The sequence below is a fragment of the Hyperoodon ampullatus genome (genome assembly GCF_949752795.1).
Source record: "Hyperoodon ampullatus genome assembly, chromosome: 4".
Classification (NCBI taxonomy): domain Eukaryota; kingdom Metazoa; phylum Chordata; class Mammalia; order Artiodactyla; family Ziphiidae; genus Hyperoodon; species Hyperoodon ampullatus.
In genome coordinates, this window is record NC_136917.1 from 15,963,632 (window position 1) to 16,251,989 (window position 288,358).

The 288,358-nt window shown below is 42.3% G+C and overlaps 2 protein-coding genes and 1 pseudogene across 3 annotated transcripts in view; 1 reads left to right on the forward strand and 2 right to left on the reverse strand.

The window, feature by feature from the left end:
- Positions 1 to 65,811: 65,811 nt before the first annotated feature.
- FBXW11 (F-box and WD repeat domain containing 11) lies at positions 65,812 to 189,213 on the reverse strand (the record flags this gene model as incomplete). Its single annotated transcript, XM_079703901.1, has 14 exons — positions 65,812 to 66,187; positions 66,682 to 66,867; positions 67,936 to 68,014; positions 68,880 to 68,990; positions 70,753 to 70,871; positions 73,569 to 73,818; positions 75,702 to 75,820; positions 80,437 to 80,574; positions 88,557 to 88,647; positions 89,519 to 89,705; positions 99,209 to 99,434; positions 103,088 to 103,150; positions 151,438 to 151,539; positions 189,169 to 189,213. 13 exons carry the CDS (start codon positions 189,211 to 189,213, stop codon positions 66,706 to 66,708), a joined length of 1,692 nt encoding a protein of 563 aa, XP_079560027.1. The 3' UTR covers positions 65,812 to 66,187; positions 66,682 to 66,705.
- LOC307051719 (heterogeneous nuclear ribonucleoproteins A2/B1-like) lies at positions 129,176 to 130,227 on the forward strand (annotated as a pseudogene). Its single transcript has one exon. The product of its transcript is annotated as a heterogeneous nuclear ribonucleoproteins A2/B1-like (transcript).
- A 53,575-nt stretch (positions 189,214 to 242,788) lies between the features above and the next one.
- STK10 (serine/threonine kinase 10) overlaps positions 242,789 to 288,358 on the reverse strand; it is a gene marked incomplete at both ends in the record, with an annotated part of 124,746 nt that continues 79,176 nt past the window's right edge. The window contains 12 exons of the mRNA XM_079703154.1: positions 242,789 to 242,929; positions 246,791 to 246,904; positions 249,587 to 249,712; positions 250,319 to 250,507; positions 252,055 to 252,179; positions 254,118 to 254,247; positions 257,485 to 257,577; positions 275,758 to 275,937; positions 276,387 to 276,510; positions 280,812 to 280,942; positions 283,629 to 284,174; positions 286,449 to 286,583. Of these exons, the coding sequence (XP_079559280.1) occupies positions 242,789 to 242,929; positions 246,791 to 246,904; positions 249,587 to 249,712; positions 250,319 to 250,507; positions 252,055 to 252,179; positions 254,118 to 254,247; positions 257,485 to 257,577; positions 275,758 to 275,937; positions 276,387 to 276,510; positions 280,812 to 280,942; positions 283,629 to 284,174; positions 286,449 to 286,583 (2,034 nt within the window). The remainder of the gene's footprint in view (positions 242,930 to 246,790; positions 246,905 to 249,586; positions 249,713 to 250,318; positions 250,508 to 252,054; positions 252,180 to 254,117; positions 254,248 to 257,484; positions 257,578 to 275,757; positions 275,938 to 276,386; positions 276,511 to 280,811; positions 280,943 to 283,628; positions 284,175 to 286,448; positions 286,584 to 288,358) is intronic.

Genomic DNA, 288,358 nt, shown 5'->3' on the forward strand with positions numbered 1-288,358 from the left:
GACTGGTGATGATGTAAGGAGTCAGAGAAAACACAGCTGGTCCGGCGTGCAGTTTACAAAGAGGGCGCGGGGAGAAAGTGTGCCTGTCCCCAGACGCCAGCCTTACAGCTGCTCAGGCCCCCCCACGAGGCTGAGGGTCTCCACCACCTCTCACGGAAGGAAACACATGGCTCAGACCAATGAGACATTGCTTTCATTTAAAGAAAAATCAGATGTAGGCATTTTAAAAGCACTGCGATGTCTGGGGTTCTCCTTCCCTGCCCCCACCATCAGTGAGTTCTCATTCTTGCTAACTTGACCCATTAAACACCAGTCTCAAGTTCATTGCGTTCTCGGCATCCTCAGTACCATGTCCTGGGTTGGGCCTCATCGTCTCTCCCTCGGAGTCTATAACCACCTTCTAACTATTCTTCCTGACTTCAGTCTTGGTTCCTCCAATCCAGTCTCCACCCAGTAGCCAGAGGGACTTTCTCAAACACAAATCATATCAGTCTCTCTACTGTTTAAAACCTTCAATGGCTCCCTATTGCTTCCCCAATAAAGCCTAAACTCCTTTGCTGGTGCAGTCCATTCTTGCTATTCACAGAAGTCCTATCCTGTACTCACCACCAACAGTGGATTCGCGAACATGGAACCATTGTTCTTAGGGGAAATACAGAGTTAGGGTCCTGTGAGCCTTTTGTTGCTGTTTAACCAATCAATAAATAACCTTGTTGTATGTGTCTTTCTGTTTAATTTAATATATATTTAACATATATTGCTGATTCATTAACATTGAACTCATGGCCTGTAGGGACTGTAACTCATGCCTCAACAAAGCTTTTCCAATGCAAGTATTTTCTGCATAAGGCACAGGGTGTGATCATCCTTCTTGAGGTTAGGAAAAGTAGACAGCACTACAGCACTATGCTTGGGGGCCATTTGAAACAGTGAAATCACCATCAAAAAGCACAAAAATGGGACTTCCCTGGTGGTGCAGTGGTTAAGAATCTGCCTGCCAATGCAGGGGACACAGCTTCGAGCCCTGGTCTGGGAAGATTCCCACATGCTGTTGAGCAACTAAGCCCATGCATCACAACTACTGAGCCTGTGCTCTAGAGCCCGTGAGCCACAACTACTGAGCCCGTGAGCCACAACTACTGAAGCCTGCGTGCCTAGAGCCCGTGCTCTGCAACAACAGAAGCCACCGCAATGAGAAGCCCGTGCATCTCAATGAAGAGTAGCCCCTGCTCACCGCAACTAGAAAAAAGCCTGCGAGCAGCAACGAAGACCCAACGCAGCCTAAATAAATAAATAAAAGCACAAAAATGGGACAAACATAGCACTAAACAGATTGAGGAAAGAACACTTGTTTATAATAGTATGAGAGCTGAAAGAGGAAGGCAGAGTGCCACCTTATTAGTTCTCAGCTGGGAACGTGGCCATTGGATGACTCACATTTTTCATTGCTCTCCACATGTCCACAAATGACCACAAAAGCACTGTGAGTATTGATTTTGAAGTTGCAAATAAATTTTAATGAGTAAGTGAATTTGCAAATACGAAATCTGCAAATAACGGAGATGAACCGTATTTATTACCATTGCCTGCCCAGCACCTCTTTGTCCTGTTTCCATCTGGGAGCAGAGTGACCACTAAGGGTGGGCACATGACCACACAGAGCCAATCCCAATGGCCTATGCTCTTGGCTGCAGTGATTGGTCCATAGATGGACACATGACCCAAGCACAGCCAATCAGAGCCCTTTCCCGGGATTTTTTCTACTAGTTTTCTTCTAAGAGGGAAGAGTCTTGAATTTGAGGGAAGGACTTGGAAGGATGTGAGTCTGGGCTGCCGAGGACCATGTTTCTTGCTATGTTGGCCACCTGTGGTAGGAGAGGATGTAACTGAGGATGGGAGAGTATGAGAGGAAGACAGACCAGCAACTGTTAAGTCTGGTTTTTCTTTACCTCTGCCCTCAAGTCTCCAGAATCCTTCCAAAAACACTCTTTCTTGCCTCTTACAATGAAGAGTCCAGACTAACATGGCACAGGAGGCTCTACCTGGGCTGGTCCCCATCTCCCTTACTTACTATCATGTTCCTATTTCAGAAGTTACATCCCACGACACAGAAACACTCAGACTTCCCTGTATGCACTCTGTAGCTCCTCACCTCCACATGTGCTCAAGCTGTTCCCTCTGCCTGGAACCCACTTCCTTAACTCCTCATCTCCATTATCCAGTCTTTCTCTGACCTCTCAGACTAGGCTGTCTGTCTCTCTCTTGTTGCACCCAGACCAGAGCTCCATCTCCTTGGGTTTCGCACAAAGCCCAGACCCGGCTGCTCTCTTATCTCAACACATGACCTAGAACTTACCTATTTATAGAACTCGAGGGCCTTGAGGGCAGAACTAGTTCGTACATCACGTAGCTGGGGCCTGGTGCTTTAGGGATGCCCAGTGGGAGGGTGGCAAACTTGAATTTTGGGCCTAAAGTGCCAGGCCCAAGTCTCTGTTGCCATCTCTTTCCTGAGGCTAAGTGAGTGCTGCTGGGTTAGGCCCTTCAAAAAACGCTTCATATCTGGACGACGACTTGCAGTTCAGAAAGCCCTTCTACACGTGTGATTTCATACGAGCCTCACGAGAGCCCCAGGAGACAGCTGTATTGTTCTCTTCCTCTGAAGAAGCAGAGACTCACAGAAGTAAAGTGCTACTCTCCAATACACATAACTAGCAAGTGATGGAGCAAGACATAGAATGCAGCCTTCCAGGCTTTAAAACCAGTGGGTTCTGGACCATGATAAAAAGCTGGACCCTTCTTAGGTTGACTGTCCCTGAAACTCAGTATGCCTGTCAATTTCATCTCACGTGGATGGAGAATTGAGGGAGAAAGTGCCACATGTGGGAGAGGAGAGGGGCCTGTCCTATGCCAGGGAAACTCATGCTGTCTTGGAGAAAGGAGCACCTCTTTTTTACTAGCCCCAGTCAACAGGTACTTGGTCAAAAACTAGACAGTAAAAAATACATTCAACCTTTATGAAATATTTTCCACATGCCTTAAATACTCTGCAGGCCCTGTCTCATTTAGTCCTCACAACCTAGGTGACCAGCTCATCCTGGTTTTGCCAGGGATGTCCCAGGTTTACAACTAAAAGTTCTGCATCTCAGGAACTCCCTCAGTCCTGGACAAACCAGGAGAGTTGGTTGGTCCCCACACCTCGTGACAATGACATGAGGTGGGTATTGTTCCCATTTTACAGATGAGGCAACTGAGGCTCAGAAAGGGAAATTGACTGACAAAGATCACACAAGTAATTAGCAGAGGAGCCAAGATACAAACCAACATCCCCTCTGATTCTAGAGCACTCCCACCCCTCAGCAAGGCCTCTGCAATCGACCATGTAACCAACCAGTCAGTCATCCGGAATGGATTAGCAAAATTGAGGTGTCATGCTGGAAGAGTGGGTGTCAGGCCACAAACATGACACAGTATGTGAAAAGGGAAAAAGTGTATCTAACCACCATTCCTTGGGCTTATATTTCTCATCTGATCTTCACTACTGTTGTGTCTCCATAGGGCGTCCAGATCCGCTAGAGGAACAACAAGCTTGACAGATGTTTTCCCCACTGAATTGGCCCATAATTTGACTGTAACTGTGTCTGTACTTGATGCCAAAGCAACAGGCCAATTAATCCAATTCCATTGGCCAATACAGTGGAAAGAGAAAATAAACAAAGTCAGTCATCTGAGAGAGATGACCCAGTTGAGGACTGAATCTGGCTGGTTAATTCACCACACTGACCAGCAAATTTGGTTGTATCAGGTCACCTTAAGGCCCTTGGAAGACTCAGGCTGAACCATTTGAATTAATCAGTTCTGTTGGCAAGGTCTATATGTGGCCCTTACCTCCCCAACTGTAAAAGACTAGATCAGCTTGATGATGGGAGTTGTACACTTTCCACGTTATGTAAGGACTGCCCATGCTAAATGCTTGCTGGGATCATTATTTTCAAAGTTCATTATGTAAGAGGCACCAGCTCATGCATTATGAGCAGACCAGGGCAAAAATGATATTTAAGATATTTCACAAGTTTTAAAACTAGTGGCTCTACAAATAGACAGTGATTTTTTTTTTTTTTTTTTGCGGTACGTGGGCCTCTCACTGCTGTGGCCTCTCCCGTTGCGGAGCACAGGCTCCGGATGCACAGGCTCAGCGGCCATGGCTCACGGGCCCAACCGCTCCGCAGCATGTGGGATCTTCCCGGACCGGGGCACAAACCCATGTCCCCTGCATCGGCAGGCGGACTCTCAACCACTGCGCCACCAGGGAAGCCCCGACACAGTGATTTTTAAAAGAAAGGGGAAAAAAGAATTTATAAACCCAATAAAGTTGCAACAGGGGCCAACAAAGATGAAAAGAAAAAGTTTCAAGCTGTGGTGAGCCACCTTCTGAGGGCTTCAGAACACTCAAATGCAGAATAATTCCTCACACAGAAGAAGGAAAGGGCGTATTCTTAGAAATGCCAATCAACAACTTACCCTCCTCCGGCCCTACCCCATCACCACCACTAAGTTGTATGGATTCCATGTACAAAGTAAGAGGAAGCCAGCAAAGAACCGAACTGTCCATTCCTTCTCTGGCCTTTTAAGCAGACTCAGCCCAGATACCTAGCCCAGCTCACCAGGGCAGGTACTAGACACCTTCCCTGCTTGCTATGCACCCAGATCACACCAGTGTACCCATTAGAATAGCCAACAATGGGTAACGTGTATTAAGCACTGACTGTACACCAAGCCCTGTTCTAAGCACCTTGTATACATTATCCTACGTAATCCTCACAAAACTTTGTGATACCTGCTATGATCAAACTCAATTTAAACTTGAGGCACAGAGAAGTAAAAAGACTTTTTCCCTGGTCTCACAGTGGTGAGCTTGGGATTTGAAACCCAAGGTCTGATTCTAGAACTTGTGTTCTGAGTACCTCTTCTCAACCCCCTGGACTTTCCAGCCATTGGTACCATACTCTGACTCCCAGTTTCTGTCCTAGGTTCTCCTTATTTGGGGATCCCCAGCTGGAAGACTGAGCTGGGGCTGAGTGTGCAACTGTGGCCGCCAGGAGTCGACGGGCACCGTGGCTGCAGGAGAAAGGAGGTTTTTATAAACAGCAAAGAATCAAGGCTCAGGGATTTGCATCTGAGTCCTTTCGAGAGAGAAGCTAAAGACAGAAGCCAAAAAGAGCTAAGTGTGTGTCAAATGCTTCAGAGAGCAAAATAAAAGAAAACCCAATTCAAAGTGGCTTGAGATAGTCATTTTATCTGTTCGTATAAGAGCAAGTGTGGCGGCAGGGGTGGAGGATGGGGGGGACTTCAAGTTCAATTGATCCAGTGACTCAATGTTTCGTCAAGGACTTGGGGTCTTTCTGTCTTTCCATCCACAGCGTCAACTTCATCCCCAGGCTGGTTCCCCTTGTGTCTGTGAGATGGGTGTCAGCAGCAGCCATGGCTGTTGTACCCTCACTAGGTTTGCTAGGAGAGGAAGAGAGCCTGGCTCCCTGTGGCCCTCTCAAAACAGTGAGAAACCTTTTCCCAGAACACACTCTCCCCACTCTGCCTGGAACTCATCCTGACCCCAACACAGGAGCCCCCGAGGAATGCTGCCTGGATTGGCCCCTTGAAGGGTTGCAGCTACAGGAGCTCTCAAGATGCTATGTCATCATCCACACATCTTGATCTCACAGAGGTCACAGGTGACGGGTGTGCTGACATTGGTAATGCACTGCCCTTGAGTAGGTTTTTGGGCAGCAAACATTATAAGGGGACAAAAGAATCATCTAAAAGGACCATTTGTGGGTTCACAGAAGATACCCCCAGGGATTCCCAGAAATAACCAGGGAGACACAGGGGGAGCCCAATGTCCTACACTGTGTGAATTGCAATAAAAGTCTGTGAAAGTTGAATGCATTTGCACCATGAAACTGGAAAGCCCTGGGGAAAAATTAGGTTCCATTTGCTTTAATGACCCTTTTGGAGCCACTTGTACCTCTACCTGACCCTCAGCCCTCTCCCAGACATATTTGTCCCCTCTGGCTCTTTGCATCAGAGCAGGGGGTAAGAGATACCCTCAGCTGGCATGACGTGTTCTAGATGGCCAATTATCTTGGCTGCCCACTCAGAGGAGAGGCTCAGACACCAACCAACTCAATTTATTCATTAACTTGAACAGCCCAAGTAGTGTAAAAGGAAGTTGGCTTAAGTAAACAAGTTTCCAGTCTGGCTCCAATCATTCCAATAACCCTGTTCTTCTACCTTCAGCCTAATAGTCCTCTGCTTGGATCTACCCAGGTAGCATTTATTAGGGAAAAGTGAAGCCCAGAAAATGACACTTGTCCTCAAAACATGTCCGTCTCCCTGCATGTCTCTTGACAGACAACCAGTCAATACATAAGGAGAGACTTAACATCAGACACTGGTAGATCTGTTGCCATCTGCAAGACCAAGGAGCTCACTTCCACACTTGTTGATGGCTCACAGCTGAGATCCACCCTGGGAGTTGCCCTTGACAAAGACTCTTTCCCTGACCAAACTTTAGTTAGCTCCCCTGAGCCCCCTTCTAGACTAGACCTAAGCTTTGGGTATCCATGTCCACCCTCGCTAAGTCTAGTCTTAGCAAGAATCCTGCTAATTTAGTTAGTGAGAATCCCCTCCCACACACACTCAATAGCCAGTCACCCTTGATATCAGATCAAGTTCCTCATCCTTCACCTTTTGATGTATATAAGTCCTTGGCCTGCCTTTAGCAAGAATCCTTTTAGGCCAGTTTAGCAAGAATCTCCATACCCTTGATGCCTCCTTCTGGTAACTTTTCACCCACTTATCCCCCACCTTCTCCTTGGCTATAAACCCTCAGTTGTCCTTACATTCAGAGTTAAGCCTGATCTCCCTCCTACTGCAATTAGTCTTGAATAAAGCCTTCCTTGCCTTTTTAAAAAGTGTCAGGATAAGGTTTTCCTTTACCATCTTCAGCTAAAGGAAACTGTCTCATCCACAGTTATACCCCCTCTGCACAGAAGCCCACATCAAATGGTTGGTTGGTGCAGGGCTACAGAGGCCCAACCTCCTTGCCTCAATTCAGGATATCTCTGAAGGGTCATCTCAGCTTCAGAGTTCCCAGAGGGATCAGCTGAATCCTCTGTTGCACATGCATCACAGTTCAGCTTTTCATCTGTCTGGTCCTGATTTCCCTCTCTATACAGGTGCCTGCTAAGGGTAGAAAGGAACAATACCCTGAAGGAGCCAACATGGACCAGAAGGGATCAGATGCTGGATAAAGGGGACAGGATATAATTGAAAAAGGGAGAGTTTATAAATATGGGCACATGTCCTTAGGATACAGGATTTAACACCTGGCAAGGACCCCAGGAGAATGCACTAAACATGCTACTTGATGGCTTTAGAATGGCTGACACTTAGTAAAGTAGAAATGCCAGAGCTGTCATCATAGATGATGGAAAAAGGGATCAAAGGACTTGGAAACATGGGCTGGATATATTCTCCAACTGTCTTCTGCAGGTGGGCCTAGAGGATGCTGCATCTACTGATGCAATAAGTAATGTGCTGGTGACAGGGACAGTGGTATCACTGAACTTCAGGGTGGCTGTTCTCCCCAGGGCCAGGGCTGATGGTAGGAGATGGTGTTGCAGGGCTCCATCAGAGCAAGTGGGTCACAAAATAATCGAGGCCAGGTTACGGTGCTGAAACTACAAAAGCCAGGTCAGAGCAACATAATAATGAGCAGCAGGATGCGGGGGCAGCCAAGGGGACTGGCCCACAAAGATCTATAGAAATGGAGAAGAGAATACAGTGCCCCGGGGGCAAAAGAGATAGATGCCCGAAAGGATATTTCTCAAACTATATAATTAAAAGAAAGTAAGGATGATTGATCAGGAAACTGAGAGAAGCTGCATCAATAAGAAGCCATGATCATGCCTTGTCTTCAGACCTGAAATCTGTCAACTAAAGGAGAGTCCAGGTCCTCATGAGGAAGGACCCCGGGACACGGCAACGAGTATAGACAGTAATGAATTGCCCAACCATTCCCCAAAGGGAACTGTAGCCATTTACTTGGTAAAATATCCAGACATTTCAAAGACTGTGAGACACTAGATCTGAGTTGCAGCAGCACCATAGTCTCCTGTAAGAGTAGAAGCAGAAGGGAGCCAGGTCATCAGTGGAGGCCTGGCCCAGGTTGGGCTCACAGAGAACCCACCTAGTGGTCGTTTCCCTGGTCCTCAAATGTCAAGTGGAATGGATACTCACTGCAGTTAGGAGAACACCCACATTGGGTGGAGCCACAGTCCTTGACATGTGGAGCCATCCTAGTGGAGAAAGCCTCTAAAAACGCCCCCATACCTCAGCCAAGATATTAAATCACAAACAATATCACATCTCAAGCAGAATCTTTAAGGAGATACCCTTAATGACCTAAAAGAGAAGGTCATTAAATAGCCCCATTTAATCCACCCATCTGACCCCTACAGAAACCAGATAGACTCTGGAGGATGACAGCGGACCACCACAAACTCAATCAAGTAGTAGCTATCACAGGCACTGGTCCAGATGTGGTATCTTTGCTAGAGAAGACTGACACAGCTCTGATACATGGTATGCGACCTGGCTCTGGTAAATGTATTCTTTTCTCTCCCTGTCAAGAAAGAGTACCCAAAGCAGTCTGCATTCCCATGGAACAGTCAACAGTATAAATTTACAGGCTTACTCTAGGGCTATATTAACTCTCTCATCCTTTTTCATAATACAGTCCAAAGGGATCTGGACCATCTGGACATTCTGCAGAGCATCCCATTTATCAATTACAGACATGGCAGATATCACTACATCAATGACATCATGTTAATCAAATTGGATGAGCAAGAAGTGGCAAGTGTGTTGGAGGCCTTGATAGGAAAAGAGCTCCAGAGGCTGGGAAAGTAACCTTGCAAAAACTGAGAGATGTTCTACGTCGTTGCAATTGTTACGTACTGTAGCTTGAAACAAGCAAGAGTAGATACACTATATAAGGGGACGTCCCATCCAGAACAAAAGATGGCTGCTAAGCTCACCTGAGCCCCTGGCAGTGAGCAGAAAGCTTCATCAAGGAAATGCGTCCAGCCATTCACTCATTCACTTATTTATTCATTCGTCCACCAAAAATTTGTTGACAGCTACTCTGGGCAGCCCGCCCTATGCCTGAGGTTGAGATGGAGTGGATTGGGAACTGGTGGATGGTGTCACCACAAGGGAACCAGGGATGCCTGGATCCTGTCTTTTATGACCGCCACCACCATCCCCAGAAGGAACCCAAGGAGCAAGAGTAGAGGAGAACAGAGAAACCATTTGAGAAACAGCATCCCTGGTGACCCTATGAAATGCAGAACACCTTAGACAAAGTTCAAGGTCAAAGTAAGGCCACCTATCCTTCTCCAAATTCTTTTAGTTACCTACTCTCTTCAAAACTTCCTCCTGGAAACACAGTGAATGCGCAATAAAAATCCAGACTGTCTTGAAGGGCAGAGGGTTTCCTCAGGGGGATTTGTATATTAATCACAAGAGCTTATGAAGTCAGGTTGGGGTTTTTTCCCCTGAACTGTGGATATTTTTGAAGCTGGTTTGTGGTGTGCACACGCCCTATCCTCTCAGAATGTTTGGCCCCCGAGCGCTCCGCACCCACTCCCTGCGTTCTGCTCGGTGGCCACTGAAACAACAAACATCCCTCAGCTTGTACACAGTGAGCTAGAGACGGGCCAACTCCGACGGAGCTCTGCTGCTTCTAAAATTATCCAGCAAGCTTACTGGCGCCGGTCCACGTTCTTCCAGGTTTTAGTGGGGACAGAGGCTGAAAACTGGTCTCTTGAAGCACCCTTGGCTGAACTGAGTGAGTTCATGAAAAGAAAAAAAAAAAAAAAAACATGGAACAACTGCTCCAAAAAAAATTCTCATTGGGTTGCAGTGTGTCATTCCATCTGACCTTTTCCAAAGTAGGGTAACCATCTTTATAGAGTAAAATGCCCCAAAGCAAGGGCACCCCATGTGGTATCATGGAAAGTACAGAGGCTTTGGTGTCAGAGGAGCCAAATTCAAATCCTAGCTCTGCCTCTGTGTGGTCTTGAGCTACAGCCTCTCAGAGCCTTGGTTTCTGCATCTGTAAAGTGGGAATATTAACTGACTTCTCACATGGATCAAAGGAGAGTGCAGCTGTGAGGTGCCTGGCATGCAGTGGATGGTCTTGGAGTCACTTTACCATAACTGGATCAGCTTTCACAGAATCAGAGCTTGTCAGAGTTGGAAAGGACCAGAGAGAGCATCGTGTCCAAGCTTCAGTTGAATATTCAATTCTTACAGCCCCTGGAGCTTCTGTCTATGGTTGACCTCACCCAAAACAGGTAGAGAGGTCTCAAGAAAAGAAACCAAGACAACATTTTATTAGAAAGAAAAATATTACAAGGTGTCTTCTCCCACCCCAGTTTCTGAGAGCTTGCCATCATCCGTGCTTGCTGTGTGAGTCTGATATATGGACCATGGCAGGAGAGTGTGACAAAGGAGGGATGGAGAGGCTGGTCCTGGGCAGCCAAGCAGGGATCCATGACCTCCCCAACGTGTTGTCCCCTGAGCCTGGTGCAGGGGTATAACTCAGCAGCTGCATCTGCAAGATGGCCTGGAAATGCTTCCAAGGAGAAGAATATGGCAGAGGCAGTAGCTCTCTTTTAGGAACAGCTCATTCTCAAGTAATACAAAACTAATGAATTAAGAGACTGTATTGGCCCCTGCAACTGAGAAGTCCAGAGGCAGGATAGGTTTCAGCAAAGCTTAGTTAGCAGCTCAGTGGAGAATCCAAGAAGTTTGTTTCTTTCCATCTCTTCCCTCTGCCTTCTGCCCAAGGCTGCCTCCCCTTTTGGCCACAAGACGGCTGCCAGCAGCAGCAAGGACACCCTAGTCCAGTGAGAAAAGAGAGCGCCTTCAAGAGAGCTTCTGTGAAAGAACAAAGAAAGGTGGGGAAAGGTTTCCTTCTCAGAAGTCCCCAGCAAATGCTTCTCTGGGACACTTGCCAATCACGAAGGCCAGGGTATTGAGCTGTGAGCACTTGCCGAGGACAGCTAGGGTCCACCTCCGGGAGCTAGGGCTTGGGTCTGCTTTCCCTTGAGGTACAAGAGCTATGTAGGGACAGCACCCAACTGAAAATTGGTGAAAACAAGATAAAGGGGGAGTGGACGCTGGGAAGCCAACGGCAGCAAATGTGCAGGACACCATCAAAAGCTTTGCCTACCCCAGACAGGCATCAGCTCTGATTCTTCCACCGCGTCCCCAGTCTCCATCCTCCTGAAGACAGATCGTCTCTCTCCAGTGTAGACGTGGCTCCTTGACTGACTAATGTCTTAGTGGAAAAAGCCCATGGTTGCCCAACTCCCTGAAATCACTGGTTTCCAAATTTTGACCAAGGATCACTTTTGTCCATGGAGCCATCTCAGAGAGCATTGTAATTGCAACAGAAAGGGGGTGCCTGTGGATGGAGAATGCTAAACAGGCCAGGCTCTGGATCCCCCTCTTCTATTTTAAGCTCACACATATAACCCTGGCACCACTTTAAAATGGGTCTCTGATACTCAATATTATTGCAGCCTTGACCTTGGTCTTTGACCCTGCCCCACATCCTAATGTAAATACCAAAGCCTTCCAGCCTCTGCCTTCAAGAGCTCACTTTCCTGATTGTGTGTGACCTCAGTCGTCAGAACATGTCTCTGAGATTTACTTCCCCCGTGGCTCTGAGCCAACCCCTAAAACCTTCTATGTCACAGTGGCACTGCCTACACACAGTCAGCACTGTCACTTGACTAACCAGAACTAGCCTGCCTCTGCCACATCCTAGCTGTGTCACCTTGGGGAGATCACTTTACCTCTCCCAGCCTCAGTTTTCTTCTCTATTAAATTGCAAGAACAAGCCACAATTTGGACCAACAAAAATGCTGCCTATTGGGGCATTGGGTTGACTGTTACATTTGCAAACTCTCTCTTCTTATTATCCATAGTGGCTAGAAATGCTTGACCTGCTCAACGTTCATATTAACTGTATCTAGGCTGTATCCATTTTTTTTAAAAGCTCTTTATAAAGGGAATTAAAGGCCCCTAAAGACAACACTTGCACTAAGTGGACTATGAGTGGCCCCAGGCTGGTTCCCCAGAGCTCCATAACTTTCTAGAGCCTCTCCAAACAGGATGCTTAAAGCTAAGACCGTACCCCAAAGCTGGGTCCACTTACAAACACACCTGCCCCTCGGAACTGCCTTCTGCGGCCGCTGCTGAAAGCAACTCTAAAAGCTCTTTGCTGCTCCAACCTCCTGCCTTTGGAAGCCCAGCTGCTAGGCTCAACCAAGGCCCTGACAATGAGCAGAAAGCTGCCTCAAGGAAATGCATCTAGCCATTCACTCACTCACTCATTCATTCACCCAAAACTGTTGACAGCTACTCTGGGCAGCCTGCCCCAGGCCTGAGGTTGAGGGAGTGATGAACTGGGAACTATTTGATGGTATCACCACGAGGGACCCAGGAATGCTTGGATCCTGCCTTTTACCACCACCATCACCACCCTCCCCCTGAGGGAACCCAAGGAGCAAGAACAGAAGAGAAACCAAGGAACAATTTCAGAAACAGCACCTCAGGTGACCCTTATAAAAGGCAGAGAGCACCCTAGACAAAGTTCAAGGTCAAAGTAAGGCCACCGATCTCTACTCCAAATCTTAATCTTAAAATCATCAACCAACGCATGCTGAGAATAAGTGCAAGAAAGAGAGGGGAAGATGGGGGGAGGGAGAGAAAGGCAGCAACCATGAGAGACAACCAGGCACCAAGAGGGGCCCCGAAGTCCCCTTACCACCCACAAGGATGGAGAGGAAAAGAAAGACAAATAAGAATATCCCGGACCCTGGGAGCCAAGCCTTGCTTATTCAGAAATGATGTGATGGGGTTGACCAGGTGGATGAGGCAGTGAAGAGCATTCTAGGCTCACAGAACAGCATGTGTACAGATACAGAGGGTGAAAAATCAAGGCAGGTGCAGGAGACTCAAGTGGTCTTGGGTGGCTGCAGCAGAGGTGCCAGAGAGAGGAAGAAAGAGATGAGACACGGGAGGTCTGCAGGGGCCAGATTACAGAGGATATACTTTAAACCCCACTTTTGCCATAGCGCTCAGAATGTGCATTCCCATCCCTTCACTTTGGGTTTAACCATGTGACTTGCTTTGACCTGTGGATGTTAGCAGACATGAAGAGAGCAAAGGTGAGGCATGTGCTTCCAAGATTAAGACCATCCCCTGGTACTCTGGCCTGTCACTATGACAAGAACATGCTCTAAACAATCACTGATCCAAGGAGGCTGAGACATATGGGGCAGACCTGGGACTCAACACACAGCCTGGGGTCAAGCCCAGTTGGGCCCAGCCAACATCAGCCACATCCTAGTCCACCCACAGATGCATGAGCAAGACCAATAAATGCTTACTGTGGTATGCCACTGAGTGTTTGTGGTTTTTTGTTACACGGCAATTGCTAACTGATTCAGCCTTGTGTGCTTAGGGAGGACATTTGGAATTTACCCTAGATGCACAAGTCATTTAATAATCTTATGCTGATGGTCCTCTCACAACCTTCCCAGCTAAAATCTGGAGTATGAAATTCACTCCTTACTCAGTCTCTGGAGCAGTGCTGGACCTGTAGAACATACACACTAAAATCTTGCTGATAAGCTGACAGGATCATGAGCTTTGGTTTATGCAGGTTCCTCTGCCTGGGAAAACTTTGCCCATCTCAGCCACCTAACAGATACGTTTTTTCTACCCTAAGAACTCTGCTCAAAATCTTCACAGAACATTCCCCAAGCTGGATTAGAAGCTCCAGCAGACAAGTGCACATGGAACATGCTCTAAGATTGACCACATACTAGGGCACAAAACAAGCCTCAACAAATTTAAGAGTATAAAAATTATTTCAAGCATCTTTTCTGACCACAATGGCGTGAAACTAGAAATCAACCACAGAAAAAGACAAGAAAAAAAGAAGCTCCAGCAGATATTAGACTATTGATTTGGCTTCTCCTTTTCTAGACTGTGAGTCACTTAAGAGCAGAGACAAAGTCTCTTTTCTCTTGGGTCCCCAGCACCTAGGACAGGGCCTGGATGGAGTCAGGGACTGGTCAATGTTTATTGAATGAATGAGCAAATGAACTTCCCAACAGCTCCCAGCACAACGCTAGTCCAGTGGTCCTCATGCAACGAATAATTGGTTTCCTGGCTGCCAATGTCTATCTTAATTAATTCCCTTGCCTGTTATTTCTTTCTTCTCTCATTTAGAATCACAGACTGCCTCCTGTGTGCTACTCAGCTTCTGCTACAATAACCTCTTTATTCCATTTTAATAATACCTAGACTATGGACAGAGTGACATAAAGGAAACCCATGAGTCAAAACATCTATGGTAGGAAAAATACAGGTGACCTATAAAGTACTTCACCAACTTTCCTGAAGACTTCATGTTTGGACCTTATAAATCACGGGCGCCTGTCCCGCACAAGCTAAGCCAGTCGCACTGCAGTGAGCTGCCCATCTTTAGGAGGTCTGGTGACACAATGCCTTGTTGATGTAGGGTATTTATACAGAATTTCCCACATCAATCTTGGTGTAAAAAAGATGATGTCATCAAGCAGTGAAACAACTATCATCTGTAGAAAATATTAGGCAGTCTCTGGGAAAGAGTTATGCTCGTTTATTTATTCAAGGCTGTATGGATTGTAAGATGAACACTGAAGCTGTGCTATAAAGACCAAGAGCTGCATAAATGGTCTTCCCCTCTGACCCAGGAATCATTCCCCTTCTAGGAATCTGTCCTAACAAAATCATCAGGGAGGTGCAGAGAGAGATGTACAAAGGTTTATGTTCATAGTTTGATTCCTGGGATGGTATCTAGAAAAACATACAAATGGCCTCTACTTAATACTATGGGGAGGTGGTCAAGCAAACTAGATACTGTAGTGTTTTGCAGCCATTACAAATGGTCATTCGGTCCTCTCCCCTCTTCTTCCCTCCCTGATAAACTCTGTCTAGAAGCCATTAGGTGCAGCTGAACAAGGTAGGCGTCTTCAGAAGGTGAGAGTGGGGAGTTCCAGAGCCTGAGCGAGGTAAGGGGTGTGTCTACACAGAGTGGTGGCAGTGGCAGGGGTGGCCCGGCCCAGCATGTTGAAGCCTGAGTGTCCATGTAGGAGGGTGGCCTGGCACAGGTGTCTCACCAGGCAGGTGAGTAGTGGTGGCAGCCTGGCGTGGGGTTCAGAGCCCGGGTGAGTAGAGGAGAGAGTCCTCACGAGCAGTGGCAGGTGCAGTGGGCCAGTACAGAGTGTTGGAGCATGACCAGAGTTGCAGGGGGAGGGAGATACACCCCAGCACACCAGGTTAGAGCCCAAGTGATCAGGAGGTCACACACATGGTTGAGGGTGGGTAGCAGTGGCAGTGATGAGATTGCAGGAGCATTGAGCAAATAAGTAAATAGATTTTAGGTTTCTCATTACCAAAGGAGAGTGTTATAAGTATGGAAAGGCAGAAAACTAGAATCGATCTGTGGTATTGGATTGGAGATATCAGTGTGAATTTATGGAGAAAGAAAGGGAGAGAGAGAGAGAGAGAAAGAGAGAGAGATAGGTGATAGAGAGGCAGAATAGATAGATAATTAAGCATAAGTGTGTGTGTGTGTGTGTGTGTGTGTGTGTGTGTGTGTGTGTGTGTGTATTCCCAACTCTGTCTTCTGAGAGCATCTATGAGCAAAAATAGCTCAAGGCAATGAGCACACCTAGCAAGCAGATCTTGGTTTCTAAACACCACTTACCATTAAACGGAACCAGGAGTCTGTGGAGGAATGGCTGTTAGAAGAGGTAATTTGCTATAGGCCTAAGCATTCCTGGATATTCTTACTTGCTGTGCTAAGAATGGAAGGATCTGGGCTTCCCTGGTGGCACAGTGGTTGAGAGTCCGCCTGCTGATGCAGGGGACACGGGTTCATGCCCCGGTCCAGGAAGATCCCACATGCCGCAGAGCGGCTGAGCCCGTGAGCCATGGCTACTGAACCTGCGCATGTGGAGCCTGTGCTCCGCAACGGGAGAGGCCGCAACAGTGAGAGGCCCACGTACCGCAAAAAAAAAAAAAAAAAAGAATGGAAGGATCTGACCACTCCTTTCTGGGCCTGTCTCAGAGTTGTGTTTGCAGTGAGCAATTTTCAGAATGAATAATGTCTCCCTCCAGGATGAAGAGAAGGCTTGCTTAGTACTTGCTATAAAAGCAGTGGATTTCCCAAGCTCAGTGTTCTTCAGCTGTAATGCAAATGCACTGCCATGCATCCATCTGGGCCATTTCACGTTGCTTCAACTGGACTCGGGGGCAGGAAAACTGATTTGAGTATGCTGATGCTCATGTTTCTTCCTGTGTCATAAGTAATAAAGTCCTTTGTCTCTGACTCAGGAGTCTCATGTATTCTGTCTGCCAGCATCCATGAAAGAGTAACAGGCTCTTATTAGCTTGAAAGTAAGGGAAAATCAAATCCCAGAACCAATGCTTACTGATTCCAAGTCTGGGCCAGGAAAAGTATGAGACATGCCTGGAATATCCTTTACCAGAGAAAATGAGAAATTGCTCAGAGAAAGATGGCAACACATCAAAAGGATATAAAATGCAGCTTGAAGGAGCTCTCATTGGACAAATCTGGGACAATCTGAACATCAAAATAAATAATGATAGTAACAGATTATAACCTATTGAACAAGACAGGAACCCATGACTTCATACTGATTTAAGTATACAAACAACAGACAAAAGATGCGTGCTCTACCCTACATAGAGGATGGAAGATAGGAACGCTTTTTGGTTTGTTTGTTTTTAAGAAACTATTCCCCATTTCCCAATATTTATTTGTGGTTCCCACCTCCTTCCTCAGGCCATGAGGTCTGGATGAGAATCCCTGCTTCAGATGTGGAACAACACATGAAGCATTCCTGGTCCATCAAAGCAGGCCATGCTTTTGGCCACTGGAACTAGTTCGGAGATGGGCACTTGACCTAGCCTTTTCAACCAAAGTGAACCTCAAAAGTTTCATGGGAAAAAAAAAACAACTTTATTTTTCCCATTGGGCTTGAATTTGAAAGGGTGTGATTTTAGAGCTGCTCAATCATCTTGTCACCATAAAGGAAGATCCTGGAACTCTTGGGGACACCATGCTGAACCTGTGAATGAACGCTGTCATGTTGTCTGGATGCCCAGTGACTTGTGAGCATGCTTGACATGTATGTGTGTTTTTTCCACACCACCAAGCAATTAACTCATTTCAATCCTGACACTATTTACCCGGTGAGAGCATTAGATTCCACAGGTGAAGGGCTCAGTCCCACAAAACTGTGCCACTTCAGATGTCATTCTCAAGTCCAGGTTGTCATCTGTGCTTCTAATTAACTGGCTATAGATCAGGGGTTCCTATGACCCCCTCCTCAAGTTCCACCGATTATCTAGAGTGGTTCACAGAACTCAGAGAAATATCTACTTGCATTTACCAGTTTATTATAAAAGGAGATAACTCAGGAACAGTCAGATGGAAGAGACGCATAGAACAAGGTTTGTATGTGGGAAGGTCACTGTCCTTCCATGCCCTCTTGGAGTGCACCACTCCCTCAGCATCTCCACAAGTTCACCGACCCAGAAGCTCTCCGAACCCATCCTTTCGGGGTTTTATGGAAGCTTCATTATATAGGCATTCGATTAAATTACACAAGTTTGATTGAATTGTTGGCTATTGGTGATTGCACTAAATCTTTAGCCCCTCTCCATTCCTTGGAGGTCGGAGGGTAGGAAAGTTCCAACCATTTAATCTCATGGTAAGTTCCCCTGGGCAAGCGGTCCCCATGCTTAGCTGACCTAGGGCCTTCCCAAAAGTCACTCATTAACATAACAGAAGACACCTTTCTTGTTTATCACTTAGGAAATTCCAAGGGTTTTAGGAGCTCTGTGCCAGAGATGGGGAGGAAGACCAAAAACATATTTCTTATTATAAATCACAACATGTTTATAGACTCTTCATCCTTATGAATTCTTCCTACAGGAGAACTCAGAAATTTTGCTTCTCTAGCCTCTTTGCACCTAGCCACAGGCCTGTATTCTGGGTGCCACCAATAAAATGTATTTATGCAGATTTTGAATATTAAGTAGCCAAGGTGGGCAATTGCTCAAAACACACGTTTCTGGTGAAGGTAGCAGCAGAGGCCTCTGGTTGCAAGGGTGGTTGAAAAGTCACATTACTGGCACTGGATGAGCATCAGTGTTGGCAGAAGTATTAGTTGCACTGAAGTTGATTTCCTGACAGCATTGCAAGCTAGAGCGTTCACTGCTTGGTCATCACAGTGGCAATGGTTTTCTCATCATATTGATTCCCCAACGTTTTGGGGGACATTATTTCTGGAAACTCAGCCTTGACCCTGATTCTTCAGCCCTTGCGACAATTCAAAATTACCCAATACCCTTTCATTAATCTCCTTTTCTGCTTAATAAGCTGGATTTGATTTCTGTTGCACACATCTGAAATTCCTCCCTGTTTTTTCAAAAAATATTGGTACCACGAGTGGGGTAACGACAGTAACAGAACTTAAAACTTAGGAGAAGAAGGACCTGATCATTAATGGCTGAAGCAGATGACTTTTTATGCAGTGGCAAACATTTGGTCAAATTGTCTGCTCTACCATAAGACTTCATGCCAATTGAGGTTACAGAGTCAGAAGAAATGATAGGAAAATTCCAGAATATAAGTCCATGCTGGCTACTTCTTGCCATTTTTAATAAAATTCTAAAAGAGAGAGATGATCTCAGACAAGAGCTAGCCAGTCTGCAAGCAGGTGAAAGGGATATAGCTTTCCTGAGAGAGGCACTACTATATCTGACTGCAGCCCACTTTCTCAGTTGACTGAGAATCCCATAATTTGAAGCTACATAAATGGAAAAAGCCCAAGTAACAGCAATGAAGCTAAAGCATTAGCAGGAAATTAGATCAGTGCCTCAGTTTATTGTTTAGAACCTCCCCTTAAGAGTTCTCTGTCAAGGGACTTCCCTGGTGGCGCAGTGGTTAAGAATCCACCTGCCAATGCAGGGGACACGGGTTCGAGCCCTGGTCCGGGAAGATCTCACATGCCGTGGAGGAGCTAAGCCTGTGCGCCACAACTACTGAGCCCACGTGCCACAACTACTGAAGCTCATGCTACAGCCCGTGCTCCGCAACAAGAGAAGCCACCGCAATGAGAAGCCTGCACACCACAATGATGAGTAGCCACTGCTCGCCGCAACTAGAGAAAGCCCGCGTGCAGCAACTAAGACCCACTGCAGCCAAAAATAAATAAATAAAAATAAATAAATAAATGTCAAATAAAGGAGGAGCATCAACCAACATGTAAAGATTCAACAAAAGGAGGTGTTTCTCCACCCAAGGTTACTGTTTTTAATTGTTCCAAAGAATCACCCAATAAACTAAGGACGAGAGGGTTGGGCAGAGCACAGAGAAAGAGTGGGTAAGAGGTGGGACTATTAGGCTTCTATGCTACCTGTAGATGAAATCTTTGTGTGGTTACTTACACATGGAAGTCCCTGAAATCAAAGACTGAATCTCTATTACATTTTTGAGGGATGTATATTTTCAAAACAATCTGAGCCTGGCCTATGATAGCCTGTGGCTGTTAAACCCTGAAAATAATCTTTGGGGGTCAAACTCTCACCAAGAAGAAATAGGCCACTAAAGCTGTGCAGCCCCCAGAAAAGACACCCATCCCAATAACTGTCTCAGATGTAACTGAGATAATAGATAGGCATCATCCTCTCACATCTGGACCAGATGAGTGGGCTGCACATCATCACTCAGATTCCTGGACTTGGAGATGGATGCAGTAATTGACTTTGGGTAATACATTGAGTATATATCCAGAAAGAAAGGTGTGTGTGGAGGTTGGGTAAGTAAAAGGATGAACTACAGCAGACATTTTTAATTGGTTCCCAACAGCCACTGACAATTCTCTTCTTCCTCACTTCCCTCTACCACCACAGCTGAAAACTATTCACCTTTCCAGACTCCTTTGCAGCTAAGGGTGGCCATGTGACCCAATACAATGGCCAGTACAATGTTAAGGGAAATCATTAGGGAGGCTTCCAGTAATGCTTTTTTAAAAGAGATAGGCTCAGCCGACATAAGTAAGGCAATTAAACTTTTTCTTTAAAAAAAATAAAAAATATTACATACAAAGGTGAAGTGTTCTTTGACCACCCCTCAACTTTTTCCTCTTACCCTCCCCTCCTCTCCTGTTATCAGGTTGGTATGTCCCCTGCCAGACCATCCCCACGCATCTGAATATATTTGTATTTGTATACATCCAATATATGTGTGTGTGTGTGTGTATAAAACAGTGTGTATATGATATATAATATTGTTGGGGTTACATATATGGTATCATATTGAGGGTATCACTGTGCAACATGACTTTCTCATTCAACAATATGTCTTAGAGGTATTTCCATGCCGTACTTATAGATCTACCTCATTCTCTTTACCTGCTTCATGATTTTCCACAGTACGGATGCTCCGCAATTTATTTAGCCTTTTTTTTTTTATTGATGGACATTGAGAACGTTTCCAATTTCACTATTTATTTCTTATTCTTAGAAATAACACTGGAATGAGAATTCTTGTCCAAGGCTCTTCGTGCACATGTGCAAGTATTTCTCTAGGGTAGATACTCAGAAGTGTAATTGCTGGGTCATAGGCTATGCACATTTTTTATTTTTATGTCCTTTTAAAATTTTAATAGATCCTGCCAAATTTCCCTCCAAAGTGGCAGTACAAATTTATAGTCTCTCAGCAGTGCATGAGAATTCCCCACACTCAACAACTTGATTTTTTTTTTTTTCTAATCTGATGGGTAAGAAATGGCTTCTGATGTGTCCCCTTGCAATTTTCTAAAGAGTAGTGAGTTCAGCTTCATTTTCCCAATTCTTATCTCAGTAGGGTCTTGTTTTGGCCCCAGCAGCTCAGTGGGTTCAGGTCAAGGATCTATATTATGTAAAGGAAGGGTCTCTGGAGTGGGAACCACCAGAATCAGGTTCTCATGTCTTTGCTGCAGGAACTCAGGGAAGTTAATGAACCTTCCTGGCTCACAGAGCAGCATGGCTATTAAATGAGACAATGCACAGAAGGGATTTAGCCCAGTGCCTGGCACAGCAAAAGCATCCAGTAAATAGCAGCTATCATTATTATTATTACGATGACCATCACCTCCACTTTCCTGAAATGTGATAGGAAGCTGCTGACACGGCAGCTCCCGGTATAGTCCACCTCCTGGTATTCACCCCCTGGTGTAATCTCCTCCTCTTGAGTGTGTGTTGAACCTAGTGACCCACTTAATGAAAGGATTACAGCAAAAGTGATGGGATATCACTTCCATAATTAGGTTGTAAAAGACTGTGGTTTCCATCTTGCTGACATACTCCTATTGCCTTCTCGGCTTGTACACCTTGATGAAGGAAGCAGCCATGCTGGAGGGGCCCACATGGCAAGGACTGAGGGCACCCTTCAGCTCTCAGCCAGTGAGAAACTGAGGCCAACATCCCGTGGGGAACTGAAAGCTGCCAACAACCATGTCAGAGAGCTTGGAAGCCGATCCTTCCCCAGTCATACCTTCTGATGACTACAGCCCTGGGTGACACCTTGACTGCAGCCTGTGAGAGACCCTGAGCCAAAGGACCCAGCTAAGCCACACCCAGACTCTTGACCTGCAGAAACTGTGGGGTGGTAGTAAATGCTGTGATTTCAAGACATTGAGTTTGGGGGTAATTTGTTATGTAGCAGCAGATAACTGCTACATGATATTAGTTTCTTGAGGACTGCCTTTCTTGGTCAGTAGCATGAAACCCAGAATCTCTCCTAAAAACATGGCAAAAATGTCCATTTGACTGCAAATAAACCTGTTGAATAGTTCACTAAGACAGGAAGATGTTGTGAGTTATTTCAAAGGCAAAAGCTTCTGGGTATTTTCATAGCTGTTAGCTTGATTTGCCACCCTGTGCTTATGAAGGTGGGAGGCGATGCACTGTGACAGAGGAGCAAGGGTTTGACAGTCAGATGGACCTGGCTTTCAAGTTCAACTCTGCTGCTTCCTCGCTGGGCCACCTCAGGCATGTCAATTCTCCTCTCTGAGCCTCCATTTCCTCAACCATCAAAAGACGTTTAAAAAAGAAAGCAACCTCCCCACCTCTTCTATTGTGCGGATGCAAAGATACACGACACACCCAAGAAGCCAACACACAGTGTCACGGAAATATTACTCTTTTCTTCCAAGACCTTTTGACCTTGAAACATTTGCCCCTTCACAACCAGAGAAAACACTGGAAAATATGCCACTGAAAAGGTCAAGGAGAAATCCCAGCTCTGTTGAGCTTGTATGAAAAGAGAAGGGAGGTCCAGGCTTTTCTTCACAGGATTAAGGATAAAAGTGGATGAGGTGTGAGAACCTATTCAGGAATGGACAGTACTGTAAGAGAATGTTATCAAAATGGCTGAGATACACTTGCCCTCTGTTCAGCCTTGGAAAGGAAGAAAGAGAGAGAGAAGGATTTGGAGCATTACCTAGAAGGCTGAGAGTTGATTTTTCTTTTAACTTTTCAGTTAATCTTTTTATTCACCTTCTAAGTAATTAAGGGCTGAAAAGTAAAGGTCTGCTGGCCTTGGATGGACCCTATCTGGTGCACTTTTCCTTCTTTTTTCCAAAAGAAATACTCTCTCTAAAACCACAAACCTGCACCTGTTTCCCCTGATTTAAAGGTCCCCAAAATGATGTTTTCAATTAGTAGATGCCTTTCTTTCTAAACTTGATCTCAGGCCAAAGATTTATAGCTATTCATTTTCTCTCACAGCCCTCCCCCAAACAAACAGATAAGAAAAAGAAGGAAGCATCCAATGTTCCTTACCTTTCATTAACTTTCTCACTGTGATATTTCAAGCTTTTCCCTCAGTGGAAGCACGAATCCTTTGAAACTAGAGCGAGCAACAGCCCCAGGCCAATTCTGGGGACGGCCCAGACAGCCCAGTCTGAGGATGGCTTGAGAAGGACCGGTGGTGATGGCTTGAGTTTCAGCTTTGGCCAAAGCCTGCTTCTGCCTGTTTCCTCCCCAGCCAGAGCCCCGTCTAGACAGTCAACCCCATAGATTATTTCCATTTCAGCTCAGTTCCTTCCTTCACCTGCTCTTGAGCCATGGGGACTCATTGGTAAGGACTTCGGGGCCCTTCCAGAAAGATCCTTGCGTTCTCTGCTTCCAGGATGACCTAGCGGGTGGAGGATGGAGAGGAGACATCTTTTGTGTTATGAAAAGTGGGCACAGAAAAGGAATGACCATGGGAGCCATTCCTACCACCCAGGTCTTCTCTGGGTGAAGGCAGCTTCGAAAAATATTCAGGCAGGTGACTTTTTAAAAAAGAGAGGTTTTGAGAAGCTGCAGTTGATATTTGCTTTTTGGGCTATTCTACATTCAATAATGTGATCAGTCCAATGCCCCAAGATTGTCATTGTCACCACAGAAGTGGAAGGGGCAGATGTCCCCTCCCACCAACCTAAAGCAGAGCACAGCCCTCTGGGTGGGTTGACCAGAGTTAGCAAGTAAAAATACAGGATGCCCAGTTACACTTGAACCTCAGATAAAGGTCTGCTAAAAAAATTTTATTATCTAAAATTCATACATAACTGGGCATCCCGTGATTTTTCCCCAACACTGGCTGGAAGGAATGACCCAAAGGCACAGAGTAAGAGATGGCTCACCATGGCTCCAATGGGGTTAAGAGTCCAGGAGGGAACAGGAAGACCCAGAGCTGGCAGTGCCATTGGTGACGGCAAATGTGCCATTGCAATGGTACCAGCAGCGTTAGGTGAAAGGAACCACCACTGGGCAAGGTCTTGTCCCTGCCTCAGTCTCCTCCTTCCGGCCTGAGGCTCATCCTTCCACCTTCCTCCTGATTCTCAGAGCTGTCTGATAATCATCCAAGAAATTCCTTTTCTGATAATGCGTTTTTAACTGTAGTTTTCCTAAATGTATCTCCTGAGTTAAAAAAAAAAAAAAAAGTCTCGTCTCTCAGTCTGTCTCTGGGCAGTCCCACCCTAGGGACAGGGGCCAGGACCCCACCCTATCTGATCCCAGCCCCTCGGAAAGGGCTCGCCTTCTCCCTCAGGTGGGCGGATGCCCGGGAGGCCACTCCGCTGCCCTTGACTTGGAGAACCAGGCCAGGATGCAGAAAGGCTTCTGGCTGCGCCCGCCCACCTTCTTCTTTGCTGTTTGTGGGTTCACAAAGAAAGGGGCCATTTATGGAGTGGATTTTAGCGCAATGGTGTGCTGCCATCCCAATGCCGGCTGCATCTTCTTCGCCTCTGAAGGCCGGCGCTGGCAGGGGCAGGACTGTTTCTGCACTCCATCCTCTGCCAGTAAAGAGCCCCTCGGGTCCTCCTTCAGCTGACAGCTGGTCCATCAAGCCACTTGCTAAAGAATTCGGCAGGGCACAGTACCCACCAAAAGGGAGAGGACCCTGCCCTTACGGCTCACTGCTGGGCTTATTCCTGGTTGCCCCACCACAGCCGCCTGGGACCTGCCCTCCACCCACTGACTCTGTCCCTCCACCTCTCCTTCAGCCCTTTCTTCCCTGAATCCCCCTGTTTAAAAACATGGGGTTTGGGGCTTCCTTGGTGGCGCAGTGGTTGCGAGTCCGCCTGCCGATGCAGGGGACACGGGTTCGTGCCCCGGTCCGGGAAGATCCCACATGCCGCGGAGCGGCTGGGCCCGTGAGCCATGGCCGCTGGGCCTGCGTGTCCGGAGCCTGTGCTCCGCAATGGGAGAGGCCACAGCAGTGAGAGGCCCGCATACCGAAAAAAAAAAACAAAAACACGGGGTTTGGAGCGGTACAAATTCTGGTTTGAGCCCTGACTGTACCACTCTCTGAATATGATCTATCACTGTTCCTCTCTGAGCCTCAGATTTCTCATCTGTAAAATGGGGGTAATAAATGAATCTAGCTTATGGGCTGCAGTAAGGATGCAGTGAAATGATGCAAGTGAGGTGCTTAAACAGTGCCAGACATCCCCTAGTCTCTGCTCAGGCCCACTCTTACAGAATCGGAAACTTAACCCATCCCAGGAGGCAGAGTTAGTTAAGTGTGCCAGCTGTGATGGACTTGTCTTCCCCACCTGGACCACAAGCCCACAGACAGTCCCTGTAGGATGCCACACAGAGAAGTCTCAACCAATGCCGGACAACAATGAATCATGATAATGATAATCATCGCTCTCATTTATTTAGTGACCTTATATCACAGGAACTGCAGTGGGGATCAAAATAAAATAAAATGACAAAAAACTCTGCCCTCATGAAGTTCACATGATTTATCTCAGTCAATGTTCACATTCACCCCATGAGGTAAGTACTACTGTTACACCCATTTTACAGATTAGGAAATTGAGGCTCAGAGAGGGTAAGTGACTTGCCCAAGATCACTCAGCTTAGTAAGTAATCAAACTAAGAGTCAAACCCAGACTCCAGAGCCGCGCCCTTTATTACTACTTGGTTTCACTCAAGCTTCATGAGAAGGCTGTGCAGTAGAGATTACCTGGCACCATTTTGCCAATGATGAGGATAAAAGAGGCTGAGTCAGGATAAGTCACTCACCACAAGCCACCAGATTGGTCAGGCCCAGAGTTCCAAGTAAATGCTGGTGTTTATGAATCCACAAGGCCATGGTGTCTTCATCTTGCTGCCAGAAAGATCACCTTTGAGCATCCCTGGAGGGGGCCAAGGACTGGGACATGGCAGGCACCTCAAAAACCCTCTTTCGTTGAAAGAGACCCCCTGCTCGACTCAGCTGTAATGAGAAGGGCAGAGATAGAAACCATGGAAAAGTCAGGGCATCCACTTCAAGGTCAAAAGGAACTAGATGCTGAACTGGTCCTCACCTCATTTCTACTCCTTTCTGCTCATTTTTGGATGGCTGATGGGGACTGCCTTAGCTATGGCCCCTCCTTGCTCAGCCCCCCACATGAGGGCTCAGGAAACCAAACCCAGTGCCCCGTGTGTTTGGCAACTCCCATCTGTAAACTGCTGCTCGTTCGAGTTCCTGCCTGAGCATCCTACTAAGTGACAGCCGAGCTCATTCTTCACAGCCCCATCCAAGGGTTTTCAAAATGATCTTTCCCCTTTTTGAAAGCCTTTTTAAGCCCAAACTACACTTTTATTTTTAACTGCCAGCACCCCAGCCTACTCTACAAACTAGGAACATTGGTGGTAAAGGAGCTTTCTCCACCTCTGTCCTGAATGGCTTCGGAGGCAAGGTGGGAATTCCTGCCTAAGGAAGAAGAGACTGGTGCCAACTCACCTCATTTTACTTCTGTATTTGCTACCTCTAGCTATTGGAATGGAACAGACCTGGGTGCAAATATAAGCACTCTCCTTGCAAGTTGTAACTTAATTAATCTTAATAGTTCCTAACTGATCCCCCTCTGTATTGTTCAGGAATTTTAGCTGTTAAGTAACAGAAAACCAACTCAACAAGTTTAAGGGGAAAAAAGGAGGGGAATAGGGGTTAGGTATTTATTGGTTCATGAAACTCAAGAGTCCAGGATAGTATCAGTGCAGCTTTGGGCACAGCTGGATCCAGGAGCTCAAATAAAGTAGGATTCAGTCCCTCTCTCTGTATGTTTTTTTTTAATTTTTAAATTATTTTCTGCTTTATAACAAAGTGAATCAGTCATACATATACATCTGTTCCCACATCCCTTCCTTTCCTCTTGCGTTTCCCTGCCTCCCACCCTCCCTATCCCACCCCTCCAGGCGGTCACAAAGCACCGAGCTGATCTCCCTGTGCTATGCGGCTGCTTCCCACTATCTATCTACCTTACGTTTGGTACTGTATATATGTCCATGCCTCTCTTTTGCTTTGTCACAGCTTACCCTTCCCCATCCACATATCCTCAAGTCCATTCTCAAGTAGGTCTGTGTCTTTATTCCTGTTTTACCCCTAGGTTCTTCATGACATTTTTTTTCTTAAATTCCATATATATGTGTTAGCATATGGTATTTGTCTTTCTCCTTCTGACTTACTTCACTCTGTATGACAGACTCTAGGTCTATCCACCTCATTACAAATAGCTCAGTTTCGTTTCTTTTTATGGCTGAGTAATATTCCATTGTATATATGTGCCACATCTTCTTTATCCATTCATCCGGTAATGGACACTTAGGTTGTTTCCATCTCCGGGCTATTGTGAATAGAGCTGCAATGAACATTGTGGTACATGACTCTTTTTGAATTATGGTTTTCTCAGGGTATATGCCCAGTAGTGGGATTGCTGGGTCGTATGGTAGTTCTATTTTTAGTTTTTTAAGGAACCTCCATACTGTTCTCCATAGTAGCTGTACCAATTCACATTCCCACCAGCAATGCAAGAGTGTTCCCTTTTCTCCACATCCTCTCCAGCATTTATTGTTTCTAGATTTCTTGATGATGGCCATTCTGACTGGTGTGAGATGATATCTCATTGTAGTTTTGATTTGCATTTCTCTAATGATTAATGATGTTGAGCATTCTTTCATGTGTTTGTTGGCAGTCTGTATATCTTCTTTGGAGAAATGCCTACTTAAGTCTTCTGCCCATTTTTGGATTGGGTTGTTTGTTTTTTTGCTATTGAGCTGCATGAGCTGCTTATAAATTTTGGAGATTAATCCTTCGTCAGTTGCTTCATTTGCAAATATTTTCTCCCATTCTGAGGGTTGTCTTTTGGTCTTGTTTATGGTTTCCTTTGCTGTGCAAAAGCTTTGAAGTTTCATTAGGTCCCATGTGTTTATTTTTGTCTTTATTTCCATTTCTCTAGGAGGTGGGTCAAAAAGGATCTTGCTGTGATTTATGTCATAGAGTGTTCTGCCTATGTTTTCCTCTAAGAGTTTGATAGTGTCTGGCCTTACATTTAGGTCTTTAATCCATTTTGAGCTTATTTTTGTGTATGGTGTTAGGGAGTGATCTAATCTCATACTTTTACATGTCCCTGTCCAGTTTTCCCAGCACCACTTATTGAAGAGACTGTCCTTTCTCCACTGTATATTCCTGCCTCCTTTATCAAAGATAAGGTGACCATATGTCCGTGGGTTTATCTCTGGACTTTCTATCCTGTTCCATTGATCTATCTTTCTGTTTTTGTGCCAGTACCATACTGTCTTGATTACTGTAGCTTTGTAGTATAGTCTGAAGTCAGGGAGCCTGGTTCCTCCAGCTCCATTTTTCGTTCTCAAGATTGCTTTGGCTATTCGGGGTCTTTTGTGTTTCCATACAAATTGTGAAATTTTTTGTTCTAGTTCTGTGAAAAATGCCAGTGGTAGTTTGATAGGGATTACATTGAATCTGTAGATTGCTTTGGGTAGTAGAGTCATTTTCACAATATTGATTCTTCCAATCCAGGAGCATGGTATATCTCTCCATCTATTTGTATCATCTTTAATTTCTTTCATCAGTGTCTTATAATTTTCTGCATACAGGTCTTTTGTCTCCTTAGGTAGGTTTATTCCTAGATATTTTATTCTTTTTGTTGCAATGGTAAATTGGGGTGTTTTCTTGATTTCACTTTCAGATTTTGCATCATTAGTGTACAGGAATGCCAGAGATTTCTGTGCATTAATTTTGTATCCTTCTACTTTACCAAATTCATTGATAAGCTCTAGAAGTTTTCTGGTAGCATCTTTAGGATTCTCTATGTATAGTATCATGTCATCTGCAAACAGTCACAGCTTTACTTCTTCTTTTCCCATTTGGATTCCTTTTATTTCCTTTTCTTCTCTGATTGCTGTGGCTAAAACTTCCAAAACTATGTTGAATAAGAGTGGTGAGAGTGGGCAGCCTTGTCTTGTTCCTGATCTTAGTGGAAATGGTTTCAGTTTTTCACCATTGAGGACGATGTTGGCTGTGGGTTTGTCATATATGGCCTTTATTATGTTGAGGAAAGTTCCCTCTATGCCTACTTTCTGCAGGGTTTTTATCATAAATGGGTGTTGAATTTTGTCGAAAGCTTTCTCTGCATCTATTGAGATGATCATATGGTTTTTCTCCTTCAATTTGTTAATATGGTGTATCACATTGATTGATTTGCATATATTGAAGAATCCTTGCATTCCTGGAATAAACCCCACTTGAGCATGGTGTATGATCCTTTTAATGTGCTGTTGGATTCTGTTTGCTAGTATTTTGTTGAGGATTTTTGCATCTATGTTCATCAGTGATATTGGCCTGTAGTTTTCTTTCTTTGTGACATCCTTGCCTGGTTTTGGTATCAAGGTGATGGTGGCCTCGTAGAATGAGTTTGGGAGTGCTCCTCCCTCCGCTATATTTTGGAAGAGTTTGAGAAGGATAGGTGTTAGCTCTTCTCTAAATATTTGATAGAATTCGCCTGTGAAGCCATCTGGTCCTGGGCTTTTGTTTGTTGGAAGATTTTTAATCACAGTTTCAATTTCAGTGCTTGTGATTGGTCTATTCATATTTTCTATTTCTTCCTGATTCAGTCTTGGCAGGTTGTGCATTTCTAAGAATTTGTCCATTTCTTCCAGGTTGTCCATTTTATTGGCATAGAGTTGCTTGTAGTAATCTCTCATGATCTTTTGTATTTCTGCAGTGTCAGTTGTTACTTCTCCTTTTTCATTTCTAATTCTATTGATTTGAGTCTTCTCCCTTTTTTTCTTGATGAGTCTGGCTAATGGTTTATCAATTTTGTTTATCTTCTCAAAGAACCAGCTTTTAGTTTTATTGATCTTTGCTATCGTTTCCTTCATTTCTTTTTCATTTATTTCTGATCTGATCTTTATGATTTCTTTCCTTCTGCTAACTTTGAGGGTTTTTTGTTCTTCTTTCTCTAATTGCTTTAGGTGCAGGGTCAGGTTGTTTACTCGAGATGTTTCCTGTTTCTTAAGGTGGGATTGTATTGCTATAGACTTCCCCCTTAGAACTGCTTTTGCTGCATCCCATAGGTTTTGGGTCGTCGTGTCTCCATTGTCATTTGTTTCTAGGTATTTTTTAATTTCCTCTTTGATTTCTTCAGTGATCACTTCGTTATTGAGTAGTGTATTGTTTAGCCTCCATGTGTTTGTATTTTTTACAGATCTTTTCCTGTAATTGATGTCTAGTCTCATAGCATTGTGGTCGGAAAAGACACTTGATACAATTTCAATTTTCTTAAATTTACCAAGGCTTGATTTGTGACCCAAGTTATGATCTATCCTGGAGAACGTTCCATGAGCACTTGAGAAAAATGTGTATTCTGTTGTTTTTGGATGGAATGTCCTATAAATATCAATTAAGTCCATCTTGTTTAATGTATCATTTAAAGCTTGTGTTTCCTTATTTATTTTCATTTTGGATGATCTGTCCATTGGTGAAAGTGGGGTGTTAAAGTCCCCTACTATGAGTGTGTTACTGTCAATTTCCCCTTTTATGGCTGTTAGTATTTGCCTTATGTATTGAGGTGCTCCTATGTTGGGTGCATAAATAGTTACAATTGTTATATCTTCTTCTTGGAACGATCCCTTTATCATTATGTAGTGTCCTTCTTTGTCTCTTCTAATAGTCTTTATTTTAAAGTCTATTTTGTCTGATATAAGAATTGCTACTCCAGCTTTCTTTTGATTTCCATTTGCATGGAATATCTTTTTCCATCCCCTTACTTTCAATCTGTATGTGTCTCTAGGTCCGAAGTGGGTCTCTTGTAGACAGCATATATATGGGTCTTGTTTTTGTATCCATTCAGCCAATCTGTGTCTTTTGGTGGGAGCATTTAGTCCATTTACATTTAAGGTAATTATTGATATGTATGTTCCTATTCCCATTTCCTTAATTGTTTTGGGTTCATTATTGTAGGTCTTTTCCTTCTGTTGTGTTTCTTGCCTAGAGAAGTTCCTTTAGCATTTAAAGCTGGTTTGGTGGTGCTGAACTCTCTCAGCTTTTGCTTGTCTGTAAACGTTTTAATTTCTCCATCAAATCTGAATGAGATCCTTGCTGGGTAGAGTAATCTTGGTTGCAGGTTTTTCTCCTTCATCACTTTAATTATGTCCTGCCACTCCCTTCTGGCTTGTAGAGTTTCTGCTGAGAGATCAGCTGTTAACCTGATGGGGATTCCCTTGTGTGTTATTTGTTGTTTTTCCCTTGCTGCTTTTAATATGATTTCTTTGTGTTTAATTTTTGACAGTTTGATTAATATGTGTCTTGGCATATTTCTCCTTGGATTCATTCTGTATGGGACTCTCTGTGCCTCCTGGACTTGATTAACTATTTCCTTTCCCATATTAGGGAAGTTTTCAACTATAATGTCTTCAAATATTTTCTCAGTCCCTTTCTTTTTCTCTTCTTCTGGAACCCCTATAATTCGCATGTTGGTGCGTTTAATGTTGTCCCAGAGGTCTCTGAGACTGTCCTCTGTTCCTTTCATTCTTTTTTATTTTGCTCTGCAGCAGTTATTTCCACTATTTTATCTTCCACCTCATTTATCCATTCTTCTGCCTCAGTTATTCTGCTATTGATCCCATCTAGAGTATTTTTCATTTCATTTATTGTGTTTTTAATCGATGCTTGATTCATCTTTAGTTCTTCTAGGTCCTTGTTAACTGTTTCTTGCATTTTGTCTATTCTATTTCCAAGATTTTGGATCTTGGAAATAGAATCTTGGATCATCTTTACTATCATTATTCTGAATTCTTTTTCAGATAGACTGCCTATTTCCTCTTCATTTGTTAAGTCTAGTGGGTTTTCATCTTGCTCCTTCACCTGCTGTGTGTTTTTCTGTCTTCTCATTTTGTTTATCTTACTGTGTTTGGGGTCTCCATTTTGAAGGCTGCAGGTTCGTAGTTCCCGTTGTTTTTGGTGTCTGTCCCCAGTGGCTAAGGTTGGTTCAGTGAGTTGTGTAGGCTTCCTGGTGGAGGGGACTAGTGCCTGTGTTGTGGTGGATGAGGCTGGATCTTGTCTTTCTGGTGGACAGGTCCACGTCTGGTGGTGTGTTTTGGGGTGTCTGTGGCCTTATTATGATTTTAGGCAGCCTCTCTGCTAATGGGTGGGGTTGTGTTCGTGTCTTGCTAGTTGTTTGGTATAGGGTGTCCAGCACTGTAGCTTGCTGGTCGTTGAGTGAAGCTGGGTGCTGGTGTTGAGACGGAGATCTCTGGGAGATTTTCGCCGTTTGATATTTTGTGGAGCTGGGAGGTCTCTTGTGGACCAGTGTCCTGAAGTTGGCTCTCCCACCTCAGAGGCACAGCACTGACTCCTGGCTGCAGCACCAAGAGACTTTCATCCACACGGCTCCTCAATTTGGGATGATTCGTTGTCTATTCATGTATTCCACAGATGCAGGGTACATCAAGTTGATTGTGGAGCTTTAATCCGCTGCTTCTGAGGCTGCTGGGAGAGATTTCCCTTTCTCTTCTTTGTTCTCACAGCTCCCGGGTCTCAGCTTTGGATTTGGCCCCGCCTCTGCGTGTAGATCGCCGGAGGGCGTCTGTTCTTTGCTCAGACAGGATGGGGTTAAAGGAGCAGCTGATTCGGGGAGTCTGGCTCACTCAGGCCCCAGGAGAGGGAGGGGTACGGAGTGCAGGGAGAGCCTGCGGCGGCAGAGGCCGGCGTGACGTTGCACCAGCCCAAGGCCCGCCGTGCGCTCTCCCGGGGAAGCCGTCCCTGGATCCCGGGACCCAGCAGTGACGGGCTGCACAGGCTCCCCGGAAAGGGGGCGTGGACAGTGACCTGCGCTCGCACACGGGCTTCTTGGCGGCGGCAGCAGCAGCCCCAGCGTCCCACGCTCGTCTCTGGGGTCCGCGCTTTTAGCCGCGGCTCGCGCCTGTCTCTGGAGCCCCTTTAAGCAGCGCTCTTAATCCCCTCCCCTCACGCACCAGGAAACAAAGAGGGAAGAAAAAGTCTCTTGCCTCTTCGGCAGGTCCAGACTTTTTCCCGGACTCCCTCCCGGCTAGCCGTGGTGCACTAACCCCTTCAGGCTGTGTTCACGCCGCCAACCCCAGTCCTCTCCCTGCGCTCCGACCGAAGCCCGAGCCTCAGCTCCCAGCCCCACCCGCCCCGGCGGCCGAGCAGACAAGCCTCTAGGGCTGGTGAGTGCCGCTCGGCACCGATCCTCTGTGCAGGTATCTCTCCGCTTTGCCCTCCGCACCCCTGTGGCTTCGCTCTCCCCCGCTACTCGGAAGCTTTCCCCCTCCGCCACCCACAGTCTCCGCTCGCGAAGAGGCTTCCTAGTGTGTGGAAACCTTTCCTCCTTCACGGCTCCCTCCCACTGGTGCAGGTCCCGTCCCTATCCTTTTGTCTCTGTTTATTCTTTTCTCTTTTGCCCTACCCAGGTACGTGGGGGAGTTTCTTGCCTTTTGCGGGGGTCTGAGGTCTCCTGCCAGCGTTCAGTAGGTGTTCTGTAGGAGTTGTTCCACGTGTAGATGAATTTCTGGTGTATCCGGCTCTCGCTCTCGCTATGTTTTTTTTTATATTGGCTTCTGTTACGGGCTAAATTGTGCCCCCCTTCCCTCACCAAATTCATTTGTTGAAGTCCTAACCCTCCAGTACCTCAGAATGTGACTGTATTTTGTGAGAGGGTCTTTAAAGAGATAATTAAGGTAAAATGAGGTCACATGATGGGCCCTAACCCAATACAACTGGTGTCCTTATAAGAAGAGATTAGAATACAGATATGCACTAAGAAAAGACCATGTGAAGACACTGAAAGAAGATGCCCATCTGTAAGACAAGGAGAGAAGCCTCAGAAAAAACCAACCCTTATGATACTTTGATCTTGGACTTCCAGCTTCCAGAACTGTGAGGAAATAAATTTCTGTTATGTAAGCCACCCAGTCTGTGGTACTTCGTTATGGCAGCGCTAGCAAACGAATACAGCTTCATTCTCAGGCAGAATCGTCTCACATAGTGCCAGTATGGCCTCTGCAGTTCCGGGTTTACCTCCCCGGCTCCGCAACCTGAAAGAGTCTCTTTTCCCTAGCAGATCTAAACAAAACAAAACAAAACAAAACAAACAAACAAACAAAAAACCCCAGAATTGAATCTCATCGGCCTGACTTGGGTCACATCACATGTACACTCTTGAGCCAATCCCTGTGGCCAGGAAGATGGAAGAGGCTGATTGGCCAGACTTGAATCTTGTGCCCACCCCTCAAGTCTACATAGAGTCAGCCAAACCATGTGGCCTGAGAGCAGGGGGGTCAGGGGGAGTACTCCCCTGAGGAAGATCAGGGCAAAGGGGAGAAGAGTGCAATGGCAGGAGGCTGAAACAGCAGGTGCCTGCTCTCCCTGGCTCTAATCTACCCCCACCCACAATTCACCCTCCACTGAGCTGCCCGAGAGCTTTCTTCATTTCAGATCAGACGATCTCACCCCCCTCCTTCAATAAAGCGTCATTATCTGTCCCTGCCCGCCTTTTCCATTTCCCGCCTCGGGATGCACCTCTGAGGATGCGCCACAGCGCTTAGCAGGCACACTCAACTTTGGAGGCCTTGGGTCACCGCTTCCTCTGCCTGAGAAACGTTCTCACTCCATCCTCAAGATCCAGATTAAAAAATCACTTTCTCGGGCTTCCCTGGTGGCACAGTGGTTGAGAGTCCGCCTGCCGATGCAGGGAGCACGGGTTCGTGCCCTGGTCCGGGAAGATCCCACGTGCTGCGGAGCAGCTGGGCCCGTGAGCCATGGCCGTTGAGCCTGCGCGTCTGGAGCCTGTGCTCCGCAACAGGAGAGGCCACAACAGTGAGAGGCCCACGTACCGCAAAAAAAAAAAAAAAAAAAAAAAAATCACTCACATGTTTGCAAACGAAGCAACTGGCAAAGGATTAATCTTCAAAATATACATGCAGCTCAATATCAAAAAAACAAACAACCCAATCCAAAAATGGGCAGAAGACCTAAATAGACATTTCTCCAAAGAAGATATACAGATTGCCAACAAACACATGAAAGGATGCTCAACATCACTAATCATTAGAGAAATGCAAATCAAAACTACAATGAGATATCATCTTACACCGGTCAGAATGGCCATCATCAAAAAATCTGCAAACAATAAATGCTGGAGAGGGTGTGGAGGAAAGGGAACCCTCTTGCACTGTTGGTGGGAATGTAAATTGATACAGCCACTATGGAGAACAGTATGGAGGTTCCTTAAAAAACTAAAAATAGAACTACCATACGACCCAGCAATCCCACTACTGGGCATATACCCTGAGAAAACCATAACTCAAAAAAGACACATGCACCCCAATGTTCATTGCAGCACTATTTACAATAGCCAGGACATGGAAGCAACCTAAGTGTTCATCAACAGATGAATGGATAAAGAAGATGTGGCACATATATACAATGGAATATTACTCAGCCATAAAAATAAATGAAATTGAGTTATCTGTAGTGAGGTAGATGGACATAGAATCTGTCATACAGAGTGAAGTAAGTCAGAAAGAGAAAAACAAATACCATGTGCTAACATATATATATGGAATCTAAAATAAAAAAATGTTTTTGAAGAACCTAGGGGCAGGACAGGAATAAAGACGCAGACGTAGAGAATGGACTTGCGGACACGGGGAGGGGGAAGGGTAAGCTGAGACGAAGTGAGAGTGGCATTGACATACATACACTACCAAATGTAAAATAGATAGCTAGTGGGAAGCAGCCGCATAGCACAGGGAGGTCAGTGACCACCTAGAGGGGTGGGATAGGGAGGGTGGGAGGGAGACGCAATAGGGAAGGGATATGGGGATATATGTACACATATAGCTGATGCACTTTGTTATACAGCAGCAACTAACACAACAACATAAAGCAATTATACTCCAATAAAGATGTTTTAAAAAAAATAAAGCAAACTAGCTGGCTTAATCAAGGGAAAAAGTGGGGAAACATCTGTAATGAGAGCGCACAAAACAAAAGACAGAAAATTTTTTTAAATTGCACTGAAATATATAATAATAAATTTGAAAATTAAAAAAAAATATTGACTCTCTCTGGGAATCCTTTCCTTTTGAACAGACCCATCTCATTTCCAAAGCAGAGCTGGATAGCATGACGGTAAAAGGCTGGACAGACCACTTAGGTGCAAATCTGTTTGCTGTGTGACCTTGGGGTAAGTTACTTACATTTCTGTGCCTCCATTTTCCCAGGACCTAGCTCCTAGGTTTGCCGACAGAAATGAATGTGTTAAGACATGAAAGCACTTGGAACAGTGACTGGTACATGGAGAATGCCTAAGAAGCTTTCTCTCTTATTACCTCCTGTTGTTTGAACACATCCCTATTGGGAATGACCTGTCCATTTCCCCTACGGAGCCTGGCTGGGTTCCCCTCTGAAGGAGGGAATGCCTGTTTATCACGTTGGACCCCTGGGGTTCTGTAGGTGTGCTGTTTCCCCAGCACAGAAAAGGTGCTTGGAACTTCAAAACCCTGAATGCAGGAATGAGTGAGTAAGCCAGCAAGTGCCTGCACACAGAGCAAGAGTCTCCAACAGCGAGTGGAACAGCATCCTCCCTCGATCTGCTATCTGTGCAAACCCCACCTGGCCTGCAACGGCTCTCACCTCTGAGGCAACCCTACCCCTCTCCTCCAAGCCACTTTTCCTCCCAGCCCCTCCTCCTACTTCATTCAGCCCAAGTTCAAGGGCAAACCACCAGGAAAACCCAAAGAATGTTCATCGGTTAAATCACCCGATTACTAATCAGGTCCACCCACCCCACGGCTAACGACTATTTTCCCTGCGAAAAGTAAACACCGCCTCCTCCCCACCGCCTGACAGCAAAGCCATTAAACCCAGGAAGGGCGTGTCTCCACAGCAGCCCAGAAACAACTTGAAAGTGGAAAAATACGGTGGATTTGGTGATTCAGTGGTCGTTAAGATAGCCAGAATGTTTGGTTTCAGCTCACATGGAACCTATTCCTCTCCCCTACTGGTCTCTTCTAAGGTGACAGGGGGCAGAGCCTCAGAAGACACCTGAGCAGGTTGGATGTCTTTGTGACCCCGCCGGCGAGTTAACCCAGCCCTTGAGTTTCTTTCCGATTTGCCCCCTATGAGTGGGGCTGCCTGGAGGTGCCCAAAGGTTCTGACCCAGGCAGGCGAACTTGAACAGCGCCCCCTGGAGGAAGCCAAAGCAGTGCTTGCGAAACCAGGGAGCAAGGCCCCCAGCACTTGGGCGACACATTTGGCTCTGGCTTCTGGCAGCTCAGGCAGAAAGAGAAACACATCGGGTTGCATAGTTTTCATTTTCCAACAACAGAAAGCATGTTCAAACCTTGGCAGAGACAACATTTTTACTGGAACCAGGCTGCAGAAGGAATGTCTTGGGGCACTGCAGGTTTAAAGGACACTGGGTGACAGGGTGGGTGATCCCTGTAACTGCAGCTTCATTGTCCCCACGTTGGTTCTTTCACTCTCAGAACAAACACCTGCTGAGCTGGCATGCTGTGCCTGCCCTTGGCTGGGCCCAGGCCACAGAGCGGGCATGGCACACTCCCTGCTGCCCAAGGCTTCCAGATCACTCCCTCCTCCAGCACTGAGGATGCCTGCTCCTTGGGTTATCACCTCCATCCACCCATCAGTAACAGCACGACAGCAGTGTTACTCTAAGGGCTGCATGGGACTTCCTCCCTCACCTCCAGAACATAATAATCATTTGGAGAAAAGATGGGACCAGGGGTAGCCCACACACCCAGGGGCCCCCTGTGCCCCAGTAGCCAGCCTCCCACTTCGTCTTTGCTAACAGAACCCCTGTCTTGGTAGGGTGTGCCAGGCCCTAGGGGATACATGTTTGATCTAAGAAAGCTAGGACGCCTCCATTCCCCTATATTAGAGAATTATTTTCCCATCCCTTGTAGCTAAGTCTGAGCCTGTGACCCAGTGCTGGTCAAAGAGATGTCTGCTAAGGCCTCTGGGAAAGTTCTTTCCTCCTTAATAAATGGAAAGCCCCTATTTTCAGCCTTGAACGCCATGTGTGAAGACATGATGCTTTGAGCTGTGGCAGCCATCTTAGGACTACGAGGTAATAAGGCTGGACTCTTAAAGGAGATACATGGAAGACGGCAACATAAAGAGAGAGAGTCCTGGATGTTAACTTGGAATCATTGAACCCACCCGGGACCAACTGTCTCCCTGAAGACATCTAGTATAAGATGTCTTTATTGCTTATACTACTGTTAGTTCATTATCCTCTCACTTGCAGCCAAATACATCCTAATTAATACAACAGGTATATACACAACATAGGAAAATTCAGTCCTGGGGAGACCACAGGCAGTCATGAAAAGAAAGCTTGCTTTGGAATAAAATGATTTTTGGCTTTCATCTTGGGCTCTAGCATTTATTTGCTATGCATTCTTGGAAAGTCATTTTTACCTCTCTAAGCCCCTGTTTCCTTGCTGGATTGATGTAAAGATGATGGGGGAGACTAGATGAGAAAGCACTGGACCCACTCTCTGCTTGTTTGCCTGGCTGCTGCCTGCCTATCTTGTTCACTACACTTCCCCAGTCTTCTAGAGGCAGGCTTAACATGTGGGAGGCATCCGATAAAGTTTTGTTGAACAAAGGAATAAATTCCTTTCCTTCCCTCTTATAAAATGAGGTTTCAGTGGTATATTGGTTTGCTAGGGCTGCCAAAACAAAATAGCACAGACTAGGCGACTTAAACAACAGAAATGTGTTTTCTTGCAGTTCTGGAGGCTGGAAGCCCAAGATCAAGGTGCTGCAAGTTTGCTTTCTTCTGAGGCCTCTCTTCTTGGCTTGCAGATGGCCACCTTCTTCCTCTGTCTTCACATGGTCTACACTCTGTGTCCTCACATCCCTGGCGTCTTTCTGTGTGTCCAAATTTCCTTTTCTTATAAGGACATCAGTCCTATTGGATTAGGTCCTGCCCTAACGACCCCATTCTAACTTAATTGCCTCTTTAAAGGCCCTATCTCCAAATGCAGTCCAATTTTGAGGTACTGGGGGTTAGGGCTTCAACGTATGAGTTTGAGGGAGACACAATTGATCCCATAACAGTTGGTTATTGCCAAATTTATATCCCTGATTGCTTAATTCGGATCCTCCCCTCATTCCCTGCATGTCCTCTGGTCATTTGGGCTTTAATCTTGGAATGTTTAATGAAGATCATTTTGATAACTGTTATCATAACATTCATTTGACAAACACTGGCATAGCCCTTTTTGACTTTTTTTCCAAAGCACTTTCCATATCTATGGTCCCACTGTCTCGTGGGTGGTTCTCGTTTTGCACGGCGAGAACACAAAAGCCTAGAGAGGTCAATCGACTTTCCCAAGGTTATTTGCTAATAGCTGGATCAAAGGACAAGGGGCCAGGTGTGTCTGACCTGAGCACTGGCTTCTCCGCACAGCCTGGTGTGTGTGTTGGGGAGGATGGTATCTTAAGGTGGTGTGGGTGATGGCAGGGACCCCAGGCCTCTTCTTCGAGGAAGCTCTGCTCTGTGACAGCCCCTGCCATCTCCCGCCCCTGCCTGTCTTTCACTTCATGGCCCAATCACACAACGCTTCCCCACACACGCACCCTCTCTCCTGGACAGGCTGTGCCTCCACAGAGACCACCTTTCCCTACATCCTCCCTGCCTTCATGATCCCCCCAGAAAGGTCTATGTCCCCTTTCCCTGTAATCTCAATGCATAGCCCTGACCTCAAGGAGTTAAAATAGTCCCGCTGGTGATGGCCTCCGTCTTGGGCCAGGAGCATTTCCTGTTGCTTCTGTGCCCTCAGCACCGGGCAGCACAGGACTGGGCAGAGTGTCCCTGCCCAGTGAATATGGCTCTGCACTGAGGTGAAGCCTGTGGACAGAGATGGCAGCCTGTTCCCATAAGGAGCGAATGTTTTAGTTATTTTAGAGATCAGGGGAAGGGAGAGTTGACTGAGGGCCAAGGCCGTGGGGAGGGGCTGCAGGGGATGAAGATGGGCCTCGGTGGTCACAGGTGTCCAGGAGGGAGGGGATTCAGCTTGTGCACAGACCTTCCCCACCCTAGAAAAACAAGAAGCCGGCTTCCCCTCCTGTCTTTTTGTTTTGTTTTTTGGTTTTTTTTGGCTGCGTTGTGTCTTCGTTGCTGCACACGGACCTTCTCTAGTTGTGGTGAGCGGGGGCTACTCTTCATTGTGGTGCGCGGGCTTCTCATCGCGGTGGCTTCTCTTATTGCGGAGCACAGGCTCTAGGTGCGTGGGCTTCAGTAGTTGTGGCACGTGGGCTCAGGAGTTGTGGCGCATGGGCTTAGTTGCTACGCGGCATGTGGGATCTTCCCAGACCAGGGCTTGAACCCGTGTCCCCTGCATTGGCAGGTGGATTCTTAACCACTGAACCACCAGGGAAGTCCTACGTCCTATCTTTGAACCAAAAGGAGAGAGTCCACACCTGAGCATCCCACGTGCAAGTTTCTTGCCCAAGGAAGGAGGAAAATCCTATCTTCCTGCCAAGGAGAAGGCCTAGCTCACTTTTGGTAGAGAAATAATGACATCCAGTGGACATCCACGTCATCCTCAGACTCGGGCCATGGCTTCCCTGGCCAGGAGGCCTTCCAGGGCTGGGACAATGGGGAGCAGTGAATTTAGCACTGCAAAGCTAAGCTCGAATCCTGATTCTACCTCTTAAGCTGTGTGACCTTGGGTAAGTCACTTCCCCTCTCTGGACCTCTGTCTCCTCCATGAAAAAGGAGGGACTCCGAGAGCCCTTATTGTAAAGTGTTAAGCAAACAGGGTTCTCCTAGTATCAGAACTCCAGTTTCTTGTTAACAATAGGTTCAAGGCTGTACTACAAACTAGCAGGGCAAGCTTTGGAATCAGACAGCCCTGGGTTCAAATGCCGAATTCCTGACTGAATGACCCGAAGCAAGTAACCATCTCCTTGAGCACTTAGTTCTGCAAAACAGGTTCATGGTTGTTTCCAAACCCAAAGGTTGTTGCCAGTATGGGATCTTCTTGTGGGTGCACAGGCAACAGCATTCCTGGAATATGGGAAGGCGGACAGGTCCCCACCTGGGGGCACAGAAGAGAGCTTCAAGTCCCCATATTTCCTGAGCAGGCTCCAGCAGCCCTCTAGGCATGTCCAGGGGGATATGGCTGAGATCCCACAGGGCTCCAGAGGCCTAGGCCATGGTTTGGTAGAACAGTCCCCCAGGCCAAGGGAGCCAGGCCGGAGAGAAGTGGATGGGAGGCAGGGGAGAGACAGACTCCTGACCACCATCCCATCGAGAGGGAAAGAGGAAGCTGGGAAGGGGGGACTATCACACCTGAACGGGACTGAACTGGAAACCCAATCAACAGGGCTGGAGTCCCTGAACTGGAGTGAGGCAAGGCGGGAAATGACTAGTGAAGGGCTGTGAGGCACACAAGGAACCAGAGTTGTTAGCCTGTGTCCTAGAAACAAAGTTGCATTTTTGCATGCGAGTCTGTGACTGAGACAGGAATACTATTGACGAAGGTAAAGCATGTGGAAATAGGCTCTCAGGAGAGGTTGCCGGCCTCTCTGTTCCTTTCCCTCTCCATGAAATGAGTTCTTGCTTGTGGAGAACCCCATCCGTGTCACAGGTCTGCACGTGCTGGGGCACTCGTCCTGTTCACCTGGATCTCCTGGGAATGTGTCTGTGATTGTAACCCCTCACACATTAGCCCAGCCTGGGCAGGAGACAAATTCTCAGCACTCAAAATCGCACTCTCTAACCCCCCAACAAATCTGCAAGGGAAGTATTATGCCCCCTCCCCACCCACTTTACAAACAAGGATGCTGGAGCCCTGAGAGGGTGTGTGAGGTTCCCTGAATGGCAAAGGTAGGAATCTGAGGGGCCGGAGACTGAACCTGGCCTCTGGCCACTGCCTCCCAAGAAGGACTCTGGATGGGATTCACTGAGGCCCCGCTGTGTGCAAGGCCTCGTGCTGAGGCTTCATGATGAAACAGAAAAAGTTTATGTTTATTCAACAAGTATTACATCCCATGCTCTGTAATGGAAGTAAAGTATGTGTAATACTTGACTGCATTGTCTCATTTATTCCTCACGAAATTCCTATGAACTGCTCTTCCCCTTCCTCCCATTTTGCAGATGAGGAAACTGAGGCTCGTGAAGGTTACATGACTCACCTCAGGTCACTCAGCCAGTCAGTGGTAGGACTCAGTCTATGCAGATGCCGACGTCCTCACGCTTAACCCTTCTGTGATGCCTGGGGAGGCGGGCATGCTGTAACAGAAGCCAGGTAACTCCTGGACAGGTACGGCGCCTGCACTCCAGAAGATCTTTCAGGCCTCCACTGTGTCTGTCAGTTGCTCTCATCATCACCTACCTGCCTGAAATTTGGCATACCCTAATGCTGCAGTATAAAATATTTCTTTTCTCTTCCCTTCTTAACTAGCTCTGTGACACTGAATAAGTGCCTCTACCTATCTGAGCCTCAGTGTTCTCATGCATGAATTGGGGCCTGTAAGTCCCAGGTACAAAAGTACCGTGAGCTGTGGTTTTCATCCCACATCCTTCTGCTCCCTGAGCATACCTGTGAGGTACTCTCTACACACACAGCCTGGATTCCAGCCACCGGCTCTCCTGTCCTGGCTCTTAGTGTGGCCCCTGCAACAAGCCAGCACATCTGCCTGAGAACGCCATGGAACTCTGCCCCTGAGCCAGGGTCCTGCCAGCAAAGAGTTTAAGCAAATAGAACTGGGCTGAAACGAAATGGTCTATTGGTTGTAAAGAGTTGCGCCTCATGCTTGTGCTCTCAGGTTTCATGATAATCCAAGCGATGGTTCTCCAGAGGAGGATTAGGAAGAAAACGAATGGGAGCTCTGAAGGGAGTGGAGAAAAAACAGTCATGGACCCAAGGCAAGCATTGCCAAGAAAGCAGCCCCAGAGGGTCAATAAAACAAAGATGGGGGGCAATGATTGAGGCACAGGAGGAAAGGAAAAGTGGAGCCCTTTCCAACTCTTCTAGTGCCTAAGTCAGACCTTCACCAGTGAGAGAGCTTACCACTAAATTCGTGGAGAAGGACTACCAGCCCCCCCAAAACCACTGTGGTCAGAAGCTGGGATGGGCACCTCGATGGGGAGCTGGGGCTGCGAGCTCAAATGCCCTCCAAGGCCGTGCAGGTAAAGCACGAAGAGCATAAAGAAGACAACAGACACAGGATGAGGCATGACAACTGATGCTCAGCCTCAGTCTCAGGAAGGCAATTGGGAGCGACGGGGACTGTAGTGCTGGGGACAGCTGGGACTGAGCTGTCAGCCCCAGCCAATCTCTATCAGGCAGGAATACAGGCCCGGGGTTGCCAATCTTCTGATTTTTTGCAAGAGAAGTAGGAAAGAATGAATTTTGTTTTTTAATGTGCAGGTTCTCAATTTTAAAACATTGGCATCTAATTCAAGTGTTTTTTTTCTCTAAGTACTATGTGGGCCAAACAAAATATATCAGTAAGCCAAATTTGACTCACAGGCCAAGGGTTTGCAATTTCTGAAGTTTTGTGTCATGGTAAATGCAATGGAATCTGTCTGGGTTCAAACCCCAGTTCTCCCATCTGCTTTGGGGTGACCTTGGGCAAGCCATCTAGCCTTTCCAAGTCTCAGTTAACTCATCTGTAAAATGGGTATAATAGTAGCATCTACTATTATGATATTTGAGAAAATTATATGAAATTATGTCATGGAAATTCCTTGGCACAATGCCCAGCACATGGTAAGCCCTCTAGAAATTTTAGCTATTATTAATAATGCACCCAGAAGGATAAAGATAGAACAGCAGGAATGGGCCAAGAAGGAGGCCGAGAAAACAGATCAAGCAGGTGAAACAGGGCCAAGTCTGAAAATGCCAATCAACAATTTCCTGTCTTGCTGTGTCAGGAATGGCCCTTAAGAGCTTATTGTCACAAACTGGCATCAAATTGACAAGAGAATTTTGACCAGGTTGGGCAGTGACCTGAAAGGTGGTGGCCCTCCACTATTCCTCTACCTCCTTCCAGAACATCATCAAAGAGATCTTGTGAAACTTCTGGATTATTGTAGAGCAAAAGGTGGTTAGGGAGGGTGCCCTGCGGGGGGCAAAGTGGTGCCCCAGGACTGTGGCTCGGTGACTGCCCAGCTGTGTGATTTTGGCTGTGTTATTTCTTCTCCTTCTGAGACTCCATTTACACATCTGTAAAATGGGATGATAATACCTGCCTCTCAGGATACTGGTGGGGATTAGGAATAATTCAATGTAGCGTCTGGTGCAGAGCTCATGTACCACAAATGGGGGCTGCCATTATTGGTTACTGTTGTTACAGTTTGTATTATTAATGGGGCAATTGAGGTGCTTGCCTGACCAGCATCCACTGACCTCTTTTCAGGTAACTGTCTTAGTTTTCCTATGGGGAACCATCCCCTCCCCATTCCCAACGGAATAGTTCAATTGGTGTTGGCTCCACCCCTGGCTCGAGGGACAGGGGTGTGAATCAGTCGTAGCTAATGAGAGTAGCATAGTCTCCTGGGCCAATGGGAATGAGATCCAGGCTTTCATTCAAACTATGAGAGCGGAGAAGCTCTCCCTTTACCACCAGATCTGTTGTAGTGAGGAGTAGGCCGGAGCTGCTGGCAGCCATCTCACCACCACATGGGAAGAGCCTAACTAAGAATGGAGCCAAAATTGAGGAAATCAGAGCAAAGAGCTGGAAAAACTCTTGATCCTTGATAACATTGCTTAAGCACCTGGATCCAGCTGTGCCTGAGGCTCACACTATGCTGGGCTATTCCATTACATGAGCCAAAAATAATTTCCCTTTTTTGCTCTTAGAACATTTTGAATAGGGCCTTCTGTAACTTGCAGCCAAGAACCTCAACAGATACATGAGCCTTAAAGATGAGTTAAGAAAAATGCCCAAAAGGGAGTTTAATCAGTTGGCAGTTCTTATAAGCTCTCAGATCATGCTCTGAGTGTGACAGCACTATATTCCTTCTTCTGAGAGGATGGTAATATACTCTGAAAGCCTTTGGTCAGGCTTTCCTTAAAGTAATTGTTCTCAACCGGGACAGTTTTGCCCCCCAGAGGACATTAGGCATGTCTGGAGAGATTTCTGGTTGTCACAGTGGGGCAAAGGGGAGGAAGTGCTGCTGGCATCTAGGGGGTAGAGGCCAGGGGTGCCGCCAAACATCCTACAATGCACGAGATAGCCCCTCCCCCAACCAAGTATGATCCCCTCCAAACGTCAACAGTGTTGAGGTTGAGAAATCCAGAAGAAGTAATACATCATCCAGTATTTTACTCCCACCAGCTCTCCTCTATACCCAGAGCTTCCCGGGGGTCTTAAAGTACAACATACTTGAAGACAAAAACCAGGCTGTTAGGGAACTTTATTACTTCGTGATGTCCTCTTGGACTCAAACCCAACTGACTCAAACCCAATTCAAAGAAGCTGCCCAGAGTTTACACACAGGTTATGCATCATCCCCTCCCATTACCATAACAACCACACCTCATAACTACTGGACCAACAGGATGAGCAGGCAACCTCTCTGAAGACAGACAGTCTCATCCAGTGACACCTGCATGGCTTCCCACATCCGGCAGTGATGATCAAACAAATAAGCAAATTATATAAATCCCACATATCCAATAAAGAGGAAAGATAGCATTCCCTTTCTATCTAGAGGAACATTTCTCAGTGTGTTGCTGCTCCAACACTAGTCCTGTGAGATAATCATAGGATTAAAAAAAAAAAAAGATACCAAAATCGAACAAGTGTGGGAAACATGAAAGCCTCCATTACCTTGTGGGCAGAAGGCTCTGATAAGTCCTACAGTTTAAAAAAACCTGTTTAACTTTCTTGAACTTGGCATTTCCCAAATTCACATGATCACAGAATCCTTTTTCACTTATAATACTTATTTAATATTTCATAGAACTATTGCCCCACAGGACACCCATTGGGAAACATTTCAAGGGAACTACAGAGAAAATGAAATATTAATGAGATATAAAAGCAGATGTGGGGAAATCAAGTAATGGTGGAAATAGACCAAGTTCTTTTGGCCAGAGAATTGTGCCTTAAACTTCTCAGTATGGCTCATCCTAGTTTCATTTGAGCATCCCTACATTTTTATGGCTACTCCAAAAGAGGCTCTTGACGGCTGACCAACTGTCAGGCACTGGGCTAGACAATGGGATTGAGAGAAAAGTCAGACTCCACTAGATACTGCAGTGATGGGTAGGATTGGAAGAAACTGCCATGAAAGAGATGATGTTGCTCTGTGAATGCCAGCCTTCCTGGAGAGCCTTCTCATGTGAGGGAGAATGGAGGGATTGGCCCCTTGAATCTTAAAATCATCAAGTAATTTCAGGAGCATGCAATTCTTACATATCAGTTATATTGACCTCTCAAAGTTTAACAAGAAGCTGGGCAGGCATAGGGGATCGGAGGAACAGTGCCCTGACCCGTGAATGGTGGCGTCAGGCACAGCCAAGTGCCTTCCTAAAGGAGATCACCCCACCCAAGCCGCTGTAGAGGGAAATAACTTTAGGCTGTGCTTGATCAAGGGACGGCCACGGATTGGACAAAAGATGGGCACCTGACTCAAGGGCAGCCCATCCATTGGCTGGTTGGTGACCTATGAGGAGGCCAGAACAAAAGACCCTGCCCAGTAATTTCAAGTAATTGAGTTGACGGGTTCTGTGCTTCTAAGATTTAAATAGGAAAAATATGGAGTGAGTCAGCAGGTTGGTGGCAGAAGAAAAAGATGCACAAGTAACAAGCTGACACTGCAGCGATGGAATGAAGATGCGTGAGCTCCTGCTCTGAAGGGATCAGAGAGCAGAGAGCCTGCCCCAAATCCTGACCTCAGAGACTCACATGCAGAGCCAGGAGCCAGGCTCCAGGCTGTTGACCCAGAGTCCTGGCTCCTAATCAGTGGGGCAGCACAGGGAGCCCAGGAGTCAGCCGTTCTCCGAGGAGCCAGTGTCAGCCTCAGGCTGACGTCACCCAAGGAAAGGCGCCGTTTTAGAGCCTGCAGTTAGGAGAACTGGGACCTTGATAGTGACAGTCAGTCCAAATGCTGGCTGGGACCAGCCCTCAGCAGGAAGCTCCTTCGCCTCCCAAGGTACCTTTGGAGTCTAGGACCATTGAGACTTCACAGATTCTGCAGTCATGACCTATTACAGCTAATGTCACACCCAGGGGCTTGCCATGGCTGTCCCAGAAATCACACGGAAGGCACTGCAAAAACACAATACAAAACCTCGTGCCTAGAATAATAACGCCACCGTGCTCTTGATTTGAAGTTGGGTGGCTTTTTGCAGGGGAAGGAGATGGTCAAATTCATATACTTGTCTTGAAAATGAAGTAATGCCAACCAAGATGCAGGGAAAAGGGGCTGGGGGCGACTTCACTTGCCTGAATTCTGCTCCCAGCAACAGCATTCTGGAGGGAGCAGGGGCAGCAGAACTATATCACAAGCCACTTGAACTTCGTCCCAGGCTTTAGGACCTAAGCGTCAGTGACCAATGTCTTGGGGCAGGAGTGTGAGAGCCAGCGGGAGATACAGGCAGCCGGCTGGACCTCCACCGCAGCAACCCAGGGGGTCGCGTGTATGTCAGACCACCGAGCAAGACTTGGTTCAATCCCATCACACTCACTGAACCCACACTTCGTGCTACACACTGTCCTCGGTGCCCTTACATGTGTGACCCCATTTGTTCTCTCCGTAACAAACAAGTCTCTCGACACGTATTAAAGTTATGGGATATGGCTGCATGTTAAGCCAGAATGGAGTGAACCTTGCAGGCAATTTAAATTCAGAATTTACTATTTTCTCTGTGCCTTTTACCCTCTCACCTCCCAAAAGTTATTTTAAGAGCAGAATCATTTGAATGATGGAGTATCTGCATTTAAACTTTTCTCTTGCCTCCTTTGACCAGCTTGGTTGTTCTCAGACTCTAAACGGATGTCAGAGTTACTGCACTAGGTCGTAGAGCACGCACACTGTGTCCTGCCCTGAATTCACATTTTAAGGGTTTTTAAGAGTCTCTGACTCTATGGTTTTTCACCTGAAGTGCTCACTTTGGAATCCAAGGGCTGCAAAAGGGGAGACCTTATTGTACCCTGACAGTTCTGGAATCCACAGGTTTGTTCATTCAACACACATTTATCAATACCTGCAATCAGGGCTGGGATCATAGCCATGACCAAGGACGGATTCTGCTGTGAAGGAAATCGAAAGTCCTCTGAACCCAGACTGGGCTGGTTCATCTCACTGAATGCTCAGAGCAGCCCCGAGAAGGAGGAGGGCTTAGAAAGAATTATCTGGTCCTCGATCATCCGACCAATAAAGAGCAGACAGGAGATTTGAACCCAAACCCTCTAACTCTAAGGTGGACTCTTTTACCCGCTCCACCCCCCAATCCTCAAACGTGCACATTAATAGCTACAACACCCAGGAGAAAGTGACAAGGCAGGAGAGCAGTCCAGGCAGGGAGGATTTAGCTCCCGATCAGTGGATCGGGAAAGAGGTTATATCTGAGCATGAGCCTCGAAGAATGTGCAAAATTAGTCATTTCCCATGGCAAAAAATCAGGCCAGGTGGCAGGAGCAGTGGACACTGGATTTTCTCTGCCCGGCCTCCGTCCCCCTTTCTTTTTGGACCTCAGCACCCTGATCTTCCTTTGGGCATCTGCCTCCCTTCCCATCTCAGTCCATGTGGTTTGTGTGGGGTGGACCCCAACCCCTGTCTCCAGGGTGGCTACGTGATCCAGTCTTGGCCGATCAGAGCATCTCATTTCTCTGACCACAGTGAGGGGTTTCAGGGTGGGCACGTGACCGAATCTGAGCCAGGGAGATGAATGCGAGGACTCTCTGGGCCCGCCAGGAAGAGGGATTTTGCTCCACCAGAGATACTAAGAGTCTAGGATGTGCTCCTGGGGTTGCTTGGAGCCACGTGGCCACCTTGTGAGGAGAGAGCCTGCCTTCCATGAGAGAGGAGAGCTGGGCAGGTAGGGAGAGTCCCAAGAGGAGGTGACATCGTTTGAGGCCATTGCCTGAAGCTACCCCATCCCTGGGCTTATGTGTATATGAGCCAGTAAATGCCTTTCTGTGAGGAAACCAATTTGAATTGGGCTTCCATCCTTGGATCAATAGAGTGAGCAGAGCAGAAATAATAGTCTGGGAATAATAGCACTGAAACTATGTTGGACCTTGACATTACTATTCAGCTGGGGATACAGAAATCAAAACTTCTTTGTCATCTTTTCTGGAACACAATTTACAGGTTGCTTGATCAGAAAGCAGGGTAATAGATTCTCAAGAGCTTTAGCAGATGTACTGTGGTTCAAATTCTCATTTGGACAAGGAAACGGGGGCTCAGAGAGCTGAAGGACATGGCCCACAGTGGAGCTGAGAGCGAGTAGCCCCATAGAGAGCGGGATGCTGAGGAAACAGTCTTGGATAGGTGGGCTTGGATGTGCAAAGGGTGGGGAAACTAGATGTGGGCTGGAAGAAGGAAGCAGTGGGCAAGGCACCTGACAAGAGGCCTTGGGCTGGGCAGGCCTTGTGGAGAGCCAGTTCAGGATCAGACAGGACTGGAGTCACATCCTTGATCTGCTGTTTTATTAGCAGAGTGATCTTGAAAGCCACATCCTGTTCTGTGCCTGAATGCCGTGGTTTATAAAAGAGGGTTCAGTCCTTCATTGAACTATGAGTCCCTGAGCTCTCTGATGACCACACCCCAAAATGGCCTCTGAAGAAGACGAACCAGGTTCTGGGCGGGCCTCAGAAAGGTTACGTTTCTGGTCAGGGAAGTCAGGAAATACACAGTTTGTTCATCATCTGCCTTCCCATCTCATCCTGTAGGCTCCAGGGGATGGGGAGATTTGTTTTGTCACTGCCTAGCTCAGTACCTAGCACGTGGTAGGCCTTCAAAAAATAAGTCTCGAATAAATACGAGTGAACAAATAAAGTAATACAATGGTAAGTACTGTACAGTAAATAGAATACAGGATGTGATAGAGCATGACATGGGATAGTTTAGACGACCTGGTCAGAGGAGGCTTCTCAGAGAAGAGGGTATTTGAGCTGAGACCTGAATGGCGAGCAAACAGCCATATGAAGAAGCTGGAGAAATGCCTGCTAAGCAGAGTGAACAGCATGTGCAAAGGTCCCGGGGCAGAAATCAAGACTGGAAAGAAAGCCATGTAGTTCCAGTGGGGGTGACAGAGGGAAGCTGATGTTGGAGAGGCCGGCAGGGGCTTGATCACTGCTGACCGTAACAAGGAGTTTGAACCTGAGCTAAGCACAGTGGACAGCCATTGGAGAGTCCTGGACGGGGCAGGGACATGATCTGACTTACGTGTTCAAGAGCTCTCCCTGCCCGCTGTGTGGTAGCTGAAATTCAGCAGGAAAGACAATAATGTATGTCACACACAGCATGCGGCACACTATAGGTGCTCAGTGAACAAGAAGCACCCTTCACCACCCCTAACGCCACATCTACAAAGGCTCGCCAGTGTCCTTTTCAGGCCAGGAATGTGCTCTTTATCCTCTGGGTTCAGGCTCTCTCTAGCTACCCTCTGTGTACCGTGATGGCCATAGTAAAGCCAACAGGCTAAGCTTTGGAGGAAAACCCCCTCCCCTTTTTGGTTACAGTAACAATCCAGGAGTCATGGTGGGGATGTGTAGGGTGCAGGGCGGGAGGAGTGCGAGCCTTCTGTTCAATGTTGAGCTGCTCCCAACATACTTTTCAAACATTCGTTTGCTTTTGCCCAGTCTCCTCCGTAAGAGACACGCTTTCGGATGTGTTTTGAAAAATATTCCATATGCTAATGGAATGTCACCATCTGCCAAAGAAGGCAGAGCTGTTTTTAAAGGAAAAACTATTACAGAAATGAGGTATTCACAGAGGGGCACTAAAGAGCCCAAACGTCGCTGACCTGAGGCTGACCTGGGCTGCCTCGTGTTACCAACATGAAAAGGGAGTGAGAAAATCTGAGGCCAATTAACTTCTCTCTCTCCCTCCCTCTCTCTCCCTCTCCCTCTCTCTTTTTCTCCCCTCCCCTTCTTGGAGACATGATGAAATTTCCTGAAACAAAAACTCGCAGCCCGTTCTATAAAATGCTTTTGCCTTTGGTGGAAAAAGCCCCGATGGTCCCTTTTATCTCCTCATTCCTGAGGCGCAGACCTGACCCCCGTCTGTTTGCCCAGATGGGCCGCAGGGAACACTCCCAAGGCCCCGAGAGGCCGGGCCGGAGCGGGTGGCCCCGGCACCCGCTGGCTCTGGCTGCCCGAGCCCTTGCCGTTGGGAGAGCTCAGCGCTGTCTTGGACGGAGCAGCAAACAGGATTAGGTGTCCTGTGGCATGATTGGTGGACAGGCATTGTTCCCTGGGAGGCCTGGGCAGCTCGGACGGACGCAGTGTTTGGAGAAGAAGGTTTTCAAGTTCTGGGCACGTCCTCCGGGCCCTGCCAAGCCTGCTGGTTATCACGGCCCTACCTTTCCGGCGGCTTCTTCTCCACCGTGGTCGCTGGCTTGTCCTCCTGTGCCCTCTCCTAAGTGCCATGTGCTTCCGGACTCCGTGGCAGGCCTCTCTCTTCTCCACAGCCCGAGTCCGCACCACTTGAATATCTCCCAGGCACCTGCGATGTCCAAGTCCAAACGCCTTTCCACGCCCTCAGCCCGACTGCTCCTTCCCTTATCTGGGGGACCAAGCGCCCCGCCGGCTAGTTTGGTGCAGGGCGTGCAGGGGTTTCCCACCTCAAGGCCTTTGCATCTCTGCCCCCACTAGCTTGGAACATTGCATGGTGGGTTCCTGCTTATCATTGAGGTCGTGGCTCAAATGTCTCCCAGGCCACTGCCCCCCACTGCCCTGTGTGATCTCTTCAGAGCACTTATCACGGTCTGAATTTATCTTGTGAACTCATGGGTATATGGGCACGGTAGCTTTCACTGTATGTTGTCAATTTCTTCTTGGGGAATGTAAGTTTCCTGAGAGCAGGGACCATGTCTCCTTTCCATTAGAGCGGCACTTAGTGGCACACACAGGGAACAGGGGTGCCACTGTCAGCGCCCACCCCCCCCAACCAAGGTCCGTACTTTCTGCCTCAATATCCCTCAAAACCGCCCTCAGTGTTCCGCCCTATTCCAGACCTCAACCTTTCTCTCCTGAATCTCAACACTAGCCTTCTAACTGGACGCTACCGGTTTCAAACCCCGCCATGGCTGCCTACTGCCCCCAGTATACAGCCCCCTACTCAGCTGGGCCCCTGGCACCCATCCCGTCCAGCTCCAAGCACTTCCCCACCCACCGTACCTCGTTGAAGGCACACCACGCACATTTGTTAACGACTGAAGAACAGCTGCACAGGTACGAGTGGGAGCGAAAAGAGATGTGCAGAGGGTCTGTTAATGCAGGGGGACTGCACAGCGTGAGGCCTGGCTCTGTGGGGAGACTGCTGGCATCATGGCGCCCACTGAGAGGGAGAGGCTAGGCAGCGTGGTGAGAGCTCAGCCGTGGCAGTCAAGACAGACTGGAATCAAGCCCAGGGCTTGCTAGGGAGACACACCTGAGCCTTGGTTTCTTTAATGTTAATAATATAACCACACAGGGTTATTGTGAGGATTAGAGTAAAGCCCTTCCCAGCAGTCTTGGCGTGCACTAATGGTGGTCATTGCAGTTGGTGTTAATCAGTCTCTCCCCTGCATCACCCACCACCCCCAGCCCTGCCACCTACACGCACACTAAGGACCTGATATTGTCTCCTGTCCACTTGGAGATGCTACAACGAGCTGAGGATACTGGCATGTTGAGGTCTCATTCGTTTTCCAGAAACATCCCCTGCAGGTAGGATATATAGGCTGACTGCTTTTAAAGCGGAGTTATTCTTAATAAAAAAAAAAATAACAAAAATAACTTGGTGTAAACATGATTCATCTGGTCCATCTCCCCCTGTTCCACCCACTGAATAGCCCCGACTACTGGTTACAAACTCAAGTCCTCACCGGGACCAGTCCTCACGGGGGACTGTCAGCATGCTTCTTCATCTTTCCCCTTCAAGAGGCCCAGGTAGGCTTCAGTCTGCCTGCGCACGTTTAAATTTGTCTCATCTCACACCCTCCCAAACTCTAACCCTTATACTTCTCTCTGCTCTGGGAATTCTGTACCATCTGTTTAAATGCCACAGTTGAAGCTACCAAAAAGAGCTGGCACCAAAAACCTATTATGTACCAGGCACTGTGCTAGGCACTTTAGAATATGTCATCTAATCCTTACAGTGATTTTAAAATACTGTCTCCACTTCCCAGATGAAGCAGCTCAGGTTCAAGGCAGGGAATGACCTTGCCCAGAGGGCCTGCTGTCAGTTAACTGGCAGAGCTCCAATACTGACCTAGGTCTGTTGGCCCCAAAGTTCATGCTCTTTCCTCTCTGCCATCTAGTAGACCAGTGACCCCCGTGGATAGTCTCCATCAAGATCCAAAGGCTGTGGTGTTCTAAGAGTATTTCTTCCCAATCCCCAGAGCTGCAGGATATTTGGGAGAACAAACACAGCCCATGAGCACAGAATGGTCCCTTGGATCCAAATATGGTGGTGAAGGGTGGAGGGAGCTTAAATTGTAGTCACTGATACCTCCTCAGAACATCGGCTTTGAGCTGCTGTTCCTAAGGCCTGCCCCGCCACAGATTTTAAGTCTTTGGCGTGGTCACTTCCCTGTTTTCCCAGACCAACCCAACAATAACATGTCTACTCTGAGAAATACGATTAAGTGATTCTTGGAGACAGGATGAGTAGGTGGCCACAAAGTTGAAAGCAATGGAACAATACGAATCCATTTATAGGAGTATGCTTTCCAGGTTACCCTGCATGCACAGAGGAAATAGTTACTTCTGATCTGCACTACAATTCTTCCACATGGCTTCATACAACCAATAAAAATTTTACAACACTTGAATGAGGATTTCAGTGCATTTGGGCAGGTAAACACCTGAAGATGGCCCTGTTCTGTTATCCTACAGATGCTGATTGAATGTCTATGAGGTGTTAGACCCAGCTCTGTACAACAGACAAGCAGGAGTTTGGAGGTCTTGGAGCTCCCAGAGTCTTCCCCAGCTGGAAGACCAAGTCAATCTTAGGCCTAAATCCTGCTTTGCTTTAGCGCAAACTCAACCCCAGCACAAAAGCAGGCAGCTGGTGTGCATGCAATGTGTAGCATGTACAAGCACGCTATCTTCAATGTTAAATGTGATTGAAGACAGTGGCTGTCAGCTCTTGGCTCCTTCCTCCTCCTCCTCTTGTCTTTTCAAACACCTTCTTTTCTGGGTCTTTTTTTTTTTTTTTTTTTTTTTTTTTTTTTGCGGTACGCGGGCCTCTCACTGTTTTGGCCTCTCCCGTTGCGGGTCACAGGTTCCGGACACGCTGGCTCAGCAGCCATGGCTCACGGGCCCAGCCGCTCCGCAGCATGTGGGATCTTCCCGGACCGGGGCACAAACCCGTGTCCCCTGCATCGGCAGGCGGACTCTCAACCACTGCGCCACCAGGGAAGCCCTTGGGTCATTTTTTATTAACCAACATGTATTGACTACTGTGTGCTGGTCACTTTGCCACAAAGCTCATCACTTAATTTGTCCCTTTTCTCTGGAATCCCTTTCATTCTTCAAGAATTCAGTTGCCAATCTTGGATGCAATGCTTCAACAGGTCACTGCTAGAAAAGCTCAAGATGGTTTTAGTTCACAGACAGCAAGCTGATAACTCCAGCAATTGACTTAAAAAAAAAAATTAGTTCTCAACTTTGATAAATTGGGTCTCTTCATAACCTGGATTTTCAGCTTTTCTTGAAAATTTACACCTGGCAGCACTGGGTCTGCATTCCAGCAACAGATCATCCAGAGCTAGAGCACGCACCCTCCAGGACTTGGACTAGTGAGACCTTCTCTTATACATGGGAAAGCTGAGATCCAATAGGGGGTATTGCCACACAGCTAATTAGTAACAGGATGATCAGCCAGTATCCCTAATTTCCCTTCTCCTTATTATTATTATTTTTTTTTGTGGTATGCGGGCCTCTCACTGTTGTGGCCTCTCCCGTTGCAGAGCACAGGCTCCGGACGTGCAGGCTCAACAGCCATGGCTCACGGGCGCAGCCGCTCCGCGGCATGTGGGATCTTCCCAGACCGGGGCACGAACCCATGTCCCCTGCATCGGCAGGCGGACTCTCATCCACTGCACCACCAGGGAAGCCCCCCTTCTCCTTATTAACTAGAAAACAAACAGGCTGAGGTTGCAAAGCACCACTTAGTCTGATTGTATATCCAAGGAGTTCTACCAAGATCTGAGAAACTGTGCATTCGCAGCTGTGAATTTCTTGCAGTAACACCTCACCTATCAAGGAAAAGAGAAACTAGTATTAACTGCTTTGTATTGACTGAAGTTATGGACTGAACACCTATATGTGAGGGCAGGAGACGACTAGAGGGGTGAAGATCCAGTCCGACACCTGAGGCTTTTCCACCCTGCAGCACAGTTTGGGTTCAACATCTGCTGTTCATAATGATTAGCCCAAATCACCAAGAACAGTTTATTCTGTTTAGCACAGGCAGGGATAGAAAGAACTGTGAAAATGGAGAGTCATTATAGGAAAAGACAAGAAACCACTTCAACCTGATGCTCAAGGAACTAAATAACTTATGGAATATCCTTATAACCAAATACTAGGCAGCCATCAGCAAGAATGAGGTAGAATTACATGTACTGACACAGGATATAATCTCAAGAAGACTAGATGAAAAGGTGCAGCACAGCATGCTACCATTAATGTTACAGGGCACGGGGACAGCATGTATGTTTGTATGTAGACAGGTAGGTAGGCATATACGCACAGACACATACATACACACACCCTTCCATACACAGACTATTATCCATCAGAGGATATGCAAAAAACTGGTTAACAAGGATTGGAGGACGGAGGGTCAAGAGTGAAAGGGAGAACCACTTTGTACACTATCTTTTATGGCTTGTAAATTGGTTTTCTTAACCGTATGCATACTACCTATTTCTAAAACATTTTTTTTTACAAGAAAAGTGAGTGGGGGCAAAACTGTATAGAATTACTCTAATTTCATCTCCAAAGTCTACATTACCGATTCAGCTAAGGGCTGGCGGAATCTAGTTATCAGGAAAACTCTGCTACTACTCAGGCCTCCTGAGCAGAATCCTGCAGATACTAACTGTATTCCTTCTGCTCTAGTCCTCAACCAGTGATGTGTCAACCTGCCAAAAGGAAAGACAACGATTTCATGTCCTCACACTGCCCGCCCCCCCTTTGAGAACCAGAGGATCTACTCCCACCCCGAGCCATTGGGCGCGTTTAAGGGACCATTTTCATAGTAACTTGCGAGGCAATTAAGCACTTGTGGAAAGCAGATTTGCTGGGGAGGAGTTCTGAACCAGCCCCAGGGCATGGACTGGCATTATCTCACACCAGTTCTCCCACACCAAAAAAAGTACTTTGTCTTCAACCTCACTGTACAGAGCAGATGATTTTTTTCAAACTACAAACTTTAATTGTATGTCACTGAATTACTGACAGCACGTTAACAGTTTTTTTTGAAAAATTTCTTAACAGAACATCAGAGTATTGCAACACTTTATTAAGAGTATTGGCTTTGAATTAGTAGCTGAAGTAACAATTGCATGAAGCCAGATCAGGTGTACTGCGTAATACTCATACTTGATTTATTGACATTACTTAGCAATTTATTGGACAAAGGTCAAACTTTTTGTTTTTTATTAAGCACATTCCACAGTACAAAGCTGTCGTGAATAATATCTGTACAATTTAACAGTTTCAATAGCTGTTCAGACACAAATTTCAAACAGTTATTGGCAAACATAATTAATTACAAGTTAGAATTAGACTATCCCAGTGCTTTAAAACATTAATATAGCAGTAATTTACAGTTTCTCAATTATGGTTAGCAAAATAAAGTCCAGAGTACAGCTGGGAATTACTACTATAATCCCAGAAAGTCAGAATTCCTCGGGTGCCAAAGTCCCCTGCTATAATTTAGTAGGCACAATTCAAAGGTTGTGTGCATATTCAAAGGCCATGATCTCCCAAGGAACCAGAATTTCTATATTAAACATGCAAAAACAACCACGGAAAGTCCATTCGTTCAGAAGAATTGCCTCCTCCCTTGCCCCTCCCTGCCCTGCCCCCTGGGCTCTCCTAACCAATCTGATATTAAAGCTGTAAGGTAAGAGTGGTCAAAGTTGTCACTTTCACAACCGCTGTCAGGGTTACAACATCTACCCGCTGAACGGAGATTTCTTTTTTTTTTTTTTAACACTTTGAGACTCAACTTTTCAAAAACAGAAATTAATTTACTAACATGTAGGAGGGAAGGATGTATTTTTTAAAAAGGACAAAGGAAAACAAAAAAGCAAACCAACCCAATAAACAACCACAGACACACACATTGATTCCCACACCATTCTCATGTAAAGGACAAAACAGAGCCCAGGCACCTTCCCCTCAGTGGGAGAGTGTGCTTCCACGGGAAGAGGTTTAGTTACAGGAAGTTCTCATTGGTCCTTTAAAATGTTAGCAACATTCCTTGATCTTTGGAAACAATGGCCAAGGGGCAAATCAAAACCTAATATTGAACAAGGGAAAAGGAGTGCCAACCAGATGCCAAAGTCCTTTCCATGCATGTCAGCATGATGGTGCCATTCACACATTCAGGCTGCGGCGCGCTCGGGAGCCAGGAGAGCTTGCCGGGGCCACGGCAGCAGGCGACACCAGAGATGACAGGGATGGGATCATGAGCCTGAGGCTTCACACCACCTGGGAGGAACCTTCCACTCAAGATGGGCCCTTGAACCAGCCTGATGCGGGTCCCGGGCTCCAACACACAAGTGGGCCCTGCTACCACCTGACAAGGGCAGGACGCACGAACGCCAGAGCCGGGAGAGCCACTCAGCGGGGGGCCTTCTCGCTCTTCCCTTCCCAGGGTTACTAACACACAGAGTGTGACCTGTGACGGTGAAGTCAAATGAATGCTATGGGAAGTGACCACGAGTACTTAGGAGTACTGATGAGGAAAAGAACAACAAAAGTATTTAAGGTACCTCTCTACTGTATATACTGTACAACGAATAAGACATTTTGTGTTAAACTTTAGAAATTACATCTTAAAACAAGATTCCCATTAAAACACACACACACACCACACGCACAATGACAATGACAAAATAAGAACACCATATGAATACTGCAGGAAGGGTTCTAGGTAATCCACATCAACCCTGGTAGCGGGTTCTTGAGCCCAGCCCACAGCTACGGGCGAACACACTCTGCATTAGTGTCTCAGGCACAGGGGCCCTGACTCGAGCAACCTTGAGGTTAAACTGTTATATACATTATATCTACATGCGGATACAGTATTTTAAATTAGGAGGCAAGCACACATGTAAAGGTGTTACTCTACCAAATATCAGGAGATGGTTGCGGGTACAGAGAACAGTTAATAAAAGAAAAGAGCTATATTACCTGTTGGGAGATAATATAACCTGGCTTACAGTTCTTTAAATTAAAAGAAATTGGTACAGAAAGGAAGTATAATCCAAAAAATATTACTAAAACAATCCAGAGAAATGTTTCCATTGTCCAACATGTTCCTAATACAAGTCACAATTCATAATGACTTGGACGGTCAAAAGGAGAATGCTAACTTCTGAAAAGGAAAGCCCTGGACATTCTGGGTAGGTGTTTGGCACCCAAAATTTCACCGAAGAATGCTGTTTCTTAGTATCAGACCAAAGTGCAAAGCAATATAAATTAGAGGCCAAGTCTTCTCTTGACGGTCGACTTATTTCTGTAAAACAGACTGTACGTTCCTTTTATGTGAACAATTTACATTTGAAGCGATAGATTTCTTTTCACTGATGGGGGGAGGAAATGGGCTTCTGTACTACTGAAAGTCGGTGAAGCTAAGGTATCCTTCTCAAAGTAGAGGCCGGAATCGGTGAGAAATGTCGGTACTTGAAGAGTTAGGCTGCTTTGCATCTACCCAGCGTCTAGAACCAATTCCAGCTTCATAACTCAGCTGTGAAGAACTCCCTTAGGCATTTGGTAGCCATGTAGCCAGTAGTTCAAGACTAGGAAACCCTGAAAAAACAAAAACAAAGGGAGTATGGATGGATATTCTGGTTAGACATGGAGATATACACCACAGCCCATCCACATCCACATAGACATGTATGTACTTGCGCACACATAACACTGATTTTTAAATAATCAGCATCAAAATAGAAGCTGCAAGTTGTTTTGCGTATACTACATAGCAGGTATCAGGTTTATTTAAACCTCTCAAGAACTTTATGAGGTAGAAACTATTATACCTACTTTACAAATAAGAGAACTGAGGCTCAGAAACATTATTTGGTTTAAAGCATTAGCCATTATATCCTGGGATAAACCATAATGGAAAAGAGTATAAAAAGGAATGTATTTATGTGTATATTACCGAGTCAGTTTGCTGTACAGCAGAAATTAACACAACACTGTAAATCAACTATGCTTCCAGAAAAAAAAAAAAAAAGGCATTAGCCGTTAAGTGACAGAGAGGGGATTCTAAGAGATGACTGACCCTATAACCTAACATCTTTCATGCTGCTAAAAGTTATGCATGTAACAAAATATGCTTAATGTTAGATTTTATATTTAGCATAATCTTAAATTTACGCCATCCAGAGGCCACCAGGACCTCTCTCATGACCAAGAGTCTTCATCTATCACTGTGAAACAAAAATATGTAAAAGCTAGTAAACAGAGTACTCCTTCTAAACAGAATGCCAACAGTCAGAAATTACTTCTTTTTGAAATAAATCATTTATAAAAGGACAACACAATGTAGAGGAGAAGACAACTGAATGTTTTATATGTTTTTGACCACGACCTTGAGTCAGGAACACATTTTAATCACAATCTCTACATTCATCCGTGTATGTAAATACACACACATATCCCTACGCAGAACATTCAGGAAACAACACTAATCATTACTATGGACAATGCAGGCTGACATTTTATATCCTAAATTTCACCCAAAGTCAAAACCCATTAAAATGATTTCACAACCACTAATAAGTTACAACCCTTTCCAAACACTGCACTAAACCATTGGCCTGGAAGATCTAAGTCACCTTTAGGTCTAAAATTCTATGGCGGAAAAGAGAGAGAGAAAAAGAAAGGGGGGTGGGGGTGGTTGTTTGGTTTTGTTTTGCTTTTAAAGCTTGTATATATTTTTTTAAAGGCAATTTTCCTAAAAGGTTAATTTCCACAAAATCCTAATTTCACAAGAATCCTAATAAGCTTCCAAACGAATGCAAGACAGATTCACAATTTCATCTGCCACTGTTTTCCCATGAAGGATATGTAAGAGTATTTGAATCATTTTAAAAATATTAACACCCAGGGCTTCCCTGGTGGCGCAGTGGTTGAGAGTCCGCCTGCCGATGCCGGGGACACGGGTTCGTGCCCTGGTCCGGGAAGATCCCACATGCTGCGGAGCGGCTGGGCCTGTGAGCCATGGCCGCTGAGCCTGCGCGTCCCGAGCCTGTGCTCCGCAACAGGAGAGGCCACAACAGTGAGAGGCCCGCGTGCCAAAAAAAAAAAAAAAAAAAATTAACACCCAGAGATAAGAAGTCAGCACTCTCAAATGCTGCTGGTGGGAATGTCAACTGATGTAACTCTTCTGGAGGGTAACACAACTCTTAAGTATCAAACCTCTCTAAACATCATAGCTTTCAACCTAGACACTGCAGACATTTCTAGAATTCTATCCAAAGGTAATAAAAGGTTGGGCAAAGATTAAGCTGAAAGAATCATGGCAATGTGTTTTATAATAGTTAAAAGCTGAGGGGGGGAGAATATAAATATATAACAGGTGCATATCCAAACAATCAAACATGATTTTGCCATTAGGAATGATAATTCAGACAAATAGTGACATTACTGACAGGCAACAATTTCACAATAAAGAAAAAAAAAAGCACGGTTATCAACCATAATTTTTAAAAGCCTGAAAGGCTACATACAAAGGAGTTAATAATGGTGAACCAAGAAGAGGAGTTGTCTACTTTTTACTAATTTCCTAATAGTGCTCTTATATTGTCTCATAATAAAAAAGAGAGCTACTGTATACATAGCTCTTGGGAGTTAGTAATTTTTTTAATAAAATGACTCAGCAAAAAAATCTATTGCTAAATTTCTCGACATAGAAATACTCTTACCTTATATTTTAGGGGTAAATATTTTACTGCAAGGTTAAATCATCATTAGGGTAGTGTTTCTTATTATGCATAAATTTTACAGCATCACATGGTAATAATTTTTTTCATGTTACAATAAATGAAAAGAATTTGGAAAAGAGCAATAAAATCTATAAAGTTGACTGCCAAGGTTGTCAAAAGTAATTCACTTTGAAGAGACAAACACATTTGAGGTTTCATTGCTTGTGCTGCTTAAAAAGCAGATAAGATTCTTCCACTGATTTATAATTGTGGATCATAACAAGGCAGTTGTTCTTAGGTTCCCAAAAAGGGGGCAAGAGGAGAGAAAATCCTTTCCACCACAGCCAATGAGAGAAACGGCATTGGTGATCATTTCATCTCTCAATCAAAGGAATCTAATTTCACGGCATTTTAAAGTAGTATATAAAAGTTGTCCAATTTGTGAAAGTTTACTATGTTCTATAATTCATCTATCAAATTCGCCAGAGGGGGAGAAAACATATTACAGATGTCTTAGATTTTATCATGTGCTTCTTTAACAGTAGAAAGACACAAACACATATCAAAACTACAAAAGAAGTATACTTAAGTTGTTGTATGATATACCTACTCCCCTGACCCTATCCATTCCAGAAGCTCAGCCACAATTGTAGTTGTCTGTGTTCTATTTTATCTATTTATCTATGTGGGAAAATAAAAGCAGAAGCATTGGGATATAGTCAAAGCAATGCAGAGAGAATGTATAGCTCAGAAAATAAAAAATTAAGAACAGAATAAACTTAACAAAAGATGTGCAAGACTTCTACACTGAAAACTGCAAAACACTGCTGAAGAGAAACTGAAGAAGACCTAAATAATAAAGAGATGTACTGGGTTTGTGGATTAGAAGACTCAACATTTGTTAAAGATGGAAATTCTCCCCAAGATGACCTTTAGAGTCAATGCAGTCCTGATCATAATCCCATAATCTTCATAGAATTTGACAATTTCATTCAAAAATGAGTATGAAAACCAAAAGGACCTAGAAGAGTCAAAACAATTTTTTTTAAATTGACTTATTACACAGCATGGTATTGGCAAAAGGATAGCCATAGATCACAGAACAGAATAGAGGCCAGAAAAAGAACTACAAACAAGTGGTCAATTGAGTTTTTGACAGAGTGCTATAACAACCCGATGGGAAGAGGACAGTCTTTTAACCCAAAAGAGCTGGAACTAGAAGGCTGTATAAAAAACACCATACCCAAAAATTAATTCTAAACAGATCAAAGACCTAAATGTAAAACCTAAGCATATAAAACTCTTACAACGATGCTGGTCCAAACACGGTAGTCACTAGCTACATGTAGCTATTTATTTTTTTATTTTTTATTTTTAAAAATTTTTGGCTGCGTTGGGTCTCCATTGCTGCACGCGGGCTCCCTCCAGCTGCAGTGAGCGGGGGCCCCTCACTACGGTGGCCTCTCCCGCTGCGGAGCACAGGCTCCAGGTGCACAGGGCTCAGTAGCTGTGGTACGCAGGCCCGGCAGCCGCAGCTCGCGGGCTCCAGAGCGCAAGCCCAGCAGCCGTGGTGCACAGGCCCAGCTGCTCCGCAGCACGTGGGATCTTCCCGCACCAGGGCTCGAACCTGCGTCCCCTGCTCTGGCAGGCGGATTCCCAACCACTGCACCACCAGGGAAGCCCGCTACATGTAGCTATTAAAATTTAAGTTTAAATGAAGTATAATTAAATACAATTAAAAATCCAATTCAAATATAATTAAAACTTCAGTTCCTAAATCAAACCGGACACATTTCATGAGCTTAATAGCCACATACGGCTCGTGACTATCCAAGTGGACAGTGCAGGGACTTCCCTGGTGGCGCAGTGGTTAAGAATATACCTGGCAATGCAGGGGACACAGGTTTGATCCCTGGTCCAGGAAGATCCCACATGCCGCAGAGCAACTAAGCCCGTGTGCTACAACTACTGAAGCCCGCGTGCCTAGAGCCTGTTCTCGGCAACAAGACAAGCCACCACAGTGAGAAGCCCGCGCACCGCAGTGAAGAGCAACCCTGGCTCACCACAACTAGAGAAAGCTCACGCACAGCAACGAAGACCCAACACAGCCAAAAATAAATTAATTAAATAAATAAATTTAAAAAAATAGGAACCACAAAGTGGACAGTGCAGCTGTAGAAAATGTAAACTAATCTGGTGAAAGGAAGCAGGTCAGTGTTTGCTAAGGCTGTGATGGGATCAGGCTCTGACTACAAAGAGGACACAAGGGAACTTCTGGGGGGTGATAAAAATGTTCTTACCTGGAGTGTGGAGGAAGCTGCAGGGGTGTATACATTCGTAAAAACTTGTCACAAAACAGTATACTTTAAATGGGTACAATCTGTTTTACAAAAAGCATACCTCAATAAAATTGATTCAAAAACAGCAATGGGGCTTAGCGAAGGTGAAGGGGGCAGGGCGGAGGGAGATGTGTACATCTAGGTACCTGTCTACATGTAATGAATATATCTAGTACTTGACTATGCCACTTTAGACAACTTATTCCAATTTCTTACTGAGCTATTATGTTTGTGGAAGGCGTATGAATACCCTGCAGTTTCACACATATTTATTTATGGGCAAATTGTTGTTGGCCCAGGAGAAAGAGCACAAAGATGTCATGTTGGCCCCCGGGTATCACTTGACCAACAAATGTCAACAAGCACTCATAGTACACTGTGTGCTCTATTAGATACTGGGGCTCCAAAATAAAAGGAGCTCCACGCCTTGTAAGAGAGACAGGCATGCAAATCATTTCAATACCAAATAATAAATTAAGTCAGATGAAGTAAAGGAGTGGGAGTGTGGTGGTATCTACAAAACCCTAACAACACAAGCAAGGGGAGGAAGGTGGCAGAGGTCTGTACTACTGAAGTGTAATTAGGGAAATTAAACAGAATTCAGTCTGGTTGGAGCCCCGGATTTTTGGGAGGGAAGAATGCAAGGCTGGGGTGGGGGAGGGTAGAGAGGACAGAAGGTAAGAGCTAGATATTGAAATTTCTGTTAGCTAATCTTAGCTAAGCCTTGTTCCTGAAAACAAAAGGAAGCTAGTGAAGAGGAGAGGCAGGGCTCAGATGACCATAGTTGGTAGCAGGATGAAGGATGGGCTGAAGAGGGAGAAGGAGAAACCAGGAAGGAGGAAATGAGTTTTCATTTGGGTCCCTTCCTCCTTCCTTATGTATTTCTTTGGTTTGGGGTGAAGGGAGGTTGAGGCGGGGAAGAGCAATCACTCAAGAAATCCTTGCCGGGCTTCCCTGGTGGCGCAGTGGTTACGAATCCACCTGCCAATGCAGGGGACGCGGGTTTGAGCCCTGGTCCGGGAGGATCCCACGGGCCGCGGAGCAACTAACCCCGTGCGCCACAACTGCTGAGCCTGCGCTCTAGAGCCCGTAAGCCACAACTACTGAAGCCCACGCGCCTAGAGCCTGTGCTCCGCAACAAGAGAAGCCACCACAATGAGAAGCCCGCGCACCGCAACGAAGATCAAATGCAGCGCCACCCTACACCCCATAAAAGAGATCCTTGCCTTCTTCCTCTGTAACTTCCTATAATTCAATAAACGTAAAAATCCTGCCATGTGAATTTCTCAACTGACTTGTGAAGAATCTATCCAGAGAGAAAGCAGCAAGGGAGATGGCCACTGTCGCAAGAGCCAGTATGAACACACTTGAGACCAGGAACGGCAACTATTTATGTGGCTTACAGGTCACTACTGTGGCTCAGCTCCTATAGCCAGGGAGGCACAGCCAAGCCATCGAGGCACTTAGTCCTTCTGGGTCCACGTGGGGTCCCATCATCCTTTCAAAGGCAGTACACCAGTCACTATGGATCAAACTGAGTTGGCATGAAGAAACAATGCATTTGCCATTCCTAATACAGATCCTTGGTTTATCACTAATAGATGGAACAGGGGCAAGACCAGAGGTCCTCATGCTTCTTCTTAAAGGGCCAGACTGTACATATTTTAGGCCACACAGTCTCTTTTGCAACTACTCAGCTCTGCCACTGAAGCACGAAAACAGCCACAGACCATACATAAACAGATGAGCTGTGGCTGTGTTCCAATAAAACTATTTATGGGCACTGGAATTTGAATTTTATATAATTTTCACATGTTCTAAAATAATATTCTTCTTTTAATTGTTTCAAAGTATTTAAAAGTGTAAAAAACTTTCTTAGATTGCTATGATAAGGTTAAAAAAAATTAGGCAGTGGGTCAAATTTGGCCTCCAGCTGTAGTCTGCCGACCCTGAATAAGATAAACTTCCTGGGGCAGAAATAAGGAGTATCTGAAAAGATGTCAACTTAGTGATCTAGAAACCAGGGATTCCCTATCTTTTCACCCAAAAAATTTCACGATTCTACACACGGACTTTCTTTACATTTTTAATATTCAATGAACAGGAAAATATACAATGACAAAAAGCTACTAAGCATTAAGTAACGTTTTTACATAAATATGAATTTTATTAACACAGTCTTTACATACATATATACATGATAGTACAAATATGCACAAACATTATTTATTCAATCGACAAAGTTTAACGTGCACAGAATTCACAGGCCCCTCGCAAAATTCTCAGGAGTTGGGAATACTGCTCCAGATGAACACGGTCATCAGTTCCAAGGACACTGCCAAGTAAGGCTTCTCATCCTCTAGCTGGACACCCTTAGTAATCAAAACATGCCATCATCAATGTTATTATGGCCCTAAGTCTTCCTGTAACCGGAGCAAAGGACTTGGCTTCCAGGGTACCTGTTGTGTCTAATGGATGAAGAACGAGTTTTAGGGGCTCTCTCAACAAACACCCTTCTTTGATTCCTACCCTAGGGAATGGTGGTGGTGGGTGGATTGTAATGGGGGGGGCGGGGAGGGGAGGTAGTTTTAAGTGTTTGCCTGATGGTGATTTTTTTTAAAAATAAAAGACAGAACTGAAAGACAGGAAAGAAAGAGAAAAAGGAGATCCTTGCACCGCAAAACAGAATCTGGAGGACTTTACTGGTACTAAATTGGTATGACCTGGGAAAAGTGTTAAAAAACAGGAACCATGGTGTCTACCAATATGAAAACCCACAATAAGCAGGATTCCGATTTATATCTTATTTTGATGTGACCATAAAGATGTAGCCTTATGCTAGAACTGTGCAAAGTTGATGCATCTAATGTTCCTATTACTGAGAAAGGAACCCAAATCATAAAATTTCCCCAAAGGGAAGGTGAATTCAATCAGCAAAATTAAAAGTGGGGTAAGTACTCACCTGAAACAGGTAAAGTGCAGACTGTTATCTGGAGATGTAAGTGTATGTTCTGGAGGGAGAACGGGTCTCATTCTGGGCACTGGGAGGCACATTTAAGAAATCCCAAATCAAAATTGTGTCATCATGGGAGCTGCTGATGATCTGAAATTCATCGAACTGTAGCCGAAACACACGTCCAGAATGTTCCTGTGAAACATAATAGCTTGATGCCTAAAACGAAATCTTTACAATCCCTCCTATCTCACTACCAGGGAGTTGGCACAGGCTGAAAATACAGCTCCTTATCCAGGCTTCCTAAATAAGTTTCCAGAGCTTTATTGAGCTTTGTCCTTCACCCTAGGAATACAGATTCTGCCTTCCCTTCTAGGCTTTTTCTTTAATTTAACTTTGTATCCTAGATCCTGGCCCATTAATATGTCAAAGAAGAAAAACTACGTGATCATCTTACAAAGGGTCTTAGGAAGGTAAGCAACAATATTTAATATCCATTCTTGATACATTGTAAAAACTAGGACCAGAAGAATAGTGTTTTTAACACCACCAAGCATATCTATCTCAAACCACAGCTAACATCAAAATTAATGGTGAAATACCAGAAGTCTTCCTATTAAAATCAAGAAGAAAACAAGAATGGCCCTGACTCAAGTTCTGCATGTTCTAGTCAATGAAAGGAGAAAAAATAGAAATAGAAGGTAAAACTACTGAAAATAAGAAAACTCTCTCAATATTTTCAAACAACTGTCTCCTCAAAAATACAACAAAAGTAAACAGACTGTTAGAAATGATGAGCTTGGTGAAGTTGCTAAAACAAGATTAATATATAAAAATAAAGTATTCCTATATACCAAACAATAATCCGTAGAATACAGATTGAGGGGAAAGTCCACCATCATAGTACAAAAATGTACTGAGTTATAAAACACAACACAACCACAGATACCCATATTAGGAAATCTCCCAAACTTGCAGACAGGAAATACTTTATGTTCTAGGAGGAAACCAGTCCACCTACAAATGAGGAAGCCTGCTTTCATATTTTAAGTTGTGTTAATACTCCTTATAAAAGAGCTCACAGAAATATGAATGTCAAATATTCTCTGATTTTGACTAATAAACAAAATTAACAGAACAGCGCATTTCTCGAAGGCACGCTGTGAGGTACAGAAGCTTTCCAGTGATAGGCTCAGGGAGGTCTATCTGCAGGTGGCCAACCGCCAGCACAGGGAAGCACTTCCCTTTCAACAGATCACATACCACCAATGTGCGCAGACACAACGTGCTTGCTGGGGCTCGGGGGTCGAGAGCAGCCTGCAAGTCCCAAACTTTGATTTTCCTAGAAAGGAAAATGAAATCACAATTAGTGGAAAAGTCAACATTTTATATATTGTCAAGCATTTCCTCGACAGAAAGGAGTGCATTCGACCTGCCTATTTTAAAAGCTAATGGGGAACTTGCTGATGTTTTGACAAGGTATTTAAACCAATTACACTTGATTTGGAAAAAATAAGGATGTACACATTCTCAGAATTGCTGAAATTGTGAAGAAATATTATTTGAAGGGAGACAAGAAAACAACTTCACAGTATCTAAATTCAATTCCTGACTTGATAATCTATGTCACCAAATTCATTAATCAGGGGGCTCTCTAGGGCTGAGTAGGTGCCGCTGACAGAAGCTAGGGCTCTCTGTGAAATTCCAAGGATACCTTTCTCCAAACTAAGCAAATGCTGAAAGTTAATAATAGGAGTATGAACAGACCAACTAACCCATCTGTGAAGTATATATAAGGTCATCTTGAAAGATTTACGGTTGCCATTTGTTCATTTTAAAAGTCATGAGGCTTTTTAAAGAGGATGTGTTCAATTCACCAAAAGGGGAAAAGAAATTTATCATTGAACTCACCAAAAAAAAAAAAAAAGCCTGGTTCAATTTAGTGCTGGGACAAGGAACTGAATTCCTGCAAAGCCTAAGCTACTCCCTGAGTTTACAATAATGGTTAAAAGCATAAGCTTATTAATTCATCCTTCTCGGTCTGAGTGTCCCCACTTGATCAAGTGGTATAATAATACCTGCCATCCACCATTACATAAGAAATACCTAGCATGGGACCTAGCATATACACAGCTGCTTAATATGCAGTACTTATTTTTCCTCTTCATATAGTTATGGCTGTGCATTTGAAAATTTGAAACACGTACCCATCATAGGCCCCACTGACAATCCTCTTGTTATCAAACCGGATGCATCGGACCAATTCTTCATGTCCCTCTAGGACTCTTAAACAGGCGCCACATTCAATATCCCACAGCCTTGAATGAAAAACAGATTTCTGTGAATCAAGTTCCTACGCATGATTCAAACTATCCATACGTGATCTTCTCTACCCTGGGAATCTTTATTTCTATCTCACTCCCAGTCCACATTATACACATGCGAAGATCTGTGTGTACCTTTGTACCATTCATGTGTTTTTTAAGAACTAACTTGGGAGAAAGGCTTACTTTTCATTTTATTTCCTTTTACATAGTTTGAAACTTTTAAAAATCACATGCATGTTGTTATTATTTAAATAATACCAACAAAGAAATTTCAATTACATTTAGTTTGTAGGCATGCTCTTGATGTCTGAGTTGATGAAAACAAGTAGCCAAATGGTCTAGGAAGAATTTTTGGGGGGAGACAGGGATTGCAGGCCGTAAAGAAGAAAAAGGATGTAGGTGTGGGGAAGATAATAAATACAACCCAGGGGGTTAGGCTTCCACCACCAAGGTTAGAACCGGTGGACCAGCACAATGGTCTCCCTCTCTTGATGAGGCTTAGGGATTCCCCTTCCTAGATACAGACTGCATCCTAGGGCTGTCTAGGTTTACAAGGTCAGAGTGGGAGCCTCTCATTAGGCATATACAGTGTCTTAGAAATATAAACCCAGTGACTACCATCCAGCCTTTTTCTCTGTATATGATTTATGTAACAATTCTGGAAATAGAGATTTTTTTTTTATTATCACTGATTTAACTACATTTGCAAAAAGAAACCACAGCAAACTAACATGTACAAAACAAAGTTAGCAAATTAATTCTATAATGACATTTTCTTAGCCTCCCCGCTAGTACCTATCATACATCCAATGAATATTCTACCCTCAGCAAATGTTCTCATCAGTGTCAGTGATGATAGCTTCTCTAATCTACTGTGAAGAGAGCACTGCCACTATAACTCCAAAGTGGTTCTCTTCCATAAACTATTCAGCAGTACACATTATTATTTTGTAGAAGCTCAGAGATTCCAATGAGGAAGTTAAGAATTGTTCATTGCTGAAATATTAAGTAATACCAAGCATAAAGAATGCAACAGAACCAAGATTCAAGTTCTCAACTGACTTTTATGATACCTTAAAACTTAAAATGATAAAGAAAACTTTTGGCAGTTAAAGCTACATTGTGTTTGCTTTCTTTCTTTCTTTTTCTAAAAAAATAATCTTGAACCCAATCCTTATTTTGCCCAAACAGGCAATTTGATTATAAAAAAGCTACTAGAATATGTTGGGACAGTTGGAAAAAAGACTTGGGGTAATTAAATAGCTATTTAAGGGAAGTTCTTAATAAGACAAAAAGTGTTTAAAGATATTCATATTTATTAGAAAGCAAGGACAATGAGTGTTGGGAAGAAAAAAGGGAGATAAGATAAATGACCAAACAGGAATTGATGACAATGTTGGGAGAGAGAAATAAAGTACACTGCCCTCTGTTAGGGAGAGAGGCAGGAGCTCACTGGTAAGGGAAAGGAGAGCATAAGGCTGGAGCATCCTCTGTTCTGAGGCACTAGGGTATTAAGTGATCTTGGGTGGAGTTGAGGTTATAAAACCTTGTGTACTGGGGGAATCTTGGAAGAATACCCAGGGCATACACAATTTACCCACTTTAGTATGCGGAACCAGAGAGATAAATAAAAGTTACCTAAAGTTTTCTTATCTGAAGCAGCCCCCAAAACTGAGTCTTTTGAGCATCAGGACTGGAGTCAACACTATGGCAAAAATGAGCCCACTCTGTCAGCACACCAACTTCTACCCACCTTATGGTATTATCCGATGATCCACTAACAACCAGCCGATCCCTGTACTGGAGACAGGCAATGCCTCGCTTGTGCCCATTCAGAGTACGAACAAATTCACAGGTGCTCGTGCTCCAGACCTGTACAACAAATTAGCAATACATTTAAGAATAAAGGCAGAAAAGCCCTTGCACAATATGCCTTTAAAAAACAAAATCAGAACTTCTAAGAATGACCACAATACTTGATTATGAAATACGCTGGGGAGGTTGGGGAACAGATTGGACGGCATAACATTTCCTTAGCTGCTGAGTGATAAAACTGGAATGAAATACAGAGGGAAATTAAGAAGTCTCCAAACCTTGAGATCTTCACAAAAGAGAACATCTCCTGGATGGTTCAGACATTCATTTGCCTAGAGGGAAGGGTCTGAGCCAGATTTTATGTTTTTAGGCCAGGTGACACGTCAAATCCAATGTAACTGACGTGAAAGGGCTTCGCCTTTTGCATCCTCTTCTTTTCCAGCACAGTTTCTCGAATAGCTCCATTTGTTTGACACATCACTCCTAATATTATGTATGTGGAATAAATAACCCCTCTTTTGTGAAGCTGTCTGCAAGACTTAGATGTCCATAGACACACTTAATACCAGACAAATAAGGAGACACAAAGCAACCAATGTTCCCTGAATTATTTTATTAGCTGCATTTGTAGTTGAACGGGACAACCAGATATCCAGAGGCAAAAGGACGAAGTTGGATCCCTGTGTCACACTGTATACAAAAATTTAATTCAACATGGATCAATGATCTAAATGTAGGAGCTGAAACTGTAACTCTCAGAAGAAAACATAAGAGTAAATCTTTGTGACCTTGTATTAGGCAACTGTGTCTTAGATATGATAATAAAAGCACAAGTAACAAACAAAATTGATGAACTGGACTTCAACAAAGTTAAAACTATTTGTCTTTCAAAGGACACCATCAAGAAAGAGAAAAGACAACCCACAGGAAGAAAATATTTGCAAATCATTTATCTGATAAGGGACTTGTAACCAGAATACGTAAAGAACTTTTGCAACTAAATAATAAAGAGACAAATAATCTAAGTTTTGAAAAGAGCAAAAGATTTAAGTAGATGTCTCTCCAAAGAAGTTATAAAAATGGCCAATAAGCACATGAACAGATGCTCAACATCATTGGTCATTAGGGAAATCGAAAGCAAAACTGCAGAGATACCACTAAATACCTACCAGGATAGCTATAATAAAAAAGACAGACAGACAGACAGACAGACAGACAGACACACACACACACATACACACACACTAACAAGGGTTGGCAAGGATATGGAGAAATATCTGGGCTGATATTATGCAACATCTGTTTTGTACAAAGGCCCAAACCCTCTTGACTTCCAGGCACTGGACATGTACAAATTGGTGTGACTGAGTGGTGAGTGAGGTGCCAAAAATCCTAGTTTTTCAGCTTCCAGACTCTATCCAATCTAAAAGTCTGATGCTGTCTAGTCTGTGATCTGTGGGGCTAGATACTAGCATGCTGGCCAGTACGGGTCATAAAAGGAAGGTTTCTGAGCCCATACACTGCTGGTGAGATTGTTAAATGGTGAAGCCATTTTGGAAAACAGTTTGGCAGTTCCTCAAGATGCTCAACACAGAGTTCCGTCCCAAGAGAATTAAAAGTATATGTACACGCAAAAATTTGTACACAAATATTTATAGCAGCATTATATATAACAGATAGAATGTGCGAACAATCAAAATGTCCATGAACTGACGAACGGATAAACAAAATGTGGTGCATCCACACACAGAATTTTTCTAGTCATCAGAAGGAATGAAGTACTGATTCATGCTACAAAGTACATGGATGACCCTTGAAAACACTACACTAAGTGAAAGAAGCCAGACACGAAAGGCCACATATATATGATAACATTTATCTGAAAAGTCTCAAATAGGCAAATCCATAGAAAGTAGATTAGTGATTGCCAGGGACTGGGGGGAGAGAATAGGGGTTGACTGCTAATAGGTATGAGGTTTTTTCAGAGGGTGATGAAGATGTTCTGAAACTAGTGATGACCATACAACACTGTGAATATACGAAGCCACTGAATGGTATGCTTTAAAATGATGAATCTTATGGTATGTGAATTATATCTCAATAAGGCTGTTACAAAAATAAAAGGAAAGATAAAATTTTAATAAGTTAACATGTACATTGGAACAAGCACTGCATTTACCATACCCGATGGATCACCCTAGACTACAAGTGCTTGTCACACGTCTGCCTCACACCACACGTTGAGCTCCTTGGAGGCAGGGACATGTCCTGTTCATCATATCTCTAGCATCCAGCCCAGGGTCTATGGCATGGCAGGCTCTCAAGATTAGGTGAATAAATCAAATCTCAACTCTGCCACTAACTAGCTAATGTGGTCTCCAGCACAGTCCTCTGTGCCACATCTGTAAAATGTGGCTCAGCAGAGTGCTGGGAGGGTGGAGTGAGGCAGTAACGGGAAGCTTCTGGCACATGGTAGATGTCCCATAGGTTAGTTCTCTTCCCTTTAAAAAGGTTATCAACAATGTCCTTTCATGAAATAGAGGACTGCTCTCGGTCCGGACCCCATGACCCTTTTCTACAACCTTGCCTATGACTTGAGAAGCATAAAGAATGAGCATGCCTTGAGGTCTCATAAGCACAAGTAGAGGAGAATAAAGATCTTGCCAGATGCGAGGTTGGTATAAGCCACCTCTGCTTTCTCTATGTTCTAAAAGGGATGGGAACAAGCAGAGTTATGACTGCAGACACACTTACTTTGATGGTCCTGTCCCCAGAGGCAGACACTATGTACTTATCGTCAAAGTCTACTACATTGACAGCAGCACGGTGGCCAACCAGGACACGGCGTAAAGTGATATCAGTGGCAGAAGCCATGTCCCACACTGCGATGGAGCGGTCCTTGGAACAGGTCACCATCAGTCCATTGCTGAAGCGTAAGTGCAGTACAGCCTCGTTGTGGTGGATCAACGTGTTCAGAACTTCGCCCGTGTTCACATCCCAGACTCTAGAGAACAGAAAAGCACAATGCTTAATTATTGAGACAACCAGGAAAAGATTCCTGTGTCTGTGCTCTGGGCCCATTTTTAGTAGTAGGCTGGGGAGGTGTGGACTTCACGTGTATCTGGTGACTGGGACCTGACACCATGCTTAAAAGGAGCCCCCAGAAGCAATTTCTCTATTTGTGAAGAAATGGTAAGATGGTTTCAAAAAAGAAGGCCAGGGCTTCCCTGGTGGCGTAGTGGTTCACAGTCTGCCTGCCGATGCAGGGGACACGGGTTTGTGCCCCGGTCTGGGAAGATCCCACATGCCGCGGAGCGGCTGGGCCCGTGAGCCATGGCCGCTGAGCCTGTGCATCCGGAGCCTGTGCTCTGCAACGGGAGAGGCCACAACAGTGAGAGGCCCGCGTACCGCCAAAAAAAAAAAAAAAAAAAAAAAAAGCAGGCCAATTCTGACTCCTGCCCAGGTATTCAGGGATGGTGTGTGCAGGCTTGTGCTGATGGCAAAAAATGATGCAAGGAAGTGGGCTTTGCAGTGAGTTTGAGATGACAGAGAGAAGATGGCTTGGTGGCTGGGTTCCAAGCTTAAGGTTGTTTTTTACCTCTGACAAGCTTTCGAGTCTATTATTTATCCACTGCAAACTGGAGACTGTAAGTCACGGTGTCTCATCAGTCACCACACCCCTCTATCTACCCAACCGCTTTATGGACAAAGCGCGTGTCTCCAATTGCTTCACCCTTGAGATACAGGCTTCTTAGGGGCAGCCCTTTCACGTCATAGCTTTTCTGTAACCCCAATCTCCTAAGGGGACAAGTTCGTGCAGAGCAGACGAAGAGAGACTCAGGCTTCTAAGACTGAGACATGACCTATGGTGGAAGCAGCAGCCTGGAAGCACTGAGTCAGGGAAAGGATACTAGGCATGCCGGTGACTATTTCAATCTCTTAGGTGTGCCTGTAAAGCAATCCTCTTCAAATCGACTCACCCTAGAAGAGGCATTTCCTTCCCTCCCCATGACATGCCTTCCTCAGGCTACCAGCAGTCCAGCTGAGGCTTTACTGTATTATCTCTAGGCTCTGGTGAACGCATCACTACAGCAAAATCCAAAGCCATCTGGTATGGAAAAACATCCTTGTCCCAGTGGTTTAGAAGTAGATCCCAATAATGTTTCCTTTCTACTCTCAATTCCCAACCAGCAGTCACTGCTCCCCTTCTACTGTAGAACACTGCCACTTCCATCTTCATCATTCTGCCCCGGGGTGGCATCTGAAAACTAGTGTCTCCATTACTGGAAAAGCTACATGATATCAAGATAGTCTTGAGTGCTATAAATTCAAGGCTCAAAATTAACTAACTATGTGACTGAGTAAATTATTTGCCTCTCTGGCATCCATTTCCCAATACTACATCTATAAAAAAGAAGATACTACTTACCTTAGAAAGGCTGATGTGAGAATTCAATAGAATAACATTATACAAAATATCGGGCACATTATTTGTGTCCCTCAAAAAGTGCTGCAAATCTCTGCTTCTGATTCTTTTGGTACTTGTAGCTTACTGTCCACCACACTCCTAGAACACCTGCTTCCTTCCTCTCTCCTCTAGAGCGTGGTCTCCCAGGAGAAAGCTACCCTGATACTGTTAGGTACTGTGCTTTTACAGGAAGGCATGTTGCCATCTCTAGAATGTATGGTAATGGGAATAGGACCTACTTAACAAAAGTTAGCTTTCCTGCCTACTTTGCTCAAATGTACCTACACCAAAAATGGTTTTGAAATATAGCATACAAAAACATATACAGAGCATGTGTGTACTTTATCGCAGAAGAGGAGGTGAATCTGTCTCCTTGTGGAAGGTATAGAAGTTCAGGCCAGTGAAATCAAATCACTCACCTCACTGTAGAGTCAGAAGAGCCAGTCACAATGACACGTTCATCATACTGGAGACAAAGGACAGAGCCAGTGTGTCCCGTTAACACTTTCAAACATTCCAAGCTGGTTTTATCCCAAATCTATTGAGACAAAATCAAACACAAACAGAAATTTAGTATATCACATTCTGATAAATGTTTTTGTCATAACTTATTTTCTGAATCATAAAACAAAACAAAGCTGTGTTACAGTAAATAAGAGCAGTAAACATCAAACAGGTGGTAAATGACAAGAGGGGAAGAAGAGGCAATACTGAATAACTTCCAGAATAGATATACTACTTTGTTTACTTTGCCCCCATAACTACTGTGCCCATTATACTTAACAGCTTTATAAAGAAAATTTTTAAATAAACTCTGTGAAAAGAGTTGGCTCACCCTCTGGAAAACAATGTGACAGTATCTATTAAGAGCCTTTAAAAATGCATACCCCTTAACCCACTACATTTGTTTACGAAAGTTTAAAAATGAAAAATGTTCAGCATCTCAGAATAACTTCAAAGTAAATTATGAAGAGTTTTTAATGAGAAAACACACTGCTTTACTATAGTTACTTTAAAAAAAAAATCAGAATAAAAGTCATCTCTATAGTGACATAAACATTATGTATATTTAAAAAAAAGATTAAAAGGAAGTAAAATGTTGATAGTTGGCTTTGTACTCTGAATGCCGTTTTCCTCCTCTCTTTTGATCTTTCCAGTGTTTTCCAAGTTTTCAATAATGTCCCCAAATAATGGGGGGATGGAAAGTGATTTTTTTTCAAAGATTGTTTTGTTAAAAATAGAGTCTATGGAACTATTTCTTCCCTTGTAAAAGTACTATCATAATTTGCAGTGTCCCTAAAGTTTACTACAAATGGCCAAGATATTACACAGACAGTTAAGTGTCCTTCTATAATAGTAAGGCTTGCTTCTAATTTCTGACCTAGCAGAACCACAGCTATTTTGAAAGTGTGAGCTGATCAAGGACTGAAGCAGAATGAAGTACAGAAGGTTTCCAACCATTGGTCTAGATGAGCTCTCTAAAGCGTATTTCTGCTCCATTGTTCCGTGTCTCATAAATCAAGTGTAGGCCTAATTTAGGCATGGGTGTGCCTCTATTAAGAGAATTCTTTAGAAACATCCAGTGTAAGTGAAATGCAAGCCCATGGCCAGCCCATGCTTTGACAAGGTCATTATAAACCATTCTTACCTAATCCTTAAAGGAGAACTGCCAAAATTAAATAATAACACTTTCAAGAGCATATTTGTGGCCACAGGTTAGGACTATCAATAAGTATTACATAAAAATAGAGTTCTGTGGTCAAATATGTTTTCAAAGTTGGAAAACTCTGGGTGTCTCTACTGTATGTCTTCTCAGAGCCTTTATATGTTACTGTAACCTGTAAATTTCTAAGAAAGGGATACAGCATGCAGTGTTTTCTAAATTTCTTTGAAGGGAATTACTCTTCAAAGCAATATCCTTTGGATTCACATCCACAGAATACCTTTTGGGAAACACTATAATACATATAGGAAACCAACAAAACAGTTTCTTTATATTCTACAATTCAGTGATTTTTTTGCCCTAGTTATTGGAATTATTGAAATGCCACTATTTTATAAAACAAAAAGCACACAAGCAAACATACCTTTTAACTCACCCAAAGTGAAACAATATAGAAAACAAGGCCAAGGGGAGAAAGCCCACTACAACCTATCTTCCCAGTTGATTGTAACTAAAAACTCTAGACAAAATACAAAAACAGCTAGCTGAGGACTCTGAACACTGTGAGGGGAAGGGCACCAGGAGAAAGCAGTAAGTATTCTACTGAATACATTGTAGCAAGGGGTAAGAGTTTGGAGACAGGATCCACATGGGGTAAGTTTACCATTCTTTCTGTTTTCTGTTTTCTCATTTCCTTCTTTTGTGGTCTTGACCCAAAGGCAGGTCCAGATCAAGGAACTGCACAGTGAAACAGCAGCACAGGCGGCTACAATCTGAGAAACTAGTCTTTCTGGACAGAAAGGCTGAAAAAGGAATCCTTGGGGACCAAAGAATGCACGAAAGACCCTATTTTCTTTTTCTCTTTTCTCAAACGGCTTTGATCCAAAGGACAAGCCCAGTCATGGAGATGTACTGCAGAGCAGTGGAACAGGTAACTAAAATTCTAAGAGAAACCCCATTTTTCTGGTCAAAGGAAAATGAAGAAAGGATCCTTGTGGGCTGTAGAAACTTAGGGAAATCCAAAACAGGAAAGAGCTGGAAAAAAGAAAAAGGCTTCCCTAATTGTATATGAGAACCCACACAACACATGACTTGGGTTTGCCCTTAAGCAGTGCATGCACAGGACAGACTAAACCAGCACAGCGAAGGCCGTAAAAAGCGCCCTGATATTTAAACTACTACTGAAGTCTCAGACTAAACTCTGAGTAGTGCAAGCCCAAGATAGACCCAAAGTAGCATGGCAAAAAGCAGAAAAGAGATTAGAACCAACCCCCCTAACTAGGTTGACCACCTGCTTAAAAAAATACTCACTCACACATGTTCTCCAGAGGATTATAACAGGATCCATAGACTTTACAATACAATACCCATAATGTACAAGATACAATCCAAAATTACTTGACATTCAAAAGCCAAGAAAAGTGACCAATTCTCAGGGGAACAGACAATCAACACATGACAAGCTAGAGATTACCCAAACGTTGTCATGGTCAAAGACTTCAAAGCAGTTGTTGTAACTATACTCCATGAAGTAAAGATAAACACACTTGATATGAATGAAAAGAGAGAAGTTCTCAGTAGAGAAATAGAAACTATAAAATATAATATCTGAAATCTTAAAATTCACTCAGTGGGGGAAAATAGCAGAATACAGATGAAAAATTCAGTCAATTTGAAGACAGGCTAAGAGAGATTATCCAGAAAAGAGAGGGAAAAAAGAATGGAAAAAAGTAAGACAATATCAAAAGATCTAATATTTGTGTAATTAGAGTCTCAGAAGGAGAGGAGAAAGAAATTGGTGCAGAAACAAAATTGAATAAATAATGGCCCAAACTTCTGAAATTTGGTGAAAGACATAAATTTACAGATTCAAAAAGCTCAGTGAAAGAACTCTTAGATATGACATCAAAAGTATGAAGCATAAAAGAAAACACTGGTAAACTAGACTAGACAAATTAAAATCTTCTGCTCTACTTAAGATATCATTGAGAAAGTGAAAAGACAAGTCACAGAATGGAAGAAAATATTTGCAAAACATATCCGAAAAAGGACTTTTATCCATAATACATAAAGAGCTCTCAAAACCCAATAATATGAAAACAGAGAACCCATTTTAAAATTGTACAAAATATCTGAATAGAAACTTCACCAATGAATATACAGATGGCAAATAAGCATGTGAAAAGATGCTCATTATCACTGATCACTGGAGAAATGTAACTTTAAACCAAAATGAGATATGTCTACATACCTATTCAAATGGCTAATATCCAAAAAAAAAAGCCCTGAGACTACCAAGGGCTGACCAGGATGCAGAACAAAAGGAATTCTCATACATCGTTGATGGGAATGTAAAATGGTAGAGCCACTTGAAAAAACAGCTCAGCCATTTCTTCACAGGTAAAACGTACACTTACCATATGAGTTAGCAATCCCACTCCTCGGTTTTTATCCAAGTGAACTGAAAACTTAAGTTCTCGCAAAAACGTGCATGCATATGTTTACAGTGTCTTTAATCATAATTGTGAAAAACTGTAAACACAAATGTCCTTCAATAGGTAAATGGATAAACACACTCTGGTGTAACCATAAAACAGAATGCTACTCACCAGTAAAAAGGAACTAACTATTGTCATGTGCAACAATGTAGAAGAATCTCTAATGCACAATGCTAAGCATAAAAAGCCAGACTCAAAAGGCTATACATACTGTGTGAGTCCATTTACAGGACAGTCTTGAAAAGGCAAAATTATAGGGACAGAAAAAAAGATCAGTGGTTGTCAGAACCCAGGGGAAAAATGGGTAAACACAAGGCAGCAGGACAAAGGAATCTGACAGATGATGGAACTATTCTGGATCTTGATAATAATTGTTATGGCTGCACAATTCTTTGTGCTTGTCAAAACTCACGGAACTTTACACCAAAAAGAGTGCATGTAAATTATAACTAGAAGTAAAATTATTCCACAATGTTTTCTTAAATATGAGAAAATAAGCTACAAACAATGTGAAACAAAATCTATTAGAGCCATTAAACATTAAACACAGAGAAATGATCCAGTTTATCTACTACTGAAAAGTAAATAAAAACAATATAAATTGCTCTATCATTCTTTTGTGTTATCAACTGAGCCTTTCACAGAAACCATAAAAGGTAATGATTTTCATTTATATGCAAGTCAGCAACACTTTTACCAGCTAGCCAAGAAATCAAGAGCCCTGTGGATACTGAGATATTTTCTACTTGCACCTAAATATAGAATACAGAAAGTGAATGTGCTTAGAGAAGGGTAAGAAGCGAGAAAATCCAAGGGTCCAGTGTTAGTAGAGGGAAACGCTCTGGCTCTAGTTCTTTAGAACCACGCAGACAGCTGCCAAGATTGAGTGGAACAGATAAAAACCAATCAGGAGGAAATGGAGAGATTGTTAATCTAATGTCTAACATGTAACCACAATTCTAAAAATAATACATACAAAATGCAGTCATTCACCTTAATAGAATTATCTCGAAGGCCACTGATAATTTTTTCATCATCATACTGTAAACAGTAGACACCTTTACTATTTTCAGAGCGGCACTGAATCCTCTGCAAGTTGTGTCGTCCACACCGCCAGTTAGATTCTATAGTCTAAGGGAAAAAGGAGGCAACAGATGAGTTTTTGTGAATCAACTATTCTATTAGGGTTCAGACTTTGGGGTTCCAGAAACAGCATACCACTGATACTCCATCTTGGTTTGCATAACTGTCTGTGGATAGGAATCACACTCTTTTCCAAGTAAGACATTAGCCCAACAATATTTTTCCTCAAATGTTCCCTGCCCATCTGGCAACTGTCACAGGATTTCCAATGAGTTTGGGTTGGGTTTGAAAAAAATGGCCTAGACAGAATTCAATACGTTTAAAGAATGCCATTTGCACCCAAAACATACAAATAAATAGTAACTCATTGGGTCACTCTCTAATGCCAGTTAAAATATCTGGCAGAAGACCACCACTAACATTAAGCATATACTAACAATCTGTGTATCCATCCAGAGCACTGATTGCCCTGATCATTGAGAAAAGATATTGACAACTACTGCATGCCAACTACTATAGAAAGAATTTTATTATCCATTTTTAATCTTCTACCAGACTGAAGCTCCTTTAGAATAAGAATGGCACATTTCAGCCCTGGATTCTCATTCTTTCATCATTCATACAACACTTACTGAGATGTTAGTATATTCCAGGTACTGACTGTGCCAGGCACGGGGATGAAAAGACTGACAGGAAGCATACTGCTTTCAAAGGATGCAACTGCAATACACAGGCACGCAGTAACTGGAATTGGATATACTCTAATCATATGTTTATTTGGTTAAATGATCCACACATTAACCTTGGAAGGAAGTTCTCGTTACTTCCCTTTTACAAACAAGGAAACAAGAGTTTAACTTGCCTGAGGCCACAAAACTAGTAACTGGATGAGTTGGAAATCACACCCAGTTCTTCCTGACGCTGAGCCCATGCTTTTTCTACTAAAATACGCAGTGTCTACAAAGAAAGTATAGCCCTAGCTATTGCGGCAGTGAACACATAAAAAGATCAGTAACAACTCCAGATAAAATATCAGTGCCAAATGAGTGATTAAAAACTGTAAGCGCTGCAGGACTAAAGGGATCTTAAACAGCGCGATAGCCTAGCCTGAGACCAGTGGGCAAAGTTTAAAGAGGAAGTGGGTCATGCCCAGAGCACTAGAAGACCTAACCTTTGGTAGTGGATGTCAAGGATTTTCAGGATCAAAAGATACACTAAGAATAACCAAAGTATAAATTCCTGATCCTTGAATTTAGGGGACAATAGGGACTACAATTGGCTAGACCTGAGAGTTCAGGATCTAGTTCAAAAGACATATCTGAGTAGCTAATTATCTGAGTAGCTAAAAGTTTAATTAGTTGCTTTAGTGAAGAAAGGAGATAAATCTCATCTTTATTCACAATAAGCACTTAATTACTGGTTCTGCTGACATCTAACAAACCATGTTTCCTCTTATTTTGAAGGCAACATGCTTCTGTATGCTCTGAAATGTTAAAATTTACCGAATGTTATGCCAGGTACCACGCTTCCATAACACTATGCTATGTGTTTTATATAGTTTACAGTTAATTTAATCATCACAATTCTGAAGCCAAAATTATTGTCCTCATTTTACAGAAAAAGAAATGGAGAATTGGAGACACTGATACATGTATACTTAAACAGGAAACTGTTTCCTCATTTGTGGCCTCAGTACTTAGCACAGGAGCCTGGAAATATAAGCCCTGCCCTCAAAGAGTTCCCATACATAGCCTTGAGAGAGGCCAGGATCACATATTTCCAACATCTAGGGGATGCAAAGAGGTGCCATGGAGGTGCCATGAGCGAGAAACAGCTCATCTGTCCATCTGCTACCAAATCAGAGCTTCTTAGCCAGCATCGTCATCTCTACCGAGTTTGTAAAATGTCAGACATAAAACCACATTTCAAAAACAAAAAACCAACCAAACAACAAAACAAAAACAAAAATTTACCCCACTGTGGCTACCGCTACCAAGGTAGACAACAGATACGTCTGTAAGCAACTTTTTAAAAAGGGATTCAGCATATAAAGAATTTCTTAAATTGAACTCAATGCTTGGAATCATTTAGAGAAATAATGTATTTTTAGAGAGTGACTGAGCCATGTCAGCATGCTAAGCATACCAGGAAAATGCTGACTTAGGAGGCAGACCTACTGGTAACAAGTCTTATTCATGGCCAGTGACTCCTGGCAGTGGTTACCAATGTTCAGGCTACACCCTGGGGGCCCAGAAGGTTGCTGCTAAATGTGACTCCACATAAACCCAAAGTATTACAAAGACGAATACATAACCTGTCTTATCAATATATATGGTGTTATTTTCAAAATTCATATCGTCGCTCTTAGTTTTAAAACATACACAATTGCTTAAAAATATTATTGAATCAGTAAGCAGCTTTGCTACTCTGTATAATATTTCAATGAATAGAAAAAGTACATTTATTTATTATCACGTGGGAGCTTGAAAAAATTTTTTTAACTTTCGTATGGGAATCCCCATATCAAAAAGAATTTCCTACATGCTCTCCCACTACTCTAAAATGTTTTTGAGAACCAAGAGACTTGGTTATAATCTATTACTGTACCTAAAGCCCTGAGGACATAGCAGAGAGAAGCTGGGTAAGGCAACACAATCAGCCTGTGATACACCCATCCCCTAAGATGTCTGGACAGAGAACACTACCCAACATAGAAGGCCAAGCCATACCCTCTATCTCCAACCCTCAAACAAGAGTCAGAGGCCAGGACCTCTCAAAAGCTCTGCTAGATAACAGGCTTTCATTCTAAGTCAAGTAGAAGTTAGGAAATGGCTTAGCGTCTCAACACTTAGAACGAGCCTATTTTCTAAAATATATTTCTGAATTTTAAAAGAAAAAGGCTTACCAAATCATTTTTGATGGCTCATTTTAGGAAGTTCCCATCTAGGGCTGTTTTTTTTTTTTTTTTTTTTTTTTTTTTTGTGGTATGCGGGCCTCTCACTGTTGTGGCCTCTCCCGTTGCGGAGCACAGGCTCCGGATGCGCAGGCTCAGCAGCCATGGCTCACGGGCCCAGCCGCTCCGCGGCATATGGGATCCTCCCAGACCGGGGCACGAACCCGTATCCCCTGCATCGGCAGGCGGACTCTCAACCACTGCGCCACCAGGGAGGCCCTAGGGCTGTTTTAAAAATTATTAGGTTCCTGAATCCCAAAACAAGTATAGTTTGTTTCAAAATGCCAGGAAAGGGACACTAAATGAGACCAGGGAGCTGACTACTTTGTTACACACCAACCCGGTGTAATTCCTAAGACTTTACTCTTCTCAATTCTCAAGGCCACCCACAAAAGAAAGCAACATTTCCTGCTGACTGTGCCTGCCCAAAATACTACCTACCACCATATTTGACGACCTCAACTGCTTTATATAAGCCAGGACTTTTTCAGAAAAACTAGACCTTTAAAAATGGAAGGCAGCCCATTGTAGTAGAGAATACCTAGGTCAATTAGCAGCTTTAGCAAATGACTTGGACTGTATGAGTTGCAGTCTCCTCCTCTGTAAAAGATAATATATACTTTCTGAAATCTGTTGGAAGGATCAAATGAGATTACGTACATACAGTGCTTATCACAGTGCCTACAAACGGTAGCAGTGACGCTCTTTCTCATTTGTGGAGAACACTGACCAAAAGGAGTAGGCTGTGACCAAAAAAAATCTCACCAAATTGCCGGGAACTGTTGTATCAGTCTAGGCTGATCTTCAATGCTGATAGCCCTGAGCCCTCCCCAACCATTCCCAGGAAGGGGCTCAGCCTGCAAATGCAATTCAACAATCATCTTAACTTCAGCAGCAGGAATACAGGGCATACACAGGTGCACCTCTTTAATGATGCAGATACCTGCCATTTCACTCAGACATCATGTGGTGTGGCTACTGTAGAGGAATATTTCATGTTTTTGAGAACTTGTAAAATCCCCTTACCCTGTGCAAATTTTCAAAATACTGGGAAAGTAGCCATGATACACAGAGTATACAGCAGCATTTAAATTGGCAATAGAGTGAAAACAGATGTCTGAGTATGAAGGAATAACATTATTTTTAGAAGCCTAAACACAACTGGGTGGGTGGGCAAATTTCAGCATTTTCTGGTTAGGACAATGTTAATATCAAGTTTGCAAACCACAAAAAAGCTCCCCACTTTCCCTGAATAATATGTGGTTTATTATAAGGTGCGATACAACACACCATCATTTTACTAGTGGTCTGTTCCAAGGAGAGTGCTTCAAAGGCTTTAATCCAGTGATTAAAAAAAGGAAAAAGGCATATTACATGAAAGAGTTTGCCATTACTCTGAGATGGCAAAAGAGAAAAGTCCAAGTTCAGGACATCAGAACTCTGACTGCTTGAGTCTATTATAACAACTCCCATCTCTCTGTTGAGGGACATCTGAGGGCATGGTAGGGCAAAAAGAGCACGGACTTTGGACTAAGAGTCTCAGTTTTGACAATTTGAGGACTAAATTAAATTACTGTGGCAAAGTACCTAACAGTAATCTCATCATTAATAATAATGAGGAGGATGATGATAATAACAATTAAGACTCTAGATAGCAAAGGAAATATGGCCGCTTCTTTTAGGACTGTGCCTCAGGTTTTCCAGGAATTCCTTCTCAATTCAGAGGCACTCTAAACTCTCTCTCTCCCACCCTACCCCCTCTTCTCTCTCCCCCTGTGTGTGTATGTGTGTGTGTAGGGCAAGAGTACCCATGAGAGATGAACCTTTGCAGAGAACTAAGAATTCTTATTCTCTTCAGACTTCATTGCTCACATTCTCATTTCCTGAATAATAGGGGTTGGCCACACTAAGCCAGGTTCCCTACTTTTTTCTTAAAAATTAGCCAATTTCTATGGACATATATACACTACCAAACGTAAGGTAGATAGATAGTGGGAAGCAGCCGCAGAGCACAGGGAGATCAGCTCGGTGCTTTGTGACCGCCTGGAGGGGTGGGATGGGGAGGGTGGGAGGGAGGGAGATGCATGAGGGAGGGGATGTGGGAACAGATGTATACGTATGACTGATTCACTTTGTTATAAAGCAGAAACTAATAAAAAAAAAAAAAATTAGCCAATTTCTGTTGGGTCAATGTGCAAGGGCAAGGTCATCTGCTTGTCAGAGCCAAATATGGGAATGGACAGATGACAGGAGCCAGCACATGAACTGGAGCTGTCAAGGTAGAGCAAGAAGGATAGAAAGCAAAAGGTGCTGTGAACTGGCAACCCTGCAAAGCATATGGGAAAAAACACAAGAGACTCCAAGGCTGTGTATGGGCAACCAGGGAGGGGGACAAAAACATCCACTCGATGTTCAGGGTGTAATTTATCTTTTGGCAATAGGCTTAAAACCCTCTAAAGCACTACCTTTGCCATAACTGGACTAAAACAAGGCCAACTAATCTTATCTTACCTCGTACGCTTTTTTCAACTAAGAGTAAAGGACACTGAGTTTTCACGCAATTGGACAAAGATGAGACGATCACCTTGAAAAGTCTGTAGGCATTTAACAACATACCTCTTTCTCCTTCTCTTCTGGAATTTTCTACTTTGAAAATGACAAACAACAACACTAAGCCTAGAGCTGGCCAGACCTCAGTTAAAACCCCTTCTCTTCTACTTAACTATGTAGGAAGTTCTAAAATTCCTCTTAGTCTCAGTTTCCCCTCCTTACAGATGAGGATGACAGGTAGCTTGTTGTAAGAATTAAATGCAATTAATAATCTATGTAAGTCACACAACATGGTTCATGAGTAGACTGTGAGGGCTCAAAAGAGGGTACTTGTGATTATTATAGTCTGCTTGTGAGGGTTTTGTACCAGGCACATGGGTAACAGCCAAGCCTGTGAGTCTCTCATTTGTTTGACCCATGGATCACTGACATAGCTCTCTGCTTTGTGTGTCTACCCAGGACAGAATAAAACACACTCACAAAACAGAGGTAAAGAACTCTATTTTGATGAAGTACCAGTGATCTATAGCACACAAAAAGTTGCATTAAGTGCAGAAGAATATAAGGATGAACACAGACTCAACTACTGACTGGTTGTATGATCATGGGCAAGCTATTTAACCTGGGTGAGCCTCAGGTTCCTCAATTTTAAATATGGACAGGGCCTACCTTTCAAGTATTGTCCAGAGTGTTAAATGAGAAAATGCATTATAAAATGCTGAAAGTATCTAGGACAAGTAAACACTCTATACGTGGTACATTATTTTTATTATTATTACTATGAGTGAAAGTACTAAAGTATAAAACATCATCCCTTAAACTAAGAGATCTAGCCCACAAAAATCTGGAGGAGACTCTTGTGGCCAACCAGTGGGTTTTCCTAAACCACACTTTAAGAACCACTGGGTAGACCACCATGATATAGAGGTTTTGTGTCAAAAAGGGTTTTCCCCCATAGCTCTATTTTCCCTCACATCTGCCTCCTCCTAACTTTAAAATATTATTTCAGCCTGAGGAAATGGTTGTTAGGTGGTGTCACATACTGTCATGCCATAGAAAACTGAGTTCATACTGTCGATTATAACAGTACTAATGGGAATTAAATAAAATAATATATGTCACCAAATCTTCAACCTGATCAAAGTTCTTCCAGAGTTCCTATTTATTAATGATTGACCTTACACATCATCCTTCTTATAATAAAGGACTTGCTGAAATTATTCAAGGAAATGTGGAGATGCTTTATAAAGAATAGTTGGGAGGAAAAAAGTAACAAGTAGTAGTTTCTAAGATCTATGCATAAGCAGTGTCAGAGTAAAACTACATGGGGTAAAAGACAATCCTTCTAACCTGAAACACACATACAGCAACCTAAGGTTCAAGTTAACACTATGTTTCAGCTACTAAAACTGTAGGAGCAATTTATTCTAAGTTTTGAATTGCCAAGGGATCAATTAATTCCTAAACTTTAGGATTTGTATGGCAGAAGTTTTAAATCATTGAACCTACCCTAAAAGGTTACTTTATAGCTCATTTTAGGGAACAGAATATTCAAGACAATGGCTTGCATTTGAAATAATGATATTCCAGTCATATTCAGATTTACTGTTAACAAAGCAATTCCATTAGTTCACATCTGCCTTAAAAAGAAGGCAGTGGGGAGGGGCCTCCAAAAAAGGCACTTGTTTCTCCATTAATGAATTTTGGCACAATAACTTTTATGTCTATCACCTGGGGGTGAGGATTACTTCATGTTTGGGAAACTGAGTATAACTTTATGGGTGATACAGCACTGCCTAGCAAAGGCTGAACTTTTTTGCCAAGGAGGAAATAGTGAAGTAACCAAGACCTGCCAAGAACACATGTGAAAGAGTTAATCAGAAATGCCTGTGCATGTCTTTCTTGGTTCAAGGAAAAGGGCTAAATAATAAAACTGAACTAATTAGAACACATGAACAATATCAAACATCTCCAATGTTTCTCATCAAGTTCACAGAGTTTTACTGGTCTGGGGAAGTTACACTCAAATCCAAAATGGTCCACAAGCATAATTTGCTCTATAAAAGCCACTTAACTATTGCTTAGAATCATATTTGAGTCCTTTTAATGAAAAAGTATGGGAAATTTACAGAGGAAACTGAGACTGTGCCTTCTCTAGTTCTCTAGAGATGGCTCAAAAAATGTAAAACTATGCTTATCTGAAAAATTGGGCCTTGGATTTAGGAAATTTCATCAAATTAAAATAAAAAGTTAATTTTGGATTAAGGTTTTAATTTAACCGGTAGCCTTGCAGAAGCATTTCATGTTTTAGAAAAGTTAGATTATTTTTTACAAAAAGGCACTATCTACTCTGAAGGATAGCTGCAGGTTACACATTGATTGTGACATATTTGCTCTAAGACTTCAACTTAAAAAAAAAAAAAACAGTTCTATGATTTTAGAACTAGACAACTAAGAACACTAAGACAACAAAGAAGTTGAGAACAAGACACAAACAGCCCATAAAACAGATAAATAATAAAATTACCTCTATATCCTGGATAATCTTTGGGTATAATGACCTATAAAATGAATTGGGAGGGCCATCTGTTGGTCTGTTTTTAAACAGGTACTGATCCCTGGCAAATAAAAACAAACAGATGTTACATTTCTGCGCATAAAAGGGTAAATTTTATTTAAACATGGTGCTTACAAAGATGTATCTTTCAAGTCTTTTGACTTGCATTGAGCTTTAACAGTTCAAAAGCAGGATTTCTGACAATTAAATGTACATGTTAGGCACAAGTTTACTTCAACTTACAGTTCTTTAGCATGATCCTAACCTTTTATTTTCTGAATACCCAACACAATAATCTAGCCTTTCATTCTACAGTTCGATAAAAAGTGTTAATGTAGCTTTGTGAAAAAGCTAACTGAGTACATAACAAACATTTTCCCATAAAGAAAGCACAGCCCTAACCACCACTCACACCACCACCTATCTGTCCTAGCTGTGGCACTCTCTTTCTCTGTGCTGTCAGGGTACTGACATGTACAGAGCTATAAAGCTGTATTTCAGATAACAGGTTGTCTCTGAAAAATCCTGCCTGCTGTACCTTCCATCTTCAACCAGGATCAATATCTAATAGCAAAATGGCATTATTTGACTTTCTCATATTTTCCTTTTTCTTATCTATCTTTTGGTAATGGTGTCATCACCTAAGGAAAATGTGAAAGGAGAAGCATAAACACATAGCTTTGAAAAGCCAAACTGCTCAAACTGTACAATACATCTTAACAGTTAATAAATATAAATGAAATATGCATTTCAGAAGGGGTTATTCTAACAGCTTTAACTTTTTTTTCCCCCAACTCTTGACTACTCATCTTTTCCCACTTGTTTAAAATAGGCCAACATATTTGGCAAGTATAATTGCATTTTTTAGTAATCAAACTGACCCTAGGTCAAATAAACTTTCTTTCAAGGGAACAACCAACCTAAATACTTACCACCCTCTTCTTTCTGAAAGTCCCTTCCATAGAGGGTCAGTGCGCACCATTCGTTCAATCAACTTCTTCCAAAGCATTCCTTCGGAGATCACTCGCTGCCATTCCTTACATACCAGCTCTGCTGCACACAGAGACCTGGCATCCAGGTAGGAAAGAATGTTTTCTGCTATGTGATCTAAACCTTGCTCTACAAAATAGAAAAGGCAATGAAGGAATAGGAAGGGAGATGGAAATGTACCAGTTACCATTTCCTTAAAGATAAGAGGAATAAAGAAATCCTGAACCGGGAAACATACCTGAGTAATATCAAAAGTTCTTCAGATATACAAGTGCATGAGTACATAAACATATACACTTCTTTTTGGTTCTGATTTTTTAAGATAAAACAATTGATGGCACCAGTTCCTGTGTGTAAAAGCCAACCCTGGACAGTTCTATATTTGTCAGATATTATAATAAATGATTTCTTTTCATTTTCTTTTACGTAACTCTATGGGGTAACGACACCCCAAATTTTACAGATGAGGCAGAAAGAGGTAAAAGGATTCAAGGTTTTACAATTATAGGGTAGTGAAGCCAAGACTGGACTCCGATCTCTTGCTCCAAAGTCTGCATTCTTTCCCCTCTGATTTACTGTTTCTCGTAACAAATCATCCTGTTAATACATGACCTATGTGAATCCCTTGGGGCTAAGGAGACCAAAAAGGTGAGAAACACTGACTTATCTGAAAAAGTTTATGAAAAGTTAAACGACAATCCAAGAATTAAGTCAGGTGCACTAAGATGTATTTTTGTCAATCACTTCTCCATCTCCTTATGGAGGTAAAATCCTCAAAACCATGAACCACATGCCTAAAAGTTCTAGAACCTTAAGACGTTTATCCTACACAATGCAAGTATCCTCTCAAAGACAACCAAGATTCAGCCTTTGCCTGACATTCACAAAGGTAAGAAGATCACTATGGTCAAAGCTGTTGCCACCTGTACGCTCCCATCCTGTGGTTCTGGGCATGTCCTCTGCAACTACAAGAAATAAAGCTCATCCCCAGGCCTCCTCTGTGTTGGGGTGGGAACACTAAACACACAGTCGGAAAAGTCCAATTTCAAGTCTAGGTTCACCACCTAGAACTTCTATGACATGAAACAAATACTTAAACAATACTGAAACATCCCTGCCCCTTGGTTTTTTACCAAATAACATGGTAATGGCCAGTAACAACTGTCCTTTCTCACACTACCTGTATGAATCAAAAAAGTTTTACAGAAAGATTTTTTTTTAATTTTTAAAATTAAATTAAATTTTTTTTATTAGTTTCTGCTTTATAACAAAGTGAATCAGTCATACATATACATATGTTCCCATATCCCTTCCCTCTTGTGTCTCCCTCCCTCCCACCCTCCCTATCCCACCCCTCCAGGCGGTCACAAAGCACCGAGCTGATCTCCCTGTGCTATGCGGCTGCTTCCCACTAGCTATCTACCTTACGTTTGGTACTGTATATATGTCCATGCCTCTCTCTCGCTTTGTCACAGCTTACCCTTCCCCCTCCCATATCCTCAAGTCCATTCTCAAGTAGGTCTGTGTCTTTATTCCTGTTTTACCCCTAGGTTCTTCATGACATTTTTTTTTCTTAAAGTACAGAAAGATTTTAAAGACAACAAAGTACCATTCGGGGTTATTATTTGTTCTCTTTTTCAAGATAAATAGAAGGAGTATAGTCATACTAACTTGGCAGGGTATAGGTAAGTTGTTAAATTTTCAGAACCTCAATTTCCTCATCTGTATAAAACAGGGATAATAACCTCTGCCTTATTTTGAAAATATCACAATGAGATGATGCATAAAAAATGCTTTACAAACTAAGGTTTTTTCCAACTCTAAGAATGACTATTTACACTGTTGATTATGGTTTACAGGCCCTTCATATACTACTTCTACTCTATAGTAGGTCTAATACCCAAGTTATGATCTGATAATGAAGACTAACTACACTGGGACCACTATCTTTTCTTGCACGTCATTATATTAAGAGTTAAGGCCGTCAAAGGTTATACTGCCTTCATCTAACAGTCATATCACAGTAGACTCCTAAGATGGTAGTAAGCTGAATTAAAATCTTAGGCCCTTCCCCCCGAAACATCTATTAAAACAATTCCCCCTAATTTCTGTATTTGTATCGGTAGTTTAGAAGGGGAGGGCAGCTCACACGGAAGTCTACAGTTATTCTCTCTATAATTCACCTCCAAAGCTTTATCTGACCCTTCCATTTCAGTCTCTACAATTCTGATTCTGTCATACAGAAAAGTGGATATTCCACACCAGATCTGCATGGTGGGCAAATGCAGTAAGTCTTTACCCCAAGTTGCTGGCAAACATGTTAAATGGGTCAGAACCAAGGACAGCACCCGTGATTCTATATTTCCCTTCAAGCTATCATACACCCATTCATTAAATACTCACAAGGTACCAACACGGAGCCACCAGTTCTAAATCATCCGGATTTTATACTACTATTATCCAGCCCATATCTCTCTATTCAGTCCTCAAGGATATTTGGAGAAACTGTGCCCCATGAAGACACTATCATCTTTATTTATACCATGTTTCTGACTTGCTAGTCTCATAACTTTATCCAAAAAGGAAATCAAGTGAATTTGGTATGGTTACTCTCCATGTTCCCTTGCTGGTGCTTACTACATAAAGTTGGTATCGCAATTTTTTGTTTACAAGTTGGCACTAGCTGCTTTGTGTCACTTTTAAACATATATAACCTATGTTGATTATAGAAAAACTATAAAATGCATATAAGCAAATACCTTTAAATCCCTAAACCCCACCTCTCAGAGATACCGGCTTTTAACATTCTGTATACTATATCTTTCTAGGATTACACAACCCTACATAATCTTTTCAACAGCTAATTAACTTTTGATAATCTATTTGAGAATTAGGCTAGAATGGAACATCAAGTTCAATAGCCAATAGCTCCCAAATACACCTTCTCCAGTTCTCCCATTCTTAAGACCAGGAAATCTGCTCATCAATCATCTCTGGGTACTATCATGCAGGACTACCAAACTCAGTTGTACAAGCTGTATGTGCACACTGTACCCAGGAGCTCTACCTACTGGTTTTCAATTACTTCTCAATGTTCCACAATTCTGAAAATCACAGCCTTAGGTTCTGTCACTATCCAGGCACACAACATTTTTAGGTACTTGTTACAGGAGCTATGTTAAAGACATCTTCATATCTTTCTTGGACTACAATTATCCTGTCCTTTCTGGTTTTAAAACCATTATTCTTAGTGGGGAAAGAAAAAAGGATAAGCTAAATGAGGAGTGAAAATATGCTGTTTCTTTCTATTACCACTACACCATCTACTCCAAGTACACTGTCCCTTCATTCTACATGCTCTTGCTCCAAACAGTTGATTATTTTATTTGTTTTTAACTCTCCCAAATTCCTTAACCATATTGGACAATTTCACATTAGTTGGGGCTTGGCCTTCTTGATACCATTCTCAAAGGTTCAGGCTACCTTTTTGTGTATCTCCATGCACCTTTCTTCCATCTTCTGTCCAAGTGTATTTAAAATCAGGGAAATTCATGGATAATCACATGGGGTTCTACTTGTGCCTATCCACTGATAGGATTAGCAAATTATTAATCAGAACTTTAAATTTCAGAATCTCTCTGTCTTTAATCATATTTTCTTTTACAGTCTCTGGCCATGGCCTAATAAACTTAGCTCTTCTCTGAATTCTTCTAATTCTGGGGTACTTATCTGACTATCTTCTAGTTTCTACACTTAATATGAGAACACAGTCACTTTCCAAGGTTTATGTTAATTCTAATCACTAACCAAATCCTCCTAATTGGTTATAAACACACCCCTAGCCAATTCCCCTCTCAAACCCTCTGCTGAGAGAGGAAATGAACAGACAAGAACACATTATATAGCTGTCTTTTCAGGCCTCAATGGCTGCCACATCCCCATGGTCTATATATGAACTGGGAAAGCTGCATCCAAATCCTCCACCTGGCTGGGTAGTCTATGAGCTGGTTCTCAGAAGCCTGTGTGGTTATATCACTTAGGGTTACTGATTTGAGAAATAACAGCAGCAGAAACAGCTTCCTAAATATTCTCTGATCCACTGAATCAGAATCTCTAGATGGTGGGGACCAGAAATCTATATTCTTAAGAATTACTACCAGATAATTCTGACATGCTGGGAACTACTGCTTCATAGCAATAATATCCCTTTTAGACCTCACTGATTTCCCGCCACCTCAATATCTCACACCACTGGGCTATCCATGAGATTCTGCATAAAGAAGCTCATTATTAGACACATACTTCCTACTCTTTCAAATGCCACTGGTCCAATTCGGCAACATCTCAGTGAAATCTATGAGATTTGACTTATTTCATTTTGTTAATACTTTAAATTCACTTCATCCTTCTAGGGGGCAGCATGTTTTAGTTTCTCGGAAAATGCACTGGCTATAGAGCCATATAATCTGGGTTGAAGCAAATCAGTTTTCCTTTTTGGATGTCAGTCTGCCATAAAATAGGAATGAGATTAAATGCCTAAGAAGGATCATCTAGTATAATCTGCATGATAAAACCCTCTGAGATAGGCTATAAATAGCCTCATTTTATAGAGAAGGAACTTCTTAACCTTGTTGGAAAGGTTAATAAGAGGCGGTAATTCAGGAGCCAGATACAAAGCAGGTACTCGATAAATGTCAGTCTCTCTTCTTCCCTCTTCCAGAAATTGCTTTAGCTGATATCACTGGTCAAGGAAGCTAAGCAGTATTCCCCTTCCTTGTTACTTTCTGCAGAGAAAGTTTGACACACCTCCCCTAGCAAATCGCTAATTCCTCACTAATAGCTTGGAGTAAGTCTCTTTAAATATTTAAAGAAGACTAGGAATCACACAACCTCTATTTTGGGCACCTTGGAGTAGCTAGCCCCAGGAGCCATGGAGATCTTGTAACCTTCTGATTTCAAGACTATTCAGAACACAGAGGTTACTGAATAAGGGGGTCCATTTGCCTGAGCTAGAAAGTGCTCTGAAGGTGTTAAAGCTAAGCATTTTCTTAAGTATCAATGTCTGGCTCTCATTTACTCTATGGTGCTGAGACGCCCCCATCTCCTGCCACCCCCCCTTCCCAAGGCAATAAGAGGACACATTATGGCCTCAGAAAATGAGTCCAGAATACCGCACACACAGTGCTGAAGAAGTGCTGCTGTTGCTAATTATAGGCACCAGATGAAGGTCTGGAAATTTTTCAATAATAAATTAAAACAATTAAAAGGCAAAATTTTCAAAGCTCAATATGTAAATAACATTGTACCAAAATGAAACTCAAATGTGTAATGTCAGTTCAATGCCCTTGACTATAGCCAGTTTTAAGACAGCTGCTTAGATCATACAATTACAGAAACTTTTATTGTTTTAGAAACACATTTCAAAGAGCAGCTGCAAAGAAATTTCCTTCCCCACCCACCCCTGCTGTCCCTTCCCCCTCCCTAGTCACAGATCTAGTTGTAAAATCTGAAGTTAGAAACTTTCTTTCCTGACAGCAAAAGTCTGTCAGTGGATGCCTTTAACTTGGAATATACTGACCTAAGGATTCAGACACAAATGCTCAGGTCACGAAGTCCAACATTTTGTTATGCCAACAAAGTGGCACACACACCTACCTAAATGATGTCAGGATGAATCAATTCGGAAATCAGTGGGTGAATAATTAAAACTTCCTGGCAATAAATCGTACTGCAGGTGCTTCCTGCCTCTCTGGGCTTTTTTTTTTTTAACTGACATCCTCAGAATACCCACCAGATGCTAGGCATATTATATACAATGTCTTTAATCGTCACAATATCCTATAAAGTATTATTATCATTCCCACACAGATAAGGAAACTGAGGCTCCAAAAAGTGAGCTCACATAACCATTAGGTGCAGGGGCTGGGATTCAAATGGAGGGGCTGTCAAATCCAACACCCATCATCTTTCCACTCTGTCATGCTGGATCTCTGGCCCTGCATCCAGCCTAAAGCCTACACTCTGGTTCTTCCACATCGCGCAAGACCTCTGATCTAATCTCTGTCACATTCACAGTCCATAATGGTTTATCATCCTTACTTGAGGATGAGACAAAAGAATAAACCATGGCCAGGAAGGTAAGTGTTTCTAAAATTCTTAATTGCTTAGACACCTCACCAAACAGATCGCCAATGCTTATCGTCCTTCTTGAAGTACAATCTGTCTCTACTTCAAATGGTATAAATTTTCCCTTTAACAACAGTTCTTACAAACCACAAACTTAGCCTGCAGAAATTGACATTGCAGACTAAACATTTACCATGATTTTTAGAAAAGCATATCATAATTATCACTTTTTCCACTGAACCAAAAGGAGCCAGAGACCACAAACATTTTCCATTTTCCCTATACTGACAGGTACGATATTCACAGTAAGCATTAAAAAGTCAAAACTACAGACCGTTTTTATAGAATTAATGGTTTTCACAATCAAAAGAAGTCTTAAGTAGACTGTCAATTTCAACAAAGTAAAAATTCAAACTAAGGATCATCTACAGTAAAAGCTAAACACCAAAGCAGGATAATGATTAGTAAGTTGTTCCACACATTATTAAATCTAAGTATGAACAAACACATGGACCTGTTTCTCCCCTAATGCTCTTAAGGCGAGATCTGTGCTAAGGAACTAATGCCAGATTTAATCCAAGTCTACTAGACACTAACTAACACAATCAACTTGGCCAGCTTGTCCCCAGCTATTAGATTCATATGTATGATATATACTGACATATGTATATATGTTCAGATCAAATCCTGTTAAAACAAATAGCATTTTAACAAAAATATTTCCATGTCCCAGCCAATGGTCCGTTCATTTCATGTAATACTCGATACCACAAAATTCCACTTTAACAGAGATATGGACAATGCCTTAAAATTCGCTGTAATGAAAACTGAATTGTGTGCAATTATACTAACCATATTTATATACATAACACATGTTCATCTGTTCTGTCTCTTCTCCAATTCTGTACACTCCCCAAGAGAAGGGGCTGCCTCTGAACTATACTCTGCAAATCAAGAGAACTACAACAGTGCCACCTCGTGGATATTCTGTAAATATAAGTTGAGTTCCCTGGTGCTCTAAAATGTTTGAGAGGCAAAAAATAAAAATAAACCAAAACAACAGAAAGCAAACAGAATGGATTTGCCTCAAAAAATGGGAGCATAGCTTCATTTATTTAAAAGCACTTAAGAGGAACAAGTATAACTGTCAACTTTAAAAACTACCCTGTCTCTTCTTGGTGTGAAATGTAGCATGAGTCAGTAGAAAGTCTTGGATGAGGGGGGTTCTGAGTTCTGGGCTGCACATACAGAGGAGCTGCAGCACATGTGCACTCATCTTACTCTAATTCACCTAATAATTCTCTCTCTCATGCAATTAGAAGCATAGCTCTTCTCTCCCACTCTCTCTCTCTTATAATTTAATTAAAAGTAAATGTTACTGAATTGGGGTGTAAACCATGTATACTTGAGGCCAGTTTAAGGCACTGTCCAGAGTAATCTTAACTGGAAGTGATTTCAGTTTTTGTACTAGCTTTTGCACCAACCCCCACCATCACCTGCAAAATCACAATAACCAAGATGTATGATCTTAGGCATTTCACCCAATTCTTTGATCCTTGGCTTCATAATCTACCCAATGAGAAACAGCACTAGGTGATGGCTAAGATCCCTTTCAGCAATTAAATACTATGATTCTAGAAAAAGAGGGTTCATGTTTTGTTTTTCTAGAAATACTAATTCAAGAATTGAAAATAATGCTACATTTCAGCATAAAAAGAACAGTAGGGTCAAAATTTTCTAAGCTAACTCTCAATATCCTTAAAACACTCCCTTTGTAGAAAGTAAACTTACAAGTTCTAGAAGAGGGATTAGGAATCAGAGGCTGGCATGTCACTGTGCAGCCCCAGGTTTCAGGCCTGAGGCATGAGCCCAGGTCCTGTCTACTGTGGAAATACTTAGACTATGGAGTCGTGATGCACTGTAAATCACAGACAGGCTAAGAGAGAAGCTACTCTTTGAGGAGCCATCCAGAAGCTCTGAAAAAAGGGTAGGGCTGGTGGCAATGCTACTGGTTTATCCCTGGCTATTTCTAGGCATACCCTGGCATGGCAGCTGTAACCTCCAGGTTACCCTGACCACATTAAAGGAGAATGTTCGGCCAGCAGTCTCACATTCTCTTCAAGAGTGAAATCTCTCTATCTTACCTAGACAAACTTAAAATAAAAAATTTAAAAAAGAACACAGAGAGAAAAGAATTAACGAGTGACCAAAAATCAAAAAGGGGGACTTCCCTGGTGGCGCAGTGGTTAAGAATCCGCCTGCCAGTGCAGGGGACACAGGTTCAATCCCTGGTCTGGGAAAATCCCACATGCCATGGAGAAACTAAGCCCGTGTGCCACAATTACTGAGCCTGCACTCTAGAGCCCGCGAACCACAACTGCTGAGCTCACGTGCCACAACTACTGAAGCCCACGTGCCTAGAGCCTGTGCTCCGCAACAAGAGAAGCCACCGCAATGAGAAGCCCGTGCACCGCAATGAAGAGTAGCTCCTGCTCACCGCAACTAGAGAAAGCCCGCGCGCAGCAACGAAGACCCAAAGCAGCCAAAAATAAATAAATAAATAACTTTAAAAAAAAAACCCCAAAAACAAAGGGGGATGAACAGGCAGAGCACAGCGGGTTTTTAGAGCAGTGAAACTGTTCTGTGTGACACTATAATGGTAGATACATGTCACTATACATTTGTCAAAAGCCACAGAATGTACAACACCAAGAGTGAAACTTGAAGTATGTACTTTGAGTGATAGTGATGTGTCAGTGTAGGTTCATGTATTGTAACAAATGTACCACTCTAGTGTAGGATGTTGATAGCAGGGAGGCTGTGCTGGGGGTTGTTGCGGGTGGGGGGGAGGATATGGAAACTGTACTTTCTGCCCAATTCTGCTGTGAACCTAAAACTGTTGTAAAAGTAGTCTTTTTTTTTTTTTTTAACCAAAGTAAACTTAACTGGGGGATGAGGAGGGAGAGAGAGAGAAAGAGAAAAGGGAGAGAAGGACACACTCATGCAGGGGTAGGATAGTGAGGGAGAGGATGCAGAAATAAGTTTTAAGAAATGTAATAAGACATGCTATCAATTTCCCCAATACTTTTCTGCCATTCCCTAAGTGTCACTTCAGATATAAATGAACGTCTTAAATTTGGGGACACTTCCCAAACACTGTAGGAAAAATTGTCCCATATTAAAAAAAAATACTTATAAAGGTAAAATGCAGATTCTATAGACACCACATCAAAATAAAAAGTACAGCATTAATTCACTAATGTAGCAATAGTATTGACCAATGATCAACACTATTAATCACAGAAACTGCCTACAGTTCCTAGATAGATGTTAAATTATAACTCCTCTTCAAGTACCACATATTAAAGTACAGTATGTGTCCCAAAGAAATGCTGTCTCACACTGTACTCATTCATTCATTTCACAAACACCTACTCGGGTCCGTCTAGGCTCTTGGGCTGGGCATTCTTCCACTTCTCAGCTTTTTAAAAGACAAGCATGGTTACCTGGTAAAGCGGTAATAAAGTCCCGCTGCAACATGGGCTTCAGGTAAGAGTTAATATGTCCATGCTGGTAATGACACATTCGTGAAATAAGGTGTTCCACAAATTCCACTTGATCTGATTCAGACCACTGGTCAAAATATTTAATACACAAGTCTTTTTCTTTTTGATAGTTTCCTTCTGATGGCCTCTTTCTGGAGACGATCACTGATGATGTTCCATTACTTATCTATTTTAGAAAAACAAAAAAGTAATTAGTTTGACAAGGAAAATAAATCTTAAGAGCATATCATCAGAAACATTTTTTTGCCCTGTGTATTTATTCTTAAAATGCCAGTTTTACCCTAAAGCCAAACTCTATTAATTAATTTAGCCAAACTTTATTAATTAATTCAGGAAATAATTAAAAATGTATTCAGGGCCCATGTACTCGAATTAGTCACTAAAGTAATGATAAAGTTAGAGTTCTATCTAAAGCTAAATGGTGTCTTAAATCATCATTCTCCAATGCTTATTCCAAAACCGTGCTGTTATCAGTTAACTAATGTTGGAGAAGACCATCTTAGAAAAACTGTTCAACTTGGCAAAGTGGCAACTGGTTGATTATTGATGGTTTGTTTTCCTTCCTCAAAGTTGGAAGGTAAAACTATATCACACTTGTGCATGCATCAGAATAACAAAAGAGCTTGTTAACACATAGACTGCCGGGCCCACCGAGGAGGTTCTGATCCTACAGGTCTGGAGTAGAGGCTGAGCACTTCCAACAAGTCCCCAGGTGATGCTGATGCTGCTGGTCTAGAGACTGCACTTCAGGGACCTCACTCTGAAAACCACTGGTCTATGTAACGGAGAAATCAGAGAGCAATTCAACCTAAAAAGCTTCATTTTACCTAACAGTTTCAATCTCCTCCGTATTATTTCCAGGGCTGCTAACTGCTGACGAAATCGTTTACAGACTTTCACTCTCTCTTTCAATCACCTACTCAGAAAGTGACCCAAGGTAAACCACATATGCCTGAAAAGTTCCTCATCTTATTTAGTTGGTTTATGGATATCCCACAGACTCCTATACTAATAGTTGCATCTCTCATCAAATCTACATGGTCCTTGCATAAAATCAGTATACTTTTTAAAAACTGAAACTAGGGCTTCCCTGGTGGTGCAGTGGTGGAGAATACGCTTGCCAATGCAGGGGACACGGGTTCGAGCCCTGGTCTGGGAAGATCCCACATGCCGCGGAGCAACTAAGCCCATGCGCCACAACTACTGAGCCTGCGCTCTAGAGTCCGTGAGCCACAACTACTGAGCTCACACGCCTAGAGCCCGTGCTCCGCAACAGGAGAAGCCAACGCCATGAGAAGCCCGCGCACCGCAACAAACAGTAGCCCCCGCTCACCGCAATTAGAGAAAGCCCGCGCACAGCAATGAAGACCCAACACAGCCAAAAATAAATAAATAAAATAAATTTTAAAAAAACCCCTGAAACTACATACACTGCACCTGGACAACAATACCCAAAAAAATCTAAATCCCTAGACTGAAGCCACAACTGCTACTGATATTATGAGGCTCAGTAATTTCCCTGTTTACAAACAAAAGAACCTCAATACTTTCGTCAAACATTTGCCAAGCCATCTGTCCATCACTATTCTGAATGCCCCTTCATGTGTAACACTAGAAGGAATAACATATAAGAGTATTTTGAAAACTGAAGAGTTGCATCACAAACATCCATTAATTCCATTAGGAGCTTATTTCAGAAGTCTTACATGGGAAGAACCAAGAGCTTTTGTTATCAGTATATCCCCTAACTTAAAGTGAACTGAACCCATCCCAGAAAGAAGACATCCTTTGTAAATATCCAAAGGAGTCTTTGGCCTTCCTTGGTAAAATCTTAAAAAGCCTTCATATCTGAAGTGAGTTCTTATGTCGACATTTAGAGGTATAAACCTGGAAGGCATTAATCTCCCACCTCACTTATCTTACCACTTCCTTGTCTGAGAACGTTTTTTCCCTTATAATTTGGGTGAGGGAGAGCTCACTGACACCGGACACCACCAGGGGGCAGCATTGAACAGAGATTTTTGATGTTGCTTGTAGTAAAACATTCATATCAAACAGAACCAAAACATCAGCATTAAGAACAGATGAAGTAAAAATTCTTTGCTGTGGTGAATATCAGCTAGCATAAGGAGCACCTTTGCTACTTCTAAGCATAAGGATGTTCACCATAATGTTATAATAAAATTCAGAAAAAACTACCCAGTTACAGGCAACTGGTTAAAGTGAATTATAATACATCTACACAAAGTACTACAATGCAGCCATTAGAATTAGGTTTATAAAGTAAGATTTTAATAACAAGAGAACATGTTTATGAAATAGTATTAGGGACAAAAGAATTTTATATAGCATATGATCACAATAATTTGTGTGAAGGGGAACACGCCAAGAAAAAGTAAAGAATATAAATGAAAATGTTAAAAGTGCCTAATCTTGAGAGAGAAAGCTACATATTTTTTCCTTCCCCTTTTCTTTCTATATTTTTTTCATAATAACTTGCCAAAATAATTGCTTTCGTAACAGGTTAAATATAATTATGGTAACAACTTGCATTTGTGTACTGCTTTATTGTTTATAAAATACTTTTATCTCACTTGATAAGCAAAAGGGTTATTATTTCATTTACAGAAGGGTTCCTAACCATCTAGCCTCCTTAGAGCATCGGCATACCATTAACTAGTTGACTGAAAGGCAGATGGAAAAAAAAAAAAAAAAACCGGAAAGCTAAAGTGTTAAGAACCACTGTGAATTGAAAATCAATAGTAAATTAAGAGAATCCTGTCGCAAAATACCAGACGTGGAGGGAACAGCAGTCAGTCTGCACATGTTCCCCCTAAAATAACAGTATGTGCCCAATTCTACAGCACATTTTCCATTTCTATTTCTAACCACCTGCTTGGCCCAGAAAGATCTTCCTGGAATTGCACTGCTTTGTTTCTTTTCATCGTAAATTTGTTGGGGACACTTTATTCTTGCTAACTCCTTTGCTTCAAATCAAATGAACCTAGAGAACTTTTTTTTATCATTATTCTCTTCAGATTTAGATTTGTTTTGCTTTTAATTGTATCTTCATGAAGGGAAAAATTATGTGTACCATAATGGTCGATGAAAACATGAAATCATGAAACTTTATATGCTCTCCATCCCGCGCCTTACAAAAAAACTGGAGGATTGGAAGGAAAACTGGAAAACTAAAATAGAGCTAGGAGAGAAGGAAACTGAACTTAAAAAGGAAAAGGCAAACAAATAGGAAATGGGGGAGAAGGGTGACGGTTGGGAGAAAAGGTCAGTGCATACGCTGGTATGCGGCATGGTGCCATTCTGGTGACAAAGGACACCACCACTGTCCATCTTTGGCTTAGACAGTGGCCCCAGAGACGGAATATTTTGGGCTGCAGCCAACTTCAGAAACTTGGTGAGAATTCCTAAATTCTTTACTATTCATAATGACACTTCCCTAAGGAACAGAAGATAAATTAGGGTGAATTCTTTTTTTTTTTTTCTTTCGTGGACCATTTTAAAAGTCTTCATTGAATTAGTTACAATATTGCTTCTGTTTTATGTCTTGGGTTTTTGGCCCTGAGGCATGTGGGCTCTTAGTTCCCCGACCAGGGATCGAACCCCCACCCCCTGCATTGGAAAGTGAAGTCTTAACCACTGGACCACCAGGGAAGTCCCAGGGTGGATCCTGAAACTAGCAGAATTGCACAAAAGAAAACAGAAGTACTTGGCTCTTAGTTTCACTGAGGACAGGAGCTGAGGGAGCATCTTATCGACAGTAAGTCAATTGCTATCTTAGCTGTGCGCCGTCATTCCTACCTGCCAAAGAGTATTTTTCTTTGGGGACTCATCTTCATTTTGATCCTCCATAACTGAAGTGTTCTAAGGGGGGAAAAACAGGTTATTTGAATTATGCCGAGTTTTGCAAATCCTAAATAACTACACCAAAATATAGTTTTGAAAACCCAAACTGGAGTGTACCAACACCAACCCAAGAGCTGTTTGGCTTGTGGCTAACACATGCCATTTTGGGTCAACAAGGGTGTTTTCATCTTTGATCAATCATTAGTTAGTGGTTGGACAAAAGTAAGCATAAAGTCTTTATGAAGGTTGGGTATACTTAGAAAACAGGCTAAATTATGGGAGTGGGGCTGAAGCTCTACCTCAATCATCCCTGTTATTCTTTTAACCTGAAGAAAGAAGGCCCTGAGACCCACTAAGTTCCTGATGATTGCACAAAACATTTACTAGAATGTCTGCTACTCAGTAGCCCACCCCAGCCATCAGCAATTAGAAGTGACAAAGCCCTGGAAGCCCCCCTGCCTTTCTCTTTCCTCCCCTGATGGCCTTGTTTTTCTGGAATGGCTTTGCAATCTCCCCTAGCAAGCATGGTGGGTGCCCCAACCTTTTCCCTTAAGAGGAGGATGCTGTTAGCCAGCAACAATCTGGCTTGCCTTGGGAATGCATTAGCTTTTGATTTTTGTGTTTACTGCACAAAGAGGCACTGTGTATTCTTTCTGGTGACCTAGTCGCTCAATAGATGCCCATTAACTGGAGATTATACATGATTGGATTTTCCCTTTTGAAGCTCCTACCTAATAGCTAAATGGAAACTTAATGAGAAGGGGAAGTGGGAGAGTTGTGTTCTGAAAGGAATAACAACTCATTTATGGATAGCAGTCTCTCTAAGATTCCTTCCCAAACCTAAAATTCCAAGATTGGGGTATAAAATTTAAACTATAGCATTTGTCCCGTAGTATAGTCCAAAAGATTCTATAGATCTATTTAAGTTATCAGTGTTTACAAGAGCTTGTTTACTGCCTATAGGGAATAAGCCTACCTCTCAAATTTTCCCTGTTTTTCCTTTATGTTCATCAAGTTGTAAAATGTTTGGGCACATACAGTATTTCCAAACACTCCATTTGAAAATACCCAACGTAGGTGGTGGCAGAAGAATCACCACTGGACACTAGTGCTCTGCAGGTCTCACAGCAGGCTCTGATCAGAGATGCAGAATGAGGGCTTCCCTAGTGGCACAGTGGTTAAGAATCTGCCTGCCAATGCAGGGGACACGGGCTCGAGCCCTGGTCCGGGAAGATCCCACTTGCCGCGGAGCAACTAAGCCCGTGCGCCGCAACTACTGAGCCTGCGCTCTAGAGCCCGCGAGCCACAACTACTGAAGCCTGCGCACCTAGAGCCTGTGCTCCACAACTAGAGAAGCCACCGCAATGAGAAGCCTGCACACCGCAACAAAGAGTAGCCCCTGCTCTCAGCAACCAGAGAAAAAACCCGCGTACAGCAGCAAAGACCCAAGGCAGCCAAAAATTAAATAAATGAATAAAATAAAATAAATTTTTAAAAAAGAGATGTAGAATGATGTAGTAGAAAAGCCAAAGGCTTTGAAACCAAAGAGAGAAGTTGGAATCCAGATTTGGTCACCCACTCTGTGTGTGTGTGTGTGAGAGAGAGAGAGAGAGAGAGTGAGAGAGTGAGAGAGAGAGAGAGACAGACAGAGACAGAGACAGAGAGAAACAGAGAGAGAGAGAGCGAGCGAGAGAGAGCCTGAGCAAGTTTTTCTACCCATGGACAAATACAAACCACACAAAGTTGTGGGGATTGAGACTACCAGCACAGTGCCTGGTGTATAGTGGGTATTCAAAAACTCTGTTTACGCCCTGCTTTGAAGATACTACTGTCCCCCAAGTGTTATCTTCTCATGCTTTTCTAACTTCAGACTTTGACAGAAAGACTCCAGATGGTTGCCTAAAAGGGAAAACTCACTGGCTTCCTTGATAAAACCTTACAAGCCGCATAACACCGAGGTCTGCAATGGGGAAGGGGGCCAGGAGGGCAGGGCTCAATGTTAAAGTCAACCATGAGCTAGAGAGGAAGGAAGTGTGTCCAAGTGTCCAAAGCAGGTCTAAAGTGGTGGCAGCAATAAATGATCCTGAATTGGAAAGGGGGGATGAAGAACAGAGAAACACAAGTAGTACTCCTCCCTCAAATTTTCCTTTTACTGCTATCTTGAAGGACTTAGGGATTAATAAAGCTGACAGGTTTCCTTAGGGGAATGAACAAAGTGGGAACAGTGACTCAGTATATCACCTGGATCTGACTGGTAGTTACAAAGGCATCCTTGCAATATCACAATGTCCTGGGCTCTGAGAGAGTGGCAAGAAAAAAGAATGGCTGCGAACACGGAGAGGGGAGCGTGCCAAATGGAAGAGAGACGGGAAGTAAGTGCCCGCTCCCTCGTCTCCAGGCAGCCCAGGAAATGTGTGAAGGAGGTATATGTGCAAAGGGTTTTAACTCCAAACTTTTAAAACACAGGAGTCTGAATCCACCAGAGCTATTCTGACGTAAGCTACCTCAATACTTTCCTCACTCAGGGAGGAAACAAAAAAACGTCAGAAGTTCCTGCGGACTACACAAAAAACAACCGTCTTTCCAGTAAGAAAATTTAATTCTTCCTTTCATTCCAAAACAGAGAAATGGTGTTTATTTACATAGCTGAGAAGGAAACAACCCCTCTGATAAAAATAGCAACGACTCTCTTAAGGCTTGATGAAAGTGGATAAAAACATACAATTTAGTAAAACTGTATTTAATAGAGCCCTGTGAGGGCTGGAATACATTTTTTTTTCAATTTCTCTTACAAAGCCTTCAGGAAAAGATGCCAAAGGGAAAAAGCTGCCCTCGAGCCACACTGATCAGAGGATCATTTCCAAAGAGTAATCCAGGTGACACAAGAGATGCTCAGAGGAAAAAGGGTCCTGGGGTCTAATTAAGTTTAACAAATGCTGCATGCTCACGTGTGTGCTCTCCCCCGCCGCCCTTCTTCCTTTCCAACACACACACACACCCCACAACGCACTTCGTAAAGATACTAAAGGCTCCGACATCTCATAATTTAAAAAATCAGGTTAGATTAGTTTAACACAGCTACCCCTAATTTGTTGGGTATGGCCACCTCCCTTTTACACTCTCTCAATAAGAGCTCAGCACACTGGCAAACAGTGGACTAGGACAGTAGCATGGCACAATTCCTTCCTCCTCCCAATTCACTACATGAATACTGCTGGGAGACAAAGGAAATGCCCACTTTTGGTAAACACAATATATACCTCTCCTATTCCTCATCATCTTATGTGGGGATAAGAATGGGTGGCAAGCATCGAAAATTCTAAGAGCCACAGGTTTTTTTCTTAGTCACTTTGACTGGGCTTCCTGGTGGTGCAGTGCTTGAGAACCCACCTGCCAATGCAGGGGACACGGGTTCGAGCCCTGGTCCGGGAAGATCCCACATGCCGTGGTACAACTAAGCCCGTGCACCACAACTAGTGAGCCTGCGCTCTAGAGCCCGTGAGCCACAACTACTGAAGCCCACAGTCCACAACTACTAAGGCCTGTGCACCTAGAGCCCCGTGCTCCACAACAAGAGAAGCCACCGCAATGAGAAGCCCGTGCATCACAATGAAGAGTAGCCCCCGCTCGCCACAACTAGAGAAAAGCCTGCACACAGCAACGAAGACCCAGCGCAGCCAAAAATAAATAAATAAATAATCATTTTGACTTTTATTCCTTAACGGTTTAATAGACAAAAGGTCACAAGTTCAAGGGTGAGGTAAGAAAAAACAATGAGCCTTCCTTCCAGGAGAAAAGGATGGTGGTTTCCTACATCCAAGCTCTCAGATGAAACCATGAGGTAAGCCAATCTGAGAGGTGAAATCCTCTTTTAAGTCTCCAACACTTCTGGGAAAGGAAAGTTCTTTGAAATACCAACCTGGCTTAATCACTTCCTACCCTTCTCATCATCATCTCTTTCCTCCTACACCTACCAAGAAGCATCACATGCAAACAAATAAAAAACGTAGACCTTCCTACTACCAATGGAAGATACAATCTAGGAAGCAGCAGCTAGACTCTAGGGCAGATCAACCTCAGTACTAGTGACATTTGGGGCCAGATTAATTCCATGGTGCGGGGGTGGTGGTGGTGGTGGTGGCTGTCCTGTACAATGTAGGATGTCAGGCAGCATCCCTGGCGTTTCCCTGCTAGTTGCCAGCAGCAACCCCCTCCCCTGCCCTAACTGTGATAACCAAAAATGTCTCAAGATTGCCAAATGTCAGGGGTGGGGATTGGGGGCACAGGGCAACAAAACTGCCCCCTCCACTTGAGAGCCACTGCTCTAGGGGTGTGAGCCCCTAAACTCGCTTCCTTAGGAAATTATACTAAAAAATCACCGCCATCTTAGGCCTGGCCTTTCTTTCTCTTCAGGCTTCTTTTCCTTTAACCCCTGTGACAGTATGTGATTTCTTCAAATACAGCCTGACCGCACCATGGTCAAGTAGTTCATAGAGTACACAGATATCTAAATTCTGGGGTAAATCCTGCTTGCCCTTCAATGCCTATCCAGGAAAACTTGATATAAGGAGTTCTTTACTAGAGATCCATGGGCTTGGGGGTGTGGATGAGGGTGATAAATATCATGAAGTCATACACAAAAGTTAGTGTGTATACAGTCCTCCAGAAAGAAGATCCAGAGCTTTCATTAGATCTCAAAGGTGTCTCAAATGTAATAAAATAGCAAAGCATGTCTTTGACCAAATAGGCGGCCAGGGTGGATGGAGCCTAGGTATACGTGTTTTGCTTTGCTTTAATTTAAAGTTCTCCAGGTAATTTTTATGTATGTCTCTGCTTTAAAATCACTGCTATGGCAAAATGATGTGGTCCATGTAGTACCACCATCCTAAGGAAATTGCACTGATACCGTCATGACAGACTCCATCCCAATATGTGATATTTCAGAACTACCAAATACCATGAGAATCTAATGCCTGTTCCTTCTCTTATAAAGCCTTCAGAAGAAGATGCCGAAGGGAAAATGGTGCTCTCAAGCTACACTGATCAGAGGATAATTTCCAAAGAGTATTCCAGGTAACACAAGAGATGTTCAGAGAAAAAAGGGTTCTGAGGTCTAATTGAGTTTGACAAATGTGGTGCACTGCATGAGTGTTCCCCCCACTCCACTCCCAGAGGTTACGATATACTTCGTTAAGATACTAAAGGCTCTGTAACATCTCATAATTTAAAAATCAGGCTAGGTTAGTTTAACCTAGCTTTCCCAAGTTTGTTGGATATGGCCACACCCCTTTCACACTCTCTTAATAAGAGCTCAGCACATACTGGCAAACACAGGACTAGGGCAATAGCATGGCATGATTCCTTCCTCCTCCCAATTCACCGGACAAATACTTTGGGGGTGGGGTGGGGTGGGCGGTGGGCAGGGAGGGCCAAGGAAATGCCCACTTTGGTAAACACAATATATTCCTCTCCTATTTCCCATCATCTTTCCCAGTCTGCTATATGGGGTTAGTCTGTGTAAAAGCACAGCAGGCTCTAAGCAGTGATATATCTTTGCCAGTAGGTGCCACCAACTAACACAGAATATATTTCACTTGGAAAATTCCCTAGTTTAAGAGTTATGTAAGAGGAATCAATTTCCTACTTTAAAAATCCCACAAATTCTGCATTTTGGCTTTCATGATGAGAAATGCTTATACAATGTAAGGTTTTCATATCAAAAACATCTTTACTCCTGAGAGGAAGCAAAAACAAAAACAAAAACAAAAACCTTACAAAGGATCTAGAAAACATGCGGGCACTTTGCCCTTTTCTCTTGTGTTTTTAAATGTTTGGATTTAAGAAATTAAGGATAGGGCTTCCCTGGTGGCACAGTGGTTGAGAGTCCGCCTGCCGATGCAGGGGACGTGGGAGAGGCCACAACAGTGAGAGGCCCACGTACCGCAAAAAAAAAAAAAAAAAAAAAAGAAATTAAGGTTAACAGATACATTGTGCAAAATGTTATTAGATAACTTTAGTCTCTGTACTATGCTAGTTTCACACACTGTCTTTTTCTTAACATTTAAAAAAATTTATTTTATTGAAGTGTAGTTGATTTACAATGTTGTGTTTTAATTTCTGCTGTACAGCAAAGTGATTCAGTTATATATATATATATGCATTCTTTTTCATATTCTTTTCCATTATGATTTATCACAGGATATTGAATAGAGTTCCCTGTGCTATACAGTAGACACACATTGTCTTTTAATCTTCAGAAAAAATATGTAAGTAGACATTCCAATTTTACAGAAGAAACTGAGGAGCAGAGAAATAAGTAACTGGATCAGATCTAGGTCTGTTCTACTCAGAAATCAATGTACTTTCTATACAGAAAAATACAGCTCAGGTGTTTTCCAACTGCTGGTTGTAGCCTATGAAATCAATTTAATGGGCTGTAACCAGCACTTTAAAAATAAAAAGCGAAATTGAATCCAGGCATTCCCCTGCCCACAAGGGTAAGCATAACAAAAAACACACAGAAAGGCTAAAAGCAATAAGCAAAACATAACAGGAAAATTCAAATTAAAAGGAAAGCAAAAGTCATTATTGCAAGGAGAGCAATATTCAAGTCAAACCACTGAATAACATAAAGAGCTTTAAAACTCTCTAAAAAGCAAAAATCTATAAAGAGGATAATGTGTGCTTTTATATACTGAATAAAATTCCACAAAGTACAAAAAAGTTAGAAATATTTTTTAAGCACCTTTTCATCTTCGACAGATCAAGCAGACCAACCAACAAACAACACTTGATTTTCCATGGAACGTTAAAAACAACAACAAAAAAAAACTGATAGAGAATCCTAGGCCACAGAAGAAATCTCAAATACAGTTAGAAAGCAGGAAGAGATTATACATTTGAGAGCAGGCCAAGCAGAAAAGTCTAGATTTAGTTTACCAATTATTACTTGCATAAATTCCGAAGGTAAACACACAGAACAATGACTGGCACAGGCAAACCAAACACCTTTGAATTGTTATTGTTAATGCCAGCTTGGCCCCCAATCTAGCCTACAATTCTTCCCCCTTAAACCCAAATCTTACCAACACGTTGTTGGGAAATGAGATCAATGGAAAGCCAGAAGCATTCATTTGGAAGAAGAAGAGACAAGCTTGTCCAAAAAAGCAGCCCCTATCTCTCATACCACTCTTGCAACTCAAGGAAGAAAGCCATGAATAAATACATCTATACATACATGACTTTTTAATACAATGACTCCGGCCACCAGTAAGCACAACTTAATCAGAAACCTTCTCCTCCTCCACACATACACTAAAATGTAGAAACAAACTAGCTGTTTTCTTTCTACAATATAATGAAACTAAAAAGTAATAAAAAATTTTAAATCCATTGGGAGTTTGACTGAAATCACTGCAACATGCTATTTCCAATGTAGTAAATTTCCTTCCAACTTACCTAACCTGTAGTTCCACTCAAATTTTTAACAAGTATTTGGCTGCTATTAACATTACATGACAAGATAATACTAAGGTATCTGGAAGAATAAATATAGGAGAGTTTTTCTTCCTTTCCTCACCACGAATTTTTTTTTTTTTTTTGCGGTACGCGGGCCTCTCACTGCTGGGGCCTCTCCCATTGTGGAGCACAGGCTCCGGACACGCAGGCTCAGTGGCCATGGCTCACAGGCCCAGCCGCTCTGCGGCATGTGGGATCTTCCCGGACCGGGGCACGAACCCGTGTCCCTTGCATCAGCAGGTGGACTCTCAACCACTGCGCCACCAGGAAAGCCCCACCAATTATTTTTTAAAAGAGGGGAATGCCTATGTTATTATATATTAAAATTTTTCTTAAAAGCTATAATAATTAGTGTGGTACTAACAAAGCAAGACCAATGAAACAGAACAGTAAGTCGAGAAACATTCTTTTACACTTACAATTTGTGTATGATGAAGTTAGAACTTCAAATAGGGGAGAAAGGAATCATTTAAGAAAGAGTATTAAAAATAAAAGTTAGGGCTTCCCTGGTGGCGCAGTGGTTGAGAGTCCGCCTGCCGATGCAGGGGACACGGGTTTGTGCCCCAGTCCAGGAAGATCCCACATGCCACAGAGCGGCTGGGCCCGTGAGCCATGGCCGCTGAGCCTGCGCGTCGGAGGCTGTGCTCCACAACGGGAGAGGCTACAACAGTGACAGGCCCGCGTACCGCAAAAAAAAATTAAAAAATAAAAATAAAAGTTAAATGCTACCTCATGTCACATACCAATATATACTATGGATAAAAAGAACCAAGTGTCAAAAACTCTAAAACCATAAAATGACTAAAAGCAGCTACCAAACAGAAATAAAATTTAGATTTGACTAAAAAATTTTTTTAGCTTAGGAATGTTCATAATCAAATTTTAAAGACAAATACATTGGGGGAAATATTTTGACATATGGTAAATAACTTACCATATGAAGATCTCTTATAAATTAGTTAGGAAGCCAAAATTAATACTTTAATAGTCAAATAAGCAAAGAGTAACTACCAATACTGCAAAACAAGAAATTTAAATGGCTGTCAAAAATGAACATGTACATAACAAAGAAGGATGTAATTTTTCACCTATCAAATTAGTAACTTTAATTTTTATATACTTTATAGGAACTGGGCTCTTTGGTAGGATTATAAATTGTTACCTTTCAGAAAATATTTATCAACATATAACTTCAAAAATTACTACATAACACTGGATATAATTTAACTTACAGCAACTTATCCTAAGGAATTGTAGACCTACACAAAATTGTAGCTACAACAATTTATAACACAGAAAAACAGAAAACAATGTAAATGTCTAACAAGAGGGTTTGGACATCATTTAAATATATGATACAACAGGAGAAAATTTAAGTTCTTTTAAAAAACTTTTCTATTGAAGCATAATACATATACATTACATACATAAATACATATATACACACACACATATATTACACACACATAGATACATATACTCGTGTATATAAGGTCTAGATGTAAATTTTATTTCTTACTGTAAAAACACTGAAAACCCCTGGTTAAGGTATTAGAGTACAACGAATCCCATACTGCAAAACTTACCACCTTTTCAGTTTTCTTTCAGTTCTCCTAATTATATCAAACGATATTTTCATATCTCTCTAATACCTTCAATTGTCTGTTCTTAACAAAAAGAGCTGGTCTCCTATTCAGTTTACTGTAACATACAGTATCTGGCTAGAATTTCATTATAGGTTTTGTTTTTAACGGTATTTATTTTTACAGTAACCTATCTCAGTAAGTTGCCATTATTTCATGGCAACTTACAGTGATGCATAAGTTGCAGTGATGCATAGTTCCCTCTTCTGATTTTTCAAAGAAAGCAGATTTTAAAAATATGTGAAGTAGAAAAAAAGAACAAACGCTATGCATATATCAAAAACTGTGAAGGCTGCAGTCACCTGTCTAAAACTGGTGAAATACTATCTAAAAAGAATAGTGACATGAAAAATGGTCTAAACTACATTAGATGGAAAAAAAAGCAAGTCAAAATATGTCTGTATTACCCCATCTTTACAAATAAAATTTTATCTATTTATTTAGAAAAGCAACTAGATAAAGTGTGTTAAAATGCTAACAATACTATCTCTGTAATTTTTATTTTCTTTTTCCTTATATAGCCCATCTACATTTTCCTTAAAGACACATCTCTTTTTAATAACAACGAACAGTGATTTTTTCAAAATGAAACTTAAAAAAGTAAAGGATCTACATCAAGACCCCAGATATATATGCTCTAGTTTAAAGAAAGAGAAACTAGTCACTGAAACTTCCAGCAGAGTCAGATGCTGCCGCATGTCATCTGACCTCTCTATGCCTGTTTCCTGATCCATAAAACTGCAGTGAAAACAGAGCCTCCCTGACAGAAAATTTAAAAAGATAATCCTGGCACTTAATATGGGCTCCTTTAGTCAAATTTAACCTCCACAGGACAGAGGTGTTTGACTGTTTTATTCATTCTGTATTCTTTTTTAAAATTATTATTAATTAATTTATTTATTTATGGCTGTGTTGGGTCTTCGTTTCTGTGCGAGGGCTTTCTCTAGTTGTGGCAAGCGGGGGCCACTCTTCATCGCGGTGCGAGGGCCTCTCACTATCGCGGCCTCTCTTGTTGCGGAGCACAGGCTCCAGACGCGCAGGCTCAGTAGTTGTGGCTCACGGGCCCAGCTGCTCCACAGCATGTGGGATCTTCCCAGACCAGGGCTCGAACCCGTGTCCCCTTCATTGGCAGGCAGATTCTCAACCACGGCGCCACCAGGGAAGCCCTCATTCTCTATTCTTAGCATTTAGAATAATTCCTGACACACTACTTAAGTACAGAAGTATAATAAATACCTACTAATAATATTATCTATAGTTATTACAATCTTCCTGGTAATTGTAAAGGCCAAAACTGTAATTTTGTTTCTGCTTACTCCTTTTCCATATTTTCCAAACTGTCTACAATGAGCAAGGATTCAAAATGTAGGGGAAGAAAAACATGCGACACCATTTCTGGTCCTCACAGAAAGCAGCAAGAAATAAAATCTATTTTCAGAAAGGCAGTCACCCTTATCACAGCCAAAGTATTCATTTACCTAGGTAAAAGAAGAACATCTCATTAATTATTTGACTGTCTAAAAAGGTCCAAAAGAAGCACAGACACAAGTCTGCTGGGGTCTCCCTAAGAAAGCAGACAAGGAGTGGCAGCATGTGCACTTAAATGTTTCCTAGGGCTTAACACTTTGGAGAGAACTTTAAAGTAAAACTTGTAAAATGTTTCATATGCACTAGAGGAAGCCAGAAAAAGAAGGTGCTTTAGAAGTGGTAACAGAATAATGGCCAAAAGATCCTGAGTTGTGAAGAATGGCGGAAGGCGTCAGTCTGCTGAAGTGTAAAGAGCAGGCCTTCAGAGCCAGGAGTCCCCAGTGCAAATCCCAGGCTCTGCCAATTACAAACTGTGACTTCCGGTAAGTCACTTGACTTCTCTCTCAGATTCGGTTTCCTCTTTTATAGGACAGGGATAATATTGCCTATGTTGCAGGAATAGAAATAACATGTGCAAAGTACCTACAACATAACATTGCTCAGAGGGGAAAAAATAATACACCAGAAAAACATTTTTACTCTTTTGCTTCTACTATAAATCATTTTAAAAGAAATATGAAAGCATCTATCAGTGATGTCAGGCAAAGCTAGAGAAATACCATCCCACATCACAATCATTTCTCATATTACTGTGTTCAAGGGTAACTTAACAGACTCAGCAAAGATTTCAAACATGAAATCTACCCAAGAAATTGTAAAACAATGAATTATATTGAATATTTATAATAACAGTAGCTACCACTTATTGAATACACTTTAGAGATTATATCATTTAATGAAAACTGGGGAAAGGAAACCAAAACCACCAAAAACTTAAAAGAGTAAGAGATGATGAATTTAACACAATACCAATCAAAACTCCAGCAGGCTTTACCACCACCCCACCCCACCCCACCCCCCAGCAAAATGAGCTGATTTTAAAATTCATATGGAAATATACAGAGTGAAGGCAATCTGGAAGAACTAAGTAAGAGAATTTACACTATGAAATATCAAGATCTAAAATACAGCTATTGTAACAAAGAGAGTGTTATATAGGAATAAAAGTAGACAAATTGATCAACAGAACAAAACAGCATCCAAACTCAGATTCACACATATGAGTTCACTTGACTGAACACTAAAGCAACACTTCAGTGCAGTGGAGAAAAAATGCTCTTTTCAATAAAAGACCGTATCAACCGGATATCCTTATATTTTGAGCCCCACTCTCTCACCAAGGGGGAAAAAAATCTATTCTAGATAGACTGCAGATCTAAATGTAAAAGGTAAGCTTTTAGAAGAAACCACAGAACATCTTCATGACCTTGGAATAGCTAAAGCTTTCTTAAACAGGACAAAGCAACTGCTAACCAGAAAGAAAAATCTGATAAATTGGATTATAATGAGGAATTTCTCTTCACTGTAAGCACAATTAAGAGACTGAAAAGAAGATTAAAATGTTCTAAAACTGATTTATACTGATGGTACAACACTGAACTGCATACTTGAAATGGATGAATTTTATGATATGCAAAATATATCTCAATTTTTTTAAGGAATTAAATTTAAAAGAAAAAAGGCAACCCACAAAGTGAGAGCTTGATTATATATCCAGAACATTACAAAACAAACAAACCCTCACTTCAAATCAATAAGGAAAGCAAACACATACACCCCCCACCCCCTAAAAAAAGGTGAAACACTTATATGAGCACTTCACAAAAGAAAATATCCAAATTAAGTTAAAAAATGAAAATTCAACCAAAGTGCTGTCATCTGGAGACAACCATTTGCATTTTGGAACACAGGTTGAAAACTGTAGATATATAAAAGAAAACTGTTTGAAGCATGCTCTCCAGTAGAGGTGCTTTTCACATGTGTCATAGATATCCTTCCATGTCACTGTAGACCTTTATTTTCATTTTTAATGCCAACAGTTTACATCATCCCATAATTTATTTACTCAATACAGGTAAGTAATGAACATTTAAACTTTTTACTGTCACATGCAACACTGCAATTAACCTTCATGCCTACTTTGAATAACTGACCCTTTCGATCAAATTCCTAGGATTGCTGAATCCATGAGAATATGTATTTAATAAATGGATGTCTGAACAGAATTTAATTTCCTTTGTTTAATCATTTCTTTTCATCAGAATAGACTTCATATTACAAGTTTTTAAATCTAATGGTCAATTCTCATTGCTCACATTTCTGGACCTATCAACAAGATTAAGCATTCCCTCCTTCGTGATATACTTCAATCACTTGGCTTCCAGGACTCTGCATTCACTTAGTTCATTCACCTACCACAAGAAACGTTAAAGATTTTCAGACAGAAGAAAAATGAAACCAGAAGAAAACTTGATTCTAATGAAGGGATGCAGAGGTAAATGAAGAGAAAAATGGTAAAAATGACAGTATTTATAAAATAATTTTTTTCCTTTTTTAATTTCTTTAAAATATGATTGACTACCTGAGAAGTTCAAAATGTTGCTGAATGATATTAAACAAACCACAAATAAATGGAAAGGCATCTTTTAGCCATGAATTTCAAGACTTAATATTGTTAAGATGTCAATACTACCCAAAGCAATCTACAGATTCAGTGCAATCCCTATCAAAATTCCAACAGAGTGTTTTGCAGATATAGGAAAGCCCATTGTAAAATTCATACAGAATCTCAAGGGACCCCGAATAGCCAAAGTAATCTTGAAAAACAACATTGGCGGCCTCACATTTTCTGATTTCAAAACTTATTACAAAGCTATAGTACTCGAAACAGCATGGTACTGGCATAAAGACAGACATACAGACCAATTACAGTAGAGAGCCCAGAAATAAATCCTCACATACAAGGTCAAATGATTTTTGACAAAGGTACCAAGATCATTCTATGGGGAAAGAACAGTCTTCTCAACAAACACCATTGGAAAAACTGGATATACACATGCCAAAGAATAAAGTTGGGCCCTTACCTGGTAACATATATAAAAATTAACTCAAAATGGGTCAAAGATCCAAATGTAAGAGCTAAAACTACAAACCTCTTAGAAGAAAAGATAAAGGAAAAGCTTCATGACATTGGATTTGGCAATGATTTCTTGCACATGATACCAAAAGCACAGGCAACAAACGTAAACATATATAAATCAGACTATATCAAAATTTAAAACCGCTGTGCATCAAAGAGTACAATCAACAGAGTGAAAAGGCAACCTACGAAATGGGAAAAAATATTTGCAAGTCATATATCTGATAAGGGATTAAGATCCAGAATATATAAAGAACTCCTACAACTAAACAGCAAAAACAAACAAACAAACTGATTCAAAATGGGCAAAAGACCTGAACAGACACTTCTCCAAGAAGATATATTAATGGCCAAAAAGCTTATGAAAAGATACTCAACATCACTAATGATTAAGGAAATGCCAATCAAAACCACTATGAGATATCACCTCACACCTATCAGAATGACTACTATCAAAAAATCAGAAAATAACAAGTGTTGACAAGGATGTGGAGAAACTGGAAGCCTTGTACATTGCTGATAGGAATGTAAAATGGTATAGCTGCTATGGAAAACTGAATGGTGGTTCCTCAAAAAATTAAAAATAGAATTACCACATGATCCGGCAAGACCACTTCTGGGTCTATATCCAAAAGAATTAGAAGAAGGGTCTCAAAGAAATACTTATATACTTATATTCATATAGCAGCACTCTTCACAATAGCCAAAAGGTGGAAACAACCCAAATGTCCATTGAAGAATGAAATGCTAAACAAAATAAGGTATAAATATGCAATAGAATATTATTCAGCCTTAAGAAGAAAGGAAATTCTCATACATGCTATAACATGGATGAATCTTAAGGACATTATGCTAAGTGAAATAAGTCAGTTATAAAAAGACAAATACTGTATGATTCCACTTATGTGCAGTATCTAGAGCAGTCAGATTCATAGAAACAGAAAGTAGAATGGCTGTTCCTGCTTTGCCAGGGGAAATGAGAAGTGGTTATTTAATGAATAGGAAAAAGTTCTCAAGATTGGTTGCAATGCATAACATTGTATAACATTACTGAACTATATACTTAAAAACAGTTTAAAATGGTAAAATGTATGCTGTGTGTATTTTACCACAATTTTTAAAAAACCTTTTTAATTGTTGACTGAAAATGACTTTACCAATATTTTCTTTCAGTTTTATTGAGATATAACTGACATATAGCAATGGGTAAGTTTAAGTGTATAGCATAATGATTTGACTTATATACTTCATGAAATGATTACCACAATAAGTTTAGTGAAAATCCATCATCTCATACAAAATAAAGGAAAAAAGAAAAAATATTTTTTCCTTGTGACGAGAACTCTTAGGATTTACTCTCTTAACAACTTTCATATATAACATACAGCAGTGTTAATTATATTAATCATGTTATAATTACATTCCTAGTGCTTATTTATCTTATAACTGGCAGTTTGTACCTTTTGACCACTGGCAGTTTGTACCTTTTGACCACATTCTCCCTCTCCATACCCCTGCCTCTGGTAACCACCAATCTGATCATGTTTTCTGTAAGTTTGCTTGTTTTTAAGTATAACTGACCTACAACACTAAAAATAAATAAATAAACGGCTTCTGAAGTTATGCATTTATACACATACATATGACTCAGTAGTTAAAGGAAAAATAATAACAACATATCATGGAGTTTATAGCCTTTGTAGAAATAAAATGTAAGACAACAATAGCACCAAGGAGGGGAGGAAGGAAGCGGAAGTATTGAATATACAGATGTAAGTTCTTTCTTCCACATATGTGAAGCAGTATCTTATCATTTCAAGACAGGCTGTGACAAGTTAAAGGCATGAATTGTAAGCCCCACAACAACCATGAGAAAAACAATTACGCAAAAGAGGTTTAACTAATAAGCCAATGGTAAAGAAGAAAATGGAGTCACTCAAAAACTAAATTAATCCAAAAGAAGGCAGAAAAAAAGTGTAAAAAGGGAATAAAGAGCAGGTGGGACAAATAGAAAACAAATAACAAGGGGGTAGATTTAACACCAAACATCTTAATAACTAGTTAAATGTAAGTGGTCAAAATACCCCAATTAAAAGACAGAGATTGTGGTATTGGAGATAATTATATGCTATCTACAAGAAACCCACTTTAAACACAAAGGAACACTGGCTAAACCTAAAAAGACAGAAAAAGATAAATAACATCCAATGACTAATCAAAGGACATCTAAAGTGGTTATGTTATTATTGGACAAAATAGATTTTAGAACAAGGAATGTAACCAGGGATGAAGGGACATATTTTCATAATGTTAAAGGGATCAATTTATTAAAACAATATAATAATCCTAAATGTATATGCCCTTGGCTAACAGTTTAAAAATACATGTAGGGGAGAAAACAGTAACATACTCAAAGGAGAAAAAGACAAATCCAAATTTTTATTTGGACACTTCAACACTCCTCTCTTAGTTATGCATACAACAAGTGGACAGAAAAGAGTAAAGATATGGAGGATGTGAATAACACCATCAGCTAACTTAACCTGACATTTATAGAACACTCTACCCAACAAGGGAACACATTCTTTCCAAGTACAGACCAAACATTCAACAAGATAAATGCTATTCTAGGCCATAAAACAGGTTTCAATAAATTTAAAAGGACTGAAATCATGCAAAATATGTACTGAGATGACAAAGAATTAATCCAAAATTAATCTAATAGAAAATCCCTAAATGTTTGGAAATTAAACAATGCATTACTAAACAACACATGGATCAAAAAAGAAATCACAAGGATAATTAGGAAATACTGTGAACTAAATGAAAATGAAAACTCAACATATTAAACATTGTGGGATATAACTAAAGTGGTGCTTAGAGAGACTGACAGCATTAAATGCATGTATTAGAAAAGAAAAAAATGGTCTTCAAAGCAATAATCTACGCTTCCATCATAAAAAAACTAGAAAATTAGTAAATTAAACCCAAAATAAGCAGCAGGAAGGAAATAATAAAGATGAGATCCAAAATTAGTACACTAGAAAATAGAAAAATAAGGAAAAAACTTAGTGACACCAAAAGTCAGGTCTTTGAAACAATCAACAAAATTGACAAACTTCTAGCTAGACTGGTAAGGAGAAACTTATATAAGATTCATTTCCAATCTCAGAAATAAAAGTGGGAACATGAATACAGATACTATAAACATTAAAGGAAAACAAGGGAATATTACAAATTTGTACTAATATATTCCACAACTCAGATGAGAGGGACAAAGTCCTTAAAGATACACAAATACTCACACAAGAAGAAATGGAAAACCTCAATAGCCCTATAGCTATTAAAGAAACTGGTTTCAGTGGTGAATTTTATTTAGTATTTACGGAAGAAATAGTAGCAATTCTATATAAACTCTTCCAAAAAGCAGATGAAAAGGGAACATCCCCAAATATATTCTGAGGTCAGATTACCTTGATAACAAACATCTACCAATGACCAGTCCCTTCTATCAGGAAACTTGCACAAGCCTCTTAGACAGCCTCACCCACCAGAGGGCAGACAGCAGAAGCAAGAAGAACTACAATCCTGCAGCCTGTGGAGGAAAAACCACATTCACAAAAAGACAGACCAGATGAAAAGGCAGAGGGATATGTACCAGAGGAAGGAACAAGATAAAACCCTAGAAGAAAAACTAAATGAAGTGGAGATAGGCAACCTTCCAGAAAAAGAACTCAGAATAATGATAGTGAAGATGATCCAGGACCTCAGAAAAAGAATGGAGGCAAATTGAGAAGATGCAAGAAATGTTTAACAAAGATCTAGAAGAATTAAAGAACACACAAACAAAGATGAACAATACAATAACTGATATGAGAAATACACTAGAAGGAATCAATAGCAGAATAACTGAGGCAGAAGAACGGATAAGTGACCTGGAAGACAGAATGGTGGAATTCACTGCTGTGGAACAGAATAAAGAAAAAAGAATGAAAAGAAGTGAAGACAGCCTAAGAGACCTCTGGGACAACATTAAACGCAACAACATTTGCATTATAGGTGTCCGAGAAGGAGAAGAGACAGAGGAAGGACCCGAGAAAACATTTGAAGAGATTATAGTTGAAAACTTCCCTAACATGGGAAAGGAAATAGCCACCCAAGTCCAGGAAGTGCAGAGTCCCATATAGAATAAACCCAAGGAGAAACACGCTGAGACACACAGTAATCAAACTGGCAAAAATTAAAGACAAAGAAAAATTATTGAAAGCAGCAAGGGATAAATGACAAAAAACATACAAGGGAACTCCCATAAGGTTAACAGCCGATTTCTCAGCAGAAACTCTACAAGCCAGAGGGGAGTGGCATGATATATTTAAAGTGATGAAAGGGAAGAACCTACAACCAAGATTACTCCACCTGGCAAGGATCTCATTCAGATTCGATGGAGAAATCAAAAGCTTTACAGACAGGCAAAAGCTAAGAGAATTCAGCATCACCCAACCAGCTCTACAACAAATGCTAAAGGAACTTCTCTAAGTGGGAAACACAAGAGAAGAAAAGGACCTACAAATACAAACCCAAAACAATTAAGAAAATGGGAATAGGAACATACATATCGATAATTACCTTAAATGTAAATGGATTAAATGCTCCAACCAAAAGACACAGGCTTGCTGAATGGATACAAAAACAAGACCCATATATATGCTGTCTACAAGAGACCCACTTCAGACCTAGGGACACATACAGACTGAAAGTGAGGGGATGGAAAAAGATATTCCATGCAAATGGAAATCAAAAGAAAGCTGGAGTAGCAATACTCATATCAGATAAAATAGACTTTAAAATAAAGAATGTTACAAGAGACAAAGAAGGACACTACATAATGATCAAGGGATCAATCCAAGAAGAAGATATAACAATTATAAATATACATGCACCCAACATAGGAGCACCTCAATACATAAGGCAACTACTAACAGCTGTAAAAGAGGAAATCGAGAGTAACACAATAATAGTGGGGGACTTTAACACCTCACTTACATCAATGGACAGATCATCCAAAATGAAAATAAATAAGGAAACACAAGCTTTAAATGACACAATAGACCAGATAGATTTAATTGATATTTATAGGACATTCGATCCAAAAACAGCAGATTACACTTTCTTCTCAAGTGCTCATGGAACATTCTCCAGGATAGATCACATCTTGGGTCACAAATCAAGCCTCAGTAAATTTAAGAAAACTGAAATCATATCGAGCATCTTTTCTGACCACAACGTTATGAGATTAGAAATGAATTACAGAGAAAAAAACGTAAAAAACACAAACACATGGAGGCTAAACAATACGTTACTAAATAACCAAGAGATCACTGAAGAAATCAAAGAGGAAATCAAAAAATACCTAGAGACAAATGACAATGAAAACACGATGATCCAAAACCTATGGGATGCGGCAAAAGCAGTTCTAAGAGGGAATTTTATAGCTATACAAGCCTACCTCAAGAAACAAGAAAAATCTCAAATAAACAATCTAACCTTACACCTAAAGGAACGAGAGAAAGAAGAACATACAAAACACAAAGTTAGCAGAAGGAAATAAATCATAAAGAGCAGAGCAGAAATAAATGAAATAGAAACAAAGAAAGCAATAGCAAAGATCAATAAAAATAAAGCTGGTTCTTTGAGAAGATAAACAAAATTGATACACCATTAGCCAGACTCATCAAGAAAAAGAAGGAGAGGGCTTAAATCAATAAAATTAGAAATGAAAAAGGAGAAGTTACAACAGACACCGCAGAAATACAAAGCATCCTAAGAGACTACTACAAGCAATTCTATGCCAATAAAATGGACAACCTGGAAGAAATGGACAAATTCTTAGAAAGGTATAACCTTCCAAGACTGAACCAGGAAGAAATAGAAAATATGAACAGACCAATCATAAATAATGAAATTGAAACTGTGATTAAAAATCTTCCAACAAACAAAAGTCCAGGACCAGATGGCTTCACAGGTGAATTCTATCAAACATTTAGAGAAGAGCTAACACCCATCCTTCTCCAACTCTTCCAAAAAAATGCAGAGGAAGGAACACTCCCAAACTCATTTTATGAGGCCACCATCACCCTGCTACCAAAACCAAAGATACTACAAAAAAAAGATTACAGACCAATATCACTGATGAATATTGATGCAAAAATCCTTCACAAAATACTAGCAAACAGAATCCAACAACACATTAAAGGGATCATACAGCATGATGAAGTGAGATTTATCCCAGGAATGCAAGGATTCTTCAATATACACAAATCAACCAATGTGATACACTATATTAACAAATCGAAGAAAAAAACCATATGATCATCTCAATAGGTGGAGAAAAAGCTTTTGACAAAATTCAACACCCATTTATGATAAAAACTCTCCAGAAAGTGGGCATAGAGGGAACCTACCTCAACACAATAAAGGCCATATACAACAAACCCACAGCAAACATCATTCTCAATGGTGAAAAACTGAAACCATTTCCTCTAAGATCAGGAACAAAACAAGGATGTCCACTCTCACCACTATTATTCAACATAGTTTTGGAAGTCCTAGCCACGGCAATCAGAGAAGAAAAGGAAATAAATGGACTACAAATTGGAAAAGAAGAAGTAAAACTGTCACTGTTTGCAGATGACATGATACTACTATACACAGAGAATCCTGAAGATGCCACCACTAGAGCTCATCAATGAATTTGGTAAAGTTGCAGAATACAAAATTATGCACAGAAATCTCTTGCATTCCTATACACTAATGATGACAAATCTGAAAGAGAAATTAAGGAAACACTCCCACTTACCACTGCAACAAAAAGAATAAAATAGCTAGGAATAAATCTACCTAGGAAGACAAAAGACCTGTATGCAGAAAACTATAAGACACTGATGAAAGAAATTAAAGATGATACAAACAGATGGAGAGATATACCAAGTTCTTGGATTGGAAGAATCAATATTGTGGAAATGACTGTACTACCCAAAGCAATCTACAGATTCAATGCAATCTCTATCAAATTACCAATGGCATTTTTTACAGAACTAGAATAAAAAATCTTAAAATTTGTATGGAGATACAAAAGACCCCGAATAGCCAAAGTGGTCTTGAGGGAAAAAAACGGAGCTGGAGGAATCAGACTCCCTGACTTCAGACTATACTATGAAGCTACAGTAATCAAGACAATATGGTACTGTCACAAAAACAGAAACATAGATCAATGGAACAGGATAGAAAGCCCAGAGATAAATCCACACACCTATGGTCAACTAATCTATGACAAAGGAGGCAAGGATATACAATGGAGAAAAGACAGTCTCTTCAATAAGTGGTGCTGGGAAAACTGGACAGCTACATGTTAAAGAATGGAGTTAGAATACTCCCTAACACCATGCACAAAAATAAACTCAAAATGGATTAGAGACCTAAATGTAAGACAAGATACTATAAAACTCTTAGAGGAAAACATAGGAAGAACACTCTTCGACATAAATCACAGCAAGATCTTTTTTGATCCACCTCCTAGAGTAATGGAAATAAAAACAAAAATTAACAAATGGGACCTAAGGAAATTTCAAAGCTTTTGCACAGCTAAGGAAACCATAAACAAGACAAAAAGACAACCCTCAGAATGGGAGAAAATATTTGCAAATGAATCAATGGACAAAGGATTAATCTCCAAAATATATAAACAGCTCATGCAGCTCAATATGAAAAAAACAAACAACCCAATCCAAAAATGGGCAGAAGACCTAAATAGACATTTCTCCAAAGAAGACATACAGATGGCCAAGAAGCACATGAAAAGCTGCTCAACACCACTAATTATTAGAGAAATGCAAATCAAAACTACAGTGAGGTATCACCTCACACCAGTTAGAATGGGCATCATCAGAAAATCTACAAACAACAAATGCTGGAGAGGGTGTGGAGAAAAGGGAACCCTCTTGCATTGTTGGTGGGAATGTAAATTGATACAGTCACCATGGAGAACAGTATGGAGGTTCCTTAAAAAAACTAAACATAGAATTACCATATGACCCACCAATCCCACTACTGGGCATATACCCAGGGAAAACCATAATTCAAAAAGACACACGCACCCCAATGATCATTGCAGCACTATTTACAATAGCCACGTCATGGAAGCAACCTAAATGCCCATCGACAGTCGAATGGATAAAGAAGGTGTGGTACATATATACAATGGAATATTACTCAGCCATAAAATGGAACGAAATGGGGTCATTTGTAGAGAGGTGGATGGATCTAGAGACTGTCATACAGAGTGAAGTAAGTCAGAAAGAGAAAAACAAATATCATATATTAATGCATATATGTGGAATCTAGAAAAATGGTACAGATGAACCGATTTGCAGCAGAAACTGAGACACAGATGTAGAGAACAAACGTATGGACACCAAGGGGGGAAAGCGGTGGGGGGTGGTGGTGGTGTGATGAATTGGGAGATTGGGATTGACATGTATACACTGATGTGTATAAAATGGATGACTAATAAGAACCTGTATAAGAAAATAAATAAAATTCAAAAAAAAATCTATCAATATCACACACACACAGAAGAAAGACCAGTACATGATTGTTGTAGATATTATACTACATTCATCTGAACTAGAAATTTAAATTGGTGAATTTTATTATATATAAACTACACATCAAAAAAGTTAACTTTTTAAAAAATTTAAGTGCTACACAAAAACAAAAACTTTCCCACAAAGCAAACTCAAGCCCTAAATGGCTTTATTGATAAATACTATCAAACATTTAAGGAAGAAATAACAGTAATCTTTCCCAAACTCTTTTTAGATATAGAGAGATTAATTCTTTTTTTTTTTTTTTTTTTTGTGGTAAGCAGGCCTCTCACTGTTGTGGCCTCTCCCATTGTGGAGCACAGGCTCCGGACGCACAGGCTCAGTGGCCATGGCTCACGGGCCCAGCCCCTCCGCGGCATGTGGGATCTTCCCGGACTGGGGCACGAACCTGTGTCCCCTGCATCGGCAGGCGGACTCTCAACCACTGTGCCACCAGGGAAGCCCAAGATTAATTCATTTTATTAGGCTAATCATAATGCTAAAACCTGAGAAAAGACATTATCAAAAAAGGAAGTATTGACCAATTACCTTCAGGTAAAAAGATTAAAATACCCTCAACCGAATATTAGCAAATCAAATATAAAATTATATAAAAATGATAATACATCATGATCAGTTGGGGCTTTCCCAGAATTAAAGATTAGCTGAACATTCAAGAAAATCAATGTAATACACCATATTAAGAGAATAAGAAAAGTTATATGATGATTTCAATAGATGCATTTAGGGCATATAACAAAATTCAAAATGCACTCATGATTAAAAACTCTCATGTAACTTCCTCAATGTGATAAAGGACATATATTTTTAAAACCTATAGCTAGTATCATACTTAATGGTCAAAAATGAAACACTTTCCACTGTACTCAAAAGCAAAAGTAGAATATCCATTGTCACACTTCTGTTCAATACAAATTTCACTAGTTATAGCCAGTGCAATAAGTCAAGAAAAAGAAATAAAAAGCATAAATATCAGAAAGCATCCAGATGGCATGACTCTCTAGACATAAAATCCAAAGAGTGTACAAAACAAAACAAGTAGAACTAATATGCAATGCTGGCAAAGTCACAGCATAAAAAAAATAAAAAGAACAAACGAAGCTACACAAAACTCAAGCCCTCAGCATAAGTAGAAGGAATAGAAAATAAGTAGAAAAAGAAATACTTAGATCCTAGGATGCCCATATGTTCCTACCATAAGCCTTCATGAAGAGCAAGGGTAGTCCAGGACAACTGTGCAAAAGAAAAAAAAAGAGGAAAACAAGCAGCAGACTGAAGACTGACATAAAATCCCATTAAGTGTGAAAATACTGAGAAAGAGTTTTGATAGGTCAGAGTTGATTACAAATTTGGGACTCAAAAGAGGATTCGAGATGCAAAGAAATAGTCTTCCAGGCACCACTCTTTAAGGAAAAAGAGTGTAAAAGGAAAGGCAAATGGAGGGAGCACTTCAACTTGATAAAGAACATCTACAAAAAACCCATAGTTGACATCATACCTAATGGTAAAAAACTTGAAGTTTTCATGCTAAGGAACAATGCAAGGATGTCCCCTCTCATCACTGTTTTTCAGCATTGTAGTGGGAGTTCTAGCTAATGCAATATGACACAACAAGGAAATAAAAAGAATACATATCGGGAAGGAAGAAAACTATCTTTGTTCACAGATGCCATCATCATCTATGTAGAAAAAACAAACAAAAAAATGACCCCCAAACTCGTGGAACTAGTAATCAATTGTAGCAAGGTTGCAGGATGCAAGGTTAATATAAAGTCAATCACATTTCATATATACCAGCAATGAACAAGTGGAATTTAAAATTAAGAATACATTACCATTTACATTAGGACCCCACCAAAATGAAGTATTTAGGTATAAAGTTAACAAAATATGTGTAAGATCTATACGAGGAAAACTATAAAACTCTAACGAAAGATATTAAAGAACGAAATAAAGGAGATATTCCATGTTCATAGATGGTAAGACTCATTATTGTCAAGATGTCAGTTCTTCCCACCTTGATCTAAATATTCAATGCAATCCCAATCAAAATTCCAGCAAGTTATTTTATGACTCTCAAACAAGCTAATTCTCAAGTTTATATGAAGAGATAAAAGATCTAGAATAGAGAACACAATGTTAAAGGAACAGAAGAAAGTCAAAGAACTGACACTTCCTAACTTCAGGAATTACTATAAAGTAACACTAATCAAGATAGTGTGTGGTACTGCTGAAAGAACAGACAAACAGATCAAGAAAACAGAAGAGAGAGCCCAGAAACAGACCCATATAATCAGCTGATCTTTGACAGAGAAGCAAAGGCAATACAATGGAGCAAAGATAATCTTGTCAACAAATGGTACTGGAATAACATAGGAGAAAATTTAGGTGACCTTGGGTATAGTGATGACTTTTTAGATACAACACCAAAGGCACAGTCCATGAAAGAAATAATTGATAAGCTGGACTTGATTAAAATTAAAAACTTCTGCTCTGTGAAAGACAATATCAAAAGAGAATGAAAAAAAAAAAAGAGAGAGAGAAGCCACAGACTTGAAGAAAATATTTTCAAAAGACAAATCTGATAAAGGACTGTTAGCCAAAATAATACAAAAAAAAAAAACCCTTAAAACTTAATAAGATGAACAATGCAAATTTTAAAATGGGCAAGACATGAACAGACACCTCACCAAAGAATATATACAAATGGCAGTAAGCATATGAAAAGATGTTCACATCATAGGTCATCATATATCAAATTAAAACAATGAGATACCACTACACACCTATCAGAATGGCCAAAATACAAAACATGGACAACACCAAATGCTGGTGAGGATATGGAGCCACAGGAATTCTCATTCACTACTAACGGGAATGCAAAATGGTACAGCTACTTTGGAAATTCAGCAGTTTCTTACAAAACTAAACATACTCTTATCCGATCCAGCAATCACGCTTTTTGGTATTTACCCAAATAAATTGAAAACTTATGTCCACACAAAAACCTGCTCAGTGATGTTTATAGCGGCTTTATTGATAATAGCCAAAATTTGGAAGCAACCAGGATGTCCTTCTGTAGGTGAATGGATAAACTGTAATATAGCCAGACAATGAAATATTATTTGGCACTAAACAGAAAGGAGCTTTCAAGCCATAAAAAGACACGAAGGAAACTCAGATAAGTATTACTAAGTGAAAAAAGCCAATGTGAAATGGCTACATACTATATGATTCCCGTTATATGACATTCTGGAAAAGGTAAAACTATGGAGACAGTAAAAATAATAGTGGTTGCCAGGGGTCAGGAGGAGAGAGGGAAGAATAGGCAGGGCACAGAGGATTTTTAGGGCAGTGCAACTATTCTGTATGACACTGTAATGGCAGATTCACGTTATATATGTGTCAAAACCGATGATGATGTAGGTCCATGGATTGTAACAAATATACCACTCGGGTGCAGGATGTCAATAGTGGGGGAGGTTGCGCCTGTGTAAGGACAAGAGATATATGGGTACGCAACAGCCTGAGGTAGGGAAGATGCGTTAGTCAGGGGGAAGGTTCTAGAAAAGTGGCGGCAGCGGCTCAAGCGGCAGTGGCAGCAGCGCCGGGTCACGAGTGGAGGTGCTCCTAGCGGTGCTGTTTCCCGAGCTGCGGCAGTTCTCACTACAGCGCCAGGACGAGTCCGGTTCATGTTCGTCCGCAGAGATCTCTCTCATCTCGCTCGGCTGCGGCCAATCGGGCTGAAGCAACTGAGTCCGCGATGGAGAGAGAAAAGGAACAATTCCGTGAACTCTTTATTGTGGCTTGAGCTTTGAAACTACAGAAGAAAGTCTGAGGAACTACTACGAGCAATGGGGAAAACTTACAGACTGTGTGGTAATGAGCGATCCTGCAAGCAAAAGATCAAGAGGATTTGGTTTTGTAACTTTTTCATCCATGGCTGAGGTTGATGCCACCATGGCTGCAAGACCTCATTCAACTGATGGGAGAGTAGTTGAGCCAAAATGTGCTGTTGCAAGAGAGGACTCTGGAAAGCCAGGGGCTCATGTCACTGTGAAGAAGCTATCTGTAGGTGGAATTAAAGAAGATACTGAGGAACATCAACTTAGAGATTACTTTGAGGAATATGGAAAAATTGAGACCACTGAGATAATTACTGATAGGCAGTCTGGAAAGAAAAGAGGCTTTGGGTTTGTTACTTTTGATGACCGTGATCCTGTGGATAAGACTGTGTTGCAGAAATACCATACTATCAATGGTCATAATGCAGAAGTAAGAAAGGCTTTGTCTAGACAAGAAATGCAGGAAGTCCAAAGTTCTAGAAGTGGAAGAGTAGGCCACTTTGGTTTTGGAGATTCTCGTGGTGGTGGTGGTGGAAATTTTGGACCAGGACCAGGAAGTAACTTCAGAGGAGGATCTGATGGATATGGAAGCGGTCATGGATTTGGGGATGGCTATAATGGGTATTGAGGAGGGCCTGGAGGTGGCAATTTTGAAGGTAGCCCTGATTATGGGGGAGGAAGAGGAGGATATGGTGGTGGAGGACCTGGATATGGCAACCAGGGTGGGGGCTATGGAGGTGGTTATGACAACTACAGAGGAGGAAATTATGGAAGTGGAAATTATAACCAGCAACCTTCTAACTAAGAAGAGTTGAGACTCTGGTGGCAGCAGGAACATGAGGGACCATATGGTGGAGGAAACTATGGTCCAGGAGGCAGTGGAGGAAGTGGGGGTTATGGAGGGAGAAGCCAATATTGAGCTTCTTCCTATTTACCATGGGCTTCACTGTATAAATCGGAGAGGATGAGAGCCCAGAGGTAACAGAGCAGCTTCAGGTTACCGAAGTAACAATGTTAAGGAAACTCTTATCTCAGTCATGCATAAATATGCAGTGATATAGCAGAAGACACCAGAGCAGATGCAGAGAACCATTTTGTGAATGGACTGGATTATTTAATAACATTACCTTACTGTAGAGGAAGGACTGTTAAAAAAAAAAAAGCCTTTGAGACAGTTTCTTAGCTTTTTAATTGTTGTTTCTTTCTAGTGGTCTTTGTAAGAGTGTAGAAGCATTCCTTCTTTGATAATGTTAAATCTGTAAGTTTCAGGTGACATGTGAAACCTTTTTAAAGATTTTTCTCAATGTTTTGAAAAGCTACTAGCCAGGATCATGGTGTAATAAGACATAACATTTACACTTTAAAAAAATTTAAGTCCGTGTGTAAAAGCTGTTGTACATTTATGATTTAATAAAATAATTCTAAAGGAAAAAAAAAGAGAGAGATATATGGGAACTGGGAACTGTCTATACTTTCCACTCAGTTTCAGGATAAAACTGCTCTAAAAAATTAAGTTTATTAATTAAAAAAAAAAAAAGGAAAGGAAAAGCCAGTTGTCTTTTGGAAACCATACAATTAAGGGAAGAAGAAATGGCAGGGGAGAGATTTTAAGATCCTGCAAGATTAAAGAATTTTTTGAAACATTCAAAGGATGCAAAGCCCTTCCTCCTCAATCTCCTGCTCCCCACCCCAAAACAAGACATCCAGTAAAGAAACTATGTTCTTTGTGGGGGGACTTCCCTGGCAGTCCAGTGGTTAAGACTCCGTGCTTCCACTGAAGGGGACGCGGGTTCGATCCCTCGTCTGGGAAATAAGATCCCACATGCTGTGTGGCGCAGTCAAAAAACAAAAAAGGAAGAAAGAAACTATGTTTTTTTTTTTTTTTTTTTTGCGGTACGCGGACCTCTCACCGTTGTGGCCTCTCCTGCTGCGGAGCGCAGGTCAGCGGCCATGGCCCACAGGCCCAGCCGCTCCGCGGCACGTGGGATCCTCTCGGACCCGGGCACGAACCCGTGTGCCCTGCATCGGCAGGCGGACCCCCAACCACTGCGCCACCAGGGAAGCCCTGAAACTATGTTTTGTTACACTGACAGAAGATGTTCTTAAACTAGGACTCATAAAATTAACCTCAAACTGCCAGTCCTGCCCCCCAAAATGTAGTGACATAAGCAAATCTTCATCTACACACACAAGAAAATTCAGCTAATGAAATCCCCACACATAAAAGAAGAAAAGACAGGGAGGGGTGGAAGAAAATGAAAACTTCAAATCAGTCTTTCCTAACTGGGGTTCTACAAGATAATTAAGCCCTACGGAGAGTGATTTTGGTAATTGTTCACTTAATTTTCCTAAGGATAGTACATAGATACTATCATTCTAGTTATACATAAGAAAAGTAAATTTATTATATACTACGTATGCCTTAGTGCATTATGGCATACTGCGCTTATAGAATGTGCCTGAAAAGAGTACTCCAAACTGAACTCAATATGCTTAAACAAATATTTGATGTTATTTTTTAAATGCCTTGAATCAGAAAGTCAAAACTCAAGAAGGAAAACATACCAAAAGCAGAAAGAAATGAAACAAGATTTAACTCAGTAAAGAAATAAAAACAAGATTATAATAGAAATGAAAGTAAATTACAATGCTCCCAAAATGATAAATTCAAATGAAAAATATAATAATAGGCATTAAAGAAAAGCAGGAAAATAATCTAAGAGAATGAAAGTGAGATAAAGAAAGAAACAAAACAGGACAGAGAAGTAGCTGAAATGGAAGAAAAAGAGGAAACCTTTCAGGGACAGACCCCTCCCCAATATCCCCTGCTTTAGCCTCTATCTGAAGTACCTAGATACTAGTATCATTTCCTGAGCTGTCTTACACATGTTAAAACGCCCACCAAATGGAAAACATTACCTACTTGCTGACCATGAGCACACAGCCCCCACAGGCCTACTAGAGGCTAAGAACTGATAATGTTCACCCCTATGACACAGCCCTGTTACCTCACCATCAACCAAAGAACTATGCATGAGCTGACCACATACCCTGGGACTCCTCTCCCTCACCTTGCCTTTAAAAGGGTTTTCCTGAAACCCACTGGGGAGTTCAGGTGTTTTGACTACTAGCTGTCCTGGACTCCTTGCTTCGTGCCCTGCAATAAACGCTGCACTTTCTTTCACCATAACCTGGTGTCAACAGACTGGCTTTACTGCGTGCAGGTGGGTGGACCCAAGTTTGTTTCAGTAACACTATAATTCAAGAAAACTTCCCAGAAATAAAAGGAAATCTGAACTGCATGTTAACAGGGTCTCCAGATACTAGGGAAAATTGGCCCACAGGATTAAACTCCTAGAGATACCCTAGTAAAATTATTAGACTTTAAGATAAAGAAAAGATTTCTCAGTCTCCAGTCCAAAAAATTTTTTAATTAAAAGAAAACTTACAAGAGAAAGAGCATGAATTAGACTGGCATCAAATATCTTAAAAACAATGTACCAAGTAACATATCAATGGAACAGCATTTTCCAAACTGTAGAAAAGAAAGTGTAAGGTAAAGATTTTCTAACCAAAGACAACAGGAAAATAGTTTCAAACAGGTAACAGGTCAGGGAATTCTGTATCCTTGAGCAACCAAGAGATGACTCAGAACACTTTAGCAAAAAGATTAATGGTAAACATTTTAAAATAATTACAGTATGGATATAAGAATAAAACAAAGATGGAGATGATGAGAGTTGAAGAATATGTGATACATTCTGAAAAGTAGAAATAATGCAGCTTAAAAGAAGGGATCAGAAGAGGAAAGAACAAGTCCTGACTGTTGTATAGTGAACAGGTGGCAGTTAAAGAATTCCATTAAAAGGATAAACTTGTTAATAAAATATTAAATAAAATCCCAAGAATTACAAGCATTTTAAAAGTTGTAAGTAAAGGGTAATCAATAGAACAAAAATATACACCTAAGTTTAAATAGAAATTTCAAAAATAAAAGAGCAAAGAAAACAACACATCATGAAAAGAAACTAAAAGATATGCAAAGAGACATGGATTAAAAACACACTAACACACACTACTCCCAATACAAAGCAGATCAAGAGGACCAAAAAATAAAGTTCAGAAGAATAAACATAGTCAAGAAGGTACAGCAAATATTAGCGATATCAAACTTTACACCCTGTAAATAGAGACTAATCTGTTTTTCAGGCACACATGAAAAATTTATGAAGACTCATCATATAGTTGATCACAAAGAAATTAGTTCTACAAAAGAAAAAAAAATCAGATAATAATGGCCTCTGATCAAAAGATATAAAACTAGAAATAACTCCCCCCAGAAGAACTGTTTTCTTTCAAAATCAATGCTATGAAGCAATTTATGAAGCTTCTGGCCTACACATGCTTTGAAGATTTGGTAGAATTCCCCTGTGAAACCATGTTGGTCTGATGCATTTTTGTGGCTTGGTTCTTTGATAAGTTTCTCTATTCTTTTCTTCAAAATTAGTTCTTGGATAAGACAACTCAACATTATAAAGAGAACAGTTCACCCTAATTTATAATTTTAAAACACCCCAGTATCACATAAAAAGCTTCTTGTGGAGCCAGACAAGTTGGTACTCAAATTCATGTGGAAAAACTTATAAGAATACTCAGAAAACAACATGCAAAAAGAAAAGCTACAAGGTGCAATTAGCCCCACCAGACATTTAAACATACTATAAGTCTCTCTAGTTAAAAACAAGGTTCTTTTGTGGCATATGCATAGATAATTACTCTGATGTAGGGGTCAGCAAGCTTCTGTAAAGGATGAGAGGTGAATATTTCAAGCTTTGCAAGCCTCACAGTTTCTTTCACAACTACTTGACTCTTCTGTTGTAGCACAAAGGCAGCCATAGATGATAAGTAAATAAACGAGTGGGGCTGTGATCCAATATAACATTACTTACAAAAATAGGGCTGGGTTTGGCCAGAGGGCCATAGTTTGCCACATCCTGGCCTAATGGAATAGAATGTTCAGAAATAGACCCAGGTACATATGGAAATTTAGTACATGATAAAAGTGGCTTCTCAAATCACTAGGGAACTTCAATATTGTGTTGGTTTCTGCTGTACCACAGTGATTCAGTTATACATATGTAATACATTCTTTTTTATATTCTTTTCCATTATGGTTTAATCATAGGATATTGAATATAGTTCCTTGTGCTATACAGTAGGACCTTGTTGTTTATGCATTCTATATTAGTTTGCATTTGCTAAACTGCAAAACTTTTTAATAAGTGCTGGGACAACTGGTCAGCCATTTGGAAAAAGATAAAATTAGAACACTGGAAAAAATATTTACAACGTATGTCACAGGTAAAAGGACTTATATACCTAAATTTTTCTTTTAAATTGAGGGGGATAAAAATTACCAAAATCCCAAAAGGAAAATGAGGAAAGGACATGGACAGACTTTTTAAAAGATATAAAAACAACCCTTAAATAAGAAAAGATGGGCCTCCCTGGTGGCGCAGTGGTTGAGAGTCCGCCTGCCGATGCAGGGGATACGGGTTCGTGCCCCGGTCTGGGAGGATCCCATATGCCGCGGAGCGGCTGGGCCCGTGAGCCATGGCCGCTGAGCCTGCGCATCCGGAGCCTGTGCTCCGCAACGGGAGAGGCCACAACAGTGAGAGGCCCGCGTACCGCAAAAAAAAAATAAAATAAAATAAAAAAAAAAAAAAAATAAGAAAAGATGTTTAGACTTACTCATAATTAAAGAGATGCAAATTAAAGCTATACATTTCTCACCTAACACTGGCAAATATTCACAAGTATGACAAGACATTCTGTCAGTAAAAGAGTAAGGAAACAGGCACTCTCATATACTTCTGGTGGGAAGGCAAATGTGTACAACCCTTCTGGAGGAGAATTTGGCAATATCTAACAAAACTACACAAGTAGCTTGACGTTTTGATCCGGCATTACCTTTGATCCTGTATCAACCTTTTTTTTTGTTTGCTTGTTTTTGGTTTTTTGGGGGTTTCTTTTAATTTTATTTATTTATTTTTAGACAGCAGGTTATTACTAGTTATCTTTTTTATACATATTAGTGTATATATGTCAATCCCAATTTCCCAATTCATCCCTTTTGATCCAATAACACGTTTCTAGGAATTTTCCCTGAAGATACACTATAATTAAATACTATGAAAACACATATGCACAAGGTAAACATAGGCACTGGAGCCCTGTTTGTAATTTAAAAAAAAAAACAAAAACAAAACAACCTGCATGCTCATAGGTAAGATCCTAGCCAAATATACTATGGTGTATCAACACACAGTATGCAGCCTTATGCAAGAATAAGAAAGGCCTCTATGGGCTAATACAGAGTAATTTTCAGGGTACATTTTCAGGTGAAAAAAGCAAAGTGCAAAATAGTATCTACCTATATACTAACCTTTGTATAAGAAATAAACAGAAATAAGAAAATATACATGTGGGTACCTGTTCCTTAGTAAATAAAGAAACCCAGGAAGGATAAACCAGAAACTAAAAAAATTCGTTACCCAATGGAAACAGGATGGAAAGAACAGAGAAATGGGAACAGGACAGAAAGGATGACCTTTCTGTATTGTTTTTACTCTTAGAACCGCAATACATGCTTTATATACTCAAAAAAATAAAATCAACAACGATTGGGAGAGAGAGATGGAATATCAACAGAAACAAACGAACCTAAATACATTTCAATTGAATAACATAATCATACTTAATGGTGAGGAAAAAATTAACCCAAGTGACTCTGGAACTCAGCAGTTAGAATATATAGCCAAAACCAAAAGTTAATTGTAAAGAAATATTCAGTATGGTTAGTAAACTTATTTTTCAGTGATATAGGTAAGCAATTCTAAAACTACTGAATATGCATTCTAGAACTGAGCAAGTGAGTAAATATACTGTGGAAAACAGGAGTCATTGTTTCTCACTGTTAGAGAAGGGAGTTACAAATATGAAAAGGGCTATCTTAGAAAACTACAATGAAATCTCTAAGACTGGACTAGAACTATCACCGTGAACTCGCGGCTTTTTAATACACAGAAAAGAAGGGAGCTTTTTTCACACAGACAAAATTATACATATATTACCTAACACTGTTGGCTGAGAGAGCCTATAGAAGCAGTGACATACCAATAGCACTAAGCACACTTACCAACCAGATCTAAATACCATTCTTCACAAAAAGAAACCAAGGTTCCTTACAGAATTGACTAATTCCAGGGCTGACTATGGGTAAATACAAGATGAGCCTGGAAAATTTTTTTTTTGCCCCAGAAAGCAAGAAGTGCTTAAAGAATTATGAGGACAGATCAAAAGGATACAGGACCCAGCTTGAAAGGGCATGCAATGGCCAAGCTTTGAACAATCTGACCATCAAAATACATAATCATAATAACAGATTATAACCCACTGAAAAAAATAAGAAACCACAAGTCTATAAGTGAATAAACTTAAATTCTAATGAAAAGAGGACATTTATACAGTTTCAAAGTACCTCTCCACAAAATACTTAATTACAGAGAGAAAAAGGGTAACTTTAGAGTGAAGAAAGCTCCTGGATACCACCTTTCTCAAATAATCAAGATGACCACCATTAGTAACAAGAGAAATCAAAATCGTGTACTACCTAATAAGATGCAAAGATAAAGAACACAGCATCACTTCTGTGATATTCCTTTCAAAGATGTATAAACTAAATTTAATCATAAGGAAACAGACAAACCTACATTGACAGACATACTACAAAATAACTGATCTGTAATCTTCAAAAGTGCCAAGGTCACAGAAGTCCATGAAAGCTGGAAAAACTGTTCCAGATTGAAAGAAACTAAAGAAGTATGACAACTAAAGGCGGCTTATCATTCTGAACTGGATACCTTTGCTACAAAGGACATTATTGGACCTTTGATGAAGCTCAAGAGACTGAGGACTGGATGGCAGTAATGTATCCAATGTTAATTTACTGGTTTGATTCTCATATTATGATTACGTAGAACATCCTCCTTTGTAAGAAATATACACTAAAACACTAGAACATGACGGAGCATTCAGTCAGCTTTACTTTCACATAATTTGAGAAACAAAAAGTTCTTAGTACTGTACTTACAATTGAGCTCAAGACTGTCTCAAAATCAATAAAAATAAATCTTTCAATGGCTGGTTTGCAATAACTAATACCCAACACTTCAAACTGTGGGATCATAACCCCAGGAAAAAACTGTGCTGACATGTTTTGTGCCTTTTTCACCATCACTGTCGGATGATTTGAGTAAACATCTCAAACCAGTACTGACTGAGGACACTACAGGCTCAGTGTCTTCCCCAAGCCATTCACTACTAGTTGACAGTTAGGGATTCATCCAACCATCTCTTTCCTGTGAACTCTACCAGATCCCTCTGGGCGATGTTTCTTCTGGCTAAGTTTTTACTTTGAAATTAATTAGGTGATGGTTTCTTCTGGTTACCATTACTCTAATCCTTAATTTTTCATTTCCTGTTGTCTTATAGATGAAGGATTTAACATTTGCCTTTTACTCCGAATTTAAAAAGATGGAAGCATGCTATAATATAAGAGATTTTACAAGGACTTCAGTAAGCGACTCCTGGTTTTCTAAAGGGAGAATGCGGTAGAAAGAACCTTCCTTTACTGGGGTAAACAGTTTTCATATGCCGTCTATCTACAAAGGTTGGCAGCTGGTTCTTTGTACTACCGGGTCATAGCACAGTGCATGGCACACAGCAAGCAATCAGTAAAAATGTACGAAATGTGTTATGGGTGATTCTATACTTTCTGTATTTTCTGAATAACCTCATCTAAACTGAATAATCTCGATTTTGAATTCTAGTCAGAGCACCCAGGCAATTCAATAAGAAGGCACATGTTGGAAAATGTCTCTCAAGTCCTTAATTCTTGGCCAAGCATATCCAGTATTATTAGATCTTATTTTAGTAGGCCATGCCTTAGCTGACTCAACTTATACTCAAATTGCTCAGAGAGGAGAGCTGCCATTTGTGAAGAGGCCTGTGAATTTAGAGTATTCTACTGAATCACACAAATCAGCCTTGTTAAATTTTTTTAGAATAATAATGTTCAATCCCAGTGAGGGTACAATGATATGCAAACCCTCTGGAAAACAATTTGACAGGATATATACAGTACATCTCCTAGGAATATATCCTAGGTAACTGAAAATGACAGCAAAGAATTATGCAAAAAGATGGAGATGCGTTTTTAATAATTAAAAGTGAAGAGTTTAAGCACCCAGAAAAATGTTAAATTATGGGCTGTTCATGAAATATGGTAATTTCAAATTATGAGAAATTTTTAATGATAGGAAAACATTAACCCAATAATTCTGAATAAGTGTACAAAGCATGTAAAGTAAAATAAAGCATATAAAGTTATATATATAATCATATATATATATAATTCTCAACTATGTAAAGCATATGCAAAGATTAAAAACTCAAAGACAATATGCCAAAATACTAAGAATGGCACTCCCTAAATTGAGGATTATTTCTCATTTTTCTTTCCACTTTTATCCCAACATTCTACAATATGCATGTACTGTTTTTATAATCAGAAAAGATTTTTAAAGCAAAACAACCACAATACAATAAGCTATCCTTCAAAGAAAAATCAATTTTTACTCAAGGAACTCCCTTCAACTCACTTGAATACCTGGATTCAAAGAACTCAGAGAATTAAGTCGAAAGTAGTTCTGGCTATGACAGCAAATACCACTACCCCATATAATCCCAACGAAGCTTAGAGACAGGCATTCCTTCACACTCCAGTTTATTCTGTCTGTCCAGGAACTATTTTACAAACAGGTGAATTTGTCATTCAGTGAACAGTAAGACATGACTGACCCTTTTCTCATGGAACTTGGGATTCTGATGGGGGAAAAACACAACAGACAGGAGGAAAAAAAACAAACATGGAATGTAATTTCAGGCAGTGCTAAGTGTTCTGAAGAAAAAATAAAGTAGGGCAAAGGAACAGAGTGAAAAGCAGGAAGCTATTTTAGATTGGGTGGCCAGAGAAGGCCTCTAAAGAAGAGATATTTGATCATGTACGCTACTGGTGTAACAACATAAATAGCATTCCTATTGCGTAATTGTCCTAGAAAACCCTATTTACAACTTAAAATACAGATAATCGTCTCTATGAAAATAGTTTCTACTTTACGAGGCAATAAGGTGTATTGGAACCAGAGAGACTAGGCTTAAATCTTGGCTTTGCCACTTAGTAGGTGTGTGCCCTTAGGCAAGTCGCAAGCTTTCTTTCTCAGTTTCCTCATGTATAAAACAGACATAACAAAACCTAGTTCGTAAAATTTGTTCAGAGGATTAAAAAAGACAATATATGGGAAAGGGCTTAGTAATGTGTCTAGCGTTAAGTGTTAACTGTGAGTTCCCTACACACTTATGGTTCTTCCACAAAATGAGTACTATGTACTGAGTGACTCTTTATGAAGAATCATTACTGAAGCATTTCATTATTGCAAGTAGACACATATCATATTTTTATCTTCCCATACCATGGACTCCAAAGTCCAAATCACCTCTGACTAAATGGTTATTAGATATTGGTGATATAAATGATATTGGCTTGATAAGACTGGTATCATTTTTACTAATGTCACACTCACCTTTTCTTTCTTCATTTGGTCATGGACTACCTCTGTTCCCATTTGTATCCCTAACTCCAAAGATGGGCCTCTTTTCAGTCACAGTTGTAATGGTTAATTTTATGTTTCAGCTTGGCCACAACAAACTTGGCCAGTTGTGTGGTCAAGCTTTAGTCTACATGTTGCTGTGAAGGTATTTTGTAGATGTGATTAACATTTATAATCAGTAGACTTTGAGTAAAGCAGATTACCCTCCAAAATGCAGGTGGGGCCTCGTGTAGTAAGTTGAAGGCCTTAAGAGCAAAGATGCTGCCTCAAGACTGTAAAAGATAAATCTTGCCTGCATTTCTGCTTCTCTGCCACACAAATTTCAAATTTGCCAGTCCCCACAATCATGTGAGCCAATTCTCTAAATTATCCATCTATCCATCTATCTACCTACTACTGGTTCTGTCTCTCTGGAGAACCCTAATACACTGGTCAACCTTAGAGTTGGTCCCCCTGCTTCCTCTCTTCATTCTATTATCTATACAGCAGCCAGAGGTCCTATTAACACATTAGTCAGATAAATTACACCTCTCGTCAAAATTCTCTAATGACTTCCCATCTCATGCAGAATAAAAGCCCCAACCCTTGGGGTGCCCTACCCCCTGCCCCCACTTTCTCCATAGCACTTCTTACTACCTAAAATACCATGTGTTTTACTTATTTTCTTTCTTTTCCCACTAAAATTTAGGTTCTAAGACAGAGTGGCTTTTTGTCTATTTTGTGCACTCTTGTATTCTCAGCCCCTACAATAATCCCTGGTACACAGAAGGAGCATCATAAATATTTGTTGCTTGAAGAATAAGCAAATGAATAAACAAAGTGTGATTTTTTTTTAATGTATTCTTTGGGCTTTCCTATGTTTTCCAGTTTTGTACACTGGGCATTTATTTGTACTATCATATACTGAGATAATGATACTGAGATAGTATACTATCATATGCTGAGAATAATATAAATTAGAATAACCTCTTTGGTGGAGGATAGGTCAATGTTTTTTCGGGTTTTTAAAAATTAATTAATTAATTTTTTATTTTTTTAATTTTTGGCCGCGTTGGGTCTTTGCTGCTGTGCACGGGCTTTCTCTGGTTGCAGTGAGGGGGCTACTCTTCATTGTGTAGCACGGGCTTCTCACTGCGGTGACTTCTCTTGTTGCGGAGCGCGGGCTCTAGGCGCGTGGGCTTCAGTAGTTGTGGCATGCGGGCTCCGTAGTTGTGGCACGCAAGTTGTAGAGCACAGGGTCAGTAGTTGTGGCACACGGGCTTAGTTGCTCCGCGGCATGTGGGATCTTTCCGGGCCAGGGCTCAAACCCTTGTCCCCAGCATTGGCAGGCAGATTCTTAACCACTGTGCCACCAGGAAAGCCCTTGGTCAATGTTTAAAAGCCTTAAGAAAGTTCATATCCTTTAACTCAGAATTTCTCCAATGAATAATATAACCTAAGAAATAAGTATAGACTAAAATTTAATAACCTTAATGTCCATCAGTAGGAGAATGATTAAATTATTGTACATCCAGACAATTAAACTCTACATAGTTATTTATTAAAAATGTAGACCTAAGTTTATTAATGTGAATCATATGGGTAAAAATGGGGTTATAATTCAGTATACATGGAGTATAAGCCTATTTATAAACTAAACTAAACATACACATATACACACATACATAAAAATAAAATGTCAAGAAGAAAAAACAATGAATGGGCACTAAAATGAAGTGAGATTATGGCTGAATGATTAATTTCTTCTTTATACTTCTCTACTGTCCAAAATTTTTGCAGTGAAAAAGTGGTACTTTCATAAGCAGAACAATAAAAATAAATCAACAGAAATACATAAAACCAGAATTCTTACAAGCAATAAAATAAAAGTCTGTAGTATGAGGTATATTGTGTCATTTTTGTTGAAAAAGTAAAAATGCATTTTTTAATGTGGTCTGAATCCCATTTACCCACCTCCCTCTCCTCAAATTACGTATATTGTTAAATCTTACTCAACACGCACACTATCTTATCCACCACGCACACTGTTTTGGAAACCACAAATTAAAAGTGTTAGTAGAACAAGGCGTAGTTTTCATTTTCCCAAAGCAGAGGCTCTCTTCCATGGAAAATATATGTGATTTCTTGAGTGCCTAAAAATATGTATATGATCAATGAAATTAATAAAGTGCTATTTCTTGAGGGCTAATACTATATGCCAGTCATTGTGCTATCATTAAAACTTTCTCCAAAATATGAATTTACTTGTTGCTTCAAATTCTGAGATCACCAAGTCACTCTATATTCAGAAAATATGACATGGAAATCACTAAAAAAAAAAAAAATACCCAAGAATTTCAACTCACAGTAAAAACAAGAAACATCACTTCTTTAGAAAAAATGCTAAAATGAATCTTTCTGTTTGGCACTTTGAAATTTTGAACTTTCAAAGCTTATCATCATTAACAGGACACTTTGAAACCAGCATTGTATGTATGAAAGACAGCATGATACACCGCGGACCATGACAAGCCTAAAGAGGTTAATAACTGATGATGATACTAGAGAAGTAAAGAAGAACAAAAGCTTGAAAGAGATTTCTGTGAGTGGGCATCATCAGATACAAGGAAATGAAACATGAGCATATGATCTCAAACCAATGGGGGAAAAGCTAGATCAGTAAATAGTATGCAGAAAACAGTGTGGCCATTTAGAAAGAATGTGGATCCCTGATTCATAGCATATACCAAAATAAATTACAGAGAAACGGAAACATTTAAATATAAAACATAAAGCCATAAACCACTAGAAGAATGGTAAAGGAAAAGAATGACTACAGATGGCCAACAGGCACATGAAAAGATGCTCAACATCGCTAATTATTAGAGAAATGCAAATCAAAACTACAATGAGGTACCACCTCACATCGGTCAGAATGGCCATCATTAAAAAGTCTACAGATAACAAATGCTGGAGAGGGTGTGGAGAAAAGGGAACCCTCCTACACTGTTGGTGGGAATGTAAGTTGGTGCAATCACTGTGGAAAACAGTATGGGAGGTTCCTCAGAAAACTAAAAATAGAGTTACCATATGATCCAGCAATCCCACTCCTGGGCATATACCTGGACAAAACTATAATTCAAACAGATACATGTGCCCCTATGTTCATAGCAGCACTATTCACAATAGCCAAGACATGGAAACAACCTAAATGTCCATCGACAGATGAATGGATAAAGAAGATGTGGTACATATATACAATGGAATACTACTCAGCCATAAAGAAGAACGAAATAATGCCATTAGCAGCAACATGGATGGACATAGAGATGATCATACTAAGTGAAGTCAGGAAGAGAAAGACAAATACCATACGATATCACTTACATGTGGAATCTAAAATATGGCACAAATGAATCTATCTATGAAACAGTAACAGACTCACAGACACAGAGAACAGACTTGTGGTTACCAAGGGGGAGGGAGTTGGGGGAGGGATGGACTGAGAGTTTGGGATTGGCAGATGCAAACTACTACATACGGAATGGATAAACAACAAGGTCCTACTGTATAGCACAGGGAACTATGTTCAATATCTTGGGATAAACCATAATGTAAAAGAATATAAAAAAGAATGTATAAATGTGTATAACTGAGTCACTCTGTTGTACAGCAGAAATTAACACATTATAAATCAACTGTACCTGAATAAAAAATACATTAAAAAAGAAAAAAGAATAAGTATGATTATATAAAAAGTAAAAATTTCTTTCAAAATCTTCTTCAAAGCACAAAGCATTATAAACAAAACTGAAAGGCAAATGTCAAACTAGGGAATACACTTGCAATAAATGACAGAGTTACTGTATTTAATATATAAAGAATTCCTACAACTAAGATTTTTTTTAAAGTCATTTTAGAAAAATGGAGAAAAGGTATGAAGAGTTAACTCATAAAACAAGAAGTAGAAATGGCCAATAAATAAATATGTATTTAACATTTTCATTTATCAGAATGGTAAAAAAATACAAAATTAAATTATCCAATGCCAGCTAAGGCATATAAAAAGGGAATCTCTCATCCGCTGCTTTTAGGAGTATAATCTGAGCCAGCCTGTCAAAAGTACAATTTAGAAACCTAAAGTGTTTTAATGTGCACATTCTTTCACCTAAAGAAATAATCACAGAAGTATACAAACACTTAGCTACAATGATGTTCTACTCAACATGGATGTCTCAAAAATTGGAAGCAGTCTTGACAAGGAAGGGAGGGTTTCTTAAAATCAGTAATATATATATTAAATGGAATATTATGCAGTGATTTTTAAATGATGGTAGAAAGTCTTAATTCATCATGTTACTATTTGTCACTTTTTATTATTAGTTTAAATTGGAACAAGTATAAGTTATTTTTAATAATATTTTTAAAGTAAACCTTAAACATTTTTAAATGATATCCAGAGCTTACAGAAATAAACTAGATTATAAACTGGTCCACCCTCCATGAAAACGATTTAGCCTCACCTATCAAAATAAATCACTGCCCATTTTGTGACAAATCACTGAGCTATATAGTTAAGATTTCTGTACTTTCTACACATATATTATAATTCAAAGAAAAAAGAAAAAAAAATGTACTCCTCACCCTCACTGCCCCCAAATCTATGGATGATAAAAGTTGGTGAAATTTCCACTGGTGAAAGAGTTAGACTTTACAAAATCTGGGGACATGTCTGCAATATGACTGCAAGTAAATAAAGAGGGAAAATCCCTGTAATTGTTGGGTTACATATCATCCTATGAACAAAAACCCAAAACATGCAATGGTAGACAACATTAAGTGTTAACATTTATTGCGGGGGGAGGATGGAAAGGAGAGATTATTACTTTTCTGTATACAGACAATTTAATAATAAAACACTGATACTCCTTGACCAAGCAGCTGTACTTCTAGGAATTTATTCTACAGACATAATCAGGCAAGCCTAAAGGTATATGTTCACTGAAATTAGAAAAGTGCCATAACAGAAAAAAAAAACTGAAGCCTAAAGTTCCATTAATAGGGAACAGGATATATATACATATTTTTAAATGATAAAGCCAGTATGATGAAATATTATTGCATCCATAAAAAAGAACAGGGTTTATATGATTTTATATGCTGATATGGAAAGATTTTAAGTTTCTGTCTAAAGGATAATGGGAAACTCAGAAGTGATACTTTGGGAAGTGAGACCTAGGTTCCAAGGAAACTTTACATGTCTTTTACAACCTTCGGTACCAGTTGTACTATTTTTTTATTCTTTGAAACTTTTATATATATATTTTTTCGCTGACATTAAACAGTGATTTGTCAAACTCCTTTTTAAAAAAGCTATCTTAGATTTGTTTTAAAATGCCCCAGAAAAAAACAAAGTTCAAGAAAGAGAAAGTTGGACTAAGAATAGCATAATTTTGAAAACTGTTCAAGCCTGGATCGCTTTACTTTTTTGTGTGTTTAGAAATTTCCATAGAATTTTTCACATAAAATCTTAGCTATATAATACAGATAAATCCAGAGCTGTTCCAGGTGAGTAAGTGAGAGAGGCATTATCCTTCTAGTGACTCCAAAGTCACACTCTGGGGTTCCATGGGACATTAAAACACCATTCTTATAATCATTTTCATCACCATAGTAACAAAGAGAACCTGCACAATTTGATGAATTCCTCCCTGCCCAACAGGCAGGAGGAAGACAGACCTTAAAACAGCAACAAATGTTCTCTCTGGGTGGTGAGGTTACCAGTGGATTTTTTTTTTTCTTAAGAAACTATATTTGTAAATTTTCTTATACAGGGAAAAAAAGGTATTTTTTAATGTTCATAAAATACAACACTCTACCACTGAAAGGTTACTCCACGCCTTCACATTATTGGCCTTAGAGTGCAACAGAATAATGAACAAGAAATAATAAATCCCCAATGCTCATTAAAAAAAAGACAGAGACATTGAGTTGGAACAGCCATGTGTGACCTTAGGAGACAGCCCTTAACAAAACAAGAACACCTGACAGCAGGGGCCATATCGTATCATATGCCCAGTCTTTTATCTTATTCTTATCTTGCCCTGGACTCTAAGACTGGAATTCCCTCTTCTTGAATAGGGAACCAGGGGCAAGCAATGAAAGAAATGGATTTTCGTTCCTCAACAGCAAGCAATTGGTAAGGTGTACCTGTTATCTCCCCTCTACCTCAGACAGACAGATATAACTATCTCCACGTAAAGGATGAGGAAACCGTGGGTCAGGAAAATTAAGTAACTTGCCTAGTGTCACAAAGCTATTAAGCATCAGGCAGAAGACTAGAATTGAGGTTTCTCTGCTCCAGAATCAGGATTCTTTCTACCAAGCTATCTCCCTTCTCTAAAAAATATTCTCTTACGTTGGTAGCTGTTAAGTTCCAACTGTAGTGTTCTCAAACCAGTGTGGCTCACTATATATATTGAAAAGAAAAGAAAGGCAGATGCCAAGAAGTTCTATTAATAACTGCCCAGCACTATCCACAACGGAGCTAGGTGAGAGGCACTAAAACTTGATTCACATGACCTCTGCTGTCATTTCAAGCAATCAGTCCAACTCTTTAAAAAACCTTATCACTAACACTCTCCCCAACTGAGAGCTTGCAAATGGCATTCCCAAGAAAACTTGTCAGTTCACTACATGGAACCTCTACATTCCAGGTGCATTAGCTTTCAACTTTTTAATGTTAAAAATAAAGAGGAGGAACTTCACTGGTGGCGCAGTGGTTAAGAATCCGCCTGTCAATGCAGGGGACACAGCTTCGAGCCCTGGTCCGGGAAGATCCCACATGCCGCGGAGCAACTAAAGCTCGTGCACCACAACTACTGGGCCTGTGCTCTAGACCCTGCGAGCCACAACTACTGAGCCTGCGTGCCACAACTACTGAAGCCCACGTACTCTAGGGCCCATGCTCCACAACAAGAGAAGCCACCGCAATGAGAAGCCCGCGCACTGCAATGAAGAGTAGCTCCTGCTCGTCGCAACTAGAGAAAGCCCGCACGCAGCAACGAAGACCCAACGCAGCCATAGATAGATAGGTAGATAAATGTATTTTAAAAGTAAATAAATAAATAAAGGGTAATTGTTTCTACCCAAAAATGGCAGTTGCCAGGTTAAGGTCACTACAGCATGGTGACCAGAACACTGGCTTTGCAGTTATCCAGACCTAGGCTCATAACCTAGTTCTGCCACTTAAATAAATGTGTAACCTTAGGCAAGTCAATTCAATTCCATAACTTCATATACAAAAAAGCCAAGATAGATAACTTCTCCATAAAGGATTAAATGAGATAACCTAGTACCTAGGGCCCAACACTTAGAAAGAAGGTGGAAAATTAATGATACATATATACAAATAAATACATATACAGTCATATATATATGATACCTATATGATAATTATATTATCATATAAATGATACATACGTACATGGTCTGAACTCTTGATTATATGATGTAACAATCAACTGGTTGAATCTGGTTATCTGAACCAACTAAAATATTGATTCAGTTCAGCTTAGTTCAGAGACAACAAGATATTCTAGTTCAAAAAATGTGCTAAAAAATGTTGAGGGCTAGTCCTAGTTCAAAGTGTTTCACTTTTTTTTTTTTTTTGGTTGCATTGGGTCTTCATTGCTGTACACGGGTTTTCTCTAGTTGCAGCGAGTGGGGGCTACTCTTCATTGCGGTGGCTTCTCTTGCTGCGGAGCAGGGGCTCTAGGCGCGCAGGCTTCGGTAGTTGTGGCTCACGAGCTCCAGAGCGCAGGCCCAGTAGTTGTGGTGCATGGGCTTAGTTGCTCTGTGGCTTGTAGGATCTTCCTGGACTAGGGCTCGAATCCGTGTCCCCTGCATTGGTAGGCGGATTCTTAACTACTGAGCCACCAGGGAAGCCCAAAGTGTTTCACATTTTTTAAAAGTATGTATGTATGTGTGTGTATTTACATGTGTGTGTGTGTGTGTGTGTGTGTGTGTGTGTGTGTGTGTATTTGGCTAACTTCAGAATTTCTTCTCACACACACACACACATACAGGGACTTCATTTGTGGTTCAGTCTAGATTTTTGTTCACAGGTCTGCTTACTACAATGGGTTGCTTGAGAGCAGGGAACAAGTCTGTATTGCTCATCTTTTTATATACCCAGCACCAGTACAGGCCCTGGCACATACCAATTGTTCAGTAAATATTCATGGAATTGAATTTTCAGAAAAGCCACTCAGGAAGCTTGCTAGCTTTAGGATTCAGGAGGGCTCAGCTTGGCAAAGGGAATGCAATTTCCCCCACTATGATATTTGGCAGGTTTTCTTTTTTTATTTTCAGATAGTGACTAAACAAACCACACACTGGGTATCGCAACAGTAAAGTTTTCACAAACAAAACTAAAATGGAAAACTCTAGAAATAGTAGCATTCCAGTGTAGAGGAAAGAAAACCAATTTTGGAATCATGCACATCTTGGGTTCAAATGCTAGCTCCACCACTTCACAGATATGTAAAGATTAACTTGGGTCCAATCACGCATATCACCTCTGAGACCAGTTTCTACATCTGAAAAAACGGGAATAATAATATCTATCTCATAGGGTTGTCACAAAGCTAATATATGTGAAGCCCCAAGTACAATTGGTGGCGATTTTTTTTAACAGTTTTATTGAGGTGAATGAGTGATTTTTATTTTTTAAGTCTTTACTATTCCTTTTCCCCTCTCACAGGTGGCAGAAACTATGCCTAAAGGGAACTACAGTACTATCTTTACTCCTGCTTTTCAGAAGGTACACGAATTCAGCCATATATCAATAGATAGGCTAACTGGCTAAAGATGCAACTGTTCATGGGTCCAATGTGGTAATTTTAAGGGAGACCCTTTCATGCAACTCCAGAGCCCCAGCAAAGTCAACCAGGCTCTTTGGGTAGCCTGTTCCTTCTCTTCTTAATATGGGCTTGCTGAGAGGCATGCAATGTGAAGCAAAAGTCATCTTTGTGATAAACCTAAGATGTAGCATATAAACAACAGGCATTCTTTGAAAAAGCCCATACCCAAATTAAATTTTAATCACTAAGTTTTAGCAGTTGTTTGGATACTGGAGGTAGAGAGGAGAAACACTAGTGTTAAAATAATATGTAAAACCAAGGGGTAGAGAGAAAGGAAGTCTTCTGGGTTCATATACATATGTTTACTTTCCATTCACAAATGGAACAAAACAGAGTAATGATTTGCTAATTCCAATCAGCTGAGTACATATTTCACTTTACTGTGCTGCAAACTCTATCATAAACTAAAGAAAATGAAAACCGGGCTTCCCTGGTGGCGCAGCGCTTGAGAGTCCGCCTGCCGATGCAGGGGACGCGGGTTCGTGCCCCGGTCCGGGAAGATCCCACATGCCGCGGAGCGGCTGGGCCCGTGAGCCATGGCCGCTGAGCCTGCGCGTCCGGAGCCTGTGCTCTGCAACGGGAGAGGCCACAGCAGTGAGGGGCCCGTGTACCGCAAAAAAAAAAAAAAAGAAAGAAAATGAAAACCTAAGTAAATGAAACTCCCTAATACACCTCTGAAGACAATATCTGTTCCATTCACATTTCAGTGAATATCATTCAATATTTCACCTTATTTCAAGGTCCAATCAAGGCAAAGTTTACATTTTTTCTCTTAAATGATTTTCACTGGGAGAGATGAGTCAAAGAAGAACTTTTTAACACATTTGGGTTTCCATTTTCAACAAGGTAGGAACCCACATTTCCTCCCACTCACCCCACCTCCAGAGAATTCACAATACTGTTACTAAAATATATTGAATAATGTCTTCCATCGGTCAATTACTTTTAACTGAATGCAATAAAAATAATCTGCTCGTCCAGACCTCATTAACAACTACAATTCTTCGCCTGCTTAAATTTCTGGAAAAAAAAAAACTGGATCAGTCCACTAAAAAGCAAACTGTAACATTCAAGTAAGCATCTTCAGAGAAATAGAGACAAAGATGTACACTATTACTATAATGCAAATATCCATTATTTAGCACCAAGGAGAACACATGCAATAATGTCTGCTATTGCAAGAACATTTTTGTTAAAGGTACATCACATGCAGGGAAGCCGCTTTTCCAAGGATAAACATACATTACCCTGCAGCATCGCTGAAACACCCAATCCCTGGACCCTAAGAGTTGTAACCCAACTTTTTATACTGACCCTAAGACAGCTGGATCTTACATTAAATTCACTCTCTAGTTAACTGTGTTAGTGAGGTTCCGGCACAGTTTTCTAAAGAAAGCAATCTGAATCAATAACCACACCAATGCTGCTCAGAATGTTTGCTCATAAGTAAATAAAAAGCATGATCCCAATATGAAGGAAATTTTTCTCCTTCCTGGCCCCCCCAGCTCCATTTAAAGACCGTAAACATGAATAGAAAGATAACCTTGAGAACAGTAAAGTCACCCATACCATCAATAATAACCCTCTAATTCATTTCCTGATTCTACAGTGTTTTCCTAAAACAGGGCAGTCTCAACAGGATGCCAGGAATTCAATATTGCTTTTTAAAGATATATCAAACTGTCTGGAATATACAGTGATGAAAACAGAATACTGCTACTGAAACCATACTAAATTAAATACATGCTTTCTCTAAACAGAGCTTCCCCAATAAAGTCACAATGTTTTCTGCCTTGGCTCTCTTACAATCCATCCCAACAAGTGAGGTCAGTCCAGCTGCACTCCTGCTAATAGCTTTTTTCTGGAGCAACCCCTCCCACACCCCAAAAGAGTTTTACTTTTATCTGTGGAATTCTCTGCCAGCCTCGGCCTGGAAAACTGGGTGGACCCTAAGGACAGGTGTGGGAGGTGGCCCAAACTGATAATTATTGCCAGCATAAAGCTGTGATCTTTATAAGCTTCAATTTGAGGCTTTGCACCATTAGTGATTCTTTCTCCACTCCTTTATGGAAGGAGGGAGAGAAAGTAAGCCAAAAAGATGAGTTTCAAAATAGAAAAATCACCACTTGAATTATGAAATCCTCCCAACTCAACAAAGAACTGTTGAAAGTAGCCAAATGGAAAATGTCAAGGTTGTTTGGGTACATGCACAGCTATTAAACATGAGAATCACAGCTTCAAGGTGGGGGTTGGGGGGATAAAAAGCAGGAGCAGAAAAAGAGGAGCAGAACAGGGCCCAGCCAAAGACCCATTTGCTCAGAAGGGCCCCTCCTGGCATGAACTCCTCCATGTGGGGCACCCAGGCTGGAGGAAAGCAGAGGGTTACACAGAACATTTAGCAGACTTAACATTGGATTAAACACACTACTGCAAGTTTCAACAAATGTTCATGGTATACGTAAAAAACACATTTACAACAAGAAAGAAGAGAGGCACCTGGAGACATCTGACACTGGGCATGCTCTGCAGGCAACTCAGTGCGCACATGCTCTCTACCAGGTTGGCGCAGCCTAGCCACAAAGACCTTGGCACAGAACACTGCAGGATGACAAAAAGGAAGGAAGAGAAGAAGAAGCAGTTAGAGGCCGCAACAAATCACTCCTTCACACAGGCAACTTGAATGTTAGTTGGGCAGGGGGTGCACCCTTGGCAGCTTGGAGGTCAGGGGTGGTAGTCCGACAAAACTTACTGAAACCTTGGGAGGGCCCACTTTCTGTCCTACGGAAAGGAGGTTTCTGCTGCCAACCACTAACTCCTCAGGATACAGTGAACAGAATCAAGAGGGAGAGAAAGAATGTTTAAATGAAAACCACTAAAGGCAACTGTAAAGTTTGAGTGCAAAACAAGATTATGGTGAGATTGTCACTCTAACTTCATAAAAGTAATGGGTTTTGGTCTATGTCATGTAATTATAATTGCTATCATTACATCACCTACCATGTGCCAGGCCCTTTAAATGTGTTCTCTAATTCCCACACCACAGTGTCAGGAAACTGAGGCTCAGAGGTAAGTCATTTGCACAAGGACAAACAGCAAAGGAGGGGAGAGTCAGAATTTCAAACCTTGATGGCTGCTGTTAAAACCCACATTCATTCCACAAGACTATGATGCCTCTATTATCATTGATCACCTGAAATTTTATCATCTGGGTACAGTTTTGCATATCCCTAAATAAAATTACAGGAGACCTAGAGACATAAGGCAAAAAGAACAAGAAAGATAAGCGATAGGCTGATTGATAGATACGGGAAATAAAAGAGCTGATAAAAACGCATCTGATTTTGAGTGTCATCCATATCTCTGCCTTCCCAAAGGAAAAAACTTTAGAATAATCAAGATTTTCATTTTGGACTTTGCTTACAAAGTTCATTTGACACAAGTAAGAATTAAAAGCTTCTTTCATTTACCCATTCCCATTCCTCTTTCAAGAGCTTGCTGGTTTTAAGGGAATTAAGAAAAAAAGTAAAATATAAACATATGCATTATGGCTAGTATTTTTAAACCATTAGATTATTTATGGTATTCAATAAGTACTTTTTCAGACCTAAGGTCAATTAATTTACTCTGGCAAAATCAATCATCATGCCAAAAAAAAAAAAAAAAAAAAAACACAAACCTGAAGGTGGGTGTTTGGGTTCAACCAAAATACTGCAGAAGCCTCAGGCCCAACCTCATAAACTTGTTTATTCTAGCTATAATTAGGATGGTTAAATATACTCACTTTCCTGGGACAGTCCAGGTTTACACTGGTCCCAGCATAACTTTCACTCTCAAAGTGTTCTGGTTTGGTAGATAAATTCTATGGTTACCCCAACTATAATATAAACAAAGTCCACTATGCTTGAAATCAGACCCGATTCCTTCCTATCCAGCATCTGTACCTTCTAGTTATATCTCACCTATAATGTAACTAGAGTATTGAGATTATTTAGAAAAGGTATTTAAAGAATACAAAACCAGAGGACTCAAATGGAATTAAAAAACTGAGGTTTTTGGTAACAATAACATGCCACGCATTTCCAATAGTGTGCTTTCATTTCAAAGCTTCCTATAGCCAATACAGTAAAGTATATCACTGATACTCCAGTCACACATATTTTGCCACTCCAACACTTTCATAGAGTGCCATAAAAGATGCTGAATAAATGTTTGTATAATATAATGAAAATAGCTGCCATTTATCAAGCTCTTGTTATATGCTAGACAGCTGACATAGTAAACCCTCACAAAAACCCTTGTAAGACAAGTATTATTACATTTTACAGATGAGGAAACCAAAGATCAGGAAAGGAGAGCTTGATTTGTTGAAACAGCAACTTGTCCAAGGTACAAGAAAACAAGGGCTAATTGATGGCGGAATTAGGACTACAAATTAATCCTGTCTGGCTCTAACCAAACATGTTTTCTTTTTACTACAACAAACTCTCTCTATCCAGAGATACCTAGCAAAATGTTTAGGGCAGAGAAAAGGCCCAAACACATTACGTATGAATACACAGATTACACACATTATTTAATTTAAATAAAGTTCCAATATCCTCATAGCTCAAGTTAGGTTTCTCTTTTGGAATCTTTGTAGTTATCCAAATCACAGAACCACTCAGATCTGAGAATAGAGTTTAAGGATTATACTTGTATTCAGCAACTCATACCAAATTAACGCCAAAGCTCATCTGCAAATCAATTTTCATTTATTCACTAAAAACAGATTCCCTCTGCAAGGTTTAACATGTATTTGCCTCAAAGGGTAAAAACCATGAAAGCATAACATACTGTACCCTGATTAGATTCTGCTAATAACCTGAGATCCAGAACTTAAAAAAAAAAAAAAAAAAAGGACCAATTTTCACATTCAATAAATCAAAGAAATCATACAATGTGAAAACTGGAAGACCAATTAGTTCAAACTTCCACCCCTGATTTCAGAAGTGAAGAAACTAAAGCCCAAAGAAGAAAAGTAATGATCTTCCCTAGGTTTCCTAATCATCTAATGATAGAATTAATACTTACAAGAATATGGAAAACAACATAAAGAAAAACTTCTGAGCACTTAATTTCAAAATATTAAATGTTTATTACAAACCTTTTTTAAAACTTGATATTGAACCTGTATATCCAGAAAAAGATTTTTAAAGGACCCTTTGAGGGTCCAGTTTCCAAGAACTTACCTTTATAACATCCATGGAAGATACTTTGGGGTAAAGAGAGTGATGCCAGTGTTCATAACAAGTATTAGAACTGCCCTACTTTTACACTCAATTACCCTGAAGCTAAACAACCAACCACAGTGCTGAAAAATAGTCTTTACTCAACAGAAAATGCCACTCTAGGAAATACATCCATCTTTTAATAAAGTCTCATCTAAATAAGGCTCCTCTTAGGTCTAATGGTCCAAGAGGACATTGATCTAATTTGAAAATAATGGCTAAACATAAATGTTCCATATTTATCAACCTAAGAGCATTAAAATATAGCTCTGACCACAAGCAGTAATTGATTCTTAAAGCTGCTAATTTTAAACTTAGGGACCTGGTTGAAAATCCATGTTGACTATTGTGGAATAACTATTATCCATCACTCTTTAACTGAATAATGTAAAGATTTCTTCATATAAGCTATAATCACAGTGCAGACTATTATCTCTCTTTTTCTTTTTTTTTTTTAAAAGTAACAGTGGTCTATCTTTAAACTTCTGGAACACTATCTCATTGTTAAAATATGTCTGAAGAACTTACCCTGATACCGTGGGTATTTACCAATTTTAACAAACACTTATTGACCTACGTATTAAGCTAACAACAATACAAACTAAGCCTCTTTCCTCTTGAGACTTCAGCCTGGAGCTCAAGAGAAACCCAGAGGGATCACAATGGAGATGCTTAAGAGAGGCCTTTCAGGGGTAGAAAACCCCTAAGAAATGTTTGTTTTAATTTCACATTTAGCTACTTGTAATGACCAATATTCTAATTTAGGGTTGTTCACAGAGAACAGGAAATGATTCACATGGGATTCTAACATTAACAGCAAATACCCAATTAGACTGATTATATTTGTATGTTCTATAGCCAAAGAAAATAACATTAATCAAGGAAACTGATAGTGTTTATTAATTTTGTCATACCCACTGTAAAATCAAAAACCAAAATCAGGGCCACCATGCTGAGAAACACTATAAGACAAAAAGAATTATAGCTTTTGGCATTTTTCAAAAGCAAAAAGTTATTAAAAGAGGTAGGAGGGAAATGTCCTAGGCTCTCTTCCTATTGCCATAGGAACCACAAATCAAAAGGGAAAAGTGGCTGCAGGCACCTTGCCTCTGATTGGCTAGCTTTAAGAAGAACTCACAAAAGCTAACTTTGGTCTGTGTCTAGATGGAATTGTTTTGAATATCTTGCCCTGATTCCTTCTCAAAGAGGCAATTCTTTTAAAAGCTACTCAAAGAGGTATTTTATGTTAATCGTCTCTCTAATGTCACTCTGATTTAGAAATAATGCCCTATAAATCCCAATTTGTTTCTTTCCACAGAACCATTACCAGCTTCTTCTATCATCACGATTGAGATAACCAAGTTGAGGGGCTTAAATACTATTCCATTCAACAAAAAACTTACCTGACCTTACATCTGCAGACAGAAACGCAATGAAGACATTCTCTCTCTCCTCCAGCAGCTTACAGGAGGGAATTTTGAGAATGTGCCATGTAAATACACACACACACACACACACACACACACACACACACAGAGTCTCTTAACACACCCAAAGGAGGAAAATGCCTGAACTAAGCCATAAAGGATGAGTAGGAGGCAGCCAAGGGAAAAAGAGAGAGAGACACATTTCCGGCAGAATAAACAGCGTTAAGCAAAGCCAAATAGCTAAGAAATGGCAGTCCTATTCAAGTATCTGCAATTAATTTAGCATGACTAAAGTATTTAAGTGTGAGATGAGGAAAGCCTGATAGAGAGGGGCCAAATCACAGAGGACTCCCCTATACCATTCTATCGAACTTGAGACTTCATCCTGTAGGAAAACAGCTCTTAGGCTGCGTGCTATAGCTCACCAGTAAACAGCCAATCCTTCCCAGGTGTGTGGTCCAATTTTTTATCAACGTGTATGAGATTTTTTTTTCTCCTGCAACTCAGTATACCTACTGCTTCAACAATGTGTCAGAGGAACAGAAGCAGGTCATGCAACACACTGGCAAGGGTGGGGGTGAGGTTCTTAGACTAAGAGGTAGGAGATAAAGCATAATATCAAGCCAAAGCCAAGCCAATTCAAGCAAGCATCAAAGAAAGATACTGTTCTCTAGAACATGTGGGGAACATTTGCCACATGCAAGAATAGAGAAAAAAGAAGTTGGCTCAATAGTAACCCAGTGATAAAGAAAGGAAGTAAACAGTATACAAAAACTGTATATGTTTTTATAAATATTGTGAAATAAGAGTGTTTAGAATGGTTTAATTCCTTCAAATGAGACATCAAAAACTTTAACATTCAAACCATTGCTAGAGACAATGATGAGACAACTATTAAACGTTTAAGCAGAGGAATGACCTTTGGCAGCTGGAGTGAAGCATGTTAAAGAGAAGTCAGAAAGATAAGTCTATTAGAGAGCGTAAAGACAGCCCCTCATTTTTATTTTACAACTAATGCAAATTTCTTTCAGCTGGGCTACAAAGAGTAGAAACAAGGGCCAACACTTACCTTTGGAAGTACATGTCTAAAGTCAATTTCTTTCCAATAAAACTCCCACCATAATACAAAGAGTGCCATGATAATGAAATGGGAGCTACCAAATACAGGAGGAAGGAGAGAAAAGATCTATTTCACAGTAATCACTTGGCGATAACACCCTCTCCACTGGGAATCTCTATCCAGGAGTGGAGATTTGGTCCTGAAGAATGATACAGTAGGTGGGCTCAAGGAGATTATGAAACTCCAGCCCTCTAAACCTAGATGTGACAGCTATAGAGTATCCATTCAGTTTCTGCTGGAGGCTGTCCTCATCTCAAAGCAAATAAAGCAAGAATTAAAGTTAATCCAAATTAGGAACTATCCTATTGTGTCTGAATTCTCAGACTGTTGCTTTTCAAGAAGCTGCAGCAGTTGTAATGAAAACAGGGCCACACAGCTTTTAAAAGTGTCTTCTAAGGGCTTCCCTGGTGGCGCAGTGGTTGAGAGTCCGCCTGCCGATGCAGGGGATACGGGTTCGTGCCCCGGTCTGGGAAGATCCCACATGCCGCGGAGCGGCTGGGCCCGTGAGCCATGGCCGCTGGGCCTGCGCGTCCGGAGCCTGTGCTCTGCAGCGGGAGTGGCCACAACAGTGAGAGGCCCGCGTACTGCAAAAAAAAAAAAAAAAAAAAAAAAAAAAGTGTCTTCTAAGAGTCACAATGTAGGTTTCTGCTCTTACAATGTTTGATGGCAGCCTACAAGAAATAGCAACCTCTCACCAAATAACTGTATTGTTTTTAAAACTAAGAACCATAATAATCAGGTTGTAGAATTATGAATTCTACAACCTGATTAACTTTTGTTAATTCAGAGTTTAAAGCTATTTTCCAAAGTGTTTTAAAGAACTGAACACTGGTCCGTGCCTCAATGTGTGAAAGGCTTTCATTTCCTTATAATGGTATTTTATTATAACAGAATTTGACAGTAACCATGTGACATGTAACCAAGAACGTGAATGCTTTATTTCTTAGCAACTGTACTGTAGAACTACATGTTTATAGATAAGGCACCACAGGGTATTTTCAGGCTGGGATATATGTTAAAGGAAGAAAAGGGCATGGGGAGAAGGAAGCAGTGGAATGAGAAAAGAAAAAAGGATAAGAATGAGGAAAACTGAAATTTACTTCTGACAAGTTTTAGAGATGCAAACCCAACCAAACTGTAGTGGAATCAGGATTCAAAGCCAGAGCCCAAACTTTCCTTAAATCCTACTACTAAAAACAAAACAAAAAAACCAAAACTTTCAATGTCCAAATATCTCATCTTATATGATTATCTAAAATAAGATACCAGAACCCCAAACTAAAATGGATCTTCACAGTTTTCTTTGGTAGAGGGACGAAAGGTAATTTTTCTTTTATAATTTCTATTCATCCATATTTTCTAATTTTTCTCCAATGAACATCTAGTACTTATAATAATATTTTAATACTACATTGTATATTTTTAAGTGATGCTTTATTTTTGTTTAATTATATAACTAGTTATATAAGTTGTTATAAGTTACAAATAGTAACTTGACAATTTAAATAAAAACAAATTCTTTTCCCAAGAATTAATTGAGTCTATCTCAAATACCTGTGGTTTAAAATGAGTAAAATGCTGAGTGTTAGAAAAATATTTTACCTAGTGACCTTCAGAAACAGCAGTGAGCATCAAAACGGTAACAGCTTATTCCTGAGTAATTTCAAATGAAAAAAAATCATCCTTGTCCACTTCACAACTACCACTCATGACTCAAAACTGTCACCATGTTTTTTCAGCACTCTAACAGAAGCTGGAGAGAGGAAGGATTAGATGTATGAAGGGGGAAGCAGAATCTCTATTCGAAGCAGCATGACAGAGAACAGGATGTAACACAATAATCTATTTCCGGCATGGCCACATGGGTCCTCAGTTGTACTAGGACCTGTCTGAGGTTCAGTTGCCAATAAGGAACAGATTCCCCTAGCAAGCTCCAGGTCAGATCAGTTTGAACCCAATCCCAATGGGGTTTATCCAAGATCCACAAATCCTGAGACAGCAGAGAATTAAACAACAGTTAAATTAAGTACATCTGAGCCTTTAGGCAGTTAGCATCTCTGGTCCAATTAGGAACATTTTTCAGGACTAGGGGAGACCAATAAACTATAAATTTAACATCATTTTCAACAAAAAATGTTAAATGTAAATGAAATTTACAAAAAAGGATAATTTGGGAAGGAGATGCAAATTTGTATTTTCAGAGTGCCTACTATGTGCCAGACACTGTACAGCTATCGTGATCTCATTAACTGTCACACCACCTCTGGACAGACAGGTATCTTAGTTTTAAATAGGAAGAAACTAAGGATCAGAGACATCAAACCACTTGCCAGAGGTCAAAAGTAGCAGACGTGCAACTCTGACTCCAAAATCCCTACTTTCTTCCCTGAATTATACTACCTGTCACTTCCTTTGCTAGACATTAAACTCCCTAAAGCAGCAATTTTCCTCTGATGTACTTTCAAATTTTATCTGCTTGTCACTCATCTATACTGCTGATGGGAGCGTAACTGGTATAACCTCTCGTGTGCAACTTATCAATACATACTCAAGACTTGAAAAAAGTGCACATCATTGATTCAGCAATTTCATATGTAGGGAATTATAATACAGGAAAAAATAAAGATATGTCCAAAAATATAGCTAAGAAGATGTTCATCACATGATTGTCATAACAGCAAAGGAAAAAATGCCCAACAATAGACTGGTTAAATAAATTACAGATCATCCAGAAGACAGAATATTATGTTTCCACCAAATAAAAATCATTTTTATAGGAGTATATTTATTGACCTAGAAGTAAATTTATTGACCTAGAAGTAAGTTATATAAGAAAAGGAAGTTACAATACAATGAAAAAAGTTCAAGACACCTTAAGTGAATAAAGCCTACAAAATCAGGACTTACATTATATTATGATCTCATTTTATTTAATAAAACAGATATAGGATACAGAATTAAATACAGGTGATTTTTTACTCTTTTTGTCTACCATAGTTTTTCAGATGCAGCCAATATAAAACTGGCAATATAGAATTAAAGTTTCTCACCCCTTTCTCCTCCAGGCCACCTCAAAACAGAGTAACTGGCATTTCCACACTATTACTTGGGGTTCTGGTCCTAGCAACTTTTCCCTTGGTTCAGGTCCATTCTCCAATGAATGTGGAGAGCAGGTGGGGTTAAGCTAGCTATCAGAGTTTGGTTGCACTCTGAGGTGACAAAGACATTACCCTAATAGCTGAGGATACCCAGCCAGAGAAATCTCTTCACCAACGGTGTTGTCTTAGGAGGCTACCACTTCTAAACATCTGACAATCCATACTCCACACTGCATGACACCTGAAAAGAATTCCAGGTGCAAGAACTAAAAACTCACCTTGTTTTGTAGACATCATCTGAGAACCAAGAGACATCTGCTCTCATTATCTATACCAGGGCACCAGCCCCACCCTGAGTCAGTCCAACCTCCCCTTCTTTACCATTCCAGACACAGGTGCTGGCGGCACCCCTTCCTCGCCTTTCTACCAACTCTCACAAGCCAAAAAGCTTTAATCAGAGAATTTCTGGAAGTGCCTACACAACAAGATCTGACTACCCTATCATATCAGTACTGAACCAAAATTCTTACCCTACGTTCATGTAAGAGAGTGCAAAGTTTATCATGTTTTAAAAAGAACATTAGAGTTTATTTCCTGGCAGTCTTGTGGTTAGGACTCCATGCTTCCACTGCAGGGGGCACAGGTTCGATCTCTGGCCAGGGAACTAAGACCCCACAAGCCGCTCAGCATAGCCAAAAAAAAAAAAAATTAGAACATACAGAAAGTGGAAACTTTTTTCCCCTGACATAATGAACACTCTCACTTTTTCTAGTAAGAAATATCACTTTCAGAAAGATGGCTTAAGGAATGTTACTGCATCTACTCTCAATAGGTCTGACAATTATATAGTAAGATCACATCATAATCCTACTTTAACTTTCATTTTAAACTGATTATTCATTCAACAAGTTTACTGAACATGCCAGTATACTAAATGCTTCAACAGACAACACAAGAATTCTGAAAACCAAATATTCTGGTATCAAAATTATTTCTGGAAATAAAGCTATATTATTTCCCAGTTCACTAAAGGGAGATAAATGGCTAAATTCCTAAAGTATAAAATACTTCAAAGAAATGTAGTTTCACTGCTTTCAAGAGTATTAAAACTCAACCTCCACTAACGGTATTTTAAAAATCACTTCCAAAGACTTTCAAAGCTTCCACTATCTAACATGCTTCCTGTCTCACTGTACCTATCGAACGAAAGTTGGTCCTGCTAAGAAATCTTTTGAAATCAAACCTTGCATCATTTAAACAAGCCCTCTAATATTTTCTAAACACACACTGCTCACTTCTCAAATACCCATTTATTTTCAGAGACCTAACCAGCCCCCATTCCAAAGAAACACATATTCCAAGTTAGTAGTCTCAATGTTTAAAATTTCATACACACACACACACACACACACACACACACACACACACACACAGAGGGATGGATCTAGAAAAAGATTGTAATCAAAAGTTTGCTTCTTGGGACTTCCCTGGTGGCGCAGTGGTTAAGAATCTGCCTGCCAACGCAGAGGACGCGGGTTCGAGCCTTAGTCCTGGAAGATCCCACATGCTGTGGAGCAACTAAGCCCGTGTGCTCTAGAGCCTGCGAGCCACAACTGCTGAGCCCACGTGCCACAACTACTGAAGTCCGGGCGACTAGAGCCCGTGCTCCACAACAAGAGAAGCAATAAGAAGGCAGCGCACCACAACGAAGAGCAGCTCCTGCTCGCCGCAACTAGACAAAGCCCGTGTGCAATAACGAAGACCCAATGCAGCCAAAAATAAATAAAATAAATTTATAAAAAAAAAAAAAAAGTTTGCTTCTTTAAGCTAGGAATAGCATGAAAGTGAGTGGTCCAAGCTAATAGATATACAGGGATTTATCAACCCTTAATTAAATGTATAGTAAACTTTGAACTTGCTCTACTTTCTCATATAATCCCCATTGTTCTCATATCCTAAGCAGACCTTGGTTTCAAATAAGAATGAAGTTTTGTGCCTCACAATCCATTGGGCTCTAAGAACAAATGAATCTGTCTTTCAGCCAGGGACTAGGACTGCCTTAGTAAGGATTCCTGCTGCTTGCTGCACAGCAAGGTTGTCTTTGATTCCCTTCACACTGTTTCCCACAGGCAATTGGGTAAGAGGAGTTCTTACCTCCTGAAGCCAGAGATTTCATTAAATTCTGGAGCTGAAACGGACCTTATAGAAAGCATTTTGTCCATCTTCTTAAAATGTTTTTCTAGCCCAGGTCTTCTAAATATCTCACGAGGTGCTTTTGGTATGTACCCCTTGAAATCACCTAGTCTCAACAGCAGATAATTGCTGCGAGACACATGCTACGATAAGGTCAACCTATACGTTACAGACCTTTGTGCAGGAGTACATATGAACACAGGTAGACTACAACACTCTGGAAGTTCTCACACAAAGGAAGTAATGAAGTCAAGATGTAAAGGCCCAATATCAATTTAAGGGATACTGGACTTCTTTGTCAAAAATGCTATTAAGCTCCACTGTTTTAATAACTTTATGTATGACAGCTATAAGTGGTCAGTCAAGATGTTCTACAAAGCACAGAACACAGATGTCACCATCATAATAAATTTTTTATTAACTCTGAGAAAATACAGAATTGAGAGGAGGATCAGAAGACAAATCTCATGTGGGCATTTTTTTGCTGCATTTAAGACAAAAAAAAAAAATATTCCATGATCCACATTTCTTTTAATCAACGAATTAAAAGTCTAAAGAGAAACAATAAAAACAGCTACCAAGGGGCTTCCCTGGTGGCGCAGTGGATGACAGTCCGCCTGCCGAGGCAGGGGACACGGGTTCGTGCCCTGGTCCGGGAAGATCCCACATGCCACGGAGCGGCTGGGCCCGTGAGCCATGGCCGCTGAGCCTGCGCTCCGCAAAGGGAGAGGCCACAACAGTGAGAGGCTCGTATACCACAAAAAAAACCAAAAAACAAACAAAAACAAACAAAAAAACAGCTACCAAGACTGGGATGTGAGCAAAAAAGGTTGAAAGGGTGATATTTACTTTTACTTTGAAAATAATCAAATTCAAAAACCAAAAATTGGTCTATAAACCACAGGAAAACACAAAGTACTAAATTTTCCTATAAAATTTGTACTTTATTTCCAAATAAACTAGGTGTTGTATTTCCAAAATAATTTACAAAAAATAAAGTAATACAAGCAATTGATAAGACAATTTACCAATTTACAATGTAATGCTTTCAGGTCCTCACAGCGCATGTACAGAGTAGGAACTCAATAAATATTTGCTAATTTATCAAATAATTAACATGTAAAGTCCAGAAGGTTACATGCAAAGCAAAAATTTGATTCAGAGGCTAGAGAAGAATGTAATGTTGTAATTTTAAAGAGCTGATGGTGGACACTTGTTTTTTGACTACATCACCTAATCACAGTGTGATTAGGTGAATAAGCACACACTCAGGAACAAGCACATACTCCAAGTTGAATCCAGGACTTCTACGGGAGCCACAAGAAATCCCTTTCCCCACTGAGCGTGAACATAAGAGGATGAAAGCTGGAACTGCCCTCATGCTACCACAAGGGACAGCTGGTTCTAGGAGGTACTACATTCACTCTGAGGAAGAAACCTGAATCTACATCTACCTCTGGATTTTTCAAATTATAAATTCCCTGTTTCAGCTTAAACCAGTTTTGAGTTGGGTTTTCTGCCACCTTCTACTGGAAAAAAAGTCATAACAAACCTTAAATTATTTAGTTCAAATAAAACAGGCAAAAGCCAAAAACGTATTTGACATGGCCATGGTCTTAAAGACAAAGAATATTCTGCAGATGAAACATTCTTAAATTTATATTTCTTTTCCTAGGAAGTCATTTTATTCTACTAAAAGTATTCAAAACTAAATGTTCTAAGAATATCCCATTCCTGCTATAACACAGATACTAGAGAAAGAAAAAAATATGTAACAGGGTAAACTAAACACTAAGAACAATGCAGAAAGAAAGTACAACAGAAAAAACGAGTCCTGATTTTCCAAGGAGCTCTGATACCCAATACTGAGAAACTTGACCCACCGCTTTATAGGCATTTAATTCCAAATAAGCAATGAGGTTGGTAGTACCAAGTACAAGCACCAAATAAATAAATAACCTTAGAGCAAGGAATATATTTATCATCTAAGATTACAAAAGTCCTGCAAACTGCTACAGACACAGAATATTACTATTACAAGCAGCACCTAACCTGTGCCCCTCCTGTAACAAATAACCTTATTCTATGCATTTTTGTATAACTTTAACCCTTCCTTTATCTTATTTTACTACATTTATTTCTTCCTTTCATCTTCATTTATCCACTTATTTTGTTTTTATCTTCCTACACTGTATGGGTCATTGTAATCACTCAAATTTTTTTTTTTTAAATAAAGTAAGGTTTAAGTATATACTGACAATAGCAAAAGTCATTACATTTCTGAACTGAGAAAAAGAAAAAAGCTGAAAAATTTAAAAACTATAGGAATAAAAACTCTAATACTGATAGTCAATACGATAAAATGTGTCATCACTGTCCTTGGCAAAACTGACAACCACATGTGGATATTCCTGCAGCCAGGTTACTGCTTCTCTATCAGCTGTCAATAAATTATGCAGTTTTTAACTCAGAAAAATGCAAATGCAAAGAAGTTGTGTATTTCTTCAAGAATCACTTGGAAAGGAGAGAGAATATCACAAAAGTAAGAAAGCACCATAGCACAGTGGACACAGCATGAGTTTTGATTTTTGTTTTATTTTGTTAATTGATAGAGAAACACACTAAACTTAAATCCAACAAACGTCTGGATGTGATTACCAATTTATAAGAAATACAAATGAGATCAGAATATGCAGACCTAATAAGAACATAATTAGCAAAATCCAAATTTGGGGAAGTTACACAGAACAAATGACCAATCCAGTTTCTTCTAGAAATACATAGCAAGAAAAAAAGATGGGAGAGATAATTTTTATAGATTAAAAGAGATTTGAGAGACTATTAACTATATGCAATGTGTGAACCACTCTGTCTCCTGAATTGAAAAAATCAACTGCTAAGAGACTTTATGAGAAAAATAAGACAAATTCCAACAGAGGGCAATACAATATACCTGACCAGTGCTCCGAAAAACTGTCAAGGTCATCAAAAAGAAAGTCTGAGAAAATGACACAGCCAAGAGGAGCCTAAGAACACACGACAACTGAATGTAAGGTGGGATCCTGGATGAAATCCTGGAGCAGAAAAAAGACATGAGGTAAAAACTAAAGACAGGTGGGCTTCCCTGGTGGCGCAGTGGTTGAGAGTCCGCCTGCCGATGCAGGGGACACGGGTTCGTACCCCGGTCCGGGAAGATCCCACATGCCGCGGGGTGGCTGGGCCCGTGAGCCATGGCCGCTGAGCCTGCGCGTCCGGAGCCTGTGCTCCGCAACGGGAGAGGCCACAACAGTGAGAGGCCCGCGTACCGCAAAAAAAAACAAAAACAAAAAACTAAAGACAGCTGAATACACTATGGACTATAGTTAATAATAATGCGTCAATAGCAGCCCATGACCACGCTAATGTAAGATGTTAATAATGGAGGACACTATGCAGGGGAAGGGGGTGTATATGACAATTCTGTACTATTTGCTCAATTGTTTTGCAAATCTAAAACTGTTCTAAAAACTAGGACGATCAGGACTTCCCTGGTGGCGCAGTGGTTGGGAGTCCGCCTGCCGATGCGGGGGACGTGGGTTCGTGCCCTCAGGGAGGATCCCACATGCCGCGGAGCGGCTGGGCCTGTGAGCCATGGCCGCTGAGCCTGCGTGTCCGGAGCCTGCGCTCCACAACGGGAGAGGCCACAACAGTGAGAGGCCCGTGTACCGCAAAAAAAAAAAAAAAAAGGACAATTGATTTAAAAATTATTTGTGAGACAATTAAGCAAATATAAACACTATTTGATATGAAGGAATTATTGTTAATTTTATAGGTATAATAATGGAACTATGTGCTCTATATGTGTGTGTTTTTATCAGTTTTTTGTTTTTAAGTCCATATCTTTTACAGATACATACTAAACTATTCATGGATGGATGAATGAATAAAGTTAAAAGGGTACACTACAGCAATGTTTCCCAAGGTTTAGTATTCAAGGTGATTTCTGTTGACACATAAGGGTGTTTTAATGTTTAATAGCTATACATTTAATTTAAATACATTATAAAAAATATACAGCTAGCACATCAAACCCATGATTTCACAGATTTTCATTGCTTAGGGTAGGTTTCCCTTAGGAAAAAATTTATTAAGACTAAAAAAAAACACTTAGGCCGAGGTAGGTTAAGATTCTAGATTCACACTATGTGACCTTAAGCAAGCCAGCTGTTTCGAGGAGTACAGCACCTGCTACATCCAAAGCAGGCACTCAATAAATATTAACGACTGCACTATTGAGAAAAAGCCAATCTATCAACAGAACTCCAACAAAGGAGAAAAGACTGGAACTGGGGAGAAGAGTTAAGCACAGAACGAGGGAGGAAAGGAAGCATGAGGGCTTACAGAGGCAATTTGGGCAGGGGCAGGCAAGGCTTCCCCTGTTCTTCTCAATCTCCCCAAATACTGACAATCTGCTGCTGCCCACCTACAGCCTGGAAACCCTGCTGCTCCAGAGTCTCTGGCACTTTTTAGAGTCCCAAGCTGCCACCTAACATTCCTCAAACTAAGGTGATAGCTAGAGGTGTGGAATCTAAAATAATCAGAAGAGTTTTTCTTTTCTTACCCCAGGCAGGGATGGGAAAGAGCACAAGGCTTTGTAGAGATCAAAAGAAAGGGAGGAAGGGAGGAAGGGAGGAAGGGAGGAAGGGAGGAAGGGAGGAAGGGAGGAAGGGAGGAAGGGAGGAAGGGAGGGAGGGAGGGAGGGAAGGAGGAAGGAAGGGAAGGAGGACAAGAGAAAGAGAGGGAAAGAATCACTATGTGACTTTGAGCAAAAAAATAATTCTCTTCTCCAGTCTCCATTTCCTCACATGCTAAAATGTGGAAAATAAGCCTGTATCTTTCAAGGTTATGGTGAAGATTAAAAGGAATCGTAGATGTAAACCTGGCATTTAACGAGTGTTAGTTCCCTCCCTCCTTACTTTGGCAGGGTGATAAGAGAACCCTTGGTGAATAAAAGAAGTTGGGGTGAAATACACAAAAATAGTAAAGAGCCTTGGGTTGTATCAGTTTTGAACCAAAATAAAGGAGGAGAGGAATTCTGGGGTCAGAAAGTTTGGGAAATACTGGGAAACATATTATTAAAATGACAATTACCAAGTGAATTTCTAAGAGGAGGAGATTATGTGCAGCATTTACTAAATTTACTTGACCTAAGGAAGCAATTCCCAGTAATAGTGATCCTATTAATCTCTCTCTCTCTCTCACACACACACACACACACACACACACACATGAAAAAAGAAAGGGAGGGGGGAGGAAAGGAAAGGTTAGCAGTTTACAGCAGCTGACGAATCCTTCAAAATGACAGCTGCAGTATTACTATCTGGACAGATCAGAAGTCAATGTCTGGTTCAGAGGCAGAGAGGGAGAGAAGGGATGCTTTTTGATCTTCTGAAAGGAGTTACTGATGCCAGCAGCTTAATTTTCATGACCAAGTCATTTAAAACTAAGAGATGATAGTGAAACAGAAAACACCAAGCATTAAATGGAGTGAATGTATTCATTTTTAAAGTACATATAAACTTCTGATACAAGATGGTTAACTCTCATTTGCCCTCCTAAATTTATTCCTTCATTCAATCAGCTGGGCAATTGTATGGCATGCACTGTGCTAGATGCTGGGAATATGCTATGAACTGAATATGACATGACAGACGTGATCCTTGTCCCCATGGAGGTTACCTTCTTAATAAAGAAGCTGACTCTAGTGGGGGATTACGCAATACATTTATCAATTACAATTATGTTAACAGCTGTGAAGAAAAAGAACTGAATGCTGTAATAATATGACAAAGGGAATCTAACCTGTAGGGGTACCTAGGGGGCCCAGACACAATCCCTGAGGAATTGATGCTTGAACTCAGCTCTAAAAGACAAGCAGAGGTTGAATGGGCAAGAAAGGAGTTAAGGGTGAAGCCTCCCTGATAACAAATAATAGATGTTAATGCTTGTTAGGTCAAGACAGAATCTGGTGCACTGGAGGAAGGGGTGGGGGAAAATCACTGTGACTGAAGTATGGAAAGCTAGGGTGAAAAAGAGCAAAAATAGACAAGACTCAGGAGGAAGACAGAGGTGCCAAGGCTGCGGTTTCTGACTGTGCAACTGAAATCATCAAAGGAATATCAAAGTAGAAGACAATGGCACTGGAAACCCGGCTAGGGTGCTCTCCACAAATATAAGACATTTCAAGGAATTTCTATTAAATATAATAGAGAAAAAACTGGACTGGAAACAGGGGTTCATTGCACGTAAACAAAGAAAAGTCTACCTGAAAAGTAGAAGAATTCCCAGCAGAACCTCACTTCCTAGGTCAAAAGCGGCAAAGGCTAGTAAGAGTGAGTGTCCCTGAAGCTGTCAGTGAGGCCAGTTGAGACGGATCCTAACGTGCTTCATAAAGAGCACCAGCAGCCAGGGGCAAGCCAGAGCAGTGACCTGGCTTAAGCTTGCTGCAGACAGTCTGCTTAATAAAGCAGATACTCCTGCAGCTGGCTTCTAACAAAAATGGCCATTTCAATCACAAAAGGGCAGCGCTGCCCCAGCCACAACAAACTCAGAAGTTCCTCACCCTGGTGACTTCCTTCTGCTACTCCCCAAATGCACCTGGATCTAGAATCAGCAGAGAAGACAGCTCATCTACATATTTCCCTTTCTTCATGAAAGAAACATAAATAGCCACAAACCTAAGAAATATATGTCCAGGGCTTCCCTGGTGGCGCAGTGGTTGAAAGTCCGCCTGCCGATGCAGGGGATGCGGGTTCGTGCCCCGGTCTGGGAAGATCCCACATGCCGCGGAGCGGCTGGGTCCGTGCGCCATGGCCGCTGAGCCTGCGCATCCAGGAGCCTGTGCTCCGCAATGGGAGAGGCCACAGCAGTGAGAAGCCCGTGTAACGCAAAAAAAAAAAAAAGAAATATATGTCCAATATCACTAGTAATTAAAAAAAATAAAACTTTAAATTCTTTAACCAAATTGGGATTTTAAAAAATTATTAATACCTTAAAATGGCATAAACATGGAGAAAAGAGCACTTTCATAGACTATGGTCAGTTTGATATGTCATGTTCATATAAATAACAGAAAGTGGATAAAACCTTTGGCTATATAAAATACACATGCACATTTTTTGTGTACACTCTTTGACTCAACAATTCCACTTCTTAGAACTTACCCCAAGGTAATACTCACAGATTTATTCAAAGATTAAACTTCAAGAAAGAGCACCCGCTTTAAGTTGCTATAAATTAGAAATAACTTAAATGTCTAATAAAGGAGTGGTTTAACTATTTATCCATTTGCATATTCATGCATATTTGGCACCCCTTCAAATGTTATAAAAAAATATATGATGGTTCAGAAAGATGTCACAAATATTGCTGAGTTTTAAAGGCAGTTTGCAAAATAATTTTATGTGTGAAAAACAAATATGAAACATACATGAAAGAAAAAAATATGTATATGAAGGCAGAGAAGTATACCAAATATTAACATCAGTTATCAGTGGAACTTTTTATTCTTTTTGTTTCTTATTTTACATAATTTTTATTTGCAATTTTCCTATAATAAATATAAATTACTTCCATAAAAAGAAAATATGTTTCTTACTCAACATTTTCTCAACAGTTTTTTAACATGTGTAAATAACAGTACTGGGCTAATTGGGTAACCATGGGAAGTAAAAATGAATCTTGATCCCTATCTCAACCCTAAAAAACAATTTTGAGATGGTAAAAACATACCGCTTCTAGAAGAAGACACAGAGTATCTTTAAGACCTTAGAGTAGGCAAAAATTTCATAAACAGGACACAAAAACTAGTAACTATGAAAGAAAAAATTGATTCATTAGACTTCATTAGTATTAAGACCTTCTGCCTATCAAAAGACAGTATTAAGACATTGGAAATGCAAGCCACAGAACAGGAGGTGTCTGCAGTATGTATGTCTGACAAAGAACTCGTTTCCAGACTATAATAAAGAACTCCCACAAATCAGTAAGAAAAAAGACAACTCAATTTTTTTAAAGGGTCCAAAGATTTGAATAAGCATTTCTCTAAACAAGATAGCTAAATGGTCAATGGGCACAAGAAAAAAATGCTCAACATCATTAGTCGTTAGGGAAATGTAAAACAAAACCACAATGAGATACTATTTCACAACTATTAGAATGGCTAAACCTGAATGACCATGTCAAGTGCTGATGAGGATGCAGAGCAACTGGAACTCTCATACACTGTCAGAGGAACTCTAAGAATGCACAGCCGCTTTGTGAAAAGATCTGGCAGCTTCTTGAAAAACTAAACATACATCTACACTCTACCCCAGCAATTCCACTCCTAGGTATACACAAGAGAAAAGAAATGTCCAGACTAAACCTTGAACACAAATGTTCACGCAAGCTTTATTCATAATAGCCAAACACTGGAAACAACCCAGATATTCATCAGCTGGCGAATGGATAAGCAAAACTGTGTATACTCGTATAATGTAACACTGTTAAGCGATGGAAAGGCACAAACAACTGATACAGGAATGAATCTCAAAAACATGCTAGGCAAAATAAGCCAAACATAGTAAGAGTACATGCAGTATACGCATGCTGTACCCATCCCATCTATATGAAATTCTAGAACACGCACAACTGATCTACAGTAACAGAAAGCAAGTTACCTGAGGCCAAGGATGCTGTTGAGGGGACTCCAAAGGGTAATGAGGGAAGTTTTTTTTTGGTAGAAATGTTCTATATCTTGATTGTGGTAGTGGTTACATGAGTATATATAGTTTTCAAAACTCAAACAGTATACTTGAAATGAGTACATTTTATTGCATGTAAGCTATACATCAATAAGCTGATTAAACAAACAAAAAAAACAAAACTACAATATAGATACCAGTACACACTCATCAGAATGGCTAAAATGAAAAAGACTGGCAAAGCCAAGAGATAACTGGAACTCTCCACATTACAGGTAGGTGACTAAATTGTCACAAGTGCTTGGAAAACAGTTTAGCAGAATCTACTGAAACTAAACGTATGTCTATCCTCTGACCCAGTAATTCCACTCTGGGGTTTTTATAACTGAGAGAACCAAGTGTTTATGTCCACCTTAGAAGTGTTATTCATAATAACAGCCAAAAATTGGAAACAAACCAACTAATTTATCAACAGTAAAATAAATGAATCATGGACTATATATACAATGGAATAATGCACGGAGGGAAAAATGCTGTTATACACAACAAAATGGATGAATTTCACGGATACAGTAATGGGGGAGGGGGAATACAAAAGTACATATATATGCTGTATAACTCCATTTATATAAAATCCAAAAACAGCCATAAATAACCTATAATAAAAGAGGCCAAAGAAAAAAAAAAAAAAAAAAGAGGCCAGAATAGACCTTTGGGAGGGTCTATTGACTGGGTGAGGCACAGACAAAAGAGCCCTCAAGTGGCTCTAGCATGTTTTCTCTCTTGATTTGGGTAGTAGTTACACAGTGTAGTATACACATATGTAAAAAAAAAATCATTAAGCTGTACACTTAATATTTGTGTCCTATACTGTATGTAAGTTAGAAGCAATTAAAAAAATATATGCAAATGCCCTTTAATCTATCTTTGTTCATCCCTTGAAGCTGGATGCTTTTTACACAGTATCCAGGTGTGGCCTCTGTCAGTGTGAGTCACTCTCATTCCCAGTCTACTCATTTACATGTTCTTCATGTCCACCTCCCTCAGATTATCTGAGCTGGTGGTGCTACTAAATATCTGGAGTAATGGGACTGGATAAAGTCATGCCCTAACCAGACAGGGAAGATGTCCAAAATACTTATTACTATTATTAACAGTATATATGGTTTTAATAAAGGTGTAATTTCAAGTCTACAGTACAGTCCCTTGTTGATTCACTATCCTTTTGATTAAGTTCTTGCAGAGATTGTGGGGAAAATTAAATACAAGCAGCCAACATTCTGAAAATAAGTACCAGCATTGCTAATATTTTTGCTTGAAAGTTTAGTTCCACAATTATAAGGAAAGTGACTTTTAAAATCATAATATAAATATTCATTTTATAAACAACTTTCAGAAATAAAGCCATGTCAGAGTTAGACTTTGTTGAAGCATGTTATTTGCATATTGCAAAACTAAAAACAGTGACAACGCATGAAACTATTACTGCTGTCTTCCAAAATTAACCAACAGATTAAAAAAATATGTGGTTAAGTTCCAGAAACTGTAATTAATGCATTCACAATCAGTTAATTCATAACTGATTTATGAATACAAAGCTTTTTAGAGACAGGACTTCATGTTTTAAGAGAGTCTGATTTACATTCTCTTCAATACATACACATACATACTCATATCTATCAATACAATCTACCCATTCTACATTTAAAATGTCTCATCTCCTCCTCTTCCACACCATCTGTTACTATCTTGTGACTTCTTCCCTGGAACATTACAACAGTCTATTAATTGGTCTCCCTGCTCCACTGCATCCTCCAAACTGACTGCCAGAGTGATCTTTCTAAAGCACAGATTTTGCTCAAACTTTCAAATCATCTCTCACCTCAAACCACACCCACTACCCTCACCCTTCCTCTCCTGCAGGGATGTCAAGCTCAAAAGTAAAGAAGGCCTTACAGGAGCTATGGTGACCAGGAAAGTACAAGACTTGACTCAAAAAGGCAGCCACTACTCAGCTCCAGCTTTCAAGCAAAACCAGAGTGTTTTGATATGAAATGTCTAATTTTTAAAAATCTATGCAGATCAAATAAAATACATCTGTGGATCTCTATCTACAGGCTACTTGTCTGTAACTTATGACCTAAAGCATGACCCAAGATTTGGTTATAATCTCTTTACAAATTTATCTACCTCAATCCCTTCACACAAACTACACTCCAACAATCCACAGAACTACTTACTCCCAACAGACAATACACACCACTGCCTCCCAGCTACTGTTCATTTGGTTACCTTTGCTATGATATCCCTCCTCTGCCCCAACACATCCACATCCATGTCTAATTTCTGCTCAAGCCCCAAAGGGTAACTTTTTAAAAATTTCCTTTATGAGATTTCCTTCCTTTTCTAGCTCCCACACAACGTATGTCCACCTCTCATGATCCTTAGCAGTTCTCACATTAAACTATACTTTTTTACGTAAAAGACTGTAAGATTCTGGAAGCAAGGTACACATCTGATTCTGTTCTGTATTCCCCACATTACCAAACAGTACCTGTTCAATTACATGTTCAATAATAAATGAATAAAGCTATTTATCTGCCTATTTGCATAACAATTAGTACCTCAAATAGACGGCCATTACACAGTATGATCCCTTAGATTTTGAAAATCAAAAGGCTAACAGGTTCAGAAAAATATCCCTGTAATATTAAGTTTGAATCAGAACTAACATGAACACATGGTTCATTTTAAATATACTTCTTAGGTCTGTCCACTGAAAAGGTCTAGAAGCAACAACAACCCAACAGTATTGATTTTGTTTCTAAACACCATTCCCCACTAAAAGGAACCAGAGCTTCTTGGAAAAATGGTTGATTCCTGATATGCAGGAAAAAGTAGAAAACCAAGAAACACACCAAAACTGATGGGCTCCTGTTACAAAGGAAGCAGGAGCTATCTTGAAGGGGCTCTCATTAGCCAAATCTGAACATCAATAAAGATTGTAATTGACTGTTAACACAGTGAATAAATAAAATCCATGAGAGTACCGTGATACACAAAAGGAAGGAGGAGAAACGAGATGGTCTCTGTGAATGCTAGCTTACAAATACAGACGAAATGACAGAAAACCACAATTCGGTAACTTACATTGTAATAACTGATTTCAGGCTCAGGATGCTAAAACCACTGGGTGAAAGGCTGTAATGGAACAGGATACTTACAAGGTGCCAAAATATTATCCCATAGTCCTTTGTAATAATAGAGGATAAAACTGTACCTTAATGGAGAGATCTGGCTGCTGCCACCTTAGTCAAGGGATCAAATTTAGCATAGCTCATAATGGGATAACCTGTCATTAAGTGCCTCCCGACATGACTCAATGCAAAGTACACTTCACCTATGATGAAGCATAGGTTAATGGGCTGTTAAATGGGCTGCAATCAAGCCTCTCACATAACTTCCAGTTTACAGCAAGTATAGGAGCTAGAGAAATGAGTTAAATAACACCATGAAGAAATATTCACACAAGTGAAGAATGCTGCACACCCTACAAGACAACTAACTGAGCTGGACTCTTAAAAAAAAAAAAAAAAAAATCGATTCCAGGAGAGGGAAAAGGGCAGAGGGACAGTTAAAACAAAAAGAAATTAAAAAGACATCTACAGCCAAATACAAAAGGTGTGTTTTATTTGGAACTTGGTTTTTGTTTTTTAAAGAGGGGGTGCTAGAAAAGACATTCTTGGGTCAACTGGGAAAATTTAAATTGAACTTAATATTTGTTACTATATTATGGAATTACTTTCATTTTCTTAGATATAAAAATAGTACTGTGGCTTTATATACGTATAAAATACATATGACTATATTTAATATTTGGTTATATATGGAGATGTATACTATATACATGGTGTGTGTGTGTGTATGCATGCTCACTTTTAGGGAGAGACTATCTTAAGAGATACATGCTGAAATGTTTAGAGGATGGGGTATCATGTTTGCAACTTACTTTCAAATTGTTTAACAACAAAAAAGGGTACTTATTTGGGGAGGGAAGGACAGAAAGGGGAGGACAGGGATAGAGGAAGAAGGGGGGAAGAAGGGAGGGAAGGGACGACCAAGGGGGGGAGCAGAGAAATGATCCAAATATGGCAAAATGTTAATAACTGTTGAGTCTAGGTGGAGAGAGTATACAGGTGTTTGTTGTACTGCTTTTTTCCCCAACTCTTATATATATGAAATTCTTCATAATAAAAAGTTACGGGGGAAAAAAGAGAACAACTTTAAAAGCAACCAGCTTAAAACCAATGTAAAGCCTTGGGAGTGTCAGGAAATAAGAGTACTCTCAAGCAAAGCCTGAGAGAGTGTAAATTGTTGCCATGTGACTGTTGGACAACGTGGCAATGTCTATCAGACTTTTTAAAGCACCTATCCAGTGACACTCCCAGGAATCTGTCCTGAAGATATACTCCTCCACATGTGAAATGACATACACGTCAAGTTATTTTTTACAGTATTATGTATAACAGCAAAAGACTGGAAGTAGCCTCTACCTGTAACAGCCCAGACTGGTTTCACAAATTATAGCACATATAATAAATCAGCGTGCATCTTTTAAATTATCTCTTCAAAAAACATGAGTTCTTTGGAAACTGATATGAAAGATGACCATGTCATATTTTACATAAAAAAAATCAAGGTGCAGAATAATGTGTATAGCACACACACACATATATATGAAAGCTACACAAGAATGTGGTTGAGTAGCTGGAGCTAAAGAGAAGTAAGACTTTTTTTCCTTACTGTGTACTCCTTTTTGCACCTTATGAATTTTGTACCACAGACATATTATATGTATTCAGAAAAGTTTTTTGTTAAGTATTGATTGACTTTAGTTGTAATGAAGTCTTCACATCTCCATGCTTTCATTACTAAAACCTAATTACAGTGGAGTTATATAGCACACCTGGGAATTAGGGTCTGAAGTCAGTACATAAGGAGAAAACAGCATATAGTAAAAATCTGCCTTAAAAATCTCTTAAATATATGCCACACTGGACCAACACACCATCTCAATAATTCCTACACAGCTAATTTTCGTACCAGCACTTGAACAGTTTGCTGTTTCTTCAACTGACTAGTAGATTAAATAGCTGGCTTGTACTTCGGCCTCGTGTTGTGATGTTAAAAATGTTTCTTTAAAATACCATAATCACACTCATCACAGCTAGATGAGAAGCATTCAGGAATTGAGACAGGCTGAGAGGAGAGCAAATTTCCATTCCCCATTTCACATTTGGTCCAGAATGTTCACTGTTTAGGTTAGTTTTCCCTTGCTTTTGTCACCAGATGTAAAGAAATGAATTTGATAAACGTACGTAAGATGTGTAGGGACAACATGGTGCTTTCTAAAATACATTTCAAAAACTGTACCTCTATTAATTAAACAAACCACTATAGTAGAAAAAAAAAATCACAATCCAAATATAATGGACTAATTTGCTGATTGGGAACAGGCTGTAACAATCCCCAGATCAATGTGAGAAGGACAGAGGAGTAACACCTCTTGAGCGACATCACATATGATCTCATAATCTGAGCTGCAGCCCATTCCGTTATATTAGCATTTCCATACAGATATAGATTCTTCAATCTTTACTCCGAGTTATCTTCTAACTCCAATAAGGAAAGTTAGCTACCACTGAAGCTAAATAAAAACTTCCAAATCTTTCTATCCCTGCTCTCTCTGGTGAGCGCCAGATCAGTATTCCTACTAGATACTTCTCCTTTTAGAGGATTCACCCATAGGCTACTCAAATTCACTACAAACTGAACTCATTCTTTCTCCTCCCTCCACTCCCCCCAGTCTGTTCTTCTAGTATTCCCTATCCTGGAAGAGAGAACAAACAACCATCCTGGCACCCAAGGCAAAAATCTAAAATTTATACTATATTCCATCCATCTCTATAACCAATCCCCAAGTTTGGTAGGTCCTGCCACCTACATCTCTTTTAAGCCCACCCCATCTCCACCATGTCCACTGTCAATGCTTTGGTTTGCCTTCATCATTGCTCACTTGAACTAACTGGTCTCCCTGCCTTGAGTCTCTTCAATCCATCTTACAGACACCTGAAAAGTTAACTTCTTAAAATGCAAATTTGGGGGCTTCCCTGGTGGCGCAGTGGTTGAGAGTCCGCCTGCCAATGCAGGGGACACGGGTTCGTGTCCCGGTCTGGGAAGATCCCACATGCCGCGGAGTGGCTGGGTCCGTGAGCCATGGCCGCTGAGCCTTGCGCATCCGGAGCCTGTGCTCCGCAACGGGAGAGGCCACAACAGTGAGAGGCCCACGTACCACAAAAAAAAAAAAAAAAATGCAAATTTGGTTACAACACTCTTTCTATTTTAAGAACAGAAGGATCAAGAACAAGTCCCAAAGTAATGATATAGTAGGCTAAACACAAGCTCATTTAATAACATGACATAATGCAAAGAGAATGTATTACCAGGCATATTTTTTATGAGTATATTCCTATTCTACCCCACACTATATGACCAAATTAAATAAGCTATTAAGTGGGTTTCAGTAGAAAGAGGCCTCAGGGAAGCAAGGAAAATTCAACTGCCTTCTTAAGAGTCAAAAATGAACACAAAATGGATCCTAACAGTGATAAAGGTGCCTTAAGGAAAACAGGAGTTTCCCAGACCTAAAAAACACGAGTGCGTTCAAGCTGAATGTAAATATTAACATGCTTAAAATGAATGCCATAATCAGAAAAGGATTTGGGAAGTAAAAACAAGCAGAGAAGCTGAAGGAAGACAGAAAAACCATCCATCCCTAAAGTAAAAGCTGAATGAGGTTGTCTCAGTCCCAGGCCAGCAAATGTCACTTCCCTGGTCAAGTCCATGCTAACGAAACCACATGACTATGATCTGACCCGGTAGGTAGTCTACCCACTGGACAAGAATATTTCGGTCATTTGGCTTGAGTCTTCAGGTCCCTCTAAATATCTCTTCTCATTTGAAAAACTTAAACTGGCATGTTAAGTAGGATCTAGTAAGGAAGTCTACCTATCAGAAAAGTTTATATTAATCATGCCAACAAGCACATATCATTATAAATTAATAAACTGGAATTCTGGCTTTACACATCAGTCTTGCACAGCTGGTTAATGAATTTAAGTCTAACCGTGGGATAAGGTGCTGGCTTTCAGCATGCTGACAAGATCAGATTTCTAAGGGTGTTAAATCCAAGACCAGACTTAGGATGAAGATAAATTCTATACCTGTATTTGTGGCTATTAAAATTAACTAAAATTTAAAATTCAGTTCTTCAGTTAACAGAGCCACATTTCAAAATAGCCACAAGTGGCTAGTGGCTACCATATTGAACAGCACAGATAATGAACATTTCCATTATCCAGAAAGTTCTAACTGGACGGCACTGTTCTGGAAGACAACCTTAAACTAACCCTACTGTGAGTCCTCTCGGGGGAAACAGGCTGAGATAGTCTTGGATGGCTAACAAAGAATCTGAGATCTAGACTATTTTCTACAGAAGGTATGAAATAGATACTCCGCAACAATTGTTTCCTTTCCCTTTGCAATGATTTCTTGAAATCAGAATACAGTTTTAGTCTTCAAGATTTCTGCCCCTCTTTTTATCACTGGATGTTATTTTAAACTTGAGGCACAGACATTAGAAGCACATTCTCTGAAACGAAACTGCCTAGATTCATATCTCATCTTTGTCTCTTACTAGATGTGTGATCTTGAACATGTTCCTTAACTACTCTATCCTTCAGTTTCCTCATAACTAAAGTGGAAATAAGGGTACCTACCTCATTGGGTCGCTATGAAAATGAGTTTATACATGTAGAGTGTTCAGAATTGTGCTCAATACAGAGTAACTGCCCATTAAGTGTAAACTACTACTACTTTTCCTACTACCACCACCCTGAGAGCTCTTCACGTGACAAGTGTGAAAAATGCTCAACTAGAAGAAATACTAACAAATATAAAAAATAAAACATGGATCACAAAGCCAGAGTGTCAGCCTATGATAAAAAAGTTGTTTTTTTTTTAAGGGTGAAGGAAATGGGTAATCTGGAGTGATTAAATACCAGAAAAAGTCATGAGTTGCCTGACAATGTCTTACTTGTAAGGCTGATAAACCACAGATCAAAAGAAGTCTACATAGGGACTTCCCTGGTGGTCCAGTGGTTAAGACTCCATGCTCCCAAGCAGGGGGCCCAAGTTCGATCCCTGGTCAGGGAACTAGATCCCACATGCTGCAACTAGAAGAGCCCACATGCCGCAACTAAGGAGCCCGCATACTGCAATGAAGAACACGCGTGCCGCAACTAAGACCCGGCGCAGCCAAATAAATAAATAAATAAATATTTTTTAAAAATGCTAAGAATGTCACTGTTAAAAAAAGAAGAAGAAGAAGTCTACATAATAAGCTACTGAGCTATTTAAATAACCAATAAAAAGTAAGGAGGAACTGAGAAGATACAGGTTTGAGTTCACTAGACCAAATGATACTTCCCTGTATAAAACACATTTTGACATGCAAATGTATAGCCCCTCTTATACTTCCTAAGTTACCTTTAGGTTCACTTGGTGAACTGACTAAAGATCTTCTAATCTTTTCATTAAGAAGGGAGAGCACCACATACAATTAAGATACCATGCCAAACAACGATCCATCATGTGTTCTCCAAGTGGAAACCCACTGTAGAAAACCACATCTTACTCTAACAGTATATAGACAATATGAAAATCCTGAAGTTGAAGTACAAACTTCAGCAAATGTAGTCAGATGGAAAGAGCCAGAGCTCTGGAGACACACAGGCTCAAGCTTAAGCTTGGCCCTGCCATGTACTAGCTGTACGACCCTGGGCAAATTGTACTTAATGCTCATGAGCTTCATTTTACAATCTGTAATATACATGTAAAGCAGGTGCCCACTAAATAAGAAATATGTGTAAAGAGCTTACAATAGCGCCTGGCACTTAGTAGATGCCCAGTAAACAGCAGCTACAGTTAGTAAATCGTCCTGAGAAGACCCTCCAGGAGTCCTAAGAATAAAAGACCACTACTTTACATGTTAACTACTAATAACTAAAATTAGTAGTTACCATGTAAAGTAGTTACATGGTAACTAGTTATTAAATAACTACTTATTAAAGTAGTTACATGGTAACTACTAATAACTAAAATTATTCTGACCAGGTAATAACTATAAATCATGAGGTAATGCCACAAAATTGTCATTTGCTTTCCATATTTTATAACCTATTCCTCAAACAAATGTTCCTTATTTACTGTACTGTATTCCCTGTTAGGCTATGACTACAAAACTTTTGGGCCTATTTAATAAAAATAACTGCATTTCTTACACTGAAACAAAGCTTTTACTAGCAAATACCGTCACTAAACCACACCCGAACATGAACACTATGAATAAATGTCTAACATTTCTTCTTTCTCTATTATAATGGAAAAAAGTAAAGAAATTTTAAGTTTCTCTCAGTGAGTTGAGTTCTACATAACAAAACAATACAGGGTAATTGCTTACCTGGACAATATTTTGTACTTCAGATCCACCAATCCAGAATGAATGGGGGTATTCCCTTTCAGACTAGTCTGAGAAAAGACAGCAGTCAAGCAGCTTCCAAGATTCTTTCCGCTTACTGTATCCAGCTTTCTTCAACAAAATCCCAAACATGCACTTCGGTAACTGTTGAAAGACAGAAAGCAATCCATACACCCACCATGGCACCAGCGGCAAAGGATAGCCACCAAGAAATGGAAGGGTCAATGGAGTGGTGGATCTGAAGCACAGAAAGAGTTACAACCCCTGAGTCAGCTATTTGGTATAAAAGGTCTGCAGTAGCACTGCTCATCTCTGTGTTGAGAGGACAAGAAATTCTACATAACAAAGAAGGAAACATCCCTAATACTATTATTTGTTCATGATAAATATCATGCAATTTCCAAATGCATGATAAAAATTTCTTCTATTATGCACATAAATTGTCCCAGATCATTCAGCTACAATGAACTTTATCCATATTCTAAGACAGCTCCTCTACTATTACAGAAACTTTGTCAGCCAAAGTTAATATAGGAGGGCTCAAATGTCTCCCAATCAAAATATTTATTTAAGCACCTAACAAGAAATCTTTTGGTTTGCCACATATAAGAAATCAAATCTTCACATCTCTCAAATCTTCCACCCTCAGCTGAAATACAGGACATTTTAAGACATGTGACATACTTTAAGAGTAAACTTCTGACTGAATAAAGGCTGATCCCCCACAACGGCCAGTTACTGGGTAAATTAGGGAAAATAATAAAGAACACTAATAAACAATTTACTAGATAACACCTTTAAATACATAAGCCCACTCTACATTATATCAACATTCTTTTATTACCACACCAACTCTTCCATTCGACTCTAAACTCTAAACAAACTACAAGGGAGAGAGAAAAAGACATTCAACAGGATGACATAGATAAAAACTTAAAAATCCAAAGACTGTGGAGCTGCTTGCACATAAATTTGCTACTTCCTCAACTGTCACACTACTGCTAAAATGTTCCGCAGTAATTATAATACCTACCTTTATTGAAGGGTTACTTATGGGCCAGGCCTTTTACATTCATTACTCATATTTAATTCTCAAAAAATATGAGAAGAAATAACTTGCCCACAGTCCCACATCGACTAGGTGGTAGAGCCCATGCCCTTTTCACAGAATACTGTGGCCTCCCAAGTCCACAGTCCATGGATCAGAAAGACCATGATTCCTGGGGCAGAAGAAACCAAGCTTTAAGCTAACTGACGTCAGAAGGGAGAACCACAAAAATACAGAAGAGTTAAGTATTTCAGCCTAGCTGAACTAAAATACAACTGAACTTGTTGAGCCATCCTGAAAGGGCTAACTCCCCTGATCTAGCCACTTAAAAGCATTTCAGTAACAAAAAGCCATGCAATTCTAAGGCCCACAATATTAATTTTATAACAAAACACATTATAACGTTGCCCAAGTAGACTTTGTGTTTAGCAGCAAAGATGTGTCTGTGACAAAGAATCCCAAACCCAGTTGAAACCAAGGATTTTTAAATTCCAAGATCAATAAATAGTCCACAGGCAAAGACTAAAGATGTTCTGAGTTTTCATGTTACAGGCAAAGCAACTGAGGTGACTGACTGAAGTACAAGTCTAAGATTAACCTCTTCATAACAAACGGGTGGAAATATCTTAATACCCTCAACTTAAAGGCATTATATGAGTAAAATCACAAGCAAAGAATAATTACTCAAGCTCTTCTCATTACTCTAGAGCCTAAGAATAAACTAAAAACACAATTTTGACAAAAGCTGCTAGTGGGCTAGTAGTTAACTGCTACAGCAATATACTCTGCTTTTCAAAGTATAACTCACTGCTATAACCAAAATGCCGAACAATTATAGCAAAACACAGCCACAACAATTTGACTAACGGACTCATTTCTGAACCTCTTGCGTCGTCAGGGCTTTTTCTTGTATTAGTGAGTTAATTTTCCCCCCTTCCCTTCAAATAAACATTTACTGAATGCCTAATTGGTGGCAGGCCTTATGCTAGAGAAACAAAGATTAATAGATGCCAGACCAGGAATGTAAGGACTGACTTCTTCCTGTCCCCTGCCCCTTTCTCTCTGAGTCTCCTAAGCAATCATTTCACAGAACCAAAACATATTTTATTATTAGTTCCCAAAACTGGTTAAGTGTTCTAAATTTAACTCTCAAAAAAAAAAAAATACTCAGGTTCCTTTTTCTTAACAGTAGAGCTCTCACTTAATTTTTCTTTTTCTCCTGTGGATCAGAGGTTTGCTACTAGAGAATGGTTTCCTATATTCATTGTACTTAGGTATTTGCCCATCTCTACTCAGTCATCTTTTTCAATTTACATGTTAATGTCCAACAGTTTCTACTTCACTGCTTTCCATTCTCTGAAGGTCTTCATTGTTGACTAACCCTGAGAGGGAATTTCCTAAAAAATGTTTCCTGCTGACATCACTGAACTCTGCAATCTTTGAATTTTGTTAAAACAATAATAAGATCCAGGTTAGAGATACCCTACTGGACTGTCAGGTCTTCCTGGCTGGTCTCTCATTTGCCTACAAAAGACAAGCTTCCTGTTAGGCAATCGTGATCAGCAGAAACTGAACAGAGGCTAACAAGCACTTTCTTGACCAACAGGTTTTTCCCCTTTTCTCAACTAATTCAATGAACAACAATACAACTCAGGAGGAAATCTTGTAGGATAGTCACCACTTATTCTGTTAAAGGTCAAAATCACCAGCTTTGCTAAAACAAGAATAAGAATTTGAAAATCCTAATTTCCTTTGTCTAAACTAAATTGATTAAACATAAATCACAATGCTCAATGTTAATATGAACAATTACCAGTCTCTTTCTACCAGGATACCTAAAACAGGGTTAAGTGGGTTATCTCCACAGACAGAGTACAAGTCTAATTATGGCTAATTGGTAGTTCTTAGTAGTTGTAACAGTACTTCCCAGATTTCCAAGACAGTACTGATTCTGTGTGATTTCATCATCTCCCCCAAAGATGCCTCGTTAAATGCATGGCTAAAAGCAACTGAATTTTAGGCCTCTGTAAAGCTTCACAATTAAATACACACACAAATCAGGGGGGAAAATTAAAACCTTCCTCACATCATCTGTCTTGACTGTGCTTTACAAAATATGGTCCCTGTACTTGTGGGGAGAGTTAGCTTGGCAGGTAGTTGCTGAGAGACAAGCCTTTGCAAGGTCCTTTCACATGCATCTCTCATAATCCTCCCAGCACTTGGAACAATACCTACATTTTCTTGTTTTTACACATAATGAAATCATACCAGAGAAACGTTAACTTTCTTAAGGTCACACAGCCAGCAAGTGACAGCTAAGATACAAACTCAGGTGTTTCACTCTAGAGTCCATGCCCTTTATGCTAAATCACGCTTCTCTAAGGTCACAGGATCCTTAGAACTTATCGACTGTTTGGCAAGTTCACATCAACAGATATAAAAGGAGTTTGGTTTCCTCAGTCCTTCTATCAACCACTCTCTAGGATGTATATAAATCAATCTGTATGTGTATAAAAGTCTGTAAATAATGGTTAAAATGTCTATGAATGTCTGTGTACCACATCCCACCCTCCTTTTCCCCTTAGCAGTCTTTCTCCTCTCTCCATCTCCACCTCTGTCTTAAGATTATCAAAAGGAAATCTTAAAAAGTTTTCACAGCATGGAAAAAAAAAAACCTAACATTAATTTAAATCAATACCTACTGCACACCCAAGTGCTGCTAAGTGTAGTGAAGGATTCAAAGGACAATCAGATACGGCCTCTGGAAGAGAAGCTTAGACATGATCAAACTTTTATGATACACAGGAAGGTCTGATAAGTCCCATAAGAGTTAGGAACAAATTATCATAAGAACTAGTGATATAGGTGAGAATTTCCAGAAAGAAGATGGCTAAGATTCAGGCAGACAGCAATAATACACGCAAGCAATCAACAGGAAAGTTCAACTCAACATTTACTGAACACCTACTACAAGAGGCACTGTGAGTTTATCATTTAATAGGGGACACAAACAGGAAACCATAATACAAGCCCAGAAGATGTTCACTGGCACGAGATAAAGACAAAGTGTCAGAACTCATTCATTTCATTTAACGATGATTATCATATAGGCAGTGCTATAGATAAAAATCCAAAATGGTATCTGCCACCATAATATAAACTGACATCAAAAAGAGAAGGCATCTAAACTGTGTTCTGAGGGGATAGTACTTTATCAGCATAGGTGGAAGAGAGGATTGCTGAGATCTGACCTAAACCAATTTGGCCAGGGCACCAACTATTAGGTCCTTCCCATAAACATCAGTAGCCTTAAATACATGGGTTTAGGTCAGTTCATATCAGTGCTGACAAAGGAAACAGTGAGCAGAATCTGAAGAACCACAGATCCCCAGGCTTTGGCTGGAATATAGAATAAGTGAGGAATGTGAGAAGAAAAAGCTGAAGAGAGGCTAGAATTTGAATTACTAGGACTTGAAATGCTTTCTTTCCCTTAAACTGTAAATATCACCAGATGGAAGCCAAGATCCCAGGTACCTCACAGCGCAGAAAAGTTTGTTTCTAAAATTCATAGAACCAAACAGTACTACTCAGAGAAATACATGTGCTGTCCTGTAAACCTATGTAATGGGTTAGCTATTCTTCTGTGCTATACAGAACTCGCAGTTTTCAGGGGACAGCAGTCAGGGGCCAAAGAGTGCCAAGACTTGTGAGCAGGATCATGTTTATCCTTGTCAAATCTGAAAGGACATCTAACCTACTCCAAAATCAGGAGTAAAAATTGATAATATTTGAGTCACAGCTTCTTGAGGCAGGTCAGTGAGGTCTATGCATATGCATGTGATTTATTTCATTTGGACCCTACTTAAACTTCTGTCTACTTTACCTGCATTTGGTAAATCAACACATGGCTAGAGGCAGATGAGGGTAAGTGACGGTGACAAAGTAAGACCCAATTTCTTAAAGGAGTCACTAAACAATCCCACTTATTCCACTTAGAAAGCCAATGACAAGGCGGGGCGGGGGGACACAAAAAGATAAATATTTCCAATAACGTCACTTAGTTTCTTTCATCTTCTTGCCCTTGTGGCCTGTCTGTACTTCAATAGCTCTAAAAATAGATTTGATATTACAACTTCTTAATAAGATCCAATATATTTTACCTATATCACTACATTCAACAAGTAATATAGCCATTTAGAGATAACACAGAGGGGAATGACTCACTTAAGGTCACTTAGCAAAGAGGGGAACCATTCAGAGGCTAACAACAGAGTATAAACTACCCATTACTTGTGTAAAGGGGGGAAGGGGTACGCTCACACCCACAGAGGAAGCAGGATTATCTTTCCCAAACTTTTAACATTAACTTCTGCTATCTTCTAATAGGCAGGACTAACCATCTTTTTCCAATTAGCAGCTCTGTGAGTGCTTTCTAGTAATAAGTGCCTGAACATAAACTCATACTACGTCTAACTCAAGTGTTAAATATCATGTGAGACACAATGCACAGTTTTCATTATTTCCAGTGAAGTCCACCACACTAGACAAAGTCTGGTGAACTTTTGTATATTTCCAAATGGATTACTACTTTTCTACCTCATTAATAATAAAGCTAATTTTACCAAAGTCAGAAGTTTGAAAAACAGTCCCACAAACTAGGTACAGTATTGGGCCCACATAAAGCCATGAAAGTCATTTGGTGGTTAAATTATTCACTATCAGCAATCGTAAATGCAGTTGTCTCGATCAAGAGTTTATAGTCTATATTAAAGACTGAATCCTACGAGGTGGGTCAGCTGGAGAAGCACTTTTTGTGGACCTGGCCACAGGCACGGGTAGGAGTCACAATGGGGGTTATATTTTGAAGATTTAATTATTCTGCTATCACCAGTTTTACTTCCTAGTAAACTAAAAAACTGCAAGAAAAAAAAGGAAGAATCAAAATCAAAGAAAGTAGAGGAATGAAGATTAAGAAATTGGTGAAACCCAAGAACTCTGTTTCCTTTCTTTGAAACAGCAAGCTCTGGAATATCAAATGAAAGTTATCCTGTTAACCATTAAGTACCGAACTGGTACAGGCAGCACAATCACAAATATTTGAGTACTGAAGCTGACTCATAAAACTCTAAAAATATTTCATGCTTTAGGCTTTCAAAATACCATCAGTTTAACCCCTCCCCCTCCTTTCATCATGTTATTTTGAAATGTAAATGTTTTTAACCTAGTTCTGGAAACTCTAATTAAAATGCAGTGAATACAGAAAGCCACATGCAATTAGATTTCAAGGCATTATCATTCCTACATCTGATCCTGGATTTAGTAAATCAGTTGTTAAGTACCTGTGCTATCAACTACACTGAAATAAATACATATATGTTTATGAAAAGAGTTGCCTAAGAGTCTTAACTGCTTAACTGGTAGCCCTTTGAGGGAATATAAAAATCCGTATATAAAAAGCCATTGTAAAGAAAAAGAAAAAAAAAAGCCATTGTAAAATTGATCTAGAGAACTACTTTGTTAAATTTTTTGTTAAATTCTCTAAGAATCCCAGTTTATAACGTCCTTGAAAAGGCTGAAATATCTTTTCAGATCATAGACAAGTACAATCATGTAAAATCAAAACTTATGAGAACTGGAAGCTAGTATATTTAGGCCAGAAATTTTTTTATACATCCATTCAAAGACATTAAATGGATTACACTGTACTTACTCTAATTCTTTTGCAAACAAATACTATTTATTTATTTAGGCCACACGGTGCAGTTTGTTGGATCTTAGTTCCCTGACCAGGGATCGAACCAGGGCCCTTGTCAGTGAAAGCACTGAGTCCTAACCACTGGACCACCAGGAAAGTCCCTAATTATTTTTTCAATAAATGGAAATGGAAGGAGCACTGAACAGCCAATTTTAAAAAGGTACCAAGTTACAATTTTTTGCTATGCAGTACTCCTGTTGTAAGTACATGTATTATACACACATAAGAATATGTACTATGTATGTAACTCCAATTAAGATATTTTACCAAAATAACCCCATACAAAATTTGAAGAATATCAAAGCTTGACCTCAAAAGTTTGATAAATTGTACTGAAAGGAAAAATTACTTAATAAATGAACATCAAAAACTCATAAGTATCAGTATCCCTTAGAAAGCAACCATACGTGCGCGCGCGCGCACACACACACACACACACACACAAATCAGAAGCTACCAGAGCTTTTTTTCCCTCTAGTTTTCAAGACTGCTGGAGAAGTCTAGTGAATTATGCAAAGGACAGCAAATATTAAGCTGCCTCTGTATTTATGCTACTGTACTTCCATTTTTAAAACATGCATCTCAACTCCCCAGATACCATCATCCACAGAAACCATGCAGCTATCCAACAGACTTTCAGTGTCACCATTTATTATTTATAGCATTAAATGGGGGAAGTGGCTCTGATGTCACCGACCCTACCCAGTGGAATCACTGACTCAATAAACATTTTCACACTGGAGAAAATCTGGCTAGGAAAACATTTTGCTGTGTTAAGTAGAGTCTTTCACCTTTCCTCTCAACCCTGGGGTAGAAGTTGTTACTGTGTTAGGAGAGATACAAAGAAACTGTCAAGGTTTCCACAGGAGGAAAACCTGAGCATGTCCGTTTGCTGAGGCAAAGACTTCCCCCTCCCAACTCTCCAGAGTCCAGTGTGATTTCCCTAACGCTCAAATTGGCAGGTAATAGCTGCATATTTTACTTCTTCCACCAAATCATCCACCAAGTAGGAAATTCTTCATTTCTACTAGCCACTCTCTCGTGGTCCTGTTTCTAAAAACCCGTTCTGACTCAAAGTCCTAAGGCGGAAGGGGGCTGGGGCGTTCGCGGGGCCAGGAAGTTTGGCCTAGCTACCAAAGGTTTCTAACAGAAGAGTGATCGCCGCCCCAGGGCCCTAGGACACCCCCCTCCCCCTTTTTCTAGAAGAAAGAACTGGCGGCAGTGAGGAGGACAACCCCTCCCCCCTCCTCCCCAATTTCCCAAAGCAGCTTTGGAAAACGTGAAGTTACAGTTTCTCTTTCCTGGGAGATGGAATCCAGAGTACCTGGGGCCTTGCTATGCAAACATCCCTCTCGGCCGAGTAAGAAACCCTTTGTCCGAGAAGCCGGACACCACAGGGGGCCGGGAAAGAGGCCCCTTATCGGCCACATCTTCAACTCCGAGAGCTCTCCACCTCCACCCCTGTAGGGCCTATGCCGGCATCCTCACAGCCCTAGGTTGAAGAGAGGGTGCTGAGACCCCTTCCAGGACGCGGAGGCCGAGGCCCTAACCGATCTTCTCGGTACCCTCTCCCATCAGCATCTCACTCGGCCTGAGTGGGGCTTGCAAGAGCGATGCAGGCCTGGACCGGAGAAACAGAGAAAAAAAGGAAGAAAGAAAAAAATCCCTTCTAAGGGGGGGATGAGATGCTAGAGCGAGTGCGAGCTAAGGCCACAGCATAAGCGAGCGAGGGTCGTTCGAGACATGGGCCCAGAGACAGGAGGAAGGGAGGGAGGAAAAACGAGGGGCATGGAGGGGGCCGGGCCAGGTCCGGCCTGAAATCTCGAGGGATCCGGAGGAACCGCGCCGGGCCGCAGGCCAGGGAAGGCGGGGGGCCCAGGTCCCGGCCGAGGCAGCGAGGAAGGGCCAGGGCCGACCTCGCGCGGGACGCTGAAGGTGGGCAGGCCCGCCCGGAGCCGGACGGACGTAAGAACGGACGGTCCAACGGCCCGCACTCACCATGAGCTCGATGGTCTTGTCCTCAATCACCGAGTCGGGCTCCATGGCGGCCCCGGCGGCCCCGCCTCGCTCTCCCCGCGCAGCAGCGAACAGCCCGGGCGGAGGAGGCGACAGCGGAGGCGGCAGAGGCGGAGGCGGCTATCGCACCCACTCTAGCTGCCAGCCCGCCCGGGCCGCCGGCAGCTCCGCCCTCCCCCTCGGCGAACGCAGTACCCAGAGCTAGGACTACAGCTCCCAGCAGGCGCCGCAGGCCCTGTAGAGCGTTGTGGGAACGAGAAGCCGACACCAGGCCAGTCTGTCCTGACAGCTCGAAGCTGAATTCTGAGCCGAAAGTAGCACTGGACTGTGAATGCGAGACGTGCAGACCTAAAGAATTAAGGGGTGCCTCAAGGTGGGGCCTCGGGATCGATACGACTACATGTCCCAGAAAGCCCTGCGCTCGGGTTCTCTTTCCGGCTAGTTTTCCTGACTTCCTGGCAGCCCAAGGCTACCCAGACCCGGACGGAAACTCGGAGGCAACTCTTCGCTTGACAGATATCCTGCGTGCGCGAGTGATTTCCGCACATGCGCGGTCGGTGTCTGCAGGGCCCAGGACGCCTAGGTAGCGGAGCAGCTGGTCAGCTATCGTCTATGGTAGAGTGAGGTGTTGGCGACAGGTGGGTTCTAGATACTTTTGGAGGGGATGGTTTTGGGGCTCAGGTGTGAGAGGGGACCAGCGAAAGAGAGAAGCTCGGGCAAAGCTCTGAGAGTATGGGCGTCCCAGGAGGGAGGGGTTTGGAAATTTAGCTGGGGAAGAGGAGGTTTATGGTCTGTATGCACCACGTACTGGGAGGAGCTGAGAGGTGAAAGGGAGCCTGTGTATATTGAACCTCTCTTATTCATTTGTTCAGAAAATGTTTTTTAAACTTCCACCCTCTGCCGGGTACCAGTCTAGGCACTGGGAATCAGCTCTGAACCTTACAGACAAGGGCTTTCTTCTCATGGAGCTTAATTCTAGTGGGGGGCGGGGGTGGGGAAGACAGGCATTAACCACAAGAGTGATAGGTGCTAAGAAGGAACACAGCTGGAGATCTGGAGACTTCTTCTGGTGAATTCTGCCTCCAGCTCTATGTGAACTTTGTCAGGTCTGTCAGTACCCTCTAACCAAAGACGACCAGGGGGCACACGGATAGTTGAACAAGTTGAGTTTCTGACTGGTTGCAGGAAGGGAGATCACACACCATGTAGAACTGTGGGGCATCTCAGTAGGAGTTGTCAGGTCATTTGGAAGCGGGGCTTTACTCTGGATAAGATGCTGTCAGGAAATGGGGGTGATTCTATGATTAGGTATCTCGATAAACCTTACCTAGAAGGAAGGAATGCTAGACTGAGGCTGAAGCTCTAATTGGTAGAGAAGCAGGAGTCCGTCATTAGCCAGGATGGGGGATGTTTGGTCATTTTTTATGGTTTGGACAATGTCATGTTTTATCTGTGTTCCAATGTAATTAAGGAGCGGTCTTGCTTTTGTATTGATCTATCATGGTCACAGAATGGCTTCATCTAACGTTTACGTTCCGTGAAATTATGTTCAACAGGGGAACACGAGGCCTAGCTAAGAGGGCCAGGCTATCATCTAGTAACATTACTGCCTGTCTGATTGTATCAAGCCAGCTTCCAAATCTCTGCTTTTCTTTCTCAAGTGTTTTGCATTCTCTGCACCTGTAAAGTGAAGGGACAAGACGACCTAGAAATCTTTCCATTTCCAAGGACCAAGTTATTACAGTAATTTGTATGCATGCAGGACACAGTGTAAGTTCCGTGTACATAGAGTTTTAAGTTTTATAGTCCTTATCTGATGCTTTCCACCAGAGGAATTGAAAGAAAAGCAATAGGAAGAAAGAGCACAGAACTGGAAAGTTATTGCCACTAATTTGCTGTCTGAATTTCACCATATCCTTTTGACTGTCTGGGCTTTGAGACATTCATTAGTAAAATAAAGGGGCTGAAATAAATGACCTCTGTTTCAGTTACCTATTGCATCATAATAAACCACCTCCAAGACTTAGTAGCTTAAAATACCAGTGCTTTATTATTCTTTACAATTGTTTGGGTTAACTGGACTCAGCTGGGCCCACATAGTATAAGCTGAGGTTACTTATGGGATTATGATCAGCTGGGAGCTCATCAAAACGGGTTATCCTCGAGGGCCTCTCTCTTTACCTGGTTTCTTACCATTCAGGCTTCTGCATGGTGACTAGCTTCCAAGAGGACAAGCCCCAGTGAACAAAGGCTTAGCAAGCCTTTGGTTGCACCCAACTTGCTAATGTCCCATTGGCTAAAACAAGCCACATGGCAAAGCCCAGAGTTAGTGTGGGAAGGGACTACACAAGGTTGTGAATACAGAGTCACGGTTCATTGGGGGCCACTAACGTAACAGCCTATCAAGACCTCTAAAGTGCCAGCACCTGCCACAGACCTAGCACATAGGGCTAGGGTAGGAGTCACAAGTAGAGTATGAACCCCCAGTATGTCTGTTTGTCCTGCAGTGTCTTTTTTATTGTTTGAAAATTCAAGTCTCACAACTTAAAATCCAAATTTCTAATTTCTCTTGAAAAGTTAGACTATCTTGCTGTACTGGATCTGCATGGCAGCAGTATGCAGGGGTTAAGTAGCAATTACCTTCTTTATATAAAGCATTTACTCTATAGATTGCCACTGTTACCACTGCTCCCTGTTGCCTTATATCTGCAAGCTTTACTCATTTAAGTTGTATGCTTAACCCCTATAGATATTTGAGTTTGCAACCCTTGGCATTGGAACTGTAATGGAGATAACTCAAGGTTTCTCTCCTTTTATTAAAACCATATCCCACCTTAAGAGGAAAAAAATACTGATGTTATTGGGTCAAATTCCAGGAGCTCAGTAAGATGAAAAAGTTATGTATATGATAGAAGTCATTCCCAAGCTGTTTAAGAGGCAAGCCGAGCCTAGGCTTATCACTTTGCTCTCTCCTCTTCTCAAACAAGAACTCAGACCCTCGGGTATTTTTATTGCTTTAGGCTTGATGCTGATTGGTAATTAGATTTGGTCATACATAAAGGCAGAAGACCTTGAGGCATATTTTCCCCCCAGTTTTTCAGATAGATCTGCACTGGGGTTTATATGACATGCTAACAGCAAACTGGTACAGGTCCACAATCCCTTAACCAAAACCCTGAGGTCCGGATATGCTTCAGAATTCAGAATTGTTCAGACTGTACAAAGGTAGTATGATGTACATACTGTATATATAATGTAACACTCCCACTGGGGTCTAAGACAGCATTCCATAATCAAATACATTTATTTTTCTGCAGCAGAGCATATGGGTGCCTGTTATCAATCTATAGCCTCTCAGTTCCAAATCCAGCCTTCTTTTCCGTGCTTTGAAATACTGGAGTGGGACCCTGTAAATATTTCTCCCCTGCCAACTGGCACGGTGCTTAACTTTGTCAGTAGAGAGCCCTAGAGGAGAACAGCCAAAGGAAGGGTCTTCTCTTCCTTGTTCCAGAATACTTTCTTTTCCTTCTTGCCTTTGTGGCACACAGTAGCAGATGGTTTGCAGAACCATATCCCTCTCTCTACATACACACACACTCTCTCTCTCACACACACACACACACACACACACGTGTGGCTAGAACATCCAGAGAGTGCTTCCCAGTGAGTTCAGTGGCACCTTAGCAGGCAGTTTCCTGCTTTCCAGCCCCAACCTGTAGCCCCTCAGCAGCAGCATCCAATGGGCCATAACCATCCTCTCTCTAGTGAGATCTGAATCTCATCCTAGCAGTGAGGGTGGGAGGGTTCTTCCAAGTTTGTTCCTTCCTTGAGTACTCTGCCTCAGCCCTAAAGGTCGTAGCTTCTCCCTATAACTTCTATTTCTGTATTCTTTAGAGTTGTCTTTACCCCCTTAGTACTTAATACCCTGTTCCTAGTTAATAATTTTTTGTATTAAATTTTCCCAAAAGAGAGTGTGGCAGATGTGAGGGTGTGTGACTTCCAAGACTAGATCGTAAGACTTGTGGGTTCCTCCTTGCTCTTTCTCTCTTGGGTTACTCACTCTGGAGGAAGCAAGCTGCCGTGTCATGATGACACTTAAGCAGCCCTATGGGATGTCCATGTGGTAAGGAACTGAGGCCACCTGCCAACAACCAGCACTAACTTTCCAGACCTGTGAGTGAGCCATCTTGGAAGCCATCTCCTCCTGCCCCAGTTAATCCTTCGGATGACTAGCCCCATTCAAATCTTGACCTCATGAGAGACCCTGAGCCAGGACTACCCATCCAAGCCATTCTTGGACCCCTGCCCCACAGAGGCTGTGTGAGATAATAAATGTTCATTATTTTTAAGGTGCTAAATTTTGAGATAATTTGTTATGCAGCAACAGATAACTAACAGAGGTACCCCCCAGAAAAGAGCTAGTTCAAAATACTGAACTCAGTTCTCTCTTTCTTTGGGGGGTGGGGATCCTAGTTCCCCAACCAGGGATCGAAACTGCGCCCCCTTGGAAGCACAGAGCCTTATCCACTGGACCACCAAGGAAGTCATGAACTCAGTTCTCTTTTTTTTTTTTTAATTTTATTTATTTATTTATTTATTTTTGGCTGCGTCGGGTCTTCGTTGCTACACGCGGGCTTTCTCTAGTTTTGGTGAAAGGGGGCTACTCCTTGTTGCGGTGTGCGGGCTTCTCGTTGCAGAGCACAGGCTCTAGGTGCACGGGCTTCAGTAGTTGTGGCACACGGGCTCAGTAGTTGTGGCTCGCAAGCTCTAGAGCGCAGGCTCAGTAGTTACGGCATACAGGCTTAGTTGCTCCGCGGCATGTGGGATCTTCCCGGACCAGGGCTCGAACCCGTGTCCTCTGCATTGGCAGGCGGATTCTTAACCACTGTGCCACCAGGGAGGTCCCTCAGTTCTCTTTTAATCAAGGCACCTAAACACTTAGTAGAGCTTTGTGTCTTTCCCTTTCTTACAAATACTTTTGAAGGTAAAGGGTGACATTTTTTTTTTTGGCTGTGTCGGTCTTAGTTGCAGCATGAGGGCTCTTCGTTGCGGCGTGTGGGTTTCTCTCTAGTTGTGGCATGCGGGTTATCTCCCTCTAGTTGTGGCGCGTAGGCTCCAGAGCATGTGGGCTCTGTAGTTTGCAGCACATGGGCGTGGCATGTGGGATCTTAGTTCCCCAACCAGGGATCAAACCCCTGTTCCCTGCATTGGAAGGCAGATTCTTTACCACTGGACCACCAGGGAAGTCCCAAGGGTGGCATTTTTAAAAGGGTATATTTTGACCTGTGCTGGGTTTTCTGAATTCAAATACATTGTAGAGAAGGATAGTGCAGTGAAATTTTGACTTAACTCATTCCCAACTAACTTAAAGAAAAGAATTCTCTTGAAGGAGAATCTTGTGAAACCAAAGGAAAGAGAATGTTGGGAAGAAGTATTGAAGGTAGCAGCTCCCTGTTTTATCCACATGGCAAGGTTCCATGCCTTATCCATCTATGTGTAGAATCTAGGGAAAAAAAGATAGTTATCATGAAATACATATGAGAACATTTATTTGAACTGAAAAACAAAAGCCAGACTTTTTCTGAGAGTCTAACTTGGCTGACTGGTTTGATAGGTGGCATAACAATAATAGATGTTAGATGAGGTGAATCTTTAGTTCTATAATTTTTAGGAAAATACATTTAAAGCACATGAGGAAAAACATTTCATCAATTAATGTATTGGCAAACATGTATTAAAATTAATATTTGTATCTTCCCAATACTTTTTTTTCCTTTAACTTATGAGGTTACTTAAGACCACCAAGTGAAAGAGTAAAAAAAGGTTGTATTAGAATAGAATGCACTGTGCCACCATGACAAATTAACTCTCTGTATATTCAGAGTTCAGTCAGAGAAGCAGAACCACTAAGGGTGTTACTAAGGGGCTTTTTTTTTTTTTTTTTTTAACAAGAAGTTGACCTCATGTAATTGTCCAAGCAATCTCTGTAAGGTTGCAATCTTTGCAGTCGATGCTGGATCTTCAAGTCCACAGGGCAGGCAGTCAGGACGAGAAGATGGATGTAAGGTGGGGGAGAGCAGGCATAAGCCGAACTGGAGTCCATGAGGACAGATGAAACCTGTGTCAGTTCTTAATTGCCCCCGACCTTGGTGGTATGGATGTCCTGCAGAGGCTGGAGCCCTTTGCCAGAGAACTGGACACACACAGGCCTGCCCAGGAATTAGAGAAGCTGAAAGAGGCTTTAGGGGAAGATGGAGTGTTTGCAGGCAGGGCCTTTCCTCACGCCAAGGAGGTGAGTGAGCAAGCAGATCAGTGACAATGTATATGGGCTGCAAAATGACTACAGTTTCACTTCCACCTTCCAAATCCCCGCACCAGACTGTCTCGTGGCCCACCCTGATCAGAAACGTAGATGAACAGAATTCACGGAAATGTAGTTTAGCTTAGTCAAGTTGACATATTACTAAGTGTCCACACCCTGGAAACATAGTGACTTTATATACATGTCTTGTTCATACAAGGTCTAATGGAGTCAGCTAGCCCTCCATCTTAGAGTTTTCATGGTCTCCAGTATTGCTGGGGCAGAGGGGAAGCTCACGAGCATACTCGGAAGCACATTATTCCTGCTCACTATTCATTGGTCAGTGCCTAATCACGAGGCCCTAAGAAACTGCAAGGGAGGCTGAATTTGGTGAACACAAAGGAATTTTGGTAGATGATGTGTGCTATACCAGTAAAATTAATATTCATTTAATAAATCTTGGTAAAGACTTTTTGGTATGTTTCCCAGAAATTGAGAAAGTGAATTTCTCCAGTGAATATACAAAAAAATCATTTTACTAGTCAGGTGGTTTCCAAAACTTTGCTTTCAAAAAAACTGAAGGAAGATTGAATTGAATTTTAATGATAATTTAAAATAATTTTGCTAACAGACCACTATGTAATATTTTACATAATAACTTGGAAATAATCTTCAAAGTTGCATGCCATTGCTATGAGAAATGTTCATTCTTATATGAACAAGTATTCTTAGTACTGATCATGGGCACTGGTTCCTCATTCATGTCTGAAAAAGTAAGTGCGGGGGCCAAAGGCTGAGTGGGGATAGCCTGTGGCCACAGAGGGGGACATACCTGTCTTGGGAAGGGCTCATACTTCCCAAGTTCTGAGGGGCAAAGATGCACGGTTTGTGGGGACCAGCTGTAGATACCACAAAAAGATTGTTTTGAAATAGTTGTTGACCAAGAGGGCCATCTGGAGGGTCAGGGTGGTCTCAACAGGCATGCCTTGTTGGGAGAGTACACCACAGGAAGCCTTAGATTAAGAGGAGGGGCATTTCAGGTAGCTAGCCAGAGGAGGTGGTATCTCTCATCTGAGAATAACAACCCCAAAAAGTACCCCACGAGAGCACTTTGACATGAAATACCTAGGACGTACATGTACCACATTATAACTGGGCAAGTCAAGACATCTTTTCCCCTGCCTCAGCTTGGGTTCCCCAGAAGCAGACCCTGAGTTGAGGATACTGTAAAGGGCTTTAGTAAGAAGTGCTCCCAGGAGAAACCTGTTAGAGAGTGAGGAAAGCAAAAAAGGGAAGTTGTGCTCTCAGGCAGAGTTCCACAGAGAGGAGTTTGAGCTGCAGGCTGATCCTGTGTGGCGCTCCAGAATGTAAATTACTCCTCAGAGTTTGTCCTGACTTGAGGGGTGAGAGCTTGGCTTTCCTAGTCCTAGATCAGTCAGTCTGCCCCCAGTTACTTCTGACTGTGCAAAGCATCACCAGCAGGAGGACCATCCTCCAAAGAGTAGTTGGTGTGGGTCTTTAGAAAGGAAAGCACACAGAAGCCAGGAGAGGAGGTTAAAGGAATCTAAGTTTGAACACTAACACCATCTGCTACAGATCATCCTGCAGACTGCTCATATCTACTTGTAATATTTTACATTAAGTTCACCTCGTCCCAACTGCTTCAAGATTGTGATTGGTCACAATGTCTAGGAGAAAATTTAGAAGAAGAATGTTAGAGGGATGAGCAACAGCCCCCGCTGCTGCAGTTGTTGCCAAGGCTGTAAATAATAATTTGTCATCTTCCTCTCTCTGTGTTCTAGATTTCCTCCTTTACCCTTGACTGTGATGCTTCTGCTGTTGTAGGTGGCTTGCATTGAAGGGTGTCCCAGACCTTCATCCCTGAGAGGTCTGAGCACCTGGATACCCATGCCTTTATGAAGCTGGGATTGCTGTGATTGGCCATTCACCATTACACCTGGCCTGGGAGTACAAGATCTCACTGAGCTAGTACCTCTAAGGGACCATACACAGCCCACAGTTCCCACAGGAGAACTGGGCAAAGTCCTGCTCTAGCTCTTCTTTGTGATGATGTATCGCATCTACCTGGTCTTCTCTCTCTGAGTCTTCTGTTTCCATTTCTGTCTTATTTCACTTCTGCAGTCTCAGTGTTTCCATATTAGTTTCCTGTGGCTATCACAACAAATGACCACACACTTGGTGGCTTAAAACAACAGAAATTTATCCTCTCACCATTCTGGAGACCAGAAGTCTGAAATCAAGGTGTGGGCAGGACCATATTCCCTCAGAGTAAGAGTTCTTTATATTTTTTAGATATTAATTTCTTATCAAATATATAATTTTAAAATACTTTCTCCAATATTTTCACTCTGTTGATAGTATCCTTTGATGCACAAAAGTTATAAATTTTTATGTAAATGTTTTTCTTTTGTTGCCTGTACTTTGGGTGTCATAGCCAAGACATTACTGCCAAATCCAATCTCATGAAGCTTTTTCCCTGTTTCCTTCTAAGAGTTGTATAGTTTTAGCATTAAATTTAGGTCTTTGATCTGTTTTGAGATCATTTTTGTGTATGGTGTAAGGTAAGGGTCCAACCTCATTCTTTTGCCTTTTTTACCTCTTCCAGTTTCTGTTGGTTCCTGGTTGCTTTTCTTGTGGCAGCGTAATTCCAGTTTCTATCTCTGTCTTCACATGGCCTTCTTCTCTTTTGTTTTTTTTTTTGGTACGCGGGCCTCTCACTGTTGTGGACTCTCCCATTGTGGAGCACAGGCTCTGGACGCGCAGGCTTAGCGGCCACGGCTCACGGGCCCAGCCGCTCTGCGGCATGTGGGATCTTCCCGGACCGGGGCACGGACCCGTGTCCCCTGCATCGGCAGGTGGACTCTCAACCACAGCGCCACCAGGGAAGCCCTTCTTCTGTTTATCTCTGTGTTTCTCCTCTGTGTCTGTATCTTGTAAGAAACCCATCATTGGCCCACCCTAATCCAAGATGATCTTAGCTTGAGATCTTTAATTGCATCTTCAAAGACACGATTCCAAATAAGGTCACATTCTGAGATTCTGGGTAGGAATATTTTGGGGAGGCCACTCTTCAACCCACTACAATGTCCATTCTAATCTCCTTTGCTATAAGCAATTTTATTACCAATCCTTTTGTTCCTTTTCCTTAGAACAATCTTTAGCATCCTCTGCCACATCCTACTTAAAGCACTCCACTCAACCCAGTGAGCACCAAGTCCTGATCTATTGGCTTTTTAGCTATATCTATTCATTATTTTCTTAGTGGTTCCACGGATTGCAATATACCTCCTTAACTTTTCAATTTACTTAGAATTATTATTATTATTTTTTGCAGTATGCGGGCTTCTCACTGTTGTGGCCTCTCCCGCTGCGGAGCACAGGCTCTGGACGCGCTGGCTCAGCGGCCATGGCTCACGGGCCCAGCCGCTCCGCGGCATGTGGGATCCTCCCGGACCGGGGCACGAACCCGCGTCTCCTGCATCGGCAGGCAGACTTCCAACCACTGCGCCACCAGGGAAGCCCTAGAATTAATATTTTAACACTTCACCTAAAATACAGAAACCTGGCAACTGTACGGATCCATTTATCCCTTCCCATCTTTTATGCCATAGATGTCATCGGTATTATGTCTACATACATTATAAACCTCACAAGGCAAAGCTATACATTTTGCTTTAAGCAGTATTCTGTATTTCTTTTAAAAGTCAGAGGGAAGAAAATTGTCTTTTATGTGTTACCCAGTTATTTACCTTTTGTGATTCTCTTTATTTTTTCCTGCATATCCAGTTTTCCATCTGGTGTCATTTCCTTTCAGTCTGAAGACTTCCTTTACCATTTTTTGCAGTACCTGCCTGCTGACAATGAATTCTTTTGGTTTTTCTTTTATCTGAAAATGCCTTTATTCATAATTTCTTGAAGGATATTTTAGCTAGATTTAGAATTCTAGGTTAAGAAGTTTTTCTTTGCACCCTTAAAGATGTTGGTCTGGGCTTCCCTGGTGGCGCAGTGGTTGAGAGTCCGCCTGCCGATGCAGGGGATGCGGGTTCGTGCCCCGGTCTGGGAGGATCCCACGTGCCGTGGAGCGGCTGGGCCCGTGAGCCATGGCTGCTGGGCCTGCGCGTCCGGAGCCTGTGCTCCACAACGGGAGGGGCCACAACAGTGGGAGGCCCGTGTACCATAAAAAAAAAAAAAAAAAAAAAAAAAAAAAAAAAAAAAAAAAAAAACAAGATGTTGGTCTTCTATTATATTAGGTTCCTGGGGCTCCTATAACAAATTACCACAAACTTCATGACTTAGAGCAACAGAAATTTATTCTTTCACAGGTTTGAAGGCCAGAAGTTCAAAATCAAGGTGTGGGCAGTGCCACACTCCCTCCAAAGGCTCTAGAGAAGCATCCTTCTGTGCCTCTTCTAGCTTCTGGTTGTTCTAGGCATTGTTTGGCTTGTAGTTTCATAACTCCAATCTCTGCCTCCCTCTTTACATGGCCTTCTGTGTTTCTGCTCTTCTTATAAGGACACTTGTCATTGGATTTAGGTCCCACCTGGTTAATCCACAGCGATCTCATCTCAAGATCCTTAATTTTATCTGTAAAGACCCTTTTCCAAATAAGTTCACATTCGCAAGTACCCAGGGGTTAGGACTTAGACACATTTTTTTTTAACTGAGATATGATAACATATAAAATATATTAGTTTCAGGTTTACAACATAATAATTCAATGTTTGTATTTATCGCAGAATGATCACCACAGTAAGACTAGCTAAGCCACACGTAATTACAATTTTTTTTCTCGTGATGAGAATTCTTAAGATCTACTCTCTTAGCAACTTTCAGATACACAATACAATTATAGTCACCATGCTGTATGTTATATCTCATGACTTATTTTATAGCTGGAAGTTTGTATCTCTTGCCCATCTTCACCCCATTTTGCCTGTCCTTCAACCACTGCCTCTGGCAACTGCCAGTCTGTTCTCTGTATCTTGTGTTCAGTTCTTTGTAATTTTTTAGATTCCACATGATTATATGATATTTGTATTTCTCTGTCTGACTTATATCAGCATAGTGCCTTCAAGGTCCATCCATGTTGTCACAAATGGAAGGATTTTCTCATTTTTTTTTTTTTTTTTTTTTTTTTTTTTTTTTTCTGTACGTGGGCCTCTCACTGCTGTGGCCTCTCCCGTTGCGGAGCACAGGCTCCGGACACACACAGGCTCCGCGGCCATGGCTCGCGGGCCCAGCCGCTCCGCGGCATGTGGGATCTTCCGGGATCGGGGCACGAACCCGTGTCCCCTGCATCGGCAGGCGGACTCTCAACCACTGCGCCACCAGGGAAGCCCGATTTTCTCATTTTTTATGGCTGAATATTTCAGTGTGTGTGTATGTGTGTATCAAAACTTTATTCATTCATTAATTGACATTTAGGTTTCTCCATGTCTTGGCTATTTTAAATAACGCTGCTATGAACATTGGGGTGCAGATGTCTTTTTGAGTTAGTGTTTTCGTTTCCTTTGGATATATTCCCAGAAGTGGAATTGCTGGATCATTGGTAGTTCAGTTTTTATTTGGGGGGGATCCTCCATACTGTTTTCCATAGTGGCTATACCAGTTTACAATCTTGCCAGCAATACACAAGGGTTCCCATTTCTTTACATCCTCACCAACATTTATCTCTTATCTTTTTGATGATAGCAGTTCTAACGGGTGATATCTCATTGTCGTTTTTTGCCCGTATTTAATTTTTTTTTTTTTTTGGACACGCCATGTGGCTTGCAGGATCTTAGTTCCCCAATCAGGGATTGAACCTGGGCCCTCAGCAATGAAAGTGCAGAATCCTAACCACTGGACCTCCAGGGAATTCACTCACCCTTTTTTTTTTTTTTTTTGCAGTACACGGGCCTCTCACTGCTGTGGCCTCTCCCATTGCGGAGCACAGGCTCCGGACGCGCAGGCTCAGCGGCCATGGCTCACGGGCCCAGCCGCTCCGTGGCACGTGGGATCTTCCCAGACCAGGGCACGAACCCGTGTCCCCTGCATCGGCAGGCGGACTCTCAACCACTGCGCCACCAGGGAAGCCTCCTCACCCATTTTTTAATTGGATTGTTTTTTTGCTATCGAGTTATATGAGTTCTTTTTTTTTTTTTTTTTTTGCTGTATGTGGGCCTCTCACTGTTGTGGCCTCTCCCGTTGTGGAGCACAGGCTCCGGACGCACAGGCTCAGTGGCCATGGCTCACGGGCCCAGCCACTCCGTGGCATGTGGGATCTTCCCAGACTGGGGCACGAACCCATGTCCCCTGCATCGGCAGGCGGACTCTCAACCACTGCGCCACCAGGGAAGCCCTATATGAGTTCTTTATTTTGGATATTTATCCCTTATCAGATATATGGTTTACAAATATTTTTTCCCATTCTGTACGTTATCTTTTCATTTTGTTGATTGTTTCTTTTGCCACGCAGAAGCTTTTTTAGTTTGATGAAGTCCCACTTGTTTGGTTTTTATTTTGTTGATTGTGCTTTAGGTGTCATATACAAAAAAATCATTGCCAAGACCCATGTCAAGGAGCTTTTTCCCTGTGTTTTCTTCTAAGAGTTTTGTGGCTTCAGGTCATACGTTAAGTCTTTAATCCATTTCAAGTTAATTGTTTTGAGTAGTATAACACAGGTATCTAGATTCATTCTTTTACATGTGAATTTTCCCAGCACCATTAATTAAAAAGACTCTCTTTCCTCCGTTGACTACTCTTGGCTCCTTTATCAAGTATTAGTTGACTGTGTATGGTTGGGTTTATTTCTAATTTCTCAATTCTGTTCCATTGATCTATGTGTCTGTTTTTATGCCAATATCATACTGTTTTGATTACTATAGCTTTGTATTATAGTTTGAAATCAGACCGTGTGATGCCTTTCATTTTGTTCTTTCTCAGGACTGCTTGGCTATTTGGGGTCTTTTGTGGTTCCTTACAAATCTTTTTTTCTACTTCTGTAAAAAATGCCATTGGAATCTTGATAGGGATTGCATTGAATCTATAGATGACTTTTGGTAGTATGAACATTTTAACAATATTAATCTTCCAATCAGTGAACACAGGATACCTTTCCATTTATTTGTGTCTTCTTCAACTTCTTACATCAGCATCTTGTAGTTTTCAGATTAGAGCCCTTTCATCTCCTTGGTTAAGTTAATTCCTAGCTATTGTTTTTGATGCCTCTGTAAATGGGATTGTTTTCTTTATTTTTCAGATAACTCCTTCTTACTATGTAAAAACACTACTACTTTTGGCACATGAATTTTGTATCCTGCATCTTTACTGAATTCATTGATTGGATTTAACAGTTTTTTAGTGGAGTCTTTAGGATTTTCTATATATAAAATGTCATGTGCAAAGAGATAATTTCACTTCTTCCTTTCCGTTTCTGATACCTTTTATTTATTTTTCTTGCCACATTGCTCTGGCAGGGACTTCCAGTGCTGTGTTAAATAGGAGTGGTGAGATTAGGTACCCTTGTCTTGTTCCTGATCTTAGAGGAGAAGCTTTCACCATTGAGTGTATTAGCTGTAGGCTTATCATATATAGCCTTTACTATGTTTAGGTACATAGTAAAGTACCTAAACTTTACTATGGTACATTCTTCCTGTATGTAATTTGTTAAGAGGGTTTATCATGAACAGATGTTAAATTTTGTCAAATGCTTTTTCTGTGTCTATAAAAATGTTAATATGATTTTTCTTCAATTCTATTAATGTGATGTATCACTTGAATTTATTTGTATATGTTGAAGTATCCTTACATCCCAAATATAAATCTCATTTGATTATGATGCATGACCCTTTTAATGTGCTGCTGAATTTGGTTTGCTAGTATTTTATTGAGAATTTTTGCATCTATATTCATCAGGGATATTGGTTTGTAGTTTCCTTCTCTGATAGTGTCCTTTTCTGGTTTTGGCCAAGGTGATGCTGGCCAAAGTTTGGGAGTGTTCCCTCTTCTTTGATTTTTTGTAAGAGTTTGAGAAGGATTGGCATCAATTCTTCTTTGAATGTTTGGTAGAACTCAAGTGAAGTTATCTGGTTGTGGACTTGGTTCTTGGGAGGTTTTTGATTAGTGATTCCGTCTCTGTTGAGATTTTATGTTTCTTCATGATTCATTCTTGTTAGGTTGCATGTTTCTAGGAATTTATCCATTTCTTCTAGGTTGTACAATTTTTTGCTGTATAAATGTTCATAGTAGTCTCTAATCCTTTATATTTCTGTGGTGTCAGTTGTAATGTCTCCTCTTTTATTTCTGATTTTATTTATTTAGGACTGCTTCTGCTGCATCCCATAAGGTTTGGTATGTTGTGTTTCCATTTTTGTTTGTCTCAAGATACTTTTTAATTTCCTCTTTAATTTCTTCTTTGATCCATTGCTTGTTCAGGAAAGTGTTAATTTCCATGTATTCATGAATTTTCCAGTTTTTCACTTGTTATTGTTTTCTACTTTCATGCCATTGTGGTCAGAGAAGATACTTGGTATGATTTCACTCTTCTTGAATATGATAAGACTTGTTTTTTGGCCTAACATGTGGTCTGTCCTAGAAAATGTTCTGTGTATTCTGCTGTTGTATTTGTATTTGTATTCTGCTGTTCTCAGATAGAATGTTCTATGTATATCTGTCAGGTCCATTTGATAGTGTTCAAATCTACTGTTTCTGTATTGATTTTCTGTCTGGATGATCTATCCAGTGATGGAAGTAGAGTTTGTTTTATTATTAATTTTTATTGAAGTATAGTTGCTTTATAATATTGTGTTAGTTTCTGCTGTACAGCATAGTGAATCAGCTATATGTATACCTATATCCCCGCTTTTTTGGATTTCCTTCCCATTTAGGTCTCCACAGAGCACTGAGTAGAGTTCCCTGAGCTATACAGTAGGTTCTCATTAGTTATCTGTTTTATACATAGTATCAATAGTGTATATATGTCAATCCCAATCTCGCAATTCATCTCACCCCCTCCTTGGTATTCATACATTTGTTTTCTATATCTGTGTCTCTATTTCTGCTTTGTAAATAAGATTGTCTATACCAGTTTTTTCAGATTCCACATATATGCATTAATATATGATATTTGTCTTTCTCTTTCTGACTTACTTCACTATGTATGACAGTCTCTAGGTTCATCCACGTCTCTACAAGTTATGCAATTTTGTTCCTTTTTATGGCTGAGTAATACTCCATTGTATATATGTACCACATCTTCTTTATCCATTCCTCTGTTGATGGACATTTAGGTTGCTTCCATGACCTGGCTATTGTAAATAGTGCTGCAGTGAACATTGGGGTACAAGTGTCTTTTTGAGTTATGGTTTTCTCTGGGTATATGCCCAGTAATGGGATTGCTGAGTCATATGGAGTTCTATTTTTAGTTTTTTAAGGAACCTCCATACTGTTCTCCATAGTGGCTGTATCAATTTACGTTCCCACCAACAATGTATTAGGGTTCCATTTTCTCCACACCCTCTCCAGCATCTGTTGTTTGTAGATTTTTTGAGGATGACCATTCTGACTAGTGTGAGGTGATACTTCATTGTAGTTTTGATTTGCATTTCTCTAATAATTAGTGACGTTGAGCATCTTTTCATGTGTTTGTTGGCCATCTGTATCTCTTCTTTGGAGAAATGTCTATGTAGGTCTTCCACCCATTGTTGATTGGGTTGTTTGTATTTTTGATATTGAGCTGCATAAGCTGCTTGTATATTTTGGAGATTAATCCTTAGTCAGTTGCTTCATTTGCAGATACTTTCTTCCATTCTGAGGGTTGTCTTTTTGTCTTGTTTATGGTTTCCTTTGCTGTGCAAAAGCTTTTAAGTTTAATTAGGTCCCATTTGTTTATTTTTGTTTTTATTCTCATTACTCTAGGAGGTGGGTCAAAAAAGATCTTGCTGTGATTTATGTCAAAGAGTGTTCTGCCTGTGTTTTCCTCTAAGAGTTTGATAGTTTCTGGCCTTACATTTAGGTCTTTAATCCATTTTGAGCTTATTTTTGTGTATGGTGTTAGGGAGTGTTCTAATTTCATTCTTTTACATGTAGCTGTCCAGTTTTCCCAGCACCACTTATTGAAGAGGCTGTCCTTTCTCCACTGTACATTCCTGCCTCCTTTATCAAAGATAAGTTGACCATATGTGCGTGGGTTTATCTCTGGGCTTTCTATCCTGTTCCATTGATCTATCTTTCTGTTTTTGTGCCAGTACCATACTGTCTTGATTACTGTAGCTTTGTAGTATAGTCTGAAGTCAGGGAGCCTGATTCCTCCAGCTCCATTTTTCGTTCTCAAGATTGCTCTTGCTATTCAAGTTCTTTTGTGTTTCCATACACAAAATTGTAAAAAAAAAAAAATTTTAGTTCCGTGGAAAATGCCATTGGTAATTTGATAGGGATTGCATTGAATCTGTATATTGCTTTGGGTAGTACAGTCATTTTCACAATATTGATTCTTCCAATCCAGGAACGTGGTATATCTCTCCGTCTGTTAGTGTCATCTTTGATTTCTTTCATCAGTATCTTATAGTTTTCTGCGTACAGGTCTTTTGCCTCCTTAAGTAGGTTTATTCCTAGGTATTTTATTCTTTTTGTTGCAATGGTAAGTGGGATTGTTTGCTTAATTTCTCTTTCAGATTTTTCATCATTAGTGTATAGGGATGCAAGAAATTTCTGTGTATTAATTTTTGTATCCTGTGACTTTACTAAATTCATTGATTAGCTCTAGCAGTTTTCTGGTGGTATCTTTAGGATTTTCTGTCTATAGTATCATGTCATCTGCAGTGACCGTTTTACTTCTTCTTTGCCAATTTGGATTCCTTTTATTTCTTTTTCTTCTCTGATTGCTGTGGCTATGACTTCCAAAACTGTGTTGAATAATAGTGGTGAAAGTGGGCACCCCTGTCTTGTTCCTGATTTTTTTTTAAGATTTATTTTTTATTAATTTTATTTTTACTTTTGGCTGTGTCAGGTCTTAGTTGCAGCACGCGGGATCTTCATTGAGGCACACGGGCTTCTCTCTAGTTGTGGCATGCAGGTTTTCTCTTCTCTAGTGTGGTGTGCGGGCTCCAGTGCACATGGGCTCTGTAGTTGTGGCATGAGGGCTCCAGAACGCATGGGTTCTGTAGTTTGTGGCATGCAGGCTCTCTAGTTGAGGCACACGAGCTCAGTAGTTGTGGCGCGCAGGCTGAGTTGCCCCACAGCATGTGGGAACCTTAGTTCCCTGACCAGGGATTGAACCCGTGTCCCCTGCATCATAAGGTAAATTCTTTACCACTGGACCACTAGGGAAGTCCCTTGTTCCTGGTTTTAGAGGAAATGCTTTCAGTTTTTCACCATTGAGAATAATGTTTATTGTCGGTTTGTCATATATGGCCTTTATTATGTTGAGGTAGGTTCCCTCTATGCCCACTTTCTGGAGAGTTTTTATCATAAATGGGCGTTGAATTTTGTCAAAAGCTTTTTCTGCATCTATTGAGATGATCATATGGTTTTTATTATTCAGTTTGTTAATATGGTGTATGATATTGATGATCTATCCAGTGATGCAAGTGGAGTATTAAAGTCCCCTACTCTTATTGTATTGCTTTCCATTTCCCCTTTTAGGTCTGTTAATATTTGCTTTATATTTTTAGGTACTCCAATGTCGGATGCATAAATATTTACAAATATTATATCCTCTTTTTGAATTGACCCCTTTATCCTCTTTGTCTCTTAATAGTCTTTGTCTTAAAAGTCTGTCTTGTCAGATATAAGTATAGCTACCCTCCGCTTTCTTTTGGTTTTCATTTACATGGAATATCTTTCTCCATCCCTTCACTTTTAGTTTGTGTGTGTCCTTAAATCTGAAGTGAGTCTCTTGTAGGCTGCATATAGATGGGTCTTGCTTTTTTATCCATTCAGCCATTCTGTGACTTTTAGTTGGAGAATTTGGTCCATTTCCATTTAAACTAATTTTTGACAGATATGTACTTATTGCCATTTTGTTAATTGCTTTCTGTCTTTTTTGTAACTTTTCTGTTTTTTTCTTCTTCTCTTGCTCTCTTCTTCTGTGATCGATAATTTTCTGTAGTGGTATGCTTAAATTCCTTTATCTTTTGTGTATCTACTATAGGTTTTTGCTTTCTGGTTATCATGAGTCTTACACAAAATAACTAATTATATTTATGACAGTCTGTTTCAAGTTGATAGCAACTTAAGTTTGAATGCATTCTAAAGCTCTGCAGTTTTACTCTCCCCACCATTTTTCATGTTTTTGATGTCACAATTTACACCTTTTTATCTTGTGTTTCCCTTAACAAATTATTGTAGTTATAGTTATTTTTACTACTTCTGCCTTTTAACCTTTATACTAGCTTTATAAGTGATTAACCCACCACCTTCACAAGATTAGATTATTCTGCATTTTACTCTATATTTACCTTTGCCAGTGAGGTTTATACTTTCATATATTTTCTTGTTACTAATTATACCTTTTCATTTCAGCTTAAAGAAGTCCCTTCAATATTTCTTGTTAGTCCAGTTTAGTGGTGATGAACTCCTTTAGCTTTTGCATATTTGGAAAACTCTTTATCTCTTCTTCAATTCTAAATGAAATCTTTGCCAAGTAGAGTGTTCTTGGTTGGCTTTTTTTTTCTTTTGGCCCTTTGAATATACCATGCCACTTCCTTCAGGCCTACATAGTTTCTGCTGAAAAATCTACTCATAGGCTTATGGGGGTTCTCTTGTATGTAACAAGTTGTTTTTCTCTTGCTTTTAAGATTCTTTCCTTGTCTTTTGGGCTTCCCTGGTGGCGCAGTGGTTGAGAGTCCACCTGCCGATGCAGGGGACACGGGTTCATGCCCCAGTCCGGGAAGATCCCACATGCCGCGGAGCAGCTGGGCCCGTGAGCCATGGCCGCTGAGCCTGCGCGTCCAGAGCCTGTGCTCCGCAATGGGAGAGGGCACAACAGTGAGAGGCCCGCGTACCGCAAAAAAAAAAAAAAAAAAGATTCTTTCCTTGTCTTTAACTTTTGGCTAATTATGTGTCTTGGTGTGGGTCTCTTTGGGTTTGTATTCTTTGAAACTCTCTGGGCTTCCTGGAACTGGATGTCTGTTTCCTTCCCCAGGTTAGAAAAGTTCTTGGCCATTATTTCTTCAAATAAGTTTTCTACTCCTTTCTCTCTCTCTTCTCCTTCTGAGATCCTTATAATGCAAATGCTAGTCTGCTTGATGTTGTCCCTTAAGCTATCTTCACTTTTTTGATCCTTTTTTTTTAACTTTTTATTATATATTGGAGTATAGTTGATTAACAATGTTGTGTTAGTTTTAGGTGTACAGCAAAGTGATTCAGTTATGCATATACATGCATCTATTCTTTTTCAAATTCTTGTCCCATTTAGGTTGTTACATAATATTGAGCAGAATTCCCCATGCTATACAGTAGGTACTTGTTGGTTACCATTTCTTTTTTTTTTCCATTTTGCCTCTTTTATTTTTAAAAGTGCAAAGGGGATGCAAAATAGAGGATGGCTTCATTTACTTTTATTTTTATTATTTCTTTTAACATCTTTATTGGAGTATAATTGCTTTACAATGGTGTGTTAGTTTCTGCTTTATAACAAAGTGAATCAGTTATACATATGTTCCCATATCTCTTCCCTCTTGCATCTCCCTCCCTCCCACCCTCCCTATCCCACCCCTATAGGTGGTCACAAAGCACCGAGCTGATCTTCCTGTGCTATGCAGCTGCTTCCCACTAGGTATCTATTTTACGTTTGGTAGTGTATATATGTCCATGCTACTCTCTCACTTTGTCACAGCTTACCCTTCCCCCTCCCCATATCCTCAAGTCCATTCTCTAGTAGGTCTGTGTCTTTATTCCTGTCTTACCCCTAGGTTCTTCATGACATTTTTTTCCCTTAAATTCCATATATATGTGTTAGCATACGGTATTTGTCTTTCTCTTTCTGACTTACTTCACTCTGTTTGACAGACTCTAGGTCCATCCACCTCACTACAAATAACTCAATTTCGTTTCTTTTTATGGCTGAGTAATATTCCATTGTATATATGTGCCACATCTTCTTTATCCATTCATCCGATGATGGACACTTAGGGTGCGTCCATCTCCTGGCTATTGTAAATAGAGCTGCAATGAACATTGTGGTACATGACTCTTTTTTTTGGGGGGGGTTTTTTTTTTTTTTTTTTGCGTTACACGGGCCTCTCACTGCTGTGGCCTCTCCCGTTGCGGAGCACAGGCTCCGGTCGCGCAGACTCAGCAGCTATGGCTCGCGGGCCCAGCCGTTCCGTGGCATGTGGGATCTTCCCGGACCGGGACACGAACCCGCGTCCCCTGCATCGGCAGGCGGACTCTCAACCACTGCGCCACCAGGGAAGCCCATGACTCTTTTTGAATTATGGTTTTCTCAGGGTATATGCCCAGTAGTGGGATTGCTGGGTCATATGGTAGTTCTATTTGTAGTTTTTTAAGGAACCTCCATACTGTTCTCCATAGTAGCTGTACCAATTCACATTCCCACAAGCAATGCAAGAGTGTTCCCTTTCTCCACACCCTCTCCAGCATTTATTGTTTCTAGATTTTTTTTTTTTTTTTTTTTTTTTTTTTTGCGGTACGCGGGCCTCCCACCACTGCGGCCTCTCCCACCGTGGGGCACAGGCTCCGGACGCGCAGGCTCAGCGGCCACGGCTCACAGGCCCAGCCGCTCCGCGGCATGTGGGATCCTCCTGGACCGGGGCACGAACCCGCATCCCCTGCATCGGCAGGCGGACTCCCAACCACTGCGCCACCAGGGAAGCCCCTCCATACTGTTCTCCATAGTAGCTGTACCAATTCACATTCCCACCAGCAGTGCAAGAGTGTTCTCTGTTTCCACACCCTCTCCAGCATTTATTGTTTCTAGATTTTTTGATGATGGCCATTCTGACCGGTGTGAGATGATATCTCATTGTAGTTTTGATTTGCATTTCTCTAATGATTAATGATGTTGAGCATTCTTTCATGTGTTTGTTGGCAATCTGTATATCTTCTTTGAAGAAATGTCTATTTAGGTCTTCTGCCCATTTTTGGATTGGGTTGTTTGTTTTTTTGTTATTGAGCTGCATGAGCTGCTTGTAAATTTTGGAGATTAATCCTTTGTCAGTTGCTTCATTTGCAAATATTTTCTCCCATTCTGAGGGTTGTCTTTTCGTCTTGTTTATGGTTTCCTTTGCTGTGCAAAAGCTTTTAAGTTTCATTAGGTCCCATTTGTTTATTTTTGTTTTTATTTCCATTTCTCTAGGAGGTGGGTCCAAAAGGATCTTGCTGTGATTTATGTCATAGAGTGTTCTGCCTATGTTTTCCTCTAAGAGTTTGATAGTTTTTGGCCTTACATTTAGGTCTTTAATCCATTTTGAGCTTATTTTTGTGTATGGTGTTAGGGAGTGTTCTAATTTCATACTTTTACATGTACCTGTCCAGTTTTCCCAGCACCACTTATTGAAGAGGCTGTCCTTTCTCCACTGTACATTCCTGCCTCCTTTATCAAAGATAAGTTGACCATATGTGCGTGGGTTTATCTCTGGGCTTTCTATCCTGTTTCCATTGATCGATCTTTCTGTTTTTATGCCAGTACCACACTGTCTTGATTACTGTAGCTTTGTAGTATAGTCTGAAGTCAGGGAGCCTGGTTCCTCCAGCTCCATTTTTCATTCTCAAGATTGCTTTGGCTATTCGGCGTCTTTTGTGTTTCCATACAAATTGTGAAATTTTTTGTTCTAGTTCTGTGAAAAATGCCAGTGGTAGTTTGATAGGGATTGCATTGAATCTGTAGATTGCTCTGGATGGTACAGTCATTTTCACAATGTTGATTCTTCCAATCCAAGAACATGGTATATCTCTCCATCTATTTGTATCATCTTTAATTTCTTTCATCAGTGTCTTATAATTTTCTGCATATAGGTCTTTTGTCTCCTTAGGTAGGTTTATTCCTAGATGTTTTATTCTTTTTGTTGCAGTGGTAAATGGGAGTGTTTCCTTGATTTCACTTTCAGATTTTTCATCCTTATTGTATAGGAATGCCAGAGATTTCTGTGCATTAATTTTGTATCCTACTTTACCAAATTCATTGATTAGCTCTAGTAGTTTTCTGGTAGCATCTTTAGGATTCTCTATGTATAGTATCATGTTATCTGCAAACAGTGACCACTTTACTTCTTTTTTTCCGATTTGGATTCCTTTTATTTCCATTTCTTCTCTGATTGCTGTAGCTAAAACTTCCAAAACTATGTTGAATAAGAGTGGTGAGAGTGGGCAACCTTGTCTTGTTCCTGATCTTAGTGGAAATGGTTTCAGTTTTTCATCATTGAGGATGATGTTGGCTGTGGGTTTGTCATATATGGCCTTTATTATGTTGAGGAAAGTTCCCTCTATGCCTACTTTCTGCAGGGTTTTTATCATAAATGGGTGTTGAATTTTGTCGAAAGCTTTCTCTGCATCTATTGAGATGATCATATGGTTTTTCTTCTTCAATTTGTTAATATGGTGTACCACATTGATTGATTTGCGTATATTGAAGAATCCTTGCATTGCTGGGATAAACCCCACTTGATCATGGTGTATGATCCTTTTAATGTGCTGCTGGATTCTGTTTGCTAGTATTTTGTTGAGGATTTTTGCATCTATGTTCATCAGTGATATTGGCCTATAGTTTTGTTTCTTTATGATGTCTTTGTCTGGTTTTGGTATCAGGGTGATGGTGGCCTTGTAGGTTGAGTTTGGGAGTGTTCCTCCCTCTGCTATATTTTGGAAGAGTTTGAGAAGGGTAGGTGTTAGCTCTTCTCTAAATGTTTGATATAATTCGCCTGTGAAGCCATCTGTTCCTGGGCTTTTGTTTGTTGGAAGATTTTTAATCACAGTGTCAGTTTCACTGCTTGTGATTGGTCTGTTCATATTTTCTGTTTCTTCCTGATTCAGTCTTGGCAGGTTGTGCATTTCTAAGAATTTGTCCATTTCTTCCAGGTTGTCCATTTTATTGGCATAGAGTTGCTTGTAGTAATCTCTCATGATCTTTTGTATTTCTGCAGTGTCAGTTATTACTTCTCCTTTTTCATTTCTAATTCTATTGATTTGAGTCTTCTCCCTTTTTTTCTTGATGAGTCTGGCTAATGGTTTATCAATTTTGTTTATCTTCTCAAAGAACCAGCTTTTAGTTTTATTGATTTTTGCTATCGTTTCCTTCATTTCTTTTCCATTTATTTCTGATCTGATCTTTATGATTTCTTTCCTTCTGCTAACTTTGGGGGTTTTTTGTTCTTCTCTCTCTAATTGCTTTAGGTGCAAGGTTAGGTTGTTTATTCGAGATGTTTCCTGTTTCTTAAGGTAGGATTGTATTGCTATAGACTTCCCTCTTAGAACTGCTTTTGCTGCATCCCATATGTTTTGGGTCGTCGTATCTCCATTGTCATTTGTTTCTAGGTATTTTTTGATTTCCTCTTTGACTTCTTCAGTGATCACTTCGTTATTAAGTAGTGTATTGTTTAGCCTCCATGTGTTTGTATTTTTTACAGATCTTTTCCTGTAATTGATATCTAGTCTCATAGCGTTGTGGTCGGGAAAGATACTTGATACAATTTCAATTTTCTTAAATTTACCAAGGCTTGATTTGTGACCCAAGATATGATCTATCCTGGAGAACGTTCCATGAGCACTTGAGAAAAATGTGTATTCTGTTGTTTTTGGATGGAATGTCCTATAAATATCAATTAAGTCCATCTTGTTTAATGTATCATTTAAAGCTTGTGTTTCCTTATTTATTTTCATTTTGGATGATCTGTCCATTGGTGAAAGTGGGATGTTAAAGTCCCCTACTATGAATGTGTTACTGTCGATTTCCCCTTTTATGGCTGTTAGTATTTGCCTTATGTAGTGAGGTGCTCCTATGTTGGGTGCATAAATATTTACAATTGTTATATCTTCTTCTTGGAACGATCCCTTGATCATTATGTAGTGTCCTTCTTTGTCTCTTGTAATAGTCTTTATTTTAAAGTCTATTTTGTCTGATACGAGAATTGCTACTCCAGCTTTCTTTTGATTTCCATTTGCATGGAATATCTTTTTCCATCCCCTCACTTTCAGTCTGTATGTGTCCCTAGGTCTGAAGTGGGTCTCTTGTAGACAGCATATATATGGGTCTTGTTTTTGTATCCATTCAGCCGGTCTGTGTCTTCTGGTGAGAGCATTTAATCCATTTACATTTAAGGTAATTATCGATATGTATGTTCCTATTCCCATTTTCTTAATTGTTTTGGGTTTGTTATTGTAGGTCTTTTCCTTCTCTTGTGTTTCTTGCCTAGAGAAGTTCCTTTAGCATTTGTTGTAAAGCTGGTTTGGTGGTGCTGAACTCTCTCAGCTTTTGCTTGTCTGTAAAGGTTTTAATTTCTCCATCAGATCTGAATGAGATCCTTTCTGGGTAGAGTAATCTTGGTTGTAGGTTTTTCTCCTTCATCACTTTAAATATGTCCTGCCAGTCCCTTCTGGCTTGCAGAATTTCTGCTGAGAGATCAGCTGTTAACCTTATGGGGATTCCCTTGTGTGTTATTTGTTGTTTTTCCCTTTCTGCTTTTAATATGTTTTCTTTGTATTTAATTTTTGACAGTTTGATTAATATGTGTCTTGGCGTGTTTCTCCTTGGATTTATCCTGTATGGGACGCTCTGTGCTTCCTGGACTTGATTAACTATTTCCTTTCCCATATTAGGGAAGTTTTCAACTATAATCTCTTCAAATATTTTCTCAGTCCCTTTCTTTTTCTCTTCTGCTGGGACCTCTATAATTCGAATGTTGGTGTGTTTAATGTTGTCCCAGAGGTCTCTGAGACTGTCCTCAGTTCTTTTCATTCTTTTTTTTTTTTATTCTGCTCTGCAGTATTTATTTCCACTATTTTATCTTCCAGGTCACTTACCCGTTCTTCTGCCTCAGTTATTCTGCTGTTGATCACTTCTAGAGTATTTTTAATTTCATTTATTGTGTTGGTCATCATTGCTTGTTTCATCTTTAGTTCTTCTATGTCCTTGTTAAATGTTTCTTGCATTTTCTCTATTCTGTATCCAAGATTTTGGATCATCTTTACTATCATTATTCTGAATTCTTTTTCAGGTAGACTGCCTATTTCCTCTTCATTTGTTAGGTCTGGTGGGTTTTTATCTTGCTCCTTCATCTGCTGTGTGTTTTTCTGTCTTCTCATTTTGCTTATCTTACTGTTTTTGGGGTCTCTGTTTTGCAGGCTTCAGGTTCGTAGTTCCCATCGTTTTTGGTGTCTGTCCCCAGTGGCTAAAGATGGTTCAGTGGGTTGTGTAGGCTTCCTGGTGGAGGGGACTAGTGCCTGTGTTCTGGTGGTTGAGGCTGGATCTTGTCCTTCTGGTGGGCAGGTCCACGTCTGGTGGTGTGTTTTGGGGTGTCTGTGGCCTTATGATTTTAGGCAGCCTCTCTGCTAATGGGTGGGGTTGTGTTCCTGTCTTGCTAGTTGTTTGGCATAGGGTGTCCAGCACTGTAGCTTGCTGGTCGTTGAGTGAAGCTGGGTGTTGGTGTTGAGATGGAGATCTCTGGGAGATTTTCGCCGTTGGATATTCCGTGGAGCTGGGAGGTCTCTTGTGGACCAGTGTCCTGAAGTTGGCTCTCCCACGTCAGAGGCACAGCACTGACTCCTGGCTGCAGCACCAAGAGCCTTTCATCCACACGGCTCAGAATAAAAGGGAGAAAAAGTAGAAAGAGAGAGAGAGAGGGAGGGAGGGAGGGATAAAATAAAATAAAGTGTAAGATAAAATAAAGTTATTAAAATAAAAAATAATTATGAAGAAAAATAAATATTTTTAAAGTAAAAAAAAAAACAACAAAAAAACAGACGGACAGAACCCTAGGACAAATGGTGAAAGCAAAGCTCTACAGACAAAATCTCACACAGAAGCATGCATATACACATTCACAAAAAGAAGAAAAGGGGGGAAAATAATATATCTTGCTCTCAAAGCCCACCTCCTCAATTTGGGATGATTCGTTGTCTATTCAGGTATTCCACCGATGCAGGGTACATGAAGTTGATTGTGGAGATTTAATCCACTGCTCCTGAGCCTGCTGGGAGAAATTTCCCTTTCTCTTCTTTGTTCGCCCAGCTCTCGGGGTTCAGCTTTGAATTTGGACCCGCCTCTGTGTGTAGGTCGCCGGAGGGCGTCTGTTCTTCGCTCAGACAGGACGGGGTTAAAGGAGCCGCTGATTAGGGGGCTCTGGCTCACTCAGGCCGGGGGGAGGGAGGGGCACCGAGTGCGCGGCGAGCCTGTGGCGGCAGAGGCCAGCATGACGTTGCACCAGCCTGAGGCGTGCCATGTGTTCTTGCGGGAAATTTGTCCCTGGATCCCAGGACCCTGGCAGTGGCGGGCTGCACAGGCTCCCAGGAGGGGAGGTGTGGATAGTGACCTGTGCTCGAACACAGGCTTCTTGGTGGTGGTAGCAGCGGCCTTAGCGTCTCATGCCCGTCTCTGGGGTCCATGCTGTTAGCCGCGGCTCGCGCACATCTCTGGAGCTCCTTTAAGCAGCGCTCTTAATCCGTTCTCCTGGAGCACCAGAAAACAAAGAGGGAAGATAAAGTCTCTTGCCTCTTCGGCAGGTCCAGACTTTTTCCTGGACTCCCTCCCGGCTAGCGGCTAGCCGTGGTGCACTGACCCCTTCAGACTGTGTTCACGCCGCCAGTCCTCTCCCTGTGCTCCGACCGAAGTCCGAGCCTCAGCTCCCAGCCCTGCCCACCCCGGCGGGCGAGCAGACAAGCCTTTCGGGCTGGTGAGTGCCGATCTGCACCAGTCCTCTGTGCGGGAATCTCTCCGCTTTACCCTCCGCACCCGTGGTGCTGTGCTCTCCTCCGCGGCTCCGAAGCTTCCCCCCACGGCCACCCACAGTCTCCGCCTGCGAAGGGGCTTCCTAATGTGTGGAAACCTTTCCTCCTTCACGGCTCCCTCCCACTGGTGCAGGTCCCGTCCCTATCCTTTTGTCTCTGTTTATTCTTTTTTCTTTTGCCCTACCCAGGTATGTGGGGAGTTTCTTGCCTTTTGGGGGGTCTGAGGTCTTCTGCCCCAGCGTTCAGTGGATGTTCTGTAGGAGTTGTTCCACGTGTAGATGAATTTCTGGTGTATCTGTGGGGAGGAAGGTGATCTCCGCGTCTTACTCTTCCGCCATCTTCCCCCTCTCCCCTGGTTATCCATTTTAAATAAAGCAGTGTGTATATGTCAATCCCAAACTCTGTAACTATCCCTCCCCCCATTCTTTTTTTTTTCTCTCTCTCTCTGCTCTGATAAGGTGAGTTCCACTGCCCTGTCTTCAAGTTCACTGATCCTTTCTTCTGCTTCATTCAGTCTGTTTTTGAACTCGTCTATTATATTTTTCAGTTTGGTTGTTGTATTCTTCAGTTCTGTGACTTCTATTTGGTACTTTCTTATATTTTCTACCTCTTTGTTGAAATTCTTACTTTGTTCATCCATTCCTTTCCTGAAATCAGTGAGAATCTTTATGACCATTACTTTGAACTCTTTATCAGGGAAATAGCTTATCTCCACTTCCTTGAGGTTTTTTTTAAAATAAATTTGTTTATTTATTTATGGCTGTGTTGGGTCTTCATTGCTGCATGAGGGCTTTCTCTAGTTGTGGCAAGCAGGGGCTACTCTTCGTTACAGTGCACGGGCTTCTCATTGCAGTGGCTTCTCTTGTTGCAGAGCACGGGCTCTAGGCACGTGGGCTTCAGTAGTTGTGGCTCGTGGGCTCCAGTAGTTGTGGCTCGTGGGCTCTAGAGCGCAGGCTCAGTAGTCGTGGCTCGTGGGCTCTAGAGCGCAGGCTCAGTAGTTGTGGCGCACGGGCTTAGTTGCTCCGCAGCATGTGGGATCTTCCCGGACCAGGGCTCGATCTTCCCGGACCTTGTCCCCTGCATTGGCAGGCAGATTCTTAACCACTGTGCCACCAGGGAAGTTCCCTTTTTCTGAGGTTTTAATCTTGTTCTTTTGTTTGGAACATATTTCTCTGTATCTTCATTTTTCTACACTCGCAGTGTTGGTTTCTGTGCATTAGATAAAACAGCTACCTCTACCAGTCTTGAAGGAGTGGCCTTATGTGGCGATGAAATTTATGGTTCAACTTTGCGCTAGCTCTTGGTTGGCTCCTCAAACCTTTGTGATTGTCCAAGCAACCTACATTATTTCTAGTGGCTCCCTGTAGTCAAGGGACCTGCCAAGACCTGTCAGTGTCCCAAAGGGAAGGATCTCAGTCAGCACCTAGATTCAGGCTGATTGGAAATCAGAGCCTCAGGCAGCAGCTTTTAAAGTATGCAGGTATATGCTATCCTTTGGGACTGTGAGTGTAAACCCCACTGACCACCAGGACCAGGTGATCTAGAAGCGTCCTTGGGCAGAAGCTGCAAAAATTAGGGTGCCAGACAAGTGTATAAGCTCCTTTCTGAGAGATACTGATGACCTAAAGTGAGGCAGAGGGAGAACACAGAGATGCTGTCCACCAGCATTCATTCCAAGAGAGCACCTCATAGTCTCTTAGACGCATGCCAAACCAGAAGCCTGCTCCTCAGACCAAAGCTCCAGGAGAAGCAAATAGGCCTCTTTCACAGAAAAACTGGACGTCTGTTTCAGTCTGTTGTCCACACTGTACGCTGGCAGTGGTAGCTGCTCAAGAGCTATCTCTGATTGTTATAGCCCCGTGGGACCCAGAAACACAAGCGCCACTCCACTGGCCTTGACAGCCAGGTGATCACAGGCCATACCCTGGGCAGCAGCCACAAACACAGGGCACCCAATTTAAAGTCTGGGATACCACATGCATGTACAAGCTCCCCTCTGGGGAATACTGGCCCTCTGGAGCATGGTAGAGGGAGAAAAGGAAGATATACCCACCCTCCAAGGTCTCTGAAGAAAATTACAGCCAGCCCTTAGATGTGTGTTTAGTAAGAAGCCTGTTCTTCAGGCTACAGCTATGAAGATAAACTAATAGACCGATTTCACAGAAAGACTAGGTGCCTCAGTCTGCTGCCTCTCTGCTGTGCCCTGGGGTATAGCTGGTTAAGAACTCTTTAGTTGTTGTTACAGTCCTGTGGGACCCATGAGCATAAATCCCCCTGGCCACCAGAGCCAGGCAACCTAGAGGTGTCCCCAGGGCGGCAGCAGCAAAACTCATGGTGCCAAATGAGGGTGTAAGCTTCTTTCTGGGAGTCACAGGCAAGCTGGCACAGGGCAGAGGGAGGGTGCAGAGATGGTAACCACCAGCCTCTATCTTTGGAAAATAAGCAAATAAGCCTCTTTCACAGAAAGTCTGTGTGCTTTTCAATCAGCTGCCTCGGTGCTGGGCCCTGGGGGTGGGTGAGTCTGCCAGTGTGAATCCTTCAAGAATGATTTCTCAGTGTGCTGAAGACTTGTGGGTCTCATGAAGGCAAGCCCTGTTGGCTTTCAAAGCCAGATTATTGAAGGGCTCATCTCTCAGGTGCAGGTCTTAAATACTGGGGTGCCAGATGTGGGGTTCAAAGCCTTTGGTCCTCAGGGAGAAGCTTGGGGTTTTGAGATTCCTCCTAATTGTGGATTTGTAAGCCAAGGGTGGGGTTTATGGCAAAATCATGTCTCAGCCTCTCCTACCTGCTTTGATGTGGGTTTTTTCTTGTTCACCTAATGTGTAGCCATCGCTCAGCTAGTATTGGTCTCTTACAGAGGAAATTTTTCCATGCGTAGCTGTAGAATTGGTGTCTGTGGGAAGAGGTGAGTACAGGATCCTCCTACATTGCTGTCTTGACCAAATCCCAGACAAATCTTTTTGGGGACCACACTTCAACCCACTCCATTTGTCTTCTGGCCTGCATCTTTTCTGATGAGAAGTCAGTACTCATTCAGGTGGTTGTTCTCCTGTATGTAATTTGTCACATTTTTCTCTGGCTGTTTTCAAGACTTTTTTTTAATCTTCGGTTTCAGCAATTTGACTATGATGTGCCTGGGCATGGTTTTCTTCATACTTATTCTGCTTAAGATTTGCTGACCTTGAATCTTTAAATTTATATCGTTCGCCAGACTTGGGGCAATATCAATCATTTCTGCAAATATTTTTCTGCCTTTTCTCTGTCTCCTCTTTCTGGAGATTGTCCTACAGGTCCCTGAGTCTCTGTTCACTTTTTTCCTCATCTTTCTTCTCTGTCTCTTCTGATTGGGTAATTTCTTTTATTGAGTCTTTCCTCTGTCACCTCCATTGTGCTGTTAACTCCATCCAGTGAATTTTTTACTTCAGATATTGTGTTTTTTTCAATTCTAGAATTTATTTTTTTTAAATATGCATTCTCCTAACTTTCATTCGTTGCAAATCTGTTTTCCTTCATGCCATCGAGTATTGTTATAATAAACACTTTAAGATCTTTGTCTGCAAATTTCAACATCTGGTCATCTTAAAATTGGTCTCTATGGACTGTCTTTTCTCCACAGAGTGGGTCACATTTCCCTGTTTGTATGTTAAGTAATTTAGGGCAGTACCCTGGATGTTCTGAAAGTCATATTGTGGAGACTGGATTCTGTTATATTCTTCTGAAGGGTGATGGTGATGGTGGTTGTGATTTTAAGCAGGCAGTTAGTTTGGTTGAATTCAGACTGTAAACTCTGTCTCCTGGACATCAGCTCACATCTCAGTTCAGTTCTTTTATTCTTGGCTGGGCTGCTTGCAGTCAGCCCTGTGCATGCGTAGTTTAGGGGTCAACTAGAGTTTGGACAAAGCTTATACACACAATCTGGGGCTTCTCTCTCACCCTCTCCTTTCTGGGATATCCCTCCTCACTTTGCAGCCACATAATTGTCCTGAAGTTTGTTCTCTGGTTTTTAAGGCCAAAAAGACTGAGAATTTTCTTTCAGGGTTTGAGCCGCTTTGCATAACACCAACTGCACCCTATACCCTCAGGCTAAAAGCCACAAAAATTGGAAACTCATCTCATACTATTCTCTTCTTTCAAGTTCCAACTCCCCTCCAGTATACACCTGCTTTTATTTACTCTCGTGTCTTTAGGTCATTTGTTGTTGTTTTTATTTTCCATTTTGATCCAGCGTTTGTAGTTGTTATCTGTGGGAAAGTCAGATTTACTCTCACTCAGAATATACCTAGGTTTTTTCCTTCTCCTTCAGCTGGTGGAGAGAACCTTCCTCTCCCAGTGAAGCCATAGGTATCAGCTGAAGGAGAGGCATTAATGGTGCTCAAAACTGGTAGCCTATTAAGTAACTCCATGAATGGGTTGGAGCAATATTCTCAAGGGCAGAATGTGCCATCTCTGAAACTGGAAGAGGCCTGGCAAGCATGGTGTTCCTTTCTTAGCATTAGGAGTTGCAAGGTGCAATAATAATTCCTGTACTCTAAAGGGGAGGTCCTGGCATAACACACCCTGGACCATTGAGCACTTCAAAACTACACTTGCATAGTAAGATTTTTATCTCCCAATCTCTTGGAGCGCGTGGTCTTACTGAGACATATAGAGTAATGGCCACTTCTTGCTCATCAGGTCCAATTAATATTATGTATCCATATAATGGACTGCTGTGACGATACATGGAAGGTCCAGAAAATCACGGTCCATTTGGACTGTGTTTTGACAGAGTACAGGAGAGTTCACAGGAGAGCCCTGAGGTAAGATTGTCAATATATACTGTTGTCCATCTGTAAATGCAAATTGTTTCTGATCTTCCTTTCTGATCAATATTGGAATATTAGGTCAATAGCCACATACTATGTAAGAGAGGCTATGTTGCTTCCTTCCAGTATAGATACCAATCCAGCATAGCAGTTGCCGTGTGGCTGCCCCTTAGCTAAGTCTGCAGTAGACCACTGTCATCTGCCATATCTATCTGGTTTTTACAGGGACCAGACTGGTAAATTAAAATAAGACATAATGGGGACTACCATCCTTGCATCGTTTAAGTTTTTTAGGTTAGCACAGCATTTGACCCAAGAGGCAGTATTGTTAGTGATCTACTATCTTAGCCAGATTCGGAGTGATGGGGAGGAAGATAGCAGTTCAGGGGCTTTCATTTGGCCTTTTCTACTGTAATAGTCCTTATTACATAGGTCAGGGAGCTAATGTGAGGGTTCTTCCAGATGCTAAGTATATACAACCTGATTATACATTTAGGTACCAAGGAAATGATTACAGATATATCTGTGAAGACTTCGGACCCACTGTAACAAAGTCCAGAGCCAGGACTTACATATATTACCTAACCTCCAGAATCCCTGCTTTAATGATGAGTCTTTGATGTGCTTTAGTTTTGGAACTTTTACTCCCCTTCTCAGCGCTGTCATGGTAGTTCCATGATAGTACCTCACTTAACGTGGGCATCAGCTTTCCAAGTATCTAAACACTATCTTACTCTTAGGATCAGTTCCAAGGCCTCTTGTCAGCATATTAAATATTGAGTCCTGGAAAAGTACCTCCATGTCAACAAACACTCCTTTAATCAGACTAATAGTCCACCACCCCTGACCCTGGTTCAGCATCCTCGGTACATTTGCAGGCAAGCACTCCTGGCTTTTGCTGCTACATATTAGCCTGGTCCTGTAGCTCCTTTGGTGAATAATTCTTTTCCACCCTTAACAGGCCAGCACTTCCCCAGGTGGGTCGTGCTGAGACTTAACCCTAGTTATTGGCCTAGGGTCCAGAAGGGGTTGTGGAGGAAGATCTTGAGGAAGGCCGATACTGTTTTGCAGGACATCTGCCTCAGGTAAGACCTCTGCATAGTTTCTGCAAGGAGGCGTGCTGCTGTTGTCTTCTAGCGAGGGGAAGTAATTCACTTTTGCATGCCCAGAATGTTCAAATGGATCTCAGGTTCAATATTCTCAAGTGCATCTTTCTGGATATCCCTATCCAGTCTCAGCATCCCACTTCATCCCTAACAGGGGCCTAACTTTGGTGTAGGAGACTTATTGAGGCTGTAAAGTTAGCCACTGCTGAAATTCTACTATTCTTACAGTATAGTCTTGTGCCTGGTCTTTAGCACAATTTACCTTCCAGCTACATACAGTAGATGACAGTCTTTTTTGAAAGCTGCTAGTGAGACCTTCTGATTTTCACATCTTGCCTTAAATTGGTAATTGTCTGCCCTGAGCTTGTCGTTTTCTCTCTTCCATGCATCAATAGCATCCAGCAATAATGAACTAATTGCATAGTCCTTTAAGTTATTGTTTCCTCTGTATTGCACAAGCCCATACAACTCTTTTCAGTTGTATCTGATTCCAGTTTACTGCAGGTACATATTTTAGTAATGTCAATGTTATGGCATATCAGGTGATAATAACACTGCACTTACCATCAGTGATGGCATCTTTATTGCCATCTGACCAGCAAGTGATCAGATTCCAAAATCTCGTCCTTAGAGTCTGTTTCCTGTGACCACTATGAATTCCAAATGTCTTAGGTAGCGTTCTTCAGAAGCAGACTATGAAATGGGACTTCATGTGCAAGTAATCTATTTAGGAAATACTCCCAGGAAAAACTGGAAAATGAATAGGAGAAGCAGGATACAGGAGGGGAAAAGCAAAGCAAAGCAAGTGTGTGATCTCAAACAAAGTCCCATGGAGGGTAGCTTCAGCTTGATGCCACAGGGGAACTTTGGAATATAAATTGGGCCTCAGTTTTTGTCCTGACTTGTTGCCAGGAAGCTGGGCTTTCACACTCCCACACCAGTCAGTCACTGGCTAAGGCCCATCTCAGGGTGGGTGGACGTAAATTCCCCGAGCACTTCTGACTCTGCCTGTGGGCACAGTGGCTCCAGTAGCCCTTGAGTAGGCCTTTGAAGAGTCTCAGGTGTGGACTGTTAGAAGCAAAAGACACAAGCTGCAGAAGGGGCAAAGAGAAACCTTTAAGGGGGATCTGGGTGGAGCTCCAGGAGTATCCACTATAAGTGCTTACCTTTCCTTCCCTCCGTAACTCCTCTTTTACTCCTCCAGTCCTGGAGGAGCCAGACACAACAGAGTGAGTGGGGAAGAAGAGAAGAGCGAAGAGGCAGATTAATTGAGATAGGCTAGGTTATACTGTACTGTACTGTACTAACACACAACCCTAAAATCTCAGCAGCTTATCACAGTAAAGTTTATGCTTTCTTATGCCTCATGTCCTGTGTGGATTGACACCGGGCTGTGCTCCACATGGTCACTGGGGGCTAAAGTTGTTAAGAGGATCCACTGTCTTGCTCTGCAATATCTTGAACACACAGCTTCCTGGGTGATTTTTTTTTCTTCTAATTGAAGTATAGTTGATGTATAATATTATATGTTACAGGTATATAATACAGTGGTTCACAATTTTTAAACGTTATACTCCACTTATAGTTATTATAAAATACTTGCTGTATTCCCCATGTTGTACAGTATATCCTTGTGGTTTATTTTATACCTAATAGCTTGTACCTCTTAATCCCCTAATCCTGTATTGCCTCTCCCTCCTTCCCTCTCCCCACTGGTAACCACTAGTTTGTTCTCTGTGTCTGTGAGTCTGCTTCTTTTTTGTTATATTCACTAGTTTGTTGTATTTTTTAGATTCCATATATGTGATAGCATACAGTATTTGTATTTCTCTGACTTCTTTCACTTAGCATAAAGCCCTCCAAGTCCTTCCATGTTGCTGCAAATGGCAGAATTTAATTCTTTTCCGTGTGTGTGTGTGTGTGTATGTATGTATATGTGTGTGTGTGTATATACATATATATACACACACACATATATATACACACCATATCTTCTTTATCCATTCATCTGTTGACGGACACTTAGATTGCTTCCATATCTTGGCTGTTGTACATAATGCTGCTATGAAAATTGGGGTATATGTATCTTTGCAAATTAGTGTTTTTGTATTTTCTGGATATGTACCCAAGGAGTAGAACTGCTGGGTCATATGGTAGTTCTATTTTTAGTTTTTTGAGAAACTTCCATACTGTTTTCCACAGTGGCTGCACCAATTTCCATTCCCCCCAGCAGTGTACAAGGGTTCTCTTTCTCCACATCCTCACCAACGTTTGTTATTTGTGTTCTTTAGCCATTCTGACAGGTGTGAGGTGATATCTCATTGTGCTTTTGATGTGCATTTCCCTGATGATTAGTGAGGTTGAGCATCTTTTCATGTGCCTGTTGGCCACCTGCATTTCCTCTTTGGAAAAATGTCTATTCAGTTCTTCTGCCCATTTTTTAATCAGGTTGTTTGTTTTTTTGATGTTGTATTAGCTGTTTATATATGTTGAATAGGAACCCCTGATTGGTCATATCTCTTGAAAATAATTGAAATATAGGGAATCAAATGGTGCAGTTGTTGAGTATCATCCCTACCATTCCTGTCTTTTTCACTGCAAGCTTCTAAGTCTAGTTTAAGCTTGAGCTGGATGAGAAAAAGTTTAAATCAAATGTGAAAGTAAAACTTGGTAACTAGATTTGCCAAAATAATTTTAGAAAAACAATGGTATTTGCCAGAGATTTTGTCACCAAGGCAGGGGGAAATGGTTTTACCTAGCACAGAGGATGTGAAAGAATTAAGGTTCCTAACAAAAAACTGAAAATAGCCAAAATGCCTAACTATATAATAGTGGTTAGGTAGATTATGTACATTGACAGGTGGGTAGGTTACTTAGCCATTTCAAACTATGTGTTTCCCGAGAACTTTCAGTGGTGTTGTTAAAATGCTTATGATATAAGGGGAAAAAGTTAGGATATAAAACTGCATATGAGAATTCCCATCTCGTACCTGGATTACTGTAAAGGCCCTACTTACCACCCTTCTGCTGCTCCAGTATGTTCTTTATGTTGCAGCAGTCACCTGTCTCCAACATAAAGCCAGTGTCACACATGACCTTCAGGATAAAATCTCTGTTTCTTTTCATAGTTTATATATATCTCTCTGGTCTGTCTCTCCTACTTCATTTTTCTCAACTACCCACTTTGTACCCTATTCTCAAATTTATATCCCCAGCCCAGACATTCCCTCCGAGCCCCAGATATATGTAGACAAGCAACATCCCTCTTTGGTTGTGTCACAGGCATCTCAAATTTAACATGTGCAAAATTAAACTTGGTTTTTTTGGAGGTCTCACTTTAAAATTGAACTTCTGATTCCCTCTCTTCAGTACACTAGTATCCTGTGCCCGTCTTTTCTAACTCTGTAAATGCTACCTCTATCGACCCGGTCACCAAAGCCAGAAATTCAGGAATCACCCTTGAGTTTCAGCTCCTTTCTAACTTCAGCTTGCACTTGGACCCTCATGGTCTCTCTGATCCCTCACTATGTCATGGTATTTCAGCCTCTCAACTTCCATTTCTAACTGGTTGTTCTCTGAGTATACCCCAGTTCAAATCACTAAGAGAGAGATTCCAGTTGATTCAGCTTTGTCCCTACTAGTTTTTTGATGTCCTGAAGGAAGAGTCAATCAATTTTTTAGCATGTTTCCTCTCTCTTGGAATTGGTAAGAAAAAGGTTTTGCAAATTTTTTCAAAGTCTCATCCAAAGTGAGAAGACATGGACAAGTAGAGGTAGGAAGGATAGAGCTCCAAACTAATTTAATGATTGTTGGAGGCTTATGACAACATCTGCTATTGTGCCTATAAGTGTATAGGCATATTTCATTATAGGCATATACAGAATATTTCATTTCATTTATTCTTGTTTCATGTCTAGACTTTTTACTTGTTTTTTTTCTTAATAAAACTTTTCTTGAGATATAATTCACATACCATAAAATTCACCCTTTAAAATTATACAGGCAAATCTCAGAGATATTGTGGGTTCACTTCCAGACTGCAATAAAGTGAGTATCACAGTAAAGTGAGTCACATGAATTTTGTGGCTTCCCAGTGCATATAAAAGTTATGTTTACACTATACTGTCATCTGTTAAATGTGCAGCAGCATCATGTCTAAAAATGCTTAATTAAACCTTAATTAAGGGGCTTCCCTGGTGGCGCAGTGGTTGAGAGTCCGCCTGCCAATGCAGGGGACACGGGTTCGTGCCCCGGTCCGGGAAGATCCCACATGCCGCTGAGCGGCTGGGCCCGTGAGCCATGGCCGCTGAGCCTGCGCGTCCGGAGCCTGTGCTCCGCAACGGGAGAGGCCACAACGGTGAGAGGCCCGCGTACCGGAAAAAAAAAAGAAAAAACTTTCTTGCTGAAAATGAAAAAACAATTACAGTAGTAACATCCGAGATCACTTATCACACATCACCGTAACAAATACAATAATAATGAAAAAATTTGTAGTGTGAGAATGACCCAAATATGAAGCAGAGACATGAAGTGAGCAAATGCTCTTGGAAAAGTGGTGCCTCTAGACTTGCTCAATCCAGGGTTGCCACAAACCTTCAAGTTGTAAAAAACACGGTATCTGCAAAGTGCAATAAAGCGAAGCACAATGAAATAAGGTATGCCTGTACAACCAGTGGATTTGTTTTTTTTGTTTGTTTTTTAGTATATTCAGAGTTACACAACCATTACCGCTACCTGATTTTAGAACACTTGGTTCCTTTTTAAACTTTTGTTTTTAGCTCTCTGCTGAAAATTTCGAATCACATCCTCTGTCTCCTCAAAGATAGTAAGCACAGTGATTTTATACTCAGATTACTCCAGTATCTGGCACCCCTGTTGGTCAACTTCTAATGTTTTTTCTGCCAGCTTTAGCTTTAATATTTTCCTATGTGCCTAGTTGTTTTTTTGGTTTGTTTGGTTGGTTGGTTTTTTGGCTGTGTTGGGTCTTCGTTTCTGTGCAAGGGCTTTCTCTAGTTGCGGCAAGCAGGGGCCACTCTTCATCACGGTGCGCGGGCCTCTCACCGTCGCAGCCTCTCTTGTTGCGGAGCACAGGCTCCAGACGCGCAGGCTCAGTAGTTGTGGCTCACGGGCCTAGTTGCTCCGTGGCATGTGGGATCTTCCCAGACCAGGGCTCGAACCCATGTCCCCTGCATCGGCAGGCAGATCCTCAACCACTGCACCACCAGGGAAGCCCCCCCTAGTTATTTTTTAATTGTGTGCTAGACATTTTACTTGTAAAATTGTTTGCAGAAATCGTTGAAACCTAAGATGTTGTTCCCCTTCAGAGAGCATTCACCTTTGCTTCTGCCTGGAGCTTGTGAGCACTAGCAATACTGCATCACCCGAGGCCAGTTTTAAGGGTTTTGATTATTTGAAGGAGAACTACAGTACCTATGAGGCCTCGTAACATCAGGTTTACTGTTATTCATGGGTGTAGCCTTTGAGGGCCCTACAGAGGCAATGGTTTCACTTGGGTCCCCTCTGTCCTGCCCTTATCAGGCTTCTAATCCTTGTGCTCTTGGCCCTGGGAGGTTGTCAAAAGCTCACCTCCACATTTCTGTTATCCACTCTGGGATCAGCAAATGCTCCCAGGGTAAAATACCAGCATCGTCCCTCTGGCTCTCCATCCTTGCTTGAATCCTAGCCTGGTAATTCTTCACTATCTTGTAGTTCTCATATGCCTTCAAGTAGATGTGTTTGTTACCGACCAGGGTCCTTGGCCTTCTGTAATCAATAGAAATTGATAAGAGGCCAGACAAGAAATTTAGGCCAGGCTTTATTGGGGCCCCTGCTGCAGCAGGGGGAGAGCGAAAACAAGTAACAGGTTCCCTTGTTCTCTCGCTCGCTTGCTGAGCGGGGGCTGAGCTGGTTCCTTACATGGGGTGAGGGTAGGGGTGTGTCCAAGGGTCAGGCCCAAACTGTGGTTTGCCCACGCCTTAGGTGGTGTTGTGTGGAGGGGGTGTGCACAGTACCCTTCTTTTGCTCCTGTCTCCCTGCTTTTGCTCCTGGCTCTTCAGAAGTGGCAGTTGGGTTTTTTTGGTCTCTTTGTATCTTGTTGTCCATAAATTGCCCCAGCTGCGTGGGCATGCATGCAGTTATTTTTAGTTCCTTATAGTTTCTTTGTATTTTGTTGCTTGAGGAGACATTTGTCCAGGTGCAAGCATTGCAGCACTGTAGCAAAGGGTTCCAGGTCCCTTGTCTCATCCCGTCTCTTCCCTGCTAAGGGATTCTACACCCCTTATTCTTAAGGGGTAAGGGGCCAAAGGTCTGTCCTTCTGAAACTTCTTCTTGCTGGAAAGGGGCTGTAGGCCCTAGCCTACCCTAGAGGTACAGTTGCTGACTGTTCCAAGGACCTGTAGAGACCTGGGCCATCCTCCGCTGGAATGGGCTGAATTCCTTGAGCCATTAGGAGTCTTACTTGAAACTGTTGGAGCCTAGAAGACACAAACTTAAACAAAAAGTTAAATAAACAAGGGCCAAAAAGGGGAAGGATAACAATAGCCATTAAAGGGCCTAGAAAGGAACCAGCTTAACTTCCGGAGGACTTCTTTAACTGCTGACCAGACAGTGGAGGAGATACCACCCCTACCAAAATTATGAAGCCACTCTGCCTGCGCGTGTATTTCCAGGTGTGGTAGGAAGTATTAGTTATCACACAAAGTATCTGTCAATGGTGCCTGTCTTTTGAATAGGTATCTCAGATTTTCCACTGGTTCGCAGGTGTATTATTCTTTTGTGACCTGCGGGCTTTCTGGATGTAAAAGCTTTGGTCTGGCAAAGGTACCCAACTAGCTGTCCCTTGCAGGTTGACAGCAGTGGCGGTGGTTAAAGTTACTTTATAGGGGCCCTTCCATTTTGGCAATAGTTGGCCTTTGGGGGACCCCTCTTTCCAGGCTTTAAGAAGAACTTGGTCCCCGGGGTTTATTTGTGAAGGAATTGCTCCTTCCTCTATGTTTTTAGTGGGAGCTGGCAGTGCCCTGTGGGCATAGTCCTGGATTGCCTTCTGAACTTGTCCTAGATTAATAATGTATCTCAGGGCTTCCCTGGTGGCGCAGTGGTTGAGAGTCCGCCTGCCGATGCAGGGGACACGGGTTCGTGCCCCGGTCCGGGAAGATCCCACATTCCGCGGAGCCTGCACGTCCGGAGCCTGTGCTCCTCAGCGGGAGAGGCCACAACAGTGAGAGGCCCGCGTACTGCAAAAAAAAAAAAATTAATAATAATAATGTATCTCAGGGCCTCGTTCACTTCCTCATCCAGTAGAATGTCAGTAGTTAGAAAAGGCCTCCCGTAGGTCATTTCAAATGGGCTAAGACTCAGACCACTCCTGGGGGTTACACGGACCCCAAGGAGTGCAATAGGAAGAAGTTGGTCCAGGGTTCATGAGTTTCTTGGTAGAGCTTTGCTAAGGTTTTCTTTAAAGGATGGTTCATTTTCTCTACCTTCCCTGAAGACTGTGGGTGCTAAGAGATGTGTAGCTTGTAGTCTATCCCTAGGGTGGTTGTGAGCCCCTGTGTGATTTTGGCTATAAAAGAGGACCCATTTTCGCTTTAGAGGGACTTTGGAAGTCCAAACCAAGGAATTATTCCTTTTAATTGGGACCTATAGACTTCCATAGCCTTTTCAGATTGCGTGGGGAAGGCTTCAGCCCATCTTGTGAAAGTATCAACAAACAGCAAAAGATATTTATATCCTGATCGCAGGGGCATTTGGGTGAAATCTAACTGCCAGTCTTCCCCCGGATATGTCCCTCCGTGTTGAATTGGCCTGAGTAATGAAGGGGGGATTGGATGGGCCTGTGGGCTATTCCGGGCACATAAACCACAGGCAAGCGTTACTTGTTTTACTGTTCTTTTAAGCCCCGTCCCTGAAAAAGTCTTTTGCATCAAGTTCCACAGTGCATCCCTCCCATAGTAGGTGGCATCATGTAAGCTCTTAGTGAGTTTCCATGGTTGGGCCTCAAGGATTAGAACCTTATCCTCCTTTTTATACCAGCCTGTGCTTCCCTTCTCAGAGCCCCCTTTCTCAGCATTTTCTTGTTCCTATGGGGAATACTGGGGGAGGCTAGGGAGTTCACGGGGGCAAATCACTAGGGCCATGACTTGTTCAGGTTCCTACAGTCGAGCTGCCTGTTTTGCAGTTTGATCAGCTTTGCTGTTCCCTTGGCTCACAAAGGATCCATCCCTCTGATGGCCCCTACAGTGGATTACTGCTACCTGGGTCGGGAGCTGCACTGCTTCTAAAAGATCCAAGATCAAATCTTTATGTTTTAAGGGGGAATTTCTAGCGATTAACATTCCTCTTTCTTTCCAAATGGCAGCATGAGCATGTAGCATGTGGAACCCATATTTAGAGTCAGTAAAAATATTTAATTTCTTATCCTTCCCTAATTGCAAAGCTCTCATTAATGCAGTTAGTTCAGCCTTCTGGGCTGATGTCTGGGGTGGCAGAGCCTTGGCTTCTATGACTTCATCTAGACTAACTATGGCATACCCCACCTTCTAGGTTCCCATTTCTAGAAAACTGCTCCTATCAGTAAACCGTTCGACCTCAGAGCTGCCAGGAGGTTCATCTAGAAGATCAGGCCTGCTGGAGTAAGTTTGTTCTCTGGTCTCTATACACTGATGCAGTAAGTCTCCACTCTCGACCTCTGAACGTGCACAGTTGCTGGGTTCAGGGTTTGGCACACCTTTAAGGCAATGTCTGGGGTGTCCGTTAGAAGGGCCTGACATCTTGTTAACCTTCCTCCAGTCAGCCAATGATGTCCTTTGACTTCCAGCACAGATTGTACCTGATGAGTGGTTAATACATCTAAGTGTTGTCCCAGGGTAAGCTTGGAAGCCTCATTAACCAACAGGGTTGTGGCTGCTACTGCCCGCAGGTAGCTTGGCCATCCCAGGGCCACTGAGTCCAATTGTTCTGAAAAGTAAACCACTGGTCTCTGTCTGATCTGGTCCCAGCTTTTGGGTCACGAGTCCTAGTGCTATCCCTGACCTCTTGTGAATGTATAGGGTAAAGGGCTTGTCCAAATTTGGAAGTCCCAGTACTGGCGCTCTGCTCAACTCAGTCTTTTTTTAAAATTTTGGCTGCACCAGCTCTTTGTTGCAGCATGTGGGATCCAGTTCACCGAGCAGGGCTCGAACCCGGGCCTCCTGCATTGGGAGAGCAGAGTCTTACCCACTGGACCACCAGGGAAGTCCCTCAACTCAGTCTTTAGAGTCTCAAAGCCCCACTGGTGGTCCCTATTTCATTGAAGGTTTTCCCTTTCTTCTCCCTTTAGAACCTCATATAGGGGTTTTGCTGTAAGGCCATAATTTGGAATCCAGATACCATAGAACCCAGCCATCCCGAGAAAGCCTCGGAGTTGCCTCTTTGTGGTTGGGGATGGTTATACACTAATTGCTGTTTTTCGATCTATGGCCAGGGGTCGTGCCCCTGGGGTCAAAACAAATCCTAAATATTGAACCCTTGTTGTGAGATCTGAGCCTTGGTTGGAGAGACTTTATATCCCCTTTTTGCCAGAAAATTTAGGACCCTAACAGTATTTTGATCTGAATCTTATTTGGTCTCACTACTTATCAATAGATCATCAACATATTGTAGCAGAGTTCCCTTCTCAAGGCTCAGTTCCCTCAGTTCCGTAGCTAACACATTTCCAAAAAGATGGGGCTGTCCCGAAAACCCCGCGGAAGCACTGTCCAGGTGTATTGGGTAGCCTCCAGGGAGTCAGGGTCCCTCCATTCAAAGGCAAAAAGGCATTGAGTTTGGATGTAGGGGAATACAGAAAAATGCATTTTTGAGGTCCGAAACAGAGAAATACTGAGTGCTCCCTGGCACTTGGGTGAGGAGGGTGTCAGGGTTTGTTTGGCACCAGTGGGTGAATAGGGCTGACTGCCTCATTCACTGCTCGTTAAGTCTTATACAGACCGATACTCCCCGTTAGGCTTCTGAACGGGGAGGACCGGGGGTATTGCGAGGGGATTGGCAGGACCTAATGGGTCCGTGTTTTAGGAATTTGGTGAGCAGTGGTTGGATTCCCCTCAGGGCCTCAGGCTTTAAAGGATATTGTCTTTTCCAGGGGTATTTTTCCCCAGGCCTTAACCTTATTTTTTATTGGGGGAACACATTTTGCCCTTCCTGGCACCGAGGTATCCCAAACTGCAGGATCTCCTTGTTCTCTGGTTTCTTGGGGGATGTCTTGGGGGGATATTTTGATGACCAGCAGGTGGGTCATCTGGGGCTCCTAATAGATGCATTCTCTGTTTGAATTCTCTACCTCCTTGGACTTCACCCTCTCCTAAGCTGTCCTATTAGCTCCTAACTTATTTAGCACATCTCTCCTGAGGAGGGGGACAGGGCATTCTGGCATATACAGAAAGGAGGGAGTAATAATAATGGACCCGGCTCTGCAGGCAAGGGGAGACATAAATCGCCTTACCTTTGGCTGTCCATCACCTCCCGTCACAGTACAGTCATGGTTGGAGAGGGAAGCCGGCCAAGTCAGAAAAGAGCAGGCTGCTCCAGTGTCTACAAGAAATTCAGTTCTCCTACCTGCCACATCGAGGGTGACCCAAGGCTTCAGTGGAGTGATGAGGAAGGACTGAGTGGGATCTGGAGCCGGGCAGGCGCTTGGGCCCCATCAGTCCATGTGTGGGTATCTCTCATCCGAGACATTCCTGGGGAACTGGGGCCGGTCGGGGTTGCCCCTCCAGCATCCCACAGGAGGGCGCTCAGGACATTCCCCCTTCCAGTGCCCCTCCTTCCAACAAAAGGCACACTGGTTTGGGCTTCTTGGCGGTCTGTCTAGCCTTCTCGGCCCTCCAGGATCCCCTGGAGGTGGTGGGTGAATCACAGCAGCCAAAAGCTGCATTTTCTTTATTAGCCTCTTATCCTTCTTGGCTTCCTCTTGGCTTAAGTCTCAGTTATTTTAGACCTTGAAGGCCTCCTCTACCAAGGTTGACAATGGGGTTTGGGGCCCAGCCTCAAGCTTTTGTAATTTTCTCCTGATATCAAGAGTAGCCTGGGTGATAAAATGCGTGGCCAACAGTGTCCTTCCTTTTGTGGGCTCAGGGTCTGTATCAGTGTGTGGGTCATGTTCTGGGACTGCATCCCCACCCACCTGATAAATTTGGTGGGGTAGACTGGTGGCCAGCAGGCCATCTGTGTGTTCCCCGGCCTTTTTTAGTATACCCTTCTTTTCATCCAGGGTGCAACAGGGGGCCAGAATAACCATGATGTGCTGACAAGTAAGAGAGAATGTTCCTATAAGTTCCTATAAGACCCTCAGGTCCTGACCCCTGTGGCATTTTCCATTGTGCCCAACTCCTATTCCACCAGGAGTTCCTTTTTGCACCTCTAGGACCCCCATCATTCCAGGCCTTGGCATCCCAGACACTGTTACAGATTACATATTGGGCTGGCCACTTCCAAGTAGCCGCATCCTAGGCTTTACAGATGCTCAATCTCAAGGAATACATCCCAGCATAGGGAAACTTACAGGAACATTCTCTTACTTGTCAGCACATCATGGTTATTCTGGCCCACTGTTGCACCCTGGATGAAAAGAAGGGTATACTAAAAAAGGCCAGGGAACATGCAGATGGCCTACTGGCCACCAATGTACCCCACCAAATTTATCAGGTGGGTGGGGATGCAGTCCCAGAACATGACCCACACTATGAAGATCGTGTAGGCCAGGCTAGGATGAGACATCATATTACTTGTGTATTAGAAGGAATGAAAAAGTGCATGGTGAAGCCTGTAAATTTTGTTAAGGTCTGAGAGGTTACACAAGAAAAAGATGAAAACCCGGCAGTCTTCTGAGCCGGGTGACAGAGGCATTCAGGAAGTACACTGATACAGACCCTGAGCCCACAAAAGGAAGGACACTGTTGGCCACGCATTTTATCACCCAGGCTACTCCTAGAGGTGGGAGTATTCCCCCAAGGGACTTTTTTTCCTTTTTTTTTTTTTTTTTTTTTGGACATAGAGTAAGGTGAGAGTCTAGGCAGCAGAAGAACCCAAAACCCTTTCCTCTGTCTGTTTCGTGGCTACAGTAAAATTGGGGACAGCCTGATGATTCCGTCTGACACAGGCAACAGTGAGTTTGGACGGTGTTTCCCATGTAATTTAACATATCAAATGAACCCAATTAGTTTAGGATTTCTCTTTGGGATGCTCCAGGGGTCCCTTGAAGCACCCCAAAGTTAGCTGGAGGTCAAAACAATTTCAATTAGAATTTGATATTTGGGAAGCCTGTCAAAAATTTCGCAAAGTTTTAAAACACCTGGTCAGACAGGATCATAGGTTGCTGTGAAACAGTACTTATTTCTTGAGCTAAGGTGGAAAAAAGCTTTCAAAAATAAATACAGATCACTTAAAGGCACAGAAACTCACACAATCTGTTATCAAAAGCAGCATTCCAGGAAAACTTTGTTCTCTTATGAGAGAGAGAAACCAAATCCAGACTTGCATCAGCCTACTCTTAATAAAATCCATTTACCTAATTAAATTTAATCCAACCGTAGAAAGTCCTGACCACATACAAAATTCTTTTTCAATTGTTTCTTTTCCACAAATCTACTGCAAATTTCTGTAGCCATATTTTGTCCCTTATTCTTTTCCCATTCAGAAATAACCAGATCTAGGACAAAAATCACCTTTTTCCTTTTAACAAAATACATTTTCGTTCCTCATACCTTCTTTTCTGAAAACACACATCCTACTTTCCTTAAGCAACCATGAACTGTCTTTTACAGTAGCATTCCTTGATTGGAGTATCCCATAACCTCTAGAAGCTTGTATCTTCCCAAAGCACAGTTTCTTTCCTCAATGTGGTGCAAGACATGTGTCTAATAAACCCAAACATTTTTAGTTTCCCTCTCGCAAGAAGACAGTAGTAGGTAAATTTAGACCTATTTAGCAATTAATGTTCCAATATTTCATCTTATTTGAAATGGCCTGGATACTCAGTGGATTCCTATCATTCAACTTAGTTAGTTTCAAGTTACCAAAATTTGGAGGGACTATTTAGATGGACATTTCCAAAACATAATTATTCCTATAGAGTTTACCAAAAAGCTCTTATCCCAGTTATATTTACTTAAAAGTTTAACTATATCAGGTTATTCTACTTGTTGACAGATTTTATAACAGAAACAATATGCACTTATTGACTTCCAGTAACCTTAGGTACAATATAAGTATTGATATTACACTTAATGTTAATGACTCTAAAGACAGGTCTGTATTAATTAAACCCACAGATTTAAGCTAGACAAGTTAATTTTTACCTAAAGACAGAACCAGAGATCTCATAGTTTTCCCACTTGAATGTATTTTTTTAATTTTTTAAAAATTTGTATTGGAGTATAGTTGATTCACAATGCTGTGTTAGTTTCAGGTGTACAACAAAGTGAATCAGCTATACATATATTGGGAAAAGTATACATATATTATGGAAAAACCCAACATTTTGGCCAACCCAATATATATATCCATTCTTTTTCAGATTCTTTTCCCATATAGGTTATTACAGAATATTGAGTAGAGTTCCCTGTGCTATACAGTAGATCCTGTTGTTTATCTATTTTATATATAGTATTGTGTATATGTTAATCCCAATCTCCTAATTTATCACTTCCCTCCACGTTTCCCCTTTGGTAACCATAAATTTGATTTCTAGATCTGTGAGTCTGTTTCTGTTTTGTAAGTAAGTTCATTTGTATCATTTTTTTTGTGGATTCCACATATAAGTGGTATCATGTGATATTTGTCTTTCTCTGACTGACTTCACTCAGTATGATAATCTCTAGGTCCATCCGTGTTGCTGCAAATGGCATTATTTCATTCTTTTTTATGGCTGAGTAATATTCCATCGTGTATATACGTACCACATCTTCTTCATCCATTCCTCTGTCGATGGACATTTAGGTTGCTTCCATGTCTTGGCTATTGTAATTAGTGGTGCATTGGGGTGCATGTATCTTTTTGAATTATGGTTTTCTCCGGATATATGCCCAGGAGTGGGCTTGCTGGATCACATGGTAGTTCTATATTTAGTTTTTTAAGGAACCTCCATACTGTTCTCCATAATGGTTGTACCAATTTACATTCCCACCCCACTTGAATTTAAAAGACCTCTTTTTTTTTCTCTTCTCAATTTGGGGGGCTACAGATAGATCAGGTAGTTCCTGAGAGCCCAGGCAGAATAGTTACATTGCAGAAGCAGAGGAGAGAAATGCAAACTCCTTGAGCTCAGATAGAATAGTTACGTTGCAAAGGCAGAGGAGAAAGATGCAAGCTCCTCTCCCCGGCTGCCCCCCGCCAACTGCCTTTTTTTCTTTAAAATCCCAGTCAGTAGCCCAAGGCTGGAGTCTCGGGCGATGTGGGCCGTGTTTGTATTTCAAGGCTTAAGTGTTCCACTGTGCCCACAATGTCGGCGGAGACTTGCAGGAGCCATTGGACAGGCAAAACTACATAAAACAAAGATACCAATGACAAAAACTTAAAGACACGAACAAGAAGTTTTCAGGATAAAGGGGACCGGAGTGCAGGTATAAGGATCAAGGGAGAGATAAAGGAGGAAGGACAGAAAAGACTGAAAAAGAGAAAGAGACAGCAGGAAAATAAAGGGGAGAATATCAGGACAATAGGACTTCCAGCCACTACACAGTACGAGGTTTGAGCCTCTATCACTCTCATAAATCTCCCTTCAGAGAGAGCCCACTGGACCAGGATCTGCAGGGTGTGAGGTGAGCCTCTCCCACCTCTGCTTGTCACCTGTCAAGGTGAGCCATTGCCGGCCAGAGGGAGCATGGTCTCATAAGCTGAGAGGAGTGATGCTGTAGCTGCCTGACGTCCACTCGGAAGGACAGGCCAGAAGTAGGAGAGGAAAGAGAGAGGAGAGGTGGAGAGCTATCAGGAGAGGGAAAGGGACAAGGGAGAGGGGGAAAGCGTTGCCTGAATGAGGGTGCTGAGGCCCCCGGGGGCCAGGAAGGCAGACGTACCAAACGCGGTGATGCTGAAACAAGACGTTCAGGTGGCCACTCGTCTGTCACCCATGGGGAAGCTGCATTCGGTGGCCCCAGAGGTGCCCAGATCCCCTCCCGGGAAGGGGACAACTGCCCCACATTGGGTGCCATAAATCTGTTACCAACCAGGGTTCTTGGCCTCCTTAATCAATAGATATTGATAAGAGGCTAGACAAGAAATTCAGGCAAGGCTTTCCCTTGCTTGCTCCCAGGGAAGGGGGCGTGGGCATGAGCTGGTTCCTTATATGGGGTGAGAGTAGGGGTGTGTCCAAGGACCAGCCTGGAGGGGTGGCTTAGGTGGTGTGCCCAGCCCTTTGGTGGTGCTGTGTGGAGGGGGCATGCATAGTACCCTGCTTTTGCTCCTGACACCCTGCTTTTGCTCTTCAGAAAGGAGAGTTGGGTTCTTTGGGCCTCTTTGTATCCCGTTGCGCATAACTTGCCCCATCTGCGCATGCACGCAGTTGTTTTTAGTCCCTTGTAGTTTCTTTGTGTTCTGTTGCTCGAAGAGACATTTGCCCAGGTGCAAGCACTGCAGCAAAGGGTCCCGGGTCCCAGCCTGTCTCACGTTCAGTATTTTTGTCCAGATTTTCTAATCGTCCTCAGTGTCAGGACTGATCAGGATGACCTAGTCTGCCATCCCTGGAATTGAAAGTTCTCTGTTTCATTTTTAACTAAAGACATACTTGTTAATCAGACCTGGTGAACACGCATGGTAGCACAGTGAGTTAATATACATCCAATCTACAGCCCCCAGATCCCCACTGCTCCCGCTATGGCATGAGAAGCCCAGACGGCGTATCTTGGTGTTGCAGCGTGCTGGATTCTGGGTGTTCAGGGGTCAGCTAAGGTCTTACTCCCTGCCCTCATGAAGCCTGCAGTCTGCCCTTTCCTTCCTAAAGTCTCCAACCTTTGTGAGCCAGTATTCCCATTTGATGTTGTCTCTGTTCTTCTCGGCCCATCTCTTGGATTGCTACACTCATGATTTCAGCTGTCCTTCCTCTGAGTAAACCCTTTCCCAGCCTTCGCACTGCTCTCGGGGCAGTAAAGGTCAGCCTGAGCCTGGCGTGCAGGTCTGGCCCTGTCCTTTGCTCAGCGTCATGGCCCATAAACCATTCACTCTCAACTATAGCCCAGTCTCTGAATGCATGCGTTTCGGCACATACAAGTTTGTCCTCCTAGGCTCAGCATCACCTCCACTGGGAAGCCTTCCCTGATTCTCCCAGGCTACATCAGCCTGAACTAACACTCTGCTTCACCAGGTCTGTTTCCCCAGGAGGACAAGCATTTTGAAGCCAGTGTCAATGTCTTATTCATTTCAGCGTCTCTAACACTTGGCGTTTAAGAGGTGTCAATTAATGTGGAAGGATCTCATGGGAAATCTCATGGGAACTTGGGGAAGGTGCCACGCATCCCCTAATGCATTGTCTTTTCCACCAGTCGAATGAACCTCTTTCCCTGGGAACCTCAGTCAATTTCTACTCCTTAATGGGAGGCATGCCAGCTGCTTATCCGCCTGCATCCCCCCAGACACATCGAGTTCACAGACCTTTGGGACACTGTGACAGTGGACTGCCACCTGCTGGTGAGAAGGTTTCTTGGACAGTGACAGGAAAGTTTCTAGGCCAGTGACAACTCAGGGCTACAGACAGAGGAGGGGTTCTTAAGGCATTCCACAAACAATATAAGCCCCTTCTCAGAATAGTATTTTCAAATGCTCAGTATAAAGCACATAGATTACAAGTGAAACCAGTCATAATGAAATAGAGGTGTCAAAATATTAGAAAATATATATACTATGTGTGATATGTTATATGTATTATATATTTGTATCTCATTAAATAACAAGATCTAGTAATAGGTCCAATAACTGCTATAATTTCAAAATGATGAACGAAAATGATAACTGAAGACGTCTGCAACAGCTGTAATGTGAGATGCAGTCTCTGTGATTTCTACTGCTGACACAGTCACAAGTACTGCTAATAATATTAGAGTTTGTTGCCTATACCCATAAGGAAAGGAAATGCTGAATTTCAGTTAGAGGTTAGTGAAACTAAAGACCAAATATTTCCCATCCAGGTACAAAGATACCCTGAATTCTACCCATGGATCCCTTGTGTGTGTTTGAGGGGGGGTCCATTGACTCCAGGTTAAGAACCCCTGAATGAGGTTTTAGAGGCATGGCTGACACTTTTTTGGGGGGCTGCATTGGGTCTTTGTTGCTGTGCGCGGGCTTTCTCCAGTTGCGGTGAGCAGGGGCTACTCTTCGTTGCAGTGCGCGGGATTCTCATTGCGGTGGCTTCTCTTGTTGCGGAGCACAGGCCCTAGGTATGCGGGCTTCAGTAGTTGTGGCACGTGGGCTCAGCAGTTGTGGCTTGCGGGCTCTAGAGCACATGCTCGGTAGTTGTGGCTCGTGGGCTCTAGAGCGCAGGCTCAGAAGTTGTGGCGCACGGGCTTAGTTGCTCCGTGGCATGTGGGATCTTCCCGGACCAGGGCTCGAACCTGTGTCCCCTGCACTGGCAGACGGATTCTTAACCACTGCGCCACCAAGGAAACCCATGGCTGACACTTTTGAACATGGCAGAGATGCTGGTGGTTAAGTGTGTGTGACTTGCTGAATGTAATGGGTGCAGTTGGCAGGAGAGGAGCTGTGGAGGAGACAGTGAAGTTCAAACTTTGAAGCCATAGGCACTTTATCAGCACTTACCAGTGCTCTGAGCTTTCGCCTGACTCTCCCCCTTACCCAGCATGTTTCCTCGTCTATAAAACGAGAATGACAATGTCTTCCTCGTGGGTTGTTGAAAGGATTCAATAAGTTAACATGTAAAAACTCCTGGGGTCAAATGTTCACTGTTAAATGAGAATGATATAAATGTCTGTAGAGAAAACACACACGCAGCCAAGCGTCACTTCTTTCAGAACAGAAACCCCAACGTCTGACCTGCTGTACAACCTGGGGGGCACCAGTGTACTCAGAAGATAGGAAACCCTTTCTTGTTTAAGTCTGCCCTGCTTTTCCCACCCGACTCCAACAGAACAAACCCAAATGCAGAGAGTTTCTCACCTTGTTATTTTATTAGAAGCATATTTACATTCTCGCAGTTAACTTTGCAGAGCACATTTTGCAAACTTTTTAATATAAAGTTTGGAAACTACATAAAAATAACTTCTATTCTTCATAAAGAGGAAAATATAAGTTAGTTCTATTTACTCTGCTAAAAATTGACTGTAAATGAGAAACAGTTCCGTCTGTCCGTTCCAGAGAAAACATTAGCACAGAACACAAAGAATACTGCATGGGCCTTCTCAATGTTGGGCATTGCACGCTGGCTCAATTGTGAGACTGGGAGACCCAACCAGACCCCATCCAGAAAGGACAGGGGAGGTGTTAAGGCTAGGGCAGCACTGAGCAGGAAGCAGCAGCTCCTTGAATGAGATTCCAATGTGAACGACAAACCAAAGAAGGAAATGATCAAAGACTTTCACCTACACCATGAAACTGGCATTTCACCTAATACTCATTCTCACACCCCAGGCTACAAAAGGCAGTATGGTAAACAAAGCACAAGTCAGCCCTGCACTGGCCATCACCTGACCATTCGCCAATGCTGGCCTCGCCTGGTGGAACTGGGTCTGTGTTCTGTAGTTACACTGTTCGTTCACGTTTTCCCAGCACCTGTGCACCAAAGAGAATCAAAGGGGATAATTGTTTCACTTGTCTCATTTGTGTGAGACCTGAAAATTGTCCCTTCTGGGTCAAATACTGAAGCAGGCAAGCTGAGTGCTCACTAACCAAAGAGGACCAGTGCCTTCCCATGGCCCCCAGTGCATCTTTACTGCATATGTAAGTCTTTGGAACCCCAAGTCCCTTTTCCTATTGAATGGTTACCCTACTTTCCCAAGATCCATTTACAACCAGTGCCCAGAAAACTCCAGGGAACTGCTTTAGAAAGACAAAGCACTAAACCCTTACCTATAAGGGTGAAGAAAGAGGAAGTGCTCCCAGGGTGTGTCAACCACCCCATCACCACCAGAATAGTACCCAGACTCAGTACACCCATTTGATTCCTCAAAATCACCTTCAGTTTTCTGCTTTGTTTTTTTAAAGCAGGTATTTTCCTAAGGAAGCCATCTATTTATATTTTTTTCAAGTTAGACATAAAGGTGAAAAAAGTTTTCTTTGTAAATAAACCGAACGCTGAGTTGAGCATTTGCTTTTATTGGGTTATCTATGCTCTGCAGCCTGTGGGGATCAGAATCTGTGGGAGGCCAGCTGAGTCATCCAAAGGCCCAGCATTCCATCTGAGATACAGAAGCTTTGCTTTTGCCAGGTTCCTGGGGGCAGGAAGCACTGCATTTTCTCCCTGATGCTTTTTTCTCCCTGAACAGAAGTTCCAGTGACTGCCAGCCTCTGCCTGAGGCGTAAGGCCGGACTCTGAACTAGGAGGGACACAGAGCAGAGGGCAGCAGCCTTCCCGTATCACCTGCAGACAGGATGGGCAAGTATGAGACAGAATGACTAGGGTGGGAAAGGCTTGTGGGGCGAGGGATTTATCCCTGAACACGGGATCCCGCGCAGGCCCAAAAGGAATCGCAGGCTGGCGGTTCAGCCTGTGCCTCGGGTGCCAACCCCCAGCACGCCCATACCAACGGCTCCCCTCACGTGTTCAGTGGCACAGGCCCAGGCAGCGAATGTGTTCCAATCCACCTGGCACAAGAGGCCCAGGGGGCCAAGGGGTGTGTGTGTGTGTGTGTAGGCATGTGTGTGCAGGAAGGGGGAGTACAAGATGGCACGGAACACTTGAGGTCAGGGTGAAGCGTTCAGCCTCTCCCCATCCCACCACTGTAGATGCTGTCTCAAGAAGAAAGCAGATTGGGGGAACTGGAGGAAGGAGGGCACCCGCTGAGCAGCTGGCTGCAGACTAGGCCCCACTGGGGACCAAAATGGCTGTTAGAAGCCGTGGTTCTTGGTCTTGACACTGCAGGGAGTGGCTGAAAAGCCACCGACAGTTACAATAGGACACGCCCACGGTGACTTCAGCAGTAGCACTTTGTGCCCACAGACAGCAAAGCTGGTGTTTTGGCAAACAGGAGGGGCCTCGAGGCCACAGAACACCTATTCCTCCTGGTCCCTGGCCCCCCAACAGCCCAAGTCGCTGACAGCTCAAAGGAACCTGGGTCTCAAATGGAATGCACGTTAGGATCAGGCAGCACGTCATAAAACCTCGCCCTCCACGACGAGCGAGAAGTCAGAAACGCCGGGTGGGTCTGTCAGGCACAGCTGGGGTGGCACAAGGCAAGGGGCTGCTGGATTCGAGCCGGCATGGAAGCAAGAGGGAAGGGGCTCCTGAGTTACTTGTTCACAGAGAATGGGAGGGCCCCGAGGCCCACCGGCCTGCCAGCCACAGCCCCGGGCGGCTGTTACGAAGCATCCGCAGAGCTGTAGGGGAAGAACCTGGTGGCCTTGTTGGGGGTGGTGGGGCTCAGGCACTCTGCCTCCTCGTTCATTTTGAAGAACATCTCCTGCTCTCGCTTCTTCTGGTTCAGCTCTTCTTCCAGAGCCTAGGACAGAGGGCAGACGGAGCTCGTTTGGAACCCCAGGACACAAGTCTTCCCCAACCACAGGACCCCCACCAAAGTGGCCTTCTCTGGAAATTCCCCTCCCAGGCCTCAGTGCTCGGGTAACTTGGTCTTCCCTCACTCCTGTCCCAGCGCCCATCACCCAGAAGGTAGGTACCACCTCCTCCTTCCATGGCCACAGCCACGCAGGAGTTTCCTATGTACCAAGGGCTCTGCTTTGGGGAAATGCCAGTCTAGATGGGGTGTGAGGGAGAAGCAGATGCAAATCAGCTGGCAGGAAAACAACCAAAAGAATGGAGAAAGGGCTTCCCTGGTGGCGCAGTGGTTGGGAGTCCGCCTGCCGATGCAGGGGACACAGGTTCGTGCCCCGGTCTGGGAAAATCCCACATGCCGCAGAGCGGCTGGGCCCATGAGCCATGGCCGCTGAGCCTGCGCGTCCGGAGTCTGTGCTCCGCAACGGGAGAGGCCACAGCAGTGAGAGGCCCGCATACCGGAAAAAAAAAAAAAAAAAGAATGGAGAAAAACCTGAGGTAGAAAATGAAGCAAGAGTTTTAACAGCAGTGGAAACAGAGATGTCCGAGTTACATGGTGTTCCTAACCAGGGCACCATCCTGCAAAATCAGGGGACTTCTTTTCAAAATATACCTGCAGTCATGCCACCCCCCTGAGATTCTAATTCTGAACGTCTGTGGTAGGACAGGGGTTCTCTATGTTGTAAAAGCACATCAGATAACTGCAGGGGGAGCATCTAGACGACAAGCACCGCAGGAGCTTCCCTTGGGCACACGCAAGTTTATCTAGCTAAATTGTGTCCTACCAGAAAAATTTCTTGAGGGTTCTCCAAAAATAAATAATTATTCAATTAAGAAAGGAAGCAGAGTGCAGAGGAAAGAGCAGGGGCTTTACAGTCAAATAGGATTCAGCTCCATTACCAGCTGGGTGGGCCTCTGCATGCTACCTTTCCTCTCCAAGCCTGTTTCCTCTCGTGTAAAATGGCGATATCACTACCTGCCTGGCCGGGCTACTGCAAAGATTAAATTAAAAACGAATGGGCTATAATTACTTAGTACTTCCTACATGTCAGGCACTATGCTAAGTGCATTATATCTTATTTAATCTTCACCCTATGAGATAGATACCACTATCCCCATCTTAACTATGGAGAAACGGAGGCTCAGAGAGCTTAGGTCACTTGCCCAAGGTCATTCAGCTAGCTGTGAGCAGAGCCAAGATGGGTCTAACTTCAGAGTTCAAGCTCTGAAACACTGTGTGCCACCATCTGCAGAGCCAGGCACACATGAGTTACTCAGCAAATGTGGCTGCTTTATTACTTACTTTCACTATAGAAGTAACCACTTCCACAGGATTTGACCAGCATTCTATTATGTCTCTCTCTTTAAAACTATTATTTGATGCCCTGAAATAGTCTCAACAAACAACTTAATTACTAGATACCCCCTTAAGCTCTCATTCCTTCAACAGTACTAAATTCTAGTGAGCTCTACCTCTAAGGAAAAATGGGGAAGGGACACTGAATCGCAATGCCAATTTTTCCAGTCTGTTGTAAGATATCCATATTCAAAAGATACTGGAAATCCAGATTTTTATGTAAAATTTCCTTATACTTAAAAAACTGGCAACTTGGGCTTCCCTGATGGCGCAGTGGTTGAACATCCGCCTGCCAATGCAGGGGACACAGGTTCGTGCCCCGGTCTGGGAAGATCCCACATGCCGCGGAGCGGCTTGGCCCGTGAGTCATGGCCGCTGAGCCTGCGCGTCCGGAGCCTGTGCTCCGCAACGGGAGAGGCCCCAACAGTGAGAGGCCCGCATACCGCAAAAAAAAAAAAAAAAAAAAAAAAAAAACTGGCAACTTAAAACAATTTTTTGAATTGCTGTATGTTGGCCATACCTAATGTCTCTAAGCCAATTTCAGCCTGTGGGCCATCAGTTTGTAACTTCTGCTATCAGAATACCAATTTTATTATAATAGCTACCACTTTTTTGAGCACAGAGAGGTTTAGTAACTTGCCCAGGGTCTCACAGCTAGTAATGGAGCTAGGACTTTCTCCCACGTCTGTCTTCCTTCAAAGCCTATGCTCTTAAGCACTAGTCTGTTTTACCTCTATATAACCTATATATTCCTCTATATAACCTATGGCAGGAGGCAGCAGTCTTTTTTCTGTAAAGAGCCAGATGGTAAATATTTTTGGCTTTGCAAACCTTAAGGTCTCTGTTGCAACTACTCAACTGCTGTTTGGTGTAAAATCAGCCAGAGACGATATGTAAATGAACGAGCATGGCTGTGTTCCAATAAAACTTTATTTACAAATACAGGTGGTGGGTCAGATTTGGCCCATGGGCAATAGTGTACTAACACCTGTTTTAAGGGAAAAAATGTTATCTTCATCTTATGGCCCCAAAAAGCAAGGTTCAGGAGGGAAGACTTGTCTGAGGCCACATTCTGTGTCAATTATGACCCATGCAACACCTTATTGACCTTACCAGATATTCTATACTTACTGAAAGAAATATGAATCTTTCTAGAAATATTCCACCATGTACAGTCATCTCCCCTGCCCCCACATACATGGGCAGCAGCTCAAAGCTGCTGACTGAAATGCAAGAGTGTAAAATAACGTTTATTCCAGGATGCAGATCATCACCTCCGGGTCAGTGTTCCAGCAGCAACCCAGGTGACTAAGGATAGGATGATTCTATAAAGAATTCTGGAAAGAGGCAGCCCGCACCAGCAAAATCCAGTGGCTCTCCAAATACACACTTGTGGCACCTCCCCTAAGCCCAGGCACCCCCAAGAAGCAATCTGGGCAGTGGCTAGAGGCAAGATGATGATTCATTTTCAGACTCAGGATGTGCCAAGGGTATGGAAGCCGTAGGTAAGAGAACCAGGTGAGCATCTATTTCCTGAGGCCAGATCAGCCTGTGTCAGCAGGAGTATAATTGATTTGAGTGTTAAGTATCAAAAGTCCTAGCGGACCATGCGTGGTTACAGATAAGCGTGGGCCTATTAACAGGAAGGTCTGGGACCCTGGCCAGCTTCCAGCTAGAAAGCTCCATTAGCACAGGGAGGGAAGCCTCTATTCAAGGACTCCCAAGGCCGTTATATGGCTGAGGTGGGCAACTGCCTCCTGGGCAGATCACAGTTACAGCAAGCAGAGCTCAAGTACAACGGCAGAACAAACCTCACGGCTCAGGACACATGATCAAGGGTAATTAGGGCAGCTCTCTCCTCAGAGAGTTTAGGAGAGTGGAAGGACATGAGTACGTCCTTGGCCTATACTGTGGGCTGGTGGCTTTCTGCATAACACTATACAATATTCATTATCTTCACTTTACAAATGACCACACGGAGGCCCTGTGATGGTCAATTTATTTGTCAGCCTGGCAAAGCCATGGTAACCAGTTGTTTGGTCAAACACTAGTCTAGATGTCACTGTGAAGGAATTTTTTACATGTGATTAACATTTAACTCAGTAGACTGAATAAAGCAGCTTACCCTCCAAAATGTGGTTGGGCCTCACTCAATCAGTTGCAGGCCTTAAGAGAAAAGACTGAGGTCCCGCTAAAGAAAGAGGGATTGGGCCTCCGCACTGCCCTGGGGCTCAGCACTGCAACATCAACTCTTCCCTGGCTCTCCAGCCTGCAGTCTGCCCTGCAGATTTCAGGCTTAACAGTCCCAACAATTGGGTGAGCCAGTTCCTTCAAATAAATCCATAAATCTGTACCTTATCCATATCTGTATCTATATCCATACCTCAGGCAGACACCGATGGCACAACACGAAGCAGAGCCCACCACTGAGCCCACCAGCCCAGACAGGGTTACCTTTTTGCGTGGCCGAAGCTTGTCCCGCCATTCCTTTAGGTTCTGGTTATGGCTTTCGTCCAGGGCCTTCAGCTTCTGGGTTTCATGCTCTACCAGGAGGTGACACTTTTCATTCTGCAACATATTCCAGGAAGTACAGGTAAGAAGCACAGAGGGGTGAGATATACCATGAAGGTACCGGCATCATTCATTTATTACTTCTCCTTGATTATAAACTCCATTTATACAAAACGCTCTACATGTAAAGACACATGCACCAAAAGGAGCCTGGAAAACTATTCCAGAATATTAACATTAATAATTCTTATTGAGTAGTGGAATCTGCAGCAATTTTGCAACTTTCTACTTTGGGCTTTCTGCATTGTTTGAATTTTTCAACATGAACGTATAAAACTATAATACTATAATAAACTAAACTATAATAACAATAAATCTGTGCCCTAATCCCACCACACAGAGGCAACCACCACAGAATTTTAGATATATTTCCTGTCAGGCTCTGTCCTGTGCGTTGTTTAGCTCACCCCGTATACACAATTCTGAAACCTGCCTCCCTCTCCTCTTAACATTGTAATGTAAACATTTCTACATTTATACAAAGAATTAACATCTTTTACAATCATCATTTTAATTCCTGCAAAATATCCCACAGTATGGTTTGTCTAATTTATTTAAACATTTCCCTATTTTTGGCCACTTAGGTTGCTCTTAATCTTCACTATTATAAATAGCATTGTGTTAAACATCTGTGCTATGTACTGAATTGTGTCTCCCCAAAATTCATATGTTGAAGCCCTAATGCCCTATGTGATGGTATTTGGAGATATGGGGCCTTTAGGAGATAAATAGGTTTAGAGGAGGTCAAGAGGGTAGGGCCCTCACGGCGGGATTAGTGCCCTTATAAGAAGAGACCAGAGAGCTCACATGCTACAGTGCTCCCTCCCTGTCTCCTTCCCTGCTTTTCTCCCTCTCCCCATCTCCCTCCCCGTCTCCTTTTCTCTCCTCTCTCTGCCATGTGAGGACACAGCAAGAAGGCATCCATCCGCAAGCCAGAGAGAGAGACTTCACCAGAACCCAGCCATGCTGGCAAAGCTGATCTTGGATTTCCAGGCTCCAAAACTGTAAGAAAATAAACTTCTGTTGTTTAAGCCACCCAGTCTGTGGTATTTTGTTATGGTAGTGTGAGCTACGATAATCTGTGTGTATAAATAGTTTGTATTTATATAAGTTACATAATTATCTGCATCACATACCATTTCTTCAGGAGAGATTTGCGACAGGGGTTAGGGCCATGGACCTGGCTGAGGCTTGCCGACCTCACTGTTCTCTCGCTGAGGTAAGTTACCTGCCTCACAAAACTTAACCTGGAATCTCTCATGGGCAAAAGTGGCAATTCCCTGTTGATTCCTCACAGGGAATCAATCTTGTGGTTTATAAGGAGTTTATAAGCAGGGGGAAAGTGCCTTTATCCAGATACCTCAACCCTACTGGACTGGAAGAGTACAACCCCTTGGGGAATTTTTATTTGGGGTTTCAAGCTCAAGGGTTCTGGGAATTTAGAAATTGCCTTGGTTGGGAATAATACTTACGGCAGCCCTGAGTACCTCTGGCCTGCCCAGAGCTGTGCTCCCAGCACTCTTTATGGGTTTTCTCAGTTCATCCTCACAGTAAACCCACGAGGCAGGGTTGGGAACATAGATACAGGTGAGTGGCCTGGCTAAAATTCACGCAGCAACAAGCAGCAGAGCCCCTACCTGACAGCCTTCAATACCTGCAATGTTTCCTCCACACCTCCCTGCCTTTCCAGAAATTGCCAGATGGATCCAATCGCCTAAAGAATTTCCTGAGGTCACAGAGGTTTGTGTCAGCCCGTCTGTCAGGTATGGCAATGCCTCGCTCCACCACAAGGGGGCTCCAAGTACCAGCCCCCGGGCGGGGACCCTTAGGGTGAGGCAAACCTTTTGTAAGGCAAACAAAAGGTCAAGGATCTCCCCAGGGAAAGAGGTCACAAAGGGGCTTGTCAATATCAGGATACCTTTTCCTGACTTCAGTGGGAAAGCTTTGAGCTTCTCACCATTAAGGGCGATGGTAAGTAGCTGTAGGTTTTTATAGATAGCCTTTATCAAGTTGAGGAAGTTCCTTTCTATTCCTAGTTTACTGAGCAGGTGTCAGCTTCTGTCAAGTACTTTTTCTGTATCTGTTGATGATATGATCATGTGATGTTTCTTCTTTAGCCTGTTGATGTCATAGATTACATTAAGTCATTTTCATATATTGCACGAGCCCTGGGATAAATCCCACTTGGTCATGGTGTATACTACATTTTATACATTTTTAAATTCTGTTTGCCAACGTTTCGTTGGGGATTTGTGCATCTGTGTTCATGAGAGATACAGGTCTGTAGTTTTTCCTCCTTGTAACGTCTGGTTTTGGTATTAGGGTAATTGGGACACCTTTTCCCAAGACACAGTGGTGACCGAGAAATCCAGCAGCATGCCCACTACCAGGCCCCGGGCATGGCACGTTCAGCTCAGCTCTGTCATCTCATTTACAAAGCCTCACTCCAGTTCTGCAAAATAGGAATTATCATCCTTACCCCCTGCCTATTTTACGAATGTGGAAACTATGGCCTGGGAGGGTGATGTGATTTGGCCAACATCACACAGAGCGGCAGGATGGAAACCACTCCACCCTGAGCTTCAGACTCCTTCCCCATTTGTAGGGTCTTTGGGCCCACGGGGAGCTGACTGCCTCGGGGGCAGTGAGGCAAGCAGGGGCGGCGCAGAAGGGCAGTACCTGCAGCTGCTGCAGCTCGCCCATGTTGCTCTCGCACTGTGCCGCCATGTCCCGCGTCTGGCTCTCGTGTTTCTGCTGCTGCTGCAGCCGCTCTGACTTCTGTCTCTTCTCCTCCTGCTGGGAGAACTGCAATGGAGAACAGGTGAGGCGCCTCAGCGGGCCACGGGCCTGGCTGGGGGCCCAGCTCAGCCCTGTCCCGGGGAGACCCCATCTGAGGGGCTGGTTTGTACAGAGCCACAGTGCCCTGCGCCACTCAGGCTGTGCCCCCCGTCTGAAGTCCTCCCCCCTGAGCTGAGACCCAGCCCCTGCCCTCAAGGAGCCCCCAGATTGGTGAGGACACCGAGACATGCTAGGACAGCGTATGTAGTAAGCAGGAGTCACAGGAGCCCACGGCCACCGACTCTGTCCCCGAGCCACATGGGTGACTTGTGAGCGGGGTCTCCGTAGAGGAGAGGAAGGAGTTTACCAGCAGAAGCTGCTGCAGGATAGACACCCTGAGTGGGACAGGGAACGCGCATGAGAAAGCAACGCCAAGCCTCGTCCCCTGTCCGCCAGAGGGGGGAGTCAACGTGAGGCTTTTAGGCTTCCGGGCTGTGACTTCTGGCTTCCATTCCATTCCTCCTTCCAAGACCCCGTGCTGCGTCTTATACTCTATACTCCCCCAACCATATAAGATCCAGGCCGCCCCAAACCTGGATCTGGCCCCACTCCAGGACCCCCCCGGCCCCCCACCTGCTTGATCTTCTCGCGCTGCTCAGCGGCACTGCCTGCCCCATTGATGTGGAGGCTCTTCTTGTACATGGCCATGCGCGTCTTGCCCTCGCTCCTCTGAATCTTGGGCAGCCGCGCCCTTTCCTGCTGCTGCCGCACCCTCAGCTGCTCCATCATGCGCTGGTTGTAGCGCTGCATCTGCTCGCACTCCTGAGGGGGACACCCAGCCGGGGCCAAGGTCAGCTGCGTTCCACGCACGCGGGTGTGGTCAGATGCCAAGGCTGCCACACGCAACTCGGGAGCCCAGGACCTGCGTGGTCCAGAATGCTCAGCAGAGCAAGGCTCGTGTCATTTTACTACTACTCTTAAATAACATTTTCTGTTCTCACTTTAAAAATTACCGTTAATAACCTTACCTTCTTACCTTCTAAATGCCTTCTTAATCTCCAAAATATACAAACAGCTCATACGACTTAACAAAAAAACCCCCAAGCAACCCAATCGAAAAATGGGCAGAAGACCTTAATAGACATTTATCCAAAGAAGACATACAGATGGCCAGTAGGCACGTGAAAAGATGCTCAACATCACTAGTTATTAGAGAAATGCAAATCAAAACAACAATGAGGTACCACCTCACATTGGTCAGAATGGCCACCATTAAAAAGTCTACACATAACAGATGCTGGTGAGGGTGTGGAGAAAAGGGAGCCCTCCTACACTGTTGGTGGGAATGTAAGTTGGTGCAATCACTAGGGAAAACAGTATGGAGGTTCCTTAAAAAACTAAAAATAGAGTTACCATATGATCCAGCAATCCCACTCCTGGGCATATACCCGGACAAAACTTTAATTCAAAAAGATGCATGCACCCCTATGATCATAGCAGCACTATTGACAATAGCCAAGACATGGACACAACCTAAATGTCTATAAACGGATGAATGGGTAAAGAAGATGTGGTACATATACACAATGGAATACTACTCAGCCATAAAAAAGAACAAAATAATGCCATTTGCAGCAACATGGATGCAACTACAGATGGTCATACGAAGTGAAGTAAGAAAGACAAATACCAAATGATATCACTTATATGTGGAATCTAAAATATGGCACAAATGAACCTATCTACAAAACAGAAACAGTCTCACAGACATAGAGAATAGACTTGTGGTTGCCAAGGCCAGGTGGGGAGGGAGAGGGATGAACTGGGGGTTGGGGATTGGTAGATACAAACTATTACATTTAGAATGGATAAACATCAAGGTCCTACTGTACAGCGCAGGGAACTGTGTCCAGTCTCCTGGGATAAACCATAATGGAAAAGAATATTTTAAAAAGAATGTATGTACGCATATAACTGAGTCACTTTGCTGTACTGCAGAAATTAGCACAACATTGTAAAGCAACTATACTTCAATTAAATAAAGTATTCTGAGGGAATGCATGGGAAAGAGAGAGAAAATGAAAATGGAAAGAAAGGCAGGACAAAAAAAGGGAAAGAGTGAGAGAGACATGTATATCAGGTGTCAGAGTCAGCGAGGGAGCTGCTCGGGCCATCTGCTTCCCTGCACAGTTCCCCCAATTCCTAGCCCCTGGATCTGAGGCAGGACATCACCCAAGAAGCTCTCAAGCCTCACTGTGGCCGACTTGGCTGCTCTCAGGAGCACGTGATGCCCCACTGAGGGGCAGTCTCACAGCTCTCCCAGGTCTCCCAGTGGCAGCCCCCGAAGCCAAGCTGACTAGGAGCCTCACCTTCTCATGCTTGCGTACCAGCTCGTGCCGCTGGAGGAAGTACTGGTCTTTGAGCTGCTGCTTCACCAGCTGGTGCCTCTCCTGCAGGTGATGCTCCTCCATCTCCCACAGCGCCGCCTCCCGGTCTGTGGAGGACATGTCACCCGGTGAGGTGCAGATGGCCAGAGCCCCACCAGGCCCTCCCCTCCACTGCCCCGAGCCAGGTCTCCTCACACTGGCTGATAACTGTGCCACGTCCTTAGACTATGTGGGCTGAGCCAACTCCTAGAAACTTCCAGGGATGACAGCACCCAGCAGCATGGTACAGCAGGAAGTGTTTGGAGTCAGGAGCCAGAGAAACCAGAGGCTAAAACCCAGCTGCATCACTGGGATTTGAGATGAACACAAAATCCTCTCCAGGCCTCACCTTCCATCTCTGCCAAATGGGCACAACCACACCACGGAGGGAAAATGTCCTTGGAAGATACTTTTATGTTCAATCTACATTGCACCTCTGCTTTCCTAATGGGCAAATAGGAAGGGCTCACGTGGAAACCCCATGAAGAAAACAGCCTCTTGTCACTATTTCCTCCTTTGAAAAATAGGTGAGACCCTTCATGTCCCATATATGCATTATTGAAACAGTTATCTGGCATTTTATCACTGGAAGTCTATTAACCAACCCCTGTGCTCAGGACAGGGCAGGGAGCTGGTGTCAGATGGAGAACCTCACACCCTGCAAGATACAGCTGGTATCATGCTCGGCCTACTGCGAAGTTGTTTATTTCACTGCACTCCTGTCCCATGAAAGCCAGCATCTATCCACAGAACATCAAAACAGTGATTTGGCTTCTAAACCAAAATCAGAACCCCAGTCCCACAGGTAGGATGGTTCTTACAGACCATCACGTGATAAGAAAAGGAAACAAGGGCTTTTCTGAAACATCCGTGGCTCTATTCAGAATGCTGGAATACCAAGGACCCCATTTTTCTTGGCCCACATCAAGTACTGAGTGCTTTATACTGTTTAACTGCCCTGGCCATCAGAGTCCTGGCTGTGGCCCCTGTTATAATAATGAGCCAGAGACAGCACTCGTATATTAGTCCTATGTTTACATCTTTACAACAGACAGGGACCATTAGCTCCAAAGCCCACAGGCACCAAACTCTAATTTTCACCCATCCAGTTGTTTTAAATGCAGTTCAAACAACAGACTTCCAGCCATTTGGAGCCTGCTTGCTTTGCATACCCCATAAAATTGTACCCAACATCTGCTAGCCATAAATTAGATAGCCTGGGGGCTATATACAGACCCCAAGCCCTGCACCCTCCAGAGCTCTCTACCCCAGAGCTTCCTCAGCTGAGTGACATCATCCAGATACATAAGCCCCCTCTCTGATCCCTGTCTTCCCCAGGATTTCCCCTGCCCTCCTCCCTCTGGGTGGTGGCTCACACTGTTGCCCCTGGACAGTCTAATGCTGGGAGGGACTCACCGGCATGCAAACCTGCCAAAGCACCACCACACAAGGGTAGTTAAGAGATTGGCTTCAAGATAAGGTCTGCATCCAAGGCCCACTCTACCATTCATTAACTGTGCAACCCAGGCCAAAGAAGAGTCACTCTCCAAGCCTCAACTTCCTCATCTATAAAAATGGGGAGAACAGTAGGGCCTGCCGTGCAGGGTTACGGATAGGATGCAGTGTGACTGAGGTGTAAGATTAAGGCACATGGCCAGGCAGAGGAGTCGCTCACTACGTGCTGGCTGCTAGGAGCGGCTCTCAGTACTGCCCCCCGACCCCCGTTAACCCAGCTCCCTCATGTGCAATTTCCACCCACTCTACATTGCTTCCCTTTTTTTTTTTTCCTTTCCTTGACATCCACAATAATGTCAGATAGTGTTGTTGCTAACTGGTATCTCTGCCTCAGTCCCGACTTCAGTGGGGATTTTCCTCATGTTTCACCATAAAGGCTGATGTTTGGCCTTAGGGTGGAGAAGACCTAGCAGTTCTTCCTTGCCCGGGGCTGGCATGTACATTCATAGAGAGTCTGGGCCAACATGTGTGCCCCGCTCTCGGGCACCCACCTCGAAGGAGCTCCTGCTTCCTAGTGAGGCACTCGCGCTCCTTGCCGCAGATCTCCCGCCTGTTGTCGGCCGTGATCCTCTTCATCGCCAACTCCAGGTCCTCCTTCTGCTTGGCGAGGAAGTCCCGGTCCTATTAAGTATTTAAAATTTTAGGCGTGTTCATGGTATTGTGGTTATTTTTTTTTAGAGATACATATTGAGATATTAACAGGTGACATGATACGACGTCTGGGATTTGATTCAAAATAATACAGTAGAGTGGGGCAGTGAGTGGGCAGGAGTTAATAATTACTGAGATCAGGTGATGGGTATATGGGGATTCATTATACTATTATACCTGTTTCTGCCTATGTTTTAAATTTTCCTTAATAAAGAGTAAAGAACTGAAATTTAAATTTAAAATTTTTAGCTACTATACGTGAAGTAGATAACCAACAAGGACCTACTGTATAGCACAGGGAACTATACTCAATATTTTGTAATAACCTATAAGGGGGAATTCCCTGGTGGTCCAGCGGTTAGGACTTGGAGCTTTCACTGCTGAGGGCCCAGGTTCGATCCGTGGTCAGGGAACTAAGATCCCGCAAGCTGCGCATCGGGCACAGCCAAAAAAAACCAAAAACAAACAAACAAAAAAACCTATAAGGGAAAAGAATCTGAAAAAGAATATATATATATATATATATATAACTAAATCACTGCACTGTACACCCGAAACTAACACAACATTGTAAATCAACTATACTTCAATAAAAAAATAATAAAAAAAATTTTTTAATAAAAATTTTAGGAAACATGTTAAGAAACTAAAAATTTGCACTAATCGTATCACTCAATGCTAGCAACTGGTTTTGGTGTATCTATATAAATGTATTTACATCTGTTGTTGTTTCACAAAAATTATTTTAAAAGACTTGAAGAAATATTTGTACACCCATATTCATGGCAGCATTATTCACAACAGCCAAGGGATTGGAAACAACTCAAGTGTCCATAAACAGATGAATGCATAAACACAATGTGGTATATACATACAATGAAATATTATTCAGCCTTTAAAAGGAAGAAAATTCTTATATATGCTACAACACGAATGAATCTTGAGGACAAGGTAAGTGAAATAAACCAGACACAAAAGGACAAATACGGTATGATTCCACTTATATGAGGTCGAATTTGTAGAGACAAAGTAGAATGGTGGTTGCCAGGGACTGGAGGCAGGGTGTCATGGGGAATTACTGCTTAATGGGAACAGAGTTTCTGTTTTGCAAGATGAAGAGTTCTGGAGATGGATCATGGTGAAGGTACTCACAATGATGTGAATGTACTTAATATCACTGAACTGCACACTTAAAAATGGGTAAGATACCAAATTTTATGTTATGTCTATTTTACCACAACTTTAAAAAATTATTAAAAAGACCTTTTCATGTCATAATGTAATCTATCAAAAATAAGGGTTTTTTTGTTTGGTTTTGGTTTTTTGCGGTACGCGGGCCTCTCACTATTGTGGCCTCTCCCGTTGCGGAGCACAGGCTCTGGATGCGCAGGCTCAGCGGCCATGGCTCACAGGCCCAGCCACTCCACGGCATGTGGGATCCTCCCGGACCGGGGCACGAACCCGCGTCCCCTGCAGCGGCAGGTGGACTCTCAACCACTGCCCCACCAGGGAAGCCCCAAAAATAAGTTTTAATGGCTGAAAATATTTCGTGGTATAGCTAGCTACACCCAGCTTATCTACCCAATATATAATAGGTTGTTTATAGGTTTTCTTTATTTTAGATACTGCTGCTCTTCACATTCTGGTAGCTAAATGTCCTTGAACTTCTGTGATGATCATCTTCAGGATTAGTCCTAGAAGCAGAAAATCTAGGCCAAAGGATGTGTACATTTTTGAAGCTCTTGATGCAATTGCCAGAGTGGCCTCCTAAAAGGGCCAGTCTTCTCTCCCTCTGTGGGACTAGGGCCTGTCTCCCCACCCTCCCTAGCCCTGCATTCTTTTTTCTGATCAACCTGTCAAGGGACAGGTTGGAGGAAAGTATGATGGTGTCCTGGAGTCAGACTCAGCTTGAGGCCTTGGACCCCACTGTTAACTGTGCAGTGTCACCTCTCTGAGCCTTAGCTTCTTCCTCTGTAAAGGGGAAAACAAACAGCACCTATCCTGGTAAGCCATGAATGCTAAACCAGATAATATACAAAACAATTGTAATTGTAGACTCTAATTTTCTTTGCATTTGGGGGCAGAGGAAGTGGGACAAAATGAGAGCATGAAGTGAAAAGAAGGCTACGGAGGGGCTTCCCTGGTGGCGCAGTAGTTGAGAGTCCACCTGCCGATGCAGGGGACGCGGGTTCGTGTCCCAGTCTGGGAAGATCCCACATGCCGCGGAGTGGCTGGGCCCGTGAGCCATGGCCACTGAGCCTGTGCGTCCGGAGCCTGTGCCCCACAACACGAGAGGCCACAACGGTGAGAGGCCCGCGTACCACAAAAAAAAAAAAGGCTACTGAGGCTTGGGTAGAGGGGACTGAGTGTAGCTGGGAGAGGCTGACAAGAACAAGACCTATAGGGCCTTGAAAGCATGTGAGAAGGCTGATTTGATCTTATGGAGAAAGTGGGAGCCACTGAAGGTTTTAAAGGCCCAGGGCTGTTGGGGAAGGGTGCCATGATCAGATTTGGAATTCGTATTGATCACAACAACTGGTATGAGAGAAAGAACTGCAAGAACTGGAGGGAAACTAGCTGGGAGGCCACTGCAGTAGTCCAGGCAAAAGACAAGAATGGCTAGGGAGTCAAAGAGATGTTGACAAGTTGATGGATCCAGAGAGAGTTTGGAGGTTAAAAAAAAAAACCCAAGCTTCAAGAGGTGATGAAGGATTGCAGGAAAAAGAGGTGTCAGGAATGACAGGGCTTCTGGCCTGACATCACAGTGGAGGACGGTATCCCCTCAGAACACGAGAACAGGACCAGGTCAGGGAGATCTGGGTTTGGTGTCTTTGAGACTCCAAAAGATGCCAAGTGGGCAGAGGGATGTACTGGGTTGGTCAAGGAGATGTGATATACAAACAGCTATAAAACAAGGCAGGAAGTGCTAAAGGCTTTGGGAGAGGTGGATGTAAAGGTCTGTGGTATCTCCTAGAGATGGGAGGGCTCACTTCCAGCTGGAGCAAGGGCAATCAAGGAAGCCTGCATGGGGGAGGTGATAACAGGGATGATAATCAGGATGGTCTGATTTATTCAGAATGAGAGGTAGGTGAGTATTCAAAGGGCAGGGCATGGGCACAGACAGAGAACAGCTCTGGTCACCATTCAGGGACTCAAACCTGAGACTCCCCAACGCCCCTACTCCCCAACTGAGGGGCAAGGACTCACAAGAAGCTGCTTCTTCTGCGCATGCTCCTCCATCTTCTGCTTCATGCTCTCCTTCCGCTGCTGCCTGGGGAGCTTCTCCACCTCATTCTTCACCTGCACCAGAGACAGCAGAGAATGGCTAGGTCAGGGTACCTCCACACTTCATATTGAATAAGGCTTCAATCCCAGAACTCCTGGGCCAGGAAGACTGAAGATGAGGCTCAGCTTTCTAGGCACCAGCCCCGACTCTGCTCTCCACTCCGCTGACAGATGGCACCTACTGGCCACCTGTCTGCTGCTGGCTCCAGTTTCCAGACTCCTTCAGAGCAGACAGATGCTGTTTTTGCTGTTTGGTATCCATCCCCCTTCTGATGACAGCACCTCAGTTTCTTTTAGGACAGTGTTTCTCAACCTCTTTTTAAATTGTTGCCCCCTCAGAAGCCCTTTTAGACATTTTTTCCCTAATTAACCAACACCATGAAATTTTAATCCCACAGATATACTCTCAATCTGTTAGACCATTATAATATCTAAGATGTTTTTAACTCCTTGGGGGTGATATCACCCCGGTTGAGAATGCATGCATTAGGAAGCCCCTGCTCAGTCTCTGAGGTTCAGGTATGGCTGATGCCCCCAGCCCCATCTGACTCTAGGCTGGCATATGATCCTAGCTGCCAATCAGCATATTCCATGCCTTGGCATCTGGGATTGGTTCAGAGATGAGCATGTGATCTTCGCTGGGCTAGTGAGAGCTTCAGGATGGGCGCTGGAATTATTGGGGGAAGCTGCTCTCTGTCCTTTAGGGTTGCTGAGCTGGGAGGATGTAGGCCATGGTGGACCACCCTGGAGGGGTCTGCCTGAGACAGAATCAATGCATGGAAGCAATGTTAAGGGATGAAGGATTCCTGGTGACACTTCTGCCCTCCTGGTCAGAGACAGGAGTTCTTGGTTTGATGCCCTTGAGACTCCAAAAGATGCCAGGTGGGCAGATGGTGAACTAATAGTATTCTCAAGCCAGCTGGAACTGGCTTTCTGTTTTTTATAACAGAAGAAGAAGAGATTCATGACACTTCACTATAAGGAAGCTAGAGTTCCTCAAATAGTTTTCTCTGAGTAACCCACACCTTCACAGTTACCTGACACCCCAAAACATGCACTCACTGACTGGGCTCTTAGGAGCAGGTAGTGAAGGATTTTTCCATACTGTCCATGATCAAAAAGAGCATTCCAGGAGAGTTCTACTTCTGGCGTGGTGAGGTACGCCAACGCAGCCTCTCATTCCTGCTGGTTACAGTGAAAAACTCTGGATAAAATACAAAAAGCAACTAACTGAGGACTCTGAAAAGTAAACAAAATCAGGTGGCTATGAAAGGGAGTCAAAACTTGTAGAAGGGGCTGGTACCGGGGGTGAGTTTCCTGGGATTTTTTTTTTCCTTTTGCTCTCCTGGCTTTGCCCCTGTCCTAGACAGTGATGCAGTGGCTAAAACTGTAAGAAACATTGTGTTTCTGGCCAAAGAATCAGGCAGAAGTCAATAAAATTAATAAACCTTTAGTCAGATTGACAGAGAAGATGGAGGAAGTGGAGAAGAAAAAGGAGGAGGGAGAGGAAGAGGATACTACAACACAAATTACCAGTATGAAGGGTGAAAGAGAAATCACTACAGATCCTACAGTCATTAAAAAGGATACTAAAGGAATCCTATGAACAGCTTTATGTCAATAAATTCAGCCACTTAGGTGAAATAGACAAATTCCTTGAAATAAACTACCAAAGCTCATTCAAGGAGAAATAGATAACTAAAACCAGAGTGACATTAAAACCACTGACCAAATCCTTTTCATAAATATAGACTCAAAAGTCCTCATCAAAATATTAGCAAATTCAATCTAGTAATATATAAAAAGTAAACTACATAATGACTAAGTGGACTTTATCCCAGGAATGTAAAGCTCATTCAATATTTGAAAACAAAGCAATGTAATTCACAATATCAATAGACTAAAGAAGAAAAACTATATGATCACATCAATTGATATAGGAAAAACATCTGACAAAATGCAACATCCATTCATGACAAAATCTATTAGCAAACTAGGAATAGAAGGGAACTTCCTTAATCTGAAAGAGGGCATCTACAAAAAAACCCTAATGCTAACATCGTACTTAACTATGAAATACTAAATGTTTTCCCCTTAAGACTGGAAACAAGGCAAGGATGTCCACTCTACTATTCCTATTCAGCATCCCACTGGAGGTCCTTGCCAGCATAATAAAGCAAGAAAAAGAAACAAAAAGCATACAGATTAAAAAGGAAGAAATAAAACTGTTTGCAGACATTATTTTCTATGTGGAAAATCCCAAGAAATCTATTTTTTAAAAAGTACTAGAACTGGTGAGTGAGTTTAGTGAGGTCAGTATACAAGATCAATATACCACTATTTTCTATACTCTAGCACTGACATTAGAAATTGACATTAAGGGGGACCTTCAAGATGGCAGAGGAGTAAGACATGGAGATCACCTTCCTCCCCACAAACACATCAGAAATACATCTACGTGTGGAACAACTCCTACAGAACACCTACTGAAGGCTGGCAGAAGACCTCAGACTTCCCAAAAGGCAAGAAAATCCCTACATACCTGGGTAGGGCAAAAGAAAAAAGAAAAAATAGAGACAAAAGAATAGGGACAGGACCTGCACCTCTGGGAGGGAGCTGTGAAGGAGGAAAAGTTTCCACACACTAGGAAACCCCTTCACGGGCGGAAACGTGGTGGGGTGGGGTGTGGGGGGTTAAGCTTTGGAGCCACGGAGGAGAGTGCAGCAACAGTGGTGCAGAAAGCAAAGTGGAGAGATTCCCGCACAGAGGATCAGTGCCGACCAGCACTCACCAGCCTGAGAGGCTTGTCTGCTCACCCACTGGGGCATGTGCGGGCTGGGAGCTGAGGCTCAGGCTTCGGTGGTCTGGTCCCAGGAAGAGGACTGGGGTTGGCTGCATGAACACAGCCTGAAGGGGGCTAGTGCACCACAGCTAGCCGGGAGGGAGTCCAGGAAAAACTCTGGACCTGCCTAAGAGGCAAAAGACCATTGTTTCGGGGTGCACGAGGAGAGGGGATTCCTTCCCCGTCTGCCCACAGAAGGCAGAGCAATGCCTAAACGAGCTCCAGAGACAGGTGCAAGCCGCAGCTATCAGCTTGGACACCAGAGACAGGTGTGAAACGCTAAGGCTGCTGCTGCAGCCACCAAGAATCCTGTGTGCAAGCACAGGTCACTATCCACATGCCCAACCCCCACCCCCCGCAAGCCTGTGCAGCCCGCCACTGCCAGGGTCCCGTGATCCAGGGACAACTTCCCCGGGAGAACACACGGCACGCCTCAGGCTGTTGCAACGCCACGCCAGCCTCTGCCGCCAAAGGCTCGTCCCGCATTCCAATTATAACTACCATACCCCTTCCTCCTCCCCCACCCCACCGGCATGAGTGAGCCAGAGTACCCTAATCAGCCGTTTCTTTAACCCCATCCTGTCTTAGCGGGAACAGAAGCCTGAGGGCAACCCACACACTGAGGTGGGGCCAAACCTAAAGCTGAACCCCAGGAGCTGTGCAAACAAAGAAGAGAAAGGGAAATCTCTCCCAGCAGCCTCAGGAGCAGCGGATTAAATCCCGACAATCAACTTGAGGTACCCTGCACCTCTGGAATACCTGAATAGACAACGAATCATCCCAAAATTGAGGCAGTGGACTTTGGGAGCAACAGTAGACTTGGGGTTTCCTGTCTGCAACTGACTTGTTTCAGATTTTTATGTTTATCTTAGTATACTTTTTAGCACTTGTTATCATTGCTGGATTTGTTTATTGGTTTGGTTGCTCTCTTTTCTTTTTTTTAGTACTTTTTAATTTTCATTATTTTTTATTTTTAAATTTTAATTATTTTATTATTTTTTTAATTTAAAAAAATTATTTTTTCTTTCCTTTTTCTCCCCTTTCTTCTGAGCTGTGTGGCTAACAGGGTCTTGGTGCACTGGCCTGGTGTCAGGCCTGAGCCTCTGAGGTGGGAGAGACGAGTTCAGGACACTGGACCATCAGAGACCTCCTGGCCCCATGTAATATCAAGCGACAAGAGCTCTCCCAGAGATCTCCATCTCAATGCTAAGACCCAGCTCCACCCAACAGCCAGCAAGCTCCAGTGCTGGACGGCCCATGCCAAACAACTAGCAAGACAGGAACACAAGCCCACCCATTAGCAGAGAGGCTGCCTAAAATCGTACTAGGTTCACAGACACCCCAAAACACACCACCAAATGCAGCCCTGCCCACCAGAGCACACACACCACTCCCCTCCATCAGGAAGCATACACAAGCCACTGAACCAACCTTACCCACTGGGGGCAGACACCAAAAACAATGGGAACTATGAACGTGCAGCCTGCGAAAACGAGACCCCAAACACAGCAAGTTAGGCAAAATGAGAAGACAGAGAAATATGCAGCAGATGAAGGAGCGAGATGAAAACCCACCAGACCAAACAAATGAAGAGGATACAGGCAGTCTACCTGAAAAAGAATTCAGAGTAATGATAGTAAAGATGATCCAGAATCTTGGAAATGGAATGGAGAAAATACAAGAAACATTTAACAAGGACCTAGAAGAACTAAAGAGCAAACAAACAATGATGAACAACACAATAAATGAAATTTAAAATTCTCTAGAAGGAATCAATAGCAGAATAACTGAGGCAGAAGAACGGGTAAGTGACCTGGAAGATAAAATAGAGGAAATAACTACTGCAGAGCAGAATAAAAAAAAAAAAGAGGGCTTCCCTGGTGGCGCAGTGGTTGAGAGTCCGCCTGCCGATGCAGGGGACGCGGGTTCGTGCCCCGGTGCGGGAAGATCCCACATGCCGCGGAGCGGCTGGGCCCGTGAGCCATGGCCGCTGAGCCTGCGCGTCTGGAGCCTGTGCTCTGCAACGGGAGAGGCCACAACAGTGAGAGGCCCGCATAACGCAAAAAAAAAAAAAAAAAAAAAAAAGAATGAAAAGAATTGAGGACAGTCTCAGAGACCTCTGGGACAACATTAAATGCACCAACATTTGAATTATAGGGGTCCCAGAAGAAGAAGAGAAAAAGAAAGTGTCTGAGAAAATATTTGAAGAGATTATAGTTGAAAACTTCCCTAATATGGGAAAGGAAATAGTCAATCAAGTCCAGGAAGCACAGAGAGTCCCATACAGGATAAATCCAATGAGAAACACACCAAGACACGTATTAATCAAACTATCAAAAATTAAATACAAAGAAAAAATATTAAAAGCAGCAAGGGAAAAGCAACAAACAACATACAAGGGAATCCCCATAAGGTTAACAGCTGATCTTTCAGCAGAAACTCTGCAAGCCAGAAGGGAGTGGCAGGACATATTTAAAGTGATGAAAGGGGAAAACCTACAACCAAGATTACTCTACCTGGCAAGGATCTCATTCAGATTCAATGGAGAAATTAAAACCTTTACAGACAAGCAAAAGTTAAGAGAATTCAGCACCACCAAACCAGCTTTACAACAAATGCTAAAGGAACTTCTCTAGGCAGGAAACACAAGAGAAGGAAGAGACCTACAAAAACAAACCCAAAACAATTAAGAAAATGGGAATAGGAACATACATATCTATAATTACCTTAAATGTAAATGGATTAAATGCTTCAACCAAAAGACAGAGACTGGCTGAATAGATACAAAAACAAGACCCATATATACACTGTCTACAAGAGACCCACTTCAGAACTTGGGACACATACAGACTGAAAGTGAGGGGATGGAAAAAGATATTCCATGCAAATGGAAATCAAAAGAAAGCTGGAGTAACAATTCTCATAACAGACAAAATAGACTTTAAAATAAAGACTATTATAAGAGGCAAAGAAGGACACTACATACTGTTCAAGGGATCAATCCAAGAAAAAGATATAACTATTTTAAATAGTTATGCACCCAACATAGAAGCACCCCAATACATAAGGCAAATGCTAACAGCCACAAAAGGGGAAATCGACAGTAACACAATAATAGTGGGGGACTTTAACACCCCACTTAAACCAATGGACAGATCATCCAAAATGAAAATAAATAAGGAAAAACAAGCTTTAAATAACACTTTAAACAAGATGGACTTAACTGATATTTATAGGACATTCTATCCAAAAACAACAGAATACACTTTCTTCTCAAGTGCTCATGGAACATTCTCCAGGCCAGATCATATCTTGGGTCACAAATCAAGCCTTGGTAAATTTACAAAAATTGAAATTGTATCAAGTATCTTTTCCCACCACAACGCTATGAGACTAGATATCAATTACAGGAAAAAAAACTAAAAAATACAAACATATGGAGGCTAAACAATATGCTACTAAACAACCAAGAGATCACTGAAGAATTCAAAGTAGAAATCAAAAAATACCTGAAACAAATGACAATGAAAACACAACGACCCAAAACCTATGGGATGTAGCAAAAGCAGTTCTAAGAGGGAAGTTTATAGCAATACAATCCTACCTCAAGAAACAAGAACAATCTCAAATAAACAACCTAATCTTACACCTAAAGCAATTAGAGAAAGAAGAACAAAAAAAAAAGCAAAGTTAGCAGAAGGAAAGAAATCATAAAGATCAGATCAGAAATAATTGAGGACTTCCCTCATGGTGCAGTGGTTAAGAATCCACCTGCCAGTGCAGGGGACATGGGTTCGAGCCCTGGTCCAGGAAGATCCCACATGCCACAGAGCAACTAAGCCCGTGTACCACAAGTACTGAGCCTGCGAGCCACAACTACTGAGCCCATACGCCACAACTACTGAAGCCCGTGTGCCTAGAGCCCATGCTCTGCAACAAGAGAAGTCACCACAGTGGAAGTCTGCACACCACAATGAAGAGTAGCCCCTGCTCACCACAGCTAGAGAAAGCCCGCATTCAGCAATGAAGATCCAATGCAGTCAAAAGTAAATACATAAGTAAGTAAATTAAGAAAAAAAGAAAGAAATGAAAAAGAAGTGAAGGAAACAGTAGCAAAGGTCAGTAAAACTAAAAGCTGGTTCTTTGAGAAGATAAACAAAATTGATAAACCACTAGCCAGACTCATCAAGAAAAAAAGGGAGAATATTCAAATCAACAGAATTAGAAATGAAAAAGGAGAAGTAACAACTGACACCAAAGAAATACAAAGAATCATCAGGGATTACTATATGCCAATAAAATGGACAACCTGGAAGAAATGGACAAATTCTTAGAAATGCACAACCTTCCCAGACTGAACCAGGAAGAAATAGAAAATATAAACAGACCAATTACAAGCAGTGAAATTGAAACTGTGATTAAAAAGTCTTCCAACAAACAAAAGCCCAGGACCAGATGGCTTCACAGCCGAATTCTATCCAACATTTAGAGAAAAGCTAACACCTATCCTTCTCAAACTCTTCCAAAAGATAGCAGAGGGAGGAACACTCCCAAACTCATTGTACGAGGCCACCATCACCCCGATACCAAAACCAGACAAAGATGTCACAAAAAAAGAAAACTACAGACCAATATCACTGATGAACATAGATGCAAAAATCCTCAACAAAATACTAGCAAACAGGGCTTCCCTGGTGGCGCAGTGGTTGAGAGTCCGCCTGCCGATGCAGGGGACACGGGTTCGTGCCCCGGTCTGGGAAGATCCCACATGCCGCGGAGCGGCTGGGCCTGTGACCCATGGCCGCTGAGCCTGCGCGTCCGGAGCCTGTGCTCCGCAACGGGAGAGGCCACAACAGTGAGAGGCCCGCATACCGCAAAAAATAAAAATAAAAAATAAATAAAAAATAAAAAATAAAAAAAATAAAAAATAAAAATACTAGCAAACAGAATCCAGCAGCACATTAAAAGGATCATACACCATGATCAAGTGGGGTTTATCCCAGGAATGCAAGGATTCATCAATATATGCAAATCAATCAATGTGATACACCATATTAACAAACTGAAGGATAAAAACCGTATGATCATCTCAATAGATGCAGCAAGAGCTTTTGACAAAATTCAACACCCATTTATGATAAAAACCCTCCAGAAAGTATGTATAGAGGGAACTTACCTCAACATAATAAAGGCCATATATGGCAAACCCACAGCCAACATCGTTCTCAATGGTGAAAAACTGAAACCATTTCCTGTAAAATCAGGAAGAAGACAAGGATGCCCACTCTCACCACTATTATTTAACATAGTTTTGGAGGTTTTAGCCGCAGCAATCAGAGAAGAAAAAGAAATAAAACGAATCCAATTCGGAAAAGAAGTAAAGCTGTCACTGTTTGCAGATGACATGATATTATAAATAGAGAATCCTAAAGATGCTACCAGAAAACTACTAGAGCTCATCAATGAATTTGGTAAGGTAGCAGGATACAAAATTAATGCACAGAAATCTCTTGCATTCCTAAAACTAATGATGAAAAATCAGAAAGAAAAATTAAGGAAACACTCCCATTTACCACTGCAACAAAAAGAATAAAATACCTAGGGATAAACCTACCTAAGGAGACAAAAGACCTGTATGCAGAAAATTATAAGACACTGATGAGAGAAATTAAAGATGATACAAACAGATGGAGAGATATACCATGTTCTTGGATTGGAAGAATCAACACTGTGAAAATGACTATACTACCCAAAGCAATCTACAGATTCAATGCAATCCCTATCAAACTACCAATGGCATTTTTCACAGAACTAGAACAAAAAATTTCACAATTTGTATGGAAACACAAAAGACCCTGAACAGCTAAAGCAATCCTGAGAAAGAAAAACAAGAGCTGGAGGAATCAGACTCCCTGACTTCAGACTATACTACAAAGCTACAGTAATCAAGACAGTATGCTACTTGCACAAAAATAGAAATACAGATCAATAGAAAAGGATAGAAAGCCCAGAGATAAACCCACACATACGGTCACCTTATATTTGACAAAGGAGTCAAGAATATAAAATGGAGAAAAGACAGCCTCTGCAATAAGTGGTGCTGGGAAAACTGGACAGCTACATGTAAAGGAATGAAATTAGAACACTTCCTAATACCATACACAAAAATAAACTCAAAATGGATTAAAGACCTAAATGTAAGGCCAGACACTACAAAACTCTTAGAGAAAAACATAAGAAGAACACTCTGACATAAATCACAGCCAAGATCCTTTTTGACCCACCCCTAGAGAAATGGAAATAAAAACAAAAATAAACAAATGGGGCCTAATGAAACTTAAAAGCTTTTGCACAGCAGGCTTCCCTGGTGGCGCAGTGGTTAAGAATCCGCCTGCCAATGCAGGGGACACGGGTTCAAGCCCTGGTCCAGGAAGATCCCACATGTCATGGAGCAACTAAGCACGTGTGCCACAACTATGGAGCCTGTGCTCTAGAGCTCACAAGCCACAACTACTGAGCCCACGTGCCACAACTTGAAGCCCGTGAGCCTAGAGCCGGTGCTCAGCGACAAGAGAAGCCACCACAATGAGAAGCCCGCGCACCACAATGAACAGTAGCCCCCACTCACCCGCACGCAGCAACGAAGACCCAACGCAGCCAAAAAAGAAAATGTAAATAAAATAAATTAAAAAAAAAAAAGCTTTTGGGCTTCCCTGGTGGCGCAGTGGTTGGGAGTCCGCCTGCCGATGCAGGGGGCATGGGTTCGTGCCCTGGTCCGGGAGGATCCCGCATGCCGCGGAGCAGCTGGGCCCGTGAGCCATGGCCGCTGGGCCTGCGCGTCCAGAGCCTGTGCTCCGCAACGGGAGAGGCCACAGCAGTGAGAGGCCCGCATACTGCAAAAAAAAAAAAAAAAAGCTTTTGCACAGCAAAGGAAACCATAAACAAGACCAAAAGACAACCCTCAGAATGGGAGAAAATATTTGCAAATGAAGCAACTGACAAAGGATTAATCTCCAAAATATACAAGCAGCTCATGCAGCTCAATATCAAAAAAACAAACAACCCAATCCAAAAATGGGCAGAAGACCTAAATAGACATTTCTCCAAAGAAGATATACAGATTGCCAACAAACACATGAAAGGATGCTCAACATCACTAATCACTAGAGAAATGCAAATCAAAACTGCAATGAGGTGTCACCTCACACTGGTCAGAAAGGCCATCATCAAAAAATCTAATAACAATAAATGCTGGAGAGGGTGTGGAGAAAAGGGAACCCTCTTGCACTCTTGGTGGGAATGTAAACTGATATAGCCACTGTGGAGAACAGTATGGAGGTTCCTTAAAAAACTAAAACTAGAACTACCATATGACCCAGCAATCCCACTACTGGGCATATACCAAGAAAACCATAATTCAAAAAGAGTCATGTACCCCAATGTTCATTGCAGCACTATTTACAATAGCCAGGACATGGAAGCAACCTAAGTGTCCACTCACAGATGAATGGATCAAGAAGATGTGGCACATGTATACAATGGAATATTAGCCATAATAACAAACGAAACTGAGTTATTTGTAGTAAGGTGGATGGACCTACAGACTGTCATACAGAATGAAGTAAGTCAGAAAGAGAAAAACAAATACCATGTGCTAACACGTACATATGGAATCTAAAAAAAAAAATGGTTCTGATGAACCTAGGGGCAGGACAGGAATAAAGACACAGACGTAGAGAACAGACTTGAGGACACGGGGAGGGGGAAGGTTAAGCTCGGATGAAGTGAGAGAGTAGCACTGACGTATATACACAACCAAATGTAAAATAGATAGCTAGTGGGAAGCAACTGCATTGCACAGGGACATCAGCTTGGTGCTTTGTGACCACCTAGAGGGGTGGGATAGAGAGGGTGGGAGGCAGGCACAAGAGGGAGGGGATATGGGGATATATGTATACATACAGCTGATTCACTTTGTTATACAGCAGAAACTAAAACAACATTGTAAAGCAATTATACTCCAATAAAGATGTTTAAAAAATTAATTAATTAAATAAAAATAAATTCTTGTATACTCACAAATGAAGAAAAAAAAGAAACTGACATTAAAAAATAGCACCTTGGGGCTTCCCTGGTGGCGCAGTGGTTAAGAGTCCGCCTGCCGATGCAGGGGACATGGGTTCGTGTCCCGGTTTGGGAAGATCCCACATGCCGCGGAGCTGCTGGGCCCGTGAGCTATGGCCGCTGGGCCTGCGCGTCCGGAGCCTGTGCTCCGTAACGGGAGAGGCCACAACAGTGAGAGGCCCACATACCGCAAAAAAAAAAAAAAAAAAAAAATAGCACCTTGTAGAACAGCACCAAAAAAATATGAAATGAGAATAATTCTAACAAAATATATGCTGAATCTGTATGCTGAAAACTAAAAAAGAACACTAAGGAAAGATGTCAAAGAAGATCTAAATGAATGGAGAGATGTACTGTGTTTATGGAAAGGAAGGCTCAATATTGTTCAGATTCCCTTCTCCTTAACTTGATCCATGGATTCAACTCAATCTCAATCAAAAATCCCAGCAGACATTTTTATAGAAATCAAAAAGCTGATTCTATGGTGTATATGGATAGGCAAAGGACCTAGAATAGCCAAAACAATTTTGAAAAAAGGAACAAAGTTGGAGGACTCACACTACTTGATTTCAAAATTTACTGTAAAAATGTATTTATCAAGACATTGTTGAACTGGTAAAAGATAGAACAGCACAGAGAGTCCAGGTATAGACACATAAATGTGTGGTCAATTGATTTTGCACAAAGATGCAAAGGCAAGTCAGTGGAGAAAGCATAGTCTTTTCAACAAATGGTGCTAGAAAACTAGGTGCTAGGACACCCACAGGCAAAACAATAATGATAATAGTAGTGAAACTCACCCATATATTATGCATTTAATATAAAACCTAAAATTATAAAACATCTAAAACATGTGACCTTGTGTTATGCAAAGATTTCTTAGATAAGCCGCTAAAAGCACGATCCCTAAGAAAAAATGATAAGCTGGACTTCACCAAAATTAACTGCTTCTGCTCTATGCAAGACACTGTTAGGAGAATCAAAAGACAAGCCACAGACTGGGAGCAAACATTTGCAAAATATATAACTGACAAAGTACTTGTATTCAGAATGTAAAAATAACTGTCACAATTCAGTAATAAAAAAACAAATCACCCAGTTAAATAAATGGGCAATAGGTTTAAACAGGTACCTCACCAAAAAAGATATATAGATAGCAAAAAAGCACAGGAAAAGATACTCAACTTTAGTCATTAATGAATGCAAATAAAAGGCCACAATGAGCTACCACTTCCTATCAGAATGGCTAAAACAGAAAAAATAAAACTGATAATACCAAGTACTGGTGACGATGTGGAGCAACTGGAACTCTCACACATTGTCTTGGAGATGTAAAATAATACAGACTCTCTTGGGAAAGTTTGGAGGCCTCTCCTAAAGTTAAATATACACTATCATCTGACCCCAAAATCCTATCAGCTATTCTTTATTGTCTCTTCTTCAGTTCTTGGATGTTTTCTTTCATGGTTTTAGGTTTGTAATCTGAATTCTGCCCCTTTGTTCTTTAGCTTTAATGGCCTTGGATTAGGGTTTCTCAACCTTGGCCCTATTGACTTTGGAAGCAGATAATTCTTTGTTGAGAGGGATGTCCTACGCACTATGCAGGATGTTATTAGCATCGCTGCCCCTACCCACTAGATGCCGTAGCACCCTCTCCCCAGCTGTGACAACAAAAATGTTTCTAGACACTGCCAAATGTCCCCTGGTGAGCAAAAGAGTCCCTGGTTGAGAATCACTGTGTTAGAAGTCCTCATAAAATATCTCAAAAATCTCATTTGTGCCACTTCACCTTCCATTTCCAGGGGCTCCCTTGGATATATGGTACCTAACCATAATTCAGCACCAGTCAGGTGTTTGTCAAAACGCCTCTGACAGCCCCATTCAAGGCATCATACAATTGAAAGGATGCATTAGCTTAGAAGTGTGCTTTTCAAGCTTGATGATGCGGTTTTCCAGGACAGAAGATGAGAAACAGCAGTTTAGAAAAGGGTCTGGAGGTTTCTGCTAAAGGCACTGAAAACAGTAAGAAGTCTTATACCACTGACAATGGAGGGAGAAAGCAAAAGAACATCCAGAGTAGAGTCACATGGAGCTACTTAGCAAAGGGACACCTGGACCTGCTCATAAGTAACCCCTGAGGACAGGGATGTACCAGCGCCACTCTGGCTGAGGTCTATAAAGAGAGGCTTTCTACTACATGTCAGAAATCCTGCTTTCTGGTCCAACTGCACACCTTTGGAACAGTCCCTGGACTTGTTTCCCATTTTCTCATCAGAAAAAATTATCTGGCTTTTAGCTAAAACTTCTAGGGTCCTTCCAGGAATATAACTCTGTGATGTTATAGAGATCCAAACTATTTAAGAAATAGTTAAATTATGTTTAATGAGTTTTGTCTAGGAAGGCAGGAAAACAAAGAGTTCTGGAAAGCTTTCCTTCAAGACTGATTGAATTTGTTTTCAAATTTAGATGATCTAAGAAGTAAGTTACAATTGTCCACTGAGTTTCTCGTGGATGTTAAGTGTACTGTGTGTGTATGGGGACTGAGGACCAGACCATCAATTCCATTCTCATAGAACACACTTATTATACATTTATTATATTTCTATATGTAGACACACACAGTACTAGATTTAGTTAATTACTTGAAACAACAATGAAGAATAAACACGTCCCCATTCAACTAGCTTACTAATAATGATTTTTCCTATATGCATACCTCCCAAATGCTGGAAGGTCATTAGTATGATATTTCATAACAATTGCTGTAACCATGAAAGAGGTCCCATGAGGCATCTCAAGTTTTACCCTCTGTTATTTTTGTATGTTTTCTATGCCTGAGATCACATCATGACTGGCTTTCTCACATTCAGTGGATCATAGGGAGATGGACAGGGTGAACCCTTCCTTGCTCTGAACTGATTAAAGTCAAGTCCACATGGGTCTCTGTATGGTCTTCTTCTCCAGCATCCACGTGTGGATTTCTCTGATGCAGCACTGGGCTGGCTAATGCATCTGTGGGTAGTTCAGAGCCTGCTCAACTGGGGGTCCTACTCATTCCCACTTTTGTCCTTCACCCCTGCTGCTACATCCTAACCACCAATCCAAGGGCGTACCCAAGCCTCCCTGCTGGGCTTCACCAGCAGCCCTCATACAGGTGACCTTTGTGATCAAAGGTCTTCGGACTGTGGAGTAGGCAATGGCGGGACATGGAACCGTGGGACACCTGGGGGGGTACCATGAAGCAAAGCCCTTCACCGGCCCCCACCAGCAAGAATCTCTAGACCTTACTTTGGAAACTGATAATAATGATAATGGTAAGAATAACCGAAAGGGCCACCATGCAGTAAGTGCTTACCAGGTGCCAGGTGCCTGGCCTGCATTCTGTCATTTAGTCTCTATCCAGAACAGCTTCATGAGTTATCCTGTCATTACCTGCTTTCACAGAGAAGACAGAGGCTCTGTGAGTTGAAGCAGCTTGCCTGGGTTCAGAGCCGGGATTCAAACTCGGGTCTCTCTGACTCCAGGCCCACACAACCACTTCCCTATGATGTCATCCTAAAAGAACTTGCTTCTCTCTTTACAAGTGGAAAAGACCATCTTCCCCCTTTACTCCCTCTGATAAAAATATAGTACGTTCTGAAACTTCTTATAACCATGTAACATGCAGCCTCTTACAACAATGGCAAATCTGAGGACGGGGGCTGTGTATGATTTGCTCATCACTGCCTAACACACAGGTGACAAACAGTAGGACCTCTAAAAATATACACTGATTAATTAAGTAACAAAACCCCCGCAGCTAGCTCTGGGAACCAGAAGCAAGCGCAAGCCTACACTTTGCCTGGCTCCACCGTGAAGCAGGTTAAAGCCAGCAGCTCTGTTCAGTCAGCGAGCCGGAGTCCTGGCAGCAACAATGCCTCATGAGAGGACAGTGACAGGGTCACAGTCTTACCAAACGGCAGAAGCCAAAAGGGCAAAGAGGTCAAGCTTTTTCTTTCCATGAAAACTTTTTGAAGAAAAACACCCAGGGAAAAAGAAAAACCTAAAAACTGAATCTGAGTAGAAGCTCAAGTACCAGATCCCACGCACTGCCTCAGAATTCACTGACCGGCTTGAAAACCCTCCCAGAACGCTGCCAACAACAAGAACGTCCACCTTTGTTAAAGGTCGGTGCCGGCCAAGGGCGAGGAACTCCGTGGCGACCCCTCACACCTCCCCGTCCCAGGCACCTCCTCTTTTTCCCACTTTTACAGTCCCCACAACTCCTTCCCCCACCCGCACGTACAAAGGGTGCGCATACATGACGGGGTGAGGCACCAAGAGGAAACTGGAATCCGCGGTGTACTTGCTCTGGGGCAGACACTGGGTGCTTCTCATTTAATGCTCAAAATATCTGAGAGGAATGCACGGTAAACAGCGCCGAATCAAACAGCAAACTCCTGCCTCTGACTCACCTCCCTCTGGGATTTGGCCCCTCTCTACCTGTCTGATTTCATCTCGTCTGAATCTCCCAATCGCTTCCTAAGCTCCTACCACACTGATCATTTTCCCAGTTCTTTCCAAGCTTTTTCCCACACCTCAGGGCCTTTGCATATGCTGTTCCACCCTCCTGGCATGTTCTTATTACTGGAATGTTCTTTGCACATGGCGTTCCACCCTCCTAGAAACATCCTTCTGGTCTCAGCCTAAATGTCACATACTGATCTCTCCGTAACTTCTCTAGTTAACCAAACTATTTGCTCTCACAGCATGTCTGGAATGGGCAAGTGTTTTTTTATTTGATGTTGTGCTTTTTTTTTCCTGGTTTCCCTGGCAATGAACAACTCCTCGAGTGTAGGAACCCTATCTATTTTGTTCATTACAGTATCCCTGGCACCTCATACAGTGCCACACATGTAGATATTCAATAGAACAGTAGCTGAATAACTCTCACTGTGACAGAAGGCAGCCAGAACTCAGGCAAGAACTCAAAAAATATTGCTGGCTCGGTTCCAGACCACCACAATAAGGTAAACATCTCAATAAAGCAAGTCACGTGAATATCTTGGTTTCCCAGTGCATAGAAAAAGTTATCTTTACACTATACTGTAGTCTGTTAAGTGTGCATTAGCATTATGTCTAAAAAAACAATTGTATATAACTTAAAAAATATTTTATTGCTAAAAAAATGCTCATCATCATCTGAGCGAGTTGTAATATTTTTGCAAAAGTAACATCAAAGATCACTGATCACAGATCACCATGACAAATATAATCATAATGATAAAGTTTGAAATATGCAAGCATTACCAAAATGTGACACAGAGACAGGAAGGGAGCAAATGCTGTTGGAAAAATGGTGCAGAAAGACTTGCTCAACGCAGGGTTGCCACAAACCTTCAACTTGTAAAAAAAAGAAAACACAGTAGCTGCCAAGTGCATTAAAACAAGGTCTGCCTGTAGCTTGTCCAAAGCCCAGCAGTTCGTTTTGAGCCACACAGCCGAGACTTGGAACCAAGTCTGTGCTCCCAGCATTGGAGCGGGGGATGTGCTTAGTAACCGCTTCTCCCTCCTCCCCACCACACATCTCGGCCCACTGGCCCATCTCTCAGCAGGAGGTTCAGGACCAGGGTAAGTCAAGGCACTCACCTCAGGCACAAAAGGGAATGCCAAAAAAACTCAGTAATCAAGATAAATACAATTTTAAAAACTCAAAATTCATGCCAAAAAAAAAATTTATGAACATGGGCTTCCCTGGTAGTGCAGTGGTTGAGAGTCCGTCTGCCGATGCAGGGGACACGGGTTCGTGCCCCGGTCCGGGAAGATCCCACATGCCGCGGAGCGGCTGGGCCCGTGAGCCATGGCCGCTGAGCCTGAGCCTCCGGAGCCTGTGCTCCGCAACGGGAGAGGACACAACAGTGAGAGGCCCGCGTACCGCAAAAAAAAAAAAAAAAAAAATTATGAACAAAATTCAAATACAGACAGGATCAAGTCCTATACTTGCAGGGCTCAGCCCCATCGCCTCACACTAACCCCAGCCCTGTCGGATTCTGCCTATTTTATTTTATTCTATTTCATTTCATTTATTTTTGGCTGCACCATGCGGCACGTGGGATCTTAGTTCCCCGACCAGGGATCAAACCTGCGCCCCTTGCAGTGGAAGCGCAGAGTCTTAACCTCTGGACCGCCAGGGAAGTCCCCTGCCTCTGTTTTAAATAGCTGATATTCTGTTCATCATGAATATTTTACATGAATTTTTATTTTAAAACACTGCATCAGAATATTATTTATCTTGATTATGGAGTTTTTTGGCACCTCCTTAAATTCTGTGCCCTAGACAAGTTGTCTCATCCCAGCCCTGGCCCTGCTCAGCCAGCCAGTGGCCCCGGTTCCCACAGGCAGCCACCGGAGGGCCCTTGGATACACCAAATGTCACGTCCGTCACAGTAAAGTCTAGGAGCTGGGTTCTGAGGTCCCCGAGCACCATGGACTACCCTTAGAAGCTGTTCACCCACTGCTCCCATCTGGAGATTGGGAAGCAGCCTTGATTGGTATGCCTGCCCCAGGGCTCCTACCCTCCTCGTCCGCCTCCTTCCTCCTGAGAGTTTAGGAAAGAAAGTCTGTCCCAGCTTCCCAGTGTCTGGCTCCACAGGGGGAGGTGTGGGCTGCTCTCTGGGACCCAGATGCCCTTCCCTGGGCAGGCTGAGAAATACGCCACCCTGCCCTTGTCTCAGGACCACCTACCTCTATGCCACCTCCCACTTCCCCCTCCAGCTGGATGGGTAAAGAGGGAGAACAGGCACATAGGTCCAAACTAGGGGGCTGCTCTTCTGGGAGAAGGGAGAGTAGGCATGGAGGACGTGTGTGCACCCATCCAGCACCCACTGCCCCTCTGGAGACAGCATCTCAAGTTTCCCTGAACTGCCATCCCTTCCTTCCCCCTGCTCTCTTTCAGTGAGGGCTGCTAAGCTGGGGGGATGTACAGGAAGCTGCCTGAGGCCACATGGCGAGGGCCTGCCCGAAACCAAATCCACACAGAGGAAAGCAGAGCCCAAATGATGGGGAAGGGGCTCCTAATGGCACAGCTGGAGGGTGTCGATCCAGACATAGCTGGATGTGAGCTTTTCATGTACACAAGCTCCCCAAAATTCCCTGTTTCTGAGGCCAGGTTGAGTTGGGTTTTGATTACTTGCAACTGAGAGGGTCCTAATCCTCCTAGACACCCCTGCTTCCACCCAACACGTATTCACCTCCTTCTTCATCAGCTTGAGCTGCTCCTGGAACCTGGCGTAGTCCCGCTCCTGCTCCAGGCGGATCCGCTTGGCCTCCTCCCGGCGGCGCACAGCATGGTCTTGCTCCATCTTCTCCACTTGCTGCTTTTGCTGACGCTCCAGGTTCTCCAGCTCTGTGTCAAAGAACTTCTTCTTGGCCTGGAAGGAGCAGAAAGGGAAATTCAGGAAAGTCACCTTATATCTGGGAGGGAGATGGGGAAAGCCCAGAGCCTGTGCTCAGACCTGGGCTTGAATCCCGGGTCTACCACCTCTTTGCTGTGTGACCTGGGACAAGTCACTGAACCTCTCTGAGTCTTTTGCTCATGTGCAAAAGGAAGACCAGACCATCTACCTCGCAGGGTTGTTGCATGGGGCTCAGTAAAGGTTATGTCCCCTCTAGAGATCCTCCTGTGTGACTCAGAGGAGCATCATGACCTTCACGCAATGCTGTGTTTATAAGTCAATGCCTAATGAGAACAGGAAACAGAGGAATTGGGCAATTGTTGTGAATTATTCTCCATGCCCAATCATCCTCACTCTGCAACTTCCGCTTAAAGAAACTATGGAAGCAAGAAGCCCTATAGGGACCCATCTTTTCTCACGCTCACATTGATTTCTTGTTCAAAACGTTTGTGCATCTGCTCCAGCTGCAGCTCATGCTTGCTGCTCAGCTGGGTCTGGTTCCGATGCTCTTCTTTCTGGAGCAGCCGAAGTTCTCGGAGTTCCTGGCGCCTGAAGGGTGGAAGGATGTGGACATTTCAGTCAGAAAGTGCCCTCAGTGATCACATAACTCATAGCTAGGGACACTGAAGGCTGGGGCGTGGAGAGGCGTCACACAAGACTGGGGTAGAGGCATGACGCGAACTTAGAACTCAGACTTTATTTGACATTTATTGACAGACAAAACATTAATAATTTTAATATATAAAGAGTGCTTCCAAATCAATAAGAAAAACAGGAATATCCTAATTTTAAAAAGTGGCACAGAACATGGACAGACATGAAACAAAAGACAAAATCTTTAAATTAGCTATGTGGATATGAAATACAAATTAAAAAGAAATAACATCTTCATTAAATAGGCAAGAATATAGGGGAAATTGATACTTTCATATACTGCTGATATGTACAAACTGACACATTTCCGGAGGACAATGCAATAAGTCTCTGCCTTTTGACATAGTAGGTTCCACTTCTGGATACTGATTCTAAAGAGATAATCATAGATGCACAACAAAATTGAATAGGGATATTCATAACAACGCTATTTATAATAGTACAAAATTAGAAGCAAATGTCCATCAATATAGTCTAATTAAATATGTCCATCTGATGTAATTTTATACAACCATTAAAAAAATCAAGTTCTCAGAGATATTGAATTACATGGAAAAAAATCTATGAAAAATGCAGCAATTCTTTATGAACAGATAGGGATTGATCCCTGAATGAAAAAAGCAAGCTGTTGAAGAGTATGGGTCTTTTATGCTACCTACCATCTGGGTGAAAAACAAAAAGGACCCTATATGTGTGTGCACGTGTGCATGTGTGTGTTTACTTTCCTATTTAAACACCGAGTGTTTCTGGAAGGATTACACTGTAAAATATTAACACAAGGAGGTGAGCTGGATGGCTGGCAGAAAAGTGAGAGGGAAATTTTTCACTGTTTACCCTCTTTTTCTTGTTGAGTTTTGAACCATGATATTACCTATTCAAAATGTAAATACAATAAAAATTTGACCCCAACCACACAGTGTACCTTCATTTGGTAACATACCTATTGTCACTGTGTATATGTGTGTACACAGAAAAAACACTGGTGGGATAAACCCCACCCACTGTGTTTCTTTCTGGGCAAGTCCATTAAAAATTGGTATGTATCATTTATGGAATCAGAAATTAAAATGATGCAGAAAGAACTTGGGCCTCCTGACTGTGAACAGGGGGCGGTTCCCTGGCAGCCTGTGTCCTATTCCAGTCCAGCGTCTGCAGCCTGTACCATGGCCACCCCCCTTGTGGGGCTTTCCTCACAGCTCTGAGCGGGTACAGCTACTCAGGAACTGCCCACTAACAGCTGCAGGAGGAGAGGCCTGCACGCTCTCAGGTGTCGGGGCGCCTTATTTGAATCTTAGCTCAGCTCACTTCCCCTTAGGCAGTCGCTCAGTCTTTGCAGGCTCTGTTCCTGCATCTGTAAAATGGGGAGAGAATCTTTACCTCTCAGGTTCTTTAAGGTTACATGAGATGATACCTGTAGTGTCTGCCTGGCACATGGCAATCACTCCCCAAGTGGTAACTTCTCATATGATAATGAGGAAGAAGAGGTAAAGGCTGCCCAGTCTCTGGGAAAAGCCAGAAATGCTTTCTAGAAGCACAGAAGAAAGCTTCCTTGGGAGCCTCTGCATTTGGGAAGAGAGGAGGCAGGAGGTGATTGCTGAGAGCTGACAAAGAGAGGGAGACCCCGACACAAGAGAGACTAAGGCTCAGAGAACAACTGACCAAAAAATGAACAGAGAAGAAGGTATGCAGCCAGGTTCTGACATTTCCTCCTTGACCAACCCGAGTTCTCACAAGGAAAGGGCAGGCAGACACAGGCTTGAGAAGGAAAGAACCAGCAAGTTTAGGCAAAACCAGAAGGGACTCTGACCTAGCAGCCTCAATCTGTGAGAGCAACTATTCGGTGACACCATTCAAAAGCCTACGTGTCACCCAATCCTCCAGAAATGCTAGGATCCAGGTAAGACCAGGGACGTGGGCCAGAGCCCGCCACAGCTCGCAGCCTGGCGGTCTGGCCACACTGACAGGACGTGCGGACCTTCAGACCACGGGAGGCAAACAAGCAAAGCCTTGTTCTTTCCCTGTGAGCACCTCTTCTCCACAGCGGCTAAATCTTACCTTTCAAACCTAAGTGGCACCCACTCCTCTGCTTGGGAGGAAGGTGGAGGCCCAGTGCCAGGGCCAGAGGCATTGCTTCTAGACGGGGTGTGCTGGGTCTGGAATTTCAACCCCAGGAACCTGAACTGCCCAGAGGGGAGGTGACGGAAAGGAAACTGAGCCCTTGGGGTCTGAAGAGTGAGGAGTACAGGTTACCTCCCAGGTGACCATTAAAACAGAAGGTGGTGTCATCCTCGAAGACCAACCACACCCACCCCTCCCCCGGCCTCAAGCCTCTCCAGCGCACACAGATGAGGACACCAGTGCGTGCGCGTGTGCGTGCGTGTGTGTGCGTGTATGCACACGCATATGCATGCACGCAGAAACTCCACCAATGAAAAGTCTGCCTCTCATCCCCCTGGCTCCTAGAGGGCAGAAATGCCCCCCAGGCATCCAAAACTGCTTCTATTTGGCTTTGGAATGTCTGTGCTTTTTTTTTTTCTCCTTTTTATTTTACTTACTTACTTACTTACTTACTTATTTTTACGTCTTTATTGGAGAATAATTGCTTCACAATGGTGTGTTAGTTTCTGCTGTATAACGAAGTGAATCAGCTATACGTATACATATACCCCCATATCCCCTCCCTTTTGCGTCTCCCTCCCACCCTCCCTATCCCACCCCTCTAGGAAAATCAGGCCTTGTTTCTTTTTTAAAAAAAATATTTATTTATTTATTTTTGGCTGCACTGGGTCTTAGCTGCTGCACGCATGTGGGATCTAGTTCCCCGACCAGGGATTGAACCTGGGCCCCCTGCATTGGGAGTGTGGCGTCTTAACCACTGGACCACCAGGGAAGTCCCTGTGCTTTTTAAAGATATGAATGTGTTTGATATGTTAGAGATGTCCTACAAATCAATCATGAATTTAGCCTTCAAAGGCCTGGCCTCAAGGGAGATTCGTGAGTCCAAGGCCTCCCTCCCTAACGAAGCCCCTCACCCCTGGCCCTGGCAGCCCCCAAGCAAGCTTCCTGGTCCAGTGGAAGCCGGGAAGAATCCTCACACAGACAGAGCTTCTCACCTGGATGACCTGAGGCAGGTAAGTTCCCACCAAGAAACAGTTTCCTAATTTACGGAACGGCCAAGATAGGGTCTCCCTGAGGAGGGCTGAGCGCCTTAAAAGTACAAAATGGTTCCTAGCAAACAGCTTTGCCTCACACCCTCCTCTCCACACCAATCCCTTCCAGTTTCACGGGTTTTGCCTCCAAAATGCATGCTGCATCCAACCACTTCTTCCCTTGTCTGGCCACCATCCTGGCCGGGGTCTCCCTGGATCCCTGCATCAGTCCTGCCCCCTCTATGCCCAGACTCATACGACAGCAGAGCTGGCTTTCAAAAGGGATGTTACCGCGGGTCACTCTCCAGCTGCTTCACTCCAGCTACACTGGGGATGAAATCCACACTCTTCCAACATGACCTTGGCCCTGCAGGTCCCGGGGACGGCTCCCCATCCTTTCCCTCCCACCTTCACTCCACACTCCAGCCCTGCCCTCTCAGGTCCCTAAACAAGCCACGCGGTCAACCCTCAGGCCTTGGCCTTGCAGTTCCCTCCGTGATCCCCCGGCTCTGCTCGTGGCCAGCTCCTCTCAACCTCCTGGCTCTGCTCAGGGGATTTCCCACAGAGCAGTGTCCCCGACCCCAGCCCAGGGGCTCACTATCCTTTCACCCATATTATTCCCTTCACAGCATGTACCACAGTTGGGAATTATCTTGCTGTTTGTTGTAGAATTATCGTGCTGTTTGTTGGCCCATGAGGTGTAAGTTTTACAAAGGCAACAGCCTCAACTACCTGGGTCACCACCATGTCCCCCAACCTGCTGGGGGGTATGGATACATGGGTGAATGGCTGGCTGGCTGGAGGGGAGGGTGGAGGGCTGGGTAGGTGGGTAGGTGATGGATGGGTGGATGGATGGATTGGTGGATGGGGGGTTGGGTGGGTCAGAGAATGCAGGATCTCAGGCAAAGCCAGCTTCCTTTTGTGTCCTTGATCCCACACTTGATGCTGTAGACAGACAAACAGCTCTTGCACCAGAAGGACTCACGCCCATCCCTCTCACCGCATCCCCACCCTATCACCACCATCAGTGGTCCTTCCCAGGCTTACCTGAGAAATCTCATCTCCTCGTCCTTTTTCTCATCATCACTGATGATCTTGGAGGTGGTGATGCTCACCTCCACACCATCCACCACAAACTTGCGTGTCCTCTTGAGGGTCTTATTGTGCAGCCTCGAGTTCTGGCCGGGGAAGATCATGAGGCAAAGCTCAGCATCACAGCTAAGAATCCATGGGCGACACAGAGGGTGCAGCCCCCAGCCCTCCTGGCCCCAGAGCCTCAGCCCCGTCCAGGTAGGAGGTGACTGTCCATTGTCCCCCTCTTGCCTGAGTGTCTGACGCTGGGCCCGTTCCTCTCCCTGATCTCGCCCTTCAGACACGGCCCATCCCCTGCCCGCTGGCTGCCAGCACTCTCTCACACACAAGACGTGGCGTCAGAAAGAGCGAGCTGGGTTCCAATCTTCCCTCTACCACCTACTGGCTCTGTGACCCTGGGCAAGTCCCTTGTCCTGTCCGAGCCTCAGCTTCCTCGACCTGTCAGAGGAGGTTCCAAAGATGCGATGGTGGTGGGACATACAACAACACCCAGCTCACGGCAAGGGCTCCACACTCGGCATGTAGGTATGTATGTATGTATGTATGTATGTATTTGTTTGTTTGTTTGTTTTTTGTGGTACGCGGGCCTCTCACTGCTGTGGCCTCTCCCATTGCGGAGCACAGGCTCCGGACGCGCAGGCTCAGCGGCCATGGCTCACGGGCCCAGCCGCTCCGCGGCATGTGGGATCTTCCCAGACCGGGGCACGAGCCCGTGTCCCCTGCATCGGCAGGCAGACTCTCAACCACTGCGCCACCAGGGAAGCCCGGTAGTTATTTTTGATGGTTATTATTGCAGACCACGAGCTCTTACCCTCAATGCCAAAATCCAAAGAGCCCGGAAAACCAGAGTTCATAACTGCTTTGGCAGCCAAATCTGACCTGACCTGAATTCCACAGGAGGCCACGCCCATCTAGAGCCACCATGAGATTATTCATAATCTTTATCTTTACTTTTCCCTGTGAATAATCATGCCTTTCACGTGTGGTTGCTTACACAGTGCTGCCGGAACTCCTCCAGGAGGAGTTAAGGGTATTTCAATACCCTTTGAAAGTCCTCCATCCTGATTCGGATGAGGCCTGTGGGCCTGCACGGAAGTCATCACGGCCTCTCCCCTCCGACCTCTCCACTGGTTTCCGAGGCCCTTCCTGGTGCAGTCCAGGCCGGCCTTTCCGAGGGCCTGCCAGCCTGAGAGTGCAGGGAGAGCCAGGGTGGCGCCCAGCAGGAGGCCTCTGCCCTCAAAGTTCGCGCTAACCCCCGTGCCCGCTCAGTCGAGCCCAGCAGACTGCCCTTGGCCCTGAGGTCTGGGTTCCCCTCCCCTGCAGGCTCCCACCTCTTCCCATGGCACCTCGCCCAGGAGCTCTGGATGCTATTGGCCCTGAAAGGTCACCCTGCAGCTCCTCGCCCTACAGCATCCAGCTCACGTGTCCCAGGACTCAGTTCAAGATGAGTCGGGCTAGCAACCAGAAATGCAGGCTGGCTGGAGATGGCGGGCGAGGAAGGAGGCCTGGGTGCAGCCCTCACACTAGAGCTGCTGCTGGTCACAGGGCCTCCGCCTGGGGGTAACAGGCTCCCCGTCAAGCCAAGGGTGCTGACGCAGCCGTGGACTCTTATCAGAACAGCCGCGTTCCCTGACTCACTGCCAGCCCACCAGCAAAGGAATGTTCTCAATACCCTTGAGAAGAGGTGGGGACCCGGCTCTGGGTGGGTCAACCTTTATTTAAAAGAAAAAAAAAGTGACTGTTTTTTTTTTAACCCTTAGTGTCTTTTTTAAGAAGAGAACGGACAGACCCCCTATCCTAAGGAAGATGATTATACATCAAAGCGGCTGCCGTCTCCGCTTGTCCTGGTGACCTGTTAAAACTGTGCTTGCTTTCTGTTCCCAAAGCTAATTGTGCTGGCTGACTGCCTCTCCTTTGGCTCCCTTTCATTTGGCCAATATTTCTGAGTCTCTGCTGTGTCATTTTCACCAAGTAAGTGACGGAAGGAAAAAACAAAAATGATGCGGAACCTTCCGTAAATTCAGCCTTGGTTGGGGATGAGGTCCTCAGTGTGGCCAATCAGGTGACCAACAGTGAGTTCACGAATAGCTCACGATTTGTGAGATGGGCCGGGGATGCGGTCTGCCCTTCCTGAGGACAAGCAGGCCAAAGCTCCCACCGCGAGGGCAGAATGGCATGTGGGATTCAGAGCTCAGAGTCTGGAGTCTGACAAGCTCCTCACCTCCCACCTGAGCCTCTGTTTGCTGGGCTGTACTCTGGGATGACTGAAGGCGCCTCATGTGTGGTTGCTTTTAAGCATTTTGCAGTACAGGCCTCGTGCTGAGTCTCAAGTGCAGTGGCTACTGTCGTTCACAATGCCACCTCCTGCAGAACAGCCACGAGCCAGGAGGAAGCCTCGAGCCCACTCCCTTTAACTGAATCAGTCGGCAGCTGGACCATACGGCTGACCTCCAAGTCAGAGAACTTTCGCTTCTGGAATTGTCTCTCCCCCATTTTAGCAGGGCCTTTAACCAAACCCAATTTAAATGGAAACCCAAACTGAAATTAAAACCCAAACCAATTAATTGCCTGACATGACTAAATCCCAGACCGAACTCAGATATTTGAGGGTTTAACTATGAATCAAACGGAGAGCTCTTTAAAGAAAGAGCAGTCTCATGAACTACTTATAATGGAAGGCAGCCACCATATGCTTTCAAACACCAAAACTGGGCAGCCACACATTCTGCAGTGCTTCCTGCTCCAAGCCTGAGGCACAAGGGGCAGCGTTACCTTGATAGACAGAGAGCCCGTCTCTCTGTTCAGGGACAGGTCGGCTGAGAGGGAGGCGCCATAGTCCATGCTCTCGGAGGTGGAGAGGCTGCCACAGTCTGAGTCCCTCTTGGAAGGGCCTAGAGCCGCCTGGGCAGGGAGCTCCAGGCTGCCGTTGGCCAGCTTCTCGCCACCCAAGGTCTCCAGGGCGCTGCTGTTGGGACGGCTCTGGCTTGCTTTCTGGGACCTGCTGGCTGCTGGACTGAGGTCCCCACCCTCATCAGTGGCTTGCTTCTCCTCGGATACCTGAATCCTGGCATCCATGGACACCGGTCGGGACTTCCGGAGGGGCACGGGCACTGCTAAGCCGTTCTCATTTCCAGGGGCCACATCTGGGGGGCTGGTGGCTTGGAGGGATGTGTCCCCAGAGGGTTGGTTGGGCCCATTCACAATGTCCTGAGGCTGGCTAGGTGGCAGTGGGGTGAAAGATGATTCTTTGAGAAGCTTGTCAGCATCGAGGCTCAGCTGACTCACCTCAGAGGAGTCCCGAGTGTGGTTCCCCAGAGGCTAGGAGAAAAAAAAAACATAGTCAAGGCCATGCTACTGTGTGTCCGAGGCAAGAGTCAGAGATGCAGTGAGGTCAGAAAGTCAGACACCCACAAGGTGAAGTGGGCCAGGGAGGTACAATAGGCATCCCTCTCTAGTAAGCCACAGTCCTCCCCACTCCTTATTGCCTAACTAACAATAAAATTATTGTACTACTTGCTTTGAGGAATAGGTATTCCTCCTAGGAGTGGAGGCAACTGTGGCCAGCTAGATAGCTCATGCCCTGTCGAAAGGGGGCAGTGGCTACTCCGCTCCAGCCAATTGTGACAACGTGGGAAAATGGGTCCCCTGTGCCCAGACCTCCAATTTTTCAAGACAAGCTCAAATCTGGACTTGTACATGACACCTCCCAATTTTTAGATGGCAACTAACTCAAATTTTTAAAAAAATCACAGAAAGGCCAAGCCAAACCTATCCAGGGGCTAGATTCAGCCCATTAGCCACTTTTTTTGTTTTGTTTTTGTTTTTTAGAGCTTTTCAGGGGTAGAAAGTACTGAAAATGTTGCTATTGTGAAATAGAACACTGATTTCTGCGGATGGAACATCAATGTCCAACCGAATGAATAAGGTGAGTACCCACACAGCCACCTTCCAGGTCAGGAGTGGGACACTGTCCCAAGTCCTGAGACCCTGACCTGTGTCCACCCTCCCCCTGACACAATCATTGTCCTGACTTTGATGACTTTGATCTCTAAGTGTTATAGGTCAGTTTGTCTGCTTTTAAACTTGATATTAACAGAATCATACCATAAGCACCCTCTTGTGCTTTTTTTTTTTTTTTTTTTTTGCAGTACGCGGGCCTCTCACTGTTGTAGCCTCTCCCGTTGCGGAGCACAGGCTCCAGACGCGCAGGCTCAGCGGCCATGGCTCACAGGCCCAGCCGCCCAGCGGCATGTGGGATCTTCCCAGACCGGGGCATGAACCCGCATCCCCTGCATCGGCAGGCGGACTCTCAACCACTGCGCCACCAGGGAAGCCCATCTCTTGTGCTTTTTTAACCTTGGATATGGAATCTTCAGAAGCAACTCTAATCCACCTTCTATTCAGTACCCAGAGCAATGATGGTTCAAAACTTCAGATCTGATCCTGACATCCACACAGCAACGCCCAGCCCCTGCCTGAAACCCTCATGGCCCCCCACTGTCTTCATGACAAAGACCAGCCTTCTGCCTGTGGAGAAACCAGGTGGGACGTGACACTTTCTGCCTCTTCCCCATCCTCGCTGCCCGCCCTCTCCTGGAACCAGGCCCCAGACACGCTGCTTGCCCCTCCCACTCCCAGCCCACACCTGGCCCTGCCACCTAAGAGCTCAGCAACTGCACCACTCGAACCTCAGTTTCCCCATCTGTAAAATGGAGCCTGGGTTCTCCTCTGAGTTGCAGGATGCCCGGCACCCAGCGGGGGCTCAGTAAGGGCTGTGTTTACTGTGCTGATTCCACTCGTCCTCCTTGGGGCGTCCGTTCCTCGTCCTGGTGAGGATTCACACCAGCTCAGGCTCCTCCCAGGAATGAATTAAACTTGAGAAAGTGCTGTACTGTCCATCCCCAACAGTCCAGGCCCTCCCTCATTAGGTCCACGGCACCATCTGTATAGCAAATCTCCCCTCCTGGGGGAGGCTCTCCCCAAATGGCTAGACCAGGGATCCGAAAGTAGAAGCTCAGGACAGAAGCCAGCCCACAGACGTGTTTTGTTTGGCTCAAATGTTTTATAAAAATGTAGATTAGCTTTAATTTAAATTTACAGCCAGCCAAGCACTGAAGCTTGCAGATGGGTTACGAATATGCCAAGACCTGGGTCCCCTGGGCACTCAGGGCAGCCAGACGGGGTCTGGGGTGGCCGGAGTCCTTCGGCCCGTTGCCTCTGATTACGTGCAGCCTTTATGTGCATTGATCCCACGCATCCTCATTTTGTATGTGAGCCACAACAGATAAAAGGCTGGGAAGCAAAATGAGTCAACTACCAGCTTTTAAAAACTGGAAGATCTCATATAAAAATCTGATTCCTGGTCTTCCCTGAAAACGTACAGGATTTGGTCAACACGCCCTGCTGCCTCATCCCGGCCCACGTGCTGTCTTACGTAACTGGTGGCGTGGGGGCCTGTGACCTCTGAGCTGGGGATAAACAGAAAGGAATCCTTCCTGCACCGCCCGGGCCACTCCCACACCAGTCAAGGCCTGCGGGGATCCCGTCCCTCCCGCATGCCCCACCCCCCACCCCCGTTCCTCCAGGCCTTACAGAGGTGGCATCCCCCGAGTCCTCCTCTTCCCCCTCATCCCGGCCGTCTTCAATCTCCTCCATCACTTCAGCCTTGGCCTCGGCCACCAGTTCCCGCAGAGCCTTGTTGCTGGTGATGCTGCTGACGAAGGGATGCTGAGGGTGGGCAAGACAGCTGGGTTAGAACCACTGTGGGCTGGGGGGTGAGGAGGCGATCCCCCAGGCGGAGAAGGCCAGCGGCATCCCTGAGCGAAACGTGAACATGAACTTGGTCAGGCAGACCCAGAGGCAGCTCAGAAAGTCCTGTGTGTGGTGGAAAGTGAGCCAGCTCCGCCACTCACCAGCTGTGTGACACCGAGCAAGTCCCCTTCCCTCTCTGAGCTACAGGCTTCTCACCTCTGAAGTGGAGACAATAATGCCAGACCCACAGGGAAGGCGTGAGGATGGAATGAGATCACCCGAAGGGAAGAGCTTAGCCCAAAGCAGGAGCAGAAGTCATGTTTCAGGAGGTTTGTTTGTGTATTTGTTAATTTACTTTTTTAAAAGGTTTTCATATATGGTTTAAAATATATAATATATACAGTATATACATGCATATACACACATACACTTTATTGAAGAATTACTTACACACAGTAAAGTTCACAAATCATTAAGCTCAGGGACTTTTTCCATACATACACACCTGGTGTAACCACCACCCAGCTTAAGACACAGACCATTTCCATCACCTCGAGAAGGTCCCCATTCCCCGTGCAGTCAACCTCACTCCCCACAGCCACCCAGCTCCAGAGACTAGGTTTGCCTTCTCTTTAACTTCATCTGAACAGAATCATAGAGTACGTATTCTTTTGTGGTTGGTTTTCTTCACTCAACACAAGTTGAGCTGAGACTATGAGATCTGCCTACCCTGTTGCATACGTCGGTAAACTCTTCCCTTTTGATTCCCGTGCAGTATTCTACCACGTGACTCTGTCACGGTTTGTGTATTCTTCCTGCAGTTGCTGGCCATTTGTGTTGTTTCCCATTTGGGGCAACTATTAATAAAGCTGCTATGAACATGCTCGTATAGGTCTCAGGGTGGATGTGTGTGTTTGCAAAATCTTGAGGCCAAGTAGTGTATGTTCTATTCCTAGGTGTTTACAGAAATGTCACGTCTTTAAAAAGTGAAGGCTCTTTCACGGATCTTGGAAAACACCAAAGCTTTTAAGACCTCAGCAGATGGTAAATCAGCCCGAAGATCTCCCTGGTACAAGTCTGTCTCTGAGCATCTTGTCCCCAGCACCAGGCTGTGGACAGAGACATGGGATTCCTCAGTTCCCCACACTCACTTAGAAAGGCATTGGCAGGGGCGGGATGGGGCAGTTGTTAGGTTGGAATTTGCTCATTTGAAATGCGCAGGAAGGCTCTGATGAAATTCACTGTTTTTACTGTCAGTTATCAGCGGAGGAACAGTGTCAACAAGATTGCAGGGAAGTATTTAAATGACTAAAGAGAATAAATTTTCTAACACCTTGAAAACACATTCACAGCTGATAGGTCCACTACAAATCGTTCCTAACTGCTTGTTCATTCCTATCTGTTTAATACATTTGTGGAAGGCCAGAGGCAACACCCTATTCAACCTGGGCACCGCACTCTGCACGCGGGAAAGCAATACGCCTCACTCCTTTTAAAGAGCCCTGTCATTCGGATCTTCCTAAACCAGCCTGACTTTCTCTAGTTAGTCCAAACTAGTAAAGACGTGAAGAATTTTATTTCTTATCTTTCTCTCCCACACCCCCGTTCATTCGTTGATTCATGCCTCAGCCCCATGTTGAGGCCAGTGATGTGCCAGGTGCTGAAATAAGGCCAAACAAGCAGACAGGCAAGCTCCCTGGCCTTGGGGGCTCGCAGCTGAGCGGGAAAGACAATGGGCACGTAACCAAACG